The sequence below is a fragment of the Bubalus bubalis genome, chromosome 11 (genome assembly GCF_019923935.1).
Source record: "Bubalus bubalis isolate 160015118507 breed Murrah chromosome 11, NDDB_SH_1, whole genome shotgun sequence".
In the NCBI taxonomy this organism is placed as follows: domain Eukaryota; kingdom Metazoa; phylum Chordata; class Mammalia; order Artiodactyla; family Bovidae; genus Bubalus; species Bubalus bubalis.
In genome coordinates, this window is record NC_059167.1 from 29,680,854 (window position 1) to 29,969,211 (window position 288,358).

General features: G+C 42.6%; 2 protein-coding genes and 2 long non-coding RNA genes across 7 annotated transcripts; 2 read left to right on the forward strand and 2 right to left on the reverse strand.

Moving 5' to 3' along the window:
* Positions 1 to 959: 959 nt before the first annotated feature.
* Positions 960 to 232,166, reverse strand: PRKCH (protein kinase C eta). 3 transcript variants are annotated; one of them, XM_006054431.4, is made up of 14 exons: positions 231,167 to 232,166; positions 158,272 to 158,335; positions 109,894 to 110,044; positions 104,791 to 104,825; positions 102,910 to 102,998; positions 101,277 to 101,406; positions 98,294 to 98,421; positions 94,617 to 94,760; positions 94,259 to 94,432; positions 67,644 to 67,798; positions 24,615 to 24,753; positions 23,765 to 23,953; positions 3,631 to 3,774; positions 960 to 2,238 (listed from the first exon to the last, which is right to left on the reverse strand). In XM_006054431.4, exons 1-14 carry the CDS (start codon positions 231,527 to 231,529, stop codon positions 2,092 to 2,094), a joined length of 2,052 nt encoding a protein of 683 aa, XP_006054493.1. In that variant the 5' UTR covers positions 231,530 to 232,166; the 3' UTR covers positions 960 to 2,091. The 3 variants fall into 3 exon arrangements, with proteins under 3 accessions (XP_006054493.1, XP_044780829.1, XP_025151193.1); XM_044924894.2 differs by lacking the exon at positions 231,167 to 232,166 and adding an exon at positions 229,454 to 229,513; XM_025295408.3 differs by lacking the exon at positions 231,167 to 232,166 and adding an exon at positions 187,267 to 187,317.
* On the reverse strand, positions 62,406 to 67,637 carry LOC123328011. The gene is made up of 2 exons (XR_006542707.2): positions 62,785 to 67,637; positions 62,406 to 62,685 (listed from the first exon to the last, which is right to left on the reverse strand). It is a non-coding gene; the product is annotated as an uncharacterized LOC123328011 (long non-coding RNA).
* On the forward strand, positions 202,519 to 217,981 carry LOC112587809. 2 transcript variants are annotated; one of them, XR_006542706.2, is made up of 4 exons: positions 202,519 to 202,662; positions 209,750 to 209,967; positions 212,775 to 212,903; positions 217,857 to 217,981. It is a non-coding gene; the product is annotated as an uncharacterized LOC112587809 (long non-coding RNA). The 2 variants fall into 2 exon arrangements; XR_006542705.2 differs by lacking the exon at positions 217,857 to 217,981 and adding an exon at positions 213,389 to 213,471.
* A 44,276-nt stretch (positions 232,167 to 276,442) lies between the features above and the next one.
* On the forward strand, positions 276,443 to 280,149 carry TMEM30B (transmembrane protein 30B). The gene has a single exon (XM_006054430.4). It carries the CDS (start codon positions 276,743 to 276,745, stop codon positions 277,820 to 277,822), a length of 1,080 nt encoding a protein of 359 aa, XP_006054492.2. The 5' UTR covers positions 276,443 to 276,742; the 3' UTR covers positions 277,823 to 280,149.
* The last annotated feature ends 8,209 nt before the right edge of the window (positions 280,150 to 288,358 follow it).

Consider the following 288,358-nt stretch of genomic DNA (forward strand, 5'->3'; position numbering starts at 1 on the left):
GCAAGAACACTGGAGTGGGTTGCCATTTCCTCCTCCAATGCATGAAAGTGAAAAGTGAAAGTGAAGTCGCTCAGTCGTGTCCGACTCTTAGTGACCCCATGGACTGCAGCCTACCAGGCTCCTCCGTCCATGGGATTTTCCAGGCAAGAGTACTGGAGTGGGGTGCCATTGCCTTCTCCCTCTTTACCAAGTCTGAAACCTTTGGGTAATCAACTAACTCAACTTCTCAGATTCTCTCTTGTTCTCGGGTACAAAATGCACCGTGGTGCTCACACGGGACATAATGGCAGAATGAGCAGCTCGCCTCAGAGGGGTATTGTGACGACCTAGTAAAATTACATGAGTGAGTATATATAAGAATGGCTGAGAGTGACATATAAAGGGAGGCTTCTAAATATTCTCATTTAAAAGTCATTTTCCATCTTGGAATACAAAAAAGAACTTCTAACAGTGACTGTCATTACTGCCCAGATACCCCTTGGCTCCTCTGTAATTCCCAGTCCTGTATGTTGTTCTGGCCAATCTGGTGTGAGCACGGGTAATGCGTGTTCCTCCTAAGAGAGGTAGGTAAACAGTCAGCACTGCCTCCATTTCTCCCTTCCCTTTCTATGGCAATCTTGGAATCTGCATAATCAGATGGCATAGTGAAGAGTAGGAAGAGGGCTGTTGAACTTCTCTCACTGGATGAGAAATAAGCAATTACTGCATCTAGCTACAAAGAGTTTGAGGATGAGTCCATGCCAGTGAGGCTTGGCCAGCATTACCCTGACTCAGAATGAAAGTTGTGGTTCGAAGAGACAGGCCACGTTCATTTCAGTGACACACACAGTGGGATGCCAACCTTTGCTCTCAGGAAGTTGCTTTGAGTCAAAAGTTCTATCTGCTTTGCTCAAAGCTTATTTTAATTACATATCTCCTCTCCTAGTGGGGGTGGGACAAATGCTTCTAGACAAGTAAAATCCCTTTTGTTACAAAATGCATTTATTTCAGCCAGATAAAATTCTCCAACTGCATACACGGGTACATATGATAAAGTCCTTCTTTGATACATGTCCTGCTTACAAGAGCCATTTCTAATTATTAAAACGTGTAACAAACATCTTTGTCTCTTAAAATATAATTTAAATAACTTGCTAAGGTATAAGCCATAAGTCTGGTCATAGACCCGAGTGGAGAGCGGTTCTCCAGTGATGAGATCAGAGCAATATCGGCACACTGCCTCCATGATGAGATTCCACAAGTCTGCGAGCTGCTGAGCTCATCTGCTGGTCAACCCGCCAAATATTTGGATAGTTGCTGCTGGGGCAGCAAGCTGCCTTCTGTGAAAAAAGTTATGTGCAGACCAAGTATGATGTAGGCAACGTGAAGAGGCATTTCACAGAATGCACATACCTTTCAGGTAACTTAAGATGAAGGCTTGGTGAGAGCAAATCTGTTTACACTGCTTCTTACTGTGGCAGCACCTCACTGGGCTCAATAAATACCTATCAAGTGAAACGAAAGAGAAAAGAATAAGCTGTAGCAGTTGCCTTGATGTCCAACTCTTGTCAAGATTGGGCTTTATGAGCTTTATGGACACTATTTCTTGTTCAGAGGAAGTCATTCTATTTGGAAAGCCATCCCTTTCCTTCTCGTCAAGTTCTTCATGAGCGTTTAGAGACTTCTTGCGGACTGCCAGTATTCGGGGCTCTGGCTTACAGAAAAGCTGGGAGTGGGCCATACAACGTCTAGGTTTGTCCCTTGAAGTAGGAATGCCTGAGTGACTTGGAAGTTCTAGGATCTGGTTTATTCTTCACACCTTTTCTTCTTTTGGCTCCTATGAATATCCTGAACCTGAAGTAGCAATGGAAACTCAGAGCTGAGCAGCGTGTTTCTTCATGAAATCTCATTTCGGTATCCACTATTTCTAGGACCCTGGCTCCCTCAGAACTTGAAGTGGTTGATCTCCTGATGGTCCGTCCTTCACAGAGTTCTCCACCTGTTCCCTGAAGGTAAGGGTCTTGTTCTAACATTGAGGAGTTCCCCACAGAGGAAATTCCTGGAAAAATCTCTCCTTTTGCTTCTCATACCATCTCTCCCATTCGCCACAGGCTATGGATGCAACTCTGGAGAGACAAAGGAAAAGTTTCTAAATTCATCCTGGTTGATCATAGGAAGATGTCCCTCATCAATTGGCGTTAAAACTGGTTCTTCCTTTATGAAGTCGGGGTCAAAATTACTGACGTCTTCTCGGGATTTCTGTCAAAAAGGAAACAAGGAAACTTTCAGATTCTGTGCATGAGGCTTATTAATCTCCCGTGGGACTTAGCCCTTGCCAGTGAGTTCAGAGGATGGCCCTGAAACTCTCTCGGCAGCATTATTTCCAGTTATGACAATTGGTTAAACAGTGCTTTCTACTAATTCTACTGCATTGTGTATTATTAGGGCATTTCTAACTGCCAATTCACTAGCCTCATAAAAAGCTTGCTGAGCAGACCAGTCTTAGGCTGGGAAGCTAAGGAATTAACTTGCTCACCTGACCCAGCCAGCTGGTTCATCCTGTCCATTTCGTGGAGGTACCACTGCTCAGCAGGCCACACAGGGGCCCACAAGACAACAGAGGTTAAGTAAATTCACACTATGTGCTTGAAGAGATTTTCCTCAAAGACTTCTTGGAAATTCTGAGTTCAGGGAACAAATGCTTCTCACTTCACTCACCAGCAGATTCATTTTGCCCTGCTGGCAAAACTTCCCCTCCTCCCAGAACGGCTGGCAGGGGGATGCCCATGAAAGGAAGTGGTTTTATGCTCTGGGTGTTTGGTATCTCAACCTAGCAGGCTGTTACAGATTAAGCCAATGACATGTGGAAACATGTATTTTACATCTTTATAAGCTAATGCTGGAGAGATCATTTTTACCATTATGAGATCTCTCACTTTTCTTCCTGGAGTCAATGATATTTCTCTCTGAGCATCCCTTGTCCCCCTAACTCGTGATGTACTGGAAGCCCAGCTTCTCTGCCTTCCCATTATGGTTCTCTTGACTCACCCATGAGAAACAGCTTAGCTCTCAGTCTAAGAGCTGGACCCCTTCAGGAATGCTGCCCTACTTAGCTTCCTCCCTTGGGGAGGCACCCACAGTATTCCCAGTATTTCCTAGACAAAAAGGACTCAGCCTCTTTGGCCCTGAACCCTGTGCTGCAGGGGCTGTCACAGACCTAAACTCTCCAAGCCAGGGAGCCAGGCTCAGGGCCCCGAGGAGCATTTCATGTCCTCTCTACTTTCCTGGGGGCTTGGAAAAGGCTCCCTAACTAAGGAGCCTAAGGAAACCACCTAGAACAATGAATTTCTCAACCATACTCTTTTGGGGAAACCTGGAAAGTTTCAAGGCCTCTTCGACTCCAGGAAATTTTAATTTGAGAGGATGGGGCCAAGGCAAGCAAGAGGTAAACACTTTTTGAGACGTAACCCCCGGCACACCAAGAGCTGTTGCCTTGGGGGCAAGGAGGAGTCCTGGATGAGGCTGCCCTGTAAAGCATCTGGCTGAACTTCCAGTCTGGTCATTCCCTGGTGGACCATCTAGCTGCTCAAGTGGAACACTGAGACAGTTTAAGAAAGAAGAAGGTCTACTCAGGTGGTCTCGGACACTTACGATTCTGGGTCGGAAAGGTGGTTCTACTTGGCGATGGTTCAGCTGGGTCCAGTCGATTTCCTTAAAGAAAGGGTGTCTCAAGATGGCATGCTCACCGCCTTGACTTGGGCTGCCCAAGCGCATGGTGGGGTTCTTGGTCATGAACTGAGAGGAGGAGAAAGACAGTCAATCATACAATCACACACAGTAAGGCTGTCACAAGATGGTAGGCATCAACCCTGGCAGAGGAGATGATGTGAGGCTTCATGGCTGATCTTGCTTAACCAGCTGAATTTTCCATCAGAGGCGGCACAACCACTATGAATCATCCCGTCAAGGCGCAGTTGCTCGTGTGTATTTCTGGCCTTCCCCACTTCCATTTCAGACGTGGCAACCAAAATAAAACCGAAGGGCCCAGTTTTCTTTCCTGTAAATACCATGTATTTTTTTTCCCCCTTTAAAGAAAAGAAACTCTCTATAAAACAGTGTGCCTTTCTCCAGCACTGCAGTTGAGGACAGCCGGCAGCTTATGAATGGGGCTACTTTTTGGAACAGCTGTGCCATTTTTCTGAGCGACCTGACCAGCCGGCCAGGATTCCCGCTCTCTGACAAGACCACGGAGAGAAGAGAGTCATTATTCTGATGCTCTGGATGAAGGAGCCGCAGGGTGAGAAACTTAAAGTTCTGTGTTCAGGCTCCAGGAAAAACAAAGTTGGACACTTTTATTTATGCAACAAAGATATTATAGTTTTGACTGAAGGGTTTTTACCTTCGAGATGCTCCCTTTTCTCCTGCTCTTCCATTTTGAAATGTTTCATGACTGAGACTCTTGCCACATAGACCAGAACTGGAACGCATTGCCACACATTTAAGGATTGTGTGTGTGTATCCATCCTCTGTATTTATATCAATTGGGCAACTTCCTCACAACTGACCTCCTATCAAGATGTTTTGGGCCAACTCTTCTTTCACGAAGTGGTCAATACAGGCATTCTGATCATTTCCTGACCAAAGACCAGTACAGGATAAAATTCACTCTTTATGGCAGGATGTCATTTCTAATTTTAAAGACTTTTCCATTATCATTACTTTTCCATTATCAAAAGAAAATGGCCTTGGATAAAAACTTTCCAAAAATTTAAATCAAGTTATCTTTAAATGAATTTATAACAGCCCCCAAACACCCCTTTCCAAGTCTGACTTAAGAACACAAGGCAAAAGTAATGAGCAGAAGTTGACACTTCCTTGGAGTGGAATTTACCCAGTAAATTTGAAAAGATCTTGAAGGTGCACATAAGAAAGGGTCAGGCTGGGAGATGACCAGCCCTGCCATGTCAGGTGTCCAAAGCTGCCAAACCTCCTGGATTGCTTCAGGTGAATGTGATCAGGTGGAGGGAGGAGGCTGCCAAGGTCCCTAAGCAAACTGACAGGAGAGACCTCATAAAATGCTACAAAAGCTTCAAATAAGACCTAGTGAAAAATGATGGAGTTTAATGGTTTCTCCTCTTTCCAAGAGATGGGGAATGTAAGGCCTTGTGGTGCTGAATTTGGAGGTGGAACTCTAAAGTAAAAGCAGCTTTGAGAGCTTCTGAGCAGTGAGCACTCAGGCATGCGGGGTGATCAGCAGACTTATAGGAAATGTCTCATAAACAACTCCATTCTGGAAAAGCTAGGTGCTCGTGCTGTGTGGGCTCTGCCTAGATAAGTGTGTGTAACTCAGAAAGACGGGAAAATACACACACCGAAGAAACGAATAGACTCCCTTCTTAGGAAAGTCAACGGGATACAATCCCTGATGGAGTAGCCATGTCTATTCTAAAAGCTAATTAACAAAAGACAATGCTGCAAAAAAACTCAAGCTACAAGGGCAGCAGAATAGACCCAGATGGCTTGTGGGAAACTCCCAGGCCTGCCAACGGTGCGAGCAGAGGACACCTCGTGAATGTGTGGGTACAACTTGTTCTTCTTGGCAAGAGGAACAGTGTGGGGCTCTTGGTGCCAGGGTGGCAGAAGCCCTGGTGTCTGAACGCCTTTGCCCATTCTTCCCTGCCCCGGAGCAGAAGCCAAGCTTCCAAGGGGCACTGTGGAAAGGCACTGACCGAAGAAAAGCAGACCACGTCATGGCTGTTCTCCTCTACAGACTTCATCCCAGTGAACAGAGTCAGGCAGAATGACCCTTTCCACTAGCTTACACTTAGAATTCTGATAATGTTTTTTTGAATGACCAGGCAGTTTTGTGTTAACTTTGAATATCTTGAGCCCTTTAGATACTGCCATCCTCCATGTAGAAGGAAAAAAAAAGTTCAATTTATAAAAGTTGCAGGTGTCTATGCAAGGCAGTGCACTAGGCCTCATGGGGTCGGGGGTGCAGGTGGTGCGCAGATGATGAGCAGTGTCTCCCCATGAAGGAGCGGATCGAGAGAAGTGGGCAGAGGAGAGACCGCTTTAACTAACACAGCTGGATAAAAGGAAGACATAGTCAAGTGCAGCAGAAGCTTTGGAGAGAGACTGGGCCACTCGCATTGGGGGGCTGGTGGTGAGAAGGCAGGCGGTGGCCTCACAGAAGAGGGGACATTTGATGACACGAGGTGGATAGAATTACACATGCCTGAGAACGCAGACTGGCATGGCTGCAGGCAAGCACCTGCGACATTGGGTGTTCGGGCTGGCATGAAAGGACAGCTGAGGAACCACAGGGGAGCCAGCAAGACCTGTCTACAGTTTATAATGTGAATGACGTGAATGATGAGAGCTGCCCTGGACCTAGGAGATGACTCTAGCCATGACATGATGGATAAATCCCTAGTAGGGAGGGAAGAGATACATGGGGGTGACTAGTTAGAAGGCTGAGATCACTGCCAAGAAAACATACGTTTGGAAACTAGAGTCTCTCGTTAGTGAGAGGAAAGGCAGGGAGCAAGCCATAGAGGGCTTGTGGAAGAAGAGTGAGCAGACTCCGCACTGCCTGGAGCTGGGGGGTAGAGAGAGGAGGGCGGCCAGGTCCCAGAGTCCTCTCTGGCTGTTGAGTGACGGAAACAGGTGACAGAAGAGGAACCAATTATAGTTGGGAGTACTGGTGTTAGTAGAAGTAGAAATAGGAGCAGTGATGACTTTTGTCAGAGGAATGAAGACATAATAAACATCGACCATTCGATCATTTCTCAAGACCTTACAGATCTGGGAAGCTGGTGAGCTCAGCTTTGCATCTGAGATGTGCAGACATCCACCAGGAGGAGCCTGACCTTGTGAGAAGGGTGAGAAGTCTGATTCCCAGGGATGATGACGATATTTGGTAAGACAGAGCTGAGGCTGGGAGGGAGGCTGGTGTGCAGGGAAGGCGGATGTGGAGGGGGACAGAAGAGAATCGAGGGCAACCCCAGACCGCAGACATTTTATTTGGCCCATGTAGAGTGTTTTAAAATAATTTTAATTACTTGTCAAAGAAGTAGCAAATGTCTCATCACATGAAAGTCAAGTTTTCCAAATTCTCTTGGGAGATGGAATATTCTGGAACACTGGACCTGTACTACTTCCTGGTGAAAATGACCTGAGTTGAGCATGGCTGCCTCCTTGGCTGGGGCATGTGACCCCTGGTCCCGGCACTCTTCACAGCCTCACACCTGGCTCCACATATGCCTGTGCTGGCTCCTAGCCCTGGCACAGGGTGAGAAGAAGGCCAGGGTGGCAGCAGAGCTCGTGAGACAGTCAGAGGAGGACAGAGATCATGGAACAGAAACTAGGAGGGGGACCATTTCAGGGAGGAGCAGGGGGTAATCTGTGGTGCTGAGGGAGCAGAAGGCCAGTTGAGGGGGGGCGGGGTTATAGCTCCTCTATGACTAAGCCCCACCCCCTACCAAAGATGCAGAGATGGGAGGTTCAGGGAACACTGAACATCAGTCCCAGGCCTGGAATCTTTCTTGGCACACATTAGTGGAGCAGGCTGGGGCCAGAGGGGGTCTGTGTCCCTAGGCCAGGCCCAGGACTCGCCTTAAGCACCATGTTCCTGCTGCTGTGATGAGGACAGCACCATCCCGTTGCAGAGAACTTTCTCTATTTGCTTATGTCCCTACTGGGACCCAAAGCCAAACAAGTTAACAACCACGGTGTTTAGAGGCATCACTCATCCATGTCTAAGGTCATACTTAAAACTTGCCTCACCTCAACTGACCTTCTTCCTGACTGTGGTCTCAAAAGGGGAAGTCAGCCCAGGAGGAAAATAAAGTGACTCCATGAAAGATTTTGGATGCATTTACTAAAGGAAGCAGAATGTTTGCTAGGTTCAATGAAAGCATTTTATAAGCTGCAAAGAGTGAGGAGGCCAGGGTGGAAAATCTGATTCCACCTCGAATGTAAGTCTCCAGCTAACTGGAGATCGGGGGCAAGAAAGTGTGGAGATCCCTTGTACTCCCCTTTCTCCTGAGGCCCTCATGAAAGTGGAAAGAGGGTCCTAAAGGAATCAAAGCACACCTGCCCAGAGAATGAGAAACAACAGTTTCTTCCAGGCTGCAGAGAAGACAGGACCACAGTGGGAAGCAGTCAGCCAGGTGCCCTGCCTGAGGAAACACAAGTGATATGGGCCAGGTCTGTACAGGAATGCCCTGCGAAGCCTCCTGCCAGTCAGGGATGGGTACATAAAGGATGTGAGAGCTCCTCTGATATGCAAGGCACAGAGGGGAAGTGGTTCGGCTCCTCAGCTTCATTACTGTGTTTGGATGCCAGTTCCCCCATGAGCTGTGTGACCTTGGACAAATGTATTAACTTTCCTGGACTTTAGATGCCTCAACTATAAAATAGAGATTTTTAAAATTTTCTCATATTACGATGAGTAAATGAATGTAAAACGCCAGCACAGAGCAAGCCTTTAATCAATGCTAGTGAGTTTCAGCAAGCATCTTGTTAAACCACTTGGAGGGCCATCCTGTTCTACCTAAATGCAGGGGCATGGACTGAAATGCCTCTCGGACAGGAATATCTGAGCTGAGCCTAGGCCCCGAGGTTTATCCGGCTCGCTCTCTCTGCTGTTCTACTTTGTAGCCAGGAAAAGGGCCCAAGATGTTTCTGCCTTCACAGTCCCAGACTCCAACAGGGGGGCGGTAGTGATGGCCTCAGGAAAAACATCAAAGGTTTATCAAAGGTTGCTTTTCTGACAGCCAAGATTTCTAAAGACAATCTGAAAACAATAATACAGACGATACTCGGGTTTTAATGTGCAGTTATATCTGCTTTAACAACAGAAGGGAAGTGCTGAATGCGCAGTGAAGAGAGCACTGGGACACCTTCTTGTAAATCTGAGATCAGACAGTACCTGTCACGTCTTGCGGGCTCTGCTACACCTGAGGCAGCTGTGGTTTTGAGTTGTCAGATGTTCCAGAGGATAGAGTTCAAACTCACCCTGTGTAACAATGCATCTAGAGATAGGATCCAAATGTACTTTGAAACTCATTCAAATGTGCGCAATGATTGAAAGTATTTTTTCTTTCGGAATCTGATTTCATAGGAAGAAGACTAGTTATATAAACAGAGTGATTAATAAGATTTTCTTTCAGGAGAGAAAGAACACTGTATTTTCTACTTAACAGATGGATTTGGCTATTGAGCAAACAAAATGACCTCCTCCTTCCATTCAATTTCAGACCAAAGGTCACAGAGCTGGCAGTTAGTCCTGGGAAGCTAAGAGGGCATGCCATAGAACATCCCCATCAGTATTCCAGGGAAAGACCCCTAGTTAGGAAGAATGAATTTTATGGCTCTACAGAGAGTCCTGAGGTGGGAGAGCAGAGAAAGAATACAGGACACAGAACAGAATATGGTCCATGGCCATGAAGGCTTCCCCCGCATCGAGGGCAGATAACATGCATGCTTGTATATGTTGCAGCCACCGGGGTCTGTGTTTTGCTGCTGTCCCAGGTAGAATCTGACATCATTATGAAGACTAGTCAGCCACCTTTCTCTCTCACCCTGCTTCCAGCAGGCTGTGGTGGTAGGGCATAGACCCGAGAACCACCTGTGCCAGCAGGGCCATGGTGACAGGGATGAGGTTGGGCACTGAGTCAGCTGATGGGGCAGCATGGGAGGAAATGCAGATTAGGAAACCGAGAAACAAACAATCCAATAAAAAAAACTGGGCAGAAGATCTAAATAGACATTTCTCCAGTGAAGACATACAGATGGCCAAGAGGCACATGAAAAGATGCTCAATATCACTAATCATTAGAGAAATACAAACCAAACTACAATGAAGTATCGCCTCACACTAGTCAGAACAGCCATCATCAAAAACATCTCCAGTAAATGCTGGAGAGGATGTGGAGAAAAGGGAACCCTCCTACACCGTTGGTGGGAATATACACTGGTACAACCATTATGGAGAACAGTATGGAGGTTCCTTAAAAAAATAAAAATAGAGCTACCATATGATCCAGCAATCCTACTCCTGGGTATATATCTGGAGAAAACCCTAATTTGAGAAGATACCTGCACCCCAATGTTCACTGCAGCCCTGTTTACAATAGCCAGGACATGGAAGCAACCTTAATGTTCATCAACAGAGGAATGGATAAAGAAGATATGGCACATATATACAATGGGGTATTGCTGCTGCTGCTGCGTCACTTCAGTCGTGTCCGACTCTGTGTGACCCCAGAGACGGCAGCCCACCAGTCTCCCCCGTCCCTGGGATTCTCCAGCCACAAAACAATGAAATAATGGCCATTTACAGCAACATGGATGGACCTAGAGATTGTCATACTGAGTGAAGTCAGACAAATAGCATATTGCTTATATGTGGAATCTAAAAAAATGGGACAAATGAACCTTTTTTACAAAGAAACAGAGTCACAAATGCAGAAAACAAACTTAAGGTTACTGGGGGGAGCAAGGAGAGAGGGATTAATTGGGAGATTGGGACTGACATATACACACTGCTGCTGCTGCTGCTGCTGCTGCTGCTAAGTCGCTTCAGTCGTGTCCGACTCTGTGCGACCCCAGAGACCGCAGCCCACCAGGCTCCATGTAAGCAGGTTTGTTGATTATATTTTTCATCCTGCCTATGGTTGGAATCCAGCAGGCTGTTCATGGGCATATAGTTAATTCTTTATCAATGCTCTTAACATTTTGCCTTGCTGATGTTTTACACTCATTATAGCTTCCCCTGAAACCCAAGCTATCTTAGTAGCTTCACTACAGTTATGTTACAGTGTTGGTTAAAAAAAGAGATAAAGGTCAGAAGCAAGTCTCAGAGAAGGAAGCCCAAGGTCAGGCACTTGTGCCAATGCCAGTGTTGTTGGCCAAGATGGTTTTATTCCTGGCAAACCAGTCCCAAGCAGCTCTGAATGATGGGGAGGGTTTAACCGCTCTCCAGTAACTCTCAAATGTTAAAGGGAAGCTCTCCTGACAGCTATGATCCTCAAAACACAGCTATAGACACGGAGCAAGTGTTGAAAAAGGACCCTCCAGAGGCATACTACACAATGTCTTCATTTCCCCTTGATGAAACCCAGTCCAACGCCCTTCTTGATTCTGGTCGCTGATACACATTGTCTTGGGTGTCCAAACCAAACCTAACCATCACCTGCTAAAAAGGAACGCTGTGTGATAACTGGAAGTGACGAAGAAAACCAAGTGTGCTACTTCTGTTCATTAGACTTTTTCCAACTCAATCTCTTGGGACCCACAGACATCAGTTAGCAAATCTCTACATAGAAAAGATTTCTATGCTCATTTTATAAAACCTGATATTTTTATCCTGTTTGAGATATGAAGATTAAAGAGTCATGTGATATTAATACTTCATTTTAAAAAAATCCTTCATACTGCTAGCCACAGATAAAATTTAAGTTTTCTAAGAACAGAGGTCCTAACAATCTAAAATGGGGGAAGGAAGTTGAGAACAGTAACTTTAATAACATGCCAAAAACGTAGTCTTTAGGACGATCAGCATTTTTCTGTCTTCTGCCTATACCAGCCTGGTCTGTCTGTGAGTACATGACCTGTTTCTATAGTGTCAGTTTCAGTAAGAAGCCCAAAGCTCCATTTCCTCCTATGGGAACTCCAGTCCTGGCCACGGGCAAGCACTGCCAGGCTGCATGTTAACCATCCTCTTTGTAAAGGATCTTTCGGTAACTGACTTTTGGATTCTCCCTGCAACAGTATTTGAAAAATTGGCTTTAATGATGGAGAGCTGGAACCTCTGCAAGACTCTGGTCCTAGGCTTCCCTCTGCTTCCTCGGCCTCCCCCTGGCTGACCACTTTTGGCTACTGCCTCAAGCATTCCAACCTCTGCCAGGAGGGGAGCAGGAAATGCTGAAGAACATGCTCAATGCCACTCCGGTTAACTGCCTGGTGACAGGTGTGGGACACACTCAGCACTAAAAGAGGATCCCCGATTACTTGTGGTTCCCTCTCTGTACACAGAGGTGAGCGAGACTCCTGCAGACAATGCACAGAGGAATGAAATCTGATAGGTGTGATGACAGATAAGCCCACACACAAACGTACACTTTAATTTCTGTAAAGCTCAGAAGCAAGAGCACGCTATAATCTCCTTCTGAGGCCAAGTTTACAGTGCTTCCTGAACTGACAAAGGTGACTCAGGAGAACGCACCAAACTCCTTTCAGCACTTATTTAACCTGGCCACCTGTGTGAGCAGGAGAAAAGGGCGTTGACTCACCTGAGTCAGCACTGGCGCCTTGTGATCGCTCACCGGAGGTGATGGAGCGCAAAGGAACGCTCACCTCACGGAGGCCTTCACCTCCTAAGCTCTGGGGACTCAGGAGGACCGCCCCCGCCAAGCCTCTCTGGAGCTGATGAAGCCAAGGTGCAGTGCAAGCTCTAAGCAAACCACACATTTTCTTCTGTGTCATGATTATTAGCATTTTGGAATAACTGAATGCCAGTTTAGGAAACTCAGTGACATGGTGGCCAACAGAAAATGTCTTTATACCGAAACCAAGTTAAAAAAAAAAAATCATCTTTAAGGTCAGCAATCTAGAAAGTCTACATCTGTTTTTCACACAAGAGTGCCTATCTTTATTTATCTTTCCTCTGCTACCTTCTGTGGATGTTGCCAGTTTTTATATAACCTGTTCTTTGAGAGCAGGGGTAGGATTTTGCTTCTGGAACATGCATTTAACATAAACCTTCACAGAGAAGATGAGACAGGAGAGATAGAAGAGCAAGTGAGAAAAATAGTCTTCTCTATTGGAGTGGATACTGTGGTTATTTTTAGTTGTCAGGATTACTGCTTAATGACTTTGGATTTTTTTTTTTTTTTTCAAGTAGAAAATTGGGCCAAAAACTCTGTACTCCACTTCCCCTCTCCCACTGACTCTGTGCTCCACGGGGAGTGTTCTCACCAGCACGTTCTCAGCCCTCTCTCCATGTTTATGAGAACTCTGGGGAGACTCTTGAGTTTTTGGTGTGAGGCTATTCAATCCTGTGGTGGGGGTAAAGATGACGAATGGCGGAGTGAGGGAAGGAAAGGAAGACGGGGTTAGGGGTTACGCTGGGTGAGATGTCAGTGCCCACCCTGTTCAGCCCCTGCCTCACCGTGAACGACAGACAAGAACACCCCTCACCCTGAATTCAGGGGACTCACTGACATTATTACACCATACAAAGCCTCCGAGTCATGAACATCTATGACTCTACGGTGTTACATAAATGCGTGTCCACACAGTTTCTACAGACATGGGATAATAATAATACCTTCTATTTTAAAGTAAGGCGGCATTTAGAAAGCATTTCCTTCTGAAGGAAAAAAAAAAAAAAAAGGGCAGGAAAATATCCAGAAGACGCCAATTCCAGGAATGCTGCTGACCTTATGATCCAAAGGCAAGACTGTCGGGAAATCTCAGGAAGCCAAGTAGGGATGACCCACCACACTGAGACAGTGGTGAGAGCGGATGTGAAGGGCTGGCTCAGGGATCCTGGCCCTTCCTGCCTCTCCCGTGGGGAAGGGCAGACCCAGCAGGAAAGGGTCACACACAGAGATAAGAGGAGCAGCGTGGGCACGGCTCACCAGTGGGCGCTCTCTCCTTCTCCGTGTGTTATCTGTTAAAAATTCCTCTTTGGGGTGCCCTCAGGTACTCAACTTGGGAGTGGGAGAGGTAAATTAGGAGTTTGGGATTAACAGATACACACTATATAAAGTGGATAAATAACAAGGACCTACTGTATAGCACAGGGAACTATATTCAATATCTTGTAATAACCTATAACAAAAGAATATGGAAAATAATATATATATTATATACATATACATATATATGAGTCATTTTGCTGTACACCTAAAACTAACACAGCATTGTAACTCAACTATACTTCAATTTAAAAAAAGCATAAGAACAAAATTTTAATTAAAAAAAAAAAGGCTCCTGGGAAAACAGAAATACAGCTCTCTCCAAAATAAAAAGCTAACACAACCCCATGTACAATTAAGCACTTAATAATCTTGATGATGTTGGTGGATGTTCAAAGAGAGGATGAAGAGAATGACAGCTCTCGGCGTGCTGTGAAATTACTACTCATAATTTAACAATACTAATAACTTCTGCATTGTGCCTACCACTTTGAAAATGCTTTCATGGTGCTACCCCATTTGAAGTGGGTACCAGAGGTGTTATCATCACTGCATAAAGGAATAAAGACTGGGTAGCAGTGGCAAGTCGAAGAAGGTGATGGCACCCCACTCCAGTACTCTTGCCTGGAAAATCCCAGGCAAGACGGAGGAGCCTGGTGGGATGCAGTCCATGGGGTCGCACAGAGTCGGACACGACTGAAGCGATTTAGCAGCAGCAGTGGCAAGTAGAGGTCTTGCGACCCTCAGACTAGTGTGTGTTCTTTCCATTCTATTATGTGAGGTTGCTTCCCCTGCCAATCAGCGATTTAGACAAACTGTTTTTAATACATCCTCCATCTCTGAAATTCTGTGTTTAAGTTTCTAATGGTCACCAAGCTCCATGACAAATGATTACAATCCAGAAGAGCATGCATGACTTCCTGACAGTTTGGGGATTATGACACCCAGTGGAGTCAACATTAGGAACTCTTTTTTTTTTTTAATATACTTGATTTACAATGTTATATTAGTTTCTGGAATCAAGATTGCAGGAAGAAATATCAATAACCTCAGATATGCAGATGACACCACCCTTATGGCAGAAAGTGAAGAGGAACTAAAAAGCCTCTTGATGAACGTGAAAGTGGAGAGTGAAAAAGTTGGCTTAAAGCTCAACATTCAGAAAACGAAAATCATGGCATCTGGTCCCATCACTTCATGGGAAATAGATGGGGGAAACAGTGGAAACAGTGTCAGACTTTATTTTTTGGGCTCCAAAATCACTGCAGATGGTGACTGCAGCCATGAAATTAAAAGACACTTACTCCTTGGAAGGAAACTTATGACCAACCTAGACAGCATATTCAAAAGCAGAGACATTACTTTGCCAACAAAGGTCCATCTAGTCAAGGCTATGGTTTTTCCAGTGGTCATGTATGTATGTGAGAGTTGGACTGTGAAGAAGGCTGAGCGCCGAAGAATTGATGCTTTTGAACTGTGGTGTTGGAGAAGACTCTTGAGAGTCCCTTGGACTGTAAGGCGATTCAACCAGTCCATTCTGAAGGAGATCAGCCCTGGGATTTCTTTGGAAGGAATGATGCTGAAGCTGAAACTCCAGTACTTTGGCCACCTGATGTGAAGAGTTGACTCATTGGAAAGACTCTGATGCTGGGAGAGATTGGGGGCAGGAGGAGAAGGGGACGACAGAGGATGAGATGGCTGGATGGCATCACTGACTCAATGGACGTGAGTCTGAGTGAACTCCGGGAGTTGGTGATGGACAGGGAGGCCTGGCGTGCTGCGATTCATGGGGTCGCAAAGAGTCGGACACGACTGAGCAACTGAACTAACTATTAGTTTCAGGTGTACATCACAGTGATTAAAATGTTTATAGATTCTATTCCATTTATAGTTATTATAAAATATTGGCTATATTCCCTGTGGTTGTACAATATATTCTTGTAGCTTATATGTATTTTATACACTGTAGCTTGAACCTCTTAATCCCCTCCCCTTGTCTCACCACCTCCCCTCTTCCCTCTCCCGCTGGTAACCACTAGTTTGTTCTCTATGTCTGTGAGTCTGCTGCTTTTTTGTTATATTCGCTAGTCTGTTGTATTTTTTAGATTCCACATATAACTTATTTCCCTAAGCATGAAAAGGTTCATAACATTAGGAACTTTTGAAGTCAGTAAGCCCCCCAGAATCACAGATGGTTACAAAATCCTTGGAAAAGGCCTGAAGTCCATATTTTTAAAGGAAGCAGGGTATCTTACCTTGATCTGGAATTGCAAAACAAAATGAAAGTTCATTCAGAGTCCTTAAAAATGTCTCAACCTACCTAGCTCCTAACAGATGCATTTCCCAAGCCGTCGGTTTTCTGGCCGAGGACTAGCACTGAACCTAGCTAGCACTACTCGGAAGTCACTGTGAGCCTCAGAGTCTGAGGAAAGCACACTGCAAAAGCACTGGCCTATTTCACAAGTCAAACTAGCAGACAGGCTTCAGAGGGAGATGTTTACACAACCCGCAGCCATTCTTTCTCAACCTCCTCACCGGATCCTCTTCCACTGTCACCCCTTCAACACTGGTGTCCCCGGGCCCCCTCCTTTTACTCTTCACCCTGTCCCCTAGTCCACGTCTGCTCCCCTGCCACCTCTCTCCTGAGCTCCAGGCCCACGGGGCCAACTGCAAGGAACAGACCACTTTCCGAATGTCTCCTGCACCCCTCAGAGGTCCCATGTCCTAAACTCATCTTTCCCAGCCCTCACCCTCACCTAACGCACCAACGGTAGAACTGGTGACTGTACTCCTTTGAACACACATGCTCCGCTCCCCTCTGAGTACTTGCACAAGTTAGCTCCTCTGTCTAGAATACCCTTCCCCTACCACCCGCCCTGCCCCATCTACCCTGCTGAACCTTTGTTTGTTTCTCAACGCCCAGCTGAGACGCTGCTTCCTCTGCCTTGTCCTTATGTCACTTCCCTGTCCTTGACCCCAGAGAGAGCTTTGATCATTCCTCCTTGGCAGCGAGCTAAGTATCCACTTACGTGTTCTCATTCCTATGAGGCTGTGAGCAACAGAAGATGCTGTGTCTTTTCAGCTTTGCTTCCCAGCACTTCGCACAAGGCCAAGCCAAGGGAAGGCATCTGACAAGTATTTGCCAGGTGGAATGAGACAGGGGTCCTAATTCCCTCATGTATCAGTTTCTCCTATGGTCATAGGCTCATCTCAGGTCAATAGAGAAAGACTCAAATGCACAGTCTTTAAATAACACTCACATTCTTATCATAAACGTTATATCTTACTTTATGGAAAGTTAGATGGTTGACGGATTCATGCTCTGTGAGTATTAAGTACATGGCACCCTGGAAGCTTCCTCCAGTGGCTCATGTTTCTAGGACAGTTGGAAAGAATCATATCAGGGAGTTATTTGGGTGCTAAACATGTGGGGCTCTAAAGGCAAAGGATGCTTATTAATGAAAAGGAGAATAAAAATGGGGAGTGGCCAGGTATAGGCTAGCTCAGAACCCTGGACTGGGAGTCAGAAAAAACTGGATTCTGATCCCAGGGTATTTCCCCCTCAAGTGGTATAATATATAGAACACAATATTTACCTTCTTGGCCATTTTTAAGTGTATAGTTGAGTGGGATTAAGTATATTCACATTGTTGTACAACCATCACCACCATCCATCTATAGCACTTTTTTCATTTTCCCAAGCTGAAATTTCTCATCTCTTAAACTCTAACTCCCTACCAACCCCTCTGCCAGCCCCTGGCAACCACCATTTTGCTCTTGTCTCTATGAATTTGGCTACTCTAGGGTTCTCATGTAAGTGGAGGTCCCTTTGTATTTGGTTCATTTCATTTAACATAATGCATTCAAAGTTCATCCATGTTGTAACAAGCGTCAAAATTTCCTTCCTTGCTAAGGGTGACTAATCCATTGTATGCATGTAACATATTTTGTTTATCCATTCACCCGTTGATGGACACTTGGGTTGCTTCCACTTTTTGCTATTGTTCAGTTGCTCAGTCATGTCCAACTCTTTGTGACCCCATGGACACAGCACACCAGGCTTCCCTGTCCTTCACCATCTCCTAGAATTTGCTCAAACTCATGTCCATTGAGTCAGTGATACCCTCCAACCATCTCATCCTCTCTCGCCCTCTTCTCCTCTTGCCCTCAATCTTTCCCAGCATTAGGTCTTGTTCAGTGAGTTGGCACTTTGCATCAGGTGGCCCAAGTATTGGAGCTTCAGCTTCAGCATCAGTCCTTCCAATGAATATTCAGGGTTGATTTCCTTTAGGATTGACTGGTTTGATCTCCTTGCTATCCAATGGACTCTCAAGAGTCTTCTCCAACACCACAGTTCAAAAGCATCAATTCTTTGACACAGCCTTTTTATAGTCCAACTCTCACATCCATACATGACTACTGGAAAAACCATAGCTTTGACTATATGGATCTTTGTCAGTAAACTGATGTCTCTGCTTTTTACTATGTTGCCTAGGTTTGTCATAGTTTTTCTTCCAAGGAGCAAGCATCTTTTAATTTCATGGTTTCAATCACCATCTTACAGTAATTTTAGAGCCCAAGAAAATAAAATCTGTAACTATTTCCACTTTCTCCCCATCTGTTTGCCATGAAGTCATGGGACCAGATGCCATGATCTCTGTCTTAGTTTTAAGCCAGCCTTTTCACTCTCCTCTTTCATTTTCATCAAAGGCTCTTTAGATCCTCTTCACTTTCTGCCATAAGGGTGGTGTCATCTGCGTATTTGAGGTTAATGATATTTCTCCCTGCAATCTTGATTCCAGCTTGTGTTTCATCCAGCCCAGCATTTCACGTGATGTACTCTGCATATATGTTAAATAAGCAGGGTGACAATATACAGCCTTGGCGTACTCCTTTCTCAATTTTGAACCAGTCTGTTGTTTCATGTCCAATTCTGTTATTTCTTGACCTACATACAGATTTCTCAGGAGGCAGGTAAGGTGGTCTGGTGTTCCTATCTCTTTTAAGAGTTTTCTGGTTTGTTGTGATCCACACAATCAAAGACTTTAGCCTAGTCAATGAGGCAGAAGTAATTTTTTTGGAATTCCCATGCTTTTTCTATGATCCAGCAGTGGATGTTGGCAATTTGATCTCTGGTTCCTCTGCCTTTTCTAAACCCAGCTTGTACAACTGGAATTTCTTGGTTCATGTACTATTGAAGCCCAGCTTGAAGGATTTTGAGAATAATCTTGCTAGCATGTGAAATGAGCGTGATTCTACCTTTTAGATTTTGTGAATAATGATGTGAACACTGATATACAAATATGTTCAAGCCCTTGCTTTCAGTTCTTTGGGATATACACCCAGAAATGGAATTGCTAGGTTATATGGTACGTCTAAGTTTGATTTTCTGAGAAACTGCCTGCCATACCACTTTCCACAGTGCCCGCACAATTTTACATTCCCGTGAGAGCTACACAAGGGTTCTAATTTGTTTGGTTGTTTTAAGTAATGTGCTGAATGGCCTTTGGTGAGTCACAATTTCTCTGGACCCCAAGTTTCCTCATCTATTAAATGAGGGAATTGGAATGGATAATCTTTTAGGTTTCTTCTAGGAAAAACAAAAAACAAAAAAACCCCACTATATTGGTCTAATTAAATCAAGTTGCAATTAGAACCAGAAAGCAGTTTGAATGGTTTGTGAGGTATGACTTGCTACCTTAAACCCTCTTCCTAATACAATAAGTAGAATCATACTTTTTCAGAGAAAAGGGCAAAGAGCCTAAAAATGCACCCTGCTCTCACTGATGACATTGGCATCTGCTTCCTGAGCATCCAGTCTGTGCTCAGCACTGTTCCAAGTATCCCCTCGCGTCATCTCTGATCCCGAGAGTACAGATGAGGAAAACCGAGGCATGGCAAAATCACACTGTGTGCCCAAGTTCCCACAGCCAGCAGGTGAAAGAGCCGACATCTGCCCTCGGACAGCTCTGCTCTGCAGGCCGGCTCCTCACCACCAGGCGCTGACACTTCTTCCCTCCTGGGTGCTTCTCCCCACGTCTTGAGAGCTCTTCACTGTTTTCTTCCTTTTCTTTGATCACACTTCTGTTTAAATATCTCAGCCCTCTGCCAAGAACAGCTGAATTTCCTCAGCTACAGCATTTAAGCCTTTTATTTTTAGGCCTGAGGGCTGAAATGTACAAAGCTGTCTCCGAAATCCTCTCGGTTAATATGTTTTAGTAATTTTCTCTGACATCTTTTCCAGTGTTTTTCAGAAAATTGCTCTTAAGGTACACTCCTTGAGGGAGGAAGAAACAGAATGCTTACCATGTCCCTGCGTGGCTTACATGTACCAATTCACTGAATCTGGGGAGGAACCCTGTGACATGGATTTTATTACTTCAATTTACAGATCTTTTGAACAAGGACATAGATTCAGAGAGGTGTGTTAGCTTGCCAAGGTCACTCAGCCAGAGTGTAACACAGCTGGGAGATAAGCCTGCCATGGACTGAAACCCGAGCTTCTTCGTACAGGAAGATGCCCAACAGAGAACAGAGAGAGCCACTTAACAGAGAACACAGAGAGTCACTTAAGAAAGTCAGTGCTCAGCCAGTGACACAGCATCATCCACTGAGCTGCTGGCATTAGAAAGGGCCCAAAATAAAGGGAAGCGAAGAGGTTCACAGCTTCCCAGAAGGGAGTCTGCAGGGAGAGGGAACAACTCAGTCCCCACTGAAGAGCAAATTCTTGTGAGGCACCAGAGGCTGTTTTCTCCCAGAACAAAGATTGTGGAGGCAGGATGCTCCTAGATAACATATAACTAGATAACTAGTTACTAGGTAACTAGATAACTGCTGCTGCTGCTAAGTCGCTTCAGTCGTGTCCAACTCTGTGCGACCCCATAGATGGCAGCCCACCAGGCTCCCCCGTCCCTGGGATTCTCCAGGCAAGAACACTGGAGTGGGTTGCCATTTCCTTCTTCAATGCATGAAAGTGAAAAGTGAAATTGAAGTCGCTCGGTCGTGTCCGACTCCCAGCAACCCCATGGACTGCAGCCCATCAAGCTCCTCCGTCCATGGGATTTTCCAGGCAAGAGTACTGGAGTGGGGTGCCATTGCCTTTACCAGCAATGTTTCTATATATATCAAAGATATAAAGTAATTGAGGGAGGGATAAATCAGGGATTAACATACACACATTACATATATAAAATAAACAACAAGGACCTACTGTATAGCACAGGGAGCTCTACTCAATACTCTCTAGTAACCTATATGGGAAAAGGATCTGAAAAATAATGAACATATATATAATAGATTCACTTTGCTGTACACTTGAAACACAACATTATAAATCAACTATACACTAATAAAACTTAAAAAAAAGTAATTGGATCTATCTGGTTAAATATAAATCATCTTAATAGTTCCATGTGAATCTTAACCTTGCTTAGTAGCTACTCTAGTTTTTATAGGGATTGGGTTAAAAGGGGTGAAACCTGTGTCTCAGATTTAGTAGGGAAGAATTCTCTTAAGAGGATTCTAAATGCTAAAAAGAGGTTGAGGACTTCTAAAAAAAATTAAGAGGAGCAGATGTGGGTGATGGTCAACTCAAATGCTGATATGGCCTCTAAAGATTTCTCCCAGACCTGGATAAGTGTTTATCAGAGAAAGACTGAACTGGACTATTAATCCTAAAATAGGGAACATTAAAGTTTCTTGAGGCACAGACTGACTTTTGTTTCCTACCCTTCATGGTACCAAGCACAATAACTTTTATACACTGAGGCCAACAATGCATATTTCCTTATGGCATGAACTATCATTTACATTTGAATTATATAACTCTGGGGTCTTTCTTTTAAATAGTAAAAAAGCTAAATCAGCTATGGTAATTGGACTAAATATGTGCATCATGAAAAACCATTTGTACTGTGATGGTGGTCACTGCAGGCCACAGGGGATTAGCACGCCTTGGGAGTCAGAAGGACCCAACTCTAGACCATAGGATTGGGAGAGTAATAACTCAGAAGTAAGCCCAACTCTGCAGCACAAATTGTTGTGTTATCATAGATTAGGTCATCATAGGTAGCTGGGACCAGCTGAGGTGAGCACATTTCCCTTCCAAGGGTGGAGAAATTTTAGGCATAAATCTATAAAGACAAGCCCTTCTCCCTGATTTTTTATTAATGAAATTATAAAAGCCACATTCTCCTTAGTCTAAATTTTCTACTAAATATACAAATAAATTTTTCTTATGAAAACAGGGTAGACAGAAGACATTTGGTAGAATCCCAAAGTACTTCACTTTTATTTCTATGTGCAATTAAAGCTTCTTCCATATCAGGAGAGCACTGGTGCCTGAACTTGAGAATCAAGTTACAAATTATGATTTATTGGGGCAATATTTGCCTGAGAAGGATTTCTGTGATCATTTCCTGAGAAGTGGAGACTTCTCAGGAACAATTATGCCATCGGCCCCAGGACAGAGTGATCTGTAAACAACATGTCCTTAAAATGACACTAATTATATGACTGGAGATTTCCAGAGAGAGAAGTCTCTCACCAACAAAGCTAGTATTTCCTGAATTTAGTTTTTTTGTCTCCAATCACAGGAAGTGATATGATTTGAGCAAAGTAATTTTTATCCCATAGATATCCCCCAGAGAGAATGGATTATTCTGATTTTCCCCTATTTGAAGAATATTCATCTTTATTCTCCCTGTGCATATATTGGGAAATAATAACCTGATTTCCTAATAGGGTATTGACCCAAATTACGTTATTCATGTTAACTTTTTTTTATAACTTTATATTTTACTGGTATATTCAGGGTCTACAGGATATATGAGACTGTAAGGACAACAGGTGATGTCATAACCTGGTAATAAACAATACTAAAAAGTTAGTTATCATTCTGTACATTAAACAGGTCCTAGAATCAGAAGGTTATTGGCACATGGCAGGGCCCCTGATCAAAGCCCTGGAAGAATTTCTCTTTCTTGTTGGTTGTTCCTTCTTAATTTTTTTCTGGTTTTCTTCATCTATTTCTTTTTAAAGCTTTTTATTTTATATTGGAGCACAACTGATTAACAATGTTGTGATAGTTTTAGGTGGACAGCAAAGGGATTCAGCTGTCCATATAGATGTATCCATTCTCCCCCAAACTCCCTTCCCATCCAGGCTGCCACATAACATTTAACAGAGTTCCCTGTGTTACACAGTAGGATCTTGTTGGTTTATCCATTGTGTATATTACCTGTTACTTTCTTATTTTCAACATAAAAGCATCAAATCCACATTTCTTCCACACTGGAAAATAAGGCTTCCATCATATTGCCTTAAATGCACAAAAGAAAGACCTCTTCTACACGATATTCCACCCTGCACCTAAATTGTGGGCCTGGCACCTGACTTGTACAAGGACAACATGGAAGGAAATGAGATCTTGCCCAAGTCTGAAAAACCTCTCTTCTCTCCCAGCACTACTGGAAAGGCCCCTTCATCCTGCTCCTTGGATGTTGTCAACAGAAACACAATCAGTACAGAAACAACTGGCAGTGCCATTTACATGACCCAACAGCCTCATACGTCCCGACTGGATGAAACAGGAGCATCACTTCACCTACACTGAAGCCACAAATGGTAGAAATACTTGATATCTGGCCAACAACACTATGAACGGCTATTACGTGTGCTCAGTTGCTCAGTCATGTCAGACTCTTTGCAACTGTAGCCCACCAGGATCCTCTGTCCATGGGATTCTCCTGGCAAGAATACTGGATTGGGTTGCCATTTCCTCCTCCAGGGGATCTTCTTGACTCAGGGATCAAACCCACATCTCTTGTGTCTCCTGCATGGGCAGGTAGATTCTTTACCACTAGCGTCACCTGGGCAGTTGGTTCCAAAATAACTATTGCATAAGAGGACAAAAAAGCCTGAGAAAACTCTGGTTCTTTGATTCTATAGATTAAAACACACATTTCAGCTAGAGCTGGTAGGTAGCATCAACAAACAAACAAACTTCAAACCCAAACAGCACGCATAGCAAGCTGGTTTGCAATAGCTGGAAAGCTGGCTGAGTATGTCACACTTACAGATTTCAGGATCCCTGTGGCATCTTCATGCAGCCATGTAGGGTAGACCACTTCATCGTTCAGTATGGCCTCAAAGAGGTCATCTTCGTTCTCTGCCTCGAAGGGTGCGTGGCCACACAGCATCTCGTAGAGCAGCACGCCCATAGCCCACCAGTCCACTGCAGGCCCATAGAGCATCTCCTGGAGGATCTGTGCAAAGGGGTGATGTGAGAGGAGCTCTGTGCATCTGATGAACAAAGGCACCCTTAATGACTACAGAAAATGAAGGATTAGAAGCTGAAGTAAAGCAAGGGAATTTCCTGCACTCCATGTATGTTTTAGTCCATCTCTAGACTGGGGTCTATTTTCCTGGTGTCAAATCAGAGGCCTTCTCATTCCAGTGGTCAAACATCTATGGTCTACTTAGGCCAAAGTAATAGTATACGCAGATCCAAACCAGAAAGCGCTGTGGGACTACATCTGTGGAGGAGGAGGAGATGGGCTCACTCACTCATATGGGGGCAATTCAAGAGCTTGTGGTTATTTCTACCAAACGGGGCCAGGATCAAAGCTCTGCGTAGAGACAAAGAAGAAAATTACATGGGACAGGTGTAGAGTGCACTTTGTCCTCATTCAGGAGCAAACCCTGAAGCCACTGCAAAGTTTACAAAACTCTTTTGGACTTGAATTTGTACTGGGAGGAACTGAAGACATTTTCAGCCATCATTCACCCAAGGAGCCGGAGAGGAGTCTGGAGGTGTCAGCTTTCAACACTGCCCACAAGCTGCAGCGTCTGCTTGGCCTTGCCTTTCCGATGGGGCTGCTGGGGAACCTGGATTCCCAAAGCTGCTTAAGCAATGAGCACACTCACCTCCGGAGCAATGTAGTCGGGCGTGCCACAGAAGGTGGCCGTGGTAACCCCGTTGCAGATCCCCTCCTTGCACATCCCGAAATCTGCCAGTTTGCAGTGGCCCTCATGGTCCAACAGTACATTGTCCAGTTTCAGATCTCTGCAAGAAACACAGAGCAGCAAATATGGTGGGGCAGCTGGGCCCCAAACCATCTACCTGGCTGAGCTGGGTCATGAGATGGGGGTCACACAGCCAGGAGAGCTTTCTGTACCCACACTTCAAAGGGGAGACACTTCTTTGTGTTATCTGGATAAGAGCGGATATAAGATATCCACTCTCAAAATCTGCCTCGTGGTCCTGGATGATGGTTCCATCTGAATGGGCTAACCACGTATCAAAACACAGGCTACCCATTAAAAAGTGACAACGTGACTGCCAGGCTTCCCACTGACCACCTATCCAGGAGACATCTACCCACCCTACACCCTGTTCTGTGGCATCTATCTCTGCCCACTGGCCTTCGCTCGGTGAAGTCCTGGAGCATGTGGCCACTGCGCAGCACACACTGTGATAGGCATCAAGAGCAAGACGATCCTTCTCCCTAAGGAACCCACTGTGTGTTTGGGAGACAGATATTCACTGGACTGTCAGCTCCACGGAGGAGGCATCAGATGCATCTGGGTCACACTGTGCCTAGCACAGTGCATGCAATAAATCTTTGCTCAAAGTATATACACATAGATGAGTGTGTGTGTGTGTAGATACATAAATATGTGTGTGTACGTACACACATATATTGGGGGAAAGAGGAAAGGAGAGTGATGGGGGAGGGAGACAGAACCAACTGTTGTGTAATACAAGTGGCATGAGAGAAGTAGGAACCATGTGCTGTGAGGGAAAAACAAGACGGAACAATTCATTCCTATTAGTGGCAGGACAGAGGTCTGTTCCACAGTAGAGGCAGAAATTGAGCTGGGCCTTACAGCATGAGTCAGTCTTCTAGGTGGGGAAGCGGTATGAGACAGTCACTGTGGGCAGGTGGACAGGGCCCGCGCACAGAGCAAGAGCAGAGATGCAGGTGGGCTCAGGAACCCCATGTGGCATAGGAGGACTGACATGAAAACACTGAGGCCATCAAAATGCCAGGGCTAGAAAGCAGAGTTAAGTCCATACTGCGAAGGGCCCTGCATACCACATGAAGGAATTCTGATGCTTAGATATTAGGCAAATGTGACCCACTGAAGCTAAGTTTTCCAGCTGATGAGAAAAGATCAGCTAGAGGGAAGCTGAGAGAGTCCAGGGAAGAGATGTTAAGACCTGAACTAGGACAGTGACGGATGGAATGGCAAGTAGGGATCAGTCAGCTGTGCTTTAGTGAAAACACGATCAGGATTAAGGCCTGATGACCACTTAGAGATGGATGAGGAGAAGCAGCAGCAGAACTGATGGCTCCTGGGTTTCTACCTTAGATTCAGTGGGTTAGTGAGGACATTAATGACCGGGGAAAAGCAAAACAGGAGTGAGAACAGGGTTTGTTTGGGTATAGCCCAGATACATAGAAACCTCAGATATTAAGGTGAGTGCAGGACAAAGGCACTCACCCTCCCTTCCCTAACCTGGAGCAGAATCCAATCAAGGGAAGTGAGTTTCCAGCAGCAGAACTGCTTGGTGAAAGGTATGGATGGAGGTAGGAACATGGGTCAAATGTCAATAAAACTGTCTGCAAATGAAAGGCAGTGCTCCTAAACACCCCCTCCCTGACATAGGCTTCTGGCACCGTCTCCCATTGCCACACATACCAGGCATCATAACAGAGGGAAGCTGGCACCACAGCAAGCTGGGAAAGAGTCCCACACACCTACATCCCATCATAGGCCTCTCAGTCTAGCCTTGGGGGAGGATCGGGGGAGCAGCCCTGCCTACAGGGCGACAACCTCCATCCTTTGATCCTTGAAGGAAAGATTGCTCAGAGGCAAAGACACTGGCTTAGCAGTGAAGGAGGCTGCCCAGCCAGCAGGGATGCTAGACAACCACCCTGACCTGGAGCTCTGCAGTCAACTGCCGGGGGGAAGCTGCAGTAGCCGCAGCCTCCTGGGGCTGTGCTATGCGGAATGATGGTGGCCCCTCACTGGGCCTCTCCACAGTGGGGGCTACTGACTGCTGCTCTGGGCCTTCGCATCCCCAGGGGGCTGTGTCAGGGCATTCATGGCTCTGTTTTCCCATGTCTTCCCATCTCTGCTCTGACAATAAAGGCCTGTTGGGCTGCTCGGCCCAAGTGGAGAGGCTGGTCTCTGTCCAGCTCGGGATCACATTGCCACTCGGGGGAGGCGGGTGATGACAGAACTGGCAAGACCGGTTTCCACACTGGGCCCTGCGAGTTGATGCGGCCGGACCACGTGGGACCTGCAGACAGGGGTCACTGGAAGCCACCCAGGAAGGAGCACCAAGTCCCATTTTCCAGGAATCCACGGATAAGCAAGATGAGAGCAGCAGCACTTTCTCAGGCCAGCCTCCACTCTGAGCTCATGCTCCAGGCGTCTCCCGGGAGACAGGCGGAGATATGCTAGGTGCCTGTGCAGCCACTTCAGCAATGCGAGGCTCCTCCACCTCTAAACCAGACTCAGCCCCGGCCCCCCAGTCAGCCTCCTGCCCCTTTCCTGGGCAGAGTCCCACTTCCCACACAAGCTTTCAGTAGGCTCTGCTCTGTGGAAACCGTGTCCTCCTCCACTGCCCTCTCAACACACAGACAGTATGAGCAAGATTTATTAGTCCACATGAAGGCAGGATCCCAGAAGAACAGGTGTGTGTATTGTCGGGGGGCAGGAAGGATTCTGGTTACAGCCACCGTCAAGAGTATGGTCTCAGTCGTTCTTCTAAAAGTGGTTTCAGACTCAAGGCCCTGTTAGCGCCTGGTTGTCTGGCTCCTCTGGGGACTCATCAGTCCAAACACTGTCATGTCTAATCTCTGCCAGCCACTTCTCATCTGCAGCTCTAGGAGGGATCAAGGCCTTAGGGGATCTGAGCCTCGGGGCTGGCTTTATCAGCACCATGTTCCAGCCCAGCAGCCCACATCTGTGTGGTCCTACACTCAGAGACCTCTGACTCTCACACTGCCAGAAAGGGTCCTGAAGCCACTGTGCCTGCTGAGAGCTTGGAAAGGATCTCCTTGGGTAGAAGAAGCAAGTGCTAACAGAAACTTACAATGGTCTAAAGAGCCGACCTGAGATTGCTCAAGAGAGCTTGTGACTAACGTCCCAGCTAAGAGGTTTGACTGCTTATTACTCAGCAACTGTCACAGGTATCAGGACTTGCTCGGGGAGGGAAAAGTGCTTTGTCATCAGTTTCATATGCTGCCCATCACAATGTCCTCTGCACAGGGAAGTCTTGGGACACGGCCCCATTGCTCAGGACAAGGAACTGAGCGGCCCTAGGGATGTGACTTGGCCTGGTCATAGGATGCCCCAGGGCAGAGAGGCCAGTTCTACACCTCAGTCCTGATTTTGCAGTCTCCTTTTAGGCATTTTCAGAACTGGACCAGCCTTGAGGGAAATGCTATTGCTGATTTCATACCAAGTACTACCTAAGACCCTGATGCTGGGAAAGATTGAAGGCAGGAGGAGAAGGGGATGACAGAGGATGCTATGGTTGGATGTCATCACTGACTCAATGGACATGAGTTTGAGTAAGCTCCAGGAGTTCGTGATGGACAGGGAAGCCTGGTGTGCTACAGTCCATGGGGTGGCAAAGAGTCGGACACGACTGAGCAACTGAACTGAACTACCTAACAGGATAAAACTCTCAACCAGAAATAATAAGGGGGTTTGATTAAGAGCATAAGATAACCTGAGGATTCAGTTCTTCCCTCAGCCCAAATGTCTCAAACCTCCACTGTGAGGTCTGTGCTGATGTCCCCGGATAGTCAGCTCTGCCCCCAGAGCACCCAGGTCACAGCTCTATGACCGACAACTTTCACTGCATTCTGTCCATACACCTGTCTCACCCGTTGGCTGGGGCTGAGCCTTATTGCTCCCTAGCCTCAGTGCACGCCTGGCACAAGATGCTGACCAAATAGATAAACAGAGGCATTTTGGATGGGTCACAGTGAGTTGCACCAGCCAATTCAGAGCCTATTTTATTTTGGGGGAAAGGAATGAAGTTCCATAAACTTCACTGGGACCCTTGTGCCAAAGTAATTAAACCTACAAAAATCCAAGTGCTTTTCCTCTTGGAGAGAGATGCCAGGGGTGAAAGAAAGAGCCCCGAAATATAATAAATTCAAATTCTTTGCTTTAGTGGAGCTGGGGAAAAGACACCACTTTAGGAGGGGCAAGCAGAGAGGACCCAAGCATAATCCTTTCCCCTTGCTCACACGCATATGAAAGAGGAGAACATGAGCCATTTGTGGCTATTGTCAGCTTCTACTCTAAGGGTGAATAGCTATCTTCACTTAACCAAAAACCCAAAGCAAAAAAAAAAAAAAAAGTCACTCTTTGACTCCTGAATTGAATATGAAATAGGCAGAGAAGTCAGTTTTTGGCTTTGGACTTCCTCAGCCTCCCCAGCCAACATGTAAGTCAGCAGCCGAAGTTAACAAGGCTCCACAATGAAGATTACAAGTTCATACAGGGCACAGGCTCAGATCCTAAAACACCAAATACACAATTATGGCCTCATCATTCATTAGCTTATTGAACAGTGGTATTTAATAGCTCTACCTTTGTTATGCAAGCACAGAAGGGTAGAAAGAGTTATTTTATCCTCCCTGATGGTCTGAAAGGTACATTGTTCTTGCTGGGGTAATAAGGGTTACTTAAAATGCCCACAGTGGTTTCAGAGAGGATTCTGAAGTGGTTGAAAACAAAGGAAATTCAGAAATTATATTTGTTTTGTTTCCACCATAAGCTATTCTGAGAGTCATAAAACAGAATGACAGGAGTCTTATTGCTTAGATCTCTGGACTCAGTTATTCTTCCAAAAGAAATAAAGAGCAGTGAGTTGAGACTGGCTCCTTGAACAACAATACATTGAGGCTATAAGAGGCTATTCAGAAGCTATTTTTAATGTATCTTAAAAAATTTTATCATGGAACATTTCAAACTTATATGAAAGTATGGTGAATAACATAACAACTCCTGTAGTGATCACACAGCAAAAACAGCTATCAATGCCCAATCGTGTTTCAACTGTCCTTCTACTCCCGTCTTGACCCATCTTTTTTGTCCGATCTGGAAGCAAATCCAAAATATGAAATCGTCTCATCTATCCATATTTTAACATCTAAATCTAAAAGACTATTTTTTAGATAAAGTACAACTTTGCTATTAGTTATCCTAAAATATACAGTCAATATACTATTTTAAGTATACTGCTTTTTGTCTGTTTGCTCATTTGGGGGTGTGTGTGTGTGTGTCTAGATGATGATGATAACAAAACAACAATAACAACGATTAGTGTCAGTAGCAGTAACATACACTGAATGTTCACTAAATGCTAAGTGCTTCATCCACATTCTTATTTTACCTTCAAAACAACCCTATGAAGTAAGGTCTACATCAACATCATTTAGTGATCCAGGGATCAAGTCAGGATTTGAATTCAGTTCTGCTCACCCCCCTCTAAGTCCCGGGCTCCAAACCCACCACAGTAGGCACCCTCTCTTCCATCAGCACCACTGCGTCACTGGCTAATTCTAGTAGGCGGTTTCCTGAGAGAACTTCATCAGCTGAAATAAGAACCATCTGAAAATCAACAAATATCCTGAGACTGATTTGCCAAATAATGTGTCACATTTTTGTGACACATTATTAAATGCATAATCAAAATGCTAGAAAAATAAATTTTTTGTTTGGTTCTTAACTTTTGTGTGGAGGAGTTGATTGGATTTCACACAATCCTTGAAGGTACAGGAGTAGGGGAACACACAGCAAATCTCTTTCTAGTTGTCAAATACTATGACGATAACTCTAAGGATAACTTTTCTAAGGAAGAAAAGCTGACATGTAGGCAAGAGTTAAGGGGTGGCATTTGCCAAGAAAGTGAATTTGGATTATGATCTTAGTCTCAAAACAAAACCATTTAGGGTTAGTTTGTGTTTTAAATATCTGGGTTTATATAAACTTGACAGTTTTTTGAAGCAGGGCCAATTGTATTAAATTGGTAAAAGAATTCTACAATGTCACTGAAAAAGCAAAAGCCTAAAATGTGGTTTTATCACGTTATAGTAATGCCATTTATGTGCTATCTAACAGAAGACATTCAGTCATTTGTTCATCCAACAAATCTCTGGGTACCATCCATTAGCCAGGCAATATGCAAGGGGCTCAGAAGATTAAAGGAGACAGGAAAGAGCAGGAGCCTCATACAGCAGGGTCCAGTGAGGATTTCAGTCTTTGGTCCAAGAGGGGAAAAAAAGAAAAAAAAAAAAAACACCATTGAAAGGTCTTACACAGGAGAAGGATGGCATTAATCTGATTTTACAACAAGCCCCTCCAGCTACAAGGAAAACAGGTCAGAGGGGAAGAGACAGAACATGAAGAGACCAGTGGGGAAGCTACTAAAGTATTCAGAAAAGAATTGATGGTGGTCTGGACCCAGGTAGGGCAGTAATGTAAAGAGAATTAGACAAATGGAGAACCACCAGGGGAAGAAAGTAATAGGATTTAGTAATGGAAAGATGTAGAAGGTAAAAAAAGAAGAACGTATGAGCATGTTCTGGCTCAAAGAATTTACTTTGGACATACTGTGTTTTTTAGACATCTGAGTAGACATGTTTAATGGGCAGCTGAATATACACTGCTAGAGCTTAGATGAAAGGCCAGGCCAGGGATAGAAAATGATGAGTCATTAGTTGGGTGTGGATGAGTTCACCTGGGGAGAGAGAATGGAATGGAAAGGCAAAGGCTTGGGATGAAGCTTTGCAAAGAGCATCCTGAGTATAACATCCCCGGTCATTTTCACACTCAGACCACAAACACTTTGTTGTTCAGTCACTCAGTCGTGTTCGACTCTTTGCGACCCCATGGACTACAGCACGCCAGGTTTCCGAGGCCTTCACTATCCCCCTGAGCTTGCTCAAACTCATGTCCATTGAGTTAATGATGCCATTCAACCATCTCATCTTCTCTCGCCTCCTTCTGCTCCCTTCCTCAATCTTTTCCAGCATCAGGATCTTTTCCAGTGAGATAAATTATAGTCAGAGTGGGTAGCACAACTGAGTACCAGGAAGGAAAGATCCAACTCTTTTGCTTCCAATGAACCATATGTAGTCCTGTTAAGATTTAAAAGGCTTACAAAATGTTACCTTTTCACATTCAAAACCATGTCTTGAATTCTTTCTAGGTTAAACTCTCAACCTCTGCTACATAAAGGGATCCTTTGGGGAGTGTAGATTTAGGTCTTTTACTTTACAAAAATGTTTGTTGTTGTATTGCGCATAACAGAGCAAATTTTGGAAGCAAGCTAAATTATTTATTAAGAGGGGAACAGCTAAATAAATTATGGTATATCCATGACAGAATTTTATGAAGGCTATTAAAATTGTATGAGATATAATGAAGGACAAACAAACCAGGGAAATGTTAATGACAGAAATTTTGTCTTTTGAAAATGATTTCTTTTGTGATTATACAAGTACTATTTTCATTATCTTAAATTCCATCATTCCTGAAAAAAATTATGGAGAAAACAAGAACAGGTTTATAGTCATAGAATCTTTTCTTAATGCTACACTAACAAATGTTATGAAGTAACTTACTTTTCTCACTTAATGAACTTTTGGACATATTTCTATATCTTGTAGATCTGCCTCATTCTTTGTAATGGTTACATAAAATTCCATTATAAAGATGTTCCATAATTTAATTAGGTCCTTCTCCATAAATGTGTAGATTTTTTTCTAATTGCTTGCATCTTTAAGCACATTACTCCATGTGTCCATGGAGTAACGAACATTATTTGCACTCTTTTGGAGGGTTACATTTTTAGAAGTAGAAATGCTGTGTTAAAGTGTACAAATGTTTAAAATTTAAACAGAGTTGAGTAACTGCCCTCTAAAAAGCTGGCACCAATTTATACTCCCACCAATAGTGTACAAGAGCATCCATTTACCTTCCTTATTCAAGTTAGATGTAATCACCCTTCTATCCTTGCCAATTTGCTAGGGGAAAATGATCTCACCATATTACCTTCATTTCTTGATTACTGAGATTAAACTTTAAAAAAAAAAATCTATATGGTTAATGGCCATTTGTATTTCTTCTGTCTATTGCCTATTCACAAGTTTTACCTGTTTTAAAATTTGAGTTAGTTTTTGGATTATATTGTAGAGATTCATTACACATAATGGACAGCAGTAATTTGTTATATTGGTTGCAAATATTATTGTTCAACTTGTTTTGTTTATGATAACTTTCATATTTTTATATAATCAAATCTATCAATCTTTTTATAGCTGCTGGGTTTCATGACTTATTTACAGGATGATACAATTCTAAATGAAAAAGCAGAACACAAAATTGTACTTTCAATATTCTCTTAATTATGTTACAACTGTTGGAGAGGGAAGGAAGAAAGACAGGAAGGAGAAGGGAGAGTTGGGAAAAGCTAAAAGATTACATGTCTAGGTGATATGTTCATGAGTGATTTTTTTCTTTTTTGTACTTTCTAAATTTTTTGTAGGAATTACGTATTAATTTGATAACCAGGAAAAAGTCATAAGATATGTATTTATATATTTTGGTTTTAGTCCTTTTCTTTAGTCTCTCTACTCTTTCAGGCTATAATTCCCAAGGAAGATGTGTAGGGAAAGTGATCTACTGGTAGGAGTGGAAACGATTTATTCTGGAAACCAGGTTGCTAGGGCATGTTGAAAAAAATCGCCTTACTTCCTTAGGGAATGTGATCATTTGTGTACTCAGAATTCTGACCTGTTGTAATAAGCTCATTTTTTTTAACCAATGAAATTATTTAAAGTGTCTCACATGTATGAAATTATCATGAATGGCATTGATATTTTCAAATGCTCCATGATATGTCCCTAAAGTCTTAACGAACTTAAAGATGCAAATGAGGCCCCTGCGAAATGAAGCAACGTTCTGAATTATTAAATGAGGTCCCCATGCCATTTGTCCTCATAAAGTGACATTTTAGCTGGTGTTTGTGAGGCTGATCTATTGCAACACTGGCTTAAGAACTAATATATGAAGCATGAACATTCATCATTATGAGAGTGAATGTAAAATAACTTATTTTCTAGTGAATGAAAAACAGTAAAACAATTTCCAACCCAGAAAATGTTAGAAGCTCCTCTGTGGCTCTTTTCCCCTACCTTTTCATATTTCTTCCCAACAGCTACTTGAGGTGGGAAATGATCATAAAAAATGACTCTGTGGCAAGGCTGGCTATTATACCCCCTTTAAAACAGAGCCAGAGACTCACAAACGAACCCCCGCAGACCAGGTGCTGGGCTCCATCCAGCTCTGCTGTTTGGGGCACTTGATACACAGGCAGCTTGTTTCCACCATCACCCCTGTGTACACACAGGGCCAACTTGAGCAAAGGGACTGAGAAATCTCCCCCTGCCTTGTCTGATGGTAGGGAAAAAAAAGAAGCACAAAGAAAATATTCGTGGACTCTCTGGACAAATGCAAGAGGCAATGAGTTTGGCTAATGTCCACCCTGTGCGGATCACACACCTCCTGAGGACCATCAAATGAATGAGCCATCAAACTGGCAGTTGAGGCTTCCACATTTTTTTTTTTTCATTCCACTTTCCCCTATACTTCCAGGAGGGTTGAAATTCCCTGGCTGAAGCAGCACAAATTTATTTAGGAGCTCCTTACAGTACTTTTATTTTATAGTTGCCAAGAAAAAACTCTCACCAATCCTTCTTGTCAAAACACTTCCTACGAGATGCCTGGCAGCATCCCTTGGGAGAGCAGGAGGCAGAGCGGAGGGCTTGGGACAAAGACACCAAGGAGATGACAGCCCCTTGGTGGCCAGGGACCTTTTGGCCATTGGGCCTAGCTCCAACAGAGAAAAGATGCTGGGTACAACGTCAGACCTGGACTTGATGACTCAGGAGAAACAAAGTGATCAATAAGCTGAATCCTCCTTTAACTACACAGGCCCCCCACTGCAGACAGCCAAGTGCAACTGACCCATGGAAAACCACCTGCCAGGGCAGCTTGGTTTCCCAACCACAGAAATACAACAAGGAAATACAGGTTCTCCAGCTGCAAGATCACCAACAGCATCAGCAAGTCATGGGATTCTGAGAGCCTGCAAACTGGGGTCAGTGTAGGCAGGCAGAAGCTCCTCACTGGCTGGCTTCTTGCAAGGCATGTGCACAAAGATGAGGATGGAAAGATTTCCAATAAGGAGGAATCAGAACACAGCTCCTTCCTAAGCAGGAGGAGTCTAAGGACAACTGGGGCAGCTGTGGACTGGATGGGGATGACCAGTCCAACATACCAGGGTTATGTTGGACACACAGCACCAATACCAACCAACAGGTTCATAGAGTGCAGCTCTGTTAACATTACAGGGCACATGGCACTAGGAAATGCCAGCTGTGGTTGCTGCCATCATTGCTGGAGACAATGGGGACAGTGTAAATAAGGGACAATGAGAATCCTAACCTGTCCAGCTGTGGCTACCAGCTCCCTCAAAGGAAACCCAGGGCTCTTCTGACTAATGGGACTAGATCCTGTCACTGAGGCAGTTCCCTGAAGAGAGTCCACTGAGAAGAGATAGCAATGTCCCTCCTTTGCCAGGGTTACTACCTGTGGTGAACAAGTAGCAAGAGTTTTTGCAGTGGATGCTGAAGGAACATGTGGCCTTGCAGAATATGTCAAGGGGACATGGGTACTACTGGGAGGGGGTGATGAGGAATAGTTTATGGCAGGAAGGAGTAGAGTTTATAGCCCCAACCCAGGAAGGGATATGCTTGGCAAATGGCTAAACACAAATCTTTGCCAGCATTAGTAATACCTTACACAATAGCAATTTCAGAGGGGAGAGGCAGGGAAGGGAGATGGAGGGAGACCATGGCTGACTTGAAGCGGAACTTTCAGCCACACCTATAGGTCTCATCCAGTTATCTGCTCTCCCCATCGGAGAAGAAACCTGAGCCATCTAAAGGAAAGTCTCTGAAAAGCCCAAGGACACCTGGAGTTCAGAGCCACTCCCAGGTCCTAAGAATTCAATAGAAACCTCACATCTTAGTTATGGCTTATACTCGGTACTGCTTTGTCTTCTAATTCTGTTTTGCACAAAATGTCTTGCTTTCCCCAATCAGATTACAAACTCCAAGAGTAGGCCTGGAATATTCCACAGGTCATTTCCAGACTACTGATCACAAGCTGGGTGCAGGGCAGCAACACACATCTGAGTTCTTTCCAAGAAGGAACTTTACTGGTTTCCTCCTAATGCTATGCATATCAGAGCAAAATGTGCAAAGCATCAAAATTTCCCCTAAGACATTCCCTTTGGAAGAAGTCATTGCTACTTCCTCCACACCTACCCTATCTGTTCCCAGGACTTAGTCTTGAAACCAAAGAGCCCATGTTTTTCAAGAAACCATTTACATTGTTCACTTTGAAATACATGAGCACTTATATGTGGAGATGTTGTCCAAAGACTCCCCAATTTTATGTAGCTGAGCGCCGAAGAATTGATGCTTTTGAACTGTGGTGTTGGAGAAGGCTCTTGAGAGTCCCTTGGACTGCAAGGAGATCCAACCAGTCCATTCTGAAGGAGATCAGCCCTGGGTGTTCTTTGGAAGGAATGATGCTAAAGCTGAAACTCCAGTACTTTGGCCACCTGATGCGAAGAGTTGACTCATTGGAAAAGACTGATGCTGGGAGGGGTTGGGGGCAGGAGGAGAAGGGGACGACAGAGGATGAGATGGCTGGATGGCATCACTGACTCAATGGACGTGAGTCTGAGTGAACTCTGGGAGTTGGTGATGGACAGGGAGGCCTGGCGTGCTACAGTTCATGGGGTCACAAAGAGTCGGACACGACTGAGCGACTGAACTGAACTGAACTGAATATTCTTTTTAACTGAACAAACTCCAGAAGATAGTGAATGACAGGGAAGCTGGCATGCTGGAGTCCATGGGGTCACAAAAAGTCAGACACAACAACAATTCTTCTTATTAATCTGTTAAATGCATAAGTGAGAACCATGATAATGTCCTATGATCTTAAAAATCAACAGAATTCACAAATCAGGAGGAAAAGTATTTTTAGCTTGTGCATCTTAGTTTTGCTTTGGAAAGTATCACCTAACTTGCAAGCAAAAGCAGCAGATGAACACAACTTTTGAGAGGAGATTAACATTCTTCTTGCCTCAATGCTGGACTAATCTTGATCCAATAAATATAGGCTATTTCAGTTTGGTCATTTTCCCAGCACCTCAGTTTCTCTGTTAAAACATTGTTAAGGTCACAAGGTGATCAATCTTAGTCTAAACAGACCCTAACCTTGGATTTCACTTCATAAATAACCCATGCCACAGCATTATACATGCCTCTATGTATATTTAAAAAGCAATCTAAAGATCTATTGCAAATGTAAAGTCTCATGCAACAATAACTATTTTCTGAAAGTGAAAGTCGCTCAGTCAAGCCCAACTCTTTGTGACCCCATGGACTATACAGTCCATGGAAGTCTCCAGGCCAGAATACTGGAGTGAGTAGCCTATCCCTTCTCCAGTGGATCTTCCTGACCCAGGAATCAAACGGGGTCTCCTGCATTGCTGCCAACTCTTTACCAACTGAGTTATTTCTAATCCTCCTGTGGGGTATATTTGACATTTCCTAGGAAATCATAGTCCATGCTGATGATTTGGTAACAATCCAGAGTGACCATTTCTGGAGACAGAGCAAACCAGGACTTGTGGCCAAGAATGACAGACAGACAGAGACCAAGCGCGAGTTCTCAACTATGCCCTTAGGAGCAACAGAGCCCCGGTTTACCTCTCTCAGTCTGCTTCCTTCCCCTCCCCAGGTAGCCTTGGGGAGGTCATTCAACCAACTTTTGCCTGCCTGTTTCCAAGAGGTAGCGTAATGTGTGGTTAAGGGACTCTGGAGCCAGGCACCCTGGACTGGGGTCTTGGCCCTGTTCTCTACCAGCGGTGTCATCTTGGGCCAGTTACTTAACCACCATGTTTATTTCCTTATTGTGAAATGCAGATAACAGCAGTTCCCGCCTTATGGGAATTATGAGTTTTTAATATGCATTGCTTAAAACAGTGCCCACAATGCATTGAAGTGCTATGGTAGCATTAGTTATTATTTCCCCATCAACCAAAAACCCAGATAACAGATCACAGCATGGCCTATTACTTCAGATTTTTATGGGAATCAAAAACAAGAGTATACACAGACATTTTAAATTCTAAGTAACTACTGTAAGCTTCTGAGTTTGGGGCAGGGAAGCCTATTACATTATTAAGGGGCACACCTGGCTTATAAATGGCTCTGCGGGAAAAGACCAAGAAGTCAAAGCAGGGTGCCTTGAGGGGCCCCCGCCCGGCGGCAACAACCAGCAAGATGTCTCAAGAACTGGCACAGCCTCATCATCCAACACTTTCGTGTCCTTTGCACATCTTTGCTGAGACCACATTCTGAAGGACTAAGATGCTCTGTTCAGCATCAGCAGCCCCACCCAGCACAGCAGGAAAAGATTGGTTTAAGTTCATCTGCCAGCCAGTTCGCTATAGGTACAGTACCGTACCATTTTTTAAAAATACATGTTTCAATGCTATTCTCAAATCATCCCACCCTCGCCTTCTCCCACAGAGTCAAAAGTCTGTTCTTTACATCTGTGTCTCTTTTGCTGTCTCACATATAGGGTCATCGTTACCATCTTTCTAAATTCCATATATATGTGTTAATATACTGTATTGGTGTTTTTCTTTCTGGCTTACTTCACTCTGTATAATAGGCTCCAGTTTCATCCACCTCATAAGAAGTGATTCAAATGTGTTCTTTTTAATAGCTGAGTAATATTCCATTGTGTATATGTACCACAGCTTTTTTATCCATTCATCTGCTGATGGACATCTAGGTTGCTTCCATGTCCTGGCTATTATAAACAGTGCTGCGATGACCACTGGGGTACATGTGTCTCTTTCAATTCTGGTTTCCTCGGTGTGTATGCCCAGCAGTGGGATTGCTGGGTTGTATGGGAATTCTATTTCCAGTTTTTTTTCCTTTAAAAACTATACCATTCTTATAAGCAGTATGTACATGCATGTGTACTTAGTTAAGTCCAACTTTTTGCAACCCTATGGATTGCAGACCATCAGGCTCCTCTGTCCATGGGATTCTGCAAGCAAAAATACTGGAGTGGGTTGCCACTTCCTCCTCCAGGGGATCTCCCCCACCCAGGGATTGAACCCAAGTCTCCTGTGTCTCCTGCATTGACAGGTAGATTCTTTACCACTGTGCTACCTGAGAAACTCTTTAATCAGTATAAGCTGGAGGAGAAGAAAGTCACTAAATTCTACTGTTGCTATCAATAACATCACCGTGAAAGTGTTAGTCACTCAGTCACGTTCGACTCTTTGAGACCCCATGGACTGTAGCCAGCCAGGATCCTCTGTCCATGGAATTCTCCAGGCAAGAATACTGGAGTGGTAGCCATTCCCTTCTCTAGGGATCAAACCCAGGTCTCCTGCATTGCAGGCAGATTCTTTACCGTCTGAGCCACCAGGTAAGCCCCACCATCACTGTGGCTGGGGACATTTATTCCCTTTCTGGAGAACTGACATGAAATCCACACCTCACAATACAATCAAATAAAACTCCTCCTCATCTACTACCCTTTCCCTGCCTCATTATTTGGGACATACACCCAATCATGGAGAGGGGCCTCATACATTCAATGAAGTGATAAAACCCAGACATCACAAGGCCACTTTTGGGAGATGTTGCTACTAACTGTTCACTGTTTGAACAACAGGATGATAAATGAAGGTATCTTTTCAGTGTATCCAAGTCTCTTTTTTTGTCACGTGTTTTCACAAATAAGTAGTCAACTCCAAGTACCATGCTTACACTGAAGCATTTCTATCAAGGCCACTGCACTGGTGTTCACCTTCCTTTAACCACAAAGGTCACAGGTATTCAAGGGAAGGGGCGGGCAGAGAGTACAAGTTGCAAAATCTTGCTGTTTTTTTATGGTTCTTGTTTTCCCAACGATATGTGACCTCCAAGAAGGTGCCTCCTGGTTTTCATTTTTCTATCTTTGTATTTTTTAGTTCCCCTTGGTGCCTAATACAGTGCCTTGCACCTCCCGGGCCCTTAATAAATGGCTGATATTCTGAGGAGCCTGCCTTCTCTGCCATCTGGTGTCAGTTTGGTTCTGAGACCCCAGTGAAGCTGGATTAAGGGAGGCTGCAGGGGGGAGACTCTTAGGAAACTGGTTGATTCTGGTTTGTGCTCACACCCTGGCACCTCTCTGGGATCTCTGGAGCAAACATGTAGCTGCCACTGCCTGCTGGGGTCCTGTCCTGGGGGTGATCTTGGACCAGGATGGTACCCCAGGAAGCTTTGGGGCTCTGGACACACTTTCAGGTCTACCCCACTCCAGACAGGAATCTTCCTGACCCGAATAGAACCAAACCAATTCCAACCAAGAGATACCAGAAGGGAAAACTGGCCGTGCTTGGTGACTGCCTGTTAATGTTTGGCTGACTGGTGAGAGCAACCTTTGTTCCTGTGAAAGGAGGATATTAAGAATTCTGTTGACTGACTAAATAGGATGTATGTGAGTCTAACTGGCCATGAGAAGACACAGTGAGCCTGGGAGTGGCTTCTGACATTAAAACAGAAGTTGTGAGCCGAGAGCACAGGGAGTCAGGCCCTCTGGCTGAGAGCTGCTGGGCAGCGTGGGGGAGGGGAAGGGGGGGTCGGTGTGCAGGCTGGCATCTGGGCACACCGGAACCTTCTGAAGGATGTGCATACTACCCTCTTCTGAGAGGCAGCACAGGGGTCAGGGGTCAAGCTGGAAGGCCGGTACTATCGGTGCACTGTCTGATCAGTCAGTCAAGGGACAGGGACATCTGTTTCAAGCCAGAAAGCAAGGTTTCTTGTCTCAGCTCTGCCACCTCCCTGGGCCTCAGTTTCCTCATCTGTAAAATAATGGAATGGGACCAAACAACACTTCCTCTCCACTGTTAACATCCAATAAACACATCCAATGAAAATTACACCTCTTTCTTATATTTAGAATTGGATACCTTCTTTGCACCACACTGCCACAGGCTCTACCCAACCCGTCTCTTGGATCACTGCATTTCCTCATTGGTCTCTTTCTCCTTTTCAATCCTCCATTCTCCATGCTCTGCCAGTTATTTTTTGGAATGACGATTCTGATCTTGTCCCTTGAACATCTGAATTTAAGAGGCTCCCGTCTGGCTGTAGCCTCTGTAATGCTCTACCATCTGGCCTCTGCTGGCCCTGCCAGCCGTACTTGCTCCCTACACCGTCCCGTCTGCTTTTCACTCCCAGATGAGCAACGTGCTCTCTGGTGGACAAACGCTCTCTGGGCCTAGAGCAGTGCTGCTTGATGTGTGGTCTGGGATCTGGTACTCACCTGCAGCTGCTACTGGCCCCCAGTGAAGTAGAAAATGAATGCATGAGGTAGCAAGGAAGGAAGCAGAAACCTTGAGAGTCAGAATGTATTTAGTAGACACTTTTACAACTATTTGACAGTAATTTTATGCCTGCTCAATCTAATAAAAATTTGGGCTTCTATGTGTGTTTTCTTTTAAAGTTCATTTTTCTTATAAAGTGAATAAAATAATAAAAAGTTTATTACACTTTATACAAGCTTTGGTCCTAAATGGATTGGAAAGGAAGAAAATCCACTGGTTTCCCACAGCAGAGAGTTCGAGGAGCTCTGGCCAGCATCCTCCTTCCTTCCCCTCTTCCAGGCTTGTTTGACAACAGCAGTCTCACTGAAGGCTCTGCATCTCAGAAACCTCCTGTGTCGCTTCCTTGGACAAGCATGGTGTCTCTCCTCCATGCTACGTGGGAATTTGGTGCATACTTCTAATTATAGCATTGATTGCAGTGACTGTAATCACTGTTTCTCTGTAGGTCTTTCCCATGCTTATTTCAGCTCTCTAACCTCAGAGCAAAGGGCCTGGCACAGGGCTGCGTGGATGATTATGTGCTGGTTGAACTGAACAAGCCCTCAGTTTTTTACCCTGAACTCTGGTTGCATTCCCTTTGTCTATACACCCCTTGAATATAAAATTCTTCTGGCCAGGGTCTCTCCCTCCAATGCCTAGCAGGTGTTCTGTGTATTATGGGTGCTTAGGAAATGAAGAAATGACAGGAAATGTTATCTGTATCTGGGGTTGACTTCTTTGTGCCATCGAGCCAGTTGCACTCACTCCTCTGGCTCTCAATCTAGTCCTAGAGCTAATATAAGAAAGCTGGGCTTGTAGGTACAACAACCCATGACTAATGTGTGTGCCTAGTGATTAAACATCCTTATAACAGTGTGGTATTATAACCAGACAAGACAAATCACCTCTGTACATTCTGCATAAAATTAAAAGGTCACTCCAGGAAGAAAAAAGAATAATGAGATTCCTGAAGTCCTTCATCAAGTTGAAAAGCTCATCTGATTATTTTTTTAAGGCATCTCAAGGAAAACTCCAAAACCAGAAGGGATGGAATATTACAGAACAATTAACTTTAAAATCTCAGAAAATCCTTCAAGCCTGAAGTAAAGAACACAATTCCCACCATATGGTACTACTCTCTTTTTGAAAGTTGGTAAATCCCAAGTTTATTTGGGATTCACTGGGAACCAGTGGTTCCCTGCATTTTCCAGAGAAGGCAGTTTAAGAACACATTTCCTAAACCTCAGCTTTTGGGATTCTACACTTACACTTTCTCTTTGAAGCCATGGAAAAATTCTCCTCTCTGCTTCAGAGATCTTTCTTTTAAAATGGTATTTTAATCACCTACCCACTTTCAGGATGTAGGGTATGAAATCATCCCAGGGCTTCATGAGGGCTTCTGAAGGCAGGGCCCCTAGGTTCACATATGGTCAGGAACCAAACAAAGAAGCCTCAGGAACAAGACAAGTGATTTTTTTCCCCATTAGAGAAGGAACTCTTCCTCATTCTAATTGAAAACAGAGAATCAATTGATGAAAGAAAAATCACCAACATTTAAGATCTAAGTGATTATTCTGAAATCAGAACATTCTGACCAACTGATGTAGGTAAGGTACAAGCCACAGACTTCCACACAATCTGATGAACTCCCGTTTCACTCTGAGTTTCATGGCCATTCGTGACAATGTTTTATCTGCCTATGGGGCCTGGGTCCCCCAAGTTCACAGATGCAAACTTTAGGAATTTTGGTCTGGGTTTCATGACACCTTTCTGGCCAGGAAGGTGGTGCTATGGCTCCTCCTGTAACTTTCCACCAATGCGAACAAGGTCATGAGTGCTGGGAGGCAGCAAGGACAGGTCTGAGTGGGCAGAGACTCATTGCCAAGGCAGGGTACATGCCTTCTCTTCTGCAAAAAGCATTTGTACCATCCTGTGGGTACACGTGGGGGAGGCTGTGAGCGCTGCTCTCATCTATGGTGACAGATGAGACAGCCTCCAAGCCATGGCTCTGGGAATGCCTTCTCCTCTCTGCATGGCTCAGGAGGCGAGAAGCTTCCTCTGCCTCCCCAGGCCCTCAGAGGTCAGGACTCAGGGCCAGCTGAGAGGTTCTGCCTGTTCTGGTCTGGGAGCACCCCTGGCAACTCCTACCTTCTAGCTGGCCAGAGCCAAACGTGACAGGGGTGAGTGGCCTGAGAGAGTGCCCTTTCCTCGAGACAGTGAACACAGCCTGCCCCCTAGGAGTCATCAGGGTCAGCTCTGGAGTGAGCACATCAGAGACATCTCTTCACTCTGAACCATGCTCACCTGCCCAGGGCTGGTCCTCGGCAAGCAGAGCCGAGATTTGATGATGCTACATCCTAAAGAGATGAAGACTTTTTTTTTTTTTTTGAGATGAAGACTCTTAACTAGCCCATTCCCCAGGATCTCGTGGGATGTGTGAGAAGGGAAAACTAAGGGATATTATTTGCAGAGGCTACACCTGAGTCCTTAAACCAAGTAAGCTGAGAGCTCACTGAGCTGGGACTACTTTGTTAGGTAAATTCCAGGACAACTAAACTCAGTCTTCCTTAAGTCTCTAACCACTCCTAAGTATCTCCATTCTGGGCTCCTCCTCCACCCTCCCTTGAAGGGTGGGCGGTTCCCTGAAGTTCTGTTCTTGGCTCTTGCCTGGGTCTATTTCCAGCACAGATGCTAGACCATATGGCGCCTTTGTGCAAATTAGAGAAAGGCACCCCTTTCTCAAGACATGTTACCACCACCTCCTGGCAAATTCACAGTCATCATGCACATCGTCACAGACTCTGACGGAGTGGCACTCCCTGGAGTTGCCCAGTGGACAATCTGGCTGGTTGTGTGTGCAGTGAAAGCCCTGGATTCAACTAGCACCCTGGACAGATGGCTCCTAATTTGAAACCTTGACCTTGACACCTCTCTCTGGAGATCCAGAGGTGTATGAGAAGTTAGCCATTAACCGATTTGGGAGCATCGCTACTAGGAATATTTCAGCCTTTCAAACACAAAAGGATAAAACTGGACACTTCCCACTGCTGTCTTCACTTAGTTAAAAGCTTTAGAGTTCTCCATGGGAAATCTCAGAGTCAACCTGAATGCATACTCCACGGTCCCCATATCCAGAGTCCTCTCAGCTTTCCCTCCACTCCACCACCCATTTCTCTCTTTTTCCCATCACTGTCACTGGCATGATTTATGACTAGGTCTTGACTGGCTTATTCCACAACGGTTGGAGTTGTGGAACTCCCAGCTGCCAGACTTGCTCTTCTGCCCTCTATTTTAACACGCCACACTTACTTCCTACTAGTCTCTTTCTTTTTCTCAAAATCTTCTGATAACATCAATTGACAGGCAGATAAAACCCAAACTTGCTAGGCCACATCCAAAACCTTCCATGCTCTCACCCCAACTTACCTCAGACTGCCACCTGCCCCCTGCTCTGGTCCTTCAGTCACACGGAGTCCTCACGATTCCCCAGCACGGAACGCTTCCTGTCTCCAGGCCTCTGGCCTTAAGTGTTCCAGATATCTGGCATGTATTTCCATGTTCTGCTGTTAACTAAAAACCTACAGCCCAAATGCCATCTCTTCTCCAAAACCTCTGTTGACCCTCTGCATCAGAATTAATTGCTTCCTTTTTGGGGGGTTCTCATTGCATTCTGTTTATGCTTCACTCTGAGAATTTATGGTATCATGTCTTAAATTGTCAATTTACGTATGTGTTTGGAGCCCTCAGTTGACTAAAGCACCCTGTTCTACTTATCTTCAGGTCTTCAGGTACAAATCCAGTACAAAGCAGATGTGCAGGACATACTGAATGAGTAGCTCAATGGTGGAGATGGCTCCTTTATGGTCAAACAAAGCCTGTGGAAAGACTTAATGATGGTCTACTCTGAGCCTGCATATTTTAAACTCCAGCCAAACAAGGGCAAATGAGATCCCCACAGTGTGTCAGGAGGGGTGAAGGGCACCTTCCAGACCGAAAAGTCTGTTTAAGACAAACACACATTGGTGCCATAACTCACAACCTGCATCAAATGTGATTCCTGGAAACCAAAAGCTCTTGGCAGGGGCTGAGGAGCGACTCCTTGAAAGACAGCTGGCAGGATTTGGGACTTCATTCCAGAGTCCCCTTCTGCCTTTGCACAGCTCTCCAGACCCTGGATTGAAGCAGGTCCACCACCCTTGCTAATAACACGTTAGAGGAATTCTGGACATGACAGAATAATACTCGCCTTGGGAAGGTGAGTACCTGGATGGCAATGAAGTGATGCCAAATGGGATGTGTGTGAATCTAATTAGTAGCACTGTTTGAGAACATAGCAAATAAGTTGACTATAAATTCTGAGTAGAATAATGTCCTCAAGCTTCGCTCATTGAGACACATTTACAGACATGAGAAATCAATCAAAGAAAGACCATTTACAGAACAGGGGCCTCATGTGTAAGATACATTCAACCACCTGACCAGCATTTCTTTGCTTTTACCCTATGTATTAATAATACTAGGATAGGCAAACCTTCTCTTATCTGAGACTGGGTTCCCCAGTTTGAGGGAAAGAAATGACCAGGAACACAAATCTACCAAGACAGAGACAGAGGAGGGGTAGACTGACTTTGCTTTTCTGACGCATTGGAAAATGGTGTCTGCACATAACCCTGACATTTATACACTGTTTCCTGCAGAACCCTGACTAGCACAGAAAAAAAGGGAAGAGCCTTCAAAGTCAGCTGATCATACACTTTCCTTGCCATCTAGGTTTCTGTTTCCCTTTCACTGTCATGGCTCTAATAATATCATTAACCAAGCCCCCCTAGACAGCATATTAAAAAGCAGAGACATCACTTTGCTGACCAAGGTCCATATAGTCAAAGCTGTGGTTTTTCCAGTAGTCATGTATGGATGTGAGAGATGGACCATAAAGAAGGCTAAATGTCAAAGAATTAATGCTTTCAAACTGTGGTGCTGGAGAAGACTCTTGAGAGTCCCTTGGACAACAGGGAGATCAAGCCAGTTAATCCTAAAGAAAATCAACCCTAAATATTCATTGGAAGGAGTGATGCTGAAGCTCCAATACTCTGGCCACCTGATGCAAAGAGCTGACTCACTGGAAAAGAACCTGATGCTGGGAAAATTGAGGGCAGGAGGAGAAGGGGGCGGGAGAGGATGAGATGGTTGAATGGCATCACTGACTCAATGGACATGAGTTTGAGCAAACTCTAGGAGATAGTGAAGGGCAGGGAAGTCTGGCGTGCGCAGTCCATAGAGTTGCAAAGAGTTAGACATGACTGAGCAACTGAACAACAAAAGCCACACTCACCATACGTAGAGTGGGGGAAAAAACAAAAATAAAAACCGTCTACCACTACCTAGAGAAGAACGAAACTCCAATACCTGTATTGCTTGATGCTAAGATTTGTGCCCACTGCATCCCATGGAATGCTTTTGAAACAGGAAGTTCCTTGAAACTAATGACAAAAAAACTTGTCAGTTGCTAGTCTTCTCATTTTCATCATATCAGACACCATCAGCATTTTGTGATCTTTGGTTTCTTGGAATCAAGGATTTATGGTAGTTATTAGTATGCATTCTCCTTGTCAGCTGCCATGTTAAAAGTTGAGGGAACCAAAGGGAAGGAGATGTTAACAGGGAAATGTAGGACTTACGCATAGTGATTCACCTTCAAAGTAAACAGTCTAGGTAATTCCATTTGAAGACATCAATGCCTTCAAAGAGACTTCATGGAAGGCCACTGGGTGCAAAAACTTTCTGTTACAACCAAAGTACTGCATTAAATGTTGTTCAGGAGGAGTCACTGTGGCCAATAGGAATAAGAGGCAGTCAGGTTCCTCCTTATTTGGGTTTCTCTTTTTCCCTTTCTGTCTTGGTCTCAGAAAGAGCTCCAGGGAACCACAGGGCGGAGGACTGATAGCCTCTCCCATCTGCGGAAATCTAGGTTAAGGATAGTGTCTGGTTTCCTAGGAGATTCATTCTTAACACCAAAGAGAAATTTTCTGGGAGAGTGGCAGGGGGTGGGCATTGGCTAAAGACAGGAAGATGAATTTTCCAGAGTCAGCCCACCCAAGAACTCAAGGAGAGCGGACTTGGCTTCAGAAGGTCATCATCGTCTGCTCAAAGAAGCCTGCATTCCAGGGTTGGCATGGAAGTGACGCCACGTAGCCCCCCGCACACAACTGTGGAGCTGGGCAACTGCCAGAGCCACTCTGATTCGAGGCCTAAGGCTGCAGCGTGGTGACGTTCCTCCTGCTGACTCATGGCACTCACAGAAGTGTACAGAAATTCCACGATGAAAGACGATCCTCCTGATATTTCTGCTAGCACTCGGGTTCTCCAGCATTTCTTGGAGCAGAGTCTGTCTGCCACCCAAGCTGTGGAGGCATAGCTCAATGTTTTCCAAAGCAAGGCGGAAAAGCTCCCCATGGCTGTAACATCCTAACATGGGCCCTCGTTTCCTCTGAGAGATCCACATGGGGACCAACTGCAATGGGAGACTTTGAACCAGGCCTGTGGGCATGATGTGGAGCTAACAGACATCTGGGAGTCTGGGAGGAAATGAGTGGCCAGGGCCAAATGGAGTGTGGCCATTTCCTGCTGGTCTGGCCTCGGGTTCCCTGTTTTTCATTTTTAAACTGAACTTCAGTTGTACAGACACACGAGTTCTATTTGGTTAGAACCGTGTGACTTTGTGTCCCCTTGGGTCCATATTCTGAAGCTATTTGAGACCCCAGGCAAATACTTTAGACATTCAACAACGAAAGAAGTGGACAGAGAGTTATTCATCTGTCTCTCTCTCTCCCTTTCTTTAGCTCCACTGAGTAAAACTAAATGTGAAAAACTCACTTATTTCCTTCCATGTCATTTTTACAACAGGCAATTACTTTTAATATGTTTACATTATAATATTTTTACATTATAATATATGCTTCCTGTAGGCAGGGTCCTGGCCTGTCTTGGCCACTATGGTATCCTTAGACACAAAGTAGGTCTCAGTGAAGATTTGTTGCATGAATAAATGAATGATGGGTAAATAAACAGATGCACAAATAATGAATGTGGACCCATAAAGTTAAGACTACTAACAAATTTGTATCTCATGTAAATATATTAAGGTATCATGCAAAGGAAATAAAACATGGGACTCAGGGGAAAGGCAATTTTCTTCCATGTGTCTTTCAAATCAAGATGGTGACCAATGCGAAAAAGATATTTTTAAATGGTTAAGAACTAAATTTCCAATTCATGGCCTGGGGGGAGAAGAGTCCATGAAAGGAAAATGCTGGGAGAATTCCTTTCCTACAGAAGGGGAACCCTTTACACTCCTAAAAAATATCCCTTTGTCTTTGGTTCTGTCATCTCGCAGGAAGAAAAAAAAAGGTTGTAGAATGCGGACACCTCTTTGTAGGGTGACTGTACAGTATGCTGTCCAAAATGGGACTCTAAGTAAAAGGGGGCTGCTACTCAGGAGGAATCACAGAAGCAAGGTGGGACTTCTTGGGAAAACTAAAACACAGGGCTGACCCACCTCTCCACTGTGAAAGCTACCCACTGAAAGTGGAAGCAATTTCTTGTAATTCTTCTCTTAAAAAGTGCTGTTATTTTTTTTTTTTTTTTTTTTTTATTTCTTTGGCCATGCTGAGTTGCAGGGTGCAGGATCTTTCATTGTGGTGTGTGAACTCTCTGTTGCGGCATGAGAGCTCTAGTTCCCTGCCCCGGGAGTGAACCCGGGCCCCCTGCACTGGGAGCACCAAGTCTTAGCCACTGGATTACCAGGGAAGTCCCACAAAGTGCTTGTTCTTTCCTAAACTCTTATCCTCTTAACCCTCTGCTGAGTTGTTATCTTGAGAACGGGTTCTTAGGAAGCACCGTATCTTGAGCTTCTCTGGAAAGTTATTGGTTCTGGGGTTAACTCTTTCTACACCCAGTGTGACCCAGACCACCCTTCCTGGATTATATATCTAGTGAGATACTGTGAAAATGCTCTGCATTATAAGCCCTCGACACTCCCTCTTTGTTTGGATACAAACACAACATCAAACTATACCCTAGCTGCTGCAAACTGGACAAAGCCAGCCGCCCCTCAGCCGGACCGTGGAGGGAAAGTGCTTTTTAACATACTTCCTGTGGTGGTGCCATAGCACAAAGATTATACTCAGCTTCCCCGGCCATAAAAGTTTCAGTTTTTCCCATTCTCGCTGCCAAAGCTGAAATGCCAAGAAATGCTGGGAACTGTGATTATACACACTTCATATTTTACATTCTGAAACCCCAAGGAGTAAGCCACGGAGAACAGAGTCCTATTTCTTAAATGGCAGCTGAACAGATAGAGCACTCGAGTTCTGCGGAGCATGGCTGAGGATTTGCATGGAGAGAAACAAACAGAGACCTCACAGACATTTCCCGTCTGTGTGGACCTTCCTGGCGTCTGGGAGAGACCTTGGCTAGCTTTTCTAGTTTCTTTCTCCTTTGCTATTTTTTAACTTTCTGAATTACTCATCTAGATTCTTACGGGAAAAAAAAAATTGATGCCACACATACAAGTCAGTCATAAGGAAACTCCGTGACTGCCTCTGACAGGTTTGAACCTGTGTCTTCACAGACAAGAAGACAAAACTTCAGTGTTCTTCAGGCCAAAACTGAATCCCTCCCCCTTTTTAAGAGTAGCAATAAAAACAGCCATCCTGACAACATTTAGCCCTCAGGTTCGCTTGGTCAAAATCTTCCTCTGTCAATGGAGTCTTAAGTTAATTTCAAGCTGTCAATGGAGTCTTAAATTAATTTCACCACCCCAGCATATTTTTCTCAATTCCAGCAACTAGTGTAGGAATTAGAACAAATAAATAAACACAACCCCCCCAAACAGGTCTTCCTTCTTCCTCCCTCCAAGAATTAACACAAGAGCCCCGGGTCCCTCAGGAAAGGCTCATGATGGCAAGACCTATCTATTCTCCTAAAGGGTGAATTTCATGACTCACTATCACCTGCTTTCCTGTGTTGCTCTGTTCCATTTCTTCGTCAGAGGAGTGTTAAAATCCTCACTAAGGGCAAACCAGGGAGGGGCAAGCGTCTCATGCTTGTATTAAACAAACATTTAACACCTGCTCTTGCTTCCTGGGTGGCTCAGCAGTAAAGAATCCACTGACCAATACAGGAGACTCGAGTTCGATCCCTGGGTTGGGAAGATGCCCTGGAGAAGGGAATGACAACCCACTTGAGTATTCTTGCCTGGGAAATCCCATGGACAGAGAAGCCTGGAGGGGCTACAGCCCAGGGAGTTACAAAAAAGTCAGACACAACTCAGTGACTAAACAACAACAACTTGCTTGATTTACAGGCTCTGGAGAGCTCTCACATGTTTTCAGAACGTAAGAGCTCATGTTTTATTTTTCTCCCTTTGACAGTGCCTGCTCCAGTGCTTCACAGAGAAAGAGGCTTGAGAAACTGTTGCTAAATGAGCACTCTGCCCCAAAGCAATGCAAGCCCCATGCAGCCAGCATGGACGTGTGTCCTGCTGCTCCTTACTCCAGTTATAAACAACCACTGATGCAACTGCAGGATGTGTAGGGCTGGAAATAAATTTCTCTTTGTAGCTATATAACTGCAATAAACTTTTATAAGCCTGTTGCATGATCTGAACAGATCTGCACAGTTTTTCCAACAAGAGCAGAATTCTTTGCAGGTTTGAGCCCTCACCCACAGACCCTTCTCAGAGAAGAGAAGGAGTCTCAAAACTTCTAGCTTTTTACAAGAGTTCAGAGTTGGTCTTTCAAAAGGCTTAGGAAAAACCTCTGTTCTTCGAGTATGTAACACCCTTTGGTTTTCAATAGGAAATACCCTTAAATATAGAGCTTGTGTAGTGTAAACCATTTCTGGAAGGACATACAAAAAATGGAAAACTGGCTGTCTTGAAAAAGAGAAATCTGGAGGCTGGACTTAGCTTTCACTGTAATCTTTTTAGAATAGCTCAACATTTATCAGATTATGTATTAACACATCTAAATAAGTTACATCAACACTGCTCTTTAGTCAACAACTAATACCCTATTTATATCCATCTTTCTATCATTTATCTCTCCCAATGTGATCTCCCCAGACAAGCTCATTTGCTAGACACAAAAACAGAAATGAAAAAAACAAAGAAGAAACATTCTATACCATGTGCCAGAAACGGAGGGGTACCGATTGAAACTGAACAAGGAAAGCAAAGCTCTGGATGCCAAGCTCTGATAGAGCCATGACAAATGAGAGAGAAAGCCTGAGGCTCCCAGCTCTCCATCCTGCACCCCCCGCCAGAGGACATCCCTTCCCGGCTGACCATCTCTTCTCGTGCTCTGCTGATTGATTTCTCCTCTTCCTCTGCCCCCATTCCTTTTGCCTCTTTCATTTAAAAATACTGGTTCTCAAAAATCACAAAAGTAACCCATTCTCACCACAATCTGTGGTACAATCTGAAGACACATAATGAAAAATTAAGAACTGTCCAACCCATTCCAGACTTGTTTCTGCTCTCCCACTTCTTCCAAACACATGTCTATGTACAGTTGGCTTTGCTACTGTTTTTTTAAGCAAAAAATGGGACTTAAATGAACATACATACTATTTTATTTTTCTCACTGATTTATCAGAAGAAAACCATCCAGGTGAATAAATATAAGTCTAACTCAGTTATTCGTTCAATAGTTGCATAATATTCCTCAGGATGGATATACCATAATTTATTTACCCTTTCCTTATTAAATCTGTGCACCTCTTAAGTGGGTTCACTGTTCACATTTCTCCCCTGGATTATTTTCTAACTGATAACATGTATGGAACATTAACTGATATCAGACATGGTATCTGGCTTATCAGAAATAAGCCATATGAATTGAATTTTAACAATAATCTCATGGGACAGGCAGTACTGTTGTTTCCATGTTATGGATTAGAAAACTAAGATTTAGAGGAATTAACAAGTTCATCCAGTATCATGGAGCTAGTACACTGCAGAGGTAAGTTTCAAATCCAAGTTTGATTCCAAAGTCTTGCTCTTAAGACTTAAGGTATGAACTTACAGTCCATACTTTCTCATTTGCAGTGTTGCCATGCAATCAGCCGGGAGCCTATGGCCACTGAAATGTTAGCCTGGTATTTACAACTTTGAGATGGGTCTTTGGACTAGGAGTTCCACATGTTCCTCTAACTTGAGGTGTTCAGGTCTTCATCTCCTCCATCCCCACGTCTGTACTCATTTTATGCCTCACCTTTGCAAAAGGAAACTCTGAAGAGCCTAACGTCACACCAACAATTGACTTCCCACTAGGCTTGCTACCCCTATAATCAGCACCAACAAAGTTCACTTAAAGCCTAAGTCTTATTTAAGAGGAATAAAACGAGCTAACCAATTCCTAGCTATGATACTGCTGTTTTACAAAAGGAGAATGTAACACACCAATTAGATACTTAATCAGGAATGAAAAATTACATGGATGGCTTATGACTGCTCAGAAATCAGTAACTGAAAAAGACAACCAGGATGAACAACATCAGACTAATCATATTTCCTTCTTTGACAGACAAAACTACACTGGAAGAACCAAATTGCCTCCAAATATCTGAAAGGCTTCTTTTTTTTTTGTAGAATTTGTGTTTTTTCAGTCTTCTCTTTATGAGTGGTTCAGAAGCAGTGAATAGAAGATACTGAGAGTTATGGTTTTAGTCAATCAGTGGTGAAATTTCCAGTAGTCATCGATGCCTAGAAGTAAAGGAAACAAGTTCCTCTCCATGTGGAGGTGTGTAAGTATAGACAAAATGACCATGCAGCAGACCATTAGGTATGCATGCTTTGAAAGAGAAGGGTATATAACTGAATTTCCTTCCAACCCCAAGACTCAAAAATTGTGTCAGTGGGACATGGACCAGGTAAATATTAAGAATGCAGGCTAGAATGCAGGAGAGAGTTTCTGTATGTGAAAGAGAAGGTTTGGAGGGGTATTCTGAGGTTGAGGAAGGAGAAATGAAAGGTCACACAGTCAAACTGCCATCTCCCCCATTGTGAGCAGCATCACACATTTTGGGAACTGGATCGCTCAATGATGTCACTCTTCAAGGTGAGAGGTAGTTTGCCTGTCAGTTTCACTCACTCTTTGCAACTGAACCCACAGAATTCATCAAGGTCTGGGCATCTTTGCCAAAAGGTAATGTGGTTGTACCAAGTTATATTTCTTCTTAGGAAGTCTGCTGATAAGTAAAATTTGACATTTGCAAGACAATGGAAAAAGATTCCACCTTCAGGCAGGCTATCTATCAAAAGGCAAATGGTCACACCACATTCCGCTTAGCTATTTCTCCTGCCAGGCTTACGTACTGGGATCCAGGAGGAGGATTTGGTCTCAACACACTGGAAAATATAGCTCCAAAACTAACATACATGGCTCAGTGAGCCAAAAGAATGGTAATGCCCTCAGCTAATCCCCAGCTGTTCTCTCATGTCAGCCCATGGTGTGTTCAACTCCAGCAGGTGCTATTCTCCTCAGGGTTGAAATTATTTCTGGGTAGATTCTGTATCATCAAGTAGACTCAAAGCACCTTGCTTCACATAATAGAAAACATTGAAAGCTTAATAAACATATGAATGAACCACTGCGATGGACTGAATGGTTGCATACCTCCCAAATTCGTATCTTGAAGCCCTGACCACCTCGTCCTTGGAGATGGGGCCTTTGGAAAGTAATGGGGGTTAGATAAGGTCATGAGGGAGGGCCCCCACGACAGGAGTAGTGCCTTTATAAGAAGAGACATCAGAGAGCTTATTTCTTCCCCATCAGGCATGTAAAGATACAGCAAGAAGGTGGCAGTCTGCAAACTGGGAAGAGAGCTCATACCGGAAGCCAAAATGGCCAGTGGCTTGATCTTGGATTTCCCAGATTCTGTAACTACAGACATGAACTTCTGTTGTGTAAGTCACCCAGTCTACAGTGTTCATTATGGCACCCTGAGTAGGCCAGGATGTGACTCAAAGACAAAGAGTGATCACAGCCTGAAAGCCAAGGCTTGACAGACCTTAACTGCTACCACAGCAGCAAGGCACCTCTTTTTTGACATAATCAAAAAACTTGTAGTGGGGTATATTCAATATCACATGAGATCCCTTTTCAAAATAACATTTTTAATTATTAAAAAGGCAATGGTTATTCTATGCAGAACATTTTAAAAACATTACAAAAAATAAAAACCACCTATATTCCCTCAGATACTCAGACAACCACTGTGGTTGATGTTTATCCTCCTGGAACTATGTTCTCTACTGAGAGTAAAGCTGACAGAAAATGAGGTCTTTGGGGGCTTTCTTCTGACCAAGACCATCACTGCATTCAGTCACCTAAAAGAACTGCATCCTCTTATACTCACAAGGATGTTACTGAGAAGTGATTTTACTTTCAGGCTCCTAGTATGGATATTCACATTGTACAACATCCATATGGAATCAACACTGGCTGATTAGGGAGAACTGAAAGGAGACTTTCTGAGATGATGGAAATGTTATATTATTTGGAGAATTGATCACATATAGTGTACACTTGTCAAAACCTATCAAACTGTACATTTAAGATCTGTCAGGGGAAGTGAATTGGCAAGATCAATACAATCCATGGGATAACACCAATACCCATCATTAAAACGTGTGCTTTGATGCATTTTTTCCCAAAGAATGTTCAAAAAGTGAACATTACTGAGCATGCACAACATACTAGACTCCGGGCTAAAGGCTTCACACGCACCTCTCAGGTGTGCATTTCTCAGATCTGTATTTTATCAATGAGGAAACCGCAGCTTTAGAGGGGTTAAGTAACTTGCTCAAAATTCCACAGCTGGGAAGTGGCAAGACAGAACTGGAAGCCAGGTTCCTCAAATCCCAGAAAAAAAATTACAACAATGCGAATGTCTTTTGAGTCAGCAGTATCTGAGACTCTAGGAATCTGTTCCAGGGAAAAAAAAATCAAAGACTGATCCAAAGAGATGTTTACAAAGAAATAATAAACTCACCATTATTAATAAATCAACTTAAATGTACTATAAGTTAAGTAGGATCATGTGATAGACCATTTTGCATCATGTAATATTAGGTTTAAAAGAGAATATAAATGACTTTCATGATGGGGGAAAATGATCATGACAGATTAAGTGAAAAAAAATCAAGTTAAATATGTATATATAGTATGATATCAATTTTGTTTCTTTTTTTAAAAAAGTAAATACATTTTAAAACTCTAAGGAAATATATCTAAACAAAAATGATTATCTTTCAGTAGGATTATAGATTAATTTTTAATTTAAATTTTTCAATGGTTATTATATGTTCCTTTTATAATTAGAGAGGAATCAATTTTATTTTCAAAATTAAAAAAAACATGAAAAATGATTGTTCTCACTAAAGAATGTATATCCCATGAAGACTATACATACACATTTTTATGAGAAAAATATTTCTGTACAGCCCCTTAATAACTTTAGGGTGTTAATGTTATTCAGAAACTTACACATAATCATAAAAAAAGTGAAATCACCTGGATTTCTAACATAGTCATATATATATATTATATATTATTTTGTAGGATGGGAGAGTTCTACCACAGGTTGCGTGACCTTGAACAAGTTACTTAACTTCCCAGAGCCTCAAGTGTCTTTATCTATAAAAGAAGGAAGACACAACCATCTTGGAGAGATGTCATGAGAAGGTAAAACTAAATAGGTCCAACTTCTTACAGAGGCATTTATCCACACAAGATAAAAGCTGAGTGCATGTGGCTATTATTTTGTACAGCAGCATCAGGGAGAGAGCTCAGATTATCTCCTCCTCTCTACCCCAGACCTCCCTGCACCATCATGCTTGTCCTTGCAGAGCACACGCCCCCTGCCACAGGCTGTGTCCTGCCGTTCCTTCAGACCAGAATGCTCTTTCCCCAGACATTCACAGAGAGCCTGTTTCCTTGAGTCCTTAGGTCACTGTTCATCTGCTCAAACAGTCCTTATAAGAGAAACCTTTCTTAATCCCCTATGTGTTAATAAACAGTAAAACTATTTTCCTCAAGCTTTATCTTCCCTGACAGAGCTTTTTCTCCATGGAGTTTATCATCCCAACACTCAATATACTTACTTTTTGTTTGTCTGACTACCTGTGTTAGAATTTAAGCTCCTGGAGGGTAGGGGATATTGTCAGCTTTATTTTCAGAGCTTTGAATAGTGCCAGGCCCACAATGGAAGCTCAACCAGTAAGTATTAAAGGAATGAACAAGAAACCCAAGCTGGAGGGCAAGGCCTCTCTTTACTCCTCTTAGTCTCTGAGAGTCTGACATAAAGCTTTGCATTAAGAAGGCATTTCATAAGCAGTTGTTGAACTGAACAACTGAATCACTTTTTACAAATGGCAGTGTTCGCCTGATACCCAAAGATCAATGATTATATTTTTAGATCACAGCAAATAAATCCAAGATTGTATTTAATTATAATGAAGCAGTAGATTGCTTAATCAATTTGGTGAGGAATAGAGCAAAACTGGTGGTCTGGTTTCATTAGCCAGTGGAATCAATTAACACATTATCAGTTAGTCCCAAATAACCACAGCCTTTGTTGATGTAAAGGTCAAACACTGATGAGGTATGCCAGGATCTGTATTCTGATCTAGTAAGTGAAGTACAGAAACAATCAAAGTTTCAAGCCTGAAATTTCTTTCTGTCATTAATCTGGGTCCTTGGAGAAATAGCACCAGGATATTCACTCTAGTAACGGTACAAAAGTGTTCTTAAATCTCCCCTCAAACGAACAACCAAAATATTTGCTTCAAATGAAGCAAACAAAATGACTGACTGTTTTCCCCATACATTACAGAGACAGTTGAAATTTAAACAAAATGTAAGAGTAGAGTCTCCAAGTTTTACAACCTGTCCCCTGTGTTCCAGGGTTTCCTAAGGAAGCTATCTTTTTTTTAAACATAAATTTATTTTAATTGGAGGCTAATTACTTTACAATATTGTAGTGGTTTTGCCATATACTGACATGAATCTGCCACGAGTGTACATGTGTTCCCCATCCTGAATCCCCCTCCCACCTCCCTCCCCATCCCATCCCTCTAAGTCATCCCAGTGCACCAGCCTCGAACACCCTGTCTCATGCATCGAACCTGGACTGGTGATTCGTTTCACATATAATATACATGTTTCAATGCCATTCTCCCAAATCATCTCACCCTCGCCCTCTCCCACAGAGTCCAAAAGACTGTTCAATACATCTGTGTCTCTTTTGCTGTCTTGCATACAGGGTTATTGTTACCATCTTTCTAAATTGCATATATATGCATTAGTATACTGTATTGGTGTTTTCCTTTCAGGCTTACTTCACTCTGTATAATAGGCTCCAGTTTCATCCACCTCATTAGAACTGATTCAAATGCATTCTTTTAAACAGCTGAGTAATATTCCATTGTGTATATGTACCACAGCTTTCTTATCCATTCGTCTGCTGATGGACATCTAGGTTGCTTCCATGTCCTGGCTATTATAAACAGTGCTGCGATGAACATTGGGGTACATGTGTCTCTTTCCCTTCTGGTTTCCTCAGTGTGTATGCCCAGCAGTGGGATTGTTGGGTCATATGGCAGTTCTATTTCCAGTTTTTTAAGGAATCTCCACACTGTTCTCCATAGGGGCTGTACTAGTTTGCATTCCCACCAACAGTGTAAGAGGGTTCCCTTTTCTATACACCCTCTCCAGCATTTATTGCTTGTAGACTTTTGGATAGCAGCCATTCTGACTGGTGTGAAATGGTACCTCATTGTGGTTTTGATTTGCATTTCTCTGATAATGAGTGATGTTGAGCATCTTTTCATGTGTTTGTTAGCCATCTGTATGTCTTCTTTGGAGAAATGTCTGTTTAGTTCTTTGGCCCATTTTTTGATTGGGTAGTTTATTTTTCTGGAATTGAGCTGCAGGAGTTGCTTGTATATTTTTGAGATTAATTCTTTGTCAGTTGCTTCATTTGCTATTAGTTTCTCCCATTCTGAAGGCTTATAGTTTTAAGGAAGCTATCTTAAGGACTTACCGATAAGTACACATAAGTATAGTAACTACACACAGTATTAAAATGTGGCTAAAATGCGGAGAAAATGATTTGGTTTGAAAGAAGAGCATAATCAAATTTAGTTTATTATAAAAAAAGATCGGTCTTCCTTCAGCTCAGAGGAGGCCAAGGTGCAACTTTCTTTGTTCAACCTGAATCCCAGTTCATCTGACAGATACCAGCTGCCTCCATTGGGCCGCTTAAGTTTGACCCCAGTGAGATCAAAGGCATACACATGAGGTGCACTGGAGGGGGTTTTGGTGCCACATCTGCCCTGGGCCCCAAGATTGGCCCCCTCGGTCTGTCTCCAAAAAAGGCTGGTGATGACATCACAAAGGCAAGTGGTTATTGGAATGGTCTAAGGATCACAGTAAAACTGGCCATTCAGAACAGACCCAGATTGAGGTGGTACCTTCTGCCTCTGCCCTGATAGCAAAGCCTTCAGGGAACTGCCAAGAGACAGAAAGAAGCAGAAAAACATTAAACACAGTGGAAACATCACTTTTGATGAGATTGTCCACACTGCCCGATAGGTGCTGTTGAACTGAACAACTGAATCAACAACTGATGGCCCTGAGAACTTTCTGGAAGAATTAAAGAGATCCTGGGGACTGTGGGCTGCAAAGTCAGCGGCTGCCACCAGCACGACATCATCGATGACATCAACAGTGGTGTGGTGGAATGCCCGGCTAGTTAAGAACTACAAAAATTGGTCTTCAGATCAGTTCAGTTCAGTTCAGTCGCTCAGTCATGTCTGATTCTTTGCGACCTCATGAACCGCAGCACACCAGGCCTTCCTGTCCATCACCAACTCCCGGAGTCCACCCAAACCCATGTCCATTGAGTTGGTGATGCCATCCAACCATCTCATCCTCTGTCGTCCCCTTCTCCTCCTGCCCTCAGTATTTCCCAGCATCAGGGGCTTTTTAAATGAGTCAGCTCTTTTGCATCAGGTGGCCAAAGTATTGGAGTTTCAGCTTCAACATCAGTCCTTCCAATGAACACCCAGGACTGATCTCCTTGCAGTCTAAGGGACTCTCAAGAGTCTTCTCCAACACCACAGTTCAAAAGCATCAATTCTTCTGCACTCAGCTTTCTTTATAGTCCAACCCTCACATCCATACATGACCACTGGAAAAACCATAGCCTTGACTAGACGGACCTTTGTTAGCAAAGTAATGTCTCTGCTTTTTAATATGCTGTCTAAGTTGGTCTTCAGAGGGTTGAGTTTTACAAGCCACAGCTCCAATTTCTGTGAAGTGAAGTGAAAATCACTTAGTTGTATCCAACTCTTTGCAAACCCATGGACTATACAGTCCATGGAATTCTCTAGGCCGGAATACTGGAATGGGTAGCCTTTCCCTTCTCCAGGGGATCTTCCCAACCCAGGTATCAAACCCAGGTCTCTTGCATTGCAGGCAGATTCTTTACCAGCTGAACTACAAGGAAAACCTAAGAATATTAGAGTGTGTAGCCTATCCCTTCTCCAGCAGACCTCCTGACTCAGGAATTGAACTGGGGTCTCCTGCATTGCAGGCAGATTCTTTACCAGCTGAGCCATGAGGGAAGCCCAATTCTCTACTATTGAGGACGCATTTTGAGCAAAATTTCAGCTGAAGCCTATGCCACAAAGAAAATGCAAATCAGCTGATAGCATGTATGCAAAGAATAATCTCATTTGTCCACATAGCATGTTTCAAAGAGCTTTCACATGTCCACTTCCATCTGATTGGAGTTTCATTAACACCCTGCAGGGAAGTTATATCAATGGTACCCCTCACTGAAGACCGGTAAACAGACATGGAGTGTTCAGCAACCCACCCGTGTCCTCAGGACCATCACGAAACGGGCTAAAAACTATGCCCAGCATTCCTTCAGTTCAAAGAAGATGATGATCTCATCCAGTGCTATGATCTGAACTAACAGCTATGTCCTGATGACTTCCAAATATTTAGTTCCTGCACATTTTCAATGGGTTTCAGACTCAAGTCCATCTGCCTGTTATGCATTTCCACCAGCATGTGTCTCAACTACTTGATATCTTACATTTCTAATTCTCATCTTCTTCACCTGCTGAGATCCCTTCCCAGGCTCATGATCTCTCGTACCTAATGGTACCATCATTCATTCAGACTTCTAACTAAACACCCAGGTATGACCCCAGGTTTTTCCTTCACCCCCTGGGTCCACCCAGTCACTAAGCCCAGTCTGTTCTACTTGCTGGTACAGCAAAAACATATGGCCTTCTCCTCAGACCTACTACCAATGTCTCAGAGCCTCATTATCTTCTTACCCAGAACACAGTAACAGGCACAAACTCAACCTTCCCCTTCTGCCCCCATGCACATATCCACACACTCTCCCACAAAATATATGTAAAATATAAAGCCAGTCATGTCATCCAACTTGCTGAAGATTCTTCAGACTCTCCATTACCTGCTACATAGAGCCAAATTCCCTGGTATGAAATTTGTATCTAATAGTGCAAGTTTTCATCAAATAACTATTCTCCTTCTTTTCCCTTAATAAGAGAACCCTAATTTTTGCCTAGAACATGGCCATGTAATAACATCCTAGCCTTTACTGCAGTTAGGTGCAGCCATGTATGACCAAGCTCTGGACAATTCCATGGTAAGTACTGTCTGCAAGTTCAGGGAGGATCTTTAAAGAGAGCAGACTCAACGGGAAGGAATGTCCTTCGCTCTTCTTATTCCAGTACTGCCTTGTATTGGAATACAGAGATGACTTTTGGACCTACAGCAACCATGTTAAGACCATGAGGTGACTTTGACTATAACAGAATATTAAAGATAGAAATCTGGGTCCCAGAGGACTCCATGGAGTTTTCATGGCAGAGCCAGATCTCTTGCCTCCAGACTTCTTACAGGGAAGAGAAATTCATTTCTATTTAATTTAAGCCAATGTAATTTTACATTTCCTATGACAGGCAATGGTGCCAAACCTCAAGTGATACTGAATTCAAACTTCTCCAGAATATTAAGCCTTATATAACTTCGTTTCTACCAACTCTTCTAGCCTTATCTCCCACCATACTTCAATCTTTAGGCTTTAGTACTACTACATTTCTAGTAGTTTTCTACCCCACCCTCCATGGACTTTCATACTTCTCAGCATTAAATTCTAGAGTTGTCCCCTATCTAAACACCTACTTTATTCAGCTTTTAACTTCACACACTCAGCTCAGGAATCATCTCTATAGGAAGTCTGCCTAAATCTGCATCTTAGGCTAAGTGGCTGTTCTCTGTGCTCCCATAATGCCCTGGGCATGCTTCACTTGTGGAACCCACCTGCTCTTATTTATGGGCCATCTCTCCCACCCCACAGAAAGAACCTTAGGGCAGACACCACATCTACTCACATTGTATCTTTACCGCCTAACACCAGTGGGAACTCTAATTATGTCCTGAGTTCCACTGCACTTTCCTCAGTGAGATGGAGTGAACACCACATGCTTCTGAATGTCCTGTTTAGCCCTTAAGCTCAGCATTCCATGAAGACTGAATGAAAATTTCCTAATGGTGATATTTTTTTTTTCTGAAGATGAAAAACAAGTTACAAGTGAGCCCTCCTAAGAAAACATCCATCCTGAGAAGCAATTTGCTGTTTGGATATTTCAGGCTTGCGTTCTTTCATCCATAACAGGGAACTTGGCCCTAAGTAATCTTGGAGGTCTGACATTTTGTAATTTCATTGTTGACTATAAACACACAGATCTGGACACAAGGAACTCACTGTGAGCGGATGGCTCCTCCAGGGACTGACAACATGACCAGCCTTACCCAACTTTTAAATAAATTATTTACAAGGAGTGCCTAATAAAATCTTAAAGTCATCAGAGGACAGAGGGCACACTAAGTGAATGAAATGTCAACTAAGGGAAGTTATGCCTCCTAGATCCCAGCCATACTGGGCTTCTTTCTCTAAAAGGTTTTGAACTTGCCATGCTCCCTCCTGATACTGAGCACCTGCATTTGCTATTCCTTCTGTCTTGAATGCTCTTTCCTTCCCTCTTTACTGGTTACCTCAGCTCCTGAGTCACTTCCTTAGGAAAATCTTCCACCTTTCCTTGACCCAGATTGAAACACACTATGAGACGTTCTCATTCAGTGCAATGCATTCCTCTTCTTCATAGCACTGGTCACAGTTGTGATTTTGTATTAATATGATCATGTAATTGATGTCTTTCTCCCTCACTCAACCATACTGCCTACAAGACAGCACTTTTGTTTTTGCTCATCACTGTATCCATATCCTTGGCAGAGAGTTGATGCTCAATAAATACTTGTCAAATATCCCCAGAGGCTGTGCAAGGGAAGACAAAGGGGGCTGATGAGTTTCACTGGAGGAGGAAACGTCAGGCTGTTCTAATAAACTGGTAATTCTCAGAGCTCTCCATCATACCTTTGAAAAAAGATCTTGGGAGTTAGGGATTGAAGTCACTTTCTGGTGATGGAAGAGCAGGCATGCAATGAGGCCACCAACTGGCAGAACAAGCTAAGAAGAGAGAAGGCAAGAATATGATTAAAAAGTTTGGAGTTCCAGGAACAATGCTAGGTAAGGGCTCACGGCCAAATCCGAAGTGAAAGTTACTAACGTATTGAGAATCTCACAACTTGTGCATCCTAAAGAAACAAGGACTGCTATATGAAGACAAAAATGACAATTGTAACTGTTTTTGTAGCAAGCATATCAAGAAAGAGTAAACCTACTTCTTGGGGCAGAAGGAATGAGGTGTTGTATGGCAAAGGGAAAACAGAACTCCTAACTTGGACTTTCATCTTTATCTAAAAAGACCACCTTTATCACTAGAATGAGTAGAATAAATATAAACACAGAACTGAATTCCAATACAGGTACGAGTCCAGAATTCTAGGCTCAAATAAAAGACGTTTGGGGACTCTGTAAGTTCTGCTAATACTTTGGAGTTAGAAAGGCCCCAGGAGATGGGAATCAGACAGGTGTTGCCCCAGTTCAAGAGGGGAAAGAGCTAGATAACAGAGAACAATGACTCAAGCACATGCTACTACCACCGACCCAACATCAAGCTGATCTGGAAGCAGATAGCAATGCTCACAGAGGTGGCTTCTAGCATGGGCTCTCCAAGCAAAGCAATGCTCAGCTAACTTTAGATCACACAGGAACGTGAAGTCAGCAAGGAATCTGATGGTCCCTTACAGTATCTTTGAGAAACAAGAGTCAGATGATATTAGAGACTGGTGTATTCATGCAGATGCTACAGCTGTGTTTAGAAGCTTAAAAATCTCATCTGGCAGGGAGATTGCTAATCCTCTCAAATTCTGAATTTATTTAAAAAGTCAAATTAGGTAGTGATTGTTCTCTAATTTGAGGAGAACTCTAAAGTGATTTTCTTTTAAAGCAAATGTGTTGCATATGTATATGAGTACGAGACAATATGTCAAGTCTGGCAGTCACCTCTGTGACCAGTCCGACATCTGGGCAACAGGAGAGCAAGTGACCCCAGGAAGCACTTGGAGCTTGAGGAGCAAACACTGATTACCACGCACCCCACATGCTGAGAACTGCACAGGGCACAAAGCAGCTAGATGTGTAAGATGAAAACTATGCGTTGAAATGCAGTGTGTTCAAGTATAACCTCAGAAGGATGAATCAAAACTTAAACTGAGCTCTTCTATAAATTCTTCCTCTCTCAACCTATTTTGGATACATTCCATGTTTTCTCAGAAACAGAAAATCCAATGGGTGCTGGCTGGCTTTGGGAGCTGAAATGTCAATGATGGCTCAGTTCCTGTAAGTAAGTTCCTGTGAGTAAACTTTAATACAGCTTTCAAAACAGGATAGAAAATGGTGCCTGTAATGCTGGCAGGCAGGTAAATGGGATGCAGGGCCCTTTGTTTCCCCAATTCTGTAGAGCTTGACTCTGGAAAAAAGTCAGTGCCCATGTAAATTATTCATGAGTACTATCTGGGCTTCTAATCAGCCAACAAGCCCCGAACAAAGGAATGAATGGTCTTTTTTTCCCTTAGCAAAGTGACTCATTGACTGCTTAATTCAAAGCCCTCTAGACTTGGTCTGCGGCCACGCCAAAGCTCCAGACCTTCCAACCAAAGGCAAAGTGGCAGACTCTTTCCTTGCTGTAATGCCCAAGAGCCAGACTTCTGTTCCTCCATGAAATGCAAGTGAACACATGAACACATCTGAGAAATCAGGGTCTGAACGTAAGCAGAAAAGCACCTGAATGTAACTGGCCTGTCTCCTCTCACACAAGGCACAGTTGGCAGAGAGACAGAAGAAAGTCATGTCAGAGGGAGCCTAAGGCAGTACCTTCTAAAGTCCCATTTGATGATGACTTGCAAATGGTACCATCTTTGTAATTCACTGGAAAAGAAACACCTCCCCTGGAAAAATAAGACAAAAGAGCCAAACGACAACACTCCTATTTGAATAGATCAGAGGTGTCATTCAGGAAGATCTTTTTAGCTCTGATAAAGGCCATCCCAGGACATGTATGATACATGAGGCTGTCCAACTCTCCTCCTGTGCTCTCTGGATCAAATTCATACCCCTGGAATCCAAATGTGCCCTTTGCTGTGTGTGGATTCCTGGGGCTTGGCATCCAAAGGCTTATCCTTAAGACTCTGCTCTCAGGCCAATACCCTCAATGGAATTAAATAATCCAATGAAATAAATCCACAGGATAAAAACAGCATTGGAATCTATCCTAATTAAATGTGCTCCCTTCGAAGTCAAGCACATCAGTTAGAGACTACACGTGGAATTCAAGTCAAAGAGTACATTAAATTCTCAGATTTGAACTGCAAGACCAAGAACTGAAATAAAATTTCTCAAGATGTGGGCTGATACTGCTTCACCAGAAACCACATCAGGTTACACTGTCCATCCTCCACATTTCAAACAAATGAAACAAGGAGATGGAGAGGCAGATGAAGCATGTGCCTTACATGAAGGTTATGCAGTCCTATGAAAAGCCAGAATATTTAAGTATTCAAGTGTTTTCCCCCCTTACTGGTCTGAATATTTGTATCTTCCCTTCCCCACATTATATGTTGAAATCTTAATTCTCAAAGTTAATAGTATTAGTAGGTAGGACCTTTCAGGGGTGCTCAGGTCATGAGGATGGGGCCCTGATGAATAGGGTTAGTGCCTTATAAAAGCAGCTCCAGAGAGATCCCTGGCCTCCTTTACCATATGAGGTCACAGCAAGAAGGCACCAGCTAGGAACCAGAAAGAGGGTCTCCATCAAACATGACCATGCTGGTGCTGTGATCTTGGATTTCCAGACTCCACTGTGAAAAATAAATGTCCATTGTTTATAAGCCACCTAATCTGTGCTATTTTGTTACAGCAGCCTGAATGGACTAAGATACCCATTCTGCCTCATTTTCACAAATCAAAGTCACTGTATCACCAAAGGGGGAGTAAGAAGTCCACTCTTCAAGGGGTTTACTTGAAATTTTACTTTACAGTTGTACTCTAAGCCTTTAAATCTCTCCTGAGGAGACGGTGTAGCTCAGTGGTTAAAAACATCATTTGAATTCTGGCTCCACTACCAGTTAATAGTCTGGTTATTAAGTCTTTTGAAGATCAGTAATTCATCTAAGTAGCATGGATAATACTAGTGTTATATAATTTATTGTTAGGAGGATTAAGAAAAAAATGCTGGTCAAGTACTGGGCCTATAACAAGTACTCCATTTAGCTTTTGTTGCCATTTTTTTTGTTTGTTTTTAAATTAACAACACAAGCCCTTGTCAAACAGGAAAGTCATCATTCTTAAAAATTAAATGTGGGGAAGGCTCTCCTTGGGGTCAACAGACCAGAGATGGGTAGCTCAGCCATGGAGAAGAAAACAAACATGGAACATACGGCCCTGAGTCCAATACCACCACCAGGAAGGACCTAGAACCCCCTCCAGCATCAGAGACCATGTCAGCAACCACCAACAATCATGTGCTGGGCTCAAGGCTAAGACAGGAGACATGCCCTGCTGCAGCCACCAGGACAACAGCATGGCCGGGTCAAGGAAGCACAGAGCTTCCACAGAGTAACCTGTGGCTGCCTCATGACTTAGGAGTGAGCGGAGATTCCTGGTTACCTTCAAGGGATGACCCCACTGCTGGCTATCCTGCCTAGCTCCCCACTCTGCTACCTCACAGCTGGAGTTGTGAGCTTCCACGGCTCTGTACTGCGAATTTACTAGAAGACTTTTTGCACCGCGCCTGCTCCATCTCGTTTTTCCACTTCTTTCTGGCACCATGGACCAGTCCTGCTGCATTCTTTACTGATCTCACTTCTCTTTGCCTATTTTTTTCCTCTCAGGGTACTTAAGAATATTTAGTTTTTAAAGCTCTCTCACACTTTAATAATGATGTTCATACTGTAACCAGCTCACAAAGGAACAGCAAAGCTAATAAATGGCAAATTTCAATCGGGAAATTCTTTACATCAATGCACCTGAGAGAGAATTTTTCTCAAAGGAAAGAAACCTTGCCTCTCAAGAGGGAAAAATAATGGAGCTTGTGTGACAACTAAGTTACAATGTGATGTAAAGGGTAGAAAGATTTTGACAATGGGAAAAAAGGAAAACTTGAAGATGAAAATTACCTAACACTTACTATTATATTTTCCACCATACTCAGCTTTGTGTCTGAGTAAAGGTTACTTTTATCTGCTCTGAGATCTAACAACATTAACCAGATTTCAAGCCCATTTAACATATGATATATTATGATAAAGACTGTGTGTCATGAAATGAAATCAAACAAGATTTAGGAGGGGACTTCACATGATAGACATCATCAAGCAGGACCCTGCTCGTCAACATGTCACCTCTTGGCTCCTGGACTGGTGAGCAGCAAGCCTATCTGACCATGATTCTTATTTCAGCCATTTAGGGCAAGAGGTATTCATGCTCTGCAGTTTAGGCATAGATTCTGAAAAAGGAATGAATCACTCCCAAGGTTAAAACAGAAGAGACCAGCAAGTTCAGCCCCTTGAAAACCCCAGCTGAACAAATTCATGAACAGTCTCCTTTCGAGACTCTCAAGCCTATTTTACAAATCCCACACAGGCACAAGCTTTAGTCTGCAGGTGGTGTTTATCACTGTGTTATTCATTTATTCTAATGGACATGCAAAACTTTGTGAATTTCAAAAACAGTTCAATTGTTCATCATGAGAACTGGAAGGATAAGCTGAATCAGGGAAATGAACCAGGGATGAGAGGTTCATTTGAGAGGGGTTACCAGCAACCAAAACTCACCTATAGATGATTCCTTTGTCATGTAGGAACATAAGCGCTGAAATGATCTCTGCAGCATAGAAACGAGCCCGTGCTTCATCAAAACGCCGTGACTTCTGAATGTGAAACATCAAGTCGCCCCCATTCACAAACTCCATCACAAAAAACAGACGATCCTGTGTACAAACACAAAAAAGGGATCCAACGTGGTATAGCCATCAGCCTAGAGATCAGTCAGCATCATATGATCTGGGACTGCAGTCTGGGGAGAAGAGGTTGCTAAATGGAGGTGCTCAGTGGAACATCCTGACAGCGGCTCAGGGCAAAGCAGGAGGGTCTGATGGATTAGATCCTTGGGATGGTGGGGATTGGAGGGGTAGTGACAGTAACACTTGGATCTCTTTTAAAGAATTCCACATAACCTTGAATTTCTGCATCAAGTAAAAAGTAGAGAAGGTATCAGAATCTTTTGGTTCTAATTCTGCATCTTAAACACCATGTAATCTTGAATTTAATTTTTTTTGAATGTTCAGCATTAGTAAGGTGAGAATGATGTCACTATCTCTACCAAAATTATTGTTTCATAAGCTGAAAGAGAGCAACATAATAAAAAAAAGTGCATTCTTTTTTTGTCCGGAACATGCAGGGTTATTCACAGCAAGTAAGAGACATTCCATAAGTCCCCACACCTGGGCAGAGAATAATCAGAGAAAAAGGAAAACATTTCTGACCAATCAGCCAGACAACAGTCTAATGAGAGCCTCAGAGTTGCCTGGATGTTAGAAATTCCATTTAGCCCATCAGAAGGTTCCTGAATCAGAAAAGGGAACTTAAAGTCAAGTGAGATGCTGTCTCCATCTGGAATAAAACTCTAACCCAGCAGGTTAAATGGGCTCCTAAGAGTCATTGATGCAGTTGGTGTACTAAGTACTGTACAAGTGTTATGAATAAAGTGCTGTGGAAAGTAACATTGCTTAATGGAAGAAGTGTACAGGTCCCCATTAACAAGCGGTGTCTCCAAAAGGGACAGGGTAAAACACTTTGCTTTGGGAACCTCTGAGATCAAAGGACTTGCTTGCTCCCTCTCATTAGCATGTATGGAGTCCCAGGTTAACCAAGCACTGGATTAGGTGCTGGGAACCCAACAGAGAGTGAGAGAGGCATAAAACACAGTCTCTATCCACAGAGCGTCTGCTGTGGGAGATACACATTACTTTAAAATAAAAACACAAAGTCATATAACCAGGTAAATTTTCAAATTCTGGTAAATTCTGTGAAGGAAAAGTGGGGGAAGCAATGACATCATATCATCTGTTTGTGGGGCTGGGAAGGTCACTCTGAGCAAGTGATGTGTGAGCCAAGACCTTCAGAATGAGTGCCATCAGGGCCATTGGTCATCTTTTTGAGGGGTAGGAGGTTGTTTTGTAAGGAACCTGCTATTTTACCAATTCACAAAGGATATGTATATGTACCCAGAAGCATTTTTATTTGTGGTTTCAAGTGCTGCCATCTCTGCCAGGGGCTGCCATACAGTCACAGCTGAATGGTAGACAGAGAGGGCAGAGATTGTGTGTGCTCCTGTTCACCTCCTGATCTATCATGGGTTTAATCAGGCTCTTCCCCATTGGAAGACACTACAACTTATGACCTCTTGTTCCCAATTTAAGACAGACCTTAATTAGAAGGGGAAAAAAAAAATCCTCTTTCTGCTAATGAGAAGCAAGACTTCAGGAGTAAAGATGGAATAGCAAGATTCACACACACAAAACCAAAACCCAAACATCAGTAGAACAACTCTCCAGGCTGGCCAATATAAGCCAACAGAAAACTAAAAATACCAAGTCATCTGACTAAGCTAGAGGCCTTCAACTGAGTAGGAATGACTGGCCAGGGGAGAGGCCAAGTTGGGCAGGATGAGCTTGGATGAACAATACGGCCCCCTATTTCTTGTATGGGGCAGGCTAGTATGGAAGGAACAGGTTAGCATTGGGTGGGGCAGAGGGTGAGCCTGTGCTCGAGACAGATTTAAGAGCTACAGCCACATCGATGTTGTTATGCGCCTGCTGTGTTCATTTGGAGGGGCCTCGGGGGCCTGGATGAGGATTCAGGCCTCAGCAAGAAGGTACATCTGATACATTTTTGTTAACGGGCCTGTCCACCTTTTCATGGCTGTGTCTGGCAGCCACATGAATTCCAATCGCTCAAAATGCCTTGTTACTGGAACGGGGTCAGTAGGTAAGTGGCTACTCTGTAGGCTGTGGACATCAGCGAAGTTAGCACAAGTGTCGACAACAGCAGGCATCAATAAGACGAGGGTGTTCCAAGGGAAATTGCATCCATTTCTAGCTTGCCCCCAAAACAATCCTCATAACTTCAAGTCTGAAAAGCCAGACTCTGGGCTAAATTCCAGATCTGGGGAAGGAAATACTGCCTTCCTGCCTTGGTCGTGCTTCTGTCTCAGTCCCACCACCTGCCCTAGAGGCAGATTCTCAGATAATGCAGGGGGTCCTGGGAGGCATGAACACCTGGGATGCACAGGAAAAGGTCATAAACTTTAGAACCGAGAAAGCAGGGGTTGCTTTTCACCCAGAGTTTAATTCTAACCTCCTGTCTGGCACCACCTAGAACTGAGGGTACAGCTCATAGCCCTTGGGCGACACATGACTCTTTAAGCAAGCAGGAAGGGAAAACAAGCCAGCTGAGACACAATGACGCTTTAACAAAAAGTAATGGCCCATCTTACCAAAGACCTACAATAAGGTCACAAGGTAGAAAAATAAAAGCATGTTTATCAGCTAGCAAAATGTGTTTGTTGTGAAGAGACCTTCTGTTTACATACAATTCTGTTCACTCTATTTTAAAAAATGTCTGCTGCAGAGACAGTTAACATTTGGCAGCAATTTCTCCACCATTTCTTTTGCAGAGGTGGAGATAAATGACAAAAATCTCTAGTTTTTAGCAAAGAAGATTTACTCATCATTAGCTGGGGGTGAGTGAGAAGCCATCCTCAGCAATAAGTTTTCATTAAACATGTCCTCAGGTGGGGCTTCTAAAAAGTGTGCAATAAACAGTAGGGGTTGCTGCTGCTGGCAACTAATGGTGAAGATATTTTACATCAGAAAAAAAAAATCATACACATGAATGTACAGAATGATTTCAGTTATAGCCAAAGATGCAGACATGCACAGAAAAGATGAAAAAAAGAATGCTTATATATGACAAGTTGCTTTCAATTGTGAGATCTCGGATGCCATTTATCTCTTTATATTTTTCCGTATTGCTGAAGATTTCTATGATGACTATTACTCATAATTAGAAACAAACCAAAGTCACTCATGGCTTCCTCCATTTTCTCTGATTTTCATATGAAAGATGGGACATTGGAAAGGACAATTTTGAGACTGTCTCAGAGCAGGTATTCAGGCAGTAGGAGGTGGGATTAGGAAGCCAATAGAAGAAGGGTCTTTACATGCCCGGTTGTTCATTATTAAGGCCCCTACTAACCACCTTCTCCCTTAACAGCCATTCTGATGCCTGATGTAACCAGGCCATCAGGCTAGTTGCAGTCACATCCAGAGAGAGACTCAATAGCCTCTGACTTGGGTCCCAGTGCTCCACTGGGTGTACAGGGTCTGAGTTCTGGTATGGGCTGTATAGAGCCTACTGAGTCTTTCAGAGAGACCTTTTGGGCTCACTTTAAGAGTCTCAACAAGGAGGAATAAATGTTTACTGGGCACACACTGCCAGGCCCTGGGTGGGGACTGAGTCGAATGAAATGAAGGAGAACCCAGGTCTGCTCTCAGGAGCACAACAGCCCAGTGTGCTAAGCACAGTACATGGGCGTGGGGGCATCATGGGACACAGATTGGGGACACGGAAGCAGCCTGGAGGCTGGGGCGGGCTTTAGGGAAAACTAGGAGGAACTGATTTCACCAGCCTTGAAGGCTGAGGAAGCACAAGTCAGATTGGAGTGGGGATGGACAGGGCAGGACTCAAGGTGAATGAACAGCGGGAGTGTCAGGTGTGAGGCAGGGTGCGGTGACTGCCAAGGGGGACACTCCCCAAGCACTGAGGGTGCTGAGTGGGGGCCTCATTGTAATACATGCAGCTTTCATGATCACGTGTTGGTACAAAAAAGCCAGGGCTAATTAGGCAGTGCCCCTTCACCCTTTCCCCAGGGCACCCACAGCTGAGAAGAGGGCCCTAGACCTAGGAATACACGGGATCCCTCACTATAGTCTTTGGTCATAATTACAGGCCCAGTGTCTGGGCTAGAACATGTGGTGACTATACTTTTTCAAGGGCTTGGCTTGAAAAAGACTCCAGGAAGTGTTGGAACCTGTCACAAATAATAAAACATGAGCTACAAAAACCAGCAACTCTGGCTGAATTCTACTCCTATGGAATGAATGCCATCAAGCTAGAAACCGTTCACGTTAAGCAAATGCCCTTTAAAGGCAGAGATGAAGCAACGAGGAAGAAGATCACCATCTGCCTACTACTCCATGATCTGTGGTGCTTAAGACCAAGTCTTGCTGGTGACTTCACAAACACTAAGTCACGCTGAACAAACCCAAATGCGAAGCAACCAGAGGAAGAGTCTGCAGGGATCCATGCATTTAGGGAGGCCCTCACCGCATGGCAGGGTGGATTAAGGCTGCCATGAGCCATTTCTGGGGCACGGAAGAGCTTCCAAATCCCACCGTGGGCAGGGAGGGCAGACGGCTGCTTCTGTATGTAAGCCTGTATAGACAGCATTCCAGTTTTTCTAAAATCCAATTTCCTAGACGCTGAGCCTGGACACCTGCACAGCCTCTGGCTCCTCAAAGGGAAGTCTTGCCCCGATGTGCATAGCAGCAGATTCAAGATCCCACAGACTACTTGAACCTCAGTTCTAAAGCCAGTGGCCCAGCCCTTTGTCTGTCCCTTGTTCCTTTCTTTTGTCCCTGGTTCAACCAACCACAGACGCAAGTCATTAATATTGAGGAATAAAAGCAACTCAGAAATCCCTTTGTCCCACGCAGCCTAGCCCAGCCTAGCACAGCCCAGCCCATGTGAGTTACAGGAGGCCAAGGAGCTGGTGCCTGGTTAATAATAGAATTTCTGTCATCACCTGCCTGCTTCCATTGACCCGCTGCAGGCTGGGCCAGGTCCGTCTGGGCTGCTGTCAGTCCCGGGCTGCTACTTACCCAGGCCACAGGGGATAAAAATAGCCTGTGACCTGAAAGTGACTGTCAGTATAAGCAGTGTGCATTCCCTAAAGCCCCTCATAAGGACGGTTCTTTAGGAGGTAGAACTGATGCGCAATCCATGAGGAAAAGCTAGAGACAAAACACCTGTTTAGGACTTCCCTGGTGGTACAGTGGATAAGAGTTGGCCTGCCAATGCGGAGACATGGGTTTGATCCCTGGTCTGGGAAGATCCCACATGCCGCAGGACAACTAAGGCTGTGTGCCACAAACGCCCAGCCCATACGCCGCAACTTACTGAGTCTAGGTGCTGCAACTACTGAGGCCCTGGAGCCTGTGCTCCGTGCCAAAATAAGCCCTGCAACGAGAAGTCCATGCACCCCAACAAAGAGCAGTCCCCACTCGCCACTAGACAAGGCCCATGTGCAGCAAAGACGACCCAGTGCAACCAAAAAAACCCTACCCATCCAGATAAAAGTGCTATGGTACCTGTGGCAAGGTGACCCTACCTAAGGAGGGTGACTCTAGACAGCGCAGGGGCCAAGGATGAGATGCCTTAGGGTCAGTGCGCCAGGCACCTTCAGAGGTGTCAGCTCAGCTCATTGAGCCCTTTCTCAGAGACCTGCCCTGGTGCAGTCACACAGGTAAGTGCTGGACACACTGCATGTGGCAAGCCGGACCAAGCCACCCTTCCGCCCCACCCCAGCCCCCTTCCCAGAAAATTGGATGTGCAGGTGTTCAAGTAGGCTGTGCTGTGCACAGGACCTGAGGAAATATGAACTAGGGAGCGGAGGCTCCTGCCTTTGTGATGCGAACACATGAAAAGTCTTGGTGTATCACAGTGGTAAAAGCCTGAATGGGCAGATGAAGGGGAAGAATGAGGCCAGAGACAGACAGCATGAATGGCTGAGAAGGAAACTGTCTGGGTCCCTCACACCCTTCCAGCTTCCGGTCTCTGGAGAGACCTGGCCAGTGTGTGCCCTTGGGTTCCATGAGATACCACTGTACCTCTCAATCTGTTTTCACATCTCCCTTTTTGAATGACCCTGGTTTAGTATTTTCCTATTTTTTTCTACCGGGAAAATTTTAACTGAAACATTCACCAAATTTTAAGGGGCAGGAGGTTTCCTGATTTCTAAATCTGGGGTAATAACATCTCTAATTACACTGATCATGTGAAGATTAAACAAGAAGCCAAGTGCTTGGCATGGCACCAGACCCACAACCGTATTCTATTATTAATATATATATAATATATATAATAGTTATTATTGTTATTACTACATACCCCAAAGAGGACCAAAGTTACAGCTGGAAGACCTTGTGCTCAGCACTGAAGTCCCTGGTGTAGCTAATGGGAAGCACAGTGTGGTCAGGACCATGGGTTCTGGAGCCAGGGAGCCCGAGATAACAAAGCAGTTCCTGATGTGCTCTATTTTCTCTTCCTCAAAACTCTCAACTGCAAAATGGGGACAATAAGATGACTGAACTCACAGGTATTAGAGGATGAAATGATTTAAGCTTAGAATTTCAATCAGTATATGGCATGTAGTAAATGCTGGATAAAAGTTACCAGCTATTAGTCAAAGTGAGTATTAGGCACTCAGTCATGTCCGACTCTGTGTGACCCCATGGACTGTAGCCTGCCAGGCTTGTCTGTCCATGGGATTCTCCAGGCAAAAATACTAGAGTGGGGTGCCAGGCTCTTCTCCAAGGGATCTTCCTTACCCAGGGATTGAACCTGGGTCTCCTGCATTGTAGGCAGATTCTTTACCATCTGAGCCACTTGGGAAGCAACTGTTAGTAGCAGTACTATTGATATCTTCTTCCTCAACACCACCTCCCCCAGGCAGCAGCCACCCTGGCTCTCTGCTCCTGGGGCTCTGGCCCCTGGGATGGGGGTTGCAGCAGACTAGAGAAGAACCTGCCGTGGACGCAGAGATGGTGCTCACAACAGAGCACTCGGCCTGGCAAGTACACGGGAACGAAATAGCAGCCGAAATGCTACAGCAGCAGCTCCCTCATCCTCAGTTCAGGACAGGATTCTCGAGGGTTCAGGGAGTCAGGAGGACCCTAGGGCAGCTACTGGAATGCAGGAGCACTTCCTGATACTGCATGGTCATGGCTTTGACCTGATAAGGAGGACTTATCTTTCTCTGACGTGACTACTGAACAAGGGGTCACAAAACTAGATTTGATAAGCCAAGTCACATTAACCAAAGTTTCCTCTCCAACAAATTTTTTCATTTTTCTAATGTTAGATGACAATTCATACTATTTTAAGAGCTTTATAATAATCATAATTATCATTGCAAGGCAAATGTGCTCCCCTATGAACAGCAAACTTTACAGGACTTCTTATAGTAGCTGTTCTCCCCTTCAACGGAGTTCATTTGTTCTCATAAACAGATTGAGAAAGATTTTTCTGTTTAAAGCAAGAACTCATAGTCACTGCCATTGACACATGTAAATTTCACCAAAACATGTATTTATAGTGAGGATATAGGATACCTTTTGGAAATAACTCCAAGAATAGAAACAACATTTAAAGTTAAAGACTAATTTAGTTATTGCTTGAAGATAATGTTAGGCTGGGAGTCCCATCTATACTTACTCATCCAAATTTTAAGAATTGCTTTGAAATTACTTCTAAATAAGTAACATATCAATCTGGTATCAAACTGATCAGCTGTGAACAAGCGAAAGGAAACCTCCAGGAATAGACAGCATTGTGCTGCACTTCTTGTAAGTGCCTCCTGCTTTATGATTTTTCTCTGACGAAGTCATCTACAGGGTGAATAGGGAGTTCAGATTAACAGGAACAGTTACTGACGTCAAAGATGTGACAGTGGAAAAGCACCCTGGTGAGGAAATCTGATTGCACCATGCCTGAACTGGAAACCACTCAAACTTAACCACATTAAGAACAATTACAAAGGCTTCAAGGAAGAAACAAGGAGGGAAGCAAATGGCTTCTTCATTTTTTGGTTTTGTTTCATTTTGTTTTATTTTAACTTACCATTTTGTGTAGCCCAGAAGAGATGAGAAGTTAATTCAATCACCCAGCAAGTCTTCTGTTAAGCCCACAGGCACAATACATCCTGTCTGAGCTCAGACACTAGTCTTTGGGAAGATAAAATATGCCTCCACTATAACAAGCCCCAAGGAGCTTGCATTTGAAACCTGGAGAGACACACAGTTCTTTCCAAAAATCAAGTGTTCTCCTGGTAAACTGAACACATTATGCTCTTCCCTTGTAATGTAACTCGACAAGGCTTACTGGCATACATACCAGATGAGAGAAATGTTTGACAATCAAACCTGCAGTTCAACACCCTATGAAGCATCTGGGCCGGGATATTTCTTAAAGCATAAATAAGTTGCAAACATATGATAGGGGATATAGTGAAGTTGGTACTCAAGTCCTTCCTTTCTGGTGGAGTCTCCTTTGTGCCTCTGATCCACACATATCTTCCCCAGTATCACTGAACTGGCTGTTCTGGCTTTCTGCACTTGGTCTTGTTTTCTCTGGAAAACCTGCAACCTTTCAAGGCAGAGCCCAGATGTCAAATGACGTACCACCGCCCCTGGTGCCTGGACCACGCTAAGGGTTAACAAAGCCAAGGAACTAACATAGCAGGAGGCCATCTTTGCTTCCTGATTAGATTTAAACCAGAATATTAGAAAAGCTGGAACAAACTGCCAAAGACTAGTTTTATCTGCCATTGTGTAGGAGTCAAGCACAAAGAAGTAAAGTGCCTTGCCCACAGTTAAAACAGCTGGTAGAAGAGTTCAGGAGAAGTTAGGTCTGCTTGACGCCACTTCATCTCCCTTTATTTACAAAGCTTTGGCTTTTCTGTTTATAAAAGTAATTACATGTTCTTCATTCAAACATAATTACAAAGTAAATACATGGAAAATTGAGGAGAAAATAAAATAGCTATAATCCTGACACCCAGAGATAGAAGTCTAAATACGAGGAGAAACAAAATTATTTACGGCTTTTAGCATCCAAAGAATTGCAGATTTTAGAGCACATAAGATATTTACAAAATAATTTTAACTATGTTTGGTTTCCCCCTTAGGTCCTAATTATACTTAATACTTCACAGCATGTGAAAGAACAGAAAAAGAACAGAAAGGGAGAAAACAAAAAAATATACCCCTTCTTTTTCACTTATATTACAAATATTTCCTCATGTACTTAGTCATCAAAATCATGATTTTTTTTAACAGTTACATACTATTCCTGATGCGATTTCTATGAAACCCTACAATTAGCTAGACTTCTGCTTAAGTTGATCTGAATAAGAGGACATAGTATTAATAATCTAGTCACTGTACTATGATAAAGATCAGATTTATTAGCTTGGAAAAACAAGCATCTCTGATAGCAGATGATTACTAACTGGACATGGTGTTTTAATTTTGAATGTTGATTCCCAAAGAAGAAATCTTAGGTCAGGAGTCCCCAGACTCTGGGGCACTGACTGATACCTCCAGTCAGATCAGCAGCAGCATTAGATTAGGAATAAAGTGCACAATAAATGTAATGTATTTGAATAATCTTGAAACCGTTCCTCCCGGCCTGGTCCGTGGAAAAACTGTCTTCCATGAAATCAGTCCCTAGTGCCAAAAAGGTTAGGAACCATTGTCTTAGGCGATTATTCACTTTTTTTTCTTGTTTAAGTTTATTTATTTTTAATTGGAGGATAATTGCTTTATGATATCATGTTGGTTTCTGCCAAATATCAACATGAATCAGCCATGCTGCTGCTACTGCTAAGTCGCTTCAGTCGTGTCCAACTCTGTGCGACCCCATCGATGGCAGCCCATCAGGCTCCCCCATCCCTGGGATCCTCCAGGCAAGAATACTGGAGTGGGTTGCCATTTCCTTCTCCAATGCATGGCCCATAGGTATATGTATGTACACCTCTTGAACCTCCCTCCCATCTCCCACCCCATCCTACCCCTTTAGGTTGTCACAGAGCACTGGGGTTTGATTAGTCACTTTTTAAAAAAACTTTGGGTCAGTTCAGTTCAGTTGCTCAGTTGTGTCCGACTCTTTGCGACCCCATGAATTGCCACACGCCAGGCCTCCCTGTCCATCACCAACTCCCGGAGTTCACTCAAACTCACGTCCATCAAGTCGGTGATGCCATCCAGCCATCTCATCCTCTGTCGTCCTCTTTTCCTCCTGCCCCCAATCCCTCCCAGCATCAGAGTCTTTTCCAATGAGTCAACTCTTCGCATCAGGTGGCCAAAGTACTGGAGTTTCAGCTTTAGCATCATTCCTTCCAAAGAACACCCAGGACTGATCTCCTTTAGAATGGACTGGTTGGATCTCCTTGCAGTCCAAGGGACCCTCAAGAGTCTTCTCCAACACCACAGTTCAAAAGCATCAATTCTTCGGCGCTCAGCTTTCTTCACAGTCCAACTCTCACATCCATACATGACCACTGGAAAAACCATAGCCTTGACTAGACGGACCTTTGTTGGCAAAGTAATGTCTCTGCTTTTGAATATGTCACTTAAAAGTATACAGAATAGGATTTCTTTAAATCATCATTTTGCACAGTACATTCTTTTAAAAAAGATTTTGGTTTCAGCATCAAATAGGAGCAAGTCTATTGAAGATACTTATGCATTTAGTTTGTAAGGGCAATAAAATAAAGATTTAAAATGCCATTTCGCCATTTCACTTATTTAGATCCTTTTCACAACAGAGGTTCTGAAACTTTGCAACTTTTTAAAGATTTCATCTCTCCCTTTGATTTGTGGATCAGTTAGACATGTCTACCTTCTAGGAAGAGATTCCGGGTTACAGCTGTTTGATTAAACATTTTTCCCAGTTAGGGAGGTATCGAATCTGGCCAAGAATATCCATGTCTGCCTTGAGAAGATGCCTGGGAATCCACTGGCTGAGAGGCTCTTCCTTCCTCTGCTTTATGTGCTGCAGTTTCTGTCTGGAATATGCCTTCTATGCGCTCTTTTGAGTCTGATTTTTCCAGTGCAGCCACAAGATTGTTCTTCTCTGGCCCTCAGACTGGGGAATAAAATCCCTTAAACCCCTTTACAATCTCTCGACCCTTTTTTCAATGTGGGCAAAATATGGGTCTTCTTGGTCCACTGAGGAAGAAAGATGCAGACCTTAGTGTAAAGGGTGTGTGTGTGTGTGTTAGTCACTCAGTCGTGTCTGGCTCTTTGCAACACTGTGTCCTGTAGCCCACCAGGTTCTTCTGTTCATGGAATTCTCTAGGCAAGAATACTGGAGTGAGTGACCATTCCCTTCTCCAGGGGATCTTCCCAACCCAGGAACTGAACCTGGGTCTCTTGAGACCCAAGAAAAAGAAGCATAGCTATATGATGAGGGACAAAGTAATCAGAAGTAGATCCTCTCCCTGGGGAGAGGATAGTGTGTTGACTTGTCAAGAAGCTTCAGCTGGTGAAATAAAGTTCACCCCAAGGATGAGAACGGTGACTAAGTTAGCGGTATCAACAATCACATCACAGATTCAATGGATAGCTTTGAATCCTTTGGTGAACTGACTTCATCATGGTACTTGATGCCTCCTCCTATGAAAACTCTTCCTTCTGATTCTTTTTTCCCCCCACTTAGAAATTTCTAACTTAGGGCTTCCATGATAGCTCAGTTGGTAAAGAACCCACTTGCCATGCAGGAGACCTGGGTTCAATCCCTGGGTTGGGAAGATCCCCTGGAGAAGGGAAAGGCTATCCATTAAAGTATTCTGGCCTGGAGAATTCCATGGACAGTCCACGGGGTCGCAAAGAGTCAGACATGACTGAGTGACTTTCACTTTCACTCTCCTCTCTTCTCCTTCTATAAACACCTATGGAAATATTTAAAATTACAGTTTCTGCTATGCCAAGAAGAACTAAAGAGCCTGTTGATGAAAGTGAAAGAGGAGAGTGAAAAAGTTGGCTTAAAACTCAACATTCAGAAAACTAAGACCATGGCATCCAGTCCCAAAACTTCATGGCAAATAGATAGGGAAACAATGGAAACAGTAAGAGAATTTATTTTTGTGGGCTCCAATATCACTGCAGATGGTGACTGCAGCCATGAAATTAAAAGATGCTTGCTCCTTGGAAGAAAAGTTATGACCAACCTAGACAGCATATTAAAATGCAGAGACATTACTCTGCCAACAAAGATTTGTTTAGTCAAAGCTATGGTTTTTCCAGTAGTCATGTATGGATGTGAGAGTTGGACTATAAAGAAAGCTGAGCACTGAAGAATTGATGCTTTTGAACTGTGGCATTGGAGAAGACTCTTGAGAGTCCCTTGGACCGCAAGGAGATCAAACCAGTCAATCCTAAAGGAGATCAGTCCTGAATATCCATTGGAAGGACTGATGTTGAAGCTGAAACTCCAATACTTTGGCCACGTGATGTGAAGAACTGACTCACTTGAAAAGACCTGATGCTGGGAAAGATTGGAAAGCAGGAGGAGGTGATGACAGAGAATGAGATGGTTGGATGGCATCACTGAATCGATGGGCATGAGTTCGAGTAAACTCCAGGAGTTGGTGATAGATAGGGAAGCCGGATGTGCTGCAGTCCATGGAGTTGCAAAGAGTCAGACATGACTGAGTGACTGAACTGATACTGGTACTGTTCTAGGAGGGTACTGATGACACAAATCTAATCTCCTGTCTGGGTTCCCATCTAATCTTACCACTGGGTTTTCTGTAAAGTGAACCCATGTATTCCATTCCCCCAGGCTCCCAATGGGTCAGAACTCTGGCCACTCCGCTCACTCTTTTACTCTAAAAAGTCCTACCAATTCCACCTCCTACGTGTTCCCCTGACTCCACTCTTGTGACAGCTGCCTTGGAGCAGAAAGATTCTGCCGACCAGTGGTTCAACAGCCTTACCAGGGCTGCCCATGTCAGTCTCCTCTGCAGACAGCCACCTAGAGCCCTCCCCAAATGCAGATCTTAGGTTGCTCTCTGACTTCACATCCTCTGCCAGTTGCTTTCACCTCTGAAGAGTCTAAACTCTTCAGCACAGGATGTCTTCTTTCCTCCCCACATTTCCTCTCCTGCAATCCTGCGCCATCAAGTCATCTGGGGGCTCCTGGCCACATCATACAGTTTTAAGCCTCTGTGTCTTTGCATGGCTGTTACCTCCGTCTGGAAGACCTATCCCCCTTCTGTCCCTGTAGGGCTCCTATTCATCCTCAAAACCCAGCTCACAATAGCCCCTCCCATGGAAGGTCCTCCCAACCTCCCCAAGGGCCAAGCTATGACTATCTTCTATTACACAGTGATGAAATACACCTGTTTAGGATAGGGTGATCCTTGACTGAAAGCAACCAGAGGACAGGTCCACATTTATTCTTCCTTATGCTTTCAGTCCCTAGCATATAATGCCCCTGACTCAGGAAACATTTCCTAAATTGAATTAAAAATGCAATACACATACAATATTACCATTCAACATTTCAACAGGTAATGTGTCTGGTGGCTAGGATCTACTTGTCTGTTTTTTTTTTTTTAATTGAAGTATAATTGCTTTATATTGCTGTGTCAGTTTCTGCTGTACAGCAAAGTGAATCAGCCATATACATATATAACCCCCCCCTTTTTTTTTATTTCCTTCTCATTTGGGTCACCTCAGAGCACTGAGTAGAGTCCCCTGTGCTATACAGTAGGTTCTCATTAGTTATCTATTTTATACATAGTAGTGTATATATATCATTCTCAATCTTCCAATTCCTCCCACTCCCCTGCTTTTCCCCTTAGTATCCATACATTTTTTTCTCTATGTCTGGATCTCCATTTATGCTTTACAAATAAGATCATCTTTACCATTTTTCTAGATTCCATATATATGAATTAATATACAATATTTGTTTTTCTAACTTACTTCACTCTGTATGACAGTCTCTAAATCCATCCACATGTCTGCAAATGACACAGCTTTGTTCCTTTTATGGCTTAGTAATATTCCAGTGTATATATGTACCACATCTTCTTTTTCTATTCCTCTATTGATGGACATTTAGGTTGCTTTCACATCCTGGCTATTGTAAATAGTGCTTCAGTGAACACTGGGGTACATATTCTTTTTGAATTAAGGTTTTCTGTGGGAATATGCCAAGGAGTGGGATCGCTAGGTCATATGGTAATTCTGTTTTTAGTTTAAGGAACCTCCATACTGTTCTCCATAGTGGCTGTATCAATTTACATTCCCATCAACAGTGCAAGAGTGTTCCCTTTCCACCGCACCCTCTCCAGCATTTACTATTTGTAGATTTTTTTGATAATGGCCATCGTGACCAGTGTGAGATGATACCTCATTGTAGTTTTGATTTGCATTTCTTTAATAATTAGGGTGTTGAGCATCTTTTCACCTGTTTATTGGCCATCTAAATGTCTTTCTTTGGAGAAATGTCTATTTAGGTCTTCTGTCCATTTTGGGGTTGAGTTGTTTGTTTTGATACTGAGCTGCATGAGATGTCTGTATATTTGGGGGATTAATCCTTTGTCAGTTGCTTCATTTGCAAATATTTTTCTCCCATTCTAAGGGTTGTCTTTTCATCTTGTTTATGGTTTCCTTTGCTGTGCAAAAGCTTTTAAGCTTAATTAAATTCCATTTGTTTATTTTTGCTTTTATTTCCATTACTCTAGTAGGTAGATCAAAAAAGATCTTGCTGTAATTTATATTAAAGAGTGTTCTGCCTATGTTTTTCTCTAAGAGCTTTATAGTGTCTAGCCTTACATTTAAGTCTTTATTTCATTTTTAGGGTCTACTTTTAATATGTAGAGACCACACAGTTTTGCAGACAGCCTCTATGGTATCTGTATCTTAAGCTGAAATGACATTTCCATACATGGAAAACAAACGAAAGAAAACAGCAAGTCTGTTTTCCCCTAGAGCACACTTGTATTGCTACCAGAACATTTTTTCTACACTGATTGGGAAATGTTTCTTAAAACTTTATCTCCGTCTGTAAATTCCAGTTATATGCAGCACACAGAGGACAGGAATCTGACTCACAGATAGGAACCCCTTTAAGACCACAGTGACGATGATGAGTTTCATAAAATGTCACTCATTCGGTGCCTTGTTGGCAAAGCAGAAATATAATCATTAAATGCCAAAACATGAGAGCTGCACTATATGGACTGCTTGCTTTCTAACATAACCCATTTTAAATATATGCTCGCTGAGCTAATCTTTTGCTCCCTGGATGCCCCCCGCTCTGATAACTCTGCCCCATCACAACAGCTGGCAGCCTGCTAACTCCTGCTCACATTCAACAGATCCCTTATTTCCACCTCCTCTTCTCAGCTCAGGGCCCCGGTTCCCTCAAATCCACAGTGTAGCTGCTGACAGCTGTTAGCAGCCCCTAAACAGGAACTCTGTCTACAAACTCAGGGGGAAAAAAGATATAATATTTATGTTTTCATAAAGAAGATCTGACACATTTTCTTTGACCTGTGTAGAGAGTAAATTGATCTAGCTTACTTGACTTTCCATATGTAGGCTGGACCACCAGATGCTCACATAAGGCAGGGGTTTTCAACTGGTGAGATTTTTCCCCCCAGGAGCATCTGTTCATGTCTGCAGACTTTTTTGGTTGTCATAATTAGGGACGTGCTATTGGCATTACTGAATGGAGGCTGGGGATGCTCTCATCCTACAGCACACAGGATAGCCCCCACCCTCTCATAAAAAAGGATTATCCTGCCCCCAATGTTAGCAGTGGGCAAACCTCATCACATTACATAAATAAGTGATTTAAATTTTATATACAATTTTTAGTAAATTTAAGTAACTTCATATATATATATATATATTGCTGTTGTTTAGTCATTCAGTCATTTCTGACTTTGTGATCCCATGGACTGTAGCCACCAGGCTCCTTTGTCCATGGGAGTTCCCAGGCAAGAATACTGGAGTAGGTTGTGACTGTCATTCCCTTCCCCAGGGGATCTTCCCGACCCAGGGATCATATATATATATATATATATATATTTTTTTTTTTTACTGGAAAGATTGATTATTCATCAGTCATTTAATTCCCTGACATATTGACCTGCTGGTGAAGGCCAAGGCTGTGGAGATAAAGTTCTGAGCAATGTGGAGGGAACTTCCTGCTACAAATCTGACCTGAAGCCAAAGTAAAGAGGGACAAATTGAATTTATGAAAGTGAAAGAGTTAGTTGCTCAGTTGTGTCCCACTCTTTGTGACCCCATGGACTGCAGCCTGCCAGGCTCTTCTATACATGGAATTCTCCAGGCAAGAATACTGGAGTAGATTGCCATTCCCTTCTCTAGGGGATCTTCCCGACCCAGGGATTGAACCCAGGTCTCCTGCATTACAGGCAGATTCTTTACCATCTGAGCCAGCAGGGAAGCCCCTGGTGAGTTTATGAGCAGGATCTCAATTCCGCAGGTTCCCAAAAGAGACCTGAACCAGTGTGTAGGTCCAGCTCCCTACTTTGCTGGTTGTGTCTAACTCATTTGGAACCACCTTTCACCACTGGTAGACACACACTAGCACAGAAGGTCTGGGCTAGTCACGGGCACTGGCTACTTCCCACTTTGCAAGGAAATCTGAAATGAGGAGTGAGAGGAAGGACAAGGATAAGGCGCTTCCCGTGGGCGTAGGATTGGGATGCATGTAGGGAAGAGGGGAGGCGTTTTGCTGGAAGGGCTCTCCTCTTGTTTTTGTTGGGAATTAAACATTACATCATTTTAATGTTGAAAATATCATATACCATAAGGATGAAATTGAGTTTCTGGGAAGAGTTCCAAGACTCCCTTCGTAAGACCTAAGCAAGACATCATCACAGACCATCCTAAAGAAGTGGGTAGGAGTGAGCTCCAAATACAGCAAGCTCTTTTGCTGTGCAAATATACTGAAAGCTGGATGGCTGCACAGAAAGGAAACAGGAACTCCCTGGGTGGCCCTAAAGGGGAGACAGGGCCTGCCAAAGCCTCTGCCGCTGCAGCACGGAGGGTCTCTGGTGAGAGGAGACGAGGTACTCTCTGGCTTCAGAAGGCAGGAAAAGGAACCCTGCATAGGAGCAGTCAGTCCTGAAGGCATGGATATGGGGGTGGGGGCAGGGAATTTGTCCCCGCAGCCTCCTGTGGGGCTCTCAAGGAAGAGATCAGTCTTCCCAGCAGCAGAAGGAACTCTGTACCAACAGCAACGGTGAGCGCGGCAAGTAAGCTGAGCTGCTGCTTAGCCACGACACCTCCTGCTTTGGACCCCAAACCCACTGCCCTCCCTGCCCCCAGGAATCTCCATCAGGTCTTGAATTCCCTGCACCAGATGGGAATGCACAAGCAAATACAGCTTCAAGACACTTCTCCCAGACTCTCCTGTAAGCAGATGGCTGCTCTGAGCCTGCCCTAAAAGTAATCCCAGAAATTCGACCACCACCAGCCCAGCACAGAGGGGTCACTCTCTGCTATGGACCTGCTACTCAGGTCCCAAATTCCCCAGGAGGACACCAGCTGCTTGAGGGAAGGGGCTCCTTCCTGCTTTGTCCACCGCTGTGTCCTCAGGGCTCAGAGCCGGGTCTACACCCTGGAGGAACTCTGTGCACATTTGCCGAATGAACGAACACCCCCAATCTTCACCAACTGGTGGGCGAGTCTCTGAAATTTCAAGTTGGCAAAGTTTATACTGACAGACAGGGCTGACTTTGTCCTGAGAGGCCCTCGACCTGGAGCCCGAGAAGAGATGGACAAAGCTGTGTTCTGACCAGTGATGAAGTAATTATGGAAAAAGCAAGTATTCCAAAGCTAGAAGACATTAGAGTCTATGGTTTCCACCCAGTGCAGTTGGGTTTCTAGACTGCATGATTCTGGGGGGGCTTGCTCCAGCCACCCACAGATGTTGCCTTAGGTCTTGGTCCCAAGGTCCTAGTTGGTCCTGACAAAGGCCAACCTAGCTTCCCAGGGAAATACCCTCAGGCCACCCTAGGGTGCTAGTTGGACTGTTAGTCTTGTATTCTGGTTGCCCTTCTGAGGAAAGACTGGCCCAGAGGCAAAAATTTCCCCCAGAATCCAGAGCTCCTTTTCAGCTACCTTCCCTTTTGTAGCAGGGAGGAAATACAGTCCTTATACTGTCTATGCCACGCGTATGACTCTCCTCTTGCCAGCCAGACTGAGCATTGCAAACACTGTTTCTTTCCCTTGCCCTCCATCAGTGTGATTCCGGACTGGCTGACTTGTCACTAAACCATCTGGCAGAAAGCCCCTCACGTTCTCATGCCTGGAGCCACTCCTGGCACTTCCAGCCCGGAGCTTTAGAACAGGGCCCCGCTGAGGTCTGAGCATCCATAGTTTGGCAGGTTCCCAGGCATGGTTAGGGAAAACCATAACCAACACTCCCTACCACAGAGCTTCGCCAGTCATCAGACACACAGGGGCCGAGTCTGACCCCGGCAAGTCTCGGCCAAGTCAAAGGAAATGACACACAATCTGTGAACTGCCTTCCACACACTGGAGGTGGGGGGTCCAGGCCATCTCTAGGTCATCACCGTGGGTGACAGCTAGTGACAAGGCCAGTTGCAGCTGAATAACCTCAAAAGGAAACACATGCCAACCCTTTCAAGCCCTTTGGTCACACCAAGTGTTCTGGCATCCTCCCCAAGCAGAGACAGCAAAGGAACAGCAAGAACTCCGGGTTCTCCTATTTCTCATTCATTTTCATGACCCTATTGAGTCACAGATAGTCGGGAAGCTGGGAAGCCTCCGGGGACAGAAGCAAAGGTCCTAAATCAGCACCCACTGTCCCCTGCTAGAAATTCAGAGCCCAGAGATGGCCCATGTGCATTCTGTCCCCAGCGGGAACATGATTAATGTCAGGAATATGCCCAACTGGGAAACACCACGTTCTGGCTTATTTTCTATTTTGATCTGAGCCAACGGCAAACTATACCAAGTGACCCATAAGCAGCCCACATTGTGTTTACGGGACTCAATGCTCAGTGTAAGGAGGAAGCCCAGTTCCAAACAGGTTAAGAAGAAATGGCCTTTCCTTAGGTGTTTTATAAAAGGCCACAAAACCCGATGCTGTGAAAACCTGCTTTTATTCCTGCTTGATAACAGGCAGGGGACCTTCCTCAAGACAAGGGTGCCGTTAGCTCGGCCAGGATGAGAACCCAGAGCTCGCCTATGGAAGGCTGCAGTGCAGTCCCCCCCTGATGAGATTCTGAAAGACGCACTCCAGGGCGACAGGATGATTCTGCTGCCCATCTCTCCTGTGTGTGTCTCTCTTTGACACGTGCACCCCTCTGCTAATATTTAACACACTGACAGAGAAAATAACTCAACTCAGGTTTTTCCCCTGCACCCCTGTTGCCGGGTGATCTTCAGACATATTTTAAGTGTGACTTATGTGCACTGAAATCAGTTTGCACGGGTTAGGTAAGCTGACAGCACTTGGATCACAAGATTCCTAGCCACCCTACCCTTCAAAGGCAGGGTTTCTGCTTTATTGATGGACACTGAGGTGTGGCTTCTTAGGGAAAGCGATGGCCCCCCGCCAGGAACTCCAGGTGCACTGCTTTGTGAGCAACCCCCTGCAGGGGACACCTGACGACACTCCATCGCCCGGCTGCTGTCCCTGTAAAAGGAGGTTCTGTGTAATGCCTCCCCCGCCCAGGGCAGCAGATCACCAGCGCACAAACGCGCTCACGGCTCCAGCGTGGCCTGGGCACCGGGCACAGTGCGTCCTGTTTTCCAAATGGAAACCTTTGCTCTTACAAACTGGGTCTCTGAACAAAGGCTAAAGCATCTGACCAGTGTTTACTCTGCCGCTCCCCCTCCTGCTGCTGCTGCCCCTTTGTTCATCCTGGTCTCGGCCCTCAGCTCTCAGCCAGGCTCCAGGAGCGCCAAGGAGAGCCCCGGGAGCTGGGGGTGGGGAGACCCGGATTCCAGGCCATAAATGCCAGCAGGCTCAGCTGCCGACACAACAGTTCCTGATTAAGATGAAAGGAGTGTGAAGTGAATTTAACCTGAAAGGGTGGGAAAGGCAGTGTACCCCAGGCCAGCAGCCCGGACCTGGGTGCTCCTGGCTTCAGGAGGCCTCACTCCCCCGACCCCATCGACAAAGAAACAGAAGCACGTTGCAGGAACTGGCAAACAGAACAAAGAAGAAAAAGATCATCCATAATTCCACTGCCTTCATAAGAGTCCCTGATAGTTTACTGGCATCATTTCCTTTCTGTTTTTTTTTTTTTGAAGAGGGGACAGGTTTGCCAAGTTGCTCTCCCAGGAGGAACCTGAAATGGATTCACACTGCTAATTATCATAAATTCTGTACTATTTCCTGGCCTCCCATCTCTTGTCCCACCAGTTACTCTGTTTAATTTTGGGCAAGTAATTTAGCTCCTCCTTCACTTTGCTGCTGCTGCTGCTGCTGCTAAGTCGCTTCAGTCGTGTCCGACTCTGTGCGACCCCATAGACAGCAGCCCACTAGGCTCCCCCATCCCTGGGATTCTCCAGGCAAGAACACTGGAGTGGGCTGCCATTTCCTTCTCCAATGCATGAAAGTGAAACGTGAAATTGAAGTCGCTCGGTTGTGTCCGACTCCCAGCAACCCCATAGACTGCAGCCCACCAAGCTCCTCCATCCATGGGATTTTCCAGGCAAGAGTACTGGAGTGGGGTGCCATTGCCTTCTCCGCCTCCTTCACTTTATCACTCAGCAAAATAAAGATAATAATTGTACCCATCTTCTAGGGCTGATGTAAGAATTGTATGGAATAAATCATATATGTTAGATGCTTCTGAAAGTAACATACAATCTTTTAACTACTTAATATTCAATCATATCTCTACTGGCCAAAAACTTTCATCAAGTAGTACATTTTTTAAGTAGATTCCCATTGCTGAAGACTGAGGTTGTTTCCAGTATCTTCCTAGTATAAATTATGCACTGAAAATTAAACATATTAATGCATAACATCTTATTCTTTATGTTGCTTTCTTTGGCTAGGTTATTAGAAATAAAATCAACAGATCCAAGAGTATAAACATTGATCCAGACTGTAAGCCATGATCCAGATTAACTAATTATTCACAAACTATTAGAATTTACAATGCTTTCAGAAATTTATGAGAATGCCAATGGAATGATGTACTTGCAAGTAATATGTATTATGATAAAAAAAATCTGGGGCAATAATTCATGGGCCCATAATTCTATGTAGCAAACTTGATAAATTATCTAATATTTGAAATTTGCTTATCTTTTTGTTTTGACCAAGAACAAAAAGAGCTCGAAAATCCCTATTTTGTGAGTGTTTATGGTTACCGTCATGTAGGGTCTGTGCTGGCCCCTGGGAGTCCCAGGACTGTTTTAGTGTGGGGAAGGAGGCAGTCAGCACAACACCCAGTTGGTTCACTTTTGAACCATGGCATGCATGTGGCAAGAGCGTGTCTGCATTCTCGCCTTTGGTCCTCACAGCAATCCTGCTTTCATCTCCACCACAACTCTAGGGCTCAAAGGAATTTTAAGGGAGTTGCAAGCCATTCAGACAGAGGACAACAGACTTGGAAGGACTCAGCTTCCTTTTCCAAGGGCAAGGCTGCTGCCATATCAACAGGTTGGAGGGGAGCCAGTGCAGACAGAAGGGGCTTAAGCAGATGCTGAATCAACAACCTCTATGTTGTACAAGATACCAAGTGGACGGAGCCGGACTCCAGAGTCAGCCTGACCCAGAGATGAACCTTGTTTCCATCACTCGGCTCAAGGGAGCCTTAGCAAGTTGCTTCCTTTCTCCTGGGCCTCAGAGACACTCATTCCGAAGGCCTGGACAGTGAGAGAAGCGCTGTTTCTACCAGCATCTTTACAATAAAGTGACACATTGCAAATGCTGGGGAGTGGCTCCCACGCCTCACCTCGGGTCCCTTCTAAATTCTGCAAGGGCGACTGTTAACAGTTTTGCGTGACACATTGATCAGCATCTTCTTTTAGATGTCAGGGGCTGCCAAAGCCAGTTGCTGAAAAGTAGTCATTTACCTGCTGTGATTGCTCATAGTAACTGGCATTTTCTGTTCTTTATACTTAGTTTTTCAATAGCAAATGCGGATAGTGACTGAGGACTTCTGACAGATGGACTGATGCAGAGAGCAAATGACATGCATATGTAGAGTCTGATACCTTGCAAATCCGAGAGATGGCTTAAACTATAGCAATATGAAAACTGCATATCTTTATCTCAGCATAAGAAAAATGCACTTGATTCTTTTAAGCTGTTCCTACCACTTTATCATCTAGACTTAGGGGAGGGGAAAATTACCTTTATCCTTTGCTTTGGAGACATCTACTGCAACACACAAATTTTAAACCCCAAAGTCAGCTCTGGTGCAGAAATAAAAATCACCTTGTGGTAGCGACTGCCACCTTGTGGCCATATATGAAACTGTCACTAAAAATAGATGCTGCTGCTGCTGCTGCTGCTAAGTCGCTTCAGTCCTGTCAGACCCTGTGCGACCCCATAGACGGCGGCCCACCAGGCTCCCCCGTCCCTGGGATTCTCCAGGCAAGAACACTGGAGTGGGTTGCCATTTCCTTCTCCAATGCAGGAAAGTGAAAAGTGAAAGTGAAGTTGCTCAGTTGTGTCCGACTTTTAGTGACCCCATGGACTGCGGCCCACCAGGCTCCTCTGGCCACGGGATTTTCCAGGCAAGAGTGCTGGAGTGGGGTGCCATTGCCCTCTCCGAAAAATAGATGGCCAATGTTAATAAAGGCCTGGAGCCACTGAGGACTCTGATGAAGAGGGTGTGGCCTCAAGGGGCCCAGGCTGTGAGAGGCAAGAAGAAGGAATACAAGGGAAACTGCAGCCCAAGAAGCTATTAGTTGGACTTTAAGGTGCTTGGACAGCATGGGAGTGCATGCCATGCATCCCCTTTCACCTGTCCTCCTGCCTCCTGGCTTCCCTGCTCCATCCGTTCTCCATGCTGCGCATGTGCCTTTGCCAACACAAGGGGCCCTTACATATATGTGATATTCAGCCTCACTTACTGTTGGAGAAATGCCAGTTAGAACTCCAAAGTCACGTTAAAAAAAAAATCTCTCCAGCCATCAAAATGATAGGCAGCGTTATAACAGGAGAGGAGGGGAAATAATCCTTCCCAAATGTGGTTTGGGAGTGTGAATTTAGAAATACGGCCAGCAAGTGGAAAGAGCTTGGGCTCAGCAGTCAGACTGCCTGGCTTTAAAACCTCTGCCACTTGGAAGCTAAATTTCTTCCTGCCTCAGTTTGCTCATTTGTAAAATGGGAGTGATGTTAACAGAACTTACTTCACAGGATTACCATAAAGATTGATAATACACACAAGGCACTTAGAACAGTGCCTGGTATATAAGTGATAAAGTCTTAGCTATTTTCAGCCATGATAGGGGAGAAGGCCCACTAGACCCCATAAGAATCATAAATCCATCCATTTTTGACCAAGCAATACCACTTCTCATAGTGTCCCATATAGAAATCATAGCACAGGTACATAAGATAAAAGTACAAGCGACTCATTGTAAATTTGATTGAAATAAAAGTTAAGTATAACCTAAGTATTTACCAATAGGAAATAGGTTAAATAATTTGTATTATGGTCTTAAAATGGAATACTATGCAGCCATTATAAATGAGGCAGTCAGGTATATTCAAATATGAGACAATCTCATTATACATTATGTTTTTTTCAGACAAATAAGGTGAATGGGGATGCAATGCACAATGTGGTGACTATAGTTAACGATATGGTATTGAATATATGAAAGTTGCTGAAAGTATTTCTTAAAGGTTCTCAACACAAGACAAAAAGTGTGCTGATAGATGCTAACTAAATTTAGATGTGGTGTTCATTTTACTACATATGGAAATATAAAATCATTTTTTTGTACACCTAAAACAATGTTAAATGTCAATTATATTTCATTTTTTAATATGCAAATTTTTAAAAAGTATAAATTTTGCAAGATGTATTACAGAGATTTACTCTCTTAATAAAATCATTTTGGATTTTTTCCTTAAGAAGACAGGGGTGGGGGACTTCCCTAGTGGTCCAGTGGTTAAGACTCTGTCTTCCAAGGCAGGTGACACAGGTTGGATCCCTGGTTGGGGAACTAAGATCCCACACACTTCAGGGCAACTCAGCCTGAGCGCCACAGCTACTGAGCACGCATGCCTCTACTAGAGGGAAGCCCACATGTTGGAATGAAGTCTGTGTGCCACAACCAAGACCCAGGGCAGCCAAAAATAAACAAGTATTTTTTAAAAGGAGGGTACAGAATGGTGTGCAAATATATACCACCATTTATGTTATTTTTTTTAAATAAATACAGATGCATATATGTTGTGTGTATGTATGCTTTTGTGTACAAACAATTCTCTGAAAGGCTATACATGAAATTACTAATAATAGTTTCAATCAAAGAAAGAAGATGAATACTTAGAGAATGCTTATATTACCCACTGCATACAAAAATTTGCTTTTTCATAGTTTAAATCTGTAGTCTGGTATGCCATTCTTCTGCTTAAATGTCTTTCATTCATTCTTAGGGCTAAAATACAAGCTCTTTTAACAGAGCCTTCAAGGCTCTCACAGCCTGGTCCTGGCCTGCCCCACTTCTTCAGCCCCAGTTCTCACTAGGCCCCTTCTCAACCTCACATTTTGCGCTTGTGGGCTTTATTCACCCTTTTTGTTCCTGTTTACCGGTGGTGGTTTAGTCGCTCAGTCATGTCCAACTCTTGCGACCGCATGAACTGTAGCCCTCCAGGCTCCTCTGTCCATGGGATTTTCCAGATAAGAATTCTGGAGTGGGTTGCCATTTTCTTCTCCAGGGGATCTTCCTGACCCAGGGACCGAACCTGCATCTCCTGTTTAGGAGGCGGATTCTTTACTGACTGAGCTACCATAGAAGACCTGTTTACTGGTAGACCCACTGGAGCTGTTCACCTTGTACAACATACTCCCTTTCACTCTCTCTGCCTGATTAATTCTAACCGGTCCTTCTGGTTCCAGTGTAGCTGTAACTTTCCCTAGAAATGCCTTGCAGCATCCCTGGACCAGGTGTGATGCCCCCATCCCACTCCTACCATGGCCTTTACCTCCCTGATGGCGGCAGAGACAAGGGACGTGTCCTGAATTCTCTTTCAGAATGCCTTTGAGAAGCAAGAAGTTTGGGAAATAACTGTCAGACCCTCCCGATGCCTTCATAGGAGCTCTCTCCCCTCTCCATTGACAGCAGAAGCCCAGTCCTGAGCCCAGTCTAAGTGGGCTGCAGAATGCCCCACCTCAGGGATGAGTCAGGTGGATGGGAGCCCATTGTGACAAAGCAGCTTATCTCAGCTAGATATTTGCTCTTCCAGCCTCCTCTGCAACTCAGGATGAGCCTATAACTCAAGTCTAGGAAAGATTTTTCTATCCCTGATAAGAGGAAAGTGTATGAAGCCCTTCGACCTCTGCTCCCTGTGCTTCCTGCTTTAGATGCTGTCATGTGATGTGAGATGGTTAGGGCTGTGATATTAGGGCAAGTACCTTGAGACCTCAAGGGGAAGAGATGCTGAATGACACTAAGCATCTCATACAATCCTAATAGTGCTATCATGAGACTTCTCAAGAAAAAAGCCTCTACTATGAACTAAACTCATCCTTTCTGTTTATTGTGTAAACCACTACCAGTCATATATCCTGTTAACCGCAGCCAAAAGCATTCCTAATTGCACCCCATGATGAAAGTGGTCGCTCAGTCGTGTTCGACTCTTTGCGACCGCATGGACTGTAGCCTACCAGGCTCCTCCGTCCATGGGATTTTCCAGGCAAGAGTACTGGAGTGGATTGCCATTTCCTTCTCCAGGGGATCTTCCTGACCCAGGGATTGAGCCCAGGTTTCCTGCATTGCAGGCAGATGCTTTACAGTCTGAGCTACCAGGGAAGTTCCCACCCCATGATGACAGAATCCCAGGATCAGTCCACGGAATCAAGCAAAGGGTCCTTGACTGAGGCCAGGAGCAAGGCCTTGGGACATTACAAATCAAGGTGCCCTCTTTGGGCCTATCCTGGTCTGAACTCTTTTCCCCGGGTCAGAAACAGTTTAGCATTTAGCAATGGAGCCAAGGTCAAAGTCACCAGGATAAGCAGCCCATGATGTTTACTGTCTTCTTGGACTTCTGTAACCTTCACTCTGCTAGAGAAGACTTATGTACAAAGACATTTTTAATCTTAGGACACACAACCCTCAAAATGATCCTTCTCCAGGACAACATGAAAGGAAGCGGTTAGTTCATTGGTTCTGGTCATCAGAAGTCACTGGGTACTTCAAATGACCCTACCTTGGGAGTCTCCACCCTCCAAAGTTTCTGATCTGCTACTTTATGAAACCTTCGACATATTGCAGTCTGAACTTTTGAAGAAAGGAGGCCATGGGGTGGTGAATGGGAGCCATACTTACAGGGGTCTGAAAGCAGCAGAAGAGCTGCGTGAGGAAGGGGTGACTGCGGGCCAGGGACAGGATCCTTTTCTCGGTCATGGTGCACTCCACATCGTCATCCTGCAGGATCACGTCCTTCTTCAGCACCTTCACAGCATAGAGGTCTCCTGTTTCCTTGATTCTTGCAAGCATCACCTATGGCAAAGCAGCAGGAAGGAGCGTGAGCAGGAGAACTCCTGCAGCTCTTAGGGTATGGCCTTGCCTGGGGCAGAAGGCCGATGGCAGGTGGGAAACAGGCGTGTGGATACATTCCTGCACAGACAAACAACCTCCATGGAGCAGGCTTCCTTTAACCCAAACAGCTGAAGCCAAGACTCACCTTCCCAAAGCTGCCCTTCCCCAACACTCGGATGAACTCAAAGTTGTCGATCCCAAGTCGGTTGGAGGAATTTACCCCAATGCCATTTCCTTCTTTGGTGCTCTCCTTTCCCTGTCGTCTTAGGGTTGATCTAGAAACAAGCTTCTGCAAAGAAGAAATACATGGAATCAGAAATCCCAGTGGAACTTGAAGCAGTTACAGATGGAGAAGACCTTACTTGCAGCTTCACCCCTCAATATAGCACATGGGGAGAGGTTAATACAGCTTGACATGTGATCAGGTTCTGCCACTCAAAGCTGCTTCAGCATAAACTCCTGATCTGTGCTTACTGTATTTGGGTAAGAATCATTTAAAAAAAAAAAAATGGAGAAGGCAATTGCACCCCACTCCAGTACTCTTGTATGGAAAATCCCATGGATGGAGGAGCCTGGTAGGCTGCAGACCATGGGGTCGTGAAGAGTCGGACAGGACTGAGCGACTTCACTTTCACTTTTCCCTTTTATGCATTGGAGAAGGAAATGGCAACCCACTCCAGTGTTCTTGCCTGGAAAATCCCAGGGACGGGGGAGCCTGGTGGGCCACCGTCTATGGGGTCGCACAGAGTTGGACACGACTGAAGCGACTTAGCAGCAGCAGCAGCAGCATTTAAAAATAATCTAGGCCACTGAGTTTCAGTTTGTGCTCAAATGGCAGCATACAGAAACACTGTCTCAGCCTGGGCCACCTGCTTGCTTTCTCCAGGTGACCACATTCTAAGAGCGCCATCTGGTGTCCAAGTCCTACAAGTAGCAGATTTCACAACTGCTCTGAAAATCAAAATGAGAACAAAAGAAGTAACGTGATAATATACATTTTAAATTATAGAAGAGAAATGAAAATTAATGTAAATATTGGAACATAGAGCAAATATATGAAGGATAATATCGACAACACCTATCATCTCATCAGCCCTCTTCAACAAAAAATAAAAACAACATAAATATACACACATCTATCTTTACGCTTGATTAATTTTTAAAAAGACAATGAAATTGTTGTTTCATAACACTAATTTTAACATTTTGCATGCTATTATCATACTAACATATTATGTTAATTGCATGCTATTAACATATTATGCACAGTTCTAAATGTCCTTCAAGAACATGAGTTTTAAAAAGCTGTCCAATAATTCATTTTATGGATATATCACAATTGATTCAATAACTCCCCTGATACTGGACATACAGAATATCCCCATTTTTCTCTATATAGATAACACTCAGTGATCGTACTTGCATGCACATCTTCATATCAGGGTGATAAGGAGTCTGGGCTCTCAAGCAGGCTGCCTGGGTTCAAATCACAGCTCTGCAACCCAACCCTGTGACCATGGACCAGTCACCCACCTCTCCGTGCTTCAGTTTCCACTCCTAACAAAGGGGATGTTACAGCACCTGCCATGTGGCTCGTTAATGAGGAGTAAATGAATAACTGAGCCTAAAGCTCTTAGATCAGTGCCTGGCACATTCAATAAACCTAAGCTGCATTGTTATATCAGCAAGATCATCATTAGCATCCTCTATTCAGATAACTTTCCAAAAAGGGAACTCTTTGAACCAAGGATTTAAGTTTGAAGACTTCAGATGCACGGTCAACTTGCCCTCCAGAAAGATTAACCGCCAATACAGTGAGAGCTCCTAGGTCACCAGATGGAACCAGAAGAACTCTTCAGAGAGTTCTCCAGCCCCATCCTGCAGAGGACGCTACCTACAGACAAGACGACGGTGCAGATGTCCATCTTGGGATATTTAAGACAAGCAGACCAGAATAGACAAGAGACCAGAAGTCTAACATCTTGGAGCATTTGACCTACTAAAAAACAGCTAATTTGGGGCAACTTCTAAGCAATGTTTGCCATAAACAGCTGGGCAACAGCCTGAAACTGCAAGGATTGTACTTATTCAACCAAGTGAAACAGTGATTGAAGATACAAAATGGATCATTTTTAAAAATCCAATTGTTTTCATAGTTTCTCCTCATAAATTTTTCTAAGACAGAAAAACTTTACCAGCTTGAATTTCACTTCCTCCACGTAAATCCTTCCCCTGGTTGGGCTGGCCCTGGCCAGAAAACGTCAAGCCAGTGTTTCTCAATCTTTTTTTTCTTTTAACCCATTCTTCTCTTTTGATAGACTGAAGACGTCACTCTTTAGTGATGAACTGTCAGATAACAGGTAATTTGGGTTTTCTCACTATTAAGTGTCAGAACATTAAAGATACTTGGTTCAAATGACATGTGACACTGCCCATTCCTGGAGATTGTGCCGCATGGCTCAGCTCATTCCCATGGAGTTTCAGAAGCTCTGGGCAGGCTGAAAGCCCTAACCTGACACTCTTCAGGCACAGTAGTCTGCGTGCATGCATGCTAAGTCGCTTCAGTCATGTCTGACTCTGTGCAACCCTAAGGGCTGTAGCCTGTTAGGCTCCTCTGTCCATGAGATTCTCCAGGCAAGAATATTGGAGTGGGTTGCCATGTCCTCCTCCAGGGGATATTCCCAACCCATGAATGGAACCTGCGTCTCTTACAACTCCTGTGTTAGGAGGTGGGTTCTTTATCACTAGCACCACCTGGGCTTCCATGGTAGCTCAGATGGTAAAGAATCTACCTCCCATTGCAGGAGACAATCCCTGGGTCAGGAAGATTCCCCAGAGAAAGGAATGGCAACCCACTCCAGTATTCTTGCCTGGGAGATCCCATGGACAGAGGAGCATGCTGTGCTACAGTCCAGGGGGCTGCCAAGAGTTGGACACGACTGAGCCGCATTCCCTTTACCTTTCCTCAAATCAAGAAATACAATGTCAATCCAAGGCCCCGATCTACCAGGTGGGGCCCTCCACCTGGTAGAGGTGGTTAGTGATGACATTTTTGGACAGCCAAGCACCTGACAGTGATTGCACTTCCCTTCCTAAGTATCCAAAGATATTTGCCAGTTCAGTCTAGAATCTTCCTGAACCAGACATCAAGCTACACATTTTAGAAGCCACAGCCATAGCCACGGATCATTCCCCAGCTCTCAGCAGACCCCAGCTAGCAAGGCAGCATTAGGATGCGGCTGAAGCTCTAACAGACCAGGGGAGGCTACGGGTCACTCAGGGAGGGGGCAAGACAAAAGGCACACAGCAACAGGCCCGCTCCACCCACCCCCGAGAGCCGAGACGAAGGAACTCCTGTCTGTGGCTGGACCAGAGATAAGTTCACCATCCATACAAAAACTTCACACTCTGGATTCCAGGGCTGTGGAGAGTGTCAGCTCTTCAAGTTCAACGCTTTCAGAGAGGAGGAAGCAGAGGCCCACAAGTTACTGGCCAGCTGTACAGCTGGGGACCCCACCAAGAGTAGAACCCAGGCCCCTGGATTCCAGGCTTTTCACCAGACCACAATGACAGGAAGCTGATTTACCAAAAAAAAAAAAATCCTTTTTCTGCTTATTGCAATGTCTGCACACTCACTATTTGTTGTTACATAACTGTATATAGAACCTTATTTGTAGAAGAAAATGCTCTTTAAAAATGCAATAAATCTGTTTACCGTATTTGCTGAGACTAGGACTTGGATCACGCCACACACTACACGAGGACTCACCACATCTGGGAACAATGTCCAGATTATAATATGGGAAAACAGTCAAGGCTCACCGAGGTTGGAGAAATATTTCCGGGTTGGAGGCCCATTCCTGCCAGAGTCTTGGCCAGCTCCACCGCGTTTACCCCGCAGTTTGGGGCCACGTTCGCCTGACATCGAATGTGTACATTCATTTTACATACTGGAGGGAAAAGGAGAAAGGAATCCATGTTCAGAAAAGAGCCACGTCAACATGAGATGTAAAACAGAACCGTGATGACCTGAGAGGCTGTGGCTGGGCAACGGCACAGGCTGAACAATGCCATCTGCTCTTAAAATTCAACGGACTCAAATAATGATCCCTGACAGGGGAGCCTGGTGGGCTGCCGTCTAAGGGGTCGCACAGAGTCGGACACGACTGAAGCGACTTAGCAGCAGCAGAGTGTAAGTCCCTGACTTTCTCTATTTCTGTTCTGTGCAGAAGCAGAAAGCCTAGCACACTGAAGAATAAATTTCAAATATCTTTTTTTTTTCCCACTGCGACTTGATGAAAGACATTCAACTATGCTACATTTTAACAATCATCACCGATTTCCCAGCATGATTCAACACGGCTTAAAATGTTCATAGAGTGACAGCTCAGTAAACTAAGTAACAAGGAAACATGCCAAGTGACTTTATACTCTTTCTTGTGCCTCTAAAAAAAGGTAGTAATCACAAAGCCATGTGTAGATGGCTGTTCAAACAGTGAAATGGTGAGTCTGAAAGAAAAACCTCTAAGTACAGCCTTCTTTCTGAGCATTGTCTTTGGGTGGCCCCCACAGCACAGAACGCGGCATCCTGTGTGGCTGCGTTTCTCAGGGCTTTCAGCCTGTGGCTTCATGGGTGACAAAAAGCAATTGATTTAAAGGTCAAAGTAAGTGGCAGTTGGAAGAGCAGAGTGAAGCAAGCTAAGCTCCTGGCGCACAGGAAGCTGACTTGGGATGATGAAAGACCTGAGGTTTAATCAGCACAAAGTTCTGATATGGTTTCTTGACCTGGTTCTGCAGAGGGGAGGCAGAAATGAAACAGCATAATACATGTTTGGGGTGTGTCAGCCCATCTTTGGAAGGATGCACAGATCCAGATTTTGTGGGGGCTAAATTTATGCGATGTAGGGTTATCTTCTTTGAGAAAAAGAACACTCTGGGGCTTCTCTGGTGATTCAGTAGTTGGGAATCCGCCTGCCAATGTAGGAGACACTGGTTCGATCCTTGGTCCGGAAAGCTCCCACATGCTGTGGGGCAACCAAGCTGGTGTGCCACAACTATTGAGTCTGTGCTCTAGAGCCCGGGAGCCACAGCTACTGAAGCCCGCACACCCTAGAGCCCGTTCTCCCCAACAAGAGAAGCCACCGCAATGAGAAGCCCGTGGACCACAACTACAGGGTAGTCCTGCTCGCTGCGACTAGAGAAAAGCCCATGTATAGCAACGAAGACCCAGCACAGTCAAAAATAAATAACAAAATCATTTTAAAAAAGAAAAAGAACACTCCATCAAGTAGAGAGTTTGGAAGGTGCCTTGCAAGGGAGGGACTCTGAAGCTTAAGCTTTATTAGCTTCATAGGACATCCTCCTCTCTCAGGAAGGCTGGTACGGAGACATACAAGCCAGTAGTGGCCTTTCTAAAGCACCACGTGACAATAACGGCAACAATTACAGGAATTCTGTAGGTGCGCTCTCCTTAGCACCACCGGGGACAAGAACCATGCAGATGAGCCCCACCCATGGCTCTGTACAGAGCACACAAGAGCAGAAAGTGACTTTCACCCTAGAAAGGGACACCACCCAGCTAATGATTAAGAAGTGCCTAAAACAAAGCCTCATGGGCACTGTCTGCTGTTTTGGTTGAAAAAGAATTTATTTCACGTATCTATGAAAAAAGAATCCTCGTGACTCCCATGGACTGTAGCCCATCAGGCTCCTCTGTCTATGGGGATTCACCAGCCAAGAATACTGGAGTGGGTTGCCATGCTCTCCTCCAGGGGATCTTCCCCACCCAGGGATGGAACCCAGGTCTCCTGCATTGCAGGTGGATTCTTTACCTTCTAAGCCACCAGGGAAGCCCACACACACAAAGCACACATGGAAAAAGAATAAGCAAATGGGGCTCTGGAGAAACAAAAGAATTGGCCTTTCTTAAAAACAAGGGACTAGCCCCTTGTTGGTAATAGAAGCAGGTTTGGTAAGTCCAGCCAGTGGAAGTTACCCAGTTTTATTGACATGAACTCTGCCTTCCTCTGGTGACTTAGAATGTGTCTAAGTCACATGAACTTCACATGTGTTTCAGCAGGGGACAGTGCATCCCACGACAGCCAGACTGTTTCAGAAACACTCGTGAGAGATGACTCCAGGCCAATAGCCTCTCAACTCCTAACAGGACAGGGATCAGCCCTCATTTCCTGACCTTTTGCTAAGGCAAAAGCCCAAAACTCAGGCTCCCTTGGGCATAGCTGTTGAAGTACAAGCCCACATGGGGCCAAAGCTGAAGAGTCCTTCATCCCACCTACCTTCCGACCTCTATCAAGCTCTTTGAGAAGACACAGGGCAGCTCCAGCTATGCCTTTGTAACTCAATTTCTGCTTATTTCTGGTGAGGTCATCAGACCACCTCTCTTGCCAGTTCTTTACTCATAAGCCAACCTTCTCTGCTGACCACCTCACCTCCTACTATCGTCCATTTCTGACCAGATGCCATTTTTGCCTCTTTCACATACATATTAAAATACACAACGACTAGCCTGTACTCAGCACTCAATAGAGGATAGCCAGCAGCCTAGCTAACGAGATGGGACATTTAACTTAGCAACTGCGTAAACGTGCTGTGCTTAGGACATTTGTGGATCAAGTGCAGCTCTCTGCACATGCCTGACAAGGGACGATCTAGGGTCACAGAGATGTTTGTTTATAAAAGGTCTAAAACCACCAGTTCTAGGTCAGATTCTGAACTGCAGAATTTGGAAAGCTCGCAGCAAGGTGTTCTCATGAGGAAGCGGCTACCCCACACCCCAGCATCTCACTTTTACACTGAAGTCCTTGTCGCATTATGCCCCAGAGCAGGGAGCCACAGTGGTCGCAGAACGTCGGCACCTTATAGTTGTGGACGCTGAACTTGTGTGGGATGTTGATTCCAAACCTCTGCTCAGCAGTCTGTAAAAAGGAAACAGGAGGATGAGAGCTGAAATGCCACACCTTCTGCGAAAACTGTTAACAGGAGCCCACCAAATTCATGGTGTTACTATCACACCTGAGATGGGTACGTCCTTACTGCTCAGCAGCAATGAATTACCCAGGCCTGATAATGCAGACTGAACACGTTTTCTAGTGAACAAGACTGGACAGAAACATGTGGTATACAAGATTGTTCTCCATCTTGGGAGATTAAAAGAAATTTGAATTTTCAATTCACCTTTTATATTCAAGCTGTGTGTCTCTCCCTACCAATCCTCTCACACTTATGTCCATTTCCAAGAACCTTTGAACTTCAGGATTAAACAAGCCTTTTATAGACTACATACACTTACTATCATCACAAGTTCTTCCACAAATTCATTATATCATGAGGACAGGGCAGAGGGTGGTACCCAGAGGACATGGAATCACCTAAGGAATTCATTCCAAAGTGACATTCAAGTAGGGATCTTATTCCTCCCTTCCAGCCTCTGCCTGTCTTTGGATTTTGGTATCTCAGTGCAAAGATTCTGCTTTGATGTCACATACAATCACTTCTTGGATCAGGTGTAATCTCACATACTATTTTCAGCAAATAATTAGATTAGGCGTATGCTCTATAGGCTACATCAAATTTAAAGAAATAACAACAGAGCCAAGCATAACAAGGACTGGGGTAATATTACTCCTCTTGAAACCTTTCTGGCCTCTTTCTCAAAAGAAAGAACACATGCCTCTACGTGTACTCTGTAGCAATCCTGGTGTACACTGTAAAGGACCATCAATTCAGAGCCAGACTCTTCAGTGAACCTGTGAATTTACCACTAACTGTTGGTCATATTTCACCCTCCTTGTACCTTCAGAATTTAGAGTGTTATACCCACCTCAGCTGGACGCAAAATGGCAAGAGTGAAGTTCAAGAATTTATGTATAAGTAAACATCTTCCCTGAAATTCCTAGACAGGCTGGAAGGGGCCAACAGTCACTTTATTTAGGGAGTGCAATTTACAGTTAACAACATATTTATCACATCAGTTGTATCTTGCAGTATTGATCCTATTTTAAGATTTAGGCTGAGAGAGAAGATAGCTAGCAGAGGCTGGATTCTACATTCAAATACCAGTCATCCAATGCCAAACTCAGGGAACTTCTCACAATTCCAAATCTCTCTTCAAATTAGAAGAACTGATCCCTAGAGCTTTTACCCGGATGACAACTAATAGAATTATCTTAAGGACAGGTTAAGCTAAGCAAGCACAGAAATACAACCCCATAATACAAAAAGGAGAGACATTTCAATTCTGATACCATCGTTGGCTTCAAGGAATATGGAAGGAAAGTGGGGGGTGCAGCAAAGAGGGACAGAGGGAGAGAGAGACACAGAGGTGGAGAGGGACAGAAAAAGGAGGAGGGAGGGAGAGAGGCAGAGAGAGAATGTGCACACATAAGCATGTGTAGACAATCGGCAAACTGCTATCTTACCTTTGAATCCACTTTGTTAATATTGTTTTGGCAAGTGCAGGCTGTAACAATTAGATGATGGCAGCGCTTGTGGACAACACAGGTGCACACTAGGGAATTAAACCCAGCAGTTATGCATTTATCAGGGGCCGACAGCCTAGCCAGTTTCAGTAGAGTAACAAGGGCCGCACACGCCAACATGGCCTGATTTAGATGCTGGGCTCACGGGAAGCCTGTGCTCCCGTCCTTCCTATATTCTTTACCCTCACCCTAACTCAGGCCTTTGCTCATGCTCAAACTATTCATACTCAAGTCTGGAACCAATGTCATCATTCCTGGCTTTAATCCTTCCTGTGCCTACCTCCAGAGGAATCCTCTCACAGTATGATGCTGGTATCCTCAGCCCCGTGGTCCAAAGCACTCAATCGTGTCTCACTATCAGTCAGAACAGAGCTGAAGTTTTCCAGATGAGTTTCAGGGTCTCTCAAGCCCACTCCAGACTCACTTGTCACATTTCTTCTCTGATGATTTTCTGTCCCATTAAAAACTAGACTAGCTGCCCTTCCTGGAGTAAGTCTCCACCCTCCTCCACACACTGTCCATGTCCTTCTCAATTCCCAGGATATCTTCCTTTCCTATCACTTAACTAAATCAAATTTATAACAGGACACGAAACTTTTAAAAATGTTTCTTCCATGGAAACACACTCCCCATGACTTCCCTTCTAGACTGAAACTCTCTCCCTCCTCTGATCACCTAAACTTTTAGCTGGCCTCCCTCATTTAAAGTGTTCCACATATGGCCTCCAGGGTACTCAGGATTCCCAGCCAGCATGATGACTTGAACAAAGTAGGCATTCACTAAGTAGCTGCAGAATGACTCAATCAATTGTTTGAATAGCTAGAACTTTATAAATAACTTTTTCTTCATTTTCATTTAGATCACTGATAATCTGTAGACACAGTCCAATTTCCATTAAAGAGTAATGAAGCAATATTAAAAATACACATCATTTTTAAGATCTTTCAAGACATATGAAAGTTTCCAGGATTAAATACATAAAGACAGATGACAAGTCAATAAATAGTACTATAGTCTAAAACAAATCTAGCTTTCATCAGATTGAATTCTCAGGAGAACCAAACTGAAAGTGCCCAGGGAACTAACTGGTCTTTTTATATGAGGGAATCCTTCACATAGAAAAAATTTATATTCTGAGGCATTTGTGTTCTTCACAGTCAGCTTGGCTACAGGTTTATTAATTTTATTGATATTTTCAGAGAACTAGCTTTCGATTTAGTGGATTTTCTTTATTGTTTCCCTAATTTAAATTTCACTGTTTCCCACTCTATTTTTATTTTCTACCACTCATTTTAGGCTTAAGTTTCTCTCCTTTCTGAGATGGAAACTTAGATTATCGATTCTAGATCTTTCTTCTTTTGTAATCTACACATTTAATACTATAAATTTTCCTCTCAGCACTGCTTTCACTGCTTCTCACAAACTTTGATAAACTGTATTTTCATTGGGTTTAAAATATTTTTTTAATTTCAAGTCTTCTTTGACCCATGAGCCATTTAGAATATATTGCTTAATCTCCAAATACTTGGAAGTGTTTTAATTATCTTTCTGCTATTGATTTTCAGTTTAATCACACTGCTGTCTGAGTAGATACTTTTTAGGATTTGAATTCTTTTATATTTGTTATTGTTGGTTTTACAGCCTAGAATGTGGTCTCTGTTGGTAAATTTTCCTAGGAAACTTACGAAGAATGTGTATTCTGCTGCTCTTAGATGGAGTATTCTATAAATGTCAATTTGATCAAGTTCTGATAATGCTGTTATGGTATAATCACTTAACACAGGAACAATATTAAATATACTTTCAAAAATGTTTTCTTACCTTGGCATTGATAACCCTGTTTTCCAAATACACCCCTGGTTCAAGACAATAGAGAAAAAAGCAACCATTAGTCAAACATTTCAGCAACAACTCCTATAATCACAGTACTTAAGAAAAACAAATTTCATCCTCTAGTCCTTTATAAAAAATAAAATTTCAGAGAAGCAGCAGCGATGATGTCCCTTTTGAGTGCCTGTTACCATAAGACAAAAAGGAAACTGACAAATTAGAATACTCCAAATCATAAAAACAGGTAAGTATTGCCAATTCTCATTCTACCAACCCTCTGTGGCAATCCCCCTAGTCCTTAGTGAAAATAAGCCCTCCTCTGTGTGTCACTGAGCCTCAGGCTGAAGTGTCACTCTACCACCTAACTGAGCATTGTCTCTCACATACACATAAAGATGTGTAGAAGGTGAAGTAAACAGATGCAGATATACATACAGAGGTAAACAGGTGAGTCCAGGGGACCTGACTGACCTGAAGCATCTTTCCTGTTCTCTGTGCCCACGTCACCCCAGAGTCTACTGGGAAGTACAACCACAAGATGCCCATCATGCTCATAGCTCCCATCTCTGTCTCTCCCTAATACAGTCTCTGAGTGCCAGTGATACAGTTTTCACCCTCATTTATAATAAAGATCACATTTTACTAAGCCTGTAGGATGTGCTAGGCAATGAGCCAAGCAGCTGACATGTACTATCTCACTTAATCCTCACGTGATAGGATGACCTAGAGCACAGACCATAAAGTCAGATGGCCTGGATGTGTTTTGGAGCAAATGGTTAACTTCTTTGAGCCATTGATTCTTAATCTATAAAAGGCATAATGATAACAGTGCTTACTTTATAAGGTCATCATGAAGATAAAAAGGGTTGATAAAGACTTAGAACACTGCCTGGCACTCTAAGCATACATAGAAGTCTACTATGTAAATAAAATAATATCATTATCTCTGTTTTGCAGATGAAGAGACACTGATGGCTTATATAACTTGTCCAGGTTCACATATCTAGTTGGTGATGAGAATGAACAGGGTCTATATGCTTAATTATATATATATATATATCTCTCTCTCACATATACCCCTATTTTAAGTGTGTGTGTAGGGAGTGGGGAGGTAGGTGGGAGTTAAAGCTCCTTGGTAGAAAAAAATTTAGTTAAATTATCAAGCAACTTTCTATTTAGAATGTTAGTTGAGATCAAAAGTTCTCACCCAAAATGCCTACTAAACACCTGTAGTAGCCAGGTCATGTAAAGAAGAAAAGTTGGCATAAAATAAACAGCAATAGGGAGAGGTGTGTGTCTACAGCTAACTGGAGCATGTAAAGAAGAGAAATGGGCTCAAAGTTGCCAGAGATGCTAATTTTTCTCATTTAAAAATGAGAATAGGAATCTTTTGTTAAAGACTATAACTTTAGGCTTCATCACATCAACAACCAGTATAGGGCCTTTGGTTTAGACAAGACTTTCTTTTTTTTATTTAATTTTTTAATGTGTACAAAGTTTGGGTCATTTCTTTTTTAAAATTTATCTTATTGAAGTATAGTTGATATATGATGTTATGTTAGTTGCTTGTGTATAGCAACGTGATTTATTATACATAGGTTCTTTTTTAGGTTCTTTTACATTATAGGTTTTTAGAAGATATTGAATATAGTTCCTGATATTATACAATAGGTCCTTGTTGTTTTTCTATTTTATATATATGTGTGTGTATGTCCGTTAATCATGAATCCGTAATTTATCCCTGTCCCCTTCTTCCCCCTTTGATAGCCATAAGTTTGTTTTCTATGTCTGTGAGTCTATTTATATTTTGTCACTATGTTCCTCTGTATCATTTTTTAGATTCCATGTATAAGTGATATCATATATTTGTCTTTCTCTATCTGACTTCATTTAGTAAATAAAGTTGGTTAAAAGAATATAGAAACAAGAATCATATCTATGGTACCTACAAGACACTCACTTCAGATCTAAAGAAACACAGAGGATGGAAAGAAAGCCAGAGGATGGAAAAAGGTATTCCATGTGAATGGAAACCAAAAGAAAGCTCAAATAGCAATACTTATATCAGACAAAATAGACTTCAGCATTAACACTTTTACAAGAGCTAAAGAAAGGCACTACATAATGATCAAGGATCAATCCAAGAAGAAGATGTAACAACTATAAATATACATGCATCCAACATAGAAGCACCTCAATATATAAGGTAAATATTAACAACCATTAAAGGGAGAAATTGACAGTAACACTATAATATTAGGTGGCTTTAATACACCACTTATAGCAATAGACAGATCATCCAGACAGAAAATCAATAAGGAAACACAGGCCTTAAATAAAATATTAGACCAGATGGATCTAACTAATATTTATAAAACACATCACCCAAAAGCAGAAGAATATACATTCTTTTCAAGTGCACATGGAACATTCTACAGGATGCATTCTCCTAGATCACATGCTAGGCCACAAAACAAGCCTTGATAATTTTAGAAAATAGAAATATCAAGCATCTTTCCAACCACAACACTATGAGATTAGAAATCAACTACAAGAAAAAAAACTTCAAAAAACACAAACACGTGGAGGCTAAACAATATGCTACCAAACAACCAATGGATCACTGAAGAAATCAAAAAGGAAATTTAAAAAAGATACCTAGAGACAAATGAAAATGAAAACATGGCAATCCAAAACCTATGGGATGTGGCAAAAGTAATTTTAAGAAGGAAGTTTATAGTGATACAATCTTGCCTCAGGAAATAAGAAAGAGCTCCATAAACAACCTAACCTTACACCTAAAACAACTAGAGAAAGAAAAAACAAAGCTCAAAGTTAGTAGAAGGAAAGAAATCACAAAGATCAGAACAGAAACAAGTGAAATAGAAACTAAAAAACAATAGGAAAGAGCAATGAAATGAAAAATTAGTTCTTCAAAGAGATAAACAAAATTGATAAACCTTTAGCCAGACTCACCAAGGATAAAAAGAGAGGGCCCAAGTCAATAAAATCAGAAATGAAAAAGAAGTTACAACTGACATCACAGAAACCCACTCCAGTATTCTTGCCTGAAGAATCCCATAGACAAAGCTCATAAGAGACTACTATATGCAACTATATGCCAATAAAATGGAGAACCTAGAAGAAATGGAAAAATTCTTAGAAAGGTACAATCTCCCAAGTCTGAACCAAGAAGAAATAGAAAATCGGAACAGACCAATTACCAGAACTGAAATTGAATCCATAATAATAATAACTTAAAAAACCCTCTTAACAAACCAAAGTTCAGGCTCGGATGGCTTCACAAATGAATTCTACAAAACATTTAGAGAAGAGTTAACAAAATTGCAGAGGAAGGAAGACTTCTGAACTCATTTTATGGGTCCATCATCAACCTAATACCAAAACCAGAGAAAGATATCACAAAAAAAGAAAATTACAGGCCAATATCACTGATAAACATAGATGCAAAAAATCATCAACAAAATACTAGCAAATCGACTTCAGTAATATTTTAAAAGGATAATAGACTAAACCCTGTTCATGATTTAAAAGACCAGAAACATAAGCTAAGCCTGGATTTTGACTTGCTAAAAGGTATAAAATCCAAAGTAATCACAAAAAACCCACATAATACAAAGCAATTGATCAATATGCAGAAATGAACCAAGTGTTTCTGCCTTAAACAAAATGACTAAGTTCAGTTTAGTTGAGTCACTCAGTCGTGTCTGACTCTTTGCGACCCTATGAACCGCAGCACGCCAGGCCTCCCTGTCCATCACCAATTCCCAGAGTTCACCCAAACCTATGTCCATTGAGTCGGTGATGCCATCTAACCATCTCATCCTCTGTTATCCCCTTCTCCTCCTGCCCTTAATCATTCCCAGCATCAGGGTCTTTTCAAATGAGTCAGCTCTTCACATCAGGTGGCCAAAGTACTGGAGTTTCAGCTTCAGCATCAGTCCTTCCAGTGAATATTCAGGACTGATTTCCTTTAGGGTGGACTGGTTGGATCTCCTTGCAGTCCAAGGGACTCTCAAGAGTCTTCTCCAACACCGCAGTTCAAAAGCATCAATTCTTCTGCACTCAGCTTTCTTTATAGTCCAACTCTCACATCCATACATGACCACTGGAAAAACTATAGCGTTGACTAGACGGACCTTTGTTGACAAAGAAATGTCTCTGCTTTTCAATATGCTATCTAGGTTGGTCATAACTTTCCTTCCAAATGACTAAAGTTTGCAACAAAAGCAAGATACAAGAGTGTTTTTCTTCCTTCTGAGAAGGGTGTGTGTATGTTTTGTGCAAGTGAGGGAGTGTTTCTTCTTTCTCTCTGCAAATAAATGTGTTTAATGTTGCCTCTAATTGAAGACTGGAGGAGGAAATGGCAACCCACTCCAGTATTCTTGCCTGAAGAATCCCATAGACAAAGGAGCCTGGCAGGCTACAGTCCATGGGGTCACAAAGAGTTGGACATGCCTGAGTGACTTCACTTTCACTTTCTAACTCAAGATAACTACTACTTAAATTTATTTCACATTACAGATTTGCCTCTTAGACTTAAGCTTGAGTGACATATATAATATTATTCCAAATCATCTAGAATTTCTCAACTACTAATTATCTTAATTCTTAAATGCCAGGGATTATAGTATGTGGTCACTGAAAGCTATTACCTTCAGCTACATATGATAAGGCTGAAGACTGCTGTGTGCTTAGTGTAGCTGAAACAATTAATTTCTGTAAGTCATCATGTGATTTACGCCTTCTTAGAGATATACTGTTGATATTTCTTTCCTCTTCAGGGGCAGACCATTTATTAATTGATTAGCCTCTCTCTCTAATTACTGTTTTTTGACCAATTCATGATTCGTTAACATTTTTACCAAAATGACTAGCAAAAGAAATAACATGTGAAACTTCATCTGTAAATTGTGTAATTTTTTTCTGCTGGTTTGGGGATTAACATATTAGAATAAGAGGGGAAAAATCAGATTCTAAAACAATTCTTAATAATCATGTTTTCTCCTGAAATCACACACAACCAGAGGAAGTCTCAGCTCATGGCAGGAGAGAAGCCATGGAGCTTCTTACCAGATAAACTCCCTGCAGTGAGAGCAGTAGGTGGGCTGCCTCAGGTATGTGGCCATGAACTTGTGTCCATTGATCTGGTGGACTCGCCTTCGCATAGCCCTTTGGCGCTTCCTGGTAAAATGTTTGAAGATTCGGTCTCTCTGGAGAGTAGCTATACATTAAAAGAAGGGGGAAAAAAAAGAGTGTAATGAATCTATCTGCATCTAATATATAAGAAAGTTGGATAGTTCAAATACTTCCCAGATTATTATTATTTTTTTCTTTCTTTAAGATGCAAAACAGCCCAAAAAATCATCATGCTTTGTTGGACCTCTGGAACTCTGAGATTCCCATTGCCCACTATCTTGGGCTAGTCGGCACAGAGCCTGGGTTCCCCAGGGTTCTGAGGTCCCAGTATGTGACAGCAGCATGGTCGCATGGTACTTGTCCAGCTGTCTAGGACCTTAGATTCACCGACTGGCTGGCAAACAGGACTCCTCATTACTCTCCTTCCATGCCAGTGTTGCCAAAAAACTTAGTGAAGGAATTGCCCCCAACACAGTGAGAGCCCTGCTCAAAAGCATCGTTTCCAGCACCATCTCTGTTAATTTGGAATACGTAGAAATTAACTGGGAATACACTCAAAGTTCCTTTTCTAATCTCACATTTTAAAGATAGTGGCTCCTAATCTGAAGACTTGAGAACTCTGCACCTTTTAAAGATGGTAAATGATCTTTTCCACTTTACTATTCTAGAATGTTCCCAATGTATGCAGAGACTTGTGATTGTAAAATAAAGATTCCTTCTTCAATAATGCTTTTAAATAAATTACTGCTCCAAAGGAAATTAGAGGAATTATACAAGAATAATCTGCTAATAAATTTTAAAACCTGGAAAAAAAGTAGAAGATTTCTGTGTAAACATAATGATCAAAATTCACTAAGAGTTACATAAAACAATAGTCTAACTTTTTAGAAAGAATTATAAAGATTTTAAAGGACTACCTCTAATTTTGAAGTAGTCATTTTAGGTAGACTTTTCCCAGTAGCAATTATACTCAAATAACCAGAAACTTCTCAGCATTACCTTAAAAGAAAAACTCACTGTGACCAAGTAGGAATTTTCTCAGAGGCATAACAATGGGCATATTATTATAAAATCTATTATATCTTATTCTATTAATAGGTAAAAGAATAAGTATGACAGTTTCAATACATGTTAAAAAGGCACTTGGTAAAATTTAACTTGTAATCCAATAAAAAATTCTTTTAAAAAGACTAGAAGAGTATCTCTTTAATATGACTAACACATGATTTCACAGATCAAAAGCTAAATGGTAATTTTTTTTTAATTCCAGTGACAGTTAAGAACAAATAAGACTAATTATCACCACTATTATTTAATATTATTCTGAAAGTAGTTGCTAAAATTATTAGATATGAAAATTGAAGATCAAACTATCAGGAAAAGGTGCCAAAGATACCATTATTTGAAGTTATTTAATGTATGACTAGAAAACTCAGGAGAATTTAGCTTAATTTATTAAAAAATTGAGTACAGTATGATGGACAGTAATAAGTCATTAAAAGCCAAGGTATTATGTCAAAAGAACTGATTAGAATAATCTTAAAAATCCCATTCATATAGCTACAAAAACCAAACTATCTAGGAGATAATTTATCAGAAGTGCAAGATTTATATGAAAAAAGACTATAAAACCAATTGAAGAAGATGAAAAGATGCGTAAAAATGAAGTTCTTAAATTGGAACACCCAATACTATAAAGCTGTCAATTCTTTCTAAACTAATCTCTAAACTGAACAAAATCATAATCAATATTCCCAAAGGATGTTTTTAAACTCGACAATTTTTTTCAAAGTTTATTTGGTACCATAAATATTTTAAAACTGTTCAAAAATTTCAATGAGAGGACTTGCTGTACATGTTAAAACATATTATAAAATTACAATAACTTAAACAGTGCTTTACCCCTTCAAGAACAGCCCAAAACTAGAAATCAATTTGGCTGAAAGATAATATGGTTAAAATCAGTGGGAAAGATGGATTTACTCAATAAGGAGCGTTCAGACAACTAGGTAGCCTTTTGGAAAATATCTTTACCTCACTTCTTACACCTAAATAATCTAAGATAAATGTTAAGGTGGAAATTACAGAAAGAAAGAAACCACAGGGGAGGAAAAATATTCCTAGAATGGGATAAGGATAACAAACTTCTACAGCCATAAAAGATCCACAGATTTGTAACCTATGAAATTTAAAGTCCTACTGTCAATAAACAAAACAGAGTTGAAACAAACTGAGGAGAAAAGGATTTGTAATACATGACAAAGTGTTACATTTATAATGTGTATAAATCATTTAGAAAAGAGGATAAAAATCTAGTAAAAAGGAGGGGCAGAGGAAGTGAACAGGCAATTCATAAAATCATAAATGTAAACAGACATTAAACACACCAAGATGTCCAATCCTATCCAAGGTTATACCATGTAAGAATCGCAAGGTAAATAGCATTTTACCTCTTAAGTTGGCAAATACTTATAAAGATGGTTAACATGCCCATTCTTACAACCTGGTAGGGAAAGAAGTACCTCCAGCTTCTGCTGGGAGAAGGATAAACTTGTCTCTAGTCCTGGCCCCACCATGCTCTGGATGTATTTACTCTGCTAAGCTTCCCTGTTCTCATCTATAAATCAGGTACTACCTTCCTCCTAGGTTTTTTCCCCCCAAGGACTGAATGAAGTAATGCATTAAAAAGGTTTTGTGTAAAGCTAGACACATGGTAGCATTCAACACATGTATCTATTTCGGGAATGATTTCTTTTGATAACCAATTTGACAATACCTGTCAATGTTTTTTTCCCAGTTTTATTGAGAAATAACTGACATAACATCACTGTATATGTTTATGGCATATCAGCATGATGGTCTGATTAAATACTGTGAAATGATTACCACAATACATTCAACTAACATTCGTCTTCTCATATAGATATAATAAAAAGAAAGAAAAATATTTTCTTCTTGTGATGAGAACTCAGGATTTATTCTCAACTTTCCTATTTATTATACAGAAATGTGAGGTGTAGTCATCATGCTGGTCACATCATATCCCTAGTAATTATTTATCTTATAACTAAAAGTTTAAACCTTTTGACCGCCTTCCTCTAATTCCTCTTCCACCTCCACCCTCCCTCTGGTAACCACAAATCTGACATCTTTTTTCTGTGAATTGGTTGTTTTGTTTTCCTGTTTGTTTTTTAGATCATACGGTATTTGTTATTTTCTGTCTGACTTCACTTAGCATAATGCCTTCAAGGTCTATCCATGTTGACATAAATGGTAAGATTTCCTCATTTTTTATAGTTGAGTAATATTTAACTGTGTGTCTATTACCTCAACTTCTGTATTCATTCATCATCAATAGATACTTAGGTTATTTCCATGTCTTGGCTATTGTAAATAATGCTTCAGATATCTTTTCAAGATGGTGTTTCTGTCACCTTGTTCAAGTGTTATGTTCATTTCTTTGCATGTAACAATTCAACTTCTAGGATTTTTTTCCTACAAAAAATACCAGAAATCAGGAATATATATCAATTGTATCTATACAGCATCATATCAATGTATGCTATATTCTTTTTAACAGTAAACCTGAAGTTCAATACAAGAAATCTTAGAGAATGAAATGCAAAAAACATCCAAATAAATTTGGCTAAGACACCAACTCTCCAGAGGCTCTAGTATGGTTAAAATCATACCTACTCGAATTTTTGTTTTGTAGTGTGTGTGTGGTGTGTTTAAGTTCTTTGTTAAGCAGCCCAATTACTTTCAGCCTCAGGTTTCCCATCTATCCAAAGAAGACGAAAATATACCGCAAGTCCTCAGTCTTATGGGGAAAGTATTATATAATCAATATTCCTGAGATGGTCTTACAACTTTGGATAAGGGTCACATAAGAACAGAAATCACTCTACTGCTCTCTTTCACCATAATTCTAGAAACCATCTAGTAACCACAAAATAAGCAGATTTTAATGTCGCTTTGCTGACAGATGATGAAATTTAGCCTAGATGATAACACCCTATATCTGATCTACATTATCACCAACCTAAGACCCAGCTCAGCAATGGCCAAAGTAAAACTTGTACTGAATTACTAAACACATATCACATCTAGATGCAAATTAAATTCTCCCTGGGGAGTCTAATTACCAATAATTTACTTATATAATCCCTTAATACTATAAAGATTGGTTAAAAGGTCAGCTCATTTGCAGTTTTAACATTTCATAAATTGAATCCTTTGCCCCCCCTCAACAGCTATTGCCATTGCAGTAATCTGACCTGTGAATCTTGTGGGTGATCTTACAGCCAGAAGGACGGAGGAAGAAACTGCATGTAGTTCACCAAGTCAGTCATCCCCCAGTGCATTCACTCCTGCCTTTCACCCTTCTTTGAACGTTCTTTCCTAGGTTTTGGTTTTTGTTTTTTCCCAAATGAGTTAACATAGTCTTTCCTGTGTGTCTCAGAGCCTAAGCGGCTGCCCCCAAACCCTGAATTGGGGTGAAATGCTTCTCCTCACCCTGTTTCCATAGCAACCTGGGAGCACCCCTCCATCTTTTCCCTTACCCCAGGAAACTAGGGACTGTGTCTCTTTCACCTCCTATCCCAGGTGCCTCACCAGACCTCTAACATGGTCATTTATAACCAAACTTCACTCTTCCTTCCTCTGTACTGTTTGCACATGTGCCTCTTTTTATTTAAAAAGCAAACATACACATTTACCCACATCTCCGGAATCCGCAAGAAATTTAAGTCATGTAAGAGAACTGGGGCTGCCTGGCTTCATATGGCTTTCCGTATCACCACTGTCTTGCTGGCTGCCCTGAGCAGAAGAATGAACTCTGGAACTGCACTCTGTTGCTCTGAGTACAGACTGAACCCCCACTTGAGAGTACAGGGAGAGCTTCCTCATTGTCTGCATGACCTCCTGTTGATTTAGGACTGAGAAGGGCTTAAAAAGACGATTTAATCCTGTTGTACTCGAAACCACCCTGGGCTTTGAGAAATCTTTCAGATCATCTGTTAGTCGAGCACGTCAAGCAATACTAATATGCTTTGCAGCCAAAACTTGCATCACAACTTCTATTTAGCTCCTGAGGTACTCAATGCCTCTAAATAAATAGGAAGCTGGCTCCATGCCCCAGCATGGAAACTCACATTGCCATCTCTGGAAGTGAGCAGGTCTGGAGCCCTGATCTGTCTTTCCAGGAGTTGGTTTTCACAAGCCCTCCCAACCACAGGGTGGAGACTAATTATGTTAAATGTAATGATGATTAACTATTTTGAAATAAAATTGTATTTCATAAAATATGACTGTCATCCCATTCTTTTTCAGAACCTGAAAAGGCATAAGTGACCCGGAGCCACCACAGGGTAAATTATCCTTGTAGAAAATTTTATTGGTATGAAACTTACGTTGCTGGCGGGAGGATTTGTAGGGGAGAGATGACTTTCAGAAGTCTCCATCACACTGTCTTAATTTTATCTCAAAACTGGTAACTATTTCATCTTTTTTAGTCTTCTGCTCTCCCTATCTGAATTTAAAGTTTCACATACCAGACACGGGCTTCCCAGGTGGCACTAGTGGTAAAGAACCTGCCTGCCAGAGCAGATAGACGTAAGAGATGCAGGTTCGATCCCTGGATTGGGAAGAACCCCTGGAGGAGGGCACGGCAACCCACTCTAGTATTCTTGCCTGGAGAATCCCACGGAAAGAGAAGCCTGGTGGGCTACAGTCCATAGAGTCACATAGAGTCGGCATGACTGAAGTGACTTTGCATGCATGCACGCAGGCACGCATACCAGACATAGAAATCCATGTTTGAAAGTACTTTGGAAACATTCTGATGTGAGTCAAAAGCAGAAATCATAGTTACAAATTTCCAAGTTAAAATCAGAGATAAAAAATCTATGGCATTTTGTAATTTTTAGAATTACCGATACAGAATACATTAAGGAAATACTTATGATTTCGTGTAGAACGCAATTGAAGTTGAATTTGCTCAACAGCACCGGTACTTGGTTTACTATAGTCTGTAACTGGTCTTCAAGGGGCTGTGCAGAGGAGGTCTTGAGGCCTTTATACATGACCACAGGTGGAAAGGCCTGCAGGTGGGTGAGGCAGGTGAGGGCCTGGAATCTGGAGTGCAGCTGTGAATCCTGCATCTCCCCCTCATAAACTGGGAGACCCTGAGCGCATTGTTCAGTCTATGCCTCAGTTTCCTCATTTGTAGAGCATGAAGGCTAGAGAACCCTCCTCAAAGGGCCATTTTGGGGACTTGCTCAAATAATAAGTGAAACATAATTAGAAAAATACCTGGCAGGAGGCAACTGTTACCAATTATAACTGTTGTTAAAACTCTTACTTCAGCCTTCAAAGACTAGAAAGGATTTTTAATCCAGTCATCCAATTGCCTCGAAGAAGAATCAATACATAGGAAACCATTTCCTAACAAAGTTCAACAACATTCCCAAGGCTCATCTAGCTACTTAGTACCAGAACCACCGCCGGCATCCTCCACTCTTGATTCTATCCCAGAACCACACGGTTAACATCACAGTGCACTTTGTCCTTTATTAACACTATTAACAATGGGTCTCCTAGAACCTCCTCGAATCAACTGGGTCTCCCCCTGGAAAGCAGTAAATTTTCTGGTGAGGAAACAGAAACTAACAGGAAGGTGAAACGAGGTCAAGCAGCTAGTGATCGAAGTGGGTAGGCCGGACTCTGTTGACTGCGTTGAACTACTGAGCAGTGCTATCAAATGTCTTTTTTCTTCTTCCTGAGATACTCGTTTTATCATGTGTGCACATGGGAGGGAATAACTGTGGGAAAAACAAACAGGAAAACTTTTGTGTTGAGCACAATTACTAGTCAAGAAAGAACCACAGAGTATTATGTTGTTTATGTCTCCAAAATATATCCCTGAAAGGTAATGCAATAAGGTAGTGAGAGAATTTTGCTTACAATTATCCAACACACTGAAGAAGAAACCATGTGACCGCAGAACCGTGTGATAAAGAATAATGCTTAAGAGTTGAACTTAGATGACTCCTGTCTGAGACCATAATGATAATAACAGAACGATTAGCACCCGTATAAAGCAAACACATAACTTAAATGAATCTTTAGAAGAACACAACAGCAGTGGGAGAGAGCATTTAGTGGGTGTTGAGTGAAGACAGAATCACAGATGTGTACCTAGTCTTTTGATTATTTAAGGAAGATTTGACGAATGGGCAGAGATTAGCAGTTGTTTAGAAGGGGAAGGGGAGCTTGGTGAACCAGGATGGGGAGAAGATTCTGGGAATCTGTACCAGCAGCAGTGAAAATGACTGAGACAAAGAGTATTGGTATTAAAAATGGCAGGCGAAAGCCCCTAAGTGGCACTGAGCAGGAGAGAATCTTCTGTTTTTTTAAAAAGAGCTGAACCACATGACTCACAGTTATTTCCAAATTCAGAACGAGTGATTAGACTCAATGTATAATGAGACCTGCTTCTACAGAAGCTATACACAGATATTTCTCAGGGACTTGGCTGCTTCTGAGGAAGCCCAGCCTACAAAAACATCTACCATCATGCAATCTCACGGAGATGACTATCAATGGCAACAGAAGGAGAGAAAAATAATTTGTACTAGACTGACTCTCTCACATAGGACTCATGGCTCATAGCACTATGAAAGCTGAGCTCATCCCCCTGCCCCCACCCACCCATCCCTACAGCCTCCTCTGTTAGCAGAAACAGGAGCAGAACAGAGGTCCTGGATAAGGCCATCAGAAATGGTATCCAGGTTCCATTGGAAGCCAGTACTCTCCTCAGTGCTTAAAGAAAGGGATCTTGGCTCCAGCAACATCTGGTTCCTCTCACCCCACAGTTTCTTGGACTCCTGCACCAGCTAGTCTCATCCACCCAACCTTTTAAACATGTGCATGTCCCAAGGTTCTTTGCATGTCATTCTTCTGGTCTTTCTGGCTGCTCATTCATCTTCTCCAAGACTTCATAAGATCTCTTGACTTCCAACAATTGCCTGTGTACTGAGGACTCCCAAATATGCAGGTCTAGTTCTGGCTTCTAACTACTCAACTTGTTTCTAAGTAGCTTCTCAGCATCTCTTCAAGACATACCCAAGACAAACCTAAAACTTGACATTTGTAGGCTGAACCCTCTTCCCCAACTTCTTGAAGCCATGCTAGGGGTAGTAGCACCACTCTGCCTGAAGTCATCCAGAAAAAAAAAAAAACAAAACAAAACATAGAGATGTCTTCATATACTTCTTCACTCACAACAAATTGATCATCAAGTCCTAATAAACCTTTTTTGATCTAACTAAACCTTCTATGATCTTTCCCTCCCATGCTCATGCCTTCTTCTTCTCATCTGGACTGTGAAATAGTTTCCTAACTAGTCTCCCTGTGTAAGTTTGTTCCCTTCTGAAATCAGTCCTTCATCCATCCAGTTACACTTCAGTGTATGTGAAACTCCTTAGGGAAATTAGGTTTACTGTAGTTGTCCTATTCGAATCATATTTTATTTTAAGGTAATAGGGTGTAGATTTTCCCCAAAGGGTGGTGCTTCCATTGTCCAACATCTGAGAGAAAGCTGAGTCCTCAGACAGCAAAATGCCTTTCAGGTGGGCCTTAGGTGGGAGACTAGTCTCTCTCCTTGGTCCTCACTTTCTGAGGTTCAGACCTGAGGTCCCAGGAATGGGGCATCCCCAAGGCTCTGCAGAGGAAGACTGAGGTAGACTGGGAATAAGCCCAGTAGTAATGGGCTTGGAGGACCAGGGTTCCTTTCATTAAGAACCTAGCAGACTCCTCTACTAAGTGGGATTCCCTCATAACTCAGTCAGTAAAGAATCTGCCTGCAATGCAGGAGACCCAGATTTGACTCCTGGATGGGAAAGATCCCTTGGGGAAGGAAATGGCAACCCACTCCAGTATTCTTGCCTGGAGAATCCCATGGACAGAGAAGCCTGGCAGGCTACAGTCCATGGGGTCACAAGAGTCAAACCCAACTTAGCAACTAAACCACCACCACTAAGTCTGCTTAGCAGATACCAATGTCAACCCCACTATCCCAACACCCACAGTTCTCAGGAACCCATCAAATCTTCTCCGTTTCATCCTGCCACCTGGGTTCCTTCAGAGATCTCAAAGGGTTGGTAGACCATACTCAAAGGGCAACAAAACTGGGATATTTATCCTCTAGATCTCATCTGACATTGGTTAATGGCTGCTTCAAGGAAAGGGGACATTAATTCTCTAACATTTCCACCCTTCCTTTGTGGCTGAGAGGAAATATATGGGTGGATCACTCATAGTATCTACCACAGAATGAATTCATACTTAGCCTGCCCCTGGTTTCTTATTTAACTGCTATATAATTTCTTAACAAGGAGCTTCAAATTCTTTGTGGAATGAGATGAAGTATAAATAGAAAATTCTTACAATAATAAACTTTATGATTGTGCCTACTCTTTTCTGCACACATAACTTAATGAAAGAAACTTCCTCTTGCTCCCTATGATCAAATGCAAGAATCCTACAATTCCTTGCTGGAAAACAATGGTAAGAATTTCTACTCTGTTAGCAAGATTCTACAAATATTTTATTTTGCCCTCTGATTTCATCCATAAATGGACTTCCAGCAGCCATTTCTTCATTCCTCAGTTTTTTAAAAGAAAAGTAAACACTGCTCAGTGGATTATTAACCATCTGCTTTCATGATGAGGAGGAAACATGTTTCTGTCCCATCAGATTTGTGTTGCAGTCCTGGAGATGTGTCCATATCATCCCTCTCATTGTCATCCTGACTATCTGGAAAGTACTTCAAAATGACATTATCCACAACTTGGAGCTTAAGTTAGATAAAGTATCTTGGTTTTATACGCTTTAAAATGGAAGCATTTTCCAGTTATCTGGCAATTTCCTTTTATCCTTCATAACTAAATTTAACTGGAGAGAAAATGCCCCACTCACAGACTCCTGTCCCTTTGATAACCTTCTGCACTTCAGAGGATAATGAAGCCATGATGTGGTTTCACTTGTCAGAGCAGAGGTAACATAATCTTTTTGCTTTTTCATTGTAGCTGTGTACAAAGATAATATATGGTCACTATAGAAAATGCAAATAATAAAGAAAATAAAGAAGAACATCTTCTTTTAAAAAGTCATCTTCAATCTTGCTGCTGCTGCTAAGTCGCTTCAGTCGTGTCCGACTCTGTGCAACCCCAGAGACGGCAGCCCACCGGGCTTCCCCGTCCCTGGGATTCTCCAGGCAAGAACACTGGAGTGGGTTGCCATTTCCTTCTCCAATGCATGAAAGTGAAAAGTGAAAGTGAAGTTGTTCAGTCGTTCCCCACTCTTAACGACCCCATGGACTGCAGCCTACCAGGCTCCTCTGTCCATGGATTTTCCAGGCAAGAGTACTGGAGTGGGGTGCCATTGCCTTCTCCAATCTTCAATCTTACAATACAAATAATCACTGAAAATTTTAGTTAGCATGCCACATAATATACACTGTATAGATACGCAATCTTACATAAGTGGTGTCACTCTGTGCTATTTCCCAACTACTATCCAGTTAAAACGTCTTTCCATATATTTTTAAAGACTCTATTTTTTTAGAGCAGTTTTAAGTTCACAATAAAATTGAAAGGCTGTACAGGCTTCTCATATACCTTTGTACCTGCCCTGCACATGCATAATCTCTCCTATTATCAACGTCATTCACCAGACAGATACATTTGTTACCAAGGATAAACCTACATCAAACACATCATAACCACCCAACGTCCACAGATTACCTCAGGGTTCACTCTTGGCGTTGTATATTCTACGGGTTTAGACAAATGTGTAATGATATATATTCATCATTATAATATCATACCGAGTATTTTCACTGCCCTAAAAATCTTTTGTGCTCTGTCTATTCATCTGCTTCTCTCCCCTGAGTCTGGTAACTGCTGATCGTTTTGATTCTCCATAGTTTGCCTTTTACAGAATGTCATAGAGTTGGAACCACAGAGTATGTAACCTTCTCAGACTGGCTTCTTCCACTTATTAGTAAGCATTTAAAGTTCCTCTGTGTCTTTTCATGGACTGATCGTGCATTTCTGTTCAGCACTGAACAATATTTCATTGTGTGGATGGACCACACTTTATCGTTTCACCTACTGAGGGATAACTTGGTTGCCCCCGAATTTTGGCAATTATGAATAAAGATGTTATAAACATTCATGTGCAGGTTTTTGTGTGGACATAAGTTTTCCCTATGTTTTTAAAAGTTACTATTTCTGCTTTTATAGCAACTAATAGCAACTAATGCTAAAGTTACCATTTACTCATATCTTATAAAATGAAAATGCAGCAAGGCTAAAAGTAAGCAAATAGCATTAGCATATCATCCCTATGAAAGTAGTTTTCCTATCTGAAAACTGTATTTTTTCCTCATTCACTCAAAGTTTAGAGATTGTTTTCCCCACCCCCACCCCCAGCCTCAGGTTGGTCTTCCTTCCTCACAAAAAAGATTCTTATACAAACAACCTGTCCAACCAAAATCTTTTCCAGATAAACATGTGTTTCCTGCTGAGAACTAAAAGAATCCTGCCCTTTAGTTTGGCTGATTCCATTTCCCCTTCATTTTTTCCCCCTTTCCACTGGTAGACTTCTGAGGTCCCTTCTAAGCTCTAGAGTCCTGATTTCATGATTTTAGAAAAACTTCACAGGATATTAGCCATGAAGAGTATGATGTCTAATCATTTCCTTTTCCAGCTACATGGCTGGAATGAAAGCAATGTTGCTCCCTCACGTTGCTGATTCAACATGATTTTTAAAACCACTGCACCACTGTTCTTTGTAAACAGACTAATTCAAAACCTAACACTGAAGGTAAAACATCTTTATCACACAACCAAATTTCCTCTAATTTCCAACACCAATGCCAGGGCTTTAAACCTCAGTCAGCTTTATTTTAAAATTTAAAAAAGAGAGAGAGAGATAGCTGTTCTAACCAAATGTCATTTATATCATACGGTCACATCCTATTAGAAGCTAACAACTTGGAAGCATATATTTGGCTATTAGATTGGTGGGCTTTTTTGTTTTGTTTTCTGACAATTGCTTTATGCATTAAATTAAACAGGAACAAATAAAAGGCAATAAATTAAACTTTTTAAAACAATGTAAACAAAGGTTTGGTACTGACAGGGATTGAAACCATTGATAAAAGCAGAGTTTTGGATTAGCAATAAATTCCCATCTTCATGCTCCAGTGTTATTATTTCTGTGCTACCAGAAATAACATTCCACTAGTCAAAGACAAATGAATTCTCTTTTCTTCAGATGTATTCAAAGGGTTCTTTCTTTATTATCATTTATAGTCCACTCTTATATCCTTGATTAAGAGTTCTTATCTTTTGAGGAAAAGCAGAAATGTATATACCAAATAGCTGGATAAGGTGGGACAAATGCCTCCAAATTCTAGAGCACTTAGTACTAGCTCAACATATCACCTTACAAAAGTCTGTATATTTTGGTTTTAATTCAGAGCTTTATCATAACCTAGTAAACACAGTCTAAATACACAGCAGTTCAGCAAACTGCTAGGGTTCTATGGGAAAATGAAGAGCAACAGACTTCTCAACCCTAACCTGTCATTCAACTCACAAATCACTTTGGGGATAAGGAGGTATTCTGCCCCATCTTAGACATTAAAGGGCAGGTCAGTTTTGCTATAACCTTGGTCCCCAAACAGCCTCTGAGGACATACCACCGCTTCCTTCTCTATCCTGCTGTTAGTCATTCAGTCGTGTCTAACTCTTTGAGACCCCATGGACTGTAGCCCGCCAGGCTCTTCTGTCCATGCAGATTCTCGAAGCAAGAATACTTGAGTGGATTGCCATGCCCTCCTCCAAAAGATCTTCCCAACCTAGGAATCGAACCCAGGTCTCCTGCATTGCAGGCAGATTCTTTACCATCTAAGCCACCAGGGAAGCACTTCTCTATCCTATGTGTATTCAAGACACAGATTTTTGAATCTTTATTAAATGCTGGACTTTGCAATGGGAAGTAGGGGTATGATGATGAACAAGGTACAGTAATGCCTTCAACAAATGAAAGTCTATGTTGGAGGCAGACTATAAATAGCATTACTGTGCAGAAGTGTGGAAGGGCAGAAGTCTTACCCACACAGGGGCGATCAGAGGTGGCTTCTCTTAAGGACAAGGAAGCTACAAATTTCAGAACACGTGAAGGGGAGGTGGAAGAACAGGAAAAATGTGCTTAGTGAAGGGAAGGAACAGGAAAACTGGGGAAGAGTGCTGCAAGAAGAGGAAACAGAATGTACCCGTGTCCAGAATGAAGAAAATACAAGGATCAAGCAATCCCTAATAGTCACCTTCTGACCTAGTCACTTTAATACCTAGTAATACCACCATCATCAAATATTTGCCAAGGATCTACTATTTACTAGGGCCAAGAACACCAAGAAGTAGGGTAACATTACTCCAAGAGGTTCTCAAATTACTATGGTGGGGTACAGGAAGAAAATACTGCACCTTCTGTTTATTTGTTTCTCACATTCCTCACTTTAAAAAGAGAACTTTTAATTTTACATTGGAGCATAGTTGATTAACAATGCTGTGTTAGTTTCAGGGGTACAGCAAAGTGATTCAGTTATACATATACAGGTATCTATTCTTTTCCATAGTCTCTTCCATTTTATTGTTCGGTTGTGGCTAACTCTGCGACCACGTGGATCGGAGCACAGCAGGCTTCCCTGTCCTTCACCATCTTCCAGAGCTTGTTCAAACTCATGTGCATTGAGTCTGTGATGCCATCCAACCATCTCATTCTCTGTCATCTCCTTTTCCTCCTGTTTTTGATGTTTACCAGCATTAGGGTCTTTCCAGTAAGTCGGCTCTTGGCATCAGGTGGCCAAAGTATTAGAGCTTCAGCATCAGTCCTTCCAATGAATATTCAGGACTGATTTACTTTAGGATTGACTAGTTGGATCTCCCTGTGGTCCAAGGGACTCTCAAGAGTCTTCTCGAACACAGTTCAAAAGAATCAATTCTTCGGCCCTCAGCCTTCTTTATGATCCACCTCACATCTGTACATGACTACTGGAAAAACCACAGCTTTGACTAGACGGACCTTTGTTGGCAAAGTTAAGTCTCTGCTTTTTAATACGTTGTCTAGGTTTGTCATAGCTTTTCTCCCAAGGAGCAAGCGTCTTTTAATTTCATGGCTGCAGTCACCATCTGCAGTGATTTTGGAGCCCAAGAAAATAAAGTCTGTCACTGTTTTCATTGTTTCGCCATCTTTTCTATTTAGGTAGTTACATAATATTAAGCAGAGCTGCCTGTGCTATACAGTAGGTCTTTGTTGGTTATCCATCTTAAATATAGCAGTATGTACATGTCAATCCCAAATTCTTGCTTCAATTCTGTGATACTTTGTGTTTATAGCAACTATAGTATGATATACACACCATATATATATAATTATATATATATAACTTGTAAAAAATATACATATATGTGGGGTTCATGCTCAAAACTTGTTCACTGATGTCTGCTTGATCAAAAAAGTTTGAAGGCCATTTATCCCAATAGATTTATATTCCAGTTTGAGTCACAGCTACAATGAGATGAAAAGCACCAAGCAGTGAGGCTAAGTGCTACCCACAGGTGTTAGAGGAATAAGGGATGAGAAGAGCTCCCTGAGAGCTGGGGTGTTAGGAGAAGCAGAGCAGAGACAGCATTTCATTTAGGTCTTGGAAGAAGAGTAGAACTTAGACCAAGGTACGTTATGAAGGTTAAGGAGGACATTCTATCTGGGAAGACTGACATAGCCCAGGAATACAGGTCCCAAGGAAAAATGAGAAAGCCAGTTTCTCTAATACAAAGGCTTCCCAGAGAGGCACACTTTTTTTTTTTTTTTTTTTTGGTACCATCACTAGCTGAGTAAAATAATCCAGATAAATTTTAATATTTTTGAATTTTAATAAAATAACCTCAATTACATTGATTCTATTTCATCTCTGTTTACAACTCCTACTCTGTCGCTTCAGTGGTGTCTGACTCTTTGCAACCCCATGGACTGTAGCCCACCAGACTCCTCTGTCCATGGGATTCTCCAGGCAAGAATACTGGAGTGGATTGCCATTTCCTTCTCTAGGGGATCCTTCTGACTCAGGGATCAAACCCTGGTCTCCAGGATTGCAGGCAGATTCATTACCTAGCATACACATGCATATTTTTTTTTCTAGCCTCATTAAAATGAATCATGTTATATCTTTGTCAAGTTCTTTACTGACCAAAATACACTTGGTTTTAGCAACTGCTGCTGCAACTATGGCCGAGTCTGCAGAACGCAGATTCCAGGATTCCTCAAGACTCTGGAAGCACCAACAATGGATATGCCATTCACCCTCTTTATTTGGAAGTAGCATCCCTACCTACTGATGCTGATCTTTGCTATTGTTCAGTCACTAAGTCATGTCCATACTTTGAGAGTCAGACTCCATGGACAGCAGCATGCCAGGCTTCCTTTTTCTCCACTATCTCCTGGAGTTTGCTCAAATTCATGTCTGTTGAGTCGGTGGTGCTATCTAACCATCTCATCCTCTGCCGCTCTCTTCTTTTGCCTTCAATCTTTCCCAGCATCAGGGTCTTGTCCAATGAGTCGGTTCTTTGCATCATGTGGCCAAAGTATTGGAGCTTCAGCTTCAGCATCAGTCTTTCCAGTGAATATTCGGTGTTGATTTCCTTTAGGATTGACTGGTTTGATTTCCTTGCAGTCCAAGGAACGCTCAAGAGTCTTCTTCAGCACCACAACTCAAGAGCATCAGTTCTTCAGTGCTCAGAATTATGGTCCAACTCTCACATTTGTAAATGACTACTGGGAAAAAATACCTTTGAATATACAGATATTTTCTTCATAGCCATCTTTGATCACAAAGATCAAAAACAGGGGATCAGAGCATGTCCTCTAACTGTAAAGCATTTATAAACCTCCACCATTTGCTCCTGAGAGACAGAATGTTCACTCAGTTTTATTTGAGCTATTGCCCAAAGCTTACAAATTGGTTTCTAAATGTAATTCTGATGAAAGGAGCCTAAAAAGTCTCTGTGCTGTTTCTGGCCTTTGGTTTCCTTTTTCTCACTTTCTTACTTGTATTTAATGAGAAGATAGGAACCGGTTTCACTTGATCTGTAAGGAATGAAGATTTTCATGTTTCCCTCTACTCCAGATCACCTGAAACTCAATGTAAAACTGTGAGAGTCCTCCATAACAAGTGAGAGATAAGTCCCTCTTGCTTTAATTTTGCTTCAAGAACTTAGTTTTGATTGTCTTTCAGGCTAGCTATGGTGCGGACTAAATAAACGGCTCGCAAGTCCACCAATGGCAAAGCACCGCACAAACAGCTGGCCACCAAGGCAGCCCGCAAGCACTTATCTTTAACCTTCAGCCATGAATGTGAAACAGGGGTGAGATGGGAACAATGACATTCAAAATTCTTTAAACCATCTATGCAACAAAGCAAAAACTACTGTTACTCAAAGTTGATCCACTTCATTCACTGCCCCTTTCAAAAAAGGGGGTATTTTAAAGGACATTTAGAGAAAAGTTCACCTAGTAAAAAAAAATATCTTTTTTTAAACTTTTAGGCAATGATTGGTAGACAGAAATGTTTTACTTTCCCACAATGTACGAGTCCCCACTAACATCAATGAAGTATTTTTGGTGTTTAAGTGCCAGGTGAAAGCTCTAGCTCATAGAAATAAAGTGGGCCAATTCTCAATCAACCTGTTTTGGGAAGGACCCCACAATAGGACCCCACGGCCTATTCTCAGCATCTGGTGTAGACTGGTGACAAAGTGGAAATTCTGAGGGGAGAGCCACGTCGCTGCTCTTGTGAGCACATGTATTTCCCCATTACAAGCTGACTCTAACCCACTTTGGTAAACTGCATTCCTGAAGCAATAACTCATGAGAGATGAAAGAGTAGAATTTCCTCTAACAAAACTCTCCGCATTTTCTTGCAGTTGTGTGAGAACATTCCTCCATGAACACAACGATGACGTACTCTAACTTCACACTGTAACTGTAGATAAAAGGCTGGGGACAGAAATGATTTTAAAATAAGCGATAGCCTTTTACATAAAACAGTATAAACAAGGGTAATAACAGAAGACTTTCTTCTGCCAGTATTTGTGGCCAGCTCTAAAGAAAACAAGAGTCTTCACGGGAGTCCTCTTATACCTCCTTGGGGCAAAATTTCCATCTAAAACTACAAAGAAGCTATCTTGAATCAAAGGGTTGTTAAGAAGTGACACCTCTGATGGAAACATCACAAGCTGTCTGCCCAGACTTGTTAAAGAGTGAAGAACCTGGCTTCAGCAATGACAGGGGCAGCGTGAACCAAAAATTTTCATCTAGATCACGTGTCTGGTAGCCTGAGCACTGTGTTTTGGATTAGTGACTAAGAAAATCATAGTTCTGATTTTTTTTTAAAACCATTTTCACTGAAGGTACTGGCAAACACATGACATCATAGGGAACATGACAGTTTGGTGGTGTGAGCAAGGCATGGGCACGAGGAACAGGTGGGAATATGAGAACCCTCCTCCCTAGGAAAAGCCAGACAAAACTGTTCCTGGATGCAGCCCCTCCTGCTTTCCACTCACTAGGAACTCAAGTGTGGCCAGAACTCTCCAAAAAAAATGCAGTATATAGTTATCTCTTCGATAGGGACTTCCCTAATAGCTCAGTTGGTAAAGAATCCACCTGCAATACAGGAGACGCCAGTTTGATTCCTGGGTCAGGAAGATCCCCTGGAGAAGAGATAAGCTACCCACTCCAGTATTCTTGGGCTTCCTTTGTGGCTCAGCTGGTAAAGAATCCACCTGCAATGTGAGAGACCTGGTTTCGATTCCTGGGTTGGGAAGATCCTCCGGAGAAGGAATAGGTTACCCACTCGAGTATTCTGGCAGACAGCACTGAGCGACTTTCACTTATCAGTCTCTTAGATTCAGAAATGCATGACTTTGCTAAGGTGAACAGAGTTGGAGACAAAGAAAACCAACCTTTAAAGGGCTGAATTCGCCTGAAACAGGCAATTGCCCAGATCCCCAGCCTTTTCTTTAAGGCCCACTTAAGCTTGAAGCAACATCCCCTTCCAGAGTAATACCTGCGGCCCCTCTACACAAACCTGCTCCAAACGGTGTCTCTGTCGCTCAGAGCCCTTCCTCCGGCCAAACTCTGCCCAGGTCACTCTCTTGAGCATGACTGGCTGCCCACCTTCCCAAAGCCAACCCTCATTCAGGCGCTTCCTCTTCCCAAGGTGTCTGCAGACCCCTCCAGCCCCTCGTGCTCTCCCCTCCTCTTCCTCCTCATCACCCCGTGGCCTGATGCTCTTCCATGGACAGCACCCCACCTGGCCTTCACCAGCTCACAAAGTCAGTCAACTGTGCATTTTCCCCTTTTGCCTCAAGTAGACCAAAGATGTCTTGGAGGCCAGAGATACTTTTTACAGTTTTGTATCCTCACAGGATTCCATTAGTGGAATCCTTGCAGATTATACCAACACACAATTGAAAATCATGAAATGCAAGTTAAAGGCACCTTCTTTCCCATTTCTGGGTATGTAGAATGCTGTAGTTTAATGGGACTGCCTGCTTCTCCAGGGCCATGACAATGTGGCAGCTTTAATGTAGTAAACTGTAAAAGGCCCTGTCCTCTGAAACATCTGGGAGATTTAATTCTGACATCAACACTTACACATATAAATTTGTTCTTTCATTAGACCAAGCATTTGTAGCATACCACATCTGTACCAGGCACTCTGTTAAATACAGCTTTAAGTATGACTCAGACAAAGTGTATGAGTGAATACAGCACATACACAAGTATGTAAGTCACGGGGCCGCATTGAGCTCACAGTCTGCTGGAATATTTCTTATTAATAAGTGGAGATTCCCAGACTCTGAAAGTGAAAGTCGCTCAGTCTTGTCCGACTCTTTGCAACCCCATGGACTATGCAGTCCCTGGAATTCTCTAAGTCAGAATACTGGAGTAGGTAGCCTTTCCCTTCTCCAGGGGATCTTCCCAACCCAGGGATTGAACCCAGGTCTCCCTCATTGCAGGTGGATTTTTTACCAGTTGGGCCATAAAGGATACCCTCCCAGACTCTATTCCAAACTAAATCAGAGTATCTGGGGTAGGAACCAAGAATCTGCTTTTTAAACTCCAAGAACTAATGTTCTAGCAGGAAGGACCCTCAAGTTAATTGTTAAAACACAAAAGCAACTGTTGCCTCATTTCTAGGCTGTGTATCCAGGGTACTATGAGACAGGGGAAGGAGCCTGGAAAGAGCCCAGAATCTGAAGCAATGCAGAAGAGACGTGGCTGAATCCAAAGCCAAAGCAGTGCTGGATTGTGGGGGGTGAGGGGTGGGGGGCGGGGGGGGAAGCAGAAGGAAAAGGAAACCCTCAAGATAGTCTTTCTGAGCCATTACTACCCAGCTCCTACTTAAAATCCTTTCAGGCCTCAGGGCAAAGTCCTTAAGGCAGCACACATGCTGGTTTATCTCTCTACACCAAATCATTATCACCCATCCAACCCTGCAACACCCTGGGCTCTGGACCAGCCTCATCTCTGCCTTCCTCTCTCCTCTCCTTACTCTCCTACCCTGCCTCTCACTAAGATGATTTATTTTAAGATTTGCCTTGTTGAACATTATTCAAGTCAGGGTTTAACTGTCCTCCCGGTAGTGTCTCCAGCCCCAACACCAAAATTCTTATCACACAGACTCTCATTTATCTGTTTAGACTGTGAACTAGGGGTATGTTGGGGTGGGAAGATGTATCCTTAGGCTTTTCAGGTGGCTCAGCAGTAAAGAATCTGCCCGCAAATGCAGGAGACGCAGGCTCAATCCTTGGGTCAGGAAGAGGCCCTGGAGTAGGAAATGGCAACCCATGCCAGTATTCTTGCCTTGGAGAATCCCATAGACAGAGGAGCCTGGTGGGCTACGGTCAATGGGGTCACAAAGAGTCAGACACGACTGAGCATGCATGCATCCACCCAGCAAAGAATGAATGAGTGAGTGAGTGAATAAATAAGTAAACAGAAGTATAAGAGAGTTTGCCACGTTCAGATACCTATAAGTAGTATACTATTAATACAGCTGGAACTACAGTGAGAGTGAAGGACTATTAGGAGATGAGATTTAGAAGGAAGATGAATAACAGACCTGGGCAGGAATGAGCCTTCACAGATCAAGGAAGAGGATTTAATGTTATCAGATTCCTGAAATTCTCTTGAGATAAGGTCAAGACAGTACCCAGGTCACAAGGGCTGGTTTCTGATGATTAAAGAGGAAGATACATGTAAAAACAATGTATACATTATAAAGTCACATATAAGTGTAAAAATACTTTCTGCAACTCCTATCTCTGAAACTCATTCAGTCTTACACAGTTAGTTTTCACAGTCCAGCATTACCTAAAACTGACTGCATATTTTGACAATAAAAGGTGACAAAAGTGCAGAGGTCAGGAAATGCAGTCATGAGTCCCAGGAATGCCACTCTCCTTTCAAAATAAGCCCGTTACATTCCTGGGTCATTCATCAAACCATACACTAGATCATGTCTACTACAGACTCATCTCGGTGGTAACCTTTGCTGAGCCTCTGTTTTTAGCTCAATGGTTTGTGTACTTAGAGCAATAAACCACAGCAAAGATGCAAGTCAATAAAATTGATTGCAAACCTTAAGCAAGGAGTAGAAGCCTTTTTTCCTAAATATTCTTTCAACAAGCTTCCCCATCATGAGTCACAGGGGGCTTCGGGGTGTCTCAGGTGCCTTACTCAGTTTCAACCTAAGGTGTCCTCCCGAGCTTCTCTCCTCTAGCCCAGGCGGCAGCAATGGGAAAGATCAGGGTGATGAGACACATCACAACCGGCCCTTGACAGCCTCCTCCAGGAATTCTAAGCAAACCTCTACAGGGCTTCTGCAGGATTTGGGGGAAGAGGTTTCTAAGAAGGGTTAGAGACTCACAGATGAACAGATAACATGAGTTTTACTCATTCATTTGTCCCCATAGCTCACTGCAATGTTTATACCATCTTTGAGGAAAACAAAACTATGCTCTAAGTGCCAAAGACCTTCACAAGCAGCCAGGCAGATGGCTGGGATGAGGAGCGAGCCCTCAAGCAAGGCACAAGCTCCCCAGGGATCCAACACAGGACTCCAGCTGTGGCATGGGGTTAGAAGGAGTTTGCTGACCAGACCGAGTGAAGCCAAGCCCTCTGGGCGGCCAATCCCCTCCCCCCTGAGCCCATGCATCTGCCCACAGGTGAGAGTGACTCACTCAGCTGTATTGTCTTTTACACTGATGCCCACATACCTAGGCTAAAGAGTCTGCCTGTGGGACAGACTTCTACACACTTGCATCAGCCTGCATTAGGGAGGAAAAAATAAAAATGGCACATGCCCAGGTTGTATTTCCCCACCCCTACCCCTAACTGGTGCTCAGAATGGCAGGGGACAGGAGACAGCGCTGGGCTCCTGAAAGGAGAGGCGTGGTCACTCACACACATACAAAAGCACACATTACTCCCTAAGTACAAAGCATAGAAGTGTAAAAATCCATCCAGTGATTTTGAAACAACTATGGTCTAAACTGGGATCCAGCCAGCATCTGGCTGAAAGAGGCTGCAGGGATGAGCCCACCCTATGCAGCTATCTGGTTCTGTTGAGTCTTGTGGAAGCTGGGGTTCACGCAGCAAGGGTAGGCTCTAGCACAGGGCTGGCATCTCTGGTAAAACATGATAAAACATGGTAGCCAAAGCCCAGTGCATAGGGAGTTAGGTGACTCTCTTCCAACCATCTCTCCTCCCTTATTCTGTGCATCTAAGCTCACCTACAAAGTACATCTTCGTACACAGGTAACTGTTCAGCATACATCCAAAATACTTGTAAGTCTAATTCTTAGATTTTCTCCATTTTAAGCAGTTCCCCATGTTTCAGATCTTAAAAATGACAATCTATCCCTCTCGGATTGTGTCTCTGTGTAGTAGCTCAAAGCCCTACACCAGTTCCTTAAATACCACCAGTGAGAGTCAGGGACCCTGGACAGAATTTGGAAGGAGTTTAATCCCACTTCCAAAGCATTGGTTCCTTCTTCTTTTTTTTTTTAAATCAGTTTTACATATTGTACTATATTGGCTTTCAACTGGGTGTGATTTTGCCCCCTGGGGACATCTGGCAATGTCTGGAGATATTTCTGGCTGTCACAACTGGGATGAGGGTGGGGTTGCTCCTGGAATCTAGAGTGTACAGGTCAGGGATGCTACTAAACTTCCTATAATGCACAGAACTGTCCCCATGACAAAAAATTATCCTACCCAAAGTTCAATCGAGCCAAGGTTGAAAGAACCTTATGGTATTTGGATTCTGTAGATTTCATTTGGAGGAAAAAGAAAGAGTATTTTGTTGCTTAAAAATAAGTTTGAAAACTTCTGCTCTTGGACACCTGCCTGGATCTGAACTATTCAACAGCTGATAAAGGCTCTTTTGTATTGAGCTTCAAAGTCCTCAGATAGTACATATTTTCCCATCAGACATTTGCTTTTAAATTCCCATAATAGGTCTTTGGAGAAGATCTAGCTGCTAGGAGGGGTAAGACCTTGTCTTTTTATCTTTAAACACGGGTTGGGAATCAAGGCCAGGTAGCCACCTAGTAGGACTTAACACAAGACTCCTACTGAGCCGGTGTAGAATCTAAATAACTTCAACCCGAGCTGGAGAAGATCAGATGGACGCTGAGGGTTTGTCCTGCTGGGAAGCCACGGGTGTTGGCTTCATAGAGATCAACCCTCCATTAGTCAGGCAGAAAGCCAGAAGTTAAATATATTGCTGCTTTTAGGAAGGAAAATGAACAATGGCCTCTTCATTTGAAACCACGATGGGAATTTAGGAAGTAGCAGAGCTTAATTCTCAGGATGGAAAATGGCCCAGGCTTCAGGGTTAACGTCCTTGTTGTTGTGAGACAGACTTCAAGAGGCTTTCAGTCTCTGCCGGTGAATTCTCTATTTACTAATTCTAATGCAAACCCCAGGGATTAAGTGGCATCTCTGATGCCAAGCAAAGAGATAATTCTGACTCTGGGGTCAGAGGAGTAAGTAGAGCTGCCCAACCTACTACAAAGGCTTCCTGGTCCTCTGAGGGTCTCTGAGACATCTCTCAGTACCTGAAACTGACACTCCTGGCTTAGGCTAATCCTTCCAGATACAAACACAGAATCCACATAACCCATCACATGTGGCTCTTTCTGAACCCAGGTTCACCTTCTATCCCAATCCTCTCTACTGAGGCCATGAGGCCTCCCAGGAGGCGCCCTGGCCCCTTATATGCAAACCATGACCTGCCATGCTGACCCTGTTTATTCCTCTCCAGACAGAAGGCAGGGATGCTGTCAGTCACCTTTTTATCCCTAGGACACAGGCTAGTGCCCAGCATGGGAGGGGTTTAATATTTAATGAATGACTCAATGAGCTGGACTGTCAAACATGCAACATGCTTCAAAGTATGACCTCCCCAAACTGGACCCGGCAGGCCAAACCCGCCTTCACACTTGTACGTGCAGTTCACGGTGTGAATGTAAGGGCAGAAATCGCTTTGGTAAACACAGCCAAGGAACAGGATAGACCTGTGCAGATGTTAGATCTTTCTGCAGGAACCACTCCATATGGAAAACAATTGTAGGGTGGATAAATTCAATAAACAGCTGCCCTTTGAGGTGGCAAAAGACACACTCTCCCTTTTCAAATGTAATCAGTGGGTCAGATGACCTTGCCTCAGCCCTTCCAGCAGAGAAACAAGCCTGGTGTGGCTTCCTCATCAGTCCTTAGAAGCATCTACAAAAACCCTCACACCCAAACCAGCTGTGCACACAAACATACTTTCATTTCATTTCACGTTTTGTCAGATTAAGATTCAATCACTCCATAGGCTGTTTTCTTTTCTTTCTTTTTTTTTTTGTTAAAGAAATTGGCTATTGGGACCATTCCCAAGCTATGAGTTTATAAGTGCTGGGGTGGACTCCTTATAAAGGAAGATGACCCCACAATGCATCAAACACTGTCTCAGACCACAAAATATATCTAACATATATATAAGTAGTGTTTACATACTTTTGTAAATTAAAATCTAATTAAAGACTTTACAGAATTTAATTTTGCCATTAAGTACATTACTGGTCCAAAAAGACACAGAGTCTGACTAGCAACACTTATGTGAGGCACTGGGAAATTGACCAAAGGCTTGGTAACGATAGAGTTAGAAACCACTAAGCCAGCCCATTTAAAGTTGCTGCACCACACAAACAGCCCTAGAAATAAGGCTCTTTCAGTTCCAATGATGGTAGATCAGGAAAGATCACCAAAAGAGGAGACACTAACAGGGATTCTATTCGGTAAAGCAATCTGGGGTGCTGAGAATGAGAGGAAGCCCTTTCAAAGAAGTTCACCCCAAGGACACGTCTCACCTCTGGAGCCGCTGTGCTTGCAGTGAGTGGTCATACAGTCATATAGAACCGGTGGTAGTTTAGACACCAAGTCGTGTCCGACTCTTGCGACCCCATGGACTATAGCCTGCCAACTAGGTCACTTTTAATTTTAAGTGTAGCAAGATGTTGAGTGGGAATTTTATTGACATCCTCGAGTTTTCACTGAGTACAAAAGGTACTAAGCACCCCAAACCTAAGTTTTGAAAGCCCCCTCCCAGCAGGGCTTCCTAGGAACAGAACTCTTAACCCCACTACCAGATCTGTGTGTTCCCTCAAAGTCAGAACCTGTCTGAGAAAGGGAGGGGGCTTCAGCATTAGAGGGGAGTCAGAGGCTATTCCCTCTCCAGCCTGAAGCGGAGGGAGGGAGACTGACTCTAAGAGGATCACTCTTGGGGGAGGAAAGAAGAGGAAGGGGAGATGGAAAGGGCAGGAGGGAATGTTGGATCTCAGGATGAGACTGGGCCCTCCTTCCAAAAAAAAAAAAATACAAACTTCCAGTTGTAAAATAAGCCATGGGAATGTAATGTACATCATGGTGACGACAGTTAAAACTGTATTACATGTTTAAAAGTTGTTTAAAGAGTAGACCTTAACAGTTCTCATCACAAGGATTTTTTTCTTATGTAACTATGTATGGTAATAGATGTAAACTAGACTTATTGTGGTGATCACTTCACAATACATACAAATATCAAATCATTATATTGTACACCTGAAACGAATGTCATGTTATCTATCAATTGTACCTCAAAAGAAAAATAGATGTCATTGTCCTCTTCACTCCAGGCAACCAGGTCACAGTTGGGCGAAGTGAGTCAATGAAGTCTCAACTGAGTGTGAGATTGAAGCTTTCAAAATGAGCAGGATTTAGTCTAACATATTAATATGAGAATGTTTTAAAACTGAAGGTGAGCAATCCAAGAGTCCATTGACAGATGAACGGATAAACAAAATGTGGCATTTATATAAAATAAAATATTAGGCAGTCTTAAAAAGGAAGGGGATTCTGATACATGCTACAACATGGATGAATCTCAAGGATCTCATATTAAGTAAAATAGGTCAGTCACAAAAGGACAAATATTGCATGATTCCACTCATATAAGATACCCAGAGAGGTCAAATTCAGAGACAGAAGGAATGATGGTTGCCAGGGTCTGGAGAGAGGGGGAATGGGATTTATTATTTAATGAGTAGAGTTTCACTTTCACAAAAATTCTGTTCAGTTTTGAAAAAAGTTCTAGAGATGGTGATGTCTGCACAATAATACAAATACAATAAAAGCCACTGAACTGAACAGTTATCGCAGATTTAAGATAGTAAATTTTTATGTTAAATGTATTTTACTACAATTAAAAATAACTTTAAAAACTGAAGGTAGTGATGGATGTGTTAATTAACTAGATGGTATAAATCCTTTCATGATGTATATGTATTTCAAATCGCTACGATGTATACTTTAAACATCTTATAATTTTATTTTTCAGCTGTACCTCAATGAAGCTGAAAAAAGAAACTGAAGGTAACAGAACAGTGATGGAATTGGCCCCATATAGAAGGCAATGGCACCCCACTCCAGTACTCTTGCCTGGAAAATCCCATGGACGGAGGAGCCTGGTGGGCTGCAGTCCATGGAGTCACTAGGAGTCGGACACGACTGAGTGACTTCACTTTCATTTTTCGCTTTCCACTTCCATGCATTGGAGAAGGAAATGGCAACCCACTCCAGTGTTCTTGCCTGGAGAATCCCAGGGACGGGGGAGCCTGGTGGGCTGCCGTCTCTGGGGTCGCACAGAGTCAGACACGACTGAAGCGACTTAGCAGCAGCAGTAGTGTTAAGGAATCCACCACCCAAAGAGAAAGAAGATTGTACATAGCACAGTCTAAAGTAAGAGTGGTTAAAATAATTTCGGTAAACATCCCCAGTGAGAATCCTCATTAAACTGATTCCACATCCTCATCTGTCAATGGCTAATCTTCTTCCCGAGCTCCCTTTCTGGGTGGAAATAGAAGTCTGGGTGAAATCTATTCCAAAAATATCACTTCTAATGTGATTACTTAATGTCAAAGTTGGAGTGGGTGGGGGCTCTGCAGATGCTTGTTAAAACAGGAAATGGTAGGAACCACTTCTCTCTGCCTCACTTTATGCCCTCACAGATCGACATGTTGGGGGTGGGGTGTACAGACAGAGGTAAAAAGCAGAGCCGAAACTGTGCTTTTGGTTTTAGCTGGAGAGACAAAATGCGTGGGTGGGGGAAATATGTGGGTTCAAGCTTGGTGTCTGGAAGAGAAGTAGCAAGGACAGAAATGGAGTAAGCAGAGGGGGCTGAGAAGGGAGGAAAACGATGACTCGGGTCTGAGTCTAAGGTGTTTGAAAGACTTCACTGAACCAGGGCTCATGGGAAGAACTGAGGCTGAAGGTAACTGACAGTCTCCCTGAAGATGAGAGACCCTGTAAGGGTAGGTGCCTAATTTTAAGGTACAGGAAGAGGAGTGGAAGCCCACAAAGACAGAGGAAAGAAGAGATGGAGCAGGATCAGAACGGGATTAGCACCAAGCAGAGGAGGGCTGCTTCCTTTCATCATCAGCACTTTATATTCAACAGAACGTGGAGATAGGAGAGTTGGCATTTAGTCGCTAAGTTGTGTCTGACTCTTTTGCCACCCCATGGACTGTAGCCTGCCAGGCTCCTCTGTCCATAGGATTCCCCAGGCAAGAATACTGGAGTGGGTTGCCATTTCTTTCTCCAGGGGATCTTCCTGACCCAGGGATTGAACCTGTGTCTCCTGCATTGGCAGGCAGATCATTACCAATGAGCCACCAGAGATGCCATGTTTGCTAACTGAAAGAATGAATGAACAACCACAGTGGGAGTGCCCAGCATGTGACTGGATGTGGAATGCCGCCACTCAAGAGAGTGGGCTGAGCTGCGGATGAAGATATCAGGGTAGAGAGCAACAGGCAGAATGAAACCCCTAGACTAACACAGATTCCCCAAGGGTATGAGTGAGCACAGCAATGGACTGACCCCTGGAGAATACAAACTGAAGCGGGATGCAGAGAAGCCTAAAGATACAGAGAAGGAAGAGTCAGGGAGGACATCAACAGATTTCAGTGTCGTGGAGGTGAAAAAGTGGAGGGCCCCAAGGTGGAAGGAGGGAGGACATTGTCAAATGCAACAGAGATGTCCTAAGACGAGGACTGAGAACTGCCGGCTGGATCTGGCAATGCAGATGTCCCAGGTGACCTCATCAAGAGCTCTTTGAGTAGAATGGAGAGTAGGAAGCCAAAAGCTTCAGGACTGGCTAGGGGAGAAAACAGAAGGTGAAGAGGTGAGAGTGTACACAGGCAGGGCACACTCTGAAGATGTTTGGATGAAAAAGAAGAAAAACAATGGAAAGTACCCAAGAAAGTGCTGGATTTTTAGGCTGAGAATGTTTGGCCGTGTTTACAGATTGAGGAAAGAATCCAAGAGAGAGGGAAGTGAAGAACTAGAGGTAGGGAAGCAAAGTGTTTGAGGAAGCTCAGGTCTTTGGCAAAAGCAAGGACAACTGTGCCCTGGGACAGAGGCTAAGGAACAAAGACGGTGGGAATGCAGATAAAGTCAGGAGCAGGATGTAGCTGAGGGAGGTCACACCTGCTGCAATTTTCTTAATCGCTTAGGAAGCAAGGCCACCTGCTTTGAATGAAGTGTGTAAGCCGCTCAGCCGTGTCTGACTCTGCGATCCCATGGACTGTAGTCTGCCAGGCTCCTCTGTCCATGGGACTCTCCAGGCAAGAATACTGGAGTGGGTAGCCATTCCCTTCTCTAAGGGATCTTCCCGACCCAGGGACCACCAGGTCTCCTGCACTGCAGCTGGATCTCTTACCGTTTGAGGCACCAGGGAAGCAAGTAAATGGGGTCTTGAAGAAGATACAGGTTAAGTCATCATGGAAGCGAATGGAGAAGGAACTAGAGGTGCTGAGGATCACCACTCGGAACAGAGGGCAGGTATCTGCAGTGGTGATTTGAGGCTCCCAAAAGAAGGACGGGAAGCAGAAACAAATACAGCAGCAAGGTCAGAGGAAAAGACTGTTGAGAAAAGCTGATATGTTTTGTGATCAGGAGGTGGCTGAACAAGAGAGACTCAGAGACTGAGGTGAAAGCAGGTGGTCAGGAGCAGAAACAGAATATTTGTCAAGATTTATTGTTGATGTTCAGTCGCAAAGTCAAGTCCAACTCTTTGCGACCCCATAGACTGCAGCACGCCAGGCCTCCCTGTCCCTCACCATCTCCTGGAGTTCACCCAAGTTCATGTCCATTGAATTAGTGATGCCAAGATAGTTGGCTATTAAAGTGGAAAAGAAATAGGATGGCAGCTGAGGATCAGGTGAAGAATTTTTTTCCATCAACATAACCAAAGGAGAAGCAACCAAAAGCAACTAAGGGATTGTACAAAGTGTAGTCAGACCAGATAAGTGAGCAAGCAAGAATACATAAGAGGCCAGAGACGATGAATCTGCCCAGGAAAAGGAGGTAGCCTCTGTGAGAAAAGAGGTTTCCTTGGCAACCGGCAGAAAGGAAATGGCCATACTGAGGGACAGTGGACACATAAAGATACAAGTTATCGCAGGATATATTTTAGCAGAGTATTGGAACCAGAATTTGTGTGAGAGGGGAAAAAAGGCTTGCAAGTATAATGGTTTTGGAGTTGCTGAAAAAAACAAGAAACACACGAATATTTGCTGAGCACCTGGTTATACCCCGAGAATTCAGATACATTTCTTGTCCCAGGTGCAGTGCTGTAGAATAACTGCTTACGTCTGGCACTGGCAGAGCAGGAATGAAGGAAGGTAAAGGTACAGCTGACTCCTGGCATCACTGAGTCTACGCTGATTGGTGATCCCTAATCTGGGCTCAAGAGAACACTAAATGGACCAGGATGGGCTTAGCGATCAGATAATTCAGTAGGAGCCAGGTTTGGGTCATGTGAATTTGACAGAAGTAGCATTAGGATTACGTTATAAAAGGCTTGACTTAGGTACCTCATGTTGGAGGATGCAATTTGTGGGTTTTTTTAAATCTTCCTTATCTGTATTTAACTTTTTTGAACACAGGGAATAGTCATCATAACTGTTTTAATGCTAATCCTAACATCTGTATTAATTCTAGATCAGTTTCAATTGATTAATTGATTTTCCATTATAGGTCACATTTTCTTGATTCTTTTCAGGTCTGGTAGTTTTTGATAGGATGCCAAACATTATCAACTTTACCTGTTGAGTACTGGATAGTTTTGTATTCCAGAATCTTGAGCTTTGCTCAGGGGCACAGTGAAGTTACTTGGAAATTGTTTGATCCTACCAAATTTTGATTTTTAGATTTTTTTTTTTAAGTGGGCAAGAACAGTGCTCAGCCTAGTGCTAGTTATTCCTCACCAGGGAGGCGAGACCTTTCTGTATACTCAACTCAGTGCTCCATAAATCTTGATGTTTTCCCATCCAGTTGGTAGGAACAGGCAGTATTCCTGGGCCTTTGTCAGCACCAGGCAGAGTTCTAATTCTTCTGGGGGACTCTTTCCCCTGCCTCAGGTATTTCCTTATCCTGATTAGAACTCAAATATTAAAGGGGTCACTTTGCATATTTGTGGAGTTCCTTTTCTTGGCAGCTGTCTCTACTCTGGTATTCTAGCCAGCGATCTCTAGCTGCCTTCCTCTTTATGGACCCTCAGATCCCCATCTCCTCAATTCAGGGAGTCCATAGGCTCCACCTGAGAGAAGGGATGGGGGAGCATCCAAGAATATGGTGAGGACTGCAGAAAGAGGACCTTAGCCATGATAGTTCCCACATCACAGTCCATGAGTTGGAAACAGTGCTAGAAGCAGGAAGCAAGCACCCAGATCTAGACTCTGTTCACCCTTGCAGGCAGCAGCACTTCCCCAAGACCCCTAGAGGAAGAGAGTCCTTAACACTGCTTCATGACACCTGTCAAGCTTCCCTACCCTCAGCACTTTGGATTCGTATTGCCCTCCCTACATGTACCATGCGGCAAAGAGGCTAACCTAACCCAAATCCATGCAGAAGTTCACAGATTTTCAGCATGCACTCCTCCTTCATGTGCAATGAAGTTGTAATTTTGCCTCCAAGATGTGCAAGAGATATTTTAATTAATAATTAAGTACTGGATTTAGAGATGGATTTTCACTTGAATAGAACACCATCCTTAAGTTAAGAAGGAACCGGGTGGTGGTTAAGCCCTAAACAGAACAAGCCAGCCTGCAAACAAACCCCGCTTATGGGCTCAAACAAGAGACACCATCTGGTAATACAAAGACAACCAAGCCTGTAAAATTGAAACCACAAAAGTCAACACACACTTTGACTGATAAATGAGAAACTAATTTCCTAAACTAAGGCAAATATTTGGGAAAAGACTAAAGGCTACAAAAACATCCACATGCAGTGAACCAACTGCAAGGTGTGGATAAACAACAAAAGAAAACAGTGCTGTTCCGAGTTGATGGACAGCACTTTGGTCATCAGGCTGATGACCGAACCTAACAAAATCCTGGTGCAGGTGAAAAGACAGGGAGCCAGGGCCAATGCTGCCCAACAACTTATAATGTCCAAGCTGGCACTTCAGATTAAGTCCTCTAGGGATAAGAAAGTAACAGCAAGTAGCACATATCAGTTCAGTTCAGTCCCTTAGTCGTGTCCGACTCTTTGTGACCCCATGAACTGCAGCACGCCAGGCATCCCTGTCCATCACCAACTCCCGGAGTCTACCCAAACTCATGTCCATTGAGTCGGTGATGCCATCTAACCATCTCATCCTCAAGTAGCACATATAATCTGCTTTTAAAACATACCTTCATTCTGGGACCTAGAAATATCTTATTAACTCATTCTTCTTAAAACAGCTATGGGAAGAGGGTACTCATTGCATCTGTATTTCTGCACCAAAGGAACCAGCCAACCGTGGGAGCTGGTTTACGGTATGACCCCAAAGGACAGTTCCCTGGACCCACTGCTCCCTGGGTCATGCTAGACAAGGGTGTAGACTCTAATGCCTGTCCTGCTGTCCTGTCAGCATTCCTATGGAGCGATCATGGCTGCTACACACACGTGCACACATCTTCAGCCCTCACAAGCAGACACCATACAATAGCGTCCATCCAGGCATTAGCTAAACCCTGAAGGGATGACTTGGGAATAGATGCAGTATTTGGTCTGGTGGGCAAATTTAGGAAGAGGGGCAACCTATTATCCCTGAGTCCCAGCAAGCAGGAAACTGGTGAAGCAACGCCCCGTTACAGGGAGAGAATCCTTCCCATACCTTCTTTTCCATCCAGGGCTTCACTGACGGCAGCTCCCATCAAAAGCACTTAGACACACAGACTGGAATGTGCCCTTCCAGAACATGAAATACATGACAGGTTCAAGTCCTGTCTAGGATTTGAAACAATGGCCGAGAAAGGAGGCTTATGTCATTATATCTTTCCCAGTGTCTTTTAGATGATTCACCACAAAGTACATGGAAATACATTAGGTATGGATTTCCTTCCTAAATGGGTGGGTACATAACATGCATCAGGCCATATACAATACTTTGTGGGTGTGTGTGTGAGCGTGTATCATCTCATGTAACCTTCACAGCAGTCCTGGGGGTAGACACCACCAGTCTTGTGCTTTTCACATAAGGCAACCATCGCTTAAGGCCACACATGGCTGGGAAGCACAGGAAGCAGAGCCAGGTCCATCTTATCTAAAGTTGATGCCCTTGTACCACCAACTCCACATCTCGAGCACAATAAGAGACCCCCTCCCGCGACAGCAGTTCCCAGGGGACTGTGTCTGTGTGGTTCTGTTAATGACAGGGTTAACACTAACACCAGAAATGAACTTTGGAGGGTATTCAGGAACCTGGAGACCTATTATCTAAAAGCCTGACTTATTTTCTTGATTAAAATAAAAATAAAAGAGAAAGAGTTTTCTCCCTACCCTTCCCCCTAAAACTCCCCAGACCATGAGACTCTGTCTGACCCCAAACCAGAAGTGGGAGTGCTTCTGGGGTCGGCTGGGATGCTGAACGGTGCAAGAGAGGAACCTTTATGTTCTTCAGCGAAGGGAAAGTGTTTTCAGTTGACTCCAGCAAAGTGATCCTTCCCCTTAAAAAAACAATTAAGAGTGCCCCACAGCTACTACACACTGCCAAGAAGAAACACTGAACACACACTCATCTGGGATTGCAAGCTGAGAGGTGGAGACATGGAGGTGTGAAGTCAGAGGAAGTAAGACTACTGGGAGTGCTGGGGACAGGGGTGCCCTGGAGAACCCTGCTGGGTCTGAAGAGTTCAAGTTGAAACATTTCAAAAGCATTGCACTGTGCCACATGCCAAACCAAACCCGCCTGCAGGCCAGTCTCAGCCCATGAGAAGTTCATGGTTCCTGGTTAGAGGCAGAGAGAGAGAGGACTGAACAGACACAGCTAGCATAGGGTGAATATCCTGCACATGCAACAGAACACCCGTAAGGCTGGACTTAGAGTGACCCTGGAGCATTCCCAGAGGCACTATCAAGAACATAGTGATTAGAATATCCACTAAGAACGTGCAACCCGAGGCACAGGCATAGAACAAGACACTCACTGACTGATAACAGGCACCCTTGAGCAGGACTCGTATACTATTCCTCTGCATCTTGGTTGAGTGTCCCCACGATATCCTGAAGGGCCAGCAGGAGGCATCAGTCCTACTGAATCATCACTTGTTAATATGTTTAACAAAATTAATGGTTCCCTCTGACAGTTAAGTTCTGTCTTTGTCAATGAACCTCCTTAAAGTTCACTGTTGGAAGGACCCCTCCAGGTATTTTTAGGCACTCCTTTGGGTAGACTCCAAGCAACCATTAGGTGAGACAGTGATACCCAGACGCTTCTACACAGTGATTTCTGAACACTACAGACTTTGTGGTTGTTGTTCAGGTGCTCAGTCATCTACGACTCTTTGCCACTCCATGGACTGCAGCACGCCAGGCTTCTCTGTCCTTCACTATCTCCTGGAGCTTGATCAAACTCCTCTCCATTGAGTCAGTGATGCCACCCAGACTTATTTCAGAGTTATTACACCTTGTCTAAGAAATAAGTTATTCATTTCATTCCACTGAGACACCCAAACTTATCAAATGAGTTTTATCAAAATCCCTGTAATAGTGAGATTAATACAGGTAAACTAAATGCTCAAAGCATAATCATCAAGGCAACACTTTTAAACTAGCCCCTTCTCTGACATTCCTACTTGCTTAAAACTATCCTAATTCTGCTCACCATGTGAACAGCTGATGTTTTCATTTTCTGAGTATCAGCTATATTCCATAATACAAGTTACACAATAAAAATCAGGTGCGGGGTCCAAGTGAGATCTTGTAGTTGATGCAAGTCTTGGCATTGGTTGCCAACCTGCTCCAATCACAGCTACTGTGCTGTGCTTAGTTGCTCAGTCGTGTCCAGCTCTTTGCGACCCCATAGACTGTAGCTCACCAGGCTTCTCTATTCATAGGATTCTCCAGACAAGAATACTGGAGTCGCTTGCCTTGCCCTCCTCCAGGGGATCTTCCCGACCTAGGGATCCAATCCAGGTCTCCCACATTGCAGGTGGATTCTTCTACTGTCTGAGCCACCAGGGAAGCCCAATCACAGCTAAGCCCCTGACAAAGTAAATCCGTGTGTCAGGTCCACCACCAACGAATATGAGATCAACACCAATGGAGCTATACCCAGCCTTCAGAAAACTTGATGATACCTTCCAATATTTTTGCAAAATTAACCCTCCTCATGATAGTGCTGAGAAAGTCAGTGTAAAGTGGAAGATATCAAACCTTTGAATCAGAAAAGTACACACTGAGTTATTTAATCTGTTCTTGGTTCTAAGAATTAGCATACAGGTGCCACAGTAACACAAATACTGATAAATAAAAGATGAAAGACACTTTCATAATTCTTGTCATTTTTAAAGACAGAAAACTAATCAAATCTTTTAAAACATATATACTATTTTTTAAATGTTGGCTTCTATTGTAACTGGAATCACTTTAAATCGCCTTTTCCTGATTCCAGCTACTCAAAGAGAAAGGGAAACGCCTAGAAGTTGTCTCAAAGCCAACATTCCCATCCTGATTTTAGACGTTCAATACTGATTTGAGTCTCAGTATTAGCACCATATATACATATATACTAAGCAAGGCCCTTAGCCTCTGAGTCTCATTTTCTTCTCCCAAAGGTGCAAAAACTGTAACCCGACCTGTTTATGGCACAGCATTTTAAAGGTTCTTTAAAAAAAAATGCATTTGGGGTTTTGTCAACTCTTAAAAGACGACAGCAAAGTTATACACTCTGCTATGCAGTTTTTTTTCCTGTGTGTTTTTTTTTTTTTTCAACCTGCAAACTTCCCAATCACCAAAATTTTCCATTAATCAAATTAGATATGATTTAAAGTACAACAGGGGCATTCAAACTTGGCCAACCATTAGAACCAGTCTAAGTGCTTATTAGGAATTTGTTTTCCTGGCCTCTTCCCAGGAGATTCTGATTCAGTCTGGGGCCTGAAAAAAAAAAAATCTGCATTTTTCAAAATTCTCAAGTGATTTCATTGTTCTCGAACAGATCCTCCTCTCTTGCCATTTCACACTTTTTGAAGCCCTATTTTCAGGACTTGATAATTATCAATCGAAGGACTCAGATAATGGAAGTGTCCTTGTTCACACAAAATGCAGTAAGAATTAACCTTCAAAAAGTTATATACTAAGTCTCCTGTGTGCCCAGACTGACCTTTAACCTATTTACTTCTCCAGATGTCACTGCTGCTGCTGCTAAGTCACTTCAGTCGTGTCTGACTCTGTGTGACCCCATAGACGGCAGCCCACCAGGCTCCCCCATCCCTGGGATTCTCCAGGCAAGAACACTGGAGTAGGTTGCCATTTCCTTCTCCAATGCATGAAAGTGAAAAGTGAAAGTGAATGAGGCCCAAAAGGGTTTCTTACCCTATGCCCAGAAGAAAGAGAGCTGGAAACACCTGGAGAGCAGCCTTAATGATCACCAGGGTAGTTTTTTGTATACTTGAAGGTCCTTTCCTTCTCAGGCTCATGCCCAGTTTACCCCCTCATTGCTATGTTACATGCTTTTTCTCCTCCATCACCCAATTTACTCTCCTCTGAACATGATGGAGCTTTGTATCTATATGCTGGTATCCTCAGCTGAGTGCAGTTTTTAGGGCACAGTCTAATCACAGCAAGCTGTGGGGCTCAATGGATTCTAGCTGAACCTAAATTTTCTGACTGTGTTTTAGATAGGTCAGGTGTACAATAAGAGTAATTTCCTAATAACCTATAGCTGGAATTGAATTATACCTAATTATATTTAGCAGTGTATGGAATTGTTATATATTGCCAGATAGTACATTTGAATGCGTACTAAACAATGCAACTGATCCTAATGTAGCTTAGAACAATAAGAAACCCTGATGGAATGCACAGAACTCAGGATAGTCTTCATGATAAATTTAAAAGTTTTTGCTTAACTTACATTAAATCACTATAAATGGATGTAAATACGGTGCTCTATGGGCCCCTAGACAAAGAAGAAAGATTATGTTCAGCCAAATGGTAAGACAGCCTCAAATATAGGTGGACTTTACTCAATTAACAAAGATGCGTTCCTGATAAGGGAAGTGACATTAACAGCGTGCAGACTTTGTCAACAAGGATGCTAGCACCTCCCCTGAACTTCAGTGCTCGGTAACAATCCTCTCCTCTGCTAACACTCACTCACCCACCACACTCCCACCTTAGGGTTTTTTTGTATTTCCTGTCCCCTCTTCCTGTAACACAACCTCATGGTCCCTCCTTCCCTTCAGGTCGGCAGCTCCAACACCAACCTAATTTGAACAGAACAGCACACACACAGTCCTCATCTCTGTCCCCTCACTCTGCCCTATTTTTTCCATAACATTTACCACTTGGCATATTATGTTAATTTGTCTAGTTGTTTGTGTCTCCGCCCACACACGAAATTTTGAGTTCCATAGGAATAAACTCAATGTCATTAGTAAGTACCTACCCACACACACGCATGCATACATATATCACATGTTATACATAAACACACTGTGTGTCTGGAGAGAGTTCTCTTGATCCACTGGACCCAAGTGGTGATAATTTAGAAGTACTGCCCCATCCAGTATATTCTGTAACCCAAGTAAATTCAGAGAGATAGCAACCGACTTTCTCCAAAACAATGTTAGAACTAAGTTGCCACTTACGAAAATCAAAGGCAATCTCTGACATACACAAAGAATGTGTCTTCAACCCTAGACCACTAAGGCGCCCCTCGCCCACTCTCAACCTCACACAGGAAGTCATCTAGTGCTGAACAGAAATTTCAAACACCAGGATGAAATCCTAACGCTGAGGACAAGTTTCAGGGGAGAAGAAACAGGTCTTCCTACCTCTTCACCTGCCCACTGACACAGGCGTTATTGGGGAAAAAACCTACTAAAAGGGATGCCAATATAACTGGCCTGGTACACAGAGCCTCTGCTGCCCTGTTCATTTGAAACAGTAAGAGCAGAGAGCACCAGGGTTGCTGGAAATGAAATTGAAGCACAATGAAACCAGACTCTGTAGCAATTAATTTTTCTATCAAAAAATTAAATCATTTCTGTTTTCCCCAGATCTCAGCTCCACTGAGAGAATTCTGCATGAGTGTAATTCCAACTAAAAAAATATATATATTAAGCTTGAGAAAATGAAGATACTAGTCAGACTCTGTGTTTTGCATGAATCTTGATTTCAGATGAACATGCTGGTGGGTGAGTGTCACATAAGGTGAATCTGCGGATGCTTCCATCCATAGGCTTTTGAGCTATTTTCGCGGTTCAGCTTTTAGTGCTAACAGCTCTGACCACTTGCTCAGAAGTACTGCGACTGCCTTGTTCTGCTCAAATCAAGCAAAGGTTTAGCATCAAGCTACCAATAGCAGCATCTCTAAAGTTAGAAACCACCATAGGTTTCTAGGTAGTTTGGGTGTCATTTCCTGACCTCCCTATTTTTATGAGAAAGGGCTTATAACAAAAACCCACTGCAGAAGTATACCACACAGTAAAAATAATTAGAGAAAAAGGATAACAGTTTCAAAAAATGACTGAATTTTTCTGTTGCGTATATCACCTAATTGTCACCTAATGTCGGTCCCAATAGAGCATACACAAAAGCTTGTCAGTTCCTTCTTCTTTAAATTATCACTAAAAGTGCTGGACTTCTGAAAGAAAGATTAAGGGGGAGATAACCTAGAAATTCTAGAGATAATTTGGCTTCAGGACCCTTTTCTAGTCTTAAAAATCAAGGGCTCAGTTTGGTTTTTGTGGGTTCTCTCTACTTTTATGTTAGAAATTAAAATTGAGACTTTAACAAAATTTATTCATTTAAAACAATAACAAATCCATTGCAGGTTAACATAAATAACATTTTTATGAAAGATAACTCTATTTTCCAAAAAAAAATTAAATGAGAAGAGTGGCATTGTTTTACAATTTTGCAAATCCCTTTAGAGTGTGACTCAGAGGCCAGGATTCTTAGATCTGCTTCTGTATTCCATCTTCTACAACGCTGTTTTAGATGAAGTATGTGAACAAAATCTACCCTCGTACAGACAGTAGTGGAAAAGAGAGTGTTTTAATAGCTTTTTCAGGTGCTTCTTTGAGTCTATACCAAAACTTGACAACTGGTAGTTTACGAGTTAGTTGCAATGTAGAATCTACATAATCAATGAGATTTTTATACTGTTACACTAACAAATTCATAAGAAGTCTTTTAAGTATTATAAGCTGACCACCTCATATGGTGAGTATAAAATTTCCAAAATTCTACCCATGCCTTGCAGGATCCAGTTTTAACACTAGCATCATATTCAGCTTTTTGCTTGGAAATAACAAGCTCATTTCATTCATTTTTAAGAAAATACCTGACAAAATCCTATGTCTCCATAACTACAGTTTGTCATTCTTTCAAGTAAAAAATGGTGTCCCATGGGGTGAAAAAAGTAGATCAACTATTCAAGTGTTCTTTCCTGAGACACAATAGTATTGTAGTATGTAGCAGAGTGCCTTATGCATTGTTGTTGTTCAGTCCCTAAGTTATGTCCGACTCTTTGCAACCCCATGGACTGCAGCACACCAGGCTTCCCTGTCCTTCACTATCCCCAGAGTTTGCTCAAACTCAAGTCCATTAAGTCAGTGATGCTATTGAACCATCTCATCCTCTGCCACCCTCTTCTCCTTTGACTTCAATCTTTCTGAGCAACACTGTCTTTTCCAGTGATTCGGCTCTTCACATCAGGTGGTCAAAGTATTGGAGCTTTAGACTCAGCATCAATCCTTCCAATGAATAATCAGGGTTGAATATTCTGGAACTCCCAGAGATCTGCAGGACCACACTTTGGGAACCATTTAAAAGTTTATCATCAATAGTCAATGAAAGTAAGAGAAGTAGTCAGGATGAAGCCAACAATGGTTGAGACATAACTAGGCAAATATAGCTATCATATGCTAATTGAACTCATTTGACTTACAATTTTTCCAAGTTCTAGTTTAATGCTTTCATTAAGAGAACCTACTGATGATGATGGTAAAACTCAGCAAATCTCAAGCTCAGTCTTCCCAGAGTTCTCTGATCTATACCTGTATTTAAGAAGATTGTACCTTTCCCAGGATGCTGTTAACCTTTAGGTATAAGAAGGGGTACTTCAAAGAAAGTCTCGCAAAAGAACATTATCCCAAAAGAAAACAAAACTCTGTGAAGGTTGGGATTATATCACCTAAAGGACAGTTTTTATCCAAGGTAGAATAAAGAGAAAACATGGAAACACCTCCCAGATAGTTGATGGCCTAGAAAGATCTTAGACCTCTGCATCCCAGTCTGAGCTTGTGTCTGGGCCCCGGCACTCATTATTCAGGAGACCATCACAACTCAGCATCCCGGAGCTGGATTCACCACTTGCATAATGAGGATTACATCAGCTTCAGAGGTTTGTTGTGAGGAGCAAATGAAATAATATGCATGATGGCATGAACATATAGAGGGCAACTATTAGGAGGGTAAGAGGCTATCTTGCTACTGGAAGAAAATGAAACAAGAGCTGCTATTGCTCCTTGCTCAGTTTCAGGCTGAGCACAGCATCTGGTCCTCAGAAGGAGCTCAATAAATGAGCCCACTCTCATGGGAAAGAGGATCAGGTCAACCACGACATGGGCAGTTTAGTTTCAATTCTTTAAAAAGATCATTTCTTTTTCCAGTTTTCCTTTCTCCCCATTGCCTCAATGCCTCTCTGTTACCCTCCAGCCCTGTCTCCAACCTGGCAGTCATTTCCAATGGGAGCCACAGAACTGCTTGGACCATCAGGAGAACCAAAGTAGCTACTCATCCCTCAGGTTGAATGTACAGAAAGAATATATATATATTTTTAAAGCTAGTTTTAAAAGGGTATATCAACAATATGTCACCAGGCTTGAAACATGAGAAAGGAATACTGAAAACTTCCATCAGAGATGACTTTTTCCCCCTTTAAAAATAACACACAGAGAGTGTGAGAAACTGTGAGTTGCAGCCTTCAAGCAGTTAACACATGTTTCATCTGCCTTGGTGCATGCGGCCATGATGATTTAGCAGAGAACATAATTAGAGGTAAACCAGTGGTTTGCACAGGAAATCTGAGCAAAAATGGTTCAAAAAGATCAGAATTTTACTCGATCTTATAGTACTGTAAGATCCCTTAGAAGAAAGAATATTTTTGGCAGATAATAAAATTCTGGCACTTTCCATCCTTTCCCCAGAGGAAATGAGTATTAGCTCCAAGTAACATAATAGAGAGTCTGAAAGAAGGGAGCAATTCAAAGCTTCAGTGAAGCTTTCTCGATGAGCTTCAAATCCACAAATGACAGGTTCTTTGTCAGACTGTATTTTTGTTTATCTTTTAAGAAATCACTTTTTCCTCCAAACTGGTACAGAATACTCTCAACTTTGCTTGGGGAACTCTGGGGAAAAGACATGTCCACAAGATTCGTCTACCATTAATTCTTTTGTTTTACGTCATTCTTCAAGAAAACTATCTTAAAATGAAACTTTCTAAGGGCAAAGTGTTATGTAATTGTTAATAGAAGATGACTTACCTGTCATTCGTTATGAGTGAGAACTTTACGACAGAACGAAAGGATTTGTCTTACTCATTTCTTCCTACCTGCAGTTTTTGACTCACAGCTTAGTATTTATTTAGAATCTTTAAAAATATTTCTGAAGTACTCTAGTCATTTAAATTTTTAACTCTTCCTCTTCATCATACATAAAAATTGGGAATTAAGGATAAAATGTATACAGATAAAAAACACCAGCTTTAATTTATAAATGAGAATAGATATTATGTGTTCAAAGTTAATGCATCATCTGGTTGTTGCAGAGGCAACCCACATACTGTTTTTTGTTTAGGAAATAGGTATTTTAAATGTGTAATTTTGATTTCTTATTAAGGAGAATTTCAAACACATGAAAAAGTAGTCAAACTTATAAACCTACATGTAACTGTCATCTAGCTTCAAGAGGCAACTTGTGGCCAATCTGGTTTTACCTGTACCTTCTCTCCCCTTCTCCCACCTCTGGAATATTCTGAAGTATACCTCAGAAATCATTTTATCAGTAAACATTTCAGTAGGTATCTGTCATAGACCCTATATTTTAAGCAACCAAAATACCACAATCACAGCTAAATAAGGTTAATAATTCCTTATTATTATGATGTATACAGTCACACATTTTCCCAGTTGTATCCTGGGAGTTAGTTTTGCAATTCTTGCTTGGTATGTTTCACATGTTGAAGGTGGTTAATATGTTTCTCATTTGTTATTTTGGTTTTCTCTCCTTTTTTCCTTTTTTCTTCCAATTTTTAATATTTTGCTATTTTTGGTTTTCCCTTCTCTTTTCTTTTTCTCTTCCAATTTTTAGTCAAAGAAAGCGAGTCTCTTGTCTTATCAAATGTTTCCACATTTTGAATTTTGCTGACTGTACCTCATGGTGTCATTTTAAATGTGTCCCTATCCCCCTGTTTCCTCCACAGTGGTGGTTAGATGTGGAAGCCTGACCAGATCTGGGCTTGATTTTTTGGCAAGACTACTTCACAAATGGGATGGTGTACTCCCATGAGGAAACACATGTCATCTGGTTCTCGCTCTGTGGGCCAATCACTGAAGTATGAGATACCCTGAATTCAAGCAAACTTCACTTACATAAACTACATTTTCTTCAAATCCTACACTGTATTTCTTAATAGCATTACAGTACAGCAACATCTTTTTTGATTTGCTGAGGGGATATCACTATTTTAACAATTTCTTTTGTTGCCTCTCTTCCAATTATAAAAGTGATGAGTTTAGTTCAATGCATTTTCATCAATACTTCAAACCTTATTTTTTTTGGCCACTCCGCTCTTCCAGGTAAGAACTAGTCCAGCATAGTGACCATCAAACAGAGCCATAGTCACAGCATCAAAAGTCCAGGTTTCTTTCATCACTTTAATAAAATTTCAGCTTGATTAGGTGGCTGATCCAGGGGTTAGCTCCAGAAAGGTTTAGCCAGAGTGAAATAAAGAATGACATGAGACAGTCCTTTCAAAACAATAAGTCAGTTCAACTGTGTCTTGGCAGCAGTGCTGAGGGGAATTCTATATCTGATCAAGAGTGATAACACCTTTCTTAATATGAACAATGGTGATGGGGTTTTGATCTAGTTGACAATGTTCTGCCTTCAGCTCTGTGACAGATTTCCATGCAGAGTTTTTTTTGCTCCATCTCAGTTTAATGTTGGGTTTTGAAGCAGGCTCATCCTCTCATCTCAGCATTAAACATAAATCTATACATAGCACACTTCATGATCAAATTGTGAAGCTACTGCTGTTAACACCAATTTATGTGTATTTTTTTTTCCTAAAAGTCTTTTATGTTCTGTCCTTTCTCCAAACTTCATTAGCAAACATTTTGATGTCAATTTGGAAGATGTTCTACCATCTGGCAAAACAGTCCCTAACATGCAGTAAGCACTCAAATATTATTGAATAAGTAATAAATATACTAACAAAATGAGTGTTCATTAAGTAAACCTTCAACAGAGTTTGGGTAAGTTTGACAAATTATAATCTGTGAGCCAGATTCTTAATTATTGGTGTTCCACAGAGTTCTGCTCTTAGTCAACCTTGGTTTTCTAAATCTTCTCAGTGGGTCCTAGTCTCCAGACTGGCTCCCACTGGGAGCCAGAGCTATATCTCACGCCTAGATCCCTTAACAAACTCTAGACTCTTATTGCTACTAAGCATCTCCTCTTGGGTTTCCCACAAGTGTCTCAAACTCCACCTGCTCAAAGCTGAATTCATCACTTTCTACTGATATGTTTCTAGTCTGGTGAATGACTGCACAACATCCTCTGAGCATCACCGGAGTCTCATCCTTCTTCATCCCTGACACCCCATGAATTGCCAATTCCTGCTGGTTTCAAGACCTACATATTTCTCATAGCTGTCCCCCCCTCTCCATTTATCCCCACAGATTCCAACTTAACTCCAGTTCTAGTAATCTCTCTCTTAGAAAACTTTAATTGTCTCTTACTGGCTATCTATACCCATCTCCTCTTATGATCCTAATAGCCCCCTGCTGCCAGCCCCATGTACCTATGGCTACCAAGTAAGGTTTTCCCATTCCTTAAAACCCTTCACTGGCACCCCATCATGTCTGCAAGCCTAGAAGTAGTGTAACCATGCAGTTTATCCTCTAACCAGGGATCCTCATGAGACTGCAAGTTGATGCTGTGAGCGGTTCACACTGGTACGGCAGACAAACTCAGACTGTCCTGGGCAAACCTGTGCATGCCTGAGGGCTCAGCTGCTCATCTGTGTTTGACTCTTTTCGACCCCATGGACTGTAGCCCACCAGGCTCCTCTATCTATGGGATTTCCCAGGGAAGAATACTGGAGTGGGTTGCCATTTCCTTCTCCAGGGGATCTTCCCAATTGAGGGTTTGAACCCACTTCTCCTGCATTGGCAGGCAGATTCTTTACCACTGAGCCATGTGCATGAGGCCCTCCTCCCAAGTCTCTGCCACACTTCTGGCCACACTCCCTCTCACTCAGCACCCCTCTCACTATGTTCAGTCTATGGAACCCTTCACTGTTCTCTCACCCTATGCCTGTGAACACACTGTCTGCCCCTCTTGAACTTTCTCCTCCGCCAGCAATATCTCTATTGATTGTTCCACCATGCTCCTCCCCAGTGGAGCTTCCTCTAAAATCTCCTGGCTGATCTGATCACATGTTCCTGCCAGCCAGCACCATGCCTTGGACTTATTCCTGTGCTGGGCCCTGGGCCCCCGCACCATACACATAAGCTGCATCTGCCCACAGCAGACGAGCTCATTCCAGTGTCTGTATCTTGCTCATCTTTACATCCCCAGCATCTGTGATGAGGTCACAGGTCTGTACCTGGCAGGCATCGCTCATGTCATTTCTCATGTCATGTCATATTTAATAAAAACTCTTTTGCCTTAGCTGCAAATTCAGCACAATTATCGAAAGATGAGAAGATGAGAGAGGATGAAATAAGGACTAGTCAGCAGCTCCTAATGTCAGTCTGGTATATTTCAGACCATACCTCCATTTAAGCAATTGCTTTTTAAAGGACAGCCTTGGGATTACAGCATCTCGGTTAATGGCAGAACCCCTAGAGCAGGCCATGAAAGGGAAACAGGCATGGTGATAAGCCAATATCACATTAGAAACTGTCCAATAAACTCTTGAGGCTTCTAGTGTAAAAGAAAAAGTGTCGAAATAAAATACACCTGCTGAGTATACATGGGTGCCACGCAGGGGTGGGGAGAATGACAGGAACCCTGCTGCCATGACAACAGGAACATGGAGATGTGCCTTCATAGAACACTCTACACCTTCCTACACATTCTATCATCTGACCTTCAAAACAACCCTGTGAGATAGATCAGATGTACACTGAGGCTCAACCAAGACTTCTTTCTTTTTCAACTTCATTTTTCTTTTATATTAGAGTACAGTTGATTTACAATGTTGTGTTAGTTTCTGCTGCACAGCAAAGTGATTCAGTTATACATGTATCTTTTCTTTTTTCAGATTCTTTTCACATACAGGTTATTACAGAATATTGGGTGGAGTTCCCTATGCTATAGGTCCTTGTTATCTATTTTGAATATAGTAGTGTGTATATGTTAATCCTCGGAGAAGGCAATGGCACCCCACTCCAGTACTCTTGCCTGGAAAATCCCATGGATGGAGGAGCCTGGTGGGCCGCAGTCCATGGGTCGCTAAGAGTCGGACACGACTGAGCGACTTCAATTTCACTTTTCACTTTCATGCATTGGAGAAGGAAATGGCAACCCACTCCAGTATTCTTGCCTGGAGAATCCCAGGGACGGGGGAGTCTGGTGGGCTGCTGTCTATGGGGTCACACAGAGTCGGACACGACTGAAGCGACTTAGCAGCAGCAGCAGCAGCATATGTTAATCCCAACCTCCTAATTTATCCTTCCCCCACCTTTGCTTTCCCCTTTGGTAACTATGAATTTATTTTCTGAATCTGTGATTCTGTTTCTGTTTTGTAAATCAGGTCATTTGTAGCATTTTTAGATTTCACATATAAATGATATCATATGATATTTGTCTTTCTCTGCCTGACTTACTTCACTTAGTGTGATAATCTCTAGGTCCATCCATGTTGCTGCAAATGGCATCATTTCATTCTTTCATCAACCAACATTTCTTGAGCCTTGACAATCCCTCTGGGATCCCAGGCCAACGCCCCCTTCACAGCCTGAGCCACACCAGGCAAGCCTGACCTCACCCTGCTTCTTTATGTAAAGCCCTCCAGCACCCCAGGTGGGAACTAGAGCTCCAAATGTTCTACCAGGTGACCTGTCACCTGGTAGCCAGAGATGGTCTAGGGTGGCTGACAGGAGAGAGGCCAAACAGGGACATTCTCACAGAGCCAGGTCCACGTGCTGCCACAGCTGAGGCAGGAGTGTGGGGGCTGGGGAGCTCCAATCCTTCTTTGCGTAACACGCACAGAGACACCCGTCACATTCTCTGCATCTGACAAGGAAGCTGTGCCCTAAGGCGGCAGCAACGTGCCAGCTCAAGTTGAGCCCCAGCCTAGGAGCTAAACTGACAAGATAAGGCTCCCACAGACAGGGAGATCAGCTCTGAGCTTCTAAAATACAGCCCACACAGTGATGCTACAGATCCTGAAACTTGAACATTAAAAATCTCCTTCTCATGGGTAAAACAGCCCTTTTAACATCATTTAAAAATACAAGGCACACCTAAGAGAGGTAGAATGCTAAGATATCGATCACTATCACTGTGGTATGAATTAGCCCATGAATTCCCTGTCTTCCTTATGAGCAAGAGTTCCTGGAGAGAGGAGATCACTGAGCATCTTTCTGGAGTAAGAGACATTTGAAGACAGAGAACAGGAAGGACTAACTTAAAGGGGTGGTGGAATTACCCAAGATGAACTTGGCCTGCCTCGCTATTTTACCCAGGGTCACCTCTGAAAGGAATATTATTGCAATGGACTAATAAGAACTCACCCTGAGTAACACTTGACATTCCTTTATCACTATAAGTAATAAATTAATACTATGAGAATATTGAGGACTATTCCAGCATCATTGTTCTCATGTTTCTAGTGTACAATTAAGGAAGATAGAAATGTAATAAAATTATTCTTAGCCAACATAACTCTAAAAAGAGATGTCATGTAACAACAACAGCACCATCAGACCTGGTCTAATACACATGGCCTTACTCCTCTGGCCCCTTGCAACTGACTGCAGCATATTCAGGTAGTTCAGCATATTCAGAATCTTAGCCACTCCTCATTCATGCCTCTACACTCACTGCTGGGTTTGTCTATACCATGGTTGTACCCACCTTCCATGTGCTGTAAGAATGTTCTATCAGCAATGTTCTATAATATTACATTCTATTTTATTTGACTGAGTTATGAGCAGATTCATTTTTTCTAGTGAATCCTGTTTGTTCAAAATGCCAAGCAAAACCAAAAGACTTGTGAGCAGGCAGAAGACGCCTAAACTATAATTTGGACAGTTTTTTCATGTTCAAGTAACCCAAGTTTCCGTTAATTTCAATATCAGAGCAAAAAGGTAAGATGCAACAATTGAGACAAGTTGAAAAATATTAACCTTAAGATAATTTGCCCACATGAAGGAGAAGGGTTGAATGGGATAAGAGAAAATCATTTCTCAAAGGTGTCACCAATTTGCAAAATGCCAACACCAAACAGACAAACCATAAAGCCACACCTCTACAGAACTTTGCAAGGATTTTAGTGATGGTAGAATAGCTTGCAAAGGACTCACCCTGCCAACAAAAACAATATTTAGAGATATATTCTAAAACAATTAATTGGAAACACTGGAAAGCCACTAGAAAAGGGACAGAAATTGCAAGGAATTTGATATGCAAATTAATACCACAAGTTATCATTCCATAGCCACCAGCATGTCCAAAATTAAAGAGAATTACCACATCAAATGTTGGTGAGGACATGGAGTAATTAGAACTCTCACACGTTGCTGGTGGGAATATAAGAATACAACCACTTTGGAAAATCATGTGAGTTTCTTATAAAGTTAAACATGTACCTACTGTGTTATTCAGCAATTCCACTGCTAGGCATTTACCCAAGAGGAATCAAGGTGTAATTTATGTGCAAGAATATTTATGGAAGCATTCTTCATAATAACCCCAAACAGGGAAAACTCCAAAATGTCCATCGGGACAAGAATGAGCAAACAAAATTGTGCTACATTTATAGAATGGAATATTCAGCAATAAAAAAGAGTAGAATACTAATATACACAATGACATGAATAGATCTCACAGAAATTATGCTGAGCAAAATAAAGCAGACACAGGAAAGAACATGTTATATAGTTCCATTTATATGAACTTCCAGAATAGACAAAACTAAACTACAGTGAAAAAACAAAACAAAATATTGCATTTACCATCTCTGGCAGCAGGGGATTAACTAGGAAAGGACACAGGGAACTTTCAGAAGGATGGAAATGTTATGTCTTGGATTGGAGTGCTAGTTACATGGTTGTATGCATTTGTCAAAATAAAATTCTTCACTTCTGATCTATTCAATTCACTGTATATAAACTTTATCTCAATTAAAAATAAAGGAAAGTGGGAGGTGAGGGTACTGTCAGGGTAAGAGGAAAAGAATCACTTGAAGGACAGGTGAGATAAAGATTATAAGGAAGAGAATATGATCTTTCAATTTTTAATACATTAAGAGGCAAACTAAAGGTTTGGCCCAAAGCCAAAAATTTAAGTACAGTTTAATAGACATGAACCAAAACAGGCAAGAACTTCTTGAACTAAGAAGATGATGAATAAAAAACAAAACACAAGATTGCCAGAATTAGCAAATATATTTGCTCTGGCAACCAAAACCAATAGACCATTAGGCAATAAAATACCAACCAGCCTAGTTTCAACAGTTAATTCTTTAAAGTATCTTTTATAAAATATTCTTTTATAATTTCTATGATAGAAATTCCTATTATGAACTCAATAGTACACAAATACCAGAAACCACCCCAAATTCATTCTTACCTTCAGTGAAACTCCCTGTTAGGGTTATTACGACAAACACTTTCCCTTCTGGCTCCAGATCCACCTAGAAAGAGAGGGGAAAATATGTTATATTCTAATTTTGAAGTATTCTTTTGGTGGATCTCAAAAAATTCTTTACAGAGGCCTCAGTGTGCAAATCACAGCCACAGATCAGATCTAAGTCTTTCACTGAACAGTAGTTGGGCAAGAAACAAGTAACAGTGAAAGAAGTTGTGAAGGATGAAAACCAGATCTGAATGAAACTATCCTTGCAATGTTTCCCCTCTCTTGAAATTTTTCCTCTTCCATTGTGGCTCTTTGAGATATTGATAAGCATTCATACACAAGGTCACCGTTTCTGAAACATCCCTAACTGATGTGCAGCATTTGTAAGAACAATATTTTGCTAAACCACATGGCAACTATATAAAGTAGAGAAATAATGGCAACACAAAAGGCTGTGAACCGATGTGGTATGGTCAGCTGCACACCTGTAGTTTTGGGAAGTAAAAAGCTTGACTTAAAGAATGCTGTCCCTGTCTATACCATTTCCACCTGAGTGCAGTTCATCTTCAGGAAGCACCAGGAGAGGCAGGACATGTGCTGCGCATTCCCTACTCTCAACTGTTCACAGGAACATCAAGGTTCCTTTCTGTTCTCACCTATGAGCTGAGAAAACAAGATGGACATCCTGCAATGAGGCAGCTGGACGTCTTCTCACTAGATCCCATCCTCTGAAAACATGCCCATCTCCCAAAAGCCTTCACCCAGCATGGCCCCAGGACACGGCAGTGCCCTCCATGTCTGCTCTGACCACATGGGCCCAGGTAGGCAGGCTCTGCCCTCTTCATGCCAACCTTGAACTACCCATGAACACCCCTAAGCCATGGATTCTGATACATAAATTTACAATATTTTAATTGTAATTAAATACATAAATTTACAATTGTCATTAAATGTTTGTTGGCCAAGCCCAAATGAACTTCTTGGCCAACCCAATAAAGACCTCATCAAGTTTAACCCATGACTTCAGTTCTGCCTTTGACCTGAAGACAGAAAGGTCTGGAGAAGTTGGGTATAGATATGGATGGTATTTTGAGTAGAATATTAAATTTAAATGAGCTGCAAATCATATGGTACAGTGTTCAAACTAGACCAGAATGTGGATTCCAGTCTGATCGGCACAGTGGCTCTGGGCAAGGTCTTAACCATCCCCTGTTTCACTGCTCACATCTCCAAGTCCATGATATCATTACTCAGCATTTCTGACATTGCTCCCATGAGACAACCTCAAAGAACTTTGACAGTACTATTTACTGCTTGTACTATGCCAACAGGTGACCCATACTGAAGGGAAAAAAATGCATTGACCATACACTAGCTCACTGCCACCTGTCTTTAAAAACTACACCCTGCTTTTACTTGTACAAAAGCAGTGTTTTGTACTGACTCAGAAAGCTTCATCTACATAAGAGCTGATTCCTATGAACTCTGCCTTTCTCTGCCTTCAGTCTACTACTATCAACATGGTTACCGCACTGTAATTCACCCCAGTGTTCAAACCAGCTTCTTGCATCACGACTACTGTTAACTTAACAATATCCCCTTAACTACCTTAACACCACTTGTGAACCCTTATAGAACAGCTCTGAAAATAGAACTCTCTGGAGAGATGACTAAACAGGATGTCAGTCTCTAATTGTCTCCACTCTCTGCCTTGACTTGTTTCAAGTCAAAAATATTTTTAAAAGCCACTCCCTCATCTTCAATATAAAACCTGTCAGAGCCACACACATGCACACACTGACCTCACATCATCAACTGCTGCTGGCACAGAAGGAGCTGCTGCCAGCCCCCAGACAGACAGACTGCCAGGCCACCTCTGTGACCCAACACGTGAACTCCCTCCAACACTGCCTGATGGCCTACAAAGAAGGTCCCTCCACCCCACGGGTCAGGAGCTACTCTGACAGACAGCAGGAGAGTCGAGCATGGAGAACCAGGAGCTCTCACAGTGCAACAGGTTTGATCCTCAATTTTGACCCAAGCCACCATTGTGGTGGAAAAGCCAGACTCAAATACCATCTGTAAACCGAGTTCATCTAAGACCTCTGACCTTAGAACAAGATTTTACCAACTGCAGGGGAGAGGGGGGGATGTTTTGGGAGAATGGCATTGAAACATGTATAATATCATATAAGAAATGAATCGTCAGTCCAGGTTCAATGCAGGATACAGGATGCTTGGGGCTGGTGCACTGGGATGACCCAGAGGGACGGTACAGGGAGGGAGGTGGGAGGGGGGTTCAGGATGGGGAGCACATGTACACCCGTGGTGGATTTATGTTGATCTATGGCAAAACCAATACAATATTGTGAAGTAATTAGCCTCTGATTAAAATAAATAAATTTAAATTAAAAAAAATAATAAAATAAATGAGACATGAAAATCATGTGATGAGTTTCATACAACAGAGATTTTTAAATGGAACAGAAAACATGAACAAACCAAATATGAAGGAAAAGTACTATGTCATGAAAATTGTTTGAAGTTCTGTATGCATAATAAGGGCATACTGGGCTTTACGGTAAAAATGTATTCCTTACCGTGTTACAGAGAAACAGTTTGACACTGTGGCCTTAGAGGTTAACTGCTCCATCTACACAGTGCAATGGCTTGGCGTCTATTCATGGGGGCTGTTCAGACACTTTCAGCGACAGCCAACTGATACCACTGCAGCTGACCCTGTAACCATAGCTTCCATTGGTGGGAATGCAGTGACCAGTAGCTCCCATTCACCAGCTCTAGTTTTGGGCCCTAGAGCTGTGGCACATATGTTAGCTCTAGGTAGAATATCCATGCCAGCTTCTGGCAACAGCGCTTCAGCTTTGTTGCCCCGCCCTCACATTAGTCCATGGCTCAGCTGCGATTCTATCCCTGCTTCAGAGTGGACATGTCACCCAAGTTTGCCAGGCAGAGCACTGAACCCCCTCAGGCACGATGACCGGCCTCCAACAGACATATGCCCTATATCGCCATCTGAGTACTTGCGCAGCTTTGGGCAACAAAATGCAAATAGGTTCAATCAGGAATCCTGGATCTATAGGGAGCAATACAATCTCACTCCAGCTGAACTTCAATCTGGAAGGACAGAAACGTGGGAATGTCTGGCACCATTTTGTGACCTTGGGCTGCAGAATGAAGCCAATAAAGAAGGGAGAGCTGAGAAAGAAACAGACCAGGTCTTGATGTTATTCAAAGCCTCAGATCAAGCCCTGCTTGACTCTTCTGGACTTCTCAGTTATTTGAGCCCATACATTCTTTTTCCTTTAGCCAGCTTGAGTAAGGTTGTTTTTTTTTTTTAATCACTTGTACCCAAAAAGGCTTATCCAAATTGGCAGCCTAAGAGAATAAGTCATATTTTTAATAAAGTCAATTATCACCTGCCCTGTACACCATCTAACACCCATGCCATCCCCTACAATCTGTTTCTTCCCAGCACTGAAACAGCTCCTGTAACCCACGTGCGCACCCGATGGTCAGATCCAAAGATGTGTCTGTCTGTCCCTCAGCTGACTTCTCTGCAGTATCTGATGCTCTGGCCAGCTTCCTCTTTCATGAATCCCTCTATAAACCCTGCTGCTCCTAAGTCCTCTTTTCCTCCCATTGGAATATTCAGACTCATGATTTCAAAACCCACCTGAGAATCTTTTGGAGTAAGAGAAAACACAAACACATCAGAACCTCCAAAAGGGTATGGTCACTTACCTAAGTCTCAAGCACAGACTTTACTTCCAAACCTATCTATGCACCTTTTCTGAAAGTCTCCATCTCTACGTCTCATTGAGACAAGTCCCTTTAATTCAACATGTCCAGAGTGCAAAGTCTTATCTTGTACCCGCTAACTGACTCCCCACATTCCTGATTCCACATTTTCCCAGCAGCCCACACTCCTCACCATGTGCATGTAATCCTACCACATAACTCCAAGTCCACTTTCTGAGAACTTTCTCGGCCCACCCACCCCTTCCTCTCCATCGTCCCCCTCTGCCTCACCTAGCCTCTTGCAGAAGCAGCCTCCTAGCTGGTTTCTGTCTCCAGACTCATTGTCCTCCAGCTGTTACCATTGACATTTCAAAAGTGAACGTCTGACTTTCTAACTTAAAATACTTCTATGTGTCCTCTCTCTTCTATAACAGCCAAACTCCTCAGCAGGGCACACAGCCCTGCATGCTGTGTCCTCACCATCTCAAACACGTACAACTCATATCTCAGCCTCTTTCAATTATCTGTAGACTCTGCGGGGAGGCATGTTATTTCATTTTTAAGCTGAGAGATCAACAAAATGGATTCTGGGTCAGACAGCATAATGGAGAATGTGGTCAAAATGGTGGAAAAAACCCATTACCTGTCTGAAGCTTATTGCCTAGTGATTTGGGGCATGTGGCCTTTTTATCCAGAAAATCCTTCTCTTTGTAAACTGTCAAACTCCTATTTGTCCATTGAGAGTCAACTCAAAACTCACTTTTTACAGGAAGACCATCTGAGACCACTTTTGTTTTAGTTATTTATTTTTATTATTACTTTTTAAAGACGGCTTTATTACTTTGCCAGGCAAAGAGGGGCGCATCAGCCTTTTTTTAAAAGGGAGTGGGATTGATTTATTTATGGCTGTGCTGAGTCTTCTTTGCTGCTCACAGGCTTCTCATTGAGGTAGCTTTTCATTACAGAGCGTGGGCTCTAGAGCACGTAGGCTCGGTAGCTGTAGCGCGAAGGCTTAGCTGCTCTGCGGCATGTGGGATCTTCCCAGACCAGGGATAGAACCTGTGTTCCCTGCATTGTAAGGCAGATTCTTAACCACTAGATCACCACAGAAGGCTCACGACCTCTTTTAGACAAGCGGCCAACTCCACACCATTACAGAGACCATTGTTGGAACCCACTTATTGTTATAGTCATTATGCCCTGGTCACTTAGGACACTGCCTTGCACATAAGAGGACTGAAATGGTTTTGTGAGTGAGTAAATTAACAAACCAACAGGGATATTCCAAATAGTTTCACATAGGACATGGTTTTCTCCTCCTTTACCATTCTGATAAGTTTCCTCCAGATAAGCTCCAATTTCTCCACACCGCCATGAAAGAGTGAACATCAGCCCACAGGTGCAACCAAGCCTTAGCAGGATAAAGCAAGGTTATCACAAACCTTGATGTCAACACTGACAGTGCCCTTTAGTGATGCAGCTGCAGACGTCATGAACACTTTAGAGAAGATCCAGTGACCCAACCTGAGCTTGTCATCCACTAAAACCTTTGCATCTTCTCTACCTGCTGTAAGGCTCTGCTTCCCACATCCTAAACAGTGATTAGGCCCCAAATCCTAAGCTTTGTATTTTTCTACAGATTTCAGCTCGCTTCTGTGGGTCCCAAATCCAGTCATTCAGTCACTCGGCTCGTCAGCTTCATGGCCTTCCAAATCAGGGCCTGGGTTACCTTGTCATCATCTATGGCTTTACAGAATGTCCACTATAACAGGGCTGAGGTCAGAGTGCCCAGGAGGTCCCACTTACAAAGTCAGACCTTGAGCATTCTTTCTGTAACAGTCATTCAGGGAGAAGAGAATAAACTAAGCCCTCTTTCCTATAGACCACTTCTATTAGTGAGGAGGGCAACTCCTGAGTCCTTATTGAAATTCAGAAAGCAATGGCCTTCAAAATGTGGCATTCTTACGAACCCATACAGGATGTTCCTATATGCAATACTGAGCTTCAACTCACACACTGTAGCTTATACAAAAATTAATTCAAAATGGATTACAGACCTAAATATAAAGCCTAAAACTTTAATACTTCAAGAAAAATACATCAGAGAAAATCTTTGGGACCTTGGGTTAGGCAAATATTTCTTAGATATAAGACCAAAGTGCAACCCATTAAAAAACAAAATGATAAACTGGACTTCAGTTAAATGAAAATGTCTACTCTTTGAAAGATACTTTCAAGAGAATGAAAGACAAGCTACAGATCAGGAGAAAATATAAGTAACTTTTTTTCTCATAAAATAAAGAACTCACTTAACTCTGTTTTAAAACAACAAAAAAAAACACTCAATTTTTTAAAAATGAGCTTCATCACTTAATTTCACCAAAAAAGACAAATATAAAGATAGCAAATAGGTACATAAAGACAAGATCAACATAATTAGTCATTAGAGAAATGCAAATTAAAACCAAAATGCAAAAACAATGCATACCTATTAGGAGGTTTAACATTAAAAAGTCTGAAGATACTAAAGGAAAGAATGTGGAACAACTGGCATTCTCATATGCTGTTAATAGGATTGTAAAATGGTACCATCACTTTGGAAACAGTTTGATATTTTCTTAAAAGATACACATACATCTCCCATTTGATCCAGTCATTTGACTTGTATTTAGGGAAGAATAAGGCAAGCATATGTTCAAAGATATGTATGCAAATGTTCACAAGGGCTTTTTAAAAAATACAATGGAATGTGTATTAGTTGCTCAGTCGTGTCTGACTCTTTGCAACCCCATGGATTATAGCCTGCCAGGTTCCCCTGTCCATGGAATTCTCTAGGCAAGAATACTGGAGTGGGTAGCCATTTCCTTCTCCAGGGGATCCTCCTGACCCAGGAATCGAACCTGGGTCTCCAGCATTGCATGCAGATTCTCTTAGTAGCCCCCTAGGAAGCCCTAGTATTCAAGAATAAAAAGAATAATCTATTGATGTATGCAGCAAAATGTAAGAATAGTAAATAAAAGAAGCAAACACAAAAGAGAATATTCTGCCTAGAAAAAGCAAGACAACATACAGTTTTACATGGCTATAAACATATAGCTTCTATATTGGCAGAAAACATATCCGTGGTTGCCTGGGGATGGGTAAGAGAAATAGGACAAGTGGTAGAAAGGGATTAAAAAGGGGCAGGAGAGCATCAGGGCTATTAAATGGAGAAAGAATACTCTTTTTAACAAGTGGCGCTGTGACAACTGTATTCCACATGCAAAAGAATAAAAGCGAAGCCCTACCTCATACCATGTGTAAATATGAAATCAAAATGGATCACAGACCTAAAACTAAGAGTTATAGCTATAACACTCATAGGAGAAAACAGGAATAAATTTTCCTGACTTTGGGTTAGGCAATGGTTTTTTAGGTATGACAGCAAAATTACAAGTGACAAGAAAATGATAGATTGGACTGCACCAAAATTTAAAACGTCTATGGTATAAAAACAAACGAAACAAGTGCCTACATCTCACTGCCAAATGCTCTTCTCAAAGGGTCACTCTCATCAACTGTCCTCCATCCAAGCCTCCAGAGGCTTCCCAGTGTCTCCAGAATAAAACTCATTCCACTTCACCTGGCTTTCCAGGGCACTGTGAGCTCCCCTCTGTATCCTCACTAATTAACCCAAACCTCTTCTTCAAATTTCCATTCTTTAAACCTGCTCTGCTAGTCAGGTCTGTCTCCTCACTGTGGTACAGCCACACCTGTGCTTGTGCTGCTGTCTCTGCTTAGAAAGCCATTCTCTCTTCATCTATCCGTTCATCCCAACCTTGGCTGGATGACTTCTAGGGTCAGGATCATTGCCAGGTGCTCAGGATTTCCCAGAGAAGTTCCCTGGGGCTGAGGGTGAAAGGAGCTGCTGAGTGTACCTGGCAAAGATGATTTAGCTACAGAAGTTGAAGGAAGAAACTTTCGCCAGGAAGATCCTGACATGCGCATTGATCCCTCAAGTGTCAAAATTCCTTTCTCGATTTTTATCTTAGTATTTACCAATGCCCTTGAACAATTAGATAAAATTTCACAGACTTACATCTCATCACTTGCAGTTATGTCTGTAAGCTCCATTCCCAAGGGAGCTGACAATTTTTTTTTTTTTTTTTAATTCTCCAAAGGACCTAGCAGAGTTCCTCGAACCAAGTAAGCACTCAACAAATAGCTGCTGATTTGGTCTAGTGAGCCAAATTGGGAGGTCATCTGACCATCTCAATTTCATCACCTATAAAATAGGAATGACAGTATTTTACCCTACAATAAATACTCTGTGACAGTACTTCATAAAATATAAAAGCACTTCAAGATGGCTCCAAGGCAAACCAGTAGCATATGGACTACACAGGCCCACTGCTTAGGGACCATATTCGGATTGCTTGACATGCCACCATACTGCCAGACCCTCTCTCCCCTCCCCCACCACACATCTTGAGCCAGTGTTTCTTTTGGTATCATTTTGCAGAAGTTGAGTGAATCACCTACATCCCGAACCTGGTCTTCTTGCCCATGAAACAAGATAATTGTTTAACAACCTTTCACGCTGTAATGTTCCATGATTCTAAACAGGCTTGGATAAAAGCCTGCACACAGGACTCAACGGAAACACTCATTTAATTAACTGGTAATAATTTACAACCATTTCCCTTCACAGAAGGCATTAGAATTGATCACAGGCAGGAAACTTCTGACTACTTGATATTCATCTGAGCATGGGATAAGCAAAAGGCTCTAGCATATTAAAAGGAAAAAAAAAAAAAAACACCAACCCTTTATTGGGCAGAGGTAGAAGGTTCACCTAAACTCTATGGTGAGTTGACATCTTCAGCCAGACATCTGTGATACACCTAGATTCTTGGCTAGGTAAATCCTTTCTATAACTTTTCTAGGTCTTACTCTAGGGATAAGTAACCAAAGAACCTCAAAACATGATAAAGCATTTCACAATTCTCTTCCGGCTACAACCATCAGACTTAAAAATGAGAGCTCAAATTCTTGGAGGGAAAAAAATTCTTTACAGAATTGTATCAATAATCAATAATGAGGCATGCAGCTGTGTTTGTTAGCAATAGAAATAGCAGTTACTGTGTCATGAACTCATCAGTGTGCAGGGGCCCTGCCAGGTACCTGACCTACACTATTTCTTAGCTTCCCCTTACCCTCCCACAAGGTAAGTAATTCCACCGCCAGTGTACAGACAGGAAAATGGAGGCTCAGTGAGGTTATGGAATTGTCCAGGGTCACCCAGAGTGACGGCCAAGCCAAGATCCAAACTCAGGGAGGCTCCCGCCCCAGCTCCACACCAGCCTCCCTGGAGGCTGCTGTGCCTGCCTCTGCCTGTGGGTTGCCGCAGGTTTTGCCTGATGCCTTCTGTTCACTGAACCAGCCTGTCTGGGCTTCGCAGCATGTTAGGTCAATCACATCACCCATCTCCCTGGGAACTCGGGCTGGACTTGTGCCCTCAGCACCCGAGGGCACTCCCTGCCAAATGCCAAGCTTCAGTGTTCCAGCCTCCCTTCTTTGCTGCCAAGGCCAGTGGGAGTGGCACCAGCCTGATGGTGTCGCCTGATGGCTCTTCACAGGGGCACGTGGCAGGAGCCATGAAATGTGGCTAGTCTGTGCTGGGGCCGGCAAACTGCAGCGGGTGGCTCAGGTCCCATTAGTCAGCTGCCTGGAGGACCTGAGTCAGGGGCATGTGCTGCACACACACAGCACAGTGCCTTGTCATGGGAAGGAGTTTAAAGGAAAAGGGGGTAAATAAGGCAAATCCTATGTCCCTGCTGACTTTCTACTTTCACAATCAGACAAGGTTTGCAAGTTAAAAGCACATTAAAAAGCAAGCACCACAGATTAAAAATGAGAATGGATACAAGTATATGCATGGCTGAGTCCCTTTGCTGTTCACCTGAAACCATCACAACATGGTTAATCAGCTATATTCCAATACAAAATGTGCTTGGTGTTTAAAAAAAAAAAAAAAAGAAATGGCATCGTGGGTTGATCCACCTGTCCAACTACAGAAAAAAAAAAAAAAGATGAGATGATAAGGTGAAATTTATCAAATCTGACTATAGTTTAAAGTGAAGGAAAATACCATCATTTGTCAGTGACTAAATCCTCATCTTGCTAAGCCCGGACCCTCCATTTAGTTGAAGAGGATGGTAGGGAAAGAGCCCTTGGCTGTGACCACAGTTCCCGTGGCAGATCATCTGGCTTCCACACCTAGACACTAAAGGTGGACTAAGCTTTAAGCCCTTTTCATATCTGAGATTCTACAATTCCAAGCCAGAAACAGGTTTTGAACTCCATGGAGGAAATAAAGACAACACAAGAGTCTGTCTCTCAAATGCATGTTTAAGCTTCATGATAATTCTTAATTACCAATGTTGAGCCCCATCACCAGCTCAACACACCCAATCACTATAAATTTAAATTTAAAATTATTTCAATTCAGAGCCCATTACCCCTATGTCCTAGTGTAAAATGTGTATCTTCTGGCAAAACTGGAACTCTTTTGCATTAAAATTAGTTTTCCAAAGTCTCTCTGCTCAAAATGAAAAATCAGGAAAAAAATAATCCAGACTGGATATCTCTTAGGACTAAAGCATTTTTAATAAGCTAAGGATAGAAATGGTCTACTGTGTAAGTGCTATGTGTGTGTGTGTGTGTCTCAATCTTTGACTCCAATGTCCAAGGAATTGAAAATGTCAATTAGATGATGGATGCCTTAGGCTCTTCAAAACACTCCACTACAATTCCTCCCTCTTCACCTCCTAGGGCGTTCAATTCTGTGCTGGGAGGGCTACCTGACACCTCCTTTATGAATAAGGATGGCGGCTCTGAAAGGATCTGCCCAGCCAAGGAGATCCAGAGCTGCTGCTACTGCAGATGGACAGAAAAGGCTGGGCCAAGCTCTTCTGAGTCAAATGCCCACCCATGAAACCAGCAGAGGACTCTCAGAACAGCACCCTCCAGAACCAGGAAAGCACTTTCTTTCTCCTCCAGTAAGGTATCTGCCCCAGCAAGAACCTCATGCCAGACCAGACCCTAAACTGAGAGAGGAACCACAGTAATTGTGCTCCCTACATCAAAGAACACCTCAAAAGTACACATTCGACATGATCTCCACCCTTCTCTTTTCTGTTTTGTAGACCCCTCTAGAAAGATAACATATGCTATCCTTGCCAGGATGAGATAGTAAGTGAAGGGGACAGGTGACCTTTGCATGTAGCCTGAGGTGAGAAATGCCATCCATGCCCCCCTTCCTGCTCAGAGGCCTCCACAACCCCAGGGGGTGACCTGGGGTGAGCTGTCAGCCCCACAGTGAGCTCCTCCTGAGGCCACTCTCCCACAAGAACTGAGATATATTACGAGATGGAGATTCCAAGTTTTTGCCACAGAAGATCTCAGTTTTTTTTAAGAAAAGGATATAAATAAAACCAGAACTATTCTACTTTATAATGGAGGAAGAAAGCCAAGCCAAAGCAAGAAGTCAAAACTAAATATTTAGCATACTTAAGCATTCAGGATGTTTTATAGACCTGTCTACTTAATTTCTCACCGCTCAGGCTCTTGGTCACCTTTAGATGACTGTGAATCTGAAGGAACATTAGAAAAATGCATCAAGCCCAAGGTCTCTCCCAAGGTTATACTGTGACACTTTCACTCCCTTCGGTCTCCCAGAGGGAAGGTGAGAGGAATGCTGTAAAGAGGTGACATATGTGCCCATCTAGATACACAGGTAGCAGTTTTCCAGATGGGCTAGGGAAGGAGAGCCAGGACGTATGTGCAAATGCACGGTGACTATTAGGGTTGCACACGGAGGAATGCAGACTGTAAATGAGATGGGTCAGAAACAAGGCTGGAGAGGAAGAGCTGTCAGTGGCTTCCTGGCACCCTGGAAAGCTAGCCCTTATTCCAAGGGAACGGGGAGCCACTAAGGGCCATCGGCATGTTTCAGGATTATACAAACGTGGCAAAGCCCTACTGGTATTGGGTAATAAGGGGAGAGAGGCTGGTGGTGGGAATGCGTAGTTGAAGGCTATTCCAGTGGTCTTAGCAAAGGATGCAGGTGACCTGAGCTAGCCAGCAACAGAGGGGCTGCAGGAGGGGAGCAGAAAAGGAAAGATAGGGGAGGGAGCAACAGCTAGACTCTGTAATCAGAGGTGGAGTCGAACATGAAAGAGAAGTGGGCACAGAGAGAGTCTATGAGGCCAATGACAATCATGGTACCATTAAATAAGATGGTCTCTAAAGAGATGAGCTGATCTAGAGGAAGGGGAGTTCAATGTATGACCATTACCATGTCAACTGAGCACCTACTGGGCACCCTGGTGGTTGTTCAGAAGCTAAGTCATGTCCAACTTTTGGTCACCCTTAACAGCTTCTTAAAGTTTAGACACAGAAGTAGGAATACCACACAGATAGAAAATACAACCCAGCACACTCTCAATGGAACAGGTAAAGACAACATCAAAAGCACTACTGAGATCAAGAAAAGGAGCTATCAGAGACTTCCCAGTTGTTAAGACTTCACCCTCCAGTGCAGGGGTTGTGGGTTCGATCCTTGGTCAGGGAGCTAAGAACCCACATGCCTCACAGTCGAAAAATCAAAACATAAACCAAACAACATTGCAGCAAATTTAATAAAGACTTTAAAAATGGCCCACATCAAAAAAAGATTATTAAAAAAAAAAAAAGGAGCAATCAGATGACATGATATTATACAGAGAAAATCCCAGACACCATCAGAAAATTACCAGAGCTCATCAATGAATTTGGTAAAGTGGCAAAATACAAAATCAATATATAGAAGTCTATTTCATTTCTGTACACTAACAACAAAATATCAGAATGAGAACTTAAGGAAACAATCCCATTTACCATCACGTCAAAAAGAATAAAATACCTAACAATAAACCTACATAAGGAAGCAAAACTATAAGATACTGATGAAAGTAATTGAAGACAAAACAAATGGATGAAAAGAGAGCAATATTGTTAAAATGACCATATTATCCAAGACAATCTACAGATTCAATGCAATGCCTATCAGTGGTATTTTTCACAGAGCTATAACAAAAGCTTTAAAATTTGTATGGAAACATTACAGGCCCCAAATGACCAAAACAATCTTACAAGAGAATAATAAATCCGGAGGAATCATACTGCTTGACTTCACACTATGCTCTAAAGCTACAGTCATCAAATCAGGATGGTACTGGCACAAAACAAGACACATAGATCAATTAAACAGGATAAAACACCCAGAAGTAAATCCATGCACTTATGGTCAGTAATTAATGACAAAGGTAAGAATACACAATGAAGAAAAGACTGTCTCTTCAAATGATGGGTAATAAGGGGAAAACTGGACAGCTACATGTAAAAGAATGAAATTAGAACATTCTCTAACACAATACACACAAAAAAACTCAAAACGGATTAAAGACCTAAATGTAAGACCAGATACTCTAAAACTCCTAGAGGAAAACATACACAGAACACTCTGACATAAATCATGCAATGTTTTTTTTTTTTTGGATCCATCTTCCAAAGTAATGGAAATAAAAGCAAAAATAAACAAATGGGACATAATTAAACTTAAAAGATTTTGCACAGCAAAGGAAACCATAAACAAAAACAATCTACAGAATGGGAGAAAATATTTGCAAATAACACTACCATCAATGCTTAATTTCCAAAATACTCAAACAGCTTAGTATCAAAAAAGCAACAACCCAACCAAAAAGAATGTAGAAGACCTAAATAGACATTTCTCCAAAGAAGACATACAGATGGCAACAGGTAAATGAAAAGATGTTTAGCATCTTTTGCTAAATAATTAGCATCACTAATCATTGCATGCTCAGTTGCTTCAGTCACGTCCAACTCTTTGCAAACCTGTGGACTGTAGCCCACCAGGCTGCTCTGTCCATGGTATTCTCCAGGCAAGAATACTGGAGTGGGTTGTCATGCCCTCCTCTAGGGGATCATCCCAACACAGGGGTCGAACCTGTGTCTCCTGCACTGCAGGCAGATTCTTTACCACTGAGCCACCTGGAGAAATGCAAATCCAAACTATATAATGATGTATCACCTCGCACTGGTCAGAATGGTCATCATCAAAAAGTCTATAAATAATAAATGCTGGATAGGGTGTGGAGAAAAGGGAAACCTCCCACACTCTTGGCAGGATTGTAAATTTGCACAGCCACTATGCAAATTCCTTGCTTCCCTTGTGGCTCAGCTGGTAAAGAATCCACCTGCAATGTGGGAGACCTGGGTTTGATCCCTGGATTGCGAAGATCCCCTGGAGAAGGAAAAGGCTACCCACTTCAATATTCTGGCCTGGAGAGTTCTATACAGTCCATGGGGTCATAAAGAGTTGGACACAGCTAAGCGACTTTCACTTTCATTTTTCATGGGTGTTCCTTAAAAAAATAAAAACAGAGTTACCATATGATCCAGCAATCCCATTTCTGGGTATATATCTGGGGAAAACTACAAATTGAAAAGATACATGCACTCCAATGTTCATAGCAGCATCATTAATGATAGCCAAGACATGGAAGCAACATAAATGTTCATTGACGAATGGATGAAGAAAATGTGGTGTATACATACACAATGGAATATTATTCAGCCAAAAAAAGAATGAAATAATGTCATTTACAGCATTATTTACATGGATGGATCTAGAGATTATACTAAGTCAGACAGAGAAAGACAAATATCATATGATATCACTTAAATGTAGAATCTAAAAAAAAAAGATACAAACGAAGTTATTTATAAAACAGAAACTGACTCACAAACATAGAAAACAAACTTATGGTTACCAAAGAGGAAAGGTGGGGAGATAAATGAGGAGTTTGGGATTAGTATATGCATGCTGCTGCTGTTGCTGCTGCTGCTAAGTTGCTTCAGTTGTGTCCAACTCTGTGCGACCCCAGAGATGGCAGCCCACCAGGCTCCCCCGTCCCTGGGATTCTCCAGGCAAGAACACTGGAGTGGGTTGCCATTTCCTTCTCCAATGCATGAAAGTGAAAAGTGAAAGTAAAGTCGCTCATTCGTGTCCAACTCCTAGCGACCTCATGGACTGCAGCCTACCAGGCTCCTCCATCCATGGGATTTGCCAGGCAAGAATACTGGAGTGGGGTGCCATTGCTTTCTCCAATATGCATGCTACTATATATAAAATAGATAAAAAAAACAAGGACCTACTGTATAGCACAAGAAACTATATTCAATATCTCTTAATAACCGATAATGGAAAATGATAAATATCCATATATATATATGGATAAATATACATATATATTTATAATTGAATCACTTTTCTGTATACCTGAAACTAACACAACATTTTAAGTCAACTCTAGTTCAATTAAAAAGAGAGTGAGAGAGGAGCAATCACTGGGCTAGGACAGAGCTTCACCTGAGTTGAGGCCTGAAGACAAGCTTCAGTAAGTGGGAGAGGAGATCCTTGTGAGTCAGCAGCACATCATGAGCAGAGATAAAAACAGTATCAGAACATATACTAACCCAGGGTGGATGGGGAAGTGTTCATACAGAGGAGTAAGAGAGAAGGTTAGAGGCAAAAACTGTAGAAACAGCTGCCTTTAGAGAATTTTAACCTTATTAGAGAAGAGTTACTAGAAGTTTAGATTATGTAAATTGATGGAGAATAACATGTAAAAGAGGTTATTTTGTCTACTAGACCAATGAATGGGGAAGAACATGATCCAGAAATATGAAGGGTTTCTTAACGGTAGAGTCATTAGAAATTAAAATCATACAAAGCAAACACAAGCAGTAGGAAGGTCAAAGGAGAATTAGAGGCCTAGGTGACCTAGATCAAAGGTCAGCAGACTATGGCCTACAGGTCAATTTCAGCCCATTGCTTGTTTTTCTAAATAAAGCTTTATTGAAACACAGTGACCTTCATTTTTGCTTACATATTATTTATGTCTGCTTTTGTGCTTCAAGGGCAGAGACGAGTGGTTATGACTGAGACCTTACGACCCACAGAGCCAAAAATACTTACTGGCTGGCCCTGTACAGAAAAAGCCTCCCAGCCTCTGTTGCCATTAATCAAGCAGGGAACTCAGGGGGAAGGAACACATTTTAGAAGGAAGGAAATGAGTTCAAATTTGGACACAAAGGAACCCAAATAGAAACATCTGGCAAGAAGACAGAACTAAAGACAAACTGTGGAGTGAGGACCAGGCTGGAGTTCTCATCTAGGAATCTTTCTCAAAAGGTGATCACCAAGAGCCTTCAACTTTTTAAAAAAGAGCACAGGAAAGGGAGAAATAAAAAAGCAAATTCATTTTACAAGGCGGAAGAAAGAAAAACCAGAGATGCCATCTGAGGGATGGTGGGATTTGCCCAAGTGTGGTTTCATGGGAGGAAGCAGCCTCAGAAAAGAAGGCATAAGCTGCAGAGGTGAAGGAAGATAAGGCACTTTAATGGGATGCCAGGCTTGGGAACCAGAAAGTAACAGTGGGGCTTCTCCCATGGTACCCATTCCTCCTAAGCAGTTCCGTTGGAAAGGTCCTCCTCATACTTACCTAAAGTTAATTCATACCACTGAATCTTCTACCTGAAAGTTTAATTCCCCTCTAAAATTTAACCTGCCAAGATAAGCAGGGTGGGGAAAAGGAGAGTGCACAGCACTGAAGCAAGAAGGAACATGTAGTTCAGTTATATATTTTAATTAAGCAGGAAGGTAAAGCTGGAAATCCAAGTTGTGCCTTGGATGCCAAGTTGAGATTTTAAATTTAAGAAAATTTAGACTAGCAATAGTAAAGGAGAACAGGCTGGGAGACAAGTTAGAGGACTGGGGGAAGAGGACACAGTTAAAGAGTTTGTTCCAGTGGTACAGGTCAGTGATGGAGAAGACAGGAAGGAAATATTACAGGAGCTCAGTATGGCTTGGGGGCTAAGGGCTAGGGACGATGAAAAACAAAAAAGGGTTCCAGGATCTGAAAGCTAGGAAGACTTATCCTGGAAGAAGTAAGACCGTCTAGAAGGTCACTTGGCTTTGTTGTTGTTAAGTTGCTAAGTTGTGTTGGACTCTCTGCAACCCCATGGACTGCAGCATACAAGGCTTCCCTGTCCTTCACTATCTCCCAGAGTTTGCTCAAACTCATGTCCATTGAATCAGCTGGTTTAGGATGACTAATTTTTAAGTATACTGATTTTTTTGAGAAGACATTGAGGTAGAAATGTTTGACAAAAAGACAGATGGGGCCTGCAACTTAAAACAAAGGGCTAGACAGAGTGATACAGAGAACAGGAGACAACAAAGCCAGCAAAAGAGAAAAAAGAGAGTACAGAAAGGTACTTCATCTATCTTGGGTACCCTGAGAAATTTTACACATTTTTTTCCATGTATCTTCACAACTGCCTTCTGTGTAAGGGAAAAGTATAGGACCATTGTCCCCACTGTACTGCAGAGACACCCAGGGTAAATCACTTTAAATTGGCAGGCTGAACTAGAGATAGATTTTAGGTTCTCAAATGCCATTCACACCATCCTGTGGATGGAATCCTAATATATTTATGACTTTCAATAAACCTGATTAATATTTGCCCAAGAAGCTTTCCTAAAGTTCACCTGTCCTATTCTCTTATTAAATTAACTTTGCCAACTCTTAGAAACTACACAGCTTCAGCTGAAAGCCAACTAGAGCTTCAGCCAGGGGAGAGCCTGACAGCAGACCAATCTCTGAACATCACGTAGAGGTAAAACCAGAACTGCTCTCAGATGTAGCTGATTGGTAGGACTCTGGGTGGAATGTTAAGCTAAAGGCTGAGCTGAAGCCACTGTAGAACTTGGGAAAAAAAGAAGAGAGGCCTGAAACAGGATGTCCACCACCCACCTCTCACTTCAGATCCACCAGAGGTACTTCAACTAGGACTCTGGAGATTTTTTGCTAAAATGAAAAACCCACCCCACACTCTTTTCTGTCATGTCACTTGACTCTAATCTAAACACATCCCTGGGCCCTAGAATCTGCCTTCTCCTAAAGCAGCAAACAAGGCCCCACCAGCCCTTGCCTTTTCATGAGAAGACATTTTCTAATACTCATTCCTATTTCTTTTGCCTAACCACAATTTCAAGTTCTTCATTAATCAGTACAAGGGTCTTTTGAGGGCAGTGAACTACGCTGTATGCTGCTGTGATGTCAGTTACAGGACACTAAGCATTTCCCAAAACCCACAAGACTTTACAGCACCGTGAACTTGAATGGATGCAATTAATGAAATAAAAAGCATTTGGGGATCAAGTGATCCCTAGATGGAACACAAGCTGCAATGTAAGAATCAAGGACACTCAAAACTGTGAAATAACCTCACTGAGGGAGGGAGGGAAAAGGCACTGACCTAGTAACTTTGGAAATGAGTGAGGACTCTAAGACTAAAGCAAAAGGAACTTCACATAAGCACAGAACCCTAGCTGGAAAAGTTGAGGGTTGGAGGTGGGGTGGTACCAGTTAATCATTCTGAAGCCACATGTGAGTAAATGGATGATGGGTGGTGGGAAGAAGTTCTCACCGTTAGAATTTGTAGACAAGAGACAAGTAAGGGAGAAAGGCTAGAATGATCCATGTAGCATACTGAAGTTGAAGGCATCAGTGCGAACTCATATTTGGCTTAACACAGATACATATACATAGAGAGAGATAAATGCTTACAGATATGTGGATATGTAAAGTGAAAGGGTTAGTCACTCAGTTGTGTTCAACTCTTTGTGACCCTATGGACTGTAGCCCACCAGGCTCCTCGGTCCATAGGATTCTTTAGGCAAGAATACTGAAGTGGGTAGCCATTCACTTCTCCAGGGGATCTTCTCAGACCAGGGATCAAACCCGGGTCTCCTGTACTGCAGGCAGATTCTTTACCATCTGAGCCACCAGGGAAACCCCTGTGTATTTAAGGCTTGGTATAAATACATCTCTCCTTGTTCTGTCAGCTGAGAGGACCTAAATGCAATGACACTCCATTAGCAACAAGAATACCCAGTGCCCAGAATGTGGTTTCTAATACCATTCTCCAAAAAAAAGGAACCAGCGCTCCTGGGGAAATGGTTGATTCTATGGCTGGAGCAATAAACATACAAAATAAGCCTGGACCATTTGTAGTGCTCAAAACATAAAAACAAAACAAACCCGCAATGATGGGGTTAGGTCACCAAGAGACACAGGAGCCTACTCAAAGAGCTCCCAAAGACTGAAGCTGGACAGTTTGTATAACCAAATAATGGAGTGTTGGACTGTAAGCTAAAGTACAAAATAAATATCCACACGTTCAACTGACCTAAACAAAATGTTGAACAAATAAATAAACGGGGAGGGGCAAATCTCACAAGCAGAACACCAAATCATGCATGTACATACTTCTCCCTGCCCCTTAGCTCAGGAAATGGAACCTAACTCTCCAACCGTACATGTGGGCTGTACATAGTGACTTCCTTCCAAAAGTACAGGAAGGAAAGGAGGAGGGGGGAGGGGGTAAGTGCAACCCCATGGGAAAAACCTGACAAACAGGAGCTCATCCATGCAATCAAGGTTCCCATCAACATTAATAATGCATTTGCTAGTATGTGTGTGTAGAATGCATGCTGATGTAATTAATGTGATGTAATGACAGACTTTAAAGCAGAGACATTACTCTGCCAACAAAGGTCTGTATAGTCAAGGCTATGGTCTTCCCAGTGGTCATGTACAATTGTGAGAGCTGTACCGTAAAAAAGGCAGAACGCCAAACAATTGATGACTTCAAACTTCGAGTTGGAGAAGTCTCCTGAGAGTCCCTTGGACAGCAAGGAGATCAAACCAGTCAATCTTAAGGGAGATCAACCCTGAATATTCACTGGAAGGACTGATGCTGAAGCTCCAGCATTTTGGTCATCTGATGCACACAGACGGCTCATTGGAAAAGTCCCTGATGCTGGGAAAGATCAAGGGCAGAAGGAGAAGAGGGTGTCAGAGGATGAGATGGCTGGATGGCAATGAACATGAACTTGCGCAAACTCCAGGAGATGGTGAGGGACAGGGAGGCCTGGCTTGCTGCAGTCCTTGGGGTCACAAGGAGTCAGACACAACTGGGCAACTGAACAACAATGACAGACTGTACGTTATCTCTGGTCTTCCTCCCCACAGCCCATCACCTCAGTCTAAACATCAGACAAACTGAAGGATATTCCACAGAATACCTAACTAGTACTGCTCAAGTTTTTAGTTCATCAAAAACAAGACAAATCTGAGAAACTGGGACTGTCTTGAGCCTAAGGAGATGTGACAACTAAATATAATATAGTATCCTGATGGGATCCCAACACAGAAAAAGGACACTAGGTAGAAACTAAAGAAATCTGAACAAACTATGGACTTTAGTTAGCAGTAATGTATCATTATTGGCTCATTATCTGTGATAAAAATATGATGCTGATGTAGGATATTAAAAGAGGAAACTGGGTATGAGCTGTGTGGGAACTCTATTTTCATAACTTTCCTGGAAATCTGGAACCATTCTAAAATAAAGTGTCTATTTAAGAAAAATAGCTTTTAAATAAAAAGTGCCTCCATAGAGCCCTGATTCCAGGTAACCTCTAGAGAAATCTGAATTAGGAACAATACTACAGGTGAGAAATGTGAACCCTGCAATATACAGATGAAAAGCCAGACAGAGGCAGCAGAGCAAAGGGACCTGACTTTTTTAGGTTGTGTAGGTAGCTTTGCCCTATCAACATTAAGTGAGTCTTGTTTCCAAATTTCCCCATCTTTCGAGGGGTGCGCCCACCCCAGGCTGAGCCCATTTTTTTCATACTGCAGCCTTTGGTGTTGGTCCATGCTCCTGGAGAAGGCCCCCACTGAGAACCCAAGACTGATCTTTTAAGAAGCACTCCCATTTATTCCTTTTCTCTAGATTGTTTTCAGACGAGCTGTTGGTGAAGGGTCTTCCCTTAAGCCAGAAGTGGAAGGAGAGTGAGAGAGAGAAAGAGACAAGGAGAAAGACAGGTGGAGAGAGACAAAGAGAAAGACAGAAAGAGATAAAGACACAGAGAGATACAGAAAAAGAGAGAGAGAGAGAGACCAAGGGGCCAGGAAAGAAGGGAAATGAACCACTCACTGCCTCCAACCAACATCTAACAACGAGGTTTTATTTTTTTGGCACTAACACTGTGTAGCGCAAATGATGTCATGCCCATTACACTATCTGATTTCACAAAGAGTTGCAGAAAATCTGAACAGGAACTCCTCATCCAAAAAAAAAAAAAAAAAAAAAGGATAAGAACTTGGGAACAAGTTTTCAAGACACCTCAGTTTTTCATTTTTCTCCCCAGTGCTAAAGGAGTAAGGGCTGCAAGAACTTCTCTAGGCCCCTTGAGCCATAGTCTCCTGATGTACTTAGTACAAATACAGGCCCCAAGCCCAGTAAACCAGCCTCCCATGTAACAAACCCCTCGGGTGACTGACTGATGCACACTAATGCTTGGCAACCCCTTAAGTAGTTCTTCCTCCCCTCTTCTCACCACTACCTCCCTTCCCTGCTCATCCTACAATCTAAGAAACTGTGAAGTTTGCTTTTATATAGTAAGTGAAGTCGCTCAGTCATGTCCAACTCTTCGTGACCCCATGGACTGTAACCTGCCAGGCTCCTCCGTCCATGACATTTTCCAGGCAAGAATACTGGAGCGGGTTGCCATTTCCTTCTCCATTTATATAGTAAGGTTCTCAAAAATTATAAATTTCTGTTTGCATGTTATATCGTATTATCTATGCACCGGTTGTTTGAAAAGAGCTCTATTTTTTTTTTACTGAGAACTTTCTCACCCTATTATGCCTCCTATCCAATTTTTAAATTTTCAATCCACTTTGTTGTTTAGTTGCTAAGCCATTCAGACTCGTCTGTAACCCCATAAACTATAGCCCATCATGCTCCTCTGTCCATGGGATTTTCCAGGCAAGAATACTGGAGTGGGTGGACATGTTAGTTGCCACTAAAATTTTGACTTTTCCAGAGAAACTCTTCCTATAGCTAATATATCAGACAGCGCTGTCAGTTGCACAACCTGTGTAAACACCAAAATCACTGCACTGTGCACTTTAAAAGAATAACTTTTATGATTTGCAAATTATACTTCAATTATAAAGAGCATATATTTACAACTGAATAAACAAAAAAGTAACAGTTTAAGTGGATGTACATGAATAAGCTATTGTTTGTGGTTATCCCTGCCAAGAATTCCACCCTTAACTCAATTTAGAGTCAATTGTTAATCTCAGATATGACAAGTATTAGACATATGTTTTACCAAGAGTACTGTGTTATGAAAATGACACATCAAATAAATTCTGTTAAACACACCTATTCATTCGTTTGTTGTTGTTGTTGTTTAGCTGCTCAGTCGTGTCCGACTCTGTGACTCCACGGGCTGCAGCCGCCAGGCTCCTCTGTCCATGGGATTTCCCAGGCAAGAGTACTGGAGTGGGGTGCCATTCCCTTCTCCAGAGGATCCTCCCAACCCAGGGATCGAATCTGTATCTCCTTCTTGGCAGGTGGATTCTTTACCACTGAGCCACCTGGGATATTTACACTAATTACATATTTTTACAGTAAAGTAGCAAAATATATGTCTGATATATTCAATATCTGCATCCCCTACTAATAGAGTAATTATTTTAAAAATTCAGAACTACAGATTGGTTGGCTAATGGTCTATCCTGAGGTCTAGACACCTGATTTCCTCATTTCATTCTGTAATTTCAGTTAATATAAAGTAACTGCTATGTTAATGTACCATTCTTGAGTAAAGATTATGACTTTGAACAATATTCACCATCTTTTCCCAATCCTACTGATTTTATAGAGCCTAATGACATAGCTTTGGGAACTGTAACCACTTGCTAAATAAATATTATTTCTAGATTTCGAATTTAAAAGTCATCAATCTTCACTGCAGTGGACAGGAAAAGGTCTTTGTTTTCCAAATACCCCCAGTGACTTTTGGAAATATTTACTGATACAAACTGTTTACAATTGTAATGTGAAAAAAAAAAAAACCCAAAACATAGTATTTTATAGTTGATTTGAAAGCCAAATGCCCAAGAAAAGAACAGTGTGGCAATCATATTTATCAATATGTACTACATTCCAAAAAATGCAGTTTACAGGAAGTTATATAGTAAAATTGCAAAATATAAACAGGTAAAAAGAATAGAATGGAGAAAATGAAATAGTCAAGGCTGGAGTCAAGTTTAAATGTAAATGGTTTAATTTTTATTGAAGTTGAGCTAAAAATATCAATCCAAATTTCTGAAGCAAAGCAAAATGAGAACCAAGATCACAACCATGAATCACATTAACCATAATAAGCCTCACCAGTTTCTGAAAAGGAGCAGAACTTGCAAGGCTCTTAGGGCTAAAGAAAGGTCTCGAATGCAGTGGCTCTCCACTGTGGTTCCCCAGACTGCATCAGCTGTTGGTCGTGTCTGACTCTTTTGTGACCCTTAGACTGTAGCCTGCCAGGTTCCTCTGTCCATGGGATCTTCTAGGCAAGGATACTAGAGTGGGTTGCCATTTCCTTCTCCAGGAGACCTTCCCGACCCAGGAATCAAACTCGCATCTCCTGCATTAGCAGGCCGATTCTTTACCACTGAGAGCCATCAGGGAAGCCCAGGCCACATCAGTACCATCTGGGAATTTCTCAGACCTGCACACAGTTAAGCACCCCACTCCCCTTAACCTGTCAATCAGAAATTCTGGGGGTAGGCCCAGCAATCTGTACTTTAAGAAGTCCTCCAGGTAATACTGACACAGGCTAAAGTTTAAGAACCACCGTTTTAGTGCATCGTCATATATGATCCACTGAAAGTGGTTACCGACTTGCTCAGAAGTCTCTCAATGACTCTATGGTACATTTTGCACAGCAAATTCTAAGAAGCAGCTTTCTTCTAAAGCTGATTTATAAAACTCAAACCACATGGCCAAGTATACAGCTAGGATGTCAAAAGGAAGCATGGGCCCAAGTATGTTTCCAGGGTTTGGCACATATTAGATAGGCTTCCATCCATTTTCTGAATAAATAAATAATGAATAAATGTATACATATTATTAAATACCCTTCAAAAAATTCCCCATAAGCACCACTTACTATGAATTGTGCTTTGGATGCCTATATCAAACATACAATTTCAAAGACTGCAAAAACGTCTTACGTATTTATTTGCAGGAGAGAAGTCACCATTTATCAGTAAACATCTTCTATTAATATTTTAAATTTTTGTACACATTTCGAGAATGTTCAAACCTCCACAGCACACTCCCCTTGTTAGCTCCAGTCAGGAGGCAATGGGTATCTAGTTTTACAGATGGAAGTCTCTACAGGAGACTGACAGGAGCTGCCAACGGGCACACCAGCATGAAGTCCTCTGACCTCTGGCCCAGCTGTTCCTCCTTTGTTGCTTCATAAACATCCATGTGTCTGCTGAGCAGAGACTCCATAAAGTCAGCTCTGCCTTTAAAGATTTTCCTGACAAATCAGTCAGGCTGAGGGCCATCAGCAGGAAGTCTTCTTCCTGGTCGGGACACACACCAGGCTCAAAGGCAAGATCATCTTGGAGGCACAATTTCCTTTTTTTTTTTTTTCCTCCATAACAAGAGGCAAAAGGTGACCTCTGTCAGGAACCTCCAGCAGATGCTGGAACTTGAATGGGTTGGCATGCCCATGCTGGGGTGAGGCTGGATTAAAACCCTGCCCTTCAGCCAGGTTGGGTCACAGGCCCATTCTGACTCTCTCCCTAGAAAATCCCAATTGTGCATCCTATTCCCGAGCTCAGGTTTAGAGCCTCTCTATCTGAGTAACACATTATTTGAGATTGTAACAAGAAAGTCACAAGCAGGGCACAAATCTGCTCTGAGCCTTCTCATTCCTTGTACAGTGATTCCAGGTCACAAAACTCCCAACAGGAGTCAGAGTTAGCACCCATTCATCCAGTGAGTCATCCAGCAAGCATTGATTGAACACCTACTGTATGCTAGGCACCAGGATGGGTGCCAAAAATAGGGAAATCACAGGAAGAGAACAGCACCAAGGGCAGCCCGGTCACATGGTGCCTGTTGCATGTACCCTCACCTACCGTGACCTCACCTGCTATGACCTTGATGCCAGTTACATCAGGGCTGACCTCTGACACACAAACGCATGCACACACACACACTTGCAATGCAGGAATTGCACCATCTTGGATTCATTTTCCTGGTGCGTGTCCTCCAAGGAAACTGAGTCAGACATGGACATTTAGACTGAGGAAGAGGCGGACACGTCACTTTGAGAACCACTAGCTGACTCGATCCCCTCCCTGTGGATGTAAGGTAAGCCTTCTTCAGCTTCTCATCTCTCTTCTTTCTCCACTGTTCTTTGTCATATACATTTTGTCATATTTTCTGCTTTCTTGTAGCTCTAGGTCCCCAATCTGCCAAAGTAGGAGAAAATCATGCTTATAGCCCTTGGGTCACCAATTCCATAAGCAGAGAAAGAGTGGACCAGTGGAGGATGTAGGCAACTGGATATAGTCAGGAAAACAGAATTCCCTACTCAAAATATTTAACTCAGGAATTTTACTTTTAGTCCGTCTTACCACTGCTACCTTAGAGAAGGGAAGTGAGACCACACCAAAATAACTACCTCCCTAGACAGAGAGGTACTCTCAGTGGATTTGAGGCTAAAGTTCCCCGGTCCTCTGTTCATCACCATGACACTAAGAGCCCAAGAGTCCTGGATCCCTCAAAGTCTTTGGCAACTGGGGCAAGTATAAATATTTGCATAAACATGGACTAGAGAGTGGTTGAAGGATCAATGGATGTATAAGAAGGGTCCACATTAGTTATAGTCTGGGTATAAGCTTCCTTGCCTAATTCATATCATATCCCCAAAGCAATTAGCAGTAAAGTTGATATGACTAATACTCATGTCCTTATATCCAGGAAATCCATGAATTCTGAGGCCACAGTCTCCAAAATGCCAGGGGCCAAGCTGGATTCACCTAAAGTAGTTGCCAGCCAGTCTGCAACTTCCGCTAACTTTTTCAAGGACTCCGGGTGAACAAGTGAATTACAAATTATTTTCCTCCTAAATTGGAATCGAGTTCCTCTCGTTTTGCTTACTACTTATTTTCTTTGCTCAAGGAAATAAAGATTAAAAAAAGGATACATGGCCACGAAAAGAGTTTTTCCAAAGTAATCATTGGTCTAGTAGTTTTGCATAAAATGTCTTCAGAGTTTTATGAGTCTTTCCTTATTGTAAAAAAGGCCAAACTTTTAGCAATATGCTAATTCTTTGCATCTCAGTAAATGGGAACAACAGAAACGAAATAACCTAAAACTCAGTAAATGCAAATAACAGAAATTAATAACTTGAATTTCCAAAGGTGTGCAGTATGTACCTTCTACACATTATGGAAGGACCAGGACTTTCTGCAAAGAACTCTGTCATCACTGTCTCACCTCCTGACAGTTTGGGAGGCCACATATCATCATCATTCCCTTCTACTGTTTGGGAAATTGAGATGAAAGGTCAGGCAGAAGCTGTCAAACAAGGCTTCATAACTCCCAAGGTTCAGTCCCTCTACTTAACCCTGATCTTCTTTCCCTTTGTTTTCTGTCATTAACACCCCTACCTTTACTGTCCCTGCCTGAAATGGCCTTTCTTCTGAACTCCTGTAGATCTGCTGTCCAAACAATGTGTCAAGCCTTGCAATTTACATCCTGCATAATTATCTAACTTTTCCTGGGTTTATGTCTTGTTTCTTCAACTAAATTCAAAGCTATTAGGAGTCAAGGTGCAAGTCTTATGCATCTTTTTGTCATCATACCACCCAGCACATGGTAGGAGATGAAAAACTACATGTGATTTACTTCTATTTTTTCTCATCTTACAAGTTATAACTACAGTTTAAAAAATCAAATATAGACATATATAAAGTTGAAAATGAAACTTTAGGTGGAATTCAAGTGTATATAATTTAGCATCAATCTATTGCTTTCCTTAGCATGAGAAAATACTTAAATTTATCTTAGCACTTTCATATCTTTTTGTTAATTACCCATCCTTTTATTCAGTGAAATATACGGGTTAGGTACTTCTTTCTACCCTCTCTGCAGAAAGTAGCAAACTAAAAATGGACTTTTAAATAGATTACCCAGAATAGCAAAATGTGAAATATCTCTGAAAAAGTATAAAGTAGTATCATAAATTATATTCATTGTCTAAGCTTTCTTATTTTCCTCCTTAAAGAGATGCAAACCCGGACTTTGCCCCACACTTTAAATAAAGGCATTCCAACAGGTGTCTTCAGAGACACAGAGGGGAGATGCCCCTGCATCCAGGCAGACTGCCCAAAACATCTAGACACACACCTATCTATCATGTTCTTAAACATCCAAATGCAGTTTTATTCTACATATTGTCCTGTGATTCAGAGTGAATAGTTCAAGTTTGTCCAAGTGGAATCCAAGTCCCTTTTCTATAGTTTTCCTTATGGGTTGCCCTCCACTCAACCGGTCGTCTCTGCCAGGCCGCTTCTGCCACCCACTCCTATGACCACATCCTGGAACTGCTGTGTCCTGAGATCGACACCACTCCCCAGCCTTTTCCCACCACCTCCATTCTTTGAGCACACAGAGCACTTTAAGGCCATGAACTGTTCCCAGGCCATGAACTGTTCCCTTTCAACCTGCGAGGGCATCTCCTGGTCACATTTCCTTCCCACTTCTTGCCAGCACCCCTGTGTCCTCACATCTCCCTTTTCTGCCACATCTGATGACAAAACCCCACCCTGGACCACTCTCCTCATCTGCTTCCTCTCCTCCTGCACACTGGCTAAGGAGTCACATACATGTCGGGGCCACTAAACGTTCAGAATTTCTAATCTCAAGCCCCAGCACCTCTTCACCTTTCTTTCACTCTTCTTTGTTAGCTCACCTCTCATTTTCTCCAGTGACTGGATAATTCCAAATAATCTCCAATCTCTTCAAATGCCCAAATCCATTCTACCTTGACTGCTACTTCATCAAACACTTAGAGTGGCCAGGAGTTAGGTATCTCAACGACAAACCTCTCAAAAGGCTCCCTGCCCCCAACCACCAGCTTCTAGGACAAGCACAGATGCCACCTTCAGAGCTCCTCCTCTCAAGTCTTTCCTAGGAATGTATTCTTCCACTTCTGATATTCCCTAGGACTGTTCTCTATCCACTGCCTTCTTTATTCTCTGTTCTCCTTGAGCATCAAAATATTCACACTGGTTCTAACTACCACCTCTATTTGGGTGATTCCTAGGTTCCTGTCTCCAGCCACCCATCTTCCCAGAGCTTCAGAATCACATTCAGTTGGCTGGTAGACACTTCAGAATCAACACACCACCTTGGCTCCCACACCAATTCTTTCTCCTACATTCCCTAGATCCATTACCACCAGAATTTTAGAGGCCATCCTGGTCTCGTCCATCTCATCCATTCCCCATAGCCCATTGATCAAAATCACATAAGCTTCCCATCATGGGAATTTGTCATATCTATCTTCTTTCCAGCCCTAATTTCCATTGCTCTCCTGCATGGCTGATCCTCTACTGTGACAGCTTCCTGTCATTTAGCCTCAAACCTATGATCCACCAAGCTGCCGTGGCAACCCCCCATAAGGCAAATCTGACCATTTACACTTTGAGTTAAATTCTTCAATGATGAGCTTCCCTGGTAGCTCACTGGTAAAGAATCCATCTGCCAATGCAAGAGACACAGGTTCGATCCCTAATCCCGGAAGATCCCACATGCTGCAGAGCAACTAAGCCTGTGTGCCACAACTACTGAGTCTGTGCTCTAGAGCCAAGGAGCTGCAACTACTGAAACCATTTACCCTAGAGTCCAGGCCGCTGCAACTAGAGAGCAACCCAGGCTCACCACATCTAGAGAAAATTTCATGTAGGAACAAAGACCCAGCACAGTCAAAATTAATTTTTTTTAAAAGCATTTCTTCAGTGGCTCCCTATCTACTAGAGCATATATCTGAGCTTCACATAGTATATCTGACTCTTCGTGGTCTGGTCTCCAACTACACCACTCCCCTTACAGCCCTTGATCCCCACCCCATGCTTCATATTCAATTAATGTCAAAAGGTTTGCACTTACCAGCATACACAGGATGTTTAATGCATAAACACTCATGCTATTCCCTCAGCCTACAAACAATGGCCACCTTCTCTCCGACCCATTCATCATGTGACTAAGTCCTACTCATCATTCAAGACTCAGTTCAGGTGACTTCTCCACAAAGATGCATATGAGGTAAAGAGCTGTTTTCTGTGATCTCCCAGCTCCTTGTCAGCACTCATCATCTGGTACTGACATTGTCTGTGCTCATGTCCACATTCCCTTCTACATGATATGCGTCTCTAAGGCTGGGACGCATCTTCTACCTCTGGGAATTAGCTCAGTACTGGTGCAAAAGGGTCATCAACACACGCTGTGGCTTCAACAGGACACACGTCTTCAGCCGTGCTGGCCCGAGCAGCCCAGGAAAAGGGAACTTTGTTTCCTTCAGTGGTGATCGCTACACAGTGTTCATGGGAGGAACATTTGATTATTCCACCTCCTCTGTGTCAGAGTCACATGAATCCTGAGTTTTGCAAGGCTGTGATAGTGTCTGTGATCACTCAAGACTGAGTAGTCTGTCCTCAAAAACTCTCTAGAAGTTAAGCTGGTTTCTTTCTCTTAGGCTAGGCTAAATGGAAATCAGTGAACAACATTCCTCAAAACAGCAAAATGTTCAAATAATTGAGGGTTTTTGAACAAATGAACATCCTTTGAATTTCTCAGCTTTCTCATTTCCCTTGGCCTCTTTGTCTTCTTTTAAATAATACAGTGATTTGTCTTAAAAGGAACTGATCCTTTGAGCACATTCAATTTTATTTTCTGATTAATTCCCTGACACTAGTACAGATTCTGAGACTCTAATTTCACCATGAACCCTTTCTCCTTAAAGTTTTATATCACTAAGTGAATACATGTGGTAAAACTAAAAAAAAAAATGATCAACATAATCATAAAAGTGATCAAGAAATATGACATGTTTATTCATTTTCAAAGGTCTTTCTGAAAATGAGTCAACTTGATTTAGTTTTGTATTCCACACACGAAAATGTCCTTCTCTTGTCCATAAGGTAAGCATTATTATTCCCATTTTGCAGGATGTAAAAATCAAGGCTCAAAAATTTAAATAACTTGTACAAGCAGTGACCATGGGTTTCCATCCCTATCTACCTGCTCCAAAGCCCATAACCACAACATAAGGTTCAGCTGCCTCTTTTCAAAAGAGGCCATAAAGGGTATAAAATGAGCCCCATTGCAATGAAAGGAGACAGAGTTGAGAGTTTTAGAAAAGAGTCCACAAATAATTAACTCCCTAAAACTCTAATGTTTCACTGAGAAGTAAAAGTTCATTGGTAAAATAAACTTGTAATGTGGGTCAGGAACCCACTTGGCCTACACTATACCCACTGTGATTATTATCTAGGGCAAACAACCTTCGCTCTCCACTCTCTTACAACCTTTCCACACATTACTCCGAATTACAGGCCCTCTATTCTCTGCCTCAATAATGAAGGGCCCTAAGAAGACAAAGGTACAGGAAGGTCAAAGCAGAATTCAGTGTCCTTCACCCTCAAGCTCACATCCCTCCTCTTTAATAGGGTTAAACTGAAGAATGTCTTCAGGCACTATTTTAAACAGAGTGGGGAAAGAAGCTGCTACTATGAAATTATAGCCTCCATAGTTCAAAGAAGGTCCCACCTACCATAGCCTCTGAATTGGACTTCAGAAGCCATTCAAATAGGAGTCACCTATGGCCTCCTGGGGTCTCTATTTTTTCTGTCATGACCTCTTATTTTTATTTAATTTTTTTTAATTGGCGTATAACCTCTTTGCAATGTTTATTAATTTCTGCTATACAACAATAGCAGAAATATAAATCAGTTATATGTATACATATATCTCCTCCCTCTTGGACCCTCCCTCACACCCCCGCCCCATCCCTCCAGTCCATCACAGAGCACCGAGCTGAGCTCCCTGTGCTATACAGCAGATTCCCACTAGCTATGGATTTCACACACAGTAATATATTTATGTCAAACCTAATTGCCCAATTCATCCCACCCTCCCCTTCCCCCCAACCTCATGACCACACACACGTCTGTGTCTCTTCAATCGTGGAATGACTCTTACCATACTTCCCTGTGCATGGTAGCCACAGGTGAATCTTTGTGCGAGATGAAGTGCACAGGTCTGTCACTTTTCTTCTTTCTGAACAGTCATTCCAATACCCCTCCCCCCCATCCCTCGATGATACTGGCATCCAAGGAAGTCAGTGTTAACAGCTGCTGTTCCACAATGCAGTAGTCTAGTGAGTTCCATGGTTCTATAAGGTAGCTCGAGTTTCCTAGCATGGGTCCAGTCAAACGAAATCTATGCTTACTTCTTAAATTTCTCAGGCCACCAGAAGCTCAGTGGATAAGGCAAATGTGAAAGAAAACAAAAGAAAGTAGAAGATCTTGCCTTCATTTTGCTTTTAATTTTTTAAGTATTTTAATAATATCCAACTATACAGATCATTTGTTTCCCTTTCATCCAGTGCACCCCTGCCCACCCCCCAACACACACACACTTTCTCACAGAGAGATAGCATTCTTTAATAAATGTTATTTAATTCCTGGATATATTTTAGCCTCTGAGTTTTTCTAGTAACTTGAAGCAAAAAAAAAATAATTCCATTTATTCAACTCACACTCATTTTCCCCCTATGAGTTGAATACCAAAACATTTCCAGACAGACAATACAGCATTTCACGTCTGAATGTCACTGTCCCTGAAGATCAAGACAGTATCAAATGATAGGGTGATATAATGCTATATACACTGTATTAAATGATACAGCAATTACATGGTGTTCCCAGTAAAAATTCTTATTCCATAGAGCTGTAAAACCAGCTCTGTGCTAAGGTGGCTTTAATATTATCCAACAAGAATTTTACATTCAAAAACAGTGTGTCCAATAGTACTTTCTGCGATGAAGGAAATGTTTTATATCTGAGATGCCCAATATGGTAGCCTCTAGCCTTATGTGGCTACTGAGAACTTGAAATGTGGCTAACACAATTAAGGATCTGAATTTTTTTTTAATTTTAATTCTATTTAAACTTAAGCAGCCACATGTGGCTAGAAGCCGCAGTATTGGGCAGCAGAGTTCTAACATGTCCTAAGCTTTTCAGCGTTCAGCTGTCATCTTTTTAAAATAGAAAATTAGGAAACAAGCAGCCTCTCAAGTAGGTCAGTCTATTTTCCACCACTAAAGATGTTCTGTCTCATGGTATATGTACTCTCTATCTCCAAATCAATGGAAAGTAGTTCTGCCCTGCTGTAACACTACTCAGAAAACTTAACACCTGTGATATCTCCTATCAGGGAAGTTCTCATGCAAATAGAAAGTGTTAACACTACCACAGATTTGAAAATATTAAAGTGCTCTCTGGAAAAAAAATTAAGCCATTAATGTGACATATTTTATTCTTCACAGGAATAATTTTCAGGCTCAGACACTCATGAGCTGACAGTCTCACTCCAGCACTGCTACCTAGGATGAGGAACTCCAAGGAAGCAATACCAGGGCGTCTACTTCAGCCGTGGCTGCCCAGATATGGCTTGAAATGCTGAAACCCAGTCCTGCGCCAGAACTAGAAAATCAAGGTTGTTGTGAAGTTTGCTTGTTCCTGAATTCAGTCATTCATCTAACAAATATTTCAGAAGTATCTACTACATGTCAAGCACCAAGTTAGATACAAAAATATAAGTTTGAATGATATATAATGTCTGCCCTTCAAGATTTATGTTGAAAGGAAAGACCATAAACAGATCATGATCCAACCTGGTAGGCACACAATGAGTACAGAGAATGACAGGATTCTTGAAAGATTACCAGACTACCCTGGGAGGGTCTGGGAAGGCTTCCTGGAGGAGGTGGCAACTTAGCTGAGTCCTCAGGAGAAGGAACTAGTAAGGCAAAAGCAGGGAAGATAGCATTCCAAGCAGGGTGGATAATAAAGGTGAGAAAGAGCCTAAACAGCATGGCATGCACAGGGAACAGTACAGGACATTTTTGTTCATGTACACAGCTGGACTCAGGGAGTGTCAGAAAATAAGCTAAAATGCCACGAAGGCTATAGGACAGCCAGGTATACCACATTAAGGAGCTTGGTCTTTGATTTACACCAGAGGGCTTCAACCAAGAGAGAGGTCCTGTTAGAGATAGGACACCTAGCAGCAGAGTGGGCTTGCAGGTATGAAAAGAAGGCAGGAGACTGCAGTCTCACCTTGGGGAGTAATAATGAGACCCCACATGCAGGTAGTAGTAATGAGAAGCAAGAGAAGAGAGAAACTCAGAAATTCCTAGGACTAGAAAGAAATGGTAATTAGAAATCAGCCACACTGGGTGACCAGCTGGATAAAGGAACCAAAGAAAATAGGTTTTAAGGATGACTCAGTGGATAAGCGTAACTAAGAGAGACTACCACCAGCAGAGCAAACATTTACTGTACTCTTTTTCAGAGCCAGGCACCAAACAGGTGCGTCAGGGTCTACCTCCCAGGAACTTTCTGAGACAGGTACTATTTTTATCTCCATTTTTAAAAAGGAAGACTCTGAGGCTGGAGAATTAAATGATTTGTTCATGATCAAATATCAGCAAGTATCAGAATCCAGGTCTGTCTAATTCTAGAGCATCAACCTTCACCACCAGACAATATAGTCTCTGAAGATGGGAGAAAGGGGGCACTTAGCAGGAAAGGTGGTATGTTCAGCCCCTGGACAGTTAGCCTTTCAGATATACATGTGATAACCAGTCGATGCTGGCAACCAGGCTGCAGTATAAGGCAAAGAACTGGGGGCCGGGGAGTCACAACACATACACGGTGATGAAAACCCAGTGAGTGGATGAAGCCCTGAAGCCAGAGTATGTGAGAAGAGAGAAGCATCCCTCCCAGAACAGAGCTCCAGCTGCAAGGGGTGAGTAAAGGAGGACACATCCACTAAGGAGAGAAGCAGCAGGAAAACCAGAGGCACGGACCATCCCTTCTAGAGACCAAAGACTCTTCAGGAGAAGACAGTAGACAAGTTGCGTCAGACACAACAAGGATGTCCAGAGCAAGAACTACATGCATCCACTGGATTTAACAAACAGGTATTAGTAAGTACGAGAAACGCAAACGCAGGAAACACTGAGAGCTATTCATAGCCAAAGGGAAAGAGCTCCTCAATATGCAAAGGTTGAAAATTAGAGAGGAAGGCACAGTAACTAACAGAGTAAGGCTTAGGAGGAGGAAGGAGGGCATGGGGAGAAACCTAGAGGAAAGCAAGTGAGGCGACTATACATATGTTTGCAGGTATCAGAGCAGGACATTGGTAGAAATCATTCTAGGTAGTCTAAGTTTTTTTAATGAAGTCAGATGCAGGGTCATCTGAGTGAAAGGGTGGAGAGGCCTTTGGGAGAACCAAAAGCTTGGAGTAACTTTTCAGTAGAAGAGGGATGAAATGGACAGCATCAACTGCCCAGGGGCAAGTCCTCCCTGCACAATTTGGTAGTCCAGATATGGGCATGGAGAAGGCACCCTGGTTTTGTTCTGGGCCTGGGGTGTTGCTGGTCAAGGATAAACCATAGAACCAGGAAACCAACCAGTCTTCAAATGACACACCATTCCCCTCCTCGCCACTGGTTGTCTACTGAAGGTCTTCATTCTACTTCACAGTGGGTTCTACCGAAAGTAACTGAGAAACAAAGAAAATAACTCTTTTCCCCCAAGATGTCTCAACACAACACTTAATAATCAAAATAGCACCTTATTAAGTCCTTTGACTCTTACTATGTAAGCTTCTCAATTGAGACAAAAGCCAACTAACAAAACATGTCAGAGGCAAAGCCAGAAATAGCCTGTAAAAAATCTTTTGGCTCTTAGATTTCACAGAAATTTTACACAGAAGAATCTCAATTCTTAAAATGATGCTAGAACTCTAATTAGTAGTGCCCCAGGGGTCAGTGTGAGGAGAGTTTAAGGGATCACAAGCAATCCAGATTCTGAAGCAATGCAAGGATAAAATGGATACAAATTCCCCTCCTTAGTAAAATGGTACATTTCCTTAGACATTGACAATGAAGGGCATGATTCCAACTCCTCCCCTCCCCAAGCAACCACCCAACTAGAGCTAGCAGTCTACAAAACAATGGAAATGTCAGCTCACCCTCCTGTTCTGTGCCCCCCTCGACTTCCTCTTTCACCCTAGATGAGTTGTCATCTTTCCATGAAAGAATGCCAAGCGTTCAGTCAGTCTGACTGGCAGTTCCTGCTCTTCAGGTTCTCTGGATGCTTCAAAAGGGTGGTAATGTGTTACCGGAAAGACTACCTTCCTTGGCAGTCTGTTTTCCAGGCTTCCACCCCTGGTGAGTCACCTGCAAGTTTCTATTATGTATAAAGGAGATCTATGATTAAAGGAGACTTCATAGGAGTCGCATGAACCTGAAGTTGCCTCTTTTGACAGTGACACTTCTGAATTTAGATTGAATTATACAGGTGTTTTGGTGGAGATCTTCCAGATTCCAAGTCAGCTAGAATATGGAAGCAGCTACAAATAAAATCATGACGTAGCAATACTAACAACATCAGCCCTGAGTAGCAACATTCCAAGCAATGAATTCAGAAGCTACCTATTAGGCAAATGATAACTCAAAGCAAGAGTAGTCAAGAGATTTAAATCTTGAACATGTGACTAAAAATTCTCCCTTAAAATTTATTTACTGTACATTTTTAGTATAGATGTAAAAATACAAATTTTGGTCCTATTATTTAAATACTTATTTGGTGATCATCCTTTTAAAAAATCCTTTGACCCAAGGGATACATTAAAACATATGTTAAAAAAGATGAATTTTCTGGTGGAGAACAATATGGAGGCTCCTTAAAAAACTAAAACTAGAACTACTATATGATCCAAAATCCCACTCTTGGGCATATATCCAGAGAAAAACCATAATTCAAAAAGATACATGCACTCCAGTGTTCACTGCAGCACTATGTACAATAGTCAAGACACAGAAGCAACTTAACTGTCCATCGACAGAAGAATGGATAAAGAAGATGTGCTGCATATTTACAATGGAATATTACTCAGCCATAAAAAAGAATGAAATACTGCCATTTGCAGCAACATGGATGGACCCAGAGATTGTCATACTAAGTGAAGTAAGTCAGACAAAGACAAATATCTACCATATCATTTTTATGCAGCCAAAGATGGAGAAGCTCTATACAGTCAGCAAAAACAAGACCAGGAGCTGGCTGTAGCTCAGACCATGAACTCCTTATTGCCAAATTCAGACTTTAATTGAAGAAAGTACGGAAAACCACTAGACCATTCAGCTATGACCTAAATCAAATCCCTTATGATTATACAGTGGAAGGGAGAAATAGATTTAAGGGCCTAGATCTGATAGAGTGCCTGATGAGCTATGGACTGAGGTTCGTGACATTGTACAGGAAACAGGGATCAAGACCATTCCCATGGAAAGGAAATGCAAAAAAGCAAAATGGCCGTCTGGGGAAGCCTTACAAATAGCTGTGAAAAGAAGAGAAGCGAAAAGCAAAGGAGAAAAGGAAAGTTATAAACATCTGAATGCAGAGTTCCAAAGAATAGCAAGAAGAGATAAGAAAGCCTTCCTCAGTGATCAATGCAAAGAAATAGAGGAAAACAACAGAATGGGAAAGACTAGGGATCTCTTCAAGAAAATTAGAGATACCAAAGGAACATTTCATGCAAAGATGAGCTTGATAAAGGACAGAAATGGTATGGACCTAACAGAAGCAGAAGATATTAAGAAGAGATGGCAAGAATACACAGAAGAACTGTACAAAAAAGAGCTTCACGACCCAGATAATCACGATGGTGTGATCAGTCACCTAGAGCCAGACATCCTGGAATGTGAAGTCAAGTGGGCCTTAGAAAGCATCACTACGAACAAAGCTAGTGGAGGTGATGGAATTCCAGTGGAGCTATTCCAAATCCTGAAAGATGATGCTGTGAAAGTGCTGCACTCAATATGCCAGCAAATTTGGAAAACTCAGCAGTGGCCACAGGACTGGAAAAGGTCAGTTTTCATTCCAATCCAAAAGAAAGGCAATGCCAAAGAATGCTCAAACTACCGCACAATTGCACTCATCTCACACGCTAGTAAAGTAATGCTCAAAATTTTCCAAGCCAGGCTTCAGCAATATGTGAACCGTGAACTTCCTGATGTTCAAGCTGGTTTTAGAAAAGGCAGAGGAACCAGAGATCAAATTGCCAACATCCGCTGGATCATGGAGAAAGCAAGAGAGTTCCAGAAAAGCATCTATTTCTGCTTTATTGACTATGCCAAAACCTTTGACTGTGTGGATCACAATAAACTGTGGAAAATTCTGGAAGAGATGGGAATACCAGACCACCTGATCTGCCTCTTGAGAAATTTGTATGCGGGTCAGGAAGCAACAGTTAGAACTGGACATGGAACAACAGACTGGTTCCAAAGAGGAAAAGGAGTACGTCAAGGCTATATATTGTCACCCTGTTTATTTAACTTATATGCAGAGTACATCATGAGAAACGTTGGACTGGAAGAAACACAAGCTGGAATCAAGATTGCTGGGAGAAATATCAATAACCTCAGATATGCAGATGACACCACCCTTATGGCAGAAAGTGAAGAGGAACTCAAAAGCCTCTTGATGAAAGTGAAAGTGGAGAGTGAAAAAGTTGGCTTAAAGCTCAACATTCAGAAAACGAAGATCATGACATCCGGTCCCACCACTTCATGGGAAATAGATGGGGAAACAGTGGAAACAGTGTCAGACTTTATTTTTCTGGGCTCCAAAATCACTACAGATGGTGACTGCAGCCATGAAATCAAAAGACGCTTACTCCTTGGAAGGAAAGTTATGACCAACCTAGATAGCATATTCAAAAGCAGAGACATTACTTTGCCAACAAAGGTTCGTCTAGTCAAGGCTATGGTTTTTCCTGTGCTCATGTATGGATGTGAGAGTTGGACTGTGAAGAAGGCTGAGCGCCAAAGAATTAATGCTTTTGAACTGTGGTGTTGGAGAAGACTCTTGAGAGTCCCTTGGACTGCAAGGAGATCCAACCAGTCCATTCTGAAGGAGATCAGCCCTGGGATTTCTTTGGAAGGAATGATGCTAAAGCTGAAACTCCAGTACTTTGGCCACCTCATGCAAAGAGTTGACTCATTGGAAAAGACTCTGATGCTGGGAAAGATTGGGGGCAGGAGGAGAAGGGGACGACAGAGGATGAGATGGCTGGATGGCATCACTGACTCGATGGACATGAGTCTGAATGAACTCCGGGAGTTGGTGAGGAAGGCCTGGCGTGCTGTGATTCATGGGGTCGCAAAGGGTCGGACACGACTGAGCGACTGATCTGATCTGATCTGATAAAGATGATACAAATGAATTTATCTACAATCAGAAACAGACTCACAGATTTACAAAAGAAACTTATCGAAACCAAAGAGGGTAAATCAGGAGTGTGGGATTAACATATACACACTACCATATATAAAATAGATAACCAACAAGGACCTACTGTATAGCACAGGGAAGTCTACTGTGATAACCTATATGGAAACAGAATCTGAAGAGGAATAGATATATATGTATATATAACGGAATCATTTTGCTGTACACCTAAAACTAACATAACATTCTCAATCAACTACACTCCAATACAAAATTAAATTTAAAAAAAAGAAAATGAATTTTCCAAAGTATCCTATTCAAAGGTTTTTTATTACCAACCCTCTTCCACATGAATCTTTATTAGATACTACTGGAGATTAAACCATCCCTTCCCTCAAAAAACTAACAGTTTTTGAAAGGGCATAAAAACCAAAATAGGAATAGTAATCAAATAACACTAGTAAAACAGATCCTGAAAAAACATATTTTTTTAAATATGAGGAAAACAAGAAAAAAAAGTCAAAATAAGTCCAAACAGTGAATGTTATTGGGATATAATACAATGACAGATCAAGGAGGATTTGTACAGAAAAGCAATAGCTTAACAGAAAAGAATTTAAGATGAGCCCACTCCTACTGCAGAGTAGGGCAAAATCAGGTAAGACATTGAATAGCATGTTGGCACTGAGTCTTCCTCCAGGAACTTTGTTGCAAGGGGGAAAGGTTTATTTTCATAAAGCAATAAATAAATGAATTTCAGTCACTGCTTTACATAATTTGCTGTGTCTGACTCTTTGCGAACCCACGGACTGCAACATGCCAGGCTTCCCTGTCCATTACCAACTCCTGGAGCTTGCTCAAACTCATGTGCATCGAGTTATTTATTCAAGCACTCATTTATTAGAGATATTGGAGTGCCTAGTAAAGTACCAAGGGGAACAATCAGACATGGACCTGTTCTCAGAGTTCATAGTCTATTTGTTTTATTTCTGCCTTCTCCAATAATCCCAAAATGACTATGTGTTTATAACCATGATTAAATGAGAAGAAAAGGTACAGAAAAACCCAAACTACTTTGGGGGAACTCACAGAAGACCTCTCCATGAAGTGGAATTCAAATGGAGAATTAACCAGGTGGTAGAGAAGAGAGAGCTAGGAACTGGCCATAACTCATGAAGAGGTTCTAAAACTTCATCTCTGTATCTCCAGAGCCTCAACACTTAGCAGGCACTCAATAAATGATTATGGATACACTTTAAGTTCTTAACGACATTCAGAAAATCTTTCATAAGGAAACAACCTCAAGATATAAGAGGGGAAATAAAAAGGAAGACCTACTGGCAACGAGAGTATTCCTTATGAAACAACAATAACAACAATTAGAAATAGCAATAAGGAGTCAACAAATTATGTAAAGCAGTGACTGAAATATTCTGCAAATAGTAATTTGCAAATATGTTGCAAATTTGCAACATACAAATAGTAATTATACAATTAAGAGGGGAAAGGTAACAAATGAGTGTATTTTGAGTGCAAATATGGAAAAAAGTAAAAATTAGGAATAATATATGTTCTTATGTATCAACTGATAAAGTTAAATAATCAACTACCAACCATACCACTTATGTTTCATACATGAAACTGTAAATTCCTTCAAATTTGGAGGAATTCTTCCAGTCAATTTTCAGACAAAGCCCATTCCCACCAACTCCATTCATTCTGGGCCCCCAAAGAACTTCAATATTACTTCAATAACATCTTTTATTTCTTATATTTCCCTATAAGGCCTTATATTTCCATAAAGTGTTTTCCCATACATGATATTTTGGCTATTAAATATATAATTGTTTCTTCCACGTGATTTTCATTATATAATAGGTTGGTATAATGTGCTCTACAAATTCTAAGGGCAGAAAATGAAGACGAACTAAAGAGTCTCTTGATAAGTGTGAAAGAGGAGACTGAAAAAGGTGACTTAAAACTCAACATTCCAAAAACTAAGATCACGGCATCTGGTCCCATCAACTTATGGCAAATAGAAGGGGAAAAGTGGAAACAGTGACAGATTTTATTTTCCTGGGTTCCAAAATCACTGCAGCCATGAAATTAGAAGACGCTTGCTCCTTGGAAGGAAAGCTATGACAAAATTTGACAACATATTAAAAGGCAAAGATATTACTTTGCCAACCAAGGTCCATATAGTCAAAGCTATGGTTTTTCCAGTAGTCATGTACAGGTGTGAGTGCTGTGTGCTTAGTCACTCAGTCATGTCCACCTCTTTGTGACCCCATGGACTGTAGCCCATCAGGCTCCTCTGTTCATAGGTATTCTCCACACAAGAATATTGGAGTGGGTTGCCCCCTCTTCCAGGGTATCTTTCCAACCCAGGGATCGAACCCAGGTCTCCCACATTGCAGGTGGATTGTTTACTGTCTGAGCCACCAGGGAAGCCCACAGGTGTGAGAGTTGGGCCATAAAGAAGGCTGAGAGTGAAAGAATTGATGCTTTTGAATTGCGGTGCTAGAGAAGACTTTTGAGAATCCCTTGGACAGCTAGGAGATCAAACCAGTTAATCCTAAAGGAAATCAACCCCGAATATTCACTGGAAGACCTGATGCTGAAGCTCCAATACTTTGGCCACTTGACACCAAGGGCCAACTCATTGGAAAAGACCCTGATGATGGGAAAGATTGAAGGCAAAAGGAGAAGGGGGCAGGGGATGAGATGGTTAGACAGCATCACCAACTCAATGGGCATGAATCTGAGCAATCTGCGAGATAGTAAAGGACAGGGGAGGCTGGCATGCTGCAATCCATGGGGTCACAAAGAGTCACATATGACTTAGCAACTGAACAACAACCCAGTAGGGAGAAGGTAGCTCCTGACCTCCCACATGGGACTCCAAAGGACTTATTTTTTTACCACTGACTTTTTAATTACTATCACATATTACTATCTAGAAAAAAATTTAAGTATATGTAAGTTATAGTATGGATGTGACAGTTGGACTGTGAAGAAAGCTGAGCACCGAAGAATTGATGCTTTTGAACTGTGGTGTTGGAGAAGACTCTTGAGAGTCCCTTGGACTGCAAGGAGATCCAACCAGTCCATTCTGAAGGAGATCAGCCCTGGGATTTCTTTGGAAGGAATGATGCTAAAGCTGAAACTCCAGTACTTTGGCCACCTCATGTGAAGAGTTGACTCATTGGAAAAGACTCTGATGTTGGGAGGGATTGGGGGCAAGAGAAGAAGGGGATGACAGAGGATGAGATGGCTGGATGGCATCACTGACTCGATGGACATGAGTTTGGGTGAACTCCGGGAGTTGGTGATGGACAGGGAGGCCTGGCGTGCTGCAATTCATGGGGTCGCAGAGTCAGACACGACTGAGTGACTGAACTGAACTGAAGTTATAGTCACACTTCATAAATTTGAAAAATTGAGAAAAAATATCATTCAAATCTTAATGGCCTAACAAACACTGCAATGGATTTGTTAAGTGTGCTTTTAGCTCTCTTATACATATCTTTAGTTACTTTTTTCTGATTAGAAAATTAGACATGCTCCACAGGAAAAAAAAAAACACATAATTTGGAAAATAAAAATTTTTTGTAATTCCGCCCACCTCTACAGCCAAAAAATCATCACTAAGAGTTTGATACATAATCTTCCAGATCTCTTCCCTTTAGTTTTACAGGTCCATAATCCCTTACTTACAATCCTGATACTCAAAAAGCTCCAAAACATGAAAAACTTTTATAACATTTGTTGTCAAATTTGACCTCAACAAACATAAGACAATTTGTCATCTAAATTTTTCCCACTTAATGTGAATATTCATGTTTCACTGCAGAATGTTAATGTTTTGGATGACAGGATGCCATCCTAGCCCCCAGGGGAAGTATTACTTAATAGAGGATGCATGGCCTTGCGTAAAACCGAAAAGTCCTAAATTCAGGAACACATCTGGCCCCAATAGTTCAACTAAAAGAGACTTATACTAATATGACCACCATTCATTATCATTATTATTTTAGGAATGGACCATACCATGCCTACTTCTCTACAAGTGGATTTTTTCACTCAGTAATATCAGGGACATCTTTCCTTCCATATCAATTCCCTGTATTCCTTAATGGCCACATGGACATGAGTGAGGAGGTAAAGGATAAAAACAATGAGGCAATCCCTGATTTTGAGGAAAGGGTAAGTAATTCAACAGTCAGACCCACAAAAACAGCTAGAGAGAGAGTCTCCAAGAGTAGATATTGCAGAACTGAGAGCCAGAAAAGCCCTTAGAGATAATGGCCTGATTTCTCTGTTGAACAGATAACCTCAATGCAGACAGAAGTGATGACTCACTTGAGTTCACTGTTCTTCAGCAGTCAATCTGGGACTGTCCCCTCAGATTCCCAATCTCCCACCCTTCCTACCACACACTGCTGTTGCTCTAAGACTCTGCACTTCTTGACTGACTGAAAAATGTGAAAGTAACTTTCTCTGTGAGGGAGCACCGACTGCTCCCAGAGTTAGCCTGGCTGTCAGCGTAGAAATCTGCTCACCTGCCATGATGAATAGTAGCTGTGCAAACTTAACAGCATTCTTTTTTTACAGTTTTACAGCTAAACAGTAAGACATAGGGGAGGTCATCTCCTCCTTGAATTCATTACTAAGAATTCAAGCTCAAAGTTGGGTCACTTTTTCCTCAATACAAACCACCAGTGTGCCAAGAGCCTGTCATTTTCTTGACTAATTTGGACTTGTCTTTCGGGTTGCTGCTGCTGCTAAGTCGCTTCAGTCGTGTCCAACTCTATGCGACTTCATAGACAGCAGCCCACCAGGCTCCCCCGTCCCTGGGATTCTCCAGGCAAGAACACTGGAGCGGGTTGCCATTTCCTTCTCCAATGCATGAAAGTGAAAAGTGAAAGTGAAGTCACTCAGTCGTGTCCGACTCTTAGCAGCCCCATGGACTGCAGCCTACCAGGCTCCTCTGTCCGTGGGATTTTCCAGGCAAGAGCACTGGAGTGGGTTGCCATTGCCTTCTCCAGTCTTTTGGGTTCCAAAGAGCTAAATCTGTACCAGAGGAAAGGACTATTCTATCAACTGGAAAACCACCAACACCATTCAGGTCTCCTCTAGAACTCCTTGCCCCTCACTCTGCCTCCAAACACCATTTAGTTCACTTGAATATGTCCCTCCCAGCTGGAATGCTTTCACTAACATAGAGCAAATCTTAAATAAATAAATAAATATATATATATATATATATATATATATGCTCACAGAAGACAGAAAAGCAAAGGGGAAAAGACAGACTAAAGCCACAGAACGTCAGCCTGCTTCTCCCTGCCCTCTTCCCCAACAGGCCCCCAACCACGACCACACCTCCTGCCCACTCCCTCCCCAGCCCCCGCCCGCAGGCCCAGAGCAGGAAGTGTGCAGGAGTCGAGCTAGAAGCGTCATCTGTGAGAATGAAGATTTAGAAACACATTCCTCCAGAATCCTGGGGCCCTTCAAAGGAACCCTTACCCCACTAAGACAAAGCAAGTAAATGACAGGGACGCAGACCTCACTCAGCACCCCTAGTGCTACAGCCCAATCATTTATTTGGGGGGTCAGCAGCCACCTTTAAGTTGTTTAATCGAGTATCATTTCAGGAAGCCACTACAATGTTTTAAATGAGCATTGCTTAAACTGTGTAAACTACACGATGAGAAACACATGTCACGCACTGCTTACCCTGGGATCCTAAGCCACAAAGCAAAGTGGTGCTTCATCAAAGGTCGGGGGTGAACAGGAAGCACCAGAACCTACTCATTTCCTTGGCTGAGGCTGCATGAGGCAGACTGGGATCTTTCAGGCAGAGTCGAAACATTACCTACAATCCCTCAACAGAAATCCCTGCCACTAAAGGGCTGATCTCTGAATGCTGTAAGATCGAAGTCACCAAGGATATTCTGGAATTATGTGAAGGTCTAAGGTAAGAGAAGAGCTTTTTTTTTTTGTAATTATTTATTTTGATCGGAGGCTAATTACTTTACAATATTGTAGTGGTTTTTGCCATACATCAACATGAATCAGCCATGAGTGTACATGTGTCCCCCCATCCTGAACTCCTCACCCACTTCCCTCCCCACCCCATCTCTCTGGGTTGTCTAAAGGGTTGGCATAGTCAATATCTCTGTTCTCACAAAGGAGAACTAATATTCCCTTCCTTCCCTCCCAGGATGCTGGGGCACGTGGAGTCTCCTGGTACAGGTAGCCATAGGGGCGAGAGAACATTCTGGTTGTGTCTTCAAGAGGCATGGAACTCTGGAGATGAGGACAGAGACTCAGCTGCAGCTTCCCAGCTCAGTTTCAGAAATGATCCAGAGAGACAATGGGACGTTCTTGGTCTCCAGAGGAGTATGGAGCCAGCAGCCAAGGCACAAACACTGCCCAGATAAAAGTAATCTTCATTTTCTGTACAAGTCCATAGATCTAAATATCTGCCAGTTCTCTTTTGTTTTTATACCATTTGTATTCAACACAAGCCAGGTAAATAAGTGCATAGGTGTTCTTCTAGAGCCCAGTAGCCAACAGGTAGCCTTTGGATGGACTACCGTCTTGACCTCAGTCCTGACAGTGAGAGAGGGATGGTGGAGAGGAGAAAAAGAATACAAACAGGGTGACCGTGAAAGCACGAGACATCATATGAATACCAGTGTCGGTTATCTTCCCAGCTTTACATTCCTGTAACACACAGACCTTTTGGGGGTCTTTATAGGGCTTCTCTGGTGGCTCAGATGGTAAAGATTCTACCTGTAATGCAGGAGACCCAGGTTAGATCCCTGGGTTGGGAAGATTCCCTGGAGAAGGGAATGGCAATCCACTGTAGTATTCTTGCCTGGAGAATCCCATGGACACAGGACCCTGGTGGGCTCCAGTCCATGGGGTCACAAAGAGTCAGACACAACAGACTGACTAACACGTACACACATAATATACTGTCACAATTCTCTGTATGGTCACTTTATTCATCCTTGCATCCCAAGCACAGTCCTGCATCTCACTGACATTTAATAAATACAGTATTTCTAACACCACCATGAGCACAAGAATGAACATATAGATGGCAACCAGAATTTCTAAAGTGACAAGTATTGTTCTCCATTCTCCACCAGAAGGATCAGCAAGGTTTCAGCTGGCACTCTCTGTACGCTCTGTGGCAACAGCTGTGCCCTCCAGCACAGGAGAACTGGGCTTGGACCCAAACTCTGTGTCTTTTGTTAACACTATGTGTCTCTGGGAAAGTTACTTAACCTCTCAGAGCCTCCATTTCCACATCTGCAAAATGGGGATAATATCTCAACCGAACTTATGAGAGAGTAGATAGGTAACAAATATTAAGGACTGATACACAGTAGGTGCTCAATAAACATGGGGGTGGGGGAGGAACAGCATAAGACAGCAGATCAGTCATCAGGCCCCAGCTACACCCCTTAAGTTACGGGATGTGTAACCTCCTGAGTCCCCTCAACTGAAATGGAAATGGTGATCTACCTGCCTCAGAGAATGACTGTGAGGGTCAAAGTAGGAAATGCACATGAGAGGAAACATGGAAAATCCTGTGAAACCTGTAAAGCACTAAGCAAACAAACCGCCACTTACAAGCCTCTAGGGCAGACTTGTAAGAATGTAAACTGATACACCATCAGCGTTTTATCAAATTCTCAGACTCATTCCATTTAACAACACTTCCAAAGAATGCCTCAGTGTTAATCTGTCAGTCTGCTGGTCAGCTGGACAACCAGTCCTAACTGGTCATCTTCTAGGTGCCGAGCAGCTGCTGGGAGCAGAGGATGCGCCTGGACCCTGCCTTCAGGAAGCTTAGAGTCTAGGAGGGGATAACTAATCAATTGTAAATAACTGTGTATAAAGTGCTACAAGGAAGAAGTACCAGTTGCTAGGGAAGTGTAAGATGGGGGGATGGGGGACTAACCAGGCCTGGAGGATTCACAGGGAAAATGATATTCACCAAGGGCTACTTGGCTTTTGGTGACTGTGACAGAGGAGAAAGAAGAGGAAAAACTTCAGCCACAGAAGTTACATACCAAGGTTGGTGCATAAAGCAGCTCAGCAGAGTTTACTAAAATTAAGAACACCAGTAATAAAGGCCCGGGCTTTCCTGGTAGCTCAGCTGGTAAAGAATCCGCCTGCAATGGCAAGAGACCTGGGTTCCGTCTCTGCGTTGAGAAGATTCCCTGGAAAAGGGAACGGCTACCCACTTCAGTGTTCTGGCCTGGAGAATTCCATGAACTGACTGTATAGTCCACGGGGTCGCAAAGAGTCGGACACGACTGAGAGACTTTCACTTTCTCTGTTATTGGCCCCCATAAAGAACTAGAGAAGCTTTCCTCCATTTTGACACAATCAAAGCAGAAAAGTGGCTTATCAAGCCTGCACATCAGAGGCAGAGTTTTGTTTCCCTCCATCTGCTGGCAAATCTGGTCCCACCTCCTGCTTCTCCAGAGGCCACATGTGGTTCAGAGGGCCTCACTAGTTGATCCACCCAGCCTTTCCTTTTATTCATTCAAAATCCACTTTCTGGCCATGCACCTCCAGAGCATTCTAACACTGGGCACCCTACTCTGGCTGTGACCCCTTCCCCCCAAACACCACACTGTACAGCCTGCCGTTTAGAAGGACGTAAAAATATAGTGCAGTGCAGGCAAAACTGGGAGGTTGGCCAGTAAATCAACTGATCTCAGATCGTATCAGAAAGAGGAATGGAAAGGAACTGGGGAATTCCTTTGTGGGTTTCGACAACTTTCTTGGCACCTGGATGAAACAGCTTTGGGAAACTAGTGAGATTCTCTCTTCCCAGACCTATTAACTTTCTTCCTCATCCCGCTGCCGGGCTCGGTAAAGTGCATTTCATCCCCCTCCTGAAGAACCTGGGTCCTCTCTTCCTTTCTCTTTGCATAAAGGTGGTTGCATCCTTCCTTACTCTGAGGACACTTAACTGTGAGTGAAGTTAACATGAATAGCGTAAAATGTTTTAGTATCTAACACCTCAGATCCGCCAATATAAATTACTAAGGAGATTCATTACCAACTACACTAGACTTCTGGTGTGTAAAACAGAAAGATTATTAACAAATTCTAATGAAAACTGACCGAGTACCTCTCTTCAAGGGACATTACCTTAGGTGTCTTGCCTCCTATGACCCCTGAATTAACAATGAACACCACTTAGGGGTAATTAAATCTAAACTGAGAGCACATATCTCCACAAAATGGGGATTTTTGAATAAATGACAAATGTTCCAACTGCATGAGGCCCAAAAATACCACTGCTAAGCCCAGCAGGCAAGAGGTACCAGGTGCCTGCCAACCACCTGGATGTGGGCACCGAGGCCTGAGAGAGAGCAGGTGACAGAGGAGCAGGGGACGGATGGGTTTGTTCTGACATGTTCCATACAGTCTTGGAAATCATCAGAAAATTACCATCGGCACACGGATATCACCTTAAACTGCAATACCCCATCCCAATGACTCCAAGGCAAACAGTGAAGCAAGGAAAACAAGTGAAATAAAAAGCAATTGCATTTTTTAAGTAATTAAATTTCCTTCAAACCTGGTACAAACCAGACTGCCTTAGATAAGCAGCGTCTCCTAGATTTTCACCCAAATACCATCAGTTTTTGGAATACCTATCACTGGTTCCTCTCTGGACCAGTCCCCACCTCTCACTATCAAACTCAAAGGAACTCAAACACAAATATCATTAGTGAACAGACTGTAAAATAAGGGGCAGCCGACAGGTCCAAGTAAATATATGGTACAATTCCTAAGCCATCCCTAAACTTAAAAATAACTTGTGAGAACTTCATTAGCTAAGTTATAGAAAGAAGATGTGAATGAGAAAAACTAATGCTTAGGAAAAGGAACTCATTTAAATCTTCATTCCTATAATGGTTGTCTGGTTGAAGTCTGGGACAGAAAACAAAAACGGTTCACAAAACACAGGCAGAAAGATGTGAAATGTTTGCTCATGCTTGCTTTGCTCAAGAAGTTTAATTTCTTTAGAATTCTGCATTAAGGCCATATTGGACACAAAATAAATTTGAGATCCCTAGAAGTACTGGGGTATCTGTTTCCTCTATGAGGTAAGCTCCTTGAATGTAGAGAACCTATTTTTTTATTTCTTCATGATCCATGTCTAACAGAACCCCGGACAAATAATAAGTGATTCAAGGAAGTGCTGAACTGGTTGTAAAGTAACAGTTAATTTAAAAATATCTCAAAAGAGTTTAAAAAGGGGGCGGGGGGCATCAGCAGAAGCTATAGCCTTAAGCACTAGGAAATTCCCCTGACTACCTTCAGTGACTATTTGTAGGGTACAGCCAACACTTTCTGCACCAGCTTGTGCTGGTAAGTTCCATTACAAGGTCTCTACCTAGTAATTCACTGTTCTACTAAGAGAGCATAAAATTAAAGGTAGAAGAAGTGTATAGTGCAGCAAGCACAGGGTTTGAGGGGAGGTAAGTCCCAGAGAAAGCCCATCAGATGTGTGCTATGAGATCATCTGATCTCACCCCACTACTAGGACAGGCACCGTGGTGAGGACCCGTTGTCTGCTGCAGAGGCACACTTGGCTCGTAGGACATGTTCTCTGTAACTAGGGCCTATGAACTCTTAAGCCCTTGATAATGTCTTTGGCACAATATCAGAATTAGGAGATATATACCTTTAAAAGGCAAATACATGGAAGTTCATCCCCAAGGTTTACATCTTGCTACTAATCAATCACCTGAAGCAGGTGTAATGCCACCTGGTGTTCTCTGCAGGGGTTCAAACTCCAGCTCTGTCACTTAACTAGGCAAGTATCTTAACCTCTTTGAGACTCAGTGGCCTCTGAAGGAAGGGCTAATAAAAAAAATACGTCTCAAAGGCATTCTGAGGATTGGATAGGTTAATGTGTGTGAAGCACTCAGTCTGACACCTAATTAACCTTGACTGAGTACCTACTCTTATTATGCATGATCCCACCTTCACACGACTCCATTTATCACCTCTCTGCTCCCTCCGGACCCTGCAGCAGAACTCTTCAAGGGCACAAGTTGAGACTCACGGTGGAGGATCATTTATCCTCTTCAATATGCACAGTTCCATCAGATTTGCACCACCATTGAATTACTGTTTGAGGCTCTGTCAACCTGGTCTCTAGATACAAATACTGGAAGTTTTGGTCTGTGGATGGGGAAAGGATATGAATGACCTGCTACTCCTACGTAGTGGTCAATGTTAACTAGAAGCTGTGGGAGATCAATACATCTAACATAGGCCCCTGTCTTTTTATGTGAAGTCTAAAATCTACATGATCTGGAATAATTAAATATTAAGTGGAGACTACTAGAAAAGACTTGAAAACACTCTCCTCATGATAGCCTCAAAGGGACCACAGATGACAGAAGACCCTAGAGAGAGAGACTGTCCTTCATAAATGTGCTCACAGGAGAAGGTTCTGAGAAGGGAGGCTATCTGTATGTTAATATCTTGGGATCTGCTGCCCTAAAAACAGGGGAAAGGGGAAAATGATTTGTGAGGAAATATACTAGAAAAGGGAACTGCTGGAGGGTGAGTGTGCAGCCTAGTGTTGCGACAGGAAGAGAAAGAGCCCCTCGCAGGCCCGAGAAGGTCATTCTCTCAAAGTGGAAACCGAAAAACCATCACATGAAGTAGGAGCCGTGGTAAGCAACTCGAGCCTGGCCTCAGTCACTCCACTGGGAGCTCGAGGCAGTCATTGGAACTTGAAAAAAGAAAGGAAAACTTAAGTCCCAGATGATCTCTAAGATCCATTAACTTGAAGGAGCTAGCAATCTGGATCTGGTGAAAACAGAAGGTCACATAACCAGCCATGGGAGGCGATTTTAGAGTGACACCCAAGAAAAGATCAGCAGGGCCAGTACCCTCATCAGAGCAGACCAGCAGGTGACCAGCCCGCCTTTCTTATCCATGAGCAAATCTGTGGATTACAGGTCCTGGTGGTGTTCCAGCTGTACCTACAGCTGTTGTCTGCCCTGGGGCTGGCTCTGCCGGCTGAAAAGAACAAGTCTAGTCACATAGCAGCCACCCAACACTCTCCATGGGCTCTTCTCATAGGGAAGTTACTTTCAAACATCAAATGATTTGTTTATGTGCTGCATGCTAAGTCGCTTCAGTCATGCCCAACTCTTTGTGACCCCATGGACTGTAGGCCTCCCAGCTCCTCTGTGCATGAGATTCTCCAGGCAAGAATACTGCATTGGATTGTCATGCCCTCTTCCAGGAGATCTTCCCAACCCAAAGATCGAACCCGTGTCTCTTACATCTCCTACATTGGCAGGCGGGTTTTTTATCACTAGCACCACGTGGGATGCCCATACTTCATTCAACAAATCACCAAAGAAAGAAAAAAAAAAAAAAAAAGGATGAAATTGGGACTTCCCTGGGGGAACAGTGGATAGGAATCTGCCTGCCGGTGCAGGGGACACAGATCCAATCCCTGGTCCAGGAAGATGCTACAGAGCAGCACATGCTGCAGAGCAACTAAGCCCACGGGCCACAACTACTGAAGCCTGTACATTCAGGCCGGCAAGCCACAGCTACTGAGCCTGAGAACTGCAACGACTGAATCCCGTGTGCTGAGAGCCTGTGCTCCACAACAAGAGAAGCCACTGTAACGAGAAACCCATGCACCACAGCTAGTGAGTAGGCCCCACTTGCTGCAACTAGACAATGCCTGCACACAGTAACAAAGACCCAGCACAGCCGAAAATAAATCAAATTTTTAAAGAAAGGATGAAATCGGTCAGTCATCCCAGCTTGCAGCATGCTACACCTGCCACACGGCAGCTTACTTTCCTCGGAACCCCTGGCACACGATAGACCCGTCGGCCTGCCTCTGTGTGCATCACAAGACACTTCTGCTCTGCGATGGCTGCGAAGTGCCAGGCACTGTCTCACTTGACTCCTGACCCACTTCCCCCTGGCCCAGTGGAGTTATGTCTTTCATTTATTTCCTTTTCTTCTTCCACCTCCAGTGTCTTTAAGCTGCAAGCCTGGCAGCGGAAGTGGATGATGTCAGAATTCTCAGAGCTGGGGGAACTTTCAGAGATCTGCCGGTTCCATCAACAGCCTAAACCAAGGCTACACCTCTTTCTCAAACCCATAAGAAGTCGTGTCCTTCAAATGAGAACCTTCATGGAGTTTCAGAGGTAAATGGGCATCATTTCAGGACGATGAGGGAAGATTACTAAAGGTAAGACGTCACCATCCAAAAGAGCCCCTATTAACAAAATATAGGCCTGGGTAGCAAAAAGGGGATGTGATTCTGGGGGTAGAAGGCTCACACTTTAAACTGTCAGAATCCTGGAACTAAGAGAAAGCCAAGAGGTAAGGCTGTGCTTTCCACAGAACATAGAACCTGGAAAAAACCTATTCTAAATAATCCAGACCAACTGCCTTGTGCCATATATAATGCCACTCATCTCAGCCGAATAAGTTATAAATGACACTTTTTAAAACATCTTCAGACTCAATAAAACTAATGTTTACACTTTCACAGTGTGTCAGGTGTTGTTACACAATGAGTATTATTCAAAATATCACTTGGTTACCAAAAAAAAAAAAGGCCAGGTCTTACTACTGCACATTAGATAAACGTTTTAGGTTTAAGACAAACGTCTAAAGAAATCTGTGACTCTGCCTTTGTTTTGTCTATTCCTGGTTCTATCATAGCTCCAGAATGAACGAAAAGTTAAGACCTTTTCCTTATACGGCCTAGTTCTTATAAGAGAAATCAACCAGTCTGAACAGATGAGTCTTCTCTAACCTAGTGTCTTATTTTTCAATGAGCTGATCACTATTTCTCTAAGGAGGCACTCTTTTGGAAGATCTCTCACTTGAGTCATCGTCATTTGAGATTCATTAATTTCCCAACAAGAGTTACAGTGACCCTTTCTCCAGGCAGTACACTAGCCTCCCAGCCATTCCTTTGACTTATTAATCCAAATAACTACTTGATTACAGGGGTAACTGGTCTGCCATAAATACCAATCAGGCATAACATGAAGTCCAGTTAATAGCCAACTATTCCCAGCCCCCCGGAAGCACTCAGAAAAAAAGGAAAGCAAATGATTCAATTAGAGCAATTATCTGCTGATCCACTGAGACACTGAAAGGGTCAAAACTGCATTTGCCAGAGATAAGTCTTAACTTGGCTTACTTAATGGTAATGTCTTTGGCTGTCTTAACAGAGATGCTACACAGTTTTTGGACCTTACCAGCAACTTGCACAGGGTGTTGTCTAATGTTAGTTGCTGGAGATATAGACTAAATGGACTTTCTGGATGCTGATCTTCAATGGATCATTTACGACATCTAATAATCAGTTCCTACGTGGTAATCAGTAAACCTGGTTTTAAGACTCCACGGTGGACCAGAACACACTGGAAAATTTGCAGTGAGAGACGGAAAGATCTGTGGCATTTTCAGTGAAGGCTAAAACACCTCCGCCCTGTGGGTTCTGCCGTACAGCCACAACAATGACACTGGCGAAGGGCAGAGTTCCTGTGGAAACACTTACGGTGCGATTCTTCTGGTGGAAAAAACAGAGGCCTCAAGCCAAATAGCAGGCAGTGACCAAGCCCAGTGGAACCAGGGGTCTAGCGCAGATAGTTCCGAGCCCAAACCAAGATAATCATTAACTTCACATACATGGAGATAAAAATCTGTAATTAACTGGAGGACACAGCCCACAGATATGACATAGTCTGGTATTTTGAGATTTTCGAGCAGCCGCCCTTTAAGTAACTCATAATCCAGGGCATATCTCCCAGGCTTTTCTGCAGTTGGGAGAAGACAAACCACCAGCATCTATATTTACAGGAGTTTGAGTGATCATGTTATATGCTAATAAATGAGTTAGCTCCACCTCCACCACCCTCTGCTTGAGTCTAATTACTAGTTTAACCTTTAAAAGGGCACTCCCTTCGGCTGCAAATGAGTCTGGCACTCCTGTCCAGAACAAAGCTGGACATCTAGCCTACACGCTGCCCCTCCCAGGAGCCAGTCCGGCTACATGGCACAGGCAGGCCACTCTGCTCAGGATGCCATAGGCCCACCCCACATAAGCCTCAACCATTACACTGACTTGTACCACCTCCGGGGTAAGGAGAACCCTTTCTTACCCCTCCCCTCAAGACGCCCAATTCAACCATTTATTCGGCACCTACCAAAACCAGCCACTGGGATTCAGCAGGGTTAGGATAGTCCCTCGCCCTCATGAAGCAAGTTCCTGCCAATGGTCTGAACCAGACACGGTTTGCCTTTATTAATTTTTTAAATGAATTTAGCCTTTAAAATTTTTTTTTCAATTTTTCAATTTTTTTTTTTTTTTGAAGTATAGTTGATTGACAATGTTGCTGGTTTCAGGTACATGGCAAAATGACTGTTACCTATGGGGCTTTCCTGGGGGCTCAGTGGTAAAGAACCCGCCTGCCAATGCAGGAGATGCAAGTTCAGTCCCTGGGTTGGGAAGATTCCCCTGGAGGAGGGCATGGCAACCTACTCCAGTATTCTTGCCTGAGAAATCCCATGGGCAGAGGAGCCTGGCGGGCTACAGTCCATAGGGTTGCAAAAGAGTCGGACACAACCTATCTACTGAGCATGGCATGGATTTTTATCTATATATTCTTTTTCAGATCTTTTCCCCATATAGGTTGTTACAAAATATTGAATATAGTTCCCTGTGCTACACAGGAGGTCCACGTTATCTATTTCATATACACACACACACACACACACACACACACACATACACACACACAGTTTGCTTTTAACAGGCACTGAGGTGTTAGCCCTGTATAAAATGACCCACAGGGGTAAAATTCTATGGAAAATATACAAATCCCCAAGGGAGATATGGGACAGGAGGTTGTGCCACCATAAGCCTGATGAACACTGCCTTTCATATGAAGACTGAACTTGGGTGTATCCTCCTCCACGACGTCCTCCCTGAAGCAGGTGTTCAATCCCCTGCGTCCTGCACACATTTCTATTCCTCAGCTCCCCAGTGATGAAACCATGGGCTCGTGCCGTCTGCCTCATTACAAGGTGAACTCCTCAAACTGTGCACCCCTAGCACCCGATGCACCTCTGGCTGAAGCAGGCGCCCTGGGAATGCCGTGTGTGTCGGTATGTTTATCTTCATGCCCTAGCCTGTTGTGGGTGTGTGTATGGTTACATAGAAAGTGACACATTTTTGCTACGTGACCTCCTTCACCCCTGTCTCCTCCAGTGTTATGTAACAAGTCCTTTATCCAAACTACAAAGGAATACCTGCTCTCCTTTCCCAATATATACTGAAAACGAAGACAATTAGTCATGAATAGAAGCAAGAAAACCTAATTAGCTTATCTGTACCTAGATCATGAACTGGGAGACAAGGAGAGATGGGAGAAGGAGTAGGGGAGGGAGACAAGGGCCAGACTCCTGGGAATCTTCCTAAGGGGCCTGAACTTTATAGGCAATGGGAAGCCTTTAAAAGACTGCTAGCAGGAGAGAGGTTAAGGTTGGGTTCTAGACAGCTCATCCGGGCAGCTCTGAGGAGGACAGATTTGAGGGAGTAGATTCGTAATGACCAATTCCAAGGCTACTGAAACAATTTATCTATGTGATAGGGTCTGAACGAGTGTGGTGCTGATGGAAAAGAGAAACTGACTCAAGAATATACAGCCAGCCAATTCAGAAGGACTTGGCAGTTGATGAAAATGGGAAAGAAGTGAAGAGAGAGAGAAAACTCCACAATGAAGCCCAGGTGCCCAAACGATGATGAGATGAATTCTGACAGGGAGAATGCATGGAAGAGCTGCTGCTGCTAAGTCACTTCAGTCATGTCCGACTCTATGTGACCCCATAGACGGCAGCCCACCAGGCTCCCCCGTCCCTGGGATTCTCCAGGCAAGAACACTGGAGTGGGTTGCCATTTCCTTCTCCAATGCATGAAAGTGAAAAGTGAAAGTGAAATCGCTCAGTCATGTCTGACTCTTAGTGACCCCATGGACTGCAGCCTACCAGGCTCCTCCATCCATGGGATTTTCCAGGCAAGAGTACTGGAGTGGGGTGCCATTGCCTTCTCCAGCATGGAAGAGCAGGCAGGGATAAAGATGGGTAGTTGTGGGCAGTGTTGACTTCAAGACACCTGAAGGATGCCCAAGTAGCTCTGCCCAGCAAGCATATTAGACATGAGACCTTAGGCCTGTTCTTGAACCTTCTAAGCCACAGTTTTCTTGGGTAGGAAATGCAGGAACCATGGAACTGCTCATCCCTCAAGACTGTTGGAAAAGACTGAAGGAGACAGAGTATAAAGCCCTTTGCCCTAAGCCTGCCCCAGTCCAAGAAGCATTAATCAAGTTCAGGGACAAAGATGGGAGATAGAGTTTTAGAAATTCTTGGCCTAAGTGCAATACAATTAAGACCATGGGAGCAGATGAGACTATCTGGAGTAAGGAAGACAACAATATAAGGACAAAACCCCAGGAAACACCAATATTAAAGGAGATTAAAGGATGAGGAAAGAGATACAATAGGAAACAAAAATCCCAGAAGGTGCTGGAGAAACACTGAAGCACGAAGGCAAAGAGAAGAAAGCAGCAGAAGTAAGTGACATGATTACATGGTCATTCCTGGGCTCTGCAGGAGTGGTATTCACACAGTGATGTAGGCAGAAGGCAGTCTGCACTGGGAAGAATGAATGGGCTGGAGAGGACAGATGCAGTCAGCTCTTTGGGAAGATGACTGAGATGAGAAGGGGAGACACTGAGCCTCCCCTCAAAAGGGAAACAATCAAGGCCAAGACAGGCCTAGGTCATTTATTCTGTGGGGTGTGGGGAACTTGAGTGCTTAGAGATCTGGGTCATTTCTAAAGGGAAGGTGTTGGGAGGAAGGGAGAGGATAAAGGTACAGAAGGTGAAATACCTGACCCAGACAGACACAGAGGGGACCCAAACAGAGCAGGCATAGGACTGGGCCTCATCTCAAAACTGCCTGCAGGATATGCCACCAGTGGGAGCAGGAAGTTCACACCTGTGCGCTTCAGTTTTCTTGGAACATTAGGGCCCTTGACTACAGAGAAGACTCTGGGTGTTAGGAAGTACACTTAAATTCTGAGTATAACCAGGACTCTAATCTGAGCTCTTCCCACTAATGACTCAAGCAAAGGACAAGTAAGGAAGCAAGGGTCTTGTGAAGAGTAAGGGGAGAGGGAGTTGGGGATGGTGTTTGGCAATACTTCATTATTTTTCTTCTAATTCCTCAGTCAGTTTCTTCCTTTTAATGTAAGCTTCACTGAAGCTAAACTATCAGCAGGTAATTTGACTTCAAAATACTAATAGAAATGACATTAATGTAAAGTCTCCTTTAATATCTTGACAGGAACAATTTTTTAGAATCATTATTTTTCCTGTTTTAAAACAAAATTCTACATTCACAAGCTCAACAGGACCAAATTATAGCAGAAGGAATTGACAATCATCAGAAATTCCACTCAGAGAAGAAAATGCACACTGGACTCCTAATTAGGCAACTTCACAGGCCACTTATTTATCTTTCCAGAAACAGGATATTTTAAAAAAAATAAGCTTAAATGGCAACTATTCCTTCAAGGTCACAGTTAAATCATAATCCAGTTTATGCCCCTCACTGGTCTCCTTTTCTTACCAAAGGCAAGCTGCCATTAATAGAGTCCTGACATCTGGTATACCAGAAAATGGTTTGAGTCAGTTTTTCCTACATTGAAAACCACCTTTATCACTTAAACACAAGTTAACATTTTATCTGGGGAACCTAGGGTTCAGTTTAGTCTTTCCACACACCTTTTACATGTATTTAAATAATCAAGGGAATTAAAAATCACACTGGCATATTCACTCTCCCTAAACTACTCCTAAGGCTGCTCTTAAACTCACACAAAGTATTAATGTCTGTATCTGAAATAGGAATATTTTTAAAAAGATGATCTCTTAGCAAAAGTGGATGACAGTGTTTGAATTCTGAGGCCGGCTCAAGACATGAGAACAAGGAGGGGCTTCTTCAGTCTACAAAAGTTTCCTGAGTCCCTCCCACATCCAGGGGACTTTGCCAGGGACCAGGGGGGCGCTGAGGGTCACCGGTGCTCACATAGATATATCTGGATGCTCACACAGATAGCGGTACAACTGGGTGGAAAGGAGGTCAGCGGCCATCAGGCCAACACCCACGAACACATTCTCACTCGCCCCCAGACATCTGCAACAGCAGCGCCCCGGCAAATCAATACAACCACAACCCAGGTACAGGATGTGCATGACAAGAAGGCGAGGGGGCCCAGCAGGGAGACTCAGAAACAATGTCTTCTCCGGGAAGCTTAAGAGCCAACCAAGGCTTCTGAAGAGCCAGAACCAAGGCTGCACTGAACATCACCATGAACGCTGTTGGGCCTTACTATGGAGCCGATGAAACTTTTGGTCTGAAAAAGTAAACATTTTTGTATCAGAACACATCTAACTTAAAATCACCCATGAAAGATCTAGGACCCCAAACGAGTGTTGAGTTAACTGATAAAGATATAGATAATCAATATGGGGGAAATGGTCATATTTTCTGTAAACCAAATCACTATTGTTGGCATCCTTGATTCACCCAGAAATCCACAAGGTCAAATGATGCACTTTTATAAAATTGTTTCCTCTTTGAAAGCATGAAAGAATAATTCACATCCAATGCGTTATATGTTCAAACTTAAGTCAAGGAAACATCTTTTAATGCCTATTCAAAGAGGCTATTTACCATCTTTTCTCAGCAATAAACACTCTCACTTCAGCTTTTGAAAGGTGGCTCCATTGGACTTTTGCAACTAAAATATTGCAACTTTACTTCTTTCTGTTTATTCCCCCTAACTCAGAACCTTCTCCCTGTTCAGCATCAGATGCGCTAACCAACAGACTCAAACTCAAGGTTTTCCATAAACTAACTTTGGCCAACATTGCAACTATAGTAATTCTAGCTTCAATTCCCCAGATTCCTTTCGAGATCTTTCAGAATGGACATATGTGCAGAATTTACCCCAAAACCAGGATAAGGAAACCATCTCCTCTTTTACCAATAACCATCCTATTTATTAACACACCAGAATCCTAAATAAAAAGCAAACGTGCCAAGAGTTTTTAGACTCAAAAACCCTTTTAAAATTAAAAACTCCAAAATGCTGTGTAAATAAACATTTTACTGCTTTGAAAGCTAATTTCAGAAAAGGCTGGGATCATGACTTCATAGTTAAGTACTGGGGTAGAGTGGTGGTAATTGTGCCTTTGACTTTTCTACAATGGTATATGTCATGCACTGTACTAGTTTACATAAGACTTCACTGTAATGTTACACAACCCTATGAGATAGGTAGTAAGTTACAAGGAGAAAGCTGGGGCTAGCAGAGGTTAAGCGACCTCGTTCATAAGAGGCAAAATGAATAGTTGAACCCAATCTGGCTGACACTCAACCATCACACTGTGATGCACTGCTAATTATGGTCACTGTCCAATAAATATTCCTCAAAGCCTGTATTTGTGTGCTATGACTCTGCCATTGTAGATTCTGCGTTCTGATTTATATGGCTTAGGCAAATGCTAATGTGTCTTTTTACATTCAACAGAGACCAAATAGATATTGAAGGGATGGTCAGAAATATTCCAGAGATCAGGCAGATGCCAAAACAGGCATGATCCAAAATTATTCAAAAATAGACAAAATTATCCAGAGTTAATTCCCCAAATTATACTCAATCAGGTAAATGAGCTTGCAGGAGTCAGCAAGAATCAACTGTACCCACTTATCATTTTTGAGGTTTTATTTTATGATTATAGGCACTGTGGTTATTAATTCTCCACACATTTATAGTTTCCTAAAAAAGTAAGACATCTGGAACCCTATCAATTGTATCACTGTAGTACAATTATCTTATCTAAGTATTAAAACATTCCATTAATACTTCTGACTCCACAGAAAATAAATATATCATTTAAAAAATTCAAGAACCTGGAATAAACTTTGATGTCTTTGTTTCCTTTCCTCTATTCCTTTTTTTTTTTTTTTTTTGAACCTATGGCACTGAAACAGGTCGCAAGCAGGCAGATGCCTCGGTGTCATCTGAGGGATGCCCACAAGACTACCAGGTGGGTCAGCGATCAAGACTCCGCCTGCCAACGCAGGAGACGCCAGATCAATGCCTAGGTCAAGAAGATCCCCTGGAGTAGGAAACCACAACCCACTCTAGTATTCTTGCCTGGAAAATTCCATGGACAGAGGAGCCTTGCAGGCTATAGCCCATGGGGCTGCAAAGAGTCAGACACGAGTGAGTATGCACGCACAGGCGCAAAACTACAACCTCCCCCATTCCTCAGGAAGCGCCTACATCACCACCTTCATTGTCTAAAGTGAAACCATCCAAATGTCTTTCCTTGGCCAATATGATTATTTTCAGAAGGTCCTTGTCAAAATATTAATTTCCTTGGGAGAGTAAAAGCAGCCAAAGTTACCATTTCTTGAGGGCCTATTTTGTGCTGAGCATGTTTTATGTATTAAATCTAATCTTTACACCAGTCTTCTGTGGTAGCTAACTTGAACACCATTTTCCAGGAGAGAGAATAGAGCTGAAGGGACAGGCTCACTGTGGCAGAGCTGGGATAATACACTGCACCTGCTAACACCAAGTCCATCCCCTTTCTCATACCTTCTGCCTGTTCCTCCACATGTCAAACCTGTCGCCACCTTTGGGCCTTCTCCTGAGCTGTTCCCTTTGCCCGGATGCTCTCTATAATCTTCACATGGCTGGATGCTTCTTGCCACTTGGGTCTCAGCCAAAATTTCACCCTATGAGTCCTCTGCCACTCTAGGTAAAGCAGTCACCTTGTCATACTCCATCACACCACCCTGTTTTAATTCTCTACTTAGCACCTAACCACCACGGGCTATTCTTGTAATTACCTCTTTGCCTGCTTATTGTCTGTCTCTCCATGAGAGGGTAAAAGCCCTGTGAGAGCCGAGATTCTGAATGTTGTGTTCTCTGCCCCAACTATAACACCTAGAACAGAGCAGGGTACCCAGCAGGCGCTCAATATAGATCGATGAATTACTGAATGGCTTTCCTACTGCCTCCTCCACACATTAGGATGGTGTCAGGAAAGAATCAAGTCCAGAGAGCTAGATTCAAGCTTCACCTCTAACTGGCTAGGGGGTTGCACTCTGGGCAATCTCCATTCAGCTCAATTTCTAGGATTATCAGGCTATTTTCCAAGGCGTCAGCAAGGTGAGCTGTAACTCAGGAACAGAAAATCTTATTGGGTTGGTGGCTCAGATGGTAAAGAATCTGCCTGCAATGCAGGAGACCTGGGTTTGATCCCTGAGTCAGGAAGATCCCCTGGAGAAGGAAATGGCTACCGACTCCAGTATCCTGGCCTGGAGAATTCCATGGACAGGGGAGCCTGGCAGACTACAGTCCACGGGGTTGCAAAGAATCAGACACAACTGAATGACTCTCACTTTCAAAATGGACCCAGGCCACAGGAGACCTGGAATCACAGGACAAGAGGAGTAGGCAAGCACCACTGATTCCATCGTTTTGTCTTGGACTAGCACAGTGGTTCACCATAAGGCCCAGTACAGCTCAAGAAGAGGGTAAATATTTTAAGTATACTGATAAATCCTATCTCTTTTTACAGGGGGTTATCTTAACAAAAGACATCAAGCCAAGGTCATTCAAAATGTCCCATTTTTTTTTTTTTAATTTTCCATCTATTGCAAACCTCAAAGAAACCCTTCAACAGTACAGACTTCTGAAAATACCTAAATAACACAACCAAATAGGTCCTAAAATGGGTCATCATCTAGTATATTTAACTGGGAGCCAGAAGTGAGAACATATTTTAAGTACATACCCTAGGAATTAGAAATTAATAACAACCTCATTTTTGATACCTTTTAACACCTGAAGCTGGTATCCGCAGTCAGGCTTCTGGGGACCATGAAACTGATGACACTGTTCCCAGCATGTTGTCAATATGCACATATGTGCATTTTTCTAGAAACAGGGTCCATAGCTTTTATCATCACTAAAACGGTCCAGGGTTCAAACACGGTTTCAGAAGCACTGCATCTACTAGAAACCCATTCTGAACTCTTCCGTACTGTGATAAATCAAGAGTAATATAGAATAAAGCACTTAAGAGATGCACAGCTCACAAATTAATAAATGCATTTTGTTTAGGAAATGCTGCTAATACAGCTTTTGTGCGCTCTTCCAAAAATAATTTCAGAGCCTAAAACAAATCAGTATCAGCAGAACAATCTCCAGAAGACATTTCAGAAGGGAGCAGAAATTGCATTGTCTAATGGAACAACGATCAGAGCCACATAACTCTGATACTTGAAGGGGCCACAGAGCACAGGTTGCCCAGCCCCTACCATCGCAGACAAGAACATTAAAGCCCAGGGTGAGGACAGAGGCACATCAAATGTAAGTGTACATCAAATGTAAGATGCAGAAATAGCGCCAAGTAAATGCAAGAGATATATATGACCTGCAAATAAAAATTCAGCTTTGCAGTTCTGGTTTAAGCACTTGGAGAAAAAGCACTACCTTGAGAACATGTCCACACTGGCCCCATATGACTTATTTCATTAAGGTAATTATGAGGGGCTCGTGTTGGCCTGGTCCTATCCTCTGGCAAATTTCTTAATTTTTTTTTTAACCATAGAGCAAACTAAACACTTTTGGTTACCTTTTAAGCATTTCTCCCCCTGTAAGGTCAAAGTTGTGTCAGGGTGAAACTTATGTAAAAATCAAAGGAACTTTCCAGAAGACAGCACATAATTAAAGCATTGTTGGTATAGTCGTTCTATTAAAATATCCTAGATGCTTTGACAATCACTGCTACAGAAATACACTAACATAATAATCTTGATAAATCTCTCTATTTAGGGCCATGATTCGCAACAAAAATTTCCCATCTCATAAAATTCTCCAGTATAGCACTTAAACACTACAATAGCCAATACCCTTGGGCCCATTCTGCCATCTAATTAAAATGTCTATCGTACAAGTGATTTATAGCACTTGTCATCACGTAGGGTGGATATATAGACTGGTGGCTACAGACACCTCAGGACAACAAAGCATTAATTACTATGCTAGTGAGAATGGCTTCTAGCAAAAGCTCAAAGGGTGGGATTCCCAGTCTCTCTCTGATGCAAGAAAACAGGGACATAATTTACCAGTCCCATAGAATGAGGAGCCCATTAGTGTAAATCAAGAGATACAATTGCACGGTTTAAAATGAGAACCCACTGTAATTCCTTAAGGTTGATTCTAAGCCAAGGAAATAAGACCAACATCACTACCAATGCTAAAAGTCATTTAGACATGAGCTAAATCCTCTCCAAGCCTGAGCAATTTAGATTTGGACCAATTTAATTCTTAGGAGTTACTAACTTTGATAAGACATAAGTCATTTTGACTGCTTAAAACCAAACCAATTACTCCAAAAGCAAAGAAATGATGTAATTGCCTAACATATGGAGGCAGCAGCTTGAGAGATGGAAGGGTCCCTAGAGAGACTCTAGTGCAATCCCCTCCTGCTAGAAACCAGGGAGCTGAGAGCCTATTACACAGAGGCTTGCCTGAGGTCACAGCTGACAGATGCCAAAGCCAAACCTTGACCCCAGCTCTCCTGACTCTCATAGCACAGTACTTAGATATTGCTGTAAGTTGTACAATGAAATACAAAGAGTTTCTTTTTTAATTGGGTAGTTAATACCAAACTAATTTGCAGTTAAAGTTAACTTCCCATATATTTACTAATAAGCCACCTTCCACTAAAATTTTAGGAAACATATTAATAGATAAATAAATATCTAAATAAGCAAATATCTAATTTAATATATTTAATAAATGACTACATATCTAAATAGATTTGAATAAGTATATCTTCATATCTATGTAAATGTTAGTGTATAAGTGTGTGTGTGATGTTAGTATATAAGTATGTGTCTGTTACATATCACATGAGCTAAGGAAACAGTAATGCTTTAGCTAGAGCTTCGGTTCCCACATTCTGAAAACAAATACTTGAGCTATTTGTTGTTCCCACATTCTGAAAACAAATACTTGAGCTAAAAACCTCCCAGGATCAAGCAGCTAATAGGGGACTGAGTCTTAGGGAGTGGTGAGGTCTGCAGCAAACCCCACAGAATGAAATGTCTTCAGTGAAGTGAAGTGAAGTCGCTCAGTCATGTCGGATTCTTTGCGACCCCATGGACTGTAGGCTACCAGGCTCCTCTGTCCATGGAATTTTCCAGGCAAGAATACCAGAGTGGGTTGCCATTTCTTCAGAGTCAATGTTAAAAACATCTCTGCCAAATGAATACATCTGCAGGGCATCCATGGGCCTAAGAGCTGTCAGGCTTTTTGTTACTGTTCCAAACAAGATGACCTTCCTGCTTCAACATCTATGATTCTTTTCTGATCTGCACAAAACTTGGGATGTTTGATGGTTCAAAAAAAGGTGTTACTGTTTTCTTTCTTGGGGAGTTAAATGTTCTTTCAGGTCATCTGTTCACAGACATTGAAATTTAGTTCCCTCCAAACTTTCAGAAGATGGAAAGCTTTCTAGGGATCAGGAGCATTTACCTTTCAAAAAGATCTGTGATGTCTCTCTGGGAAAACATTATCAAGTCAGAAGTTCCTTTTCTTCTTTTGAGGGATGGTTTTTCCAAACCGTTTAACTGAAGTAGACCTGTGGCCATGCTATCTATGCTGAAGCCTTAAAAATTAGCTGCTTTTCCTCCAGGAAAATGTTTCTGGTCTCCCCAAAGTAGGCACTCACCAGCATCATAGTCCTCACTTCTGTCATTTCCTAGTTGTTTTCCCCAGTCACCACTTTCCCAATCTCTGCCCCGGCCCCCCATGGAATTATGAGGTCTATGAAGAAAAAGGCCATGTCTGTCTTGCCCACTGGCCTCTCCAGGGCAGAGCACCATGCCGGGTACATAGGACATGCTTAATGGTGGAGGAAGGTTCATTCAGGGCTTGGCATTTCATAGAGAAACATGTAATAGTCTGTGAGTAGCTACCCCAGGGGCAGAGGGGATGAACCTCAGTCAACAGCCCACACTTTTAAACCCTGAACTCCTCTGATCAATACCATACCCTTCCACAAGAGCCCAATCAATTCATATATCTGTCCTTTCCGGAGAGAGGGGAAGGGGACAGTAGAGATCTTAGGATGCTGAGGGAACACTAAGGAGGAGGAGAGCCAACCTTAGACCTGGCACATCAGGGAAAGTTTCCTGGGTCAAGTGATAACTACAGGGAGACATGAAGCACAAGCAGGAATTAGCATGATGGCTCTTGAGGAACTGAAAGCTGATCATTGTGGCTGGGGCATGAAAGTGTGGGTTGGGGAGAGGTGAGCCATAAGGCTGAAGAGGAAATCAGAGCCCAGCTCATGGAGAATATTCTATACCATTTTAAAGAGTTGTGCTTTATCTAAGGGCAGTGGGGAACCACCGAAAGGTTTTAGGTAAAGGAATGATTATCAGCTTGGCAATTGAGAAAGATAATTGTGAATACAGCAGTGATGAAAGTGGAAAGAAAGTGATCAGGCACTGAGTTTCAGGCCTCATTTTCATCATATTCTAACAAAATGGGGCCAGCAGCCAACATAAATGGAGTACCAGACCTAGCCAACTGTTTTGCAAAAGAGAAGAAAGACTACAAAGAATCCAAGCCATCTCTCTGATTCTACATAAATGCTAGCTACCTTGTAAAAAACTACTGCACTTTCACTATCACAGTCATCATTCTAACTCTTGCTAGATACCAAACTGTACTAAGAATTACATACGATACAATGATTCACTCTGCCCACCAACCTCATTAGCTCTCCACTGTTGAAGTACAACCAAATTTAACATGTCGGGCTCACAAACTACCAGTTAACAGGTTTGCTAATCAGCCTTTTAAAATGAACAAAAGCCAGTCATTTTACAAATGCAATTTTCAATTTATTACCCTATTCAAAGGATAAAAATCTGATCCAGTCTTTAAAGCACAAGGTGATGTGCAATTAATTAATTTTTTAAATGGAACACTGATCATTGGAATAACTGGTCACTCCTCAATTACTTCTATTTCTTTCCTTTTTAAAAGATGAATGTTTAAGTAAAAATCTTTCCAAAGTGCTTACATTCTACTTGCTCCAAAAACACATTCTGACAAATATTTAGTATCTACTATACACCTGACACTGCCCAAGATGCTGGACTTAGAACAATGAATAAGAGAGACGGGGGTCCCTGATCTCAAGGTACTTATAGCCCAAAAGAGAACGGTATAATAAAACAGATTAACAATGATCTGAGAGTGTCGGAGAAGGCAATGGCACCCCACTCCAGTACTCTTGCCTGGAAAATCCCATGGGCGGAGGCGCCTGGTAGGCTGCAGTCCATGGGGTCGCTAAGAGTAGGATACGTCTGAGCGACTTCACTTTCACTTTTCACTTTCATGCATTGGAGAAGGAAATGGCAACCCACTCCAGTGTTCTTGCCTAGAGAATCCCAGGGACGGGAGAGCCTGGTGGGCTGCCATCTATGGGGTTGCACAGAGTCGGACACGACTGAAGTGACTTAGCTTAGCAGAGAGTATTGAGTGCATTGAAGAGTAATAGATAATGTGGTCTGGAAAATGCCTGAAACATTTGAACCATAACTTGACCAAGATGAGAAACAGACAGCCCCACTGCAGCAAAATTCTTATCATGAAACTGAAGACACAATATAAATAATACAATTCACATATACTGGGATAAACCTCCCGATACACGCTAAAATGTTTTCCTCCTAAACACTCCACCCCAATCGACACCAAAGAAAAACAACCATGAGAATGAAAAACTACAAAATACAAAAGAGAATGAACCAACAGATAACGAATCTAGAAGATTCAATCCGATGCTCTAAATCCATGTACCTGGATCCACGAATAAAGGGCAAAGATAATCAGTGATTGCCCAGTGGTAACCTGGCTGCTTCCTCTGACAAGACTACCAGACAGGTACCCTGAGTGAGAAGTTGAGAGAACGCAGCCCTCCCAGTGCTGGAGGGAACAGAATGTCTTCAGGAGGGCTGAACCAGGAAAACAGCTTGGGATCCTGCCAAGCAGGTCCTTCCTTCCTGAGGGGATGCCAAGGTCTTTCCATGACGCAGCCTCCAGCTCCTCTTGCCTCCTCCCATGTCCCCATGTTCTGCAATAAGTATATTAGGTACTGGTCTCCATGTGGAAAGTTAGCGAATAATGAGCAAACAAGTGAAAGAAGGAAATAAGGTTTTAATTTGGACAAATTTTCAGGTATCACAAGTCCAAGAAATTATACAAAATAAACCAGTTCAAGAAGGAACATAAAAAAAGCTGACAGTGATAATTTAGAAAATGAGACTGTCCTAAAGTCAGAAACTATATTGAATGACTTTGTTTTGTTTTGTTTTTTAATGCTCCTACTCTGATTTTTTTTTTTTTTTTTTTTTTTTTTGCACTAAAGAGACAATGTAGTTTTCAAGAGTCAGCCTTGGCTCAAATCTAATTCAGGCATTTTACTTACTTAACGTCTTCTTTGGAAAAATAAGGATAATAAATCCTCGTTGTTTTTTCCCTACAGCTTTATTGGGTATACTTGTCAACATGCACAGACTTAACAGCGAACTATCTGAAGCGCTTAGACCTAAGTATATAACTGGGAAACCATCACCACAATCAAAATAATGAATATGTTCTTTTCCCTCAAAAGTTTCCTTATGCCTTCTTTGTAATCCATCCCTCCATCACTTTCATTCCTCTGGTCCCAGGCAACCACTGCTCTGCTTCCTATCACTGCAAATTACACTTTTCTATAATTTTACATAAATGAAAACATCCACTATATATTCTCTTTGTCTGGCTTCTTTCAGTACATAAAGTACATATTTTGAGATTCATTCATTTTGTTGCATGTATCAATAAGTTCATTACTTTTTATTATTGGGTAGTATTCCATTGTATAGATACATAATTTGCTTAAATATTCACCTGTTGACTGACATTTTCCAGTTTGGGGGCTATATAACAAATAAAGCAGCTAAAAATATTTATGTATACATGGTTTCATTTAAGAGTAGCTAGGTCCCATAGTAAGTACATTTCTAACACTAAGAAAGTATCAAAAGTGTTTTCCAACATGATTATCGTTTTATATTCCTCACAGTAGTATATGACAGTTCCAGTTACTCCACTTGCTCACTCACAAGGTATGATCAGTCTCTTTAATTTTAGACTTTCCCATGGGTTTGGGTCTTAATTTACTTCTCCTTAACTAATCTTTTACTGTGCTATTTTCCATTAAGGGTGCCTATTCAAATCTTTGTCCCATTTTTAATTTGAATACATTTCTCATTGCGTCCCATTTTTAAACTGAGTATTTTTCTCATTGTCATTTTATATATTCCTGTTAAAAGTCCCCTGTCTGATGTACATGTTACAAATAATTTCTCCCAGTGGATTGTGTCTTCTTCTTAAGAATCTTCTGAAAAGCAACAGTTAATTTAAATAGTCTGATTTGATTTCTTTATAGTACTTGCTTTTGTGGTCCTATCTGAAAAATACTTGCGGTGACCAAGGTCACTAAGATTTTCGTCTATGTTTTCTCATAAAAATTTTACAGCTAAAATCCTCCTTTTAGGTCTATGATCCATTTTCAGTTAATTTTTGTGTATAATGTAAGATTAAAGTCAATGCACAAGTTTCTGCATATAGCTATTCAATTGTTCAAGTAGCACTTGTTAAGAAAATTATCATTTCCACAATGGAACTGCCTTGACATCTTTGTCAAAAGAAAGTCAACTGATCATATATGTATGAATCTATTTCTAGACTCTCTTCTACTCCACTGATCTGACTCTCTTTAATACCACATTACCTTGATTACAGTAGTGTTGTAGTAAGTCTTGAAATCAGATACTTTAAGTCCTCCAACTCATCCTTTTTCAAAATTATTCTTAGACAAGTCTGGGTCCTTCACATGTTCATATACATTTTAGAATCAGTTTGTTAATTTTTACAACAAAGCCTGATGATATTTTGACTAGAAATACATTAAATCTATTGAACAATTTGGGAAAATTTGAGGTCTTAAGAAGATTGAATCTTCCCATTTATGAACACAGTATTTCTCTCCATTTATTTAGATCTTTAACTTATTTCAGCAAAGGTTTCTCATTTTCAGTGACCAAGTCTTGCATGTTTTATTAGATTTATCCAATTTCATATTTTGATGCTCTTTTATATGGTATTTTTCTATTTCAGCTTTCAGTTGTTCACTGAGAGTTTGAAGAAACAAGTAACTTGTAGATTGGTTTGGATCCTGCAACCTAGCTAAACATAGCCTGTTGGTTCTAGTAACCCTTGTGTAGGTGTCTTAGATTTTTCTATAGACACTTTAACTTCTTCCTTTGCATGTATTTTATTAATTGCCTGTTGCACTGACTGCGACCTCCACTACACTGTTGAACACAAGTGGTAAGGGTAGCTATCCTTGCCACTCTTGATCTTAGGGGAATATCATTCAGTTTTTCACCATCAACATGTTACTTGTAGGTTTTTCATAGCTGTCCTTCATCTGGTTGAAAAGTACCCTTCTATTACTAGTTTGTTGAGAGTTTTTATCATGAATGGATCTTGAATTTTGTCAAATTCTTTATCTATTGACCTGATCATATGAATCTTTTTTTCTGGTATTAAACTATTCTGTTAATTTGAAGAGTTGCACTGATTGATTTTAAATGCTTAGTCAACCATGAACCTTGCAGTCCTGGTTATAACCCCATTTGATCATTTGCTATATTGCTGGGTGTGATTTCCTAAAATTTAAGATTTTTTAATATCTACACTCAGAAGGGACATTGGTCTTTAGTTCTATTTATTTGCAAAGCATCCATCAAGTTTTAGTATAAAGGTAATGTTCGCCTCATGAAATGTGCCAGGATGTGTTTCCTTTTCTTCTGTTTTCTGGAACAGTCTGTGTAATTGCCAATGTTTCTTCCTTAAATGTATGATAGAACTCACCAGTTAAGCCACCTGGGACCTCAAGTTTGTACTGTGGAAGTTTTTTTAACTACAAATTCAATTGCCTTAATGGACATAAGGCTAGTTGTTTGAATGAGTTTTGGTCATCTGTATCTTTCAAGGAATTTATTCATCTCATCTAATTGCAGAATTTACTGGCATAAAGTTATTCATAATATTCTCTCTTTTTTTTTTTTAACGTCCATAGGATCTATAGTGATGTTTTCTCATTTTCTAACATTGGTAATTTGTGTCATCTTTTTTCTTGATCATTCTGTCTTGAGATTTATCAATTTTATTGTGTGTGTGTGTGTGTTTTTTCCAGAGAACCAATGTTTTTGTTTCACTGATTTTTCTCTACTGTTTCTGCTTTCTACTTCACTGATTTCTGCTATCTTTACATTTCCTTCTTTCTGCTTACCTAGGATTTGACTGGTTCGTTCTTTCCTAGTTTCAGGCAGAAACTCAGGTCTTTGAAATCTTTTCTAATTGAAGAATTTAACACTGAATTTCCATTTAAGAACTTCTTTAGCTGTCATATTATATCTCACTACCTCCTTGGATATAATGCAAATTAAATGAAATAAATGTAGTTAGGAAAGAAATGGTTGATTGCCTAATCCACGGCAGGCACTGTGCCTGGTACTAGGAATGTGTGCATGTGTTCTAAGTCACTTCAGTCGTGTGCGACCCTAGGGACTGTAGCCCATGAGGCTCCCCTGTCCGGCGGGATTCTCCAGGCAAGAATACTGGAATGGGTTGCCTCCTCGGTACTAGGAATATAACTGCATAAAATAGATCCCTTTCTCTCATCAAGCTTAGAAGGTAATAACAATGAAACTGGTACAAAATCAATGTCAAAGACTATCTTCTTAATACTTAGAAACTATGTTAAGCAAAAAAGCGTAACAACTTTGTTTTATTCTAATAATAACGGTATCCTCTGTTTTTGTCTCTTCTCCTGATCTAGGAAGAATTAAACTACTAGTTTATTTTGTTTAGCAACCTGTAATTTCAGTTGCAAAAAATAAATTTATCGTGGAGTAAATTATTCCATTTATAGCTTTCTGAATAAACTATGCATTTCAATTTAATATGCTAAGGACAAATAAATAATTCTGTAGTTCTAAATTTCAAAACCACTTTAGACCTATAGAGGATCATTTAAAAAACAAGCATTCCATATATTTCCAAATATTTTAACAAAATTACTTTAACAAAACATTTTTTAAAAAGGAAACTCACTGCCTATTTTATCTACCCTATCGTCACAGTTTCAAAATACCAAGAATTTAAAAAACTCTGCCTCCTCACTGAATGAGTATCTGACAAATCACCAATGTCAAGGTCATTTAAATGCTGATATAGCCTACCAAACACTCGTATTTTTCAGACCACTGCTACCGGGTTACATTAAACACCTAAATATAATTAATTCAGACAAGATATGTAAATTTAATTTACATTTAAATCTACAGCCAGTGGGAAAATAGGCAGATCTAAATAGGCACCCCACTTTTTCAAGTAACCTGAATCTTCCTATACTTATGCTTCTTCCAGCCCTTACCTTGTGGTCTTCATTTAGGCTACAGGTTCTCAAACTTGACTGCATATTGGGATCACCTGGAGAGCCGAAAAATACTGATGCTGGTGTCCACAGCCAGAGTCTCATCTAGAGTCTTTAAAAGTAGGGATTTTTAAAAGTCCCTCAGGTGATTCAAATGTGCGGATTATGGGTAAAGAAAACCAGTCTAGGATCTCTCTTGGAAAACATGCTTCTAATGGCCATTGGTCAGTCTGCACCATTATATTTCAGAACCCGGTTCTTTAGAGCTTTGCCCAATCTAACTCCTAACCGGGTACTAATTTAATAATTCCATTCAGATTCCTAGACTGATCTCTACTTCCTATTCAGAAATTCACAAAATAAAATGTCAATCTCTATTTTGGCCGTTCCTCTCCAGTCCACTTCTAAATTTCACAAAGTAAATTTAGTTGAAGGGAAATTAACTCAATATAATTTGATGTTACAGTTAAACAGTCGTTATGGTTTTTTCTCCTATTTAAGAGACTACTCCACAAGCTAGCTGTAATTTTACAAAATATATGATAAAAGTATCAATTCCTCAAAGTGTAAAAGAAATATCTAAATGAGTCTTTCTTATTATCCATCTGATTCCCCCACTTGTTAATTTCAAACAGGGTTTTCAAAACTGATTCACATTCTGGCCTCAAAACTGACATCCTCCAGAATTTAAATCATTAAACTCCTGAGAGTCTTCAAAGGACTTATTTGGCCAAACCAGACCACTTCATTCTAATTATCATTTCATCACATACATGTGGGAAGGATAACGCCGGCATCACAAAGGCAGTATGAAGATTAGGAAGCAAAAGCATTTTAGCACTGTGTAGAGTGCTCTAGACATTTTAATTTATTTGCAGCAGACATTTTGCCTCATGGGAACTATGTGAAAAGCACAGGCAAGTAGGACGTTGCGGGCAACTACTTGTCAATACACAGAAATACAAGCAGGTGAGGTGAGAAACCAAGGGTGGTTCACAAACTGCTGAGGAGCCCTGGAAACTCTCAAGACCAGTAACAGCAGAAACACTAACGGTAGGAATCAGACCTCTTGGGCTGAAACTGAACTGAAGTTGCCTGCAAACACATGTAAATCTCATCTCCTTGAAAAACTGCTTAACAAAACTTTGCCAACTGCAGACCCAGGCACTCCGATCCCTGCCAGTGTGGGTTATTTACCTCTGGGATGTAATGGATGTGCATGCTGAAACACGTGTGCACGTCTGAGCGGCTGAACCAACACGTATCCATAAACATTATGAATAATACCTGCGAGAATGCATGCCTTTCGCTTAAGAAACGCTTAAAGAGCTTTATCCAAAGCAAGTCACTTTCCTAACACACCTTCCTTGCCTTTCCTATATTACCCGCGTGCATCGAGTTGGGGCGCCTTACTCAAAGTCTGGGAGGAGGAGGTGATCGCCCCTTCCCCCGACTTCCCGTTAGCCCAAGCTGCCATCCCCAAGAGGAACCATATCCAGGATGGCTTCTTAGAGGAACAGCTATGCCCTCGCACACCCACCACGGTCACATCACCAGTGCCACGGGCCACCTGGACGTGGTCCAGAAGTGGAGGGAATTCCCTGAGCCGCGGAGCCTGGGAAGATGGGAAAGCGGGTCCCAGGCAAGTTCTGTAAAAATGAAGGAAGAGAAAGGTGCGGAGTGGACACCAAGGGGAGGGCTCCAGGTACTCACCCAGCCCTCGAAGGTGTCCGAGGCGCCGGCCGTGCGCAGTAGCTCCTGGAATTGCAGGGTGCAGTTGGCCACAAAGTGGTCGTAGCCCAGGGGCGTCTCGTGGAAGACGGCCAGCTCCAGGTGGCCACCGTCGGTGACGTTGGCGCAGAACTCCTCATTGTACGTGGGCTTGTTAGTCTTCTGTTTGGTGCTAGTCTGGCCCACGCGGACCTGGTCCACGCTCACCGTCAGGTAGGGGTCCAGCAGCTGATAGCCCTTCTTGAAGAGCGAGTGGCGCAGGGACCAGCGGGTGGGCTGCAGCCCCACGGCCTCGCCAATGCGGACCCTCAAGTAGCCATTGAACTTCATGGTGCCGGACGACATGCCGACGCCGCTGTCCCGCCCCGGGGACCGCGCGGTCTCGCAGCCGGAGAGAGGGGAGCCCTCGCTCAGGCCAGCCCTCGCGGCGGCCGCAGGAGTGGAGGCAGCTCCTGGGAAAAGCAGCACCCAAGCTCCCCTCGACCGGCCATTCTGCCTCCTCTGCCGGACCTTTCCTCCCCTCCTTCCCTCCCTCCCTCCCTCGCGAGGTGGAAAGGAGGGGAGCCGGGCGCCGAGCCCTCAGCGGGCCGGGGTCGCCCGACCGTCCCTCTGGAGCGCGCGGCGCCTCCCGGGGGCTCGCACGGTACTCGCCCCTTCTTCAGGGCCAGGAAGCGCCTCTCCCGGGAGAGCCGGAGCGACCCGTCCGGTTAGCTCGAGCCTCCAGCGTCTCCTGCCCCCGCCTCCGCCCTCTCCGGCTCCGGCTCCTGCCCCCGCCTCCGCGGGCTCACGCTCTCCCCCACTCGGCGAGCTTCAAACCAGGAAGCAGCTGCCGCCGCATCCCCGGTAGGAGCCTCGAGCCGCTCGGCTCCAAGTTCACAGACACCCTGCAAGGGGCTCGCGCGCCGTGCGAAGCCCGGGGGCGTGGCGCGCAGCCGGAGCCCGGCCCGGTGTTCCGGCAGTGGCGGGGCGCACGCAGCCCGGAGAGCCCCGCGCGGGTCGATTCGCACCGCTCCGTGCGCACTCGCTGCAGCAGGGTCTGGCCGGGCGCTCGGGGCTGGAGGTTACCCCAGGTGCAGGCCAAAAAGGGAAGGGCTTGTGGCCCAGCCCCAGCAAACACCTGAGGCGTGGGAGACAGAGCCAGCGAGAGCTGGAAGGCGGGTAGGAGAAGGAACAGGGAACCCGCGTGGCTGGGAGACGCCCGCGACCACCCTCTCACCCTAGGAGGTGGTCTGGCAACCCAGCCTGACCATCTGGGAGAGGCCCTGGCCGGAGGCGGGTGCATGGCGGGGAGGTTCCTTTTCCTAATCTTTACAGGGATGGCTCATCCCGAGTTCCGCTCAGGCCCATCCTGTTGTGCGCCTTTCTTGCGGAGAGTAATTACACGGTTGTTGTGTGTGTGTGAGTGTGTGTGTGTGTGTGTGTGTGTGTGTGTGTGTTAATAGGGCAGTAGTAATGATGTCGGCCTCCTTCCTCGGAGAGGTGTGTCTTGTTGCATAAAGAGCAGGAAAGGTAGGTTCTGAAGACAGACGTGGCCGAGACTACTAAATCTCTTCCTCTGCGGGACGGTTCCTGGTTCGCCCAGCCCTACAGGACAAGGGCAGAAGATGTTCACTCACACAAACACACACGCACACACAGACACAGTCCCCAGTACACGTGCGCCGAAGAAATCGCCTCTTCTAGGAACACTCTAGGCTGTTGCTCTGTTTGTGAGTCAGAGGGGGCCGCCTCCAGTTGCTTCTCCACTCCATGGCTCCTGCAGTTTTTGTCCCCTGGGAGCTCCTCACTCCCTGAGGGCCACCTCAACCAATTTGCCTCCCATAAAGCCTAGGCCACTGTTAAGATCCCTAATTACATTCTCTTTGGCCACTCTGAGTCTCCTGGGAGCAGGTCAGCCTTTCTATTCCCTTCTTCCCACTACCCTATTTGGGGCTCTCAACCTAGGTTCTCAGCATTTCACTTAGGCACACTGTGGAATGAAAAGAGAAAAGAACAATGGTCGGTGGGGAAAGGCTGGTCTTAAAAACAGCATTTCCTTAGAAGAACGGGGCAGGGATGTAGCATGTTGCCCAGATGACACCTTAGCTTTAGACAGAGCCATAAAGCAAGCTCTCCAACATCCAGGGAGCTCCTGTATGGCCCCAGTGGAAAAGGTCAAGGGGATCATTTGGGTCAACTTTGTCAACCTCTCCTCCAAAGAGTAGGACTCTAGTTTTAAGAACCACTGAAGGATTTGCTGCTATTGGATCTCAGCACTAAGAGAAGACAGTCCCAAATGCTGGGCAGCTACACAGCTGCCCTGGGGTTAGGTGGTGAGGCCACCAAATACTCCATTTTTGCCCTATCAGTCAGTGCCAGGCGTAAGTGGGCAGTGGTGGCAGAGCAGTGAGCAGGACAGCCATGGTGCCTGCCCTCCCGGGGCTTAACAGTCCCACAAGAGAGGAAAAGCAATAAATAGAGGGTGAGGTGGAGGAACAGACCAAGGTATCTTGGGATAATGTAACTGGAGTGGTGAGGGGAGGCTAATCAGGAAAGGGTTACCTAAAAAAATTCACAGCAGAAGGATCTAAGTTCCTGAGAAAACAGTTTGTCCTGTTTGGGGAACCAGGAGGATTCCATGTGGCTGGAGGGGCAAGTGGCTGAAAAGAGCCTGTAAAGGTGGGTCAGGGGCCAAGACTAACCAGATTGGTAGGTCTTTGGACCTTAACTATGAACAGCTGCAAGCCTCTGGAAGGCTGTTAAGCAGAGTCAGGGCAGGATGAGATTGAGGTTTTAAAATATCTCTCTGGAGTTGTGCAAAAAATGGACTGGAAGGAGCCAGCACGGGTGTGGGGACACCAGTGAGGATGCTGTGGCTGAAGTCTAGAAGGGAGAGGATGGTGACAGACTCGGGTGATGTGATGGTGATGCAGCTAAGGAGGTGGAACTGAGACAGAGACAGGTCTGGACAGGTCTCAGCGATGGATGGAAAGAAGAGAATGAAGAAGAGGAAAGTACTAAAAGAAGCATGTTGGAAATGGACTTCAGCAATTGTGTGGATAACAAAGCCATGAGTGATTAGGAAACACCAGGGGAGGAGCAGCAGATTTGTGGAGGAGGGTGAAGAGTTCAGTTCGAAACAGGTCAGGTTTGATATCCCTTTGATACATTTAAGCGGAAATCCAAAGTGGGCAAGTGGCTATGTGGTTGGGAAGGTCAGAGGTAGAATCAGGAGTAAAGGCATAAGTAGAGAAGCCATTAGTATAGAGATCATAATCAAAGCTAAAATAGTGGATGAGAGCTCCATTACAGGAAAAGATAGGAAGAGAATGTAGTTTGAGAAAAAGAAGGTGCTTAGGCTGCAGACTTCCAGAAACCCCAACATCTACAGGTAAAGGAGAGGCAGACAATGGGGTTGAGAAGCGGCAGGCAGAAGAGAAAACCCAAGAGGAAGTGTTTTCCAGTTATTGTGGAAACCAACTCAAAAGTTCTCAGGCAGGAAGGAAAGGTCAGCTAGGTCAGAGGATGCTAAGGGATTAAATAAACAAGACTAAAGAAAGACCGTGGAGTTGGACAGTTCCTGAGTAATCTTTGAGCCGATTCGGTAGAAGGGTAAATGTGGAAGTCTATTTAGAGTAGGTTGAGGTGAAAAATAAGAGCGAAGAGAGTGAGTGTAGATATTCTTTCAAGACATTTGGCTGGAGTAGGGAGGAGAGTGAGAACTGAGGAGGAAGATGGACTCACCAGGTGGAAGGCTTTTTAGTAAGGAGAGCCGTGCAGGAAAAGAGAGGGTTTGCACAGTTCTGAGACCACAGGACTGAATGCCATCCAAGGCATAGCTGAAAAAATGGACCTTAGTTTAAGAAGCACCTATGCTTGTGGCTCTTAGCCTGCTGTCTAAACTTGCCTGCTAACAGCCAGGGAGGTGGTCTCCAGCAACCTTGACTTCCTGGTTTTCTAGTTTAACAGTCCCAGTAGAATGAGAATTTTCTCTACTAGCATCTTTAAATCAATCTTGAGGAAGACTCTGATTGTCTCCAGCCCATGTCATGTGTCATTAGGTGGCTCGTAGGGGACAGTAGACAGGCGAGAGCATCTAGTGCAAAGTCCCTGTAGGGAAGGACTAGATGCCAATACAAGCCTTACCTACATGACAGCTGTTATGCAGAGCTGATCCTCCTGAGTTTTAATGAAGGCAGGGGAGAAGGAAGTTCACTCTTTATATGCATCCCACCCTGATCAACAGTGGCTTGTACATAATACGGTGTAGAACTTGCATATCTGTATGGTAGTGGTTTAGTTGCTAAGTCGTTGTCCGACTCTTGCAAGCCCATGGACTGTAGCCCGCCAGGCTCCTCTGTCCGTGGGAGTCTCCAGGCAAGCATACTGGAGTGGGTTGCCATTTCCTTCTCCAAGGGATCATCCTGACCCATGAATCGAACCCAGGTCCCCTGCATGGCAGGCAGATTCTTTACCAACTGAGCTACAAGGGAAGCCACATATATCTGTATAGACTGCTTTAAAATATATATTATGGTTTTTTTTTAATAGACTAGAGGTTTGTTTTTGCTCCACTCATTACTACAGTAAAATGCACTACATCCAAATGAGTTCTATTCTGAGAGCATGTTCATTAAGTCCAACAAAATTACACTTCGGTACCCAACTAACACAATCAGCTATACAGTATTGCCCTGTAATTGATCTATAACAATTTCATACAAATAATACATAAAAAACAAACACAAAAAATAAAACATTTTAAATCTTACAGTACAGTACCTCAAAAAGTACAATAGTACAGTACAACAGCTGGCATACAGGGGCTGGCATCAAGTGAAGAGGCAAGAAGAGTTACTGACTGGAGGTGGGAGAGGAGATGAGAGATGGTAGAGCTAAAGGAGCATCAGCAATAGGGGATGGAAGGCAAGCTGCAATTTCACTCATGTCTGACACGGATGGAATGGTTCAGTTGCATCTTTGACAGTTTGCAACTTGAGGTTCATTTGTAGGGGAATTACTGTATTCTTTTTTCTTGTCTTAGTCACACTGTAACTTTGGACTACTCTATATACAATTCCTACTACATTAGTTCAGTTCAGTTCAGTCGCTCAGTCACGTCTGACTCTTTGAGACCCCATGGACTGCAGCACGCCAGGCCTCCCTGTCCATCACCAACTTCCGGAGTTTATCCAAACCCATGTCCATTGAGTCCGTGATGCCATCCAACCATCTCATCCTCTGTCGTCCCCTTCTCCTCCTGTCCTCCATCTTTCCCAGCATCAGGGTCTTTTCCAATGAGTCAGCTCTTCACATCAGGTGGCCAAAGTATTGGAGTTTCAGCTTCAGCATCAGTCCTTCCAATGAACACTCAGGACTGATCTCCTTTAGGATGGCCTCGTTGGATCTCTTTGCAGTCCAAGGGACTCTCAAGAGTCTCCTCCAGCACCACAGTTCAAAAGCATCAATTCTTCTGTGCTCAGATTTCTTTACAGTCCAACTCTCACATCCATACATGACCACTGGAAAAACGATAGCCTTGACTAGACAGACCTTTGTTGGCAAAGTAATGTCTCTGCTTTTTAATATGCTGTCTAGGTTGGTTATAACTTTCCTTCCAGCAATAGTAAAATGACTGAGTAAATTACAGAATAACAACTCAGTGGAATATCACATAGTCATTAGAATGACATTTGATAAACAACATAGGAAAAAATAGTGAATAACATTTTAAAAATTTAAAGAAAGAAATATAAATATGTCATGAAATACATAAAATATGTATACCAAAGGATTAAGATTGGAATGCAACATGGATAAAAGAAAACAGTTCTTAGGATGTTGAATTTACAAATGAATAATGATGTACTCATCTGTAAGGGCTCTGAAGATAAAATATTTAATTATTTAATACAATGCATGTGATACATTGTCAAGCATATGGTACCTTTCAGCTGTTACTCTGACTGCCATAGTATCATTTATTAAGTATTCACCAGCACTGTAACAAAGCATTTGACACACATTTCATTTGAGTCTCATAACAACCATGGATGTAAGTATTATTGTCTCTATTTACACATAGGAAAAGTGAAAGCCAGAATGATTAAGTGAATTGTATCACATACTTAATACATGAAAGAGCTAAGATGTGGCCCATTTTTCAAAAAATGCATGCCTTACCCCTATCCCAGGTGGTTTTATTGCACAATAGGAATGAAAACTATTAAATACACTGAGTACAGAAAGGAGGACGTTGGAGATTCTCAGCAGGCAGAAGTGAGTGGTACACAGGGCAGGGGTTATAGCAGTGCTGCGTCTCATCCATTTTTAAATATGCAAAGGTAAGTATGTAAAAGGGTATATGCATAAAGGTACATATGCTGTGGCAAAGGTGGACCACAGTGTCCTTATACACGTTCCAAAAAGAATAGAAAAAGGTAAGATACACCACAGAGATAGTAACATTTCTCAGAATGGAAGGAAGACATGAGTCTCATATTGAAAGGACACAGTGTACTAGGCAGAATGAATCAGTACAGACCCACACCTAAACACATCACTGTGAGGCTTCTGAAACCAGGATAAAAGGAAAGTCTTCAATGACATGGAAGAAGAAAGAGAGGCCAAGTCAGAAGGGAGGGTGGGGTGGGAGGAGTCTGGGATGAAGTCAGAGTAGTGAGGTCCTCAGAGAGCCACAGGGTCCTGACGCCAAAAGTCTGTGTCTCAGTGCATGAACGGCTCGTGCTGAGTGAGGGAATGAGGGAAAGGAAGGCTGAGGGGCAAAGTCCTAAAGAGCGGATGGGGTAGACTGGCTCAGCTTTCACGCTTCCTCAGCCTTCCTCAAAAGACGGGCCTTCCAGGGACTGATCTCAGAACAGAGGAGCAAACATCAAAGCAATACACCCTTAAAAAAGCAGTCAGGTTGCCTAAACATTACCTGGTGATTGGGAGTAATAACTCAGTGAGACATTTCTGCCATTGTTTTCTAACAGGAAACTCCACTAAAGTTAAATATTTTCTGAATATAAACGGAACAAACACAAATCTCTCCCATGGCTGGTTTACTTTCGACATAACTCACCTACTCGAATCTACCCATTAGAATATTTTCACTTGAAACTTTTATATCACCCAAGAGCCTTTCCTAATAGTAGTATGCGCTTGTTCAGTCGCCAGTCATGTCAACTCTGTGCGACCCCACAGACTGCAGCCCACCAGGCTCTAGGCTCCTCTGCCCATGGATTTTTCCAGGCAAGAATACAGGAGTGGGTTGCCATTTCCTGCTGCAGGGGATCTTCCTGACCCAGGGATCAAACCCACATCTCCTGCACTGCAGGCAGATTCTTTACCACTGAGCCACCTCTTACAATCCTAATAGTAGTATGGAACCCTGGAGAACTTTACAGGCATTCTGCTAAGAAACAGATTCATAAAAGTCCTTGGCCTATATTACAATCTGGTAGATTTTTTTAAAAAGACATACCTTCGATATAAAATAAGAGATAAATAGGGGAACTAAGGCGAATCTGCATTTAGTAACTTTAATTATTTCTTCATATCTACTTCTATAATTACAACCTACGGTAGCATGTCACCAAATGAGACAAAAATATCTTTTGAAGCTAAAAGAACTTAAAATTCCTTAATTCTGAATACAGAACTTACTATAACTTTTCATTTTAGTATGTTTCTTAATATTTTAATATTTCTAAAAAGCACTAGTAACAGAAAGCAAGAGTATATGGTTTAAAATAGTAATAATTTTCTCTAAACCTATTATTAATGTAGCTAATGGTCAGGTTGTTCCATTAACTTTTATCATTTTGTTCTAGTCCATTAACACCAAATGGTTATTAAGTGGCAAGCAAGTTATTAGATTTTATGGGTTGTGTAAGAAATCTGTGAGAGGAAAATGATTATTTTGCTCTGATGGTATCTTTCTTTTGCCCTTTGCTGGGTTTTCTCTATGTCTCATTGATGGCATTCTTGGGTTTACTCAGTGACCATCTAATCAGTATTCCATTCTGCTCACTGGGCAGCATACTCAGGCTTTCCAGAGCCCTCAAGAATTGCCTTTAGGTCATGTGTAACAGCCTCTACATGTTCTTTCAGCCTTGGAATTGAATAGTAGATAGTAATAAACTTTAGTACATGGAACGGCTTTTGCCGAGTCAAGTAATCTTAATAGGAAGATCACTTGGGCCTTCGTGGCTATGCTTTTTCTTAGTTGTACAAAGGGAGGGGGAGGAGCTTCACTTTAAATAGAATATTTTGCCAGGATGTAGCAGTTACTATTTACTATAGTAGCCATTATAGAAGTTCACAATATACTATTAGTGAAAAAATCAGGTATCCTATTTAGTGTAAAGTGTGCATGTGTATGTTGTATGTGTCTGCATATGTCCGTGTGTGTGTGTGCGTATTTTTGGAAGGGTAGACTCCTAAGTGTGAGCATGGTTATCTGGAGTAATGGATTATAGAATACAGTCTGGCTAGTGGAGAGTTTGAAAACATGGTCTCTGGAGGCAGATTGCCTGCACCCAGATCGTATCCCCTATAGCAGTGTGACTTCAGGCTCTACTATTCTTACTATGGTTCAGTTTTCTCAGCTGTAAAGTGGGTTGCTGTGAGCTCTATAGAAATTGTTTGTAAAGCCCTTGAAATAGTGCCAGGCACATGGTAAGCAAATTTATAAGTGTTTATTATGGATGATTTTTTTCTTTTCATTTATCTGTATTTTGTGATTTTTCTATTTTTCTATAATTGCTGAACATTTCAGTCATTTAAATGTTTTTAGTTAATATTAAAAACTCCACACCAAATCACAGATAGGTGGACTTTAACCCCTTCAAATTATAATCATTTCCTGTCATCTTTCTAGTGAAGCTTGAACGTCTTCTGGTTCTTGGAAATGAAAAAGCAGTTTGGCCCCCGTTCCCAAGAGCTTATAATTCATAATAAGAAGGCATAAAAAAAGACTTTCCATCCTTGAAATCTTGGTAATGAAGTGTGAAAGTTTCACATCAGCCTCAATCATTTTGTCATGTAAGGACATTAAAATCACCCAAGTAGCTTCCCCTTTGCCCTTTTTAAAACTCTGAATGCAGGCATTTGTTTAGAACACAGAAAGTTAGCGAACTTTTTTTAGATACTAGAAAAGGTAAATACTTTATATTAAATCAGGGTACTGTTTGCTTTCTAATAATTTAATGGAAAATAACCGCTATACCATCAATATAATTTTAGCTCTAGAAGCCAACAGGTGAGAGAAGTGCAATTCAGACCTTCTGGCCATGATTTTTGGGGTGAAACAGGGAGTGGGATGACCCAGGAATTGGCATTTTCAATAAAGTTTAACAATCTCAGGTGATTATTTTATATTCCAGTTCAAGAAGCCCAGACATAAGGGACAAAAACATTCAAAGACAGGTTCGTATCCTCTAAAATGGCTAGATGACCTTAAAGAAGTCACATAATAACACAGAATTAAATGAGAAATGCACTTTAATGCACATGGCAAAGTCCTACAGTATTATATAAATGTTATCAGTTCTGCCTTACCCTGTTGTTCGCTTTCCTTCCCCTACCTCATTCTGGCTGCTTCACACTCTATGCCATTTGTCCCCTTGGGCTGAGGAACTGGTACTCAAGACCAGGGGCTCAATCCCAGCACCTGCAGAGGCTCTTCAGTCAGAGGCAGGATTTTTGACACATTCTCTTAGTTCAAATATAATCGCTCATCAGTCAATCCTAAAGGAAATCAACCCTGAATATTCAATGGAAAGACTGATGCTGAAGCTGAAGCTCCCATACTTTGGCCACCTGATGCGAAGAGTCGATTCACTGGAAAAGACCCTGATGCTGGGAAAGACTGAGGGCAGAAGGAGAAGGAGGCGACAGAGGATGAGATGGTTAGATGGCATTATCAACTTAATGGACATGAGTTTGAGCAAACTTCAGGAAATAGTGAAGGACAGGAAAGCCTGGCATGCTGCAGTTCATGGGGTTGCAAAGAGTCAGACAAGACTTAGCGACTGAGCAACAACAATTGATGTGGGTGGACGTACAGTCTGTCACACAGAGTGAAGTAAGTCAGAAAGAGAAAAACAAATATTGTATATTAATACATATATATAGAATTTAGGACTTCCCTAGTAGCTCAGACGGTAAAGCATCTGTCTACAATGTGGGAGACCCGGGTTCGATCCCTGGGTCAGGAAGATCCGCTGGAGAAGGAAATGGCAATCCACTCCAGTACTGTTGCCTGGAAAATCCCATGGACAGAGGAGCCTGGTAGGCTACAGTCCATGGAGTCGCAAAGAGTTGGACACAACTGAGCGACTTCACTATAGAATCTAGAAAAATGGTACAGATGAACCTATTTGCAGGGCAGGAATAGAGACAGACATAGAGAATGGAAATGTGGACACAGAGGGAGAAGAGGAGGGTGGGACAAATTTGGAGAATAGCAGTGATATATATACACTACCATGTGTAAAATAGCTAGTAGGAAGCTGCTATTTAGCACAGGAAGCTCAGCTGGGTGCACTGTAATGCACCCAGAGGGGTGGTATGGAGAGGACATATGTATACACATAGCTGATTCACTTCATTATACAGCAGAAACTAACATATATATCATTGTAAAGCAATTATACTTCAATAATAAAATAAAAGGTATAAAAAGTATTTTTAAAAAGAATAAATGCAGTGATCACAACCCAAAACAACCCAAAATATATAATCACTCATACTGAGATTTTAAATATGGAGGAAAACTTGGAAAAAAATAACACTGATAACAAGAAAAACAAAAGAGACATCTGATGAGTATAACAAAAAGGGAGAAAAATAAGCTCATGGGCTAAATGGACAGGGAAACACAAAAACCACGCATAGTAGGAAGATGAAACTTGGGTTCAGTACAGGCGAAAGGAAGCCAACAAAGGAATTTTACACATTTCCCTCCCTTACTCTTTTTTTTTTTTTTTGAGGGTCTGAACAACTGAAATCAGGAAACACCTGGGCTTGTTAACATTAGTTAGGAAATGACTTTAAAAACTTGGACTCAGTTTGAGATAACTGATGGCAGGCAGTGATATCATTCCAGCGTCTATATTTCCATGTAAACGTTCAAGCTACTTCTCTGAGTTTGGGTCCATTTTTGTAATAGCCATCAGAGACTCAATGCATTATATTTATGGGGTGACTGTTTTCTTTTTTGTTTTAAAATTACCTGGCACTCTGCCACAGGTTTGTTTTTTGTTCACATTTATAAGTATTCAATGAATGTTAATAACCACCCAGAAATACAGCTGTCATTACTTTGAGATGAAAATAAATGTATTGAGTGAACATTTTAAGATGATAGACAAAAGTACAGCATTGTAATAAGAAGATGGTCAGAAAGTAAAAATACAAACACAGAAAGGATGGGTCCTTTGATCTGGAAGGCATGCCTGAGAATTTTAGGTCGAACCTATTTTACAGATGAGGAGCCAGAACCAGAAGTCAGGCATTTCTCATGTTGTTTATTACACATTTCCTGGGTCTTCAGAATATGGGGCCAGAGCTCCTCAGAGTGGGCTCTAGTCACAAGTAAAGTACAGACTCAACATATCTTCTCTCTCTAATTGAGTTATACAAACAGTGGTATCATTTATATCACTTGCATATGTTTTGTTAAACAATAAAACATATAAATTAATGTACAATTGATGATTTATATCAGTTTCTTAGAAATTCAGTGTTGGAAAAATTTGTTTCGAGCGTTTACTTTGATGTGCCAGTCAAATTACAACCAGTGAAAAAGGTTATTTTTGTCATTTTTAACAAAATTACAAACTGGATTTTTGTGCCAGTGAACAGCAAGGTTTATATACACCATTTTATTGTCTCATAATTGTTTTATATCCCATTTTTTAAAATAGGAGACATTAGAATATACTTTGTTCTACTCATAGTTTGTATTAATGTCTTAAAAAATGTCTTTTCAATGTTTGATAAGCACTATAATGAGTCTCACAGATATTAATGTTAATTATTGATCTTTATGATTTAGAAGTGGTAATTATAATAATTTAAAGGAATTTCACAAACTAATGATATTGAGGTTTGATCAAGAATAAATAATAATTATATGGGATCTGAGAAAAATTGGTATAGATGGTCTTATTTACAAAGCAGAAATACAGACACAGATGAAGAGAACAAACATGGATACCAAGAGGGAAGGGGGAGGGTGGGATGAATTGGGAGATTGGGATTGACATACATACACTATTGATACTATATATAAAATAGATAACGAATGAGAACCTACTGTATAGCACAGGGAACTCTACTCAGTGCTCTGGGGTAACCTAAATGGGAGGGAAATCCCAAACAGAGGGGATATATGTATCACTTCAGTTCAGTTCAGTTGCTCAGTCATGTCCGACTCTTCATGACCCCATGAATCGCAGCACGCCAGGCCTCTCTGTCCATCACCAACTGCCAGAGTTCACTCAGACTCACGTCCATTGAGTCAGTGATGCCAGCCAGCCATCTCATCCTCTGTCGTCCCCTTCTCCTCCTGCCCCCAATCCCTCCTAGCATCAGAGTCTTTTCCAATGAGTCAACTCTTCGCATGAGGTGGCCAAAGTACTGGAGTTTCAGCTTTAGCATCATTCCTTCCAAAAAACACCCAGGACTGATCTCCTTTAGAATGGACTGGTTGGATCTCCTTGTATAGCTGATTCACTTTGTCATAAGTAGAAACTAATACACTGTAAAGCAATTATACTCTAATAAATTAAAAAAATAATAATATATAATAATCATCAAGAACAGTGCCCTGACATAGAAATGAAATAAAGATCTTTATGTGAAAAAAAGGAAACTGATCTTTTGTTCTAGTATTTTATTAAGGTGCATATACTGTACCAAAACATGCAGAAGAGGACAGCCACTTCTGGCCCTACAGAGTGGTCCTCTGCTGGCCCTCCACTGAAAACCACCATAAATATCTGAGGTAATGATTTCCAGCACTTGGCAGTAAACACCGTAGGACTATGATACTTGGGAGAAGGGAAACACATCAAGAGCTCCACGTCTTCTTCAGTTCTCTGCCTGGGGACACCAATAGAATGATAAGGAAGTAGAATCCAAAGGGATATGCATGTTCTGCTGAACAAAAGGGGTACAGACAGAGTTTAGAATATACATGGTTCCTGGAATTTGTAAGGCAGGATATCAAAAAGGAAGAAGCTGTTCAGAGGAGGGTGACAAAAACTTCATGAGTGTTTCCCTACAGCCAGTGTGCAGAATAAGACTTCATGAGCCCTGAGAATGGGCTCATGCAAGTTAGAGAGCTGGGCCAAGATATCAGAGGCCATGTAGCACTGGAAACATGAGAATGTCGGCCCAGACACAGTGGCACAGCCTTGCTAAGCACCTAATGTGTTCAACTGAAACTCCAAAGAGGCCACACCTTAGGAGGAAATACCATGCCCCAGAGAAAGGGCCATACCCTAGAGAAAGGGCCATGCCCAGGAGTAAGGACAAAACTGAAACGAAACTATACTAACAAATAATAAAACAAAGCCCAACAAGATCAGGAAGATGTGCCAGTAATTTAACAGCCTGATAGAAGAAACCTCGACACCCTTTAAAGGAAGATAAAGTAATCCAGACTATCCATAATTCCCTTGTAACAATATTCAAGAATAACATTTAAAATATTAGAGATGTGAAGAAGCAGGAAAATGTGACCCATAATCAAGAAAAAGAATAGTCAATAAAAGCAGAATCCAAGAGGACCCAAATATTAGAATTAGCAGATGGGGTTCTTTAAAACAGCTATTATAAATATATTTAAGGGTCAACAGAGGAGGATGAGTGTCTTGAGTAAACAGATGGGGAGTATCAGCAAAGAAATAAACCAAATGGATATATTAAAAGTAAAAAGTTTTACATACACATACACACACACACACACACAAAAACATATGGACTTCCCTGGTAGCTCAGATGGTAAAGAATCTGCCTGCAAGGCAGGAGACCTGTGTTCGATCCCTGGATTGGGAAGATCCCCTAGAGAAGGGAATGGCTATTCACTCCAGTATTCTTTTCTGGATAATTCCATGGACAGAGGAGCCTAGCAGGCTATAGTCCATGGGATCAAAAAGAGTCAGACCCTGAGCAACTTTCACTTACTCACTCACTCACATATATAAACATATATGTACCTATATATATATATGTATATGTACACACACGTATATATCTGTGTGTGTGTTTATGTATGTAATTTGGGTCCTAGTAAAAAAAAATGAAAGAGAATGGAGTAGAATAAATGTTGAAGAAACAATGACTGAAAACTCTTCTAATTTGGCAGAAAACATCAGCCTACACATTGTATAATCCACAAAATCCAACCAGAATAAATTCAAATACCACACCTAGGTATGTCGCAGTCAAAAAACTGGAAACCAAAGATAAAGAGTAAAAAGCCAATTACCTACAGGGGAACAAGACTGTGAGTGAGAGTTGCCTTCTTCCTAGAAACAATGGTGGTCAGAAGAGGCGGAATGTCATCATGAAAATGATAGAAATAGTAGTTAACCCAGAATTATAAATGCAGTAATAATATCTTTCAAAAATGAAAAATGGATAGTGGAATAATTCACTGTGAACTATAAGAATAAATAATACTAAGATAATTTATTAATATTCATATTAATAATATTATTAATTTTCAGATAAATGGATGCTGGAATAATTCACTGTGAACTATAAGAAATAGAAACTGAAAAGTTTTGAGGATGATGGGAAGCGACAGCAAGAGGAAGCCTGCACTGGAGGGAGGGAGCAGCAGGACCAAGACCACTGCAGAAGGAAGAGCAGCGGAAATGCAAGAAGGTGTGTAAACATGAAGGACTGTCTTCTTCTCTCCTTCTCATAATTTATTTAAGTGACAAAAGACTTCTAGAAGACAAATATATTGTAGGCAGTTTAACTCATGTAGTAGGAAATATATATGGCAAACAATAACAAAGAGGGTAGAGTTAAAATGATAATATTATGAAGTTCTTATATTTTACATGAGGTGGTTAACTCTAAGTAGAATGATAAGGATGGAGGATGTCCCTGGTGGTTCAGTGGCTAGGGCTCCATGCTCCCAATGCAGGGGGTCCAGGTTCCATCTCTGGTCAGGGAACTAGATTCCACATGCTAAAACTAAGAGTTTGCATGCTGCAAGTAGAGATCTTGCATGCTCCAACTAAGACCGATAAATAATTAAAAAAAAAAAAACAGACTTTGATCTTTAAAGAAATATTAAAAAATAAAAAAGAATAAGGATGTATCATCCTAAACAGAGGTCAAACCTAGACAGCATATTAAAAAGCAGAGACATTACTTTGCCGATAAAGGTCCATCTAGTCAAAGTTATAGTTCTTCTAGTAGTCATGTATGGATGTGAGAACTGGACCATAAAGAAGGCTGAATGCCGAAGAACTGATGGTTTTGAGTTGTGGTGTTGGATAAGACTCTTGAGAGCCCCTTGGACTGCAAGGAGGTCAAACCAGTACATTCTACAGGAAATCAGTCCTGAATATTCATTTGAAGGACTGATGCTGAAGCTGCAACTCCAATACATTGGCCACCTGATGCGAAGAGCCGAACTCATTAGAAAAGACCCTGATGCTGGGAAAGAGTGAAGGCAGGAGGAGAAGGGGACGACAGAGGATGAGATGGTTCGATGGCATCACCAGCTTGATGGCCATGAGTTTAAGTAAGCTCCAGGAGTTGATAACGGACAGGGAAACCTGGCATGCTGCAGTCCCTGGGGTCACAAAGAGTCGGACATGACTGAGCAACAATAACAAAAACCACGAGTGACTAAACCTTAAACTTTTAATTAAAATTAAGCATAATTAAAAATTCTGTTTCTCAGTTCTACTAGCCACATTTCAAGGTCTTAACAGTCACATATTAAGCTCTTATATTGGAAAAGCACATGACATATTTGAATTACGGAAGAAAGTTTAGCTGGACAATGTGAGAAACCACTGGGAAAAAAATACACAAATGTATAACTTAAAACCAATAGAGGAATTCAATTAAAATAGAGTACTAATCATCTTAGAATTGATGCTTTTGAACTGTGGTGTTGGAGAAGACTCTTGAGAGTCCCTTGGACTGCAAGGAGATCCAACCAGTCCATTCTGAAGGAGATCAACCCTGGGTGTTCTTTGAAAGGAATGATGCTAAAGCTGAAACTCCAGTACTTTGGCCACCTCATGCAAAGAGTTGATTTATTGGAAAAGACTCTGATGCTGGGAGGGATTGGGGGCAGGAGGAGAAGGGGACGACAGAGGATGAGATGGCTGGATGGCATCACCGACTCGATGGATGTGAGTTTGAGTGAACTCTGGGAGTTGGTGATGGACAGGGAGGCCTGGCGTGCTGCGATTCATGGAGTCGCAAAGAGTTGGACACGACTGAGTGACTGAACTGAACTGAATCATCTTAGATTTGCTATCCTATAAGTTCAATAGATGGAGAAATATTCACTTTATTCACTATTGTATGTAACACCAGGCTCAATGGCAGGCAGACAGAAGTTTTACAATTATTTGTTAAATAAATGAATGTATCAGCTCTTCCAATTCTTTAAAATTAAATAAAATAGAGTGCTAAAAATGTTTTATTAAACAAAACAAAGAAAAAAAGGAAGAATATGAGGAGAAAAAAGACAGGACAATAGAAAACAACTAGCAAGATAAAAGACTTAGATTCAACCAAATCAATAATTACATTAAGTGTAAATGAACTGACTAATCCATTGAAAAGAAAGAGATTGCAAGGATAAATAAAAAACAAGATTCAACTACATGTTGTTTGCACATGATTCATTTTAATGGGCCAAAGAATTTGAAAGTAAAAAGACAGGTCAAATAAATCTAAGGAAGCTGGTGTTCATACCATCAAACAAGATAAACTTCAAGTCAAGGAAAATGATCAGAGTTGAAGAGTAATAATTCTTTATTAATAAAAGGTCATTTCATCATGAAGGCATAAAACAATCTAAATACCTATGGGACTAAAAAAGCTTTAAGTACCAGAAACAAAAATTAGAATTTAAAGGACAAATACACAAATCCATAATCATAGTTGAAAATTTTAACACCCTTCTCTGTAACTGATAGAAGGAAACAAAACAAAACCAAAAAAAAATATTTGAATAAGGATTAAATGATTTGAACAATATTATCAGCCAACTTGATCTAACTGATACTTACAGGGTATCGCACTTAGTATTTGCAGAATACAAATACATAGTATTTTCAAATGTGTATAAAATAGGTACTTTATTAGTGAAAGTTCTCCAAATAGACAGAACCAATAGGATAGATAGGTGGGTAAATGGGTAAACAGACAGACAGACAGACAGATAGACAAGGATTCTAGTATAAGGTATTGGTTCGCATGATTATGGAGGCTGAGAAGGCCCTGCTATCTGTGAGCTGGTGACCCCAAAAAAACAGTGATGTCCTTCAAAGACTTGAGAACCAGAGACCAATGTTATAAACTCTAGACTGAGGCTGAATGCCTAAGAATCATGAGCACCAAGGACAGGAGAAGATCAATAACCCAGCTCAAGTGGTCACTTTCCTTTTTATTCTCTTCAGGCGCTCAGTGGATTGGGTGAGGTCCGCTCACCATGGGGAAGGCCATCTGCTTTACTCAGCTCACCGACTCAAATGCTACTCTCTTGAAGAAACACCCTCACAACATACCCACACAACATGATTCTAGATAACTTATATGTCAAAAAAGAAATCACAGGGAATTTAAAATATACTTTCACCTGAGTTATTTAGGAACAAAAAGTCAAAATTTGTTAGATACAGCTAAAGAAATACTTAGAGGGAATTTTAAATATTCGTATTTTCATTGGAGAAAAATAAGGTCTTAAAAGCTGAGGGGAAAAGCCAACTAAACCCAAAATGAGTAACAGAAAGGAAATACTTGAGAGCAGAAATCAATGAAATAGAAAACAGAGAAAATGAATAAAGTAAAAAATCAGTTTTTTTTAAGGTCAGTAACATTTAATCCCCTAGCAAGATTTATGAAGGGAAAAAAACTCACACAAATTACCAGTATTAAGAACAAAAAGGAGACCTCACCAGAGGTCATATAGATATTAATAGAATAATAAAGGAATATTATACTTAACATCATGCCAATGAATTCAACAACTTAAAACAATTGGAAATATTGAAAAAACATAATATATTAAAAACTGACACAACAGAAAATCTGAATAGCCCTATATCTGTTAAAGAAATAGAACAGGCAAAACTTTCAGCTCAGTCATCGCCTGTTGAGCCTGGTGCCTGTTAGAGGTCTTGAGAGAATTCTCTGGAATGATGGAAAAGTTCAGTTCAGTTCAGTTCAGTCGCTCAGTTGTGTCCGACTCTTTGTGACCCCATGAATCGCAGCACGCCAGGCCTCCCTGTCCATCACCAACTCCCGGAGTTCACTCAAACTCACGCCCATCAAGTCAGTGATGCCATCCAGCCATCTCATTCTCTGTCATCCCCTTCTCCTCCTGCCCCCAATCCCTCCCAGCATCAGAGTCTTTTCCAATGAGTCAACTCTTCACATGAGGTGGCCAAAGTACTGGAGTTTCAGCTTTAGCATCATTCCTTCCAAAGAAATCCCAGGGCTGATCTCCTTCAGAATGGACTGGTTGGATCTCCTTGCAGTCCAAGGGACTCTCAAGAGTCTTCTCCAACACCACAGTTCAAAAGCATTAATTCTTCGGCGCTCAGCCTTCTTCACAGTCCAACTCTCACATCCATACATGACCACAGGAAAAACCATAGCCTTGACTAGACGAACCTTTGTTGGCAAAATAATGTCTCTGCTTTTGAATATGCTATCTAGGTTGGTCATAACTTTCCTTCCAAGGAGTAAGCGTCTTTTAATTTCATGGCTGTAGTCACCATCTGCAGTGATTTTGGAGCCCCCAAAAATAAAGTCTGACACTGTTTCCACTGTTTCCCCATCTATTTCCCTTCTATACAGCCAATTTTTTGTGCTGGTTACAAGGATGTATCATTAGCATACTTGTAACATTGTATTCTTAAGATGAGTACATTTCACTGTTATGTACATTTCACCTCAGTTAAAAATAAATAGGTTGTATCCACCAAACTACAACAGAAACATTAAAAAATTGAAACATTATGAAATTTTAAATATGCAATTTTTTAAATAATTGAAATTTAAAGTTCCATAAGATAGGTTAGATAGTATAATGCCAACATGATCCTATAGCCTTATCTGAAAAATGTTTCCTCCTTTTTCCTTCTGAATTAAAGTTCTAGAGTTCAAACCCAACTGCATTTCTTTCTGCAATGAAAATAACTGGGCCAATCCTGACATCCTTGTGATCCTTTTGCAGGGTGATCTTTCTGGAATCACCAAGAGGACATAAATTCTCCTTTTGCTCCTTTGCCCTCCAGTGTATATCTGCGTTACAGCACCTATATACTGCATTCTTATTGTTTAAAAACAGTTACTCTCTTACCCTACACTATGAATTCTTTGAAGATAAGATTGTGCTTTTATCTCATTTCCCCAGTCCCTGGCATGATTCCAGGCTTAGTAGGTACTCAATAAATACTGATTGAGCAAATAGTCGAATGATATTCATATGGAGGTTCTTTGAGCCAGAATACACTATTGGTCTTGAAAAAAGTATCTAAACATTTTCCCTTTAAATAGGATTCCCTTCCTGTTACACGTTATCTAAGGAAACATATTCCATAAGCGTATTCCAGCACCCCAGAGGAAAAATTAAAACATCCAACAAATATTAGACAGGAGATATTGAATGAAATGCTCAAAAAATGCTCCAGTCCAAGATTAAGTGAAAAAACAGAAAAGATAAAGGAAAACTGTGAGATAAAATGAAATGGGGAAATGAGGCCACAGGCTTTAGATTATAAAAGGAAGAAAAGTTTACATCTGGGAAGGAGCTCTTTCTAAATCATTTTCTAAAAGGTCAAATAGTATTCAAACTGTATGAAAAAAATTTATTTATCCTTTGAAACATTTATTTTAAAACAGCCTGTCTCATAATGGATAAATACGTATGACCCCATTGTGTTATACCAATTAACAATAGAGCTTGCTAACTTCTGTAGCCATCCTGTGAGCTGCAGTGCTCTGGTTTGATTTCAAGTTGGGTGGAGTATACTCAAATATATATGAACTCTTAGAGATAAGATGTGTGCTATACTATTAGACACAGTGAATAATGTTTAGCAAGAGAGCCTGTAAAACTTAAGAAGTCTCTAAATTAGCATCAGGAAGATGGAAGAAAAGTAACTTAGCACTTAGAGATCTGTGATCAAGAAAAGAAAGAACCTATTTGCAAGGCAGGAATAGAGGTGTAGATGGAGAGAAAGGACTTGTGGAAACAGCAGGGGAAGGAGAGGGGATTGAGAGAGTGGCATTGTCATATATACATAGCTAGCTAGTGGGGAACAGCTGTATAGCACAGGGAGCTTGGTGCTCTGCAGTGACCTAGAGGGGTGAGATGGGAAGGTGATAGGGAGGCTCAAGAGGGAGGGGATATATGTATGCATATGACTGATTCACAGGGCTGTTAGCAGACACTAACACAACATTGTAAAAATATGAATAAATAAAAAGAAAAAAAAGCAGGAAAGAAGGCTCTCCATTTATGGAGAACGAAGCAAGACTGCTTATCTCAAGAAAGTGCTGTGGGAGATGGGAAAGTAGGATTAAACCTGCAAGGCAAAGGGTTACAAGGCTTTTTGCAGAATTTGGGGCTGAGGATGCTCTGATCTGAGTCAGAGGAGATAGGAGGTTTTGGTAACAATCTGCCCTTTTACTTACAGATATTGGCATACTGAATGTGACAATGTTTTATGGCTGTTAGTATCCTCAATCAAAATAATCATAAATATATTTCCTGTCAAACTTCCATATAATATATATAGTAGATAAATAAGGTCATGAGCTACAGGCAAACTGCTTGGGTCCAAATCCTGCCTCCTCTGCTCATTCCTGGGTGAGTTACTAAATCTCTTGGTGCCTTAGTCTTCTCTTCTCTAAAATGGGTATGCTAACACCTGTGTCAAAGGGTCTTTCAAGGATTGAGTTAACACGTGTAAAACGCTTACAACGGCAACTGGCACATGTGTTTAAGAAATAATACTAGATGGTATTACTACAGAAGGGATAATCAAGTCCCTTCCTCTGAGGGAAATGAGTACACAGAGGGGCTAGCGGAAGGAAACAGGAATCAGAACACACACACACACACACACACACACACACACACACGCACATTCCTCACACATACCAGAAACTCTAACAGCCTCAGTCACATGCTATGGGACCTAACACCCTTAAATGGTTGCATGAGTAGTTTTCACCAAGCGATGGTTTGTGGCTGTAAACCCTAGAGTTAAAGAATGTTTTTCTGGCAAGGCTTTTTTGGGGCCCCTGCTGCATCAGAGGGGAGTGAGAACAAAAACAGGTGCCCCTGCTTGTTGAAGGTAATAGCCATAAAAACAAAAGCAGGCCTAAACCCCCAAATCAGATGAAAACTTAGTTTGTCTTCGTCATATTTTGCTGCATGATCTTTGTTTTTTTTTTCTTTTTTTTTTAATTTTATTGTATTTTTAAATTTTACAATATTGTATTGGTTTTGCCATATATCAACATGAATCCGCCACAGGTTAAAAAAGAAAACTACAGGCCAATATCACTGATGAACATAGATGCAAAAATCCTTAACAAAATTCTAACAATCAGAATCCAACAACACATTAAAAAGATCATACACCATGACCAAGTGGGCTTTATCCCAGGGATGCAAGGATTCTTCAATATTCGCAAATCAATCAATGTAATACACCACATTAACAAATTGAAAAATAAAAACCATATGATTATCTCAATAGATGCAGAGAAAGCCTTTGACAAAATTCAACATCCATTTATGATAAAAGCTCTCCAGAAAGCAGGAATAGAAGGAACATATCTCAACATAATAAAAGCTATATATGACAAACCCACAGCAAACATTATCCTCAATGGTGAAAAATTGAAAGCTGCATGATCTTTGGAAGCAGGGAAACCCTGTTGCTTCTGCACTCTCAGGAAATTGATGAGGACACTGTCCTGCCCTGAAGCATGCAGAGTCTAGTGGAGATGGTTCACACCACTGCCACACAACATACATGCTCTGACTGAGGTCTGTGCCCAGGGCCATGATGGTCTTTGATGGAAAGGACTCACTCCTGCAGCGTAAGTGGGGAAGGTGCTGGACCTGGATTATAAAGAGTGAGTGGAAGTGAGCTGTGTAGATCAAGTCTTCATTCATTCGTTCAAAAGATATTCATTGAGGACCTACTATGTGTTAAGAACTGTGTTGGATGATGGAGATAGGTAGAGAGTAAGAGATTTATATGAGAATTCCTTGGTGGTCCAGTGTCTAAGACTCTGCTCCCAATGCGGGGGTCTCAGGTTCCATCACTGACCAAGGAACTAGATCTGCAACTGAGAGTTCAAAGGCCAAAACTAAAGATCCATCATACCACAATGAAGATCGAAGATCTTGAATGCTGCAGCTAAAACCCAGCGCAGCCAAAGAAATAAAGAAATTTGTTTCCTACAATCTGCAAAGTAGACTAACAGACTGTTACCATACAGTGTAATAAGGGCTGTGGTAAGCAAGGAGATCAAACCAGTCCATCGTAAAGGAAATCAGTCCTGAATATTCATTGGAAGGACTGGTGCTAAAGCTGAAGCTCCAATACTTTGGCCACCTGATGCGAAGAACTGACTCACTGGAAAAGACTCTGATGCTGGGAAAGATTGAAGGCAGGAGGAGAAGGGGATGACAGAGGATGAGATGGTTGATGGCATCTCTGACTTAATGGATATGAGTTTGAGCAAGCTCCAGGAGATGGTGGTGGACCGGGAAGCCTGGTGTGCTGCCGTCCATGGGGTCACAAAGAGTTGGAGATGACTGAGCAACTGAACTGAACTGAAGCAGAGAGCTATCTGGAGATGCTATGGGGAAGATTCCCTTCCCAGAGGCAGTGACATCTAAGCTAGAAAGTATACAGGAAATACGGAGGGGGTGGGGTGTGGGCGGTGGAGAGGAAAGAATTTCAGGGGAGAAGGTGTGTGCAGAAGTAGTAGGAGGGAGAAAGTCCAGCTGATCTGACAGGCTGACAGGTGTGTCAAAGGACAGAGTACAGAGTCTGAGACAGGGGAGATAAGGCCAGAGAGGCGGGACAGGCCCAGGGCCTTATGTTCATGTTAAGGAGTTTGGATCTGTTTTGAGAGAGACAAGAGGCTATGGAGGATTTCCAGCAGGATCTAAACGTAGTGATATCCCTATTGTATACAAGATTCAGTCTGGCTACAATTTTTAAAAAATGAGCTCAGATGGACCAAGACCAGGAGAAGGTTAACAATCATCAGCCAAACGAGAGATGATCCAACCCATGCCCGTAGTAGTGACAGAATGTTAAGGATGGGGATGGGCGGGGAATAAAAGCAAAAGAGGGCAGAGCCTGAATCTCAGGTGTCTGCATAGGCCACTGCATGGATGAAGGTGGCATTGCCCCAGAGAGGGAACGCTAGTTTGGAGGTAGATAGAACTCATTTCAGATGATTTCAGAATAACAGTGCCTGAAGACATCTAAGTGGAAGAAGCGGATACATGGAAGACTAGGAAAAAATGACACCAAAAGGTAACCAGAGTGCTGGGCAGAGGAGAGACTGCTCAGCGAGAGCTGGAGGAGGGGAGGACAAGGGGCCTCTGGCAGGGCTCTAGACTGGTGGTACAGCAGGAGGGAAGGCTGGAAATGGGCACAGCAGACCACTGGTGCAGCAGGCGCTGTGGTATATTCTGTCTGGGGAGAAGACTTGAGAAACAGCTTCCAGTAGTTGGTTAAAGGAAGTCATGAAGCTAGCTCCTAAGAAAACCATGTTCTTCTCTTCCAGAGTTAAAGCTAGCATTTTGGATACCATGTAAATGAATTTGCATCCTATCTGTAAATGCTTCCAGGAATAAGGACCTTGAAGTCAGAGAATATAGCTACACAATACAAATTTATCAACAATATTAGAAAATCAGGAGCACAATGCTCCAAAGGGCAGGTGGAAGAGCTTTTTTTTTTTTAATCTCATTCAACTCAGGATTCTAACACTCCAGCCTGAAAGTCTAAGAGGCGTTGCTTTTATGTCACGTAGGAAGGAACATTTTCTTTCGACGAGGAGAGTTTCATGTAGGACTGTGGGATAACGTTCTGGGTTGTTTTTAGCAAATTTTAATAGTGGAAATTTTTATGTAAAAAATAAAACGTTTCTGCTCTCACTGAAAAAAGACTGCGACAATTTTAACTAAACATATTACTTTCTCCTGCACAGCCTGGCATTGGAATTTCATGTGATTTTCATATTTGAGATGAACAGCGCCACCTAATGGTCACAAACCATATTCTGAAAGAGAGGGAGAGAACTTGCATCGAAAAAACTAAAATAGGGCGTCTGGTCCCATCACTTCATGGCAAATAGATGGGAAACAGTGGAAGCAGTGACAGAGTTTATTTTCTTGGGCTCCAAAGTCACTGTGTATGGTGACTTTGGCCATGAAATTAAAAGACACTTGCTCCTTGGAAGGAAAGCTATGACAAACCTAGACAGAATATTAAAAAGTAGAGACATCACTTTGCTGACAAAGATGTGTATAGTCAAAGCTATGGTTTTTCCAGTAGTTATGTATGGTTTTTCCAGTAGTTATGTCTTTTTCCAGCTGGAGTAAAAAGAGAGCCGAGCGCCAAATAATGGACGCTTTTAAACTGCAGTGCTGGAGAAGCCTCTTGAGCGGCCCCGGGACAGCAAGGAGACAAAATAAGTCAATCCTAAAGGAAATCAACCCTGAATATTCATTGGAAGGACAGATGCTGAAGCTGTAGCTCCAATACTTTGGCCACCTAATGTGAAGAGCCTACTTATTGGAAAAGACTTTAATGCTGGGAAAGATTGAGAGCAGGAGAAGGGGGCAACAAAGGATGAATGGTTGGATGGCATCACTGACTCAATGGACATGAATTTGAGCAGACTCCAGAGATAGTGAAGGACAGGGAAGCCTGGCATGCTGCAGTCCATGGGGTTGCAAAGAGTTGGAAATGATTTAGTGACTGAACAGCAACAACAAAATCATTAGAAACACCTTGGATGAAATAATATATTCAACTATGATGATTCTATTTAAAAAAAAAAGAGGTAAATTAGGAGTATCAATAGAAGGATTTTATCTTGATTTCTACAAGGCTAATGTGGGACTAGTCTTCTGCATGGAAATAATTATTTCATACACTCTCCCTGGGGACATTATGGGTTTGCCGAATGCATCTTGGACTCCAGAGAAGGAACCTGAAGCTGGCATCCACTAATTCTGCTGGGGAAGCTGGAGCATGTGGCATGACCCTTTGCCAGCCCAGCTCTGGAGTCAAAGGAATTTTCCATTGCTCACACATGCCATCCAGCTCTGGGGGCATAAGTGAGAAAAGGGATGGGAGGAGCATGGCTGTGCACCATCTTAGTCAAGCTTGCTACTCTAAGAACAATGCCTCCCAGACTGAGACTTGGGTGTGGGGCTCCCAAGTCAAATGAGTCACCTTCCCTTCCAGGTCACTAGCCTCTACAAGGCTACGTCTCTTTGGTCTCAGTCTTTCTGAGGTGGTTTGAACCATAGGCGATACAAATCTATAACTTCCTGTAAGAATTGTTCTAAAATATCCTCCTCCAATTGAGAAGGGATTTAAACAATAAAGTGTGCTGTTTCACTCTTCCCTCATCACATAGAATATTCAAAATGACCAAAATTCCACTAAAATGTTATAATGTGGAAAAGTGATATTTTATTGTGTAGTCTTTTCTACCTGCCTTTAAGTTCTTTGGGGAGTGAAAATCACATACAGCTTTATGTACAATCACAAATGTTTCTTGAATTAACTTCCAGGCTTACAAGAATGCAAGGGGACTTCATAATGCAAAAGCCACAAAAAAGCAGCAAAAGAGCTAAACAAAAAAGTTAAAACATAAGTTATTTATGTAAGGTTTATTATGTTACATGGCACTAGTGGTAAAGAACCCGCCTGCCAATGCAGGAGACATAAGAGGTACGGATTCAATCCCTGGGTTGGGAAGATCCCCTGGAGGAGGGCATGGCAACCCACTCCAGTATTCTTGCCTGGAGAATCTCACGGACAGAGGAGTCTGGTTGCAAAGAGTTGGGCATGACTGAAGAGACTTAGCATGCACGCATGCATGGAGATCATTAGAAATGATGATTTTTGCAAACTGGTGTCAGTACTAAACAATCACTTTCTTTGCTTTCTTCTTGGACTCAGATAAGTTCCCAAAATATGTTGGAGAGGAAGAAGAGGGAAGAGATGTGATAAGGAATGGTTTGAGAAGAAATTTGAGAACTGTGGGCTAAATGCCATGGAGACCAGGATATCACTTACCAGGCTTCACCACGTGCCAGGCACTGGATTTGGCATCTTGTGTGCATTACTTCATGTTAGCCTTATCACCGTTCTCGAAGATAGATGTTACTATCCCATTTTTGAAGAGCAGAGGAAGAGAAAAGATTTTGCAGCTTGGTTGTTTAGTTGCCAACGTGTCCTACTCTTTGTGACCCCATGAACTGTAGCCCGCCAGTCTCCTCTGTCCATGGGATTTCCCAGGCAAGAATACTGGAGTGAGTTGCCATTTCCTTCTCCAGGGGATCTTCTGATTCAGGGATCAACCTGTATCTCCTACTTGGCAGGCGGATTCTTTACCACCAGGCCACCGGAGAAGCCCCCAAGTAAGGTGTGTTTATAACTGACTAAGTGCTTCTGTCCACTCGCTGGTCCAGGGGCTGGCGATAGCAGTTTCACCTGGCGCTTCTCCCAGGGGAGATATTTTTTAAAATCTCTTCAAATAACTGTGTGCAGCACAATGGTCTGAGAAACACTTTCTTGGATCTGGAGGAAGGTCTTTAGGGAGATGCCATAGGGATATCTTTGATCTTTCTCTTTATTTCTTTTGAATTTTTTAAACTGTAAAATGCTTTGTTGTTTCCTCTATTTATAAAAGCAAGCCATGCTCAGTAAATAATTTTCTGGGAGATACATACAAGAATTAAAAAATTAATAAGAAAGTATTAGTAGTGTGGCCCCTCAGAGATAAACACTGACTTTTTTTGCATGCATCTCTCTCCAGGCCCTCATCCGTGGTTACATCAGTTCAGTTCAGCTGCTCAGTCGTGTCTGACTCTTTGCAACCCCATGGACTGCAGCACAGCCAGGCTTCCCTGTCCATCATGTTTACATACACCCACGCATATTTTAACAACAATAGAATCAAAAACACAGAATATTAAACAAATGTTTTCAGTTTCCAGTATACTGTGGACACCCTTCCATGACAATAAAGAGATCTCCAACAACACATTGGAGCTCATCTTACCATCAAATAAATCTACACCTATTTAACAAGTCAACACCGAGGCAAATCTAGTCAGCATTTTCAAGTCACTTCTTTTTTTAAAAAAATCCTGATTTCATTATTTATTTACTTACTTTTTATTTTTGGCTGTGCTGGGTCTTCCTTGCTGCTCAGGCTTTCTCTAGTTGAGGCAAGTGGGGGCTACTCTCTACTTGCGGTGTGCGGGCTTCTCATTGCAGTGACTTCTCTTGTGGGGCAGAGGCTCTAGGGCATGTGGGCACAGTAGTCGCAGCCCCCCGGCTCTAGAGCACAGGCTCAACAGTAGTGGGGCACAGGCTGCGTGTGGAATCTTGGCTGGACCAGGAATCGAACTCATGTTTCCTGCATTGGCAGGTGGATTCTTATCCATTGTACCACCAGAGAAGCCCCCAGTCAGCATTTTGATTAGTGACTTGAATAAGGATTAAAGGTTGGGGTTAAGGTTATTTTGATCAAATATTTAGATAACACAAAACTAGCCGAGATGGCTAATGCACTAAAGAAGCAGAATGTAAATCATCTTAATAAATGCTATTATGACTCTAAATTGAAGTAAAACAACAAATATAAAACTTCAAGTCTGTGTAGCATCTCCCTGACCAATCCCCATATTTGGGGGAGTGGGGAGAGTTCTGAAGAAGGGGGTGAAGACAGGGCAGGCAAATCAGTCACCCACCTCAGTCAGTATCAGCAAGCAAAGCATAGCAAGAGAAGTGGCACAACACAAGTGATGAGAATGATAAATCTCAGTGCAAACTTATTACCTCAGAAGAGCTTGGCCGCCCACTCTATGGACGGGCAGGTTATGGGGCAGTTTCCCTGGTAAGATCTTCCTGGGAGAAATCCTGATATTTAGATCATGGGTGCTACCCAGAGGCTAGCTTCTCACAGCTTGCAAGGAGAAGGCTGATTGCTTGTCTGCAGACAGAGACTGGGACCTGGCAAGATCATTGAACACGTTTTAAAAATCAAGCTAAGTAAAATTCTTAGAGAAGACTGATCACCCACAGATCACTTCTAACAGAGAACGCGGATCTTAGCGAACTCACTATGTTTGGGAAATGAAGTGATTTGGTCTCCAAGGTGAGTGTCTGTACAAGTTGGATAATGGGAACTCTGCCATTTCAACCTAGGAAGGAGATGTCATCCCAGTTGCATGTAAGGATGCCAGAGGTCAATTGTGTGAACTTACAGGGGGAGGGCCAAATAGGGGTCATCACCCTGCTTCTGGAAGGAAGACCTAGGACCAGCACTTCCCAAGGCTGTTTTCTGTTGCCGTTTCCCTCCCTGTCCAGGCACTGGGGTGCTGTCCCTGGAATGGTCATTTGAGATGGGGTAAAGAAGGGCCTACAGGTAGTCAGAAGCTTATTCTTTGAGCCTTAGCTGGTAGGCCCTGAAAGAAGGCAGGAGGCTTACCGATCACAAGGCTGTGGTCAGTTAGGCCTTCTAGGGCTTTGCCTTAACAGATTCCTTTTGCCAACCTGGGAAGTTAATAAAGATGAGCTTACCTTTGATTGATTTTACAATTTCCCACTTTCACTGCCCAATCATTTACAGTTAAGTACACAGGGATCTGTTCACAATAATCTAAACTAAGGCAACCAACGTGGCCGAGAGGACCTACCCCACGTCCAAGGTCAGGGGTGGCGGCCGAGAGTGCCAGGCTGCTACAGCTCAGGAGAGGCCAAGAGGAGCTACCCCACGTCTGAGGTCAGGGGTGGCAGCTGAAAAGAGCAACCCCACGTCCAAGGAGCGGTGGCTGCATGGGTGCAGGAGGGCCGAGAGGAGCTACTCCACATTCAAGGTCAGGGGGGGCAGCAGGAGATACCCTTAGTCCAAGGTAAGGGGCAGCGGCTGTGCTTTGCTGGAGCAGCCGTGAAGAGATACCCCACGTCCAAGGTAAGAGAAACCCAAGGTAGGTTTTCTTGGTAGGTGTTACAAGAGGGCATCAGAGGGCAGACACACTGAAACCATAATCACAGAAAACTAGTCAATCTAATCACACTAGGACCACAGCCTTGTCTAACTCAATGAAACTAAGCCATGCCATGTGGGGCCACCCAAGACAGGCGGGTTATGGTGGAGAGGTCTGACAGAATGTGGTCCACTGGAGAAGGGATAGCAAGCCATTTCAGTATTCTTGCCTTGAGAACCCCATGAACAGTATGAAAAGGCAAAATGATAGGATACTAAAAGGGGAACTCCCCAGGTCAGTAGGTGCCCAATATGCTACTGGAGATCAGTGGAGAAATAACTCCAGAAAGAATGAAGGGATGAAGCCAAAGCAAAACAATACCCAGTTGTGGATGTGACTGGTGATAGAAGCAAGGTCCAATGCTGTAAAGAGCAATATTGTATAGGAACTTGGAATGTTAGGTCCATGAATCAAGGCAAATTGGAAGTGGTCAAACAGGAGATGGCAAGAGTGAACGTCAACATTCTAGGAATCAGCGAACTAAAATGGACTGGAATGGGTGAATTTAACTCAGATGACCATTATATCTACTACTGCAGGCAGGAATCCCTTAGAAGAAATGGAGTAGCCATCATGGTCAACAAATGAGTCTGAAATGCAGTACTTGGATGCAATCTCAAAAACGACAGAATGATCTCTGTTTGTTTCCAAGGCAAACCATTCAATATCACAGTAATCCAAGTCTATACCCCAACCAGTAATGCTGAAGAAGCTGAAGTTGAACGGTTCTATGAAGACCTACAAGACTTTTTAGAACTAACACCCAAAAAAGATGTCCTTTTCATTATAGGGGACTGAAATGCAAAAGTAGGAAGTCAAGAAACACCTGGCTGCTGCTGCTACTAAGTTGCTTCAGTCGTGTCTGACTCTGTGCAACCCCATAGATGGCAGCCCACCAGGCTCCCCCATCCCTGGGATTCTCCAGGCAAGAAACACTGGAGTAACAGGCAAATTTGGCCTTGTAATATGGAATGAAGCAGGGCAAAGGCTAATAGAGTTTTACCAAGAGAATGCACTGGTCATAGCAAACACCCTCTTCCAACAACACAAGAGAAGACTCTACACGTGGACATCACCAGATGGTCAACACCAAAATCAGATTGATTATATTCGTTGCAGCCAAAGATGGAGAAGCTCTATACAGTCAACAAAAACAAGACCTGGAGCTGACTGTGGCTCAGACCATGAACTCCTTATTGCCAAATTCAGACTTAAATTGAAGAAAGTAGGGAAAACCACTAGACCATTCAGGTATGACCTAAATCAAGTCCCTTATGATTATACAGTGAAAGTGAGAAATAGATTTAAGGGACTAGATCTGATAGATAGAGTGCCTGATGAACTATGGACTGAGGTTCGTGACATTGTACAGGAGACAGGGATCAAGACCATCCCCATGGAAAAGAAATGCAAAAAAGCAAAATGGCTGTCTGGGGAGGCCTTACAAATAGCTGTGAAAAGAAGAGACGTGAAAAGCAAAGGAGAAAAGGAAAGATATAAGCATCTGAATGCAGAGTTCCAAAGAATAGCAAGAAGTGATAAGAAAGCCTTCTTCAGCGATCAATGCAAAGAAATAGAGGAAAACAACAGAATGGGAAAGACTAGAGATCTCTTCAAGAAAAGTAGAGATACCAAGGGAACATTTCATGTGAAGATGGGCTTGATAAAGGACAGAAATGATATGGACCTAACAGAAGCAGAAGATATTAAGAAGAGGTGGCAAGAAAACACAGAAGAACTGTACAAAAAAGATCTTCACAACCCAGATAATCATGATGGTGTAATCGCTCACCTAGAGCCAGACATCCTGGAATGTGAAGTCAAGTGGGCCTTAGAAAGCATCACTATGAACAAAGCTAGTGGAGGTGATGGATTTCCAGCTGAGCTATTTCAAATCCTGAAATATGATGCTGTGAAAGTGCTACACTCAATATGCCAGCAAATTTGGAAAACTCAGCAGTGGCCACAGGACTGGAAAAGGTCAGTTTTCATTCCAATCCAAAAGAAAGGCAATGCTAAAGAACGCTCAAACTACTGCATAATTGCACTCATCTCACACGCTAGTCAAGTAATGCTCAAAATTCTCCAAGCCAGGCCTCAGCAATATGTGAACCATGAACTTCCAGATGTTCAAGCTGGTTTTAGAAAAGGCAAAGGAACCAGAGATCAAATTGCCAACATCAGTTGGATCATGGAAAAAGCAAGAGAGTTCCAGAAAAACATCTATTTCTGCTTTATTGACTATGTCAAAGCCTTTGACTGTGTGGATCACAATAAACTGTGAAAAATTCTGAAAGAGATGGGAATACCAGACCACCTGACCTGCCTCTTGAGAAACCTATATGCAGGTCAGGAAGCATATAGAGTTAGAACTGGACATGGAACAAGTTAGAACTGGACATGGAACAATAGACTGGTTCCAAATAGGAAAAGGCGTACGTCAAGGCTATATATTGTCACCCTGCTTATTTAACTTACATGCAGAGTACATCATGAGAAACACTGGGCTGGAAGAAGCACAAGCTGGAATCAAGATTGCTGGGAGAAATATCAATAACCTTAGATATGCAGATGACACCACCCTTATGGCAGAAAGTGAAGAGGAACTAAAAAGTCTCTTGATGAAAGTGAAAGAGGAGAGTGAAAAAGTTGGCTTAAAGCTCAACATCCAGAAAACGAAGATCATGGCATCTGGTCCCATTACTTCATGGGAAATAGATGGGGCAACAGTGGAAACAGTGTCAGACTTTATTCTGGGGGGCTCCAAAATCACTGCAGTTGGTGACTGCAGCCATGAAATTAAAAGATGCTTACTCCTTGGAAGGAAAGTTATGACCAACCTAGATAGCATATTCAAAAGCAGAGACATTACTTTGCCAACAAAGGTCCATCTAGTCAAGGCTATGGTTTTTCCAGTGGTCATGTATGGATGTGAGAGTTGGACTGTGAAGAAAGCTGAGCACTGAAGAATTGATGCTTTTGAACTGTGGTGTTAGAGAGGACTCTTGAGAGTCCCATGGACTGCAAGGAGATCCAACCAGTCCATTCTAAAAGAGATTGGTCCTGGTTGTTCTTTGGAAGGAATGATGCTAAAGGTGAAACTCCAGTACTTTGGCCACCTCATGCGAAGACTTGACTCATTGGAAAAGACTCTGATGCTGAGAGGGATTGGGGACAGGAGGACAAGGGTACAATAGAGGATGAGATGGCTGGATGGCATCACCAACTCGATGGATGTGAGTTTGAGTGAACTCCGGGAGTTGGTGATGGACAGGGAGGCCTGGCATGCTGCAATTCATGGGGTTGCAAAGAGTCGGACACAACTGAGCGACTGAACTGAACTGAACACAGGGATCCTCACACATACTATTCTCACAGATATCTCTTTCAAGGGTTATCACATGGCTCTGTGAGTAGATAGGAAAGATCCCTTGGTGGTGGTGTTTTAATTTCTCCTCATTGATTGGACCAGAGTTAAGTCTATCACATTTTCCCCAAAGGCAGTCATGTACTCTCCTCCTAATTTACTAGATGGTCTATCTAAAATGTATGTCACTTCTCTGTTTAAGGAATTCTAGGACTCCTGGGCCAATGTTCTACACAAAGGGAACTATGGGCACAGCTATTCTACCATCAATCATTATTAAACTCTTTGTCAAGCCAGTGGAGCAATCTAACAAGAAAAACCTGAGTGTTTGCTGCTTTTATCATTTTTCTATAACCTTTGACTCTGAAGACTGTAATCAGTTGTAGACTGAGATATACAAGCTCGATATTGAGGTCCCAGGCCCATTTCCACCCTTACCTGAAAGGTTTATACGGAATCCACACTTAACACTACTGTGTTTCAAAGCCAGCAATAACAGTCCATCGATGGATCAGACAACACCAATGCCATGGTCTTAGTATGAAGAACCAGAAAGTCATAATAGTCAGCTGACCCCATTTTTTACTGTTGTTGATCAGTCACCAAGTCGTGTCTGACTGTTTGCAACCCCACGAACTGCAGCACACCAGGCTTCCCTGTCCTTCACTAGTTATCATTTATTATCACAAAGAAAAGCCAGTTGTTCTAAATCCAAAACCATCAACTTTCTAGTTTTACGTAATTTTTAAACATACATAGACCATTCTTAATATAAAGGGTAGATGTTCTGTGAGTAATTTATTGAGATTTGCTTATGGATAAAATGAGTGTTTAGTTATAAGAGATATAAGTTTTTCAAGCTAAAATCATTGAGGCTATACTTTGAATATCAACTTGTTAGAGCAAATGCCAAACTATTTCTTCAGGAGAAATCTGGGCAACAACAGATGGTCATTTCTTAGCCCACCTCCAGGTGGAGGTACAGTGGCCTTCTGTCCACCATATGTGCTTGTGAGTTACCTCCGATTTAATAAGAAGTTGTCAATCCCTCCCTAGCTTGCTTGATTATTAAAACGCACGGCTCTGAGTTTAACTGGGGTCTAGGAACTTACCATGATGTTTTTCATTTTCGTTTTTTAATTAAATGATTTTTGGCTGCACTGGGTCTTCGTTGCTGCGTGCGGACTTTCTCTAGTTACAGTGAGTGGGGGCTCCCGTCTAGTTGTGGTGCCTGGGCTTCTCATTGCTGGGGCTCCTCCTGTTGCAGCACACAGGCTCTAGAGTGCTCAGGCTTCGGTACTTGTGTCACATAGACCCAGTTGCCCGGCAGGACGTAGGATCTTCCCGGATCAGGGATCAAACCCGTGTCTCCTGCATCAGCAGGCAAATTCCAAACCACTAGATCAAATTCCAAACCACTAAATCACCGGGAAAGTCCAAACTTACCATGATGTTTAATCTTGGAACTCACAGCTGCTCCTTAACTATTGAAAACTCCAGAAAATGAATGATATTTATGAAAGACTACCTGAAGGACAGCAGAGCACCCATTCTTTCAATTCAATAAGTCGCTTCAGTCGTGTCCGACTCTGTGTGACCCCATAGATGGCAGCCCACCAAGCTCCCCCATCCCTGGGATTCTCCAGGCAAGAACACTGGAGTGGGTTGCCATTTCCTTCTCCAATGCATGAAAGTGAAAAGTGAAAGTGAAGTCGTTCAGTTGGGTCCGACTCTGTGCAACCCCATAGACAGCAACCCACCAGGCTCCTCCGTCCATGGGATTTTCCAGGCAAGAGTACTGGAGTGGGGTGCCATTGCCTTCTCTGACCCATTCTTTAAGGTCAGCCATTTTCAAACTTCTTTTTTAACCAAAGAACTCTTGTTCAAATAATGTCTTTCTTAAAAGCCCAGGGTCAGAGAAACAGGATGCAAAGGAGGGACGGGGAGCTTGGTTCCACCACTGATCGGCCCCTCAGAACACAGCCTGAGAACCACTGATAGATCCTCTGACACCATTCATAGACAGGGGGGCAGAGAACACAGAGTGGCACATGCAGACTGGACTGGAGGCCTTCCTAGAATGGCTTCATGGAATTGTGCTTTAAACAAGCATCAGCATATCTCACTCAGGCAGATGTTGTAAGAAACAGTGCTAGGAAACAAAGGTAATATTTACTGCAAGGTTGTTGTTAAAGATATCGTTTACCTGGTTTTGTGACATCCTCTTTGGGGAAACCCGAAGGAGGAAATACTTTCTAGTCTTTGGACCAGAAATCACATTCTTTTGAGCTAATGGTTTTTTTCTTCCTATGGATGCAATGGTTGATCCCTCACTCTTGGTGTTGGTCACTAGAAAGCTTCAGAAGCAAGCCTGCAGACTACCCCCAGCAAGTCACACAATTTCACAGCAGGCACTTCATGAACCAACTTCTCCCTCAGTTCCACCTTGTTTTATAAAATATATTCCCTTAGCCTTCATTCTTCTGCTTTGAAGTACTTTTTGTATGTTGTTTTATTGCATATTGTAAAGCCACCTCGATGTTTTTTTAAAGACATTATGTAATAAAATTCTTATCAAGACCATCTTCCAGGACCTCCCTGGTGGTCTAGTGGCTAACACTCTGAGCTCCCAATGCAGGGGGCCCAGGTTGGATCCCTGGTCAGGGAACTAGATCCCGTAAGCTGCAACCAAAAGATAAGCACATGTCACAATGAAGATCAAAGATCCTCACACTGCAACTAAGACCTGACACAGCTAAATTAACAGATATTTAAAAAGGACATCTACCAACTTAAGCAATGGAAGGCGTCATGGATGATGAATGTCTAAACTCAAAGAGGACCAAATCAGGAAACTAAGCAAGAATATTCTGGAAATAAAAATCCTGGTGCACACATGATAGCCATCTTCACCATTCTTAAAGGACAAGGAGTAAGATTATTCTGTATTCCTCTAGAGAAGGAACCTAGAATACATTATGGTCATTATCCAAAAAGCTGTCAAATCTTAGAACTAGACAAGGAAGTTCGGTTCAGTTGCTCAGTCGTGTCTGACTCTTTGTGACCCCATGTACTGCAGCACACCAGGCTTTCCTGTCCTTCACCAATTCCCGGAGCTTGCTCAAACTCATGTGCATCAAGTCAGTGATGCCATCCAACCGTCTCATCCTCTGTCGTTCCCTTCTTCTCCTGCCTTCAATCTTTCCCAGCATCAGAGTATTTTCCAAATGAGTCAGTTCTTCCCATCAGGTGGCCGAAGTATTGGAGCTTCAGCTTCAGCATCAGTCCTTCCAATGAATATTCAGCACTGATTTCCTTTAGGATGGACTGGTTGGATCTCCTTGCAGTCCATGGGACTCTCAAGAGTCTTTTCCAACACCACAGTTCAAAAGCATCAATTCTTCAGTGCTCAGCTTTCTTTATGGTCCAACACTCACATCCATACATGACCACTGGAAAAACCATAGCTTTGTCTAGAAGGACCTTTGTTGGCACAGTAATGTCGCTGCTTTTTAATAAGTTGTCTAGGTAGGTCATAGCTTTTTTTTCCAAGGAGCAAGTGTCTTTTAATTTCATGGCTGCAGTCACCATCTGCAGTGATTTTGGAGCCCAAGAAAACAAAGTCTTTCTCTGTTTCCATTGTTTCCCCCACCTATTTGCCATGAAGTGATGGGACCGGATGCCATGATCTTAGTTTTTTTGAACACTGAGTTTTAAGCCAACTTTTTCATGCTCCTCTTTCACTTTCATCAAGAGAGTCTTTAGTTCCTCTTCTCTTTATGCCATAAAGGTTGTATCATCTGCATATATGACGTTACTGATATTTCTCCCTGCAATCTTGATTCCAGCTTGTGCTAGGGACTGCACAAATTGGTGAGTTCTTTGTCACAAGAAGTGTTCAAAGGAGGCTCAAATGTCCTCCTCGTTGAGGTTACAAAGGTGTGGTGGACAGCCTTTGAGTTCTTAGCCAGATCACACCCTCTCCTTTAGAAGAGTCACCTCAACTTTTACTGAAGAGGTGGACACAGTCCACCATGTATCTATCTTGGGACTTTTTCCCACTTCTGCCACAACAGATTGGATCAGGGCTAGAGCAGTGACCCAAACTGGAGTCTCCTTGAACTACAGAACATAACTGGCAAAGTCAGAAGGAGCTAAAAGATGATCCATCACCCATGTATACATGAGTTGTGGCAACCCAAAGCATGCAAAGTCCAGATCTGGAGAAGCAAGCTTGCTGGGGAGGGTACCTACTGAAGTCAGGGAGAAGCAGGGGCAAGAAACAGTACAGAGAGAGGATAGAAGCTTGATGACTTTCTCTTCCTATGAGAGCTAGATGCACTTCCCTCAGTTGCTCCTGTGACATTCCTCATGTCTGAACAATAGCCAGCCATTGCCGAAGCTGTTCCTTGCATTGCAGAAATCCCGGACTACAATCAAAATGAATCCCCAGATGGATTATGAAGCTAGATTAGTGGCCCCAAATGATCTCACATTGCTCTGAGTAACCTTCCTGGGTGCCGGCCCCTGGGGCTTAAGATTTAGTGGCAAGAATCAGATTCTAAGAAATGTGTATTTTTAAACAACACCTCCCTCCCCCAGTGATTTTGCTACTTGGCCAGTTTGGGAACCACTGGGTCAGGTATCATGTAGGGTCTTGGTCCCTTTAAGATGCCCAAACTTTGGTTTAGAAGTTGACACAATGCAGCTATCCTCACAGTATCCTTCCTACTAAAAGAAAACTGAAAATTTTAGACAACAACCACTTTCAAATTCACATTTCAAAGAGAAAGGTCAAGGGCCCCTGCCATCCTCCAAGGGTAATACAATCTTCAGACTGAATATTAACAAGGTGTATTGATCAGCACACATGACAAGTACAGGTTCCCAGCTTCTGGGCCAAGGTATTTAAATATTTATATCAGTGACCTAGATAGTGAAATTAGAAGTATGCTTCTTCAGTTCATTGATGCTATCAAAGACCATTAAGCACCTCTTTCTTGGGCACTTCAGTTTTACTAAGATGAGCCCTCCCTCCTGACATTATGGGTGTTAGAACACAGGGCTTTGCCCTCATGTGGCAACCGACATCTGCTTTATTTGATTTCAAAGCTGATAACTTTTTGAAAAAAATTTTAAGTGTTTAACTATTCACTCCTGATTCAGTCAGGAATTCCTAAGTTTCAAATAGATATTGTCAGGACTTTCCTGGTAGCCCAGTCGCTAAGACTCTGTGCTCCCAATGCAGGGAGCCCGGGTTTGATCCCTGGTCAGGGAACTAGATGCCACACGCCACAACGAAGATCAAAGACCCTGAGTGCTGCAACTAAGACCCAGCACAGTTAAATAAATTAATATTTAAAAACACAAATAGATACCATGACTGTGTGAAAGGGAAAGCCAGAGGATATATCACATCCAGGTGAGGGTGCCCTCTAGACTCAACAGAAGGCTGGTTCCTTAGACACTGCTCTGCCCGTGTCCCCTCTCTCTTCCCATCCTCACCCTTGTATATGCCCATCTCACCTTTCACAGTGCATAGCCCAATTCAGTTTTGATTATACACTTTCTTATTTCTAGTTACAAAGCTCATCCTTCCCTTCTATCTCAATTCTGTCACCCAACTTGTCCTCCTGATATTTTGGGTGTCTCTCTCTTCTGCCAACTCACCAAGTACAACTCCTGCAAATAAACTTTATGCACAAAGTTCAAGTCCATCCCATCACTGCTGGTTTGTTTAGCCTTTTAACCTGGCCATCCCACACCCAATACCTATTGTTGCCTATCTCAGTCCCATTGTTTATTTTATACTGCCCCCTGCAGCTCAACTCACCCAATTCTTCTTACACATGACCTCCACTGTTTTTTCAAGAAGTTGATGACCAAAAATCCCAACACACCACAGCAAGGGGTGGAAAGAATTCCTGTCTTTTCTGCCTTCAGGGCTTGCAGTACTGATTCACTCAAGTTTCTCTGTATCTTCCACTAGGGGGTACCACCCCATAATTTTTCAAACAGGAAGTCTGCTGAATACAGTTCTTAATGAAAAATGAAGTCCAGGCACAGTGGATTTTTTTCAAACTTTTCTGAACACATGCTGTAATTTTATGAAGCAATTTAATTTGATTCCTTTTAAATAAAAGCTGCCCCATGGGCAGAGTAATAGGCAGCAATCTTGAGCAGTATAAACTTATATAAGGGAATGCCAATTAAAAACCCTTGGCTCTATTACGGTAAGATAAATAGTCATGAATTAAATGAAATAAATGCAAAACCTGAGTACAGCCAGACAAGTGAAGTTATTTTCACTTGAGCAAGAGAAATAGACATGCTGAACAAAAGTTGACTTTAAAATGAAAGATTTTGTTAAACAAAAATAAGGCAACTCAGATGTTCTGGGACTTGGCATAAATGGAACAGAATTCTCTTATCTTTGGGCTATAAAAGACTTGCAATGCTAAAAATTGGTTCAAGTCTTTGGGGTTTTTTAAAAAGGAAGTATGCCCAGACATTACACTGTAGTGACTGAAAATGCAGGATGCCTGGAATTTAGACTTTCCAATCTCCCACTTACCTCTATAAAAACTTGGCCAGCCTCCATTTCCTTAGCCTAAATCTTAGTTCTGCGTCAGTTTGACGGCTTTAATGATAGGACCAACCACCTAGGTTTCGGGTGTGAATTACATGAGCTACAGCATATAAAGGGCCTACAGAGTGACTGGCCCACAGTAGGTACTCAAGAAAGGCTAATTATTTATTCAGTGAGTCAGTGCAGTGTACGAAAGATGTCTTAGGATGGCTAAGACCAGATATCTTTGCATTGAAAATGATATTTACTGTCCTTTTGGCAAACATACTCATACAGATAAGTAATCAGGAGACCAGAGAAGTTAAGCAATTTGACAAAAGTCACAAAGCTATTTCTTGATAAACTTTAGAATAGAACTTGGACTTCCTTAATGTCAGGCAACTTTCTTTCCCCTATCCTATATTGCTTCTCCTAGTACCTGATTGTTTATTCATGCAGATTGACTACATTCTGGGGCTAACAACTGGTTTTGTTGGCAAAGTTTTGGTGAATGTAGTCAAGTAAACATTGTTGCAGTGATGTTAAAGACTCCAGCAGTATGTATCTTTAACAGATTTGATTTTTAAGCCCCTTTCCTACTTTTAGAAATTTACCCTTAGGAAATAATATAAAATGAAAAGTGAAAGTGAAGTCGCTCAGTTGTGTCCGACTCTTGGCGACCCCATGGACTGTAGCCTACCAGGCTCCTCCCTCCATGGGATTCTCCAGGCAAGAGTACTGACGTGGGTTGCCATTTCCTTCTCCAGGGGATCTTCCCAACCCAGGGATCAAACCCGGGTCTCCCACATTCCAGGCAGATGCCTTAACCTCTGAGCCACCAGGGAAGCCCAATCCCATAAAATGAAAGGTTATATGCAAAAAGATGTTTGCTACCATATTCTTTGGAATACTGAAAAAATAAAAATAATCTACATGCCCAACAAAGGAAAGTAGTTTAATATGGCAGAAGCATGGATTCTGGAACCATTTAAAAATTATGAAGACCACAAAGAAATAGAAATATTTACTTTATTCATCTCATTCCATAAAGAGGTAATTTAGCACATAGAATGATAATGTATTTTTGTAATTAAAATCAATTAAATAATTATATGGATAAATCTAGAAAATAAAAGAAAAAATAAAATGATTTTAGGAATACTGGAATTGGAAATGACTTTTTCTCTCACTTTGAGTTCTCTTCATGACAAAGAGATGCAATAAAGACTTGTTTAGAATGAACTTTCTTTATTGGGACTGAGAAAGATTTACATGATCCAAGTATCCTTTAATGCATCATGATAACATAGCCAAATGAAAGACAGGTCAGAGCCCTCAGCATACACTGAACTGAGGGACACAGCAATGTATACCCATCCCTGGCCTCTCAGAATTTACAAGCTGGTAGAGAAGGCATGACATAAACCTGGATCTCAACACTGCTCCACCTGCAAACTCTTTAACATCCCACCTCAAACCAGGGCTGTTCCCCTCTCAGCTTTCATGCCACCTGCTTATTAACATCATTAGAACTGCCAGTCTGCTGGTCCCTATGCTCTCTTTTGTTCCCACAGCTTGGTTTCATTTTTCTTTGCTATTCTGTTTAAAGACTAAGGCATATCACTGTAGCTACCTTGTCCACAATAAACTGCAATATCTTAGACCTTTATTTCGAATTCATCTGAGCTGAAAGCCCCCATGAGCTGGATGTGTTCACTTGTCTTTGCCCAGCCTGGGTTGCAGGACTTCCCTAGATGAAGCCACCCAACATCCCTTCGTATACCCCTGGCCAGTTTCCTCTCCCGCTCCTGGTGGTCCTGCCTAGTCTCAGGCTTCCCCTTCCCTCCCCCCACCCACCAACACACTTTACTGTACAGAAATTCTTACATGAGAAATTTCTTCCCTTGAGCCAAGCCCAAAGTCTAGCTGCATTCTGCATCCATCCTTACTCCCTGCCTTCCTGTTTCAGAGGTGACCTGACCCTGCATGTGCTCTCGAACCCAGCACCTCCTGCCTATTCCCACTTTTGTACCATGAGCTTGTTGCCCCTCTCTTCAACTTTGCCTAAACTATGATCATCTTCCTTCAAACCCTTCTCCCCTCCAACTCTTGCCGTCATCTATAAAGAAGCCTTTCCCTTGAGATGGATACTTACTCTTCTAAATGATTACCACTTGCCTTTCTCCTCCCCTTCCCCATACTTCTAAAAAGGAGTTGTCCTACCTTGGCTGTCTCCAAGTCCTCTTTGCCTCATCTGAGATAACCTGACTCCTCCCACTCTACCACCCAAACTGTTCCCACAGAAACTAAATCCAAAGGTGCCTTTTCATTTCATATCTCATTAGAAACCCTCAGCTGTGTTTCACCCTGTTAACCATTCCTTGTCTTGAAATAGTCTCTTGACTTTTGGGGACACTCCACTGTGACCTTAGTTATTGGATAGTTATTTGAATGAAAAAACGAATGTCACCTGAGGAGGGGAAAGCTAGTAAGGCTCTCAGCTCAACAGGAGGGCTCACACTTCAGGGGGGTGGTGGCAGGGCAGCTGTTAGATTTAAAATACACTAGATTAAGTTTCGGAAACTGAATTCCTTCCTAGAGACTAGTTTTGCGGACTCTATGTCAAGCCAACTGATCACTCAATGATAACAGAGGTGGATGGAACCCATCGAAACGATACAGAGAACTGTTTATTCTTTTGACTCATTGAAGGACAGGTGTAGTGGAGACTGGATCATACTATAGGAACTTGTGGACAGTGCTGGGATTTCTTCTCTTGAAGATGATCAGGAGTGAGGGAAGTGGAATTCAAGTCAGCTGGGTCTCCCTCAGTCTTCTCTAACAGCTAAAGCTTCCAAACTGCATTCATTCTATTCAATAAGACAGAGTGAATTCTCCATGATTCAAAGATTACTTTTTAATTTTAGTATCAGTTTTGTAAAGTATAACCTGGTACTTACGTATATGCTGTCTCATCTATTTTGATTCTTTCTTACTCTTAAGTAATATGTCTTCTATTAGACTGCAAAAGGCTTTGATGTCAAGGGTCCTTTTTAGTCTAATTGTCTTTTGTCTTCTACATTCCCTAGCATAATAAGACTGACACTTGAAAGATGCTAAAAACAAAAATCCCAATTAAAGACCTAAATGTTAGATCGGACACTATAAAACCCTTAGAGGAAAACATAGGTAGAACAGTCTCTGATATAAATCACAGCAAAATCTTTTTTAATCGATCTCGCAGAATAATGGAAATAAAAGTAAAAATAAACAAATGAGACGGACTTAAACTCAAAAGCTTTTGCACAGCAAGAAAAAGTGAAAGTTTCTCAATCGTGTCTGACTCTTTCCCACATACTATATAGTCCTTGGAATTCTCCAGGCCAGAATACTGGAGTAGGTACACCTTTTCCTCTCCAGCTAATCTTTCCAACCCAGGGATCAAATTCAGGATCTCTGGCATTGCAGGCGGATTCTTTACCAGCTGAGCCACAAGGGAAGCCCAAGAATACTGGAGTGGGTAGCCTATCCCTTCTCCAGTGGATCTTACCAACCCAGGAACCGAACCAGTGTCTCCTGCATTGCAGGCAGATTCTTTACCAACTGAGCTATCAGGGCAACAAAATAAAAAGACAACCCACAGATTGGGAGAAAGTACTTACAAATGATGTGACTCATAAGGGATTAGTCTCCAAAATTTACAAACAGCTTATGACATTTAATAGCATCAAAACAAACATTCCACTCAAAAAATGGGCAGAAGACCTGAATAGACAGTTCTCTACAGAGGACGTACAGATGGCCAATAGGCACATGAAAAGATGTTCAAAATCACTACTTATTTGAGAAATGCAAATCAAAGCTACAATGCGATATCACCTCACACCAGTTAGAGTGGCTACTGTCAAAAAATCCACAAACCACAAATGCTGAAGAGGGTGTGGAGAGAAGGGAACCCTCCTACACTGTTGGTGGGAATGTAAATTGGTACAGTCACTATGGTGAACAGTATGCAGGTTTCTTAAAAACTAAAAATAGAGCCACCATACGACCCTGCAATTCCACTCCTGAGCGTGTATCCAGAGAAAAACATGGCCTGAAAAGATACATACACCCCAATGTTCATTGCACACTGTTTACAATGACCAAGACATGGAAACAACCTCAATATACATCAACAGAGGAATGGATAAAGAAGATGTGGTATATAAATACAGTGGAATATTACTCAGCCATTAAAAAGAATGAAATAAGGCCACTTGCGGCAACACAGATGGACTTAAAGAGTGTCATACTAAGTGAGAGTATCATACTAAGTGAAGTAAGTCAGACAGACAAGGAGAAATATCATATAACATCCTTTATATGTGTACTCTAAAAATAAATGATACAAATGAACTTATAAAACAGAAAGAGACTCACAGAAAATGAACTCATGTTTGCAGTGGGGAAGGGATATTTAGGGCCTTTGAAAAGGTCATGTACACACTGCTATATTTAAAATGGATAACCAACAAAACCTATTGTATAGCACACAGAACTCTGCTCAATGTTATGTGCCAGCCTGGATGGGGTGGGGTTTGGGAGAGAATGGATACATGTATATGTATGACTGAGTTCCCTTCACTGTTCACCTGAGACTATCACAACATTGTTAATTGGCTATACCCCAATACAAAATATTTTTGGAGTTAAGAAAAATAAAGAGAAAAGAAAAAATATATATATACAAACGGAAAAAAAAAAACCCTGTTGTTTAATTTAGCAAGTATTTTAACTTTCCAAATTTCAATTTACTCCAGAATGTGATATAGTATTTTAGGTGCAGAACTGTAATATAGAAAATATTTAAGTTATTTGCATTTTATGAGCGGGAACAGAGGCAGAAACACCTCAGTACCTAAGAAGGATTTAGCACAAAGTTGAAATGGCCTGACACCTTCTTGTGTATATTGTACCAACCTAGATATAAAAGCTGGAATCCCAAGCAATGTTCAGAACTAATTTGGGTTTTCTTTGCGCTAAGTCCTACAAATCCTTGTAGTTCACCTCCTTAGGCCAAAAGTCGTAACATCCTTGACTGTGGATAGCAGCTAGGTCTTTTGGGACTTTGGATTAGGCCTTTTTTTTTTTTTCCCAGTCAGGCAAATAATCTGAAAAGAGAAAGAAATTACATGTAGTCCAGTGCATTTTTCTGTTTGTGCGGTTTCTCCACCAGCTAGAGATATTTAAAGGCCCTGAACCTCTTGCATCTTTAATTCTCTTTTTTAAGTGTCATTTTATTTTTAGAGAACTTTTCACTTTTTTTAGTTCTACAGCCAGATTGGGGCACCTAGCTGGAAAATCATTTTCCCTTAAAAAAAAAAAAATGCTAGAATTTGAATGCAGGCATGTAATTCCAAATAGATTTACTACAGTGCAATTCTTCGGACATTAACTTTTATTGCTGAAAGATAACTGAAAAGGGTCCTTAAATTAACCTACAAAGACAAGAGGCTCTAGAGACACTTTTCCCGCCTTTTAGATAAAAGGGGATTAATTACCTGTAAACTTCAAGGCTCCAGGACACACGATGCAATCCCTCAGAGGAACTGTGCTAGAAGCTGTAGCTTCTATGATTTCGGGTAAGACTGGCCCAGGCACTCTGGTCACATAGAAAGCGGAAGGGAAGAAGTACCTGAGCAAGGTAGGAGCCACTCAGAAGCAGCCTGGGGCCGCCACTCACCTCGAGGAGGAGGCGCTGGCGTCTGGAACCACCTGGATCGAGAGGACAAGTGAACCCTGCGTCCGCCAGGTGAGGGAAGGGAACGCCCGCCCTACTCACCCCAGAAGAGGCGGGGCGCGGCTCGCGATTACCCGCAGGGGCGGAGCCGGTCGAGCACCTGGGCCGAGGCGGAACCGAGGGGATCCAACCACCACCAGAAGAACCTGGTACCAAGACTCACCTGTGCGGGGGCCTGAGGCCGGGCCGGGGCCAGAACTCACCTGAGCAGGCGGAAACCTGCCCCGGGAGTAGCCCCAGGCTCGCCCAGCGCGGAGGCCGAGGCACCCCGCCGGGCCGCAGCACCCGAGCGCCTCTCCATGGGTCCGCGCGGCGCCATGACCTGGAGCGTCACCGCCCGGGGCGCCCACCAGCCAGACAACACCGCGTTCACGCAGCAGCGCCTCCCCGCCTGGCACCCGCTGCTGTCGGCCAGCATCACGCTGCCGCTCTTCTTCTGCGCCGGCCTGGCCTTCATAGGGCTGGGCCTGGGCCTCTACTACTCCTCCAACGGCATCAAAGAGCTCGCGTACGACTACACCGGCGACTCGAGTACCGGCAACTGCTCGGTGTGCGCCATGGCCGGCCAGGGCCGCGCGCCGCCGCCCCCCTGCTCGTGCGCCTGGTACTTCTCGCTGCCCGAGCTCTTCCAGGGCCCGGTGTACCTCTACTACGAGCTGACGAACTTCTACCAGAACAACCGGCGCTACGGCGTGTCCCGCGACGACTCGCAGCTGAGCGGGCTGCCGAGCTCGCTGCGCCACCCGGTCAACGAGTGCGCCCCCTACCAGTACAGCGCGGCCGGCCTGCCCATCGCGCCCTGCGGCGCCATCGCCAACAGCCTCTTCAACGACTCCTTCTCGCTGTGGCACCAGCGCCAGCCCAACGGGCCCTACGTCGAGGTGCCGCTCGACCGCACCGGCATCGCCTGGTGGACCGATTACCACGTCAAGTTCCGCAACCCGCCGCTGGTGAACGGCAGCCTGGCGCTGGCCTTCCAGGGCACCGCGCCCCCGCCCAACTGGCACCGGCCGGTCTACGAGCTGAGCCCCGACCCCAACAACACCGGCTTCATCAACCAGGACTTCGTGGTGTGGATGCGCACCGCTGCGCTGCCCACGTTCCGCAAGCTGTACGCGCGCATCCGCCAGGGCAACTACTCGGCCGGGCTGCCGCGGGGCGCCTACCGCGTCAACATCACCTATAACTACCCGGTGCGCGCCTTCAGCGGCCACAAACGCCTCATCTTCAGCAGCATCTCGTGGATGGGCGGCAAGAATCCATTCCTGGGCATCGCCTACCTGCTGGTCGGCTCCCTCTGCATCCTCGTGGGCTTTATCATGCTGGTCGTCTACATTCGCTACCAGGACCAGAACGACGACGAGGAGGACGACGAGTGATTCCTGCTTTCAAGTACCCTTTCTGCCCCTTGCCAAAACTTGCAAATTTCTTTAGGCTTCTCCCTCTCGACTGTCACCCAATTCCAACTTCGCCTCACTTTGCCTCCTATTGTGGATGAGGGGACCAGAGAGAGTGAAATTAACACCTGATCAGGGGCTTCCAGGCTCTTTTAGGGTGTTTGAATTGCTAGAGCGAGGAATTCCTGCAAATTTCCCCCATCTCTTTCACGAGTGGACATGTTAGGTTCTTTGAGCGAGGAATGGACGCTTATTCTTATTCTTATTCAACCCCCATCTGATGAAGAGACAGACCTGTAGATGTTAAAGAACTCGTTCGAGATCTAACAGCTACTCATTGGCTCCTGGTTCTGATTCTGACTCTGAAGCTAGAGCTTTAACCACTGTAGTACAGTGATTTTCTTTTCTTGGGGGTGGGGGTAAGTGTAGAGAGTGAAGCCCACAAATAACCAGCAGAGGCATGGAAGAGTGGAGGAGAACATACTGTTTTAAAATGTAGATAGATTAGAAGGCCCCATCCCCAGAAATTCTGACACATTAAGGCTTTGGTGAGACCCTCAAAGCTGCAGTTTTAACAAACCTATCTGGAATATTCCTCCGGCATTCTCTCAAGGGAATCAGTGCCCTGAAGTAGGGAGCAAGTAGGATACTGTTTCCCTATTTCTTAATCTGTCTGAGGCTAAGTGTGACTCCATCACTGCCCGTCCAGTTTTTCAGGTGGTCATCTTTTCCCAGGGGCAGTGAGTGACAAGCATAATGTTCCAAGTTTGGTCTCACTCCTCCTTGAACATAGGAAGCTCTCTGTAACATGCAGAGTACGTGAAAACAACTCTTTGGCATACAGATTTGCAGAGCAGGGTTTGTAACAATTCATTTGATATTTTAGTGCAAGAAATTTAATTTTTTTGGGGGGGGGCCAGGTACTGTGTAGAAACTTGAAAATGTTGGGTCAGTTTGTACAGTTCAGTGGGAAGGTTTTATTTAACCTTAGAGTCAGATAGCTGGAGGGGACCTTAGAGGGAAAATGTTTTTCCTAAAGTCATATTGTGACTCAGTCTTGTCATCTAAATGATTTTTTATGCTTAGTGATTTTTTTTATGCTTATGTTCTTCATACCTTTTCCCTTGTGTCTAAAAAAAAGTTAATGTTCTCAAATGAACCATGTTTGTTTTTTAATAATACGTTGAAGTGAATGCTAAGAAATTAGTCTTATGTAAACTAGACTCTTAAAAATTATTTGAACCATTGAGATAATGTTAAACTTTGACTACTCTAAAATCATTTTAATATATTGATATATAAAGTTACTGTAAGATAGTAGAATTTTTAAAAACCCTTTTATGACAAAAGAACTTTAAAAAATGAGATCATCTGCACAAGTTTATTTGCTGAAAGCAAACAGTTATTTGGTGTTCTGTCAGAACTCTTAGTGCCTATTCTGTATTATGGCTACTTTCCAGTTACTACACTTTTTGCTCATGCCAGTGTTCTTGCCTGGAGAATCCCAGGGACGGGGGAGCCTGGTGGGCTGCCGTCTATGGGGTTGCACAGAGTGGGACACGACTGAAGCGACTTAGCAGCAGCAGCATAAGGCAGGGCAATACTTTGAAGTTTTTTGTTTTAATTGAGTCACAGAAATATTGAATTGTACTGAATAATTTATATTAATTTTATTTTATTCTTCTGGTTCTTTGAAAAATAATAGACATAGACAGCATCCATGTTCACTGACATCTGTTGGATCTTCTGGAACAGTTGTGACTTAAGAGATTCTGTCCCAGTATTTACATAAACCAAAAAATATTTTATAATCCCAATATGTTGGCTTCCCAACTCCTGAATATGACACAATTTTACTGTCAGATTGTGTAGTGTGATTTTAGGCTGTGTATATATGATCATATGTATGTAGAGTAATTTTTATTTATTATGAATTTTTGATCAAGTAGCTGCTGCTTTATAATTTACCACATTTTTTTACTACTTAGTTGAGAAGAACCTTGTATATTACTATCATTTTTACAATATTCATTGCTATATAATTTTAAATGAGTCTACAAAATTAAAGATATTCTGATTAAATCAATGAATATGGTTCTAGGCCCTCTTCTCTGGGTTTTTGAAAGAGAATAAAGGTTATATTTGTGTTGCCTTTGTTATCACATTTGCTTAACCCTTTTGAACTATGATCTTAAAGCCACAAACATTAAAAAAGTTACCAGCTACCATCTATTTTGCTCATTTGTTATTAGCAGATTTATACTGCAGCAAGAAAATCATCTTTCAGAATAAAGCTCAAATGAACTCAATTTTTCAGTGTTAACTTCCTAACAGAATTTGAACTTACATCAATATCAACATGTAGTATGAATCAGACAATCCTTGACTGTTGTTTGAATTTAGTAAAATGTGGTCAATTTTTAATAATATTTAGTATTAACTTACTAAAGAATGTGACTGCAGCACTCTTACTTCTCCATTTCTGCATTTTACCCAAATTGTATTTTGGACTACAAAACTTCAGAAACTTTAAAAACAAAAAATGAAACATTTTCCTGCACTGTAGCATTTTGTTTAGTATCTCTGGATTCTAGCTGGGTTTGAATTCTCATGTCGTCCAGTAAATGCTTCCTAGCTAGAGCTGTGTCGTCTGGAATGAGACCGAAAAGTGAACCTCAACAATTGGACTGAAAATGTGCTTTGATCTACTTTGTAAAGTAAACCACAAACAAAAGAGAAACTAATGTGGTTGGCGGGAACTCCCAGTACAGAATAATGTAACAAGAAAGACTTTCCAAGAATGTCCAGAATCAAGTCAACAATTCAAGGACTAGACAGTTGTTTCAAATCAGAGACAGAATAACGGTCTGAGATTTCCTTTAGTAATAAGTACCACTTCACACTGTATAACCACAACCCTTTCTGCATCATGGGATCTGTGCCCTCTTCTTGTCATTGGGGATCTCAAAAGTCTTGAGTAAATTCTCAGAGTTATTGGTAGAGCTGTAATGTAATCAATTCCTTATATGCCCCTGGGTATATCACTTACTGTGTACAAGTAACTGTAATAATAGTAAATGCCCTCTTCCTTTATTTTCATCAGGCATTTCTTTGCACCTTAGATTTTTTCCCACAGATAAAACATAGCTGACTGATTTAGATGACAAAATTGAATTTTTTTAACTTCAGTTTTTCCCCCCCAGGAGAATTTCTCATAATTTCCCTCCAGCAAAAGCAGTCACATGAAGTGTCATTAAGAAAGTCATTCAGTGAATCTGACTGAAATATATTAAGTTCCCAGAGAGATTTTACCCGAGAGTAGTATTTTTGTGTAAAGAATTTGCAAAAATTATAAACAGTTGTTGACTCACTGTATACTACCATCCCCCATGGTTTCTTTGATAAGACTACCAACATGTATTCAGGGAAAAATACTTCCCCACTGGTTTGCCACCTGGCATTATAATTCTCACTGTTAGTGGTAATGATGTAAATTAGTTCACCACAGCAAGGTGGCATTTCTTTCTTTATGCACTTGGCTGAGCAGCTCAGCACAGCACAGTGAAGACCCCGAGGCAGTGAAACCTAGCATAGACTGGGGGTGTGGAGGAAGAGGAGAAAAGAAAGGAAAAAAAAAAAGGTGCAGTTTGGAGCATGAAGCCTGGTGTCCAGAAGGGGGAGACTTGGCTGTGACTGGAACCCACTGCAGAGGGCACAGCCCACCAGTGACCTCACTGATGACAAACCTTGGAGAAATTCAGCAAGTGGATGGTAGCTCACCTCCTTCTGAACCTCTCAGCTTGTCTTTTTGATGAGTTTTAGTGTGACTTACCTTTTTCCTTAGAAGCAAAAGATAGTACTGTCAAGCACCTCCTCTAATAGCCTTTCTCTCCACATTGAGTTCTTAGCTGAATTCCTGTTAAAGTGGCTGAAACCTTACATTACTGATGAAAACTGTAAATGATGTGTCATTAATTATGATACTTTGTTCTTCTAAAAGGCCTTTGTTCTGAAAGTCCAAGGTGCTTAACACTATTATACAGTTTCATTAATTTTAACCATCAAAATGCATGAGGTTTTAGAAAGTCATCAAGACTGATGAGGGAGAAATTCATTCTATTTTGCTCAATTTTGTTCAAAAGTCAACGAAAGCAGTGTTCTACAACAAAAGCACAGCCTCTGCATGAGGCAGTCATAGTCATTTTAATGGGGGCACTTGAATATTCTCAAAGGAAGACTTGATGAAGTCTTGCTATGATTTTAATAAGTTAAAGACATATTCCATTTTTGTTAAAGAATCCAAAATGAGAGCTCCATCAGTTCCTACTCACAGTAAATGACAGAATGTTGTTGTTGTTTAGTTGCTAAATCATTTCTGGCTCTTTTGCATGGACTGTAGCTTGCCAGATTCCTTCATCCATGGGATTTCCCAGGCAAGAATACTAGAGTGTGGTGCCATTTCCTTCTCCAGGAGATCTTCCTGATCCAGGGATAGAACCCGCATCTCCTGCATTGCGGGCAGGAGCAACCAGAGAATTCTTTACCACTGAGCCACCAGGGAAACCCAAATGACAAAATGTGAAAGTGTGTGAAAGTGTTAGTTGTGTCTGACTCTTTGAGACCCCATGGGCTATAGCCCACCAGGCTCCTCTGTCCATGGAATTCTCCAGGCAAGAATACTGGAGAGGGTAGCTATTCCCTTCTCCAGGGGATCTTCCTGACCTAGGGTCGAACCCGGGTCTCCTGCATTGCAGGCAGATTCCTTATCATAGGAGCCACCAGGGAAACCCAAATGACAGAATGGAAAACGCTTTTACTCTTTCCTTTTTGTTTTTACCTACAAGGCTTTAGGGGTGAAGACTTGATATATCAATGTAATTTGTAAGTAACTGAAGGATGGTATCTTTCATACCATTAGGAGGCAACCTAGCTCATTTGTTCACTCACTTTCATGATTCTTTAAAAACATTATTGACCATCATATAAGTAAATGGCATAATCTCTACCTCCAATTCTAATTTCTCTCCAAACTCACACATCCAGCTGCCTCTGGGACACGCCTAAATGTCCTACAAATAGCATAAGCTCCACGTGGTCAGCAGGAAACCCACTGACCTTTCCTCCAAACCCATTCTTCCAGGAATAGCCCCAGATGCTGAAAATGACTCATCGATCCCACTCAGTCATCCAAGCCCCAAACCTGAACTGCCTCCTTGGCTCCTCCCTCTGTTTCTTCCCACATCCAACTAGTTATCAGAGCCTGTTGCTTCTAGATCCCAAATGCATGCTCAATCAGGTCTCTCTCTGTCACTGCCTTGGCCCAGGACTTTGTTATTTTCCATCTGGAAGCTGGAGGAGCCTGCTAATTGGGCTCTAGTTTATTTTCCACATCCTAACCACAAGGAGCTAGCCAAAACACAGATCTCATCGCATGACCCTCAACTTCAGCTCTCTCACGTCTACACACAGCCTACAGGAGAAAGTCTAAGCTCCTTAGCAGGGCCTAGAAGGCCTTCATGGTTGGCCTCGCTCTGAATCTTCATGACTTCTTCCTCCAAGGCTCCACCAAATTCCAGCTATATTGAATGATTTGAAGGGGCCTGAACCCAGCATCTTCTCACGTCTTTACCCATGTTCATCTTGCATGTCCACTTGACCATCAGAATGTGTCCAGTCATCCTCAAGACCCTGTTCAGTGTTTGGGTCATTGTCCTCTGTGAAGTCCTCCACAAGCCCTCTTTGCCCTTCCACTCTTTGCCCTCAGCCTCGTCTTCCCTTTAAGCTTATTCCTTCCTCGCAGCACTTGATGCATTGTCTAGAAATTGCTTATTTGGTTATATACCTCCATATTCAAACTGTTAGTTCTTTGAGCACTGAGGATTTTTTCATCTCATCTGTCTTTATTACTGCCAATGCCAAGCTGAGTGACTAGCCTGTGGTGGGTCTTCAAACATATGTTGAATGATTATTAGGAAATAATTGTGATTCCATTACTTTACTACCACTGAACAGGTTATTTCTTATGATATCATTAAATGCATAGGAAATCATTGAGGAAACAAAGATGACACCCTAAACTTTTGAAAATGTTACAGTAAGGTGTGTCATGAAGGCACATATATTTTTAACAGCACCAAAGTCTAAGCTTAGAGTTCCCATTTGGATAACTTACATGTGCAGTTGGGTTTTCCTCCATAAACTAATTTGCAGAAATGAATAGCAGATGGGTTACATTAGTTCGTTGATAGAGGGGACAGTTGCTTTATACTCAAAAGTCCTCAGTGTCCCTCCTATTAAACTGCAATAAGTTAATGGAATGTTTATATTTTTGTGGTGCTTCTTTATAGAGGAGAATTTTTTACTTACTGTAGTATTCTATAATAAAATGTAAATGAACACTGCTTTCCTCTGCCAGATAATTACTCCAGAAACCATTTAAATGAAAATAGCATTTGTAGAGAAACATCCAGAAAGAAAAGCAAAAATAAATGGCATACTAGTGGTCCCATTTGCTGGCTGATGTTTGGTTTATAACATTTGGCACATCTTGATATCTACATAATAGTAGTTTTCAAACCATAAATAATATTTTACAGAGGTCACACCATAGTTATTTAAGTTCAGGGGTTTATTTCCCTGAGCACTAAGTAGCTATGAATGAATTATGTTTAGTCTGATCTGCCTCAGAAGGGCCATAAACCTCCAAGTCATAGCAAACCGTGGAATATTACTTCAATACGTCAGGAAAATTGTACATGTAAAAGAATAATGCATGATAAGGGAAAGGTGTTTTTATTTTTCTAAAGTAATATATGTTACTGGGCAGGAGCTATAAAATTTTGTTATGTTAAACTTTCCTCTGATTCTGGAAAACAAGTTAAGAAACAGTTTTGCCTGGTCAGACCTAAGCCAGCAAAGCAGGCTGTGGAAACAGAGACGGCCTAGGAAAGAGTTTGGCTTTGGTTTTTTCCTTCTGAGAATCCTGCTCTTCAAAAAGATGAAAGCAAGGAAAAGTTGCAAGAATGCAAGAGATGGTTTTGCAAAACTTCCCTTTACAATCAGCATTCTTCTCCTAAGCAAACGTTTTGGATTTCCAAGCAAGTGTTTTTGTAGATACCCAGAAGTATCTGCAAGAAGAGAAGGTATAATTCACTTATAAAATTAAATCTACTTAAAATGCTTAAATGAAATTGTTAAGCATTTCCCAGACAACATGCTAAGCAATTTCCATGGTTTCCTCCTTTAACTTCTATAACAAACCCTAATATCCCCATTGGGCATACGCAGAAACAGAGGTTTGGAAAAATAAAGAAACTAGTCCAAGGTGACATGGTTGACGAGAGACAGCAGGGAGGTCACTGTGACTGCAGAAGCTCCCAGCTATTCAAAGTCTGTAGCGATGCCTTCCAGGCAACGTTCTCAATACCTTACCAACGTCCCCCCATTGTAGTCCTCATGACAGTCCTGTGAATCTGCAGGGCACAGGCAAGGAACCTGAAGCTCAGAGAGGTAAAGTATCTAGCCTAAGGTAGCACAGACAGTAAGGAAGAGCCAGGATTCAAACCAGCTTATCAGACTGAGGATCCACAGTAAGGCATTCGATATCTCATCCTCTCTGAATATTAAGAGTAATCTCAGAAGGGAACAAACATAGGCAAGACACTCCTGAAAAAAAGTAACAGGGGGATGTGAGAGTGAGGAGGTGGAAGGGGAATTTCCCTTGACCCACCAGAAATGAAGACTTACTGCAAAGTTTCAGTTATTTAGACAATTGGGTGATTTTAAACAAGAGGGAAGACAACTAGACCGATGGAATGGAAGGGAGAGGGCATCAGAGCATGAAGGAAAGACCAGAAGTGATTATAATTCATGAGAGTGGTTACTTCTGAGAAAAGAGGAGGCAGAGAGAAAGAAGCAGGGATGAGGGACAGGCAAACTGGGGCATCAGAGGTACTGGTCACATTCTATTTCTTAAACTAGGAAGTGAACACACAGGAGTCCATTTTGCTAACATCTTTTAAACTATGCAGGGCTCCCCAGGTGGCCCTAGTGGTAAAGAAATGCAAGAGATGAGGGTTTGATCCCTATGTTGGGAAGATTCCCTGGAGAAGGGAATGGCTACCCACTCCAGTATTCTTGCCTGACAAATCCCAAGAGGAGCCTGGTGGGCTACAGTCCATGGGGTCGCAGAGTCAGACATGACTGAGCATGCACCCTTAGACTATGCAGATAGCATAGTATTGAAAAAAAATAATAACCCAGGGAATACACCCTGTCCGTGTGAAAGGCTTTTGGGGGTGGGGATGGTTCTCATACTGTTAGAACATGATGGTCTATAACACTCTTAGAGTCCACTCCTTTCTGGGGTGTTTCCAGTATTTCTATAGACTCATGCAATGCACATGGTTAGAAGTCATTCTCAAGGGTTTGGTAATTCACTAAGAAATCTGAAAATTATTTTTAATTTAACATTTTCTTTAAATTGAATGATTAAAATGACTTTAGATGGACTACTGCCCAAGCACTCCATTCTAATTGAAAGTTCAAAGGCACCAAGCACACTCGATGGTTGGTCCCCTGGGAATTCTGGTAGGTTGGACATTCCCATTTTTGTCCAAATATGGCAGGAAGGAAGCAAAGCTCTGGGCAGGGATGGTATAGAGAGGCAGAAGCTCCTACAGGACCTAAGCCTCCACGTCTCCTCCTCATTGCCCTTCATCAGAGCAGAAAATAGGAGAAAATGCAGTCTAAGGGCAGATCTTGAGAAAGGAATGAGTCATGTTTTAACCACATCCCGTCCAGTTTGTGGTCAAAGGTGAACTCAAGCAGCCAAGCAGCAAGGCTTGGTCCCAGATGCTTTGCTCATCACAGAGTCTTAAATTGTTCCTGCATCACATAACCCTGGGCTGAGAGACTACATCCCACAGAACTGGGAAGAGGAGGCTTCAACTCTGCCACCTGGCGCCCTGAAGCCAACTCTTCATGGCCTTGTTGACCCTGCCAAGGACTGTCACCGGATCCTGACTCAAAAGACAGGGAACGCAATGAACAACTTAGTTGATGAGCCTCCGGCCAATCTGCAATCGGAATCTCTCTTCTAAAGATGTGCACTACTGCCCTCCGCTGGACGGAGACAGAATCGCAGCCTTTAACTACCTCTGGGCCTCACGCAGATGGGAAAGGAAAAAAATCTTAGGTGATTGTGTAATGCTGGCCCCCTGATGCGAAGAACTGACTCATTGGAAAAGACCCTGATGCTAGGAAATATTGAAGGCAGGAGAAGAAGGAGACAACGGAGGATGAGATGGTTGGATGGCATCACCGACTCGATGGACATAAGTTTGAGCAAGCTCCGGGGGTTGAAGATGGACAGGGAAGCCTGGAGTACTGCAGTCCATGGGGTCGCAAATAGTTAGATAAGACTGAGCAACTGAACTGAACTGAATGCTCGTGTGGAATACTAGTTTCCAAAATTAAGGCTCCTGAGAGTAAATAAAATACGAATGCTTATAAACTCCATAATAATTGTTTTAGTACATTCCAGTTAATCTATCAAAAAAGAAACTGAAATGTTTTTTATTTATATTCAAATTATATGGACTATTTCCTTCAAATATAATTCTAGTGATTACTACCAATTTGTTTTTTCTGCTAAAAATTGTGTGTTTATTTTAGAGCTATGTCATAAAGAAAAGATTCTTGACACTATTCTTGGAAAAGTACATGCCATCTACATTGCAACTTAGGTACAAAAATGAAAAAGACTGCTACTGTTCTTTTCACCAAATAACTTTGCCAAATAGGCATGAAAATGTTGGTTTTTATTAGAAATTTTTATTCAGTTCAGTTCAGTCGTTCAGTCATGTCCAACTCTTCGAGACCCCATGGACTGCAGGACGCCAGGCTTCCCTGTCCATCACCAACGCCCAGAGCTTACTCAAACTCATGTCATCAAGTCGGTGATGCCATCCAACCATCTCATCCTCTGTTGTCCCCTTATCCCGCCTTCAATCTTTCCCAGCATCAGAATCTTTTCCAATTAGTCAGTTCTTCACATCAGCTGGCCAAAGTATTGGAGTTTCAGCTTCAGCATCAGTCCTTCCAATGAATATTCAGGACTGATTTCCTTTAGGATGGACTGGTTTGATCTCCTTGCAGTCCAAGGGACTCTCGAGTCTTCTCCAACACCACAGTTCAAAAGCATCAATTCTTCAGCGCTCAACTTTAGGATTGACTTATTTGGAATTAGAATCTGGATTTCTTATAGTGAGAGGCTAATAAATATTGGCAGGCACCTTTCCCAGGAACTACATGAAGCTGGCTCACAGTCTTAAGAGACTGACAGATAAACCCTCCCCATGGCCACGTTTATTTTTTTAAAAAGAAAGCCTATAGTCTCTCTGCAAGCAAAGTAAGTATGCTTACTATGGTCCGGTGAACTGCTTACACTTAGACAGTAATTTGGAGGTAGCTAATTTTAAACTTCGCATTTTTTTTTTCTGAGGTTGAAGTTGAGCC

Excerpts from the sequence above, each read along its gene's own strand:
- PRKCH (XM_006054431.4), bottom strand. The coding sequence starts at position 231,529 with ATGTCGTCCGGCACCATGAAGTTCAATGGCTACTTGAGGGTCCGCATT. Across the intron at positions 94,761-98,293 it reads GAAATATTTCTCCAACCTCG|AAGCTTGTTTCTAGATCAAC; the intron begins GTGAGCCTTGAC and ends TCTTCTTTGCAG. Across the intron at positions 3,775-23,764 it reads CCACAGGGATCCTGAAATCT|TTCATGACCAAGAACCCCAC; the intron begins GTAAGTGTGACA and ends TCCTCCTCTCAG.
- TMEM30B (XM_006054430.4), top strand. The coding sequence starts at position 276,743 with ATGGGTCCGCGCGGCGCCATGACCTGGAGCGTCACCGCCCGGGGCGCC.